Source organism: Orcinus orca, chromosome 3 (assembly GCF_937001465.1).
Source record: "Orcinus orca chromosome 3, mOrcOrc1.1, whole genome shotgun sequence".
Classification (NCBI taxonomy): Eukaryota; Metazoa; Chordata; class Mammalia; order Artiodactyla; family Delphinidae; genus Orcinus; species Orcinus orca.
The window spans coordinates 164,752,586-165,040,943 of record NC_064561.1 but is presented as its reverse complement, the minus strand read 5'-3'; the positions used below and the strand labels follow the sequence as shown (position 1 = coordinate 165,040,943).

The window sequence follows — 288,358 nt, the reverse complement described above, 5'->3', positions numbered from 1 at the left end:
ATCTTTCCAAAAGAAGTGATTTTTCTCTGCCATATGTTTTTATTTATTTGATGGATTCTTTATCTTTATTTCTTTCTACTCTCCTTGTGTTATATTTATTTTTCCTGTACTTTTATGAGAATAGAATGTTAGATCACTGATTTTTAGTTTTCCTCCTTTTTTAATATATTCATTTATAACAGTAACCTTCCTGTTAAGCACTACTTTACTTGCATCTCCAAATTTTTATATGTCATATCTTTACGGTCATGCAGTTCAAATTATTTTCAACCTCCTTTGTGATACATTCTTTTATCCAACACTTATTTAGAGCTCTGTCACTTTATTTTCAGACAGAAAATATCTAGTAATTATTAAATCCACCAAGATTAGAGAACAACCTCTAATAGATATTGAATCTTAAAAAAATAACTTATGGGGCTTCCCTGGTGGCTCAGTCGTTAAGAATCCACCTGCCAATGCAGGGGACACGGGTTTGAGCCCTGGTCCGGGAAGATCCCACATGCCACGGAGCAACTAAGCCTGTGAGCCACAACTACTGAGCCTGCACTCTAGAGCCTGTGTGCAGCAATGAAGACACAACACAGCCAAAAAAGAAAATAAATAAGTAAATTTATATAAAAAAGAGCTATATCTTCTACATTTATTTCAATTATTCATAAAAAAATAATTTATGATAATCTATCATATGATCAATTTTGGTAAATATTTTATTTTCACATGAAAATAATGTGCATTCTGTCACTATTGGGCACAATGTTTTATATCTGAAATGTAGCTCAAGTTAATTAATTATGTTGTGCTAATCTTCTCTATCGTTACTGATTGTTTTTGTCTGCTGGATCTGTAAATTAATGAGAATTAATGTTTCCTGCATTTATAATGGATTAGGTTATTTTTCTTTTAGTTATACCGATTAATGCTTTATAAATTTTGAAGTAGTGCATATAGATTTTAAATCAATACATCCTTCTGGTAGATTCTTTCACTGTATAACACACCCTAAAGAAGTTAGTTCCTTCTCAAAACGTCCCTTTCTCGCATTTTCTATCAACCTTTGTGTTTATATGGCCCTTTCTTTCTTACCTCAACTCCTGCAATGGTTTCTTTAACTTCTCTAGTCTTCCTTATTCCCTTCAGTTCATCCCAAACATTACTTCCTAAGGTTTATCTCTACTTAAATTGTTTCTGCTCAAAGCTCCCTCAATGGCCCCCCTCCTTCCCATGGGATAGCATCTTGATTCCTATGTGGGGCATTCAAGAGCTTCCACTTTGGGGAACTATGATAAAGCAGGTGCTCCGTTAAAACCAGATTGTCCTTTCACCTACAAAGTGTCATGCGTGTTCCTGCCCAAGTATTTGCTTTTACTGTTTCCTTTCCCTAGAATGCTAGCTGAATCCCATCCCTGCTCAAAATCCAGTCTCTATCAAAGGCCTGAAGAACAACAACTTTTATCTTCATTACTTTCCGTAACTGGTGATTTTGATCACACATTGCCTTGTGTTATGGTTATTTGGTCCATTTTCACTCATGCCATAGTATTTTATTCCTTAAAGGTGTGTATGTGTGAGTGTGTGTGTGTATATGTATATATATAAATGACACCACATCCAGGAATATGCCATTCATAAAGGAACTCAAAAATCAAAAACTTTGTTAATGACTTAATATTTACAAAGTAACAAAGAAAATGAATCTCTATTTACTTTAGGGCTGTTGCATGTACACTGACTGAAGGTTAAAAAGCAGTATTAACAGGACAGGTGACCTGAGAATAACTTCTCTGCATTTTACTGATGAAAACACTGTCTGACTGGAATAAAAGGAGCAGTGAAGTGAGTTCTCCACAGCTGAACTGAAGCTCACCCACCCAACCCTGGCAGGCGCTTATGGCTCCACCCTAACACCCAAATTGGGAAGAAAGACTTTTAAGTTGGCCTCTCCAGAGATCAGAGAGCCAGGCTCAGGACTGGAGACCAGAGGGGCTCCCTCAGAGAGGAAGGTTTCTCGACCCTTCCCGGGAACACAAGGCAGAACCGCTCCTAAACTTGCACAGGCGCAGAGTCCCTTGATTCCGTGCCTCCCCCCCTCCCATCGTCACTGTGTCCTGATCCCCTTATCTTGAAGGCAAGAAATATTGTTCTATTTAACTAAAACATCAGGGCCAGGAGATGCTTTAAAGATTACTTGGTAATAGATCATGTTTGGAAATAGATCCACATATAACATAAATGGTAAATGCCACCTTATTTGGAACGGATTTACAGGAAGATTTAGTAACATATGTTCACAATTCAATCAATATAAAATATAAAATTCAATATAAAGGTTGAAACTTATGAGAGAACTCTCCAAATTTGGACTCAATTAGTATTTGGTATGCTGTAATGGACATTAATCTAATCCAATTCTTATTAAAATAACTGATGATAATTATATTCTGTAAGCACAATAATATTCTATATAGTCTGTTTAGAGTACTGAGCAACTTTTTCTTTTTAATAGCAGAGTACTGGAATTTATTGAGAAAAACAGACAAGCAATTTTTTAAAATAACCCATTTTGCTTATTTCTAGTTTGAATCAGAATCTATGATTACTTCACAGACCACTGAAAGTGTTATATGGTGGAAATTTCTGTGCATAGGAAGGGATTGGACAAGTTTAAATTTGATATGGTTACCATACCCAAAATGCTTCCAGATTGCTGTGACAATATTAATCCACAATATTGTTAAGGTGAAAATGATCTTTGACATTCATATTTAGGTTTCACACATTGAAATTGATTTATTAGTCTAAGAAAATTTGGTTTTCTGTTTGTTTTGTTTTATTCAATCTCCCTGTCTTATATTTTTTTAAATATAGATAACTATTAAATGTAAAAATTATATTGGGTCAGATCTGGTTGACAAATAGGAAAGGTGATAAGTGGACAAGGGAAAACATTTTAATACTTAAAGGAATAAACTCTGCTCAAACATCATCTTTTCTTCAGCAGTGCGTGTTAACGTTCATTCAAATGTATAACAAATACTCAATATTTTATTATTCTTTTCCGAAGTCTTCAATTTTTGACACTTGACTATAATTTCTTCATCCAGATTTGTGAGAGAATGGCAATGGAGTTAGGTTAATGCAGTGATTCAAGACACATGCCAAGTGTATGTCTTATGAGACATATTCTCCATAGAGAGAATCACAGAAGCATGGAGCATGGTGATATACATGAGTGTGACACCAAAGTTCTACAGATGGATGCAGATATATAGAGTTAAGCACTTAAAGCAATTGCTTTCAGTCATCTCAGTGATAAGCAGTCACAGATGAGATGTGTGCATTTGAGATGAAAGAGCTTGGTGTAAATTTAAATCAAATCCAAACTCTGACATTTAACTCATTTTGGTTGGAGAGGAAAAGCATATACTTAGGGCTGAGAAACAAATTTAAATACTCAAGATGAGTTGAACAGAGTTAGAAATTCTGCCACAGAATCTTCACTTAGATTCACTCTAGAAAAATAGTTGATGACTGCCTCATATATTTGTAGTTAGTTAAATAAAAGACTTCTTTGATTATGGACGGACGTAAGATTAATGTGTGAAGATAAAGGGCAGTCATTTGATTGTTTAATTATGAAAGACAATCAAGAAGGGGGTCCATGTTTATAAAGAAATATGCATAGTGTTCTAGGTCCATTCAATATAAATCACAAAACACACAGAGTAGAGAGAACACTGTGATCATAAAAAAAAAATACTGAATCCTACTGAACATAATATATAACAAAACATAAGCTTCTGCTCATCATAAACCACTTAAAGGATACTGGTGCCATTTTATATGAAAGGGTTGCATTTACAATTTAAAAAATACAAATTCTTTTGCAAAGGTAAATTTAGACTTTGCAAAATAATTTGTATTTTTTAAATTATAAATGTGCCCCTTTCATATAAAATGTCACTGGTATCCTTTAATAGGTAAATCAGAAAAAAGCAGGCCAATGAAACAGAAGAAATAATCAGAAATATTGATGTAACATTTTAGTTGGCTATTGAATAATCTTGAAGATTTTCGCCTAACCAAAAAATGTGCCATTAGGAATGATTACTCAATACCAGAATGATTATTTACTCAAAAAATTTTAAATACTAAAAAATAGATGGGGTGGAGTTCTTTCTATTACTCACAGCACCTAAGAAAGGACTTACAGTTAATATCCAACCAGCTTCTTCCATAGGGCAGAAGGCTTTCAGGGTCTGGACATTGACCTTCATGATGAATGTGGCTAGAGACAGAGGAGATGATAATGACCAATACTCAGCAGTAGTTTTGACCAACACTGGGAACTCTTCTTCAATGCGAAATAAGGGAGAAATTTTGATTTAAGATGTTATCTGAAACAGCAGACTCTGCAGCAATCCCTGAAAATCATCCGTTTAATTTTAGCTTAGGTTTCCTACAGTAAAGAACACCCCTCACCTTATTAGAAAAACAGAGGTCTATTCATTTTTGGCCATTGACAAACATTGTCCCTTCAAAAGTAGATACTTTTTGTTGTTTACCCAAAATACCTCTTATTTAAAAACAAGGACTTTCTTACTCAAAGAGGATATTTTTGAAATATTTAATATAACATTCTTCTAGTTACATTCAAAAGGCTATTACTTCTGCTTTATGTCATTGAGTTTGCAGGTTTTAAATGGACCCTGTACGTGTTCTACTTCTGTGATTCCTCAAAATGAATAATCACAAAAAGAATTTGCCATTACAAATGTAAAGAACTGTGAAGTGAATCTGCCACAGTTTCACAGATTCCGGCAGAGGACATGTGACTCCTGGGCCACAAATAAGGAAGTTTATCATTCACTGAACAATAGGCAGCATGATTTTATGTTTACATTGGCTTCTACTTGCCTCCGAAGTCCCATTACGGCAACTGGGAAGTAAGCTCAGTTGTATGCTGCACACAGTGGATTTGTGCGGTAACTGAGGAACCCCAAGCTTAACAAACTACCAATATTAGGCTTCCCTGGTGGTGCAGTGGTTGATGCCGATGCAGGGGACACGGGTTCGTGCCCCGGTCCGGGAAGATCCCACATGCCGCTGAGCAGCTGGGCCCGTGAGCCATGGCCGCTGAGCCTGCGCGTCCGGAGCCTGTGCTCCGCAACGGGAGAGGCCACAACAGTGAGAGGCCCGCGTACCGCAAAACAAAACAAAACAATATCATGAGGAGGTTGCTAGCAAACGTTCCCAAACTAGCCCCAGATGGAGTCATTATCTTTATCAGACTCAGGAAACATATCTACGGGCTACCCACAAAGGGTATTTCTATCTATTTCTATCTTCTAAGTCTCTTTGCTGTACAAACATCCTTGAAAATAGAATAGGCAACAATAGCTATCACAAGACATGTAAAAACACCATTGAGAATTGCCTTCAAAATAAACAAAAATCAAAATATTTGAGAATTAGCTAAGAGATAAAGCAGTAGAGGTAACAGCTCAGAAAAAAAATGTGAAATTAGAATGAGAAAGCTAAACCCTCTTTAGTATTGCAAGTGCCAGTTAACACTGGATGGTAATCATTATCTTCTCAGTAGCAGGCTTTTTCCTATGCCTTTTTCAAAAAAGTTCTCCTGCTTCTTCTCCATTGCCAGAATACCTGAGGGAGGTTTATTCTGCACTGTTGACCTTTTGTTTAATTCATTAATCATATTTTTCAACAGACACCATTAATCACCATTGAAATATTTTGTGACTAATACATGCAAGGTAATGGTGTAGATGTTGTAAACCAAAAAAATACTAATCTCAATCATTTTTCAAAGGAACTTTATTTTCCTTAAAAAAATAAAACACAGTTACAGGTATAAAGACATAAACATTATAGAATATACACAGAATAGAAGATTCAGATACAACAGAAGCAGCAGAAAATAAGTTCTCATTAAGTCACAGATTTCCTCACTTTTTAAAAAGATTTTATCTTTTACAATAATACAAAACAAGGTCTCTTTTTTCTTTTCAATGGGAGACATTACCTGTTTTTCTTGGCTTGAGTTTGCTATAGATTTGTAGCCCCGACTAAAATATATGGTCTATTTAACTTTCATCAGCCTTATTGCAACTTGTCCCCATGGTGCCCCAGAATAGATTTTCTAAAATTTACAGCCACTGTGCTCTTGGTGTATTGAAATTGGCACAGTGTACAATATCTCAAACTGTAATTCCCTTTACCTAACAGTACAGACCTAAAGTAAAACAAATCCATTGTCCCAACTGGGCAAGACCTCTCAGGCAGCTCATGACTAACTGACAGTTCCTGGGGCTTCATGTTTCTCCCCACCATGGCCAACATTTGTAACAGTATTCTACTCCTTTTTTTTAAAACTGACTGTACAATCAGCAAAAGAAAAATATTTGCTTTTTACATCTTAAGAGGTTCTGTTGGAGAATTTATAGTACGTCATTTATTGTAACATTTGGCACAAATATTTTTTGTCCTTAAATAGCAAGCTAGCACATTCAATAAATTCCACTTACTACTCTTGTTACACTGTGTGCTTGTTTGTTTTTTTCCCTTAGTAGTTAATTGATCTTTATGTTGTCTTGTTCTTTGCTTTCTTGACTCTCATCCGGAGTGTAGAATACAAAAGTATTTTGTATTTCAATTTCTGAAAACAAATATTGATATAATTTTGGTGGATTGATTTCTATATTGCTAAAATAACTATATTATCTACATGGTATGAATTTACAAGATACTAGATCTACTTTTATTTTCTGTTGTCTCAATCTGATTTTGAGGGACTTTATTAATAATCCCTGAAAATCTTTTATAGATATCTCAAATGTCTACATCTACACTGCTTTAGATTAAAGACAAAATAGAAAAACAAAGCAGCCCAATTTATTAACCAGTAATTCTATTTGAAAGTAATGTCAACAATCTAGATTTTTTCTTTTTCTCTTATTTCCCATTTTCCACCTACTCCATTTTTGCTTGATTTGCATATTCTTCCTAAATTGTTGATTTTAGAATATTGATTAATTACTTCCAATATGTCAGACAATGTGCTACATAGTGAGCATACAATCTGGGCAACAGAGACATGATCCTTTCCTTTTTCCAGCTTATACTACAGTGGAGAAAAAAGACAATAATAAAATAAACAAATTCAATGCAGTGAAGCATATGCTAGTGGTTATATAGTAGCATGTACCAGTTTTTAAAAGATCAGGAAAGAGAGGTCTAGGCTGAGACCTGAAGACTGAAAAATTCAGTCTCTCCCTCATCTATTCTTTCTCCTTTATCATCAAATAATCCTCTTAATATTTATTACCATTGACATAGTGTTTATATGTCGGTCTCTACAATGGAGTTATGAGCTTATCATTATTTTTAATTTTATTTAAGTATATTTATTCATGTCTCATTTCATACTCAACTCCTGATACTTTCAGCAAAAGAAAAATTATACAATTATTAAATTGTGATTAGTTTTAAAATAATAATAGAAAAACTCAAATTTTTCTATTAGAGCATTTGTCATGGTGGATACTGCAAACATTTAATTTCATGTATCCTAATTGGATATAACTACATGCAAGCAATCTATAGTGCTTCAACATTTATGTAATACAGGAATTCTTTACTGCAAACATCAAGGGAAATTGGCTTTCCATTTGATGACATACTTCATACTCATGTAGTACCTCTCTCCACATAACTTTATTTATAAGAGTAACCTTTCTATTATGCAAGCTTATTGTAAAGATTTTGAAACTAGAGAGAGTTTGAAAAAAATTACACAAAATTATGCTTTCCAGAAATAAATATAGACAACAGTCTGATATTTTAGAGTTGCACTTAGTTTATAATGAATATATGTGTGTTTATATACGTAAATTTGTATATATATAAGTATATAAATACATATAATTTACATGTGACTTTTTTCATGCAATTTTCCCACAATACAACTTAATAGTTGTATAGAATTTCACTCAAGGAATTTTTCTATAAAATTAGTAAATAATTTTGTGCACACCAAACATTATTATTTCTAACAATTCTCTTTAACAATATTGCCACAATAAATGTTTTTACATGACTCTTTAATTTTGTTATGATACATTCTTCAGATTGGTGAATGAAATAAATAAACTTAAATGATATGATGTAGCCAAAGATCCCAATTTTAAACATTCTACTTTTGATCCAATTTTGCTAAGTTTCACTTTACTTAGACAAGTATTTGTATTAATACAAAGAATCTTGTTTCTGATGAGTTAAAATTGTAGTTGAATTAAGCAGTTACGAGTGACACCACCACTTCTTATACAATAACCTGAAGGAAAAGAGACCAGTGAAGAGATGATATCTGGTTCTGAGATCTCTGGTCAGAAACACTAGTCTAAATATCCTGAAACCAAGATCCAGTCTAGGACTACTTCACTGGATGTCCTTTATCTTAGTTTGGACTGACATCACAAAATACCAAAGATCGGGTGGCTTGAACGACTGGTATTTATTTCTCGCAGTTCTAGAGGCTCGAAGTCCAAGATGAGGGTGCCAGCATGATTGGGTTCTGGTGAGGGCTTTCTTCCTGGCATGGAGATGCCCACCTTCTCATTGTGTTCTCACATGGCAGAACAAGAGATTGAAAACAATCTTTCTGGTCTCCTCTTATAAGGACACATACCCCATTCATGAGGACACCACCCTCATGACCTCCTCTGAACCTAATTACATTCCCAAAGCCCCATCTCCAAATGCTGTCACATTGGGAATTAGGGCTTCAACATAGGAACTGGGGGAAGGGAGGAAACAATTCAGTCCATAGCCTCCTGCTTCCTCAAATCATCCAGCTGAAAATCGAGTTTTCATCCTCCCAGATGCCTGTGACAGGAGGAGCCACTACCAACATATTATGAGCCACATGTATCCCAAGAAGGAAGGTTGGACTGTTCTTAAGAATTAGTTGCCCAAAGAAAAGGTGTGGAGAAATGGGCAGAAGATTACTTGAAGACACTGCTTCTTTCTTCATTTCCTCACCTTCTGTTTTAAGAATCTGAATGAAAATATCAAGAAAAGCCATTTGTTTGCCTTTATTCTTCAGCTTTATTCAAGAATCATCTGCAACATCAAACTCAATCCCATATCTTGTCTCTGAATTTGTCAAGAAGGCTTGAATTGAGACGTCACCTTTCTCTAGCACAAATGACTTGCACTCTCTCTCTCTCTGAGTCCTGTTACCTTATCAGGATTCCTTTAAAATGAATCTTAAAAATATGATACAAATGAACTTATTTACAAAGCAGAAATAGACTCACAGATGTAGAAAACAAATTTATGGTTACCAAAGGGAAGGGGAGGGATAAATTAGGAATTTGGGATTAAAATATACACACTACTAGATATAAATAGATAACCAACAAGGACCTACTGTAGAGCACAGGGAACTATACTCAATATCTTATAATAACCTATAATGGAAGAGAAGATAAAAACAGAATTCAGTTATATGTATGTATAACTGAATCACTTTGCTGTATACCTGAAACTAACACAACATTGTAAATCAACTATATTCCAATAAAGATTTCTTTAAAAATGTACTGCTTCAGCCTCAGCCTTCTGCAGAGTTGTTTGGTGATATTTGGATTAAATCAGCTCATCTGAGGAATTTATGACTTGTTCTCCTCCTCAAAAAAGTCTTTCCTCCAAGCATACTTTTCACAATACCATTCTCAAAATTTAGCATAGTATATACTTCTAAACCCAAGTTTTAAACAAAAACAACACATTTTTCAGGGAAATTCAATAAATGTTCTTTTTTTCATGATTTTTTCATCCCTTATACTTCACTTTTTTTGGGGATAAGTACTCTGGGATAATATCCTATTTTTTAACAAAAATCATAGAAATTACATTGTTAATAACATTAGCAATATAAATGTAGTGTTTTATTATTTTCAAAGCACTTTCATAGGGATTAATATTTTGACATTCATATCAGCTCTGTGAGATTTGAAAATAATTATTCTCATCCTTGTATTACAGATTATAAAATAGAGGCATATTAAGGACATAGTGTAAGCCTTAAGCCCAGAAATACCAAAGGAAAGGGTCAGAAACTGAATTTGGGATATTTAAATTCAAACTTAAAAAAAATCGTACTCTTGACAATACTCCATAGGGCTTTCCTTTATTATTAGTGGTTCCATGCATTTATATTTTCACTAATCAATTGAAATTAAAAGAAAATTAGCAGTTTATTTGCCTGCAGAATCTCAAATCACTATGCACATTCATAACCCCCAAAATGTGCATTTTTCCACATGTAAGAGGGTTTTAATTTGTGTCATATGAAGAAGTAACCAAAGTTTTCAGACTTTACATGCTGACGTTCTGTTTGATAACAACCTGTATTTCATACTTTCTTTTATAACTGCTATGGAGTCCTTATGTTTGCACAAATCCATTTCCACTTTTTGGAATAACTAGGCTTACATAAAGTAGCTCATTAGTATCTGAATTTTATGCTTATATAATATAATTGACTCACTGTATTTAGTGGGATGCTTATTTTTGCCTGAAGTTAGACATTTTCATTTTTCTTCCTTTTGACTCTTGGGTCAGAGATACAAAGCTAAGTAGAAATTTGTATAATTATCCTGTGTATTTCAAAAGTTCTAGAATGTCTAATCAATTTAAGTCATGAAATAGTTTTTCTCTTTCTTCAAAATCTGTATATTCCAGAAAATATAAAGCCCTTCAGATGTAATTCAATCAGGAAATCATATTTTATTTCACTTTACCTACCTAGTTCTCGTTATCAATGTTCTTAGCTTATACATTATAAAAATTAATCAAAATTTTATTTTAATTATTACATTGCTGGCATTTTAAAAAACAAGACTTTTTTTTAAACTTTACACCTTTTGTTCCCAAACTCACTTCATTCCTGCATTCATTTATCAAATGTTCATTCTATGTGTCAGATATTCCACTGTGTAATTGAATAGAAAGATAAGTAGAGCATGTCCTTGTTTTGACTTTATATATTACAGATTCTAAAGGATCGGGAAAAAATAGCTTCAGTAGAATATAATAAATGCCATAATAGAGGTGTATATGTGTAACTTCCATAACACAGAGGAAGCAGAGGACGCACTCCATCTTCAGGTAGATTGGTTGTCAGGGGAGCTTTCCAAGAGAAGGTTGCTTTTAATCAGAATTCTAGTGTTTGAAATAGTTTGCCAGATGTACCAGATAGGAAATAGAGAAAAGGCACAAAAAATCAGATATCTTAAAGTGCATGGATTTCTCAAGCAGGGTGAGTAAAATATTTTTTGAAGAAAAGGAAAGTGAAGGGTATGGACCAAGTGGAGAAAGACTTTTAAAAGTTAAATTTGAAAGGGGCATTGAAGTATGGATGAATTGTGGGCAATGGAGTAGGCAGAATTTGGCTTGAATCCTGCTTCTACCCCATAATAACTGTGTCACCTTGGACAAATTACTTGACAGCTCTAAGTCTTGGTTTCCATATTTGAAATATGGGGATAAATAAATATATACATATACTTTTTGTGGGTTTGTCAGGTTTAAATAAAATTCATGTGATAAACATAGTGCCCAATTTTACTCAATTATCAATGCTGTTGTTACCTGTTTTCCTATTAATATTATTAAGGCCTTTTTTCCATAGGGAGATCATTCCTGCAGCTGTGTAGAGCACTCACTGGGAGAGGAAGACACTGCAGGCTAAGGAACCTCTTCATAGAATCTTTTCATAGAGTGCAAACATCCAGTGTACAGAACAAAGTTGGCAGAATAATAATATTGATAACAAAAAGAAAAACATCATCTGAATTTATTTAGTGCCTCATACTAGAAAAACAGGACCAATAGAATATATATATATATATATATATATATATATACAGTATAATATATATAGGTACTGTATTTTATGTATAAATTTAGAGAGACAGAGAGAGACGGAAAAACAGAGAAAGACAGAGGCAGAGCAAGAGACACAGATACAGACAGATAGAAAGGGACAAATAGAGGACAGAGACAGAGAGGAAGGGAGAGAGAAGTTTAATTTAAGGAATTGGCTCTCCTGATTGTAGGGGCTAGAAAGTCTGCATCTGTAGGGTAGCAAGTAAGCTAGAAATGCAGGAAGAACTTCTGTTACAGTTTCTGGCAGAATTCCTTCTCCTTCAAAAAACCTGCTTTGGCTCCCAAGGCCTTTAACTGATTGGCCTTCACATTATGCAGTATATTCTGCTCTATTCAAAATCTACTGATTATAGGGCTTCCCTGGTGGTGCAGTGGTTAAGAATCCACCTGCTAAGGCAGGGGACATGGGTTCGAGGCCTGGTTCGGGAAGATCCACATGCAGTGGAGCAACTAAGCCAGTGAGCCACAACTACTGAGCCTGCGCTCTAGAGCCCACGAGCCACAGCTACTGAGCCCATAAGCCACTACTACTGAAGCCTGCGTGCCTAGAGCCGGTGCTCCGCAACAAGAGAAGCCACGGCAATGAGAAGCCCATGCACCACAACGAAGATCAGCTCCCACTCGCCTCAACTAAAGAAAGCCTGTGCACAGCAAAAACCCAACGCAGCCAAAAATAAAATAAATAAATAAATTTATAAAAAAAATCTACTGATTATAAATGTTAATCACATCTAAAAAAATGACTTCACAGCAACATCTAGACTGGTACTTGACCAAAAAACTGGGCAGCACAGTCTAGCCAAGTTGGCACATAAAATTAACCATCACAATAGGGCTGATGAAACCAAGATCATTACACTTAATTGATAATATATGAATGTCTGAGAGGTTCTGGAAGGTGAAGTTAGCATTCAAGCACCAGGATATCTGATTCCATACTCGAATATGTCACCCATATGTGGTAACATCTCCTAATAGAAAAAGGTGTGAAGGAGAGGAAACATGTGAGAGCCATGTCTATAGGTGGGAAATGCGAAAGAGGAGGGACGATAAAAGTGTTTCCTTTAGTTTATTTTAAATCATTAAGCAGCTGGTAGAGAGATTCTGTTAAGAAGTGATTGTGTAGGATGAAGAAATGGCCTATTTTGAATCAGGTAAGTTTTAGTTTTCAAGACATTAAGCAAAGATCAACATGTTACTTCCCTGAGTAAAAATTTTCCGTAAAAAAAAAAAAAATCATTGTTCCTTGCCTCCTTCCTTTTCAAATGTCATCCATGCTGCGTGAAATGTCTTTCCACATTTATTCACTCACAACACCCAACTCCTCCAAGTTTTAAATGGACTAGAGTCTTCCTTGTGAAGCGTTCTGTGAGTTTCCAGGCACCTGTAGTCATCATTCCCTGTGCTTTACAGGACACACTCTACAAAGAACTTGAGGTGAGGACCCTGGTCTGACCCAGCTTCAAATACTCAGAAACTAACAAAGTACTTGGACTCCATCACTGGGCAATAAGTTACTGCTGAATGAATATAGATTAATCTCTTCATTTTATTAGTATCAATATGCCTGTGGTTCTTCTGGAGTATAAGATACTGTGACAGCTTTATGGACCCTTTTAAATATCCAGCTTAAGGATGAACAAACAGGTGAACTGTCTTGTAAAGTAAAATTGACTTTGTGAAATGTTGTTCCTGGGCTCATCCATATCTTTCTCTGTTTGGTTTGTCTTGATGTTGACTCCAAATTATATATCATTCTTATGCCTATGTATTCATCTGATTAGATGTGTCAGAAAAAATACCATTGATATATGTCAGTGCTGATTATGGTATAACTTGAACTCAGCCTAAAAAAAACAATTAAGAGGGTAAAAGAATAAGTATATACCACATTACTATATCAACTTTATTTTTTTTATTTTTTGGATTCATCAATTTTATTCATTTACTAATTATTATTAATGACTGATATCAAAAAGTCAGAAAAATTTTTTTCCAATGAAGAATACAAGTTTAAGGATTTTTTGGCAAAGAACAAGAAACCAGTATGTTTCAGTATTTTAGAACTATGAGGAATCCAATATCAGTAAAACATAAAACATGGATGACTTTCAGAAATGCATTACAAATATTTGCTTCAGTCTTTGAATATCATATTAAATAACTGATCTTGAGACTGTGGAAAATATTATTTAACAAGTGATTGTTTAATATATGTATTTAAGGAATCTCAAACAGATCAGATTCTACATTAAAAAAAATTACTGTATGGATTTCTAGATTAGCTCTCTTTTCTGAGTTTCATTGGAATTTTCAGTAGGAAAAGAAGTCAGTAGTATCTCATTCTGCAGTCAGTTCACAGGACCACCCTGGAACTTGTCTCTCAAGGCAGCTGGAACCCCCTCCCGATGTTTCCCAGGTGTTTCAGGAAGTGATATATATCAATAGCTTTGGTTCTTCCTCACGATAAGGTCCTGGTGGTCTGGGAAAATATGTCTTGCTTGTTGGCCCCTTGCTCTGTATCTTCCTCTGTCATCTCTACCTACTTTTCCTTTCTTCTGGCATTAATGATAAATAATATATTACAAATGCATTTTGATATGCACTGTTTCTCATCACATTCTCAGTAAATTAAATGCTCATGACAGACTAAACTTGATATTCCAAGACGTGACACATAGGGCCCGGGAGTGGCTTGACTTCTGAATAAAGAGGCCTTTGGTTGCTGATGAGTCTCAGACAGACAGTAGGCTTTTTTTTTTTTTGGCTTTACGCGGGCCCCTCACTGCTGTGGCCCCTCCCGTTGCGGAGCACCGGCTCCGGACGCGCAGGCTCAGCGGCCATGGCTCACGGGCCCAGCCGCTCCGCGGCATGTGGGGTCTTCCCGGACCGGGGCACGAACCCGTGTTCCCTGCATCGGCAGGCGGACTCTCAACCACTGCGCCACCAGGGAAGCCCCAGACAGTAGACTTTAATTTCTCTCATATTGAAACAGGCAATCAAATTAGCCTTATGTATTTTCCTTTTTCTGGCTTCTAACCCATGTATTAATTCACTGTATTTCTGTTCTTTTTTGGGGGGTTGGGGCAATCAAGCCATTTTATTGAGGGGCTTCAGGGGAGGGTCGAAGGCTTGGGAGGACAATGAGATCTCCTGGCCAGGACCTCCCCCGTCTCACAGTTCCTGAAAGCCCTTCATTGTATTTCTTTAATTCAGGAAAATAAAGTGACTCTCTAATACCGTGATATAGTTATATAACACTGTGCTACAACTTAAAATTTTATAGTCATATAATTGATGCCAATTCTCATAATTGAAATTTAGTACTGATGGCAAATTTAGAAATATATACTTTGCTCAAACTATAATGTACATGAATTTATTTTGAAGGAAGAGCAAGTGCATATGAAAGCTGATTTATATTCACTTTGAGACCCTGAAATCCCACCTTCCTGTGCGGCATTGGACCACATCATAAGTAGGTCAGACTCTTTCAGGGGCACATATGTGTTTAGTTAAATTGTGCCTGGTAGGCTGCACACCCAGTACACACATCAGTGACTGAACACAGGTCTCTTCCCTCAGTTAGAGCCACCTTCTTATTCGTGTTTGCATCTGTATATAGTTTCAGGCCAAAAATGAATAGGTGAGCAGTGACTATGACTAATGAAGACACATTAGGTGTAAGTATAGGATTATCTTTTGTATTATCTTAAATTTGAATAATGCTGGCATATAAAATCCAAGAAAAAGAAATACAATAAAATCCTCTCTAACTTTCATTAAAAAATCAATTCATTTTAAATAATAAAAATGCACAGATATGTTAATTTATGACAACTTACTTTAAAGAGGCATAAAAACTGCTTTTTTCAGATAGAAGGATGTTTTTAATTTAAAATAGAATGCAGCATATTCTAGTGTTAAGATCTATATTGACCTAGTCACACTTGACCTAAACTGATATAGGTGAAATATTTGTGTCTGTATTCTTCTATTCTTTCACTGATCCCTTGTGTAGCATGAGTGTACTCGATTTTAAGTCTCTAAATAAAATGCATTGCTAACTTAATAACAAGCTATGAAATACAAGATATTTTCTATTCAGATCAAAACCTCACATTTGCTCTATTATGCTAAATCATTAAATTATGTGGAAAAATTACAAATTAATTAGGTTATTTTACCTACTTCTTAAAATGCATGTGACATTTGGATTAGCAGGTCGTATTCTTAATCTCCTTTCAGTTTTAAAGAGTCAAGAAATTTGTAATAACCTCTAGGAGAATGTTCTTAAAGAGTGCCTTCAGGAAGCTTCTAAGGTGCCAGCCCCTTCTCCCATTCTCAGCTATAGCTTTAAGCATTTTAAGGTGCTTTACATACTCTGCTGATGCTGCCCTGATTTCTTTCTCTCCTTTAGTTTCACAACATAATTTAACAAGCATTTAGTGAGTGTCCACTAGGTGTCAGACAATCCCCTAATATTTGCAATAGAAATGATCTTTACACTTGTGGAAAGAATGACATAGGAAGAAGACAGTATGAGAAAGAGGTGATTTTCTGCTATTTTCTCTTTGAAAATGTTGAAGTAGCCTACTTCATAAATACTTTCCAATTGGAGCTGACTTCACAATTGATTTGATTATAACAGTATTTCTTTAAAAAATGGTTTCGAGTAACAAATTAGCACAATAAGATAATTATTCCCTCAAAGTCTCATTTGTAGATGGTGTTGTATTGCTCACACAGGAGAAAATATTTTGAAGAAGTTTGTAAATAATCATTGCTTTCATTCATTCATAAAACATTGTTGGAATATACACAAAAAGGTAGATTCTGTGCACAATTTCTGTGAAAAAACGCAAATGAAAAATGATTCCTATCCTCAAGGAATTTACACTTAGCGAAAGAGAAATTAACAACATAATCATATTCAGAGATGCAAGTTGGAATGTGAACTCTCCATACTCAATCAGCAAAGACAGAAATTAGGTGCCAATATAAAGCATAATATTCCGTTCTTACACTTTTGCTCAATTTTCACATCAAAAAGATCAACAGGGCTTCCCTGGTGGTGCAGTGGTTGAGAGTCCGCCTGCCGATGCAGGGGACACAGGTTCGTGCCCCGGTCCGGGAAGATCCCACATGCCGTGGAGCGGCTGGGCCCATGAGCCATGGCTGCTGAGCCTGCGTGTCCAGAGCCTGTGCTCCACAACAGGAGAGGCTACAACAGTGAGAGGCCTGCATACCGCAAAAAAAAAAAAGATCAACAGCATGAACTACAAGATTTTGTTCATTTTAACTAAGCATATGTAATCTTAAAACAAAATAAAAATTCAAATTAAAAAAACTGTGTTAGGTGTCTTGACATTGTATTATAAAGAAGGTCCATTTCTTAGCCTTATGCAACATTATTTTGAAAATACTTAGGCATGCTCCTAACTGAAAATTAGCTTCAAGAAAATATAAGATAAAAGCAACCACTTTATAAAGTAATTTATAAATGTTGTCCATTAAAAGAAGACGATGATTTTAAACTGAACAAAATGCTATATATAATGGGAATCTGCATTATTTTGGAAATAAGAATGCAACCTCCAAGTTCATTGTTTTCTTCTTTTTATATATGCAATATCCAAAGACATCTCCTTGAGGATTTTTTTTATTATATCCATCTTAAAATTTCCTATTTTCTATCTTCTTTCTGTTTAATTCAATTTGTTTAATTTGTTGCTTTAGTCTCATTGTAAAAGTTTTTTCAATATTTGCTGACTCATTTAATTTATTATTATGATTATTGTTATTATTATTTATTACTATTTAAAAATCCTATTCCAGTTGTAATTTGCTGTGGTCGTTCCCAGGTGTCATATAAAATGGACATTATGTACCGCTACTACTGAGAGGTATATGCCAGAGTCATTTCATTTCGATATGAGCCCTTCACTCTCTCCTGGGTATAATGGGCTCCCAAGAACATTTCTCTGTCTCTTCATTCTCAAAGCTGACACTCACTTCTCCAGCTCAAAATCAAGTGGCATTACTGCTAGTTCTGAGCAGAAATGGGAGGAACTTGAACAGTCTAGCTCTTCCAAATCCATTTTTCCCATTAGTCGCCTTGACAACAAACGTTTCCAAGTTCATTGCTGCATCTTGCGTGCATTGCCTCAGCTTGGCACTCTGATGCTGCTCCTACTTTTTTTTTTTTTTTTTTGCCGTACGCGGGCCTCTCACTGTTGCGGCCTCTCCCGTTGCAGAGCACAGGCTCCGGACGCGCAGGCTCAGCGGCCATGGCTCACGGGCCCAGCCGCTCCGCGACATGTAGGATCTTCCAGCACAGGGCCACGAACCCATGTTCCCTGCATCAGCAGGCAGACTCTCAACCACTGTGCCACCAGGGAAGCCCCTGCTCCTACTTTTGAAGCAATTATCTGCTGTACAAGTTCTGGGAAGTGGTTTCTTCAGGTTTGAGATCTGAGCCTCTCTACTTTCTAAGTTTTAGGCTTCCCTTCCATATTTCTGTCAAGGAACATCACTTTTTCTTGTCTTTTTGAACATCTATATATTTATTCTTATTTATGAAATAATCTTTTTGGTCCATTCATGGGATATTAAGTGAAAGACAGAGTGTATGTTTTTCTCACTTCATTATTTTGTCCCAATATTTTAACAATCTCCACTGTTCTATTGTCCATGCTGTAAGCTCATATTTATCTTTCAATACCTCAAATAATTTACTCTTTTTTACACAATTTGTTACTTTAAAAGAGAGATTTTTATTTGAAAATGTGTTTCTTTCCTTGATTTTTGTTTCTTTTCCCCAGGGAATGGCAACAACATACCCTCATTTCTTACACAAAACTGCAAAGTCTTCTTTGCTTTCTCTTTTAAACCTATTCCCTCCATGTAAACTATCCACTTAGGCTTTCTTAATCTATTTATTTTAACTGTTTTTTTTTTCCTGATACTTTATACTAAATATTTTCAAATTTCCCTCACTCTTTATTTCCACTACCACTTTTGGTTCCACATCCATCATTTCTTGACTGGCCAATTGCATTCACCTCAGTGGCCATTGCCTTTCTTTTTTTTTTTTTTTTTTGCAGTACGTGGGCCTCTCACTGTTGTGGCCTCTCCCGTTGTGGAGCACAAGCTCCGGACGCGCAGGCTCAGCGGCCATGGCTCACGGGCCCAGCCGCTCCGTGGCATGTGGGATCTTCCCGGACCGGGGCACGAACCTGTGTCCCCTGCATCGGCAGGCGGACTCTCAACCACTGCACCACCAGGGAAGCCCACCGTTGCCTTTCTTTACCATGCCTAACTAATCAATTTATTTCACAGCAGATAAAATTACTTCTAAAGCATAAATCAGATCTATTTTCCCACGAATTCCCAATCCTTCTGAAGAATGACCTATCATCCTAGATGGAGCATAAGAGTCTTCATGATTTTCTGCTCATCTCTCTCTGATTCTTGGGATACATTAAATTTGGAGTCCTTTTTTTCCTCTGGCTCCCTATGTTCTTTCTAGTATCTTTGTGCATAAGTCTCAATCGAGACATCTCATAACCCTAGTGTGTAAAAGGATGCCTCTTCAGAAAGATATTCTCTAAATATTGATTACAGAAATCAAATGCTGAACCACTGGATTCTTGGTGCCATAATCTAAACGCTTCCTCTATTTTAATTTTTCAAGAATTTCACCTCTGGCCTCAGTCTTCCATATACTTCTCAGTAATCAAAACCAAAACCAAACAAAACCAAAAAAAACTCTCTCATCAAAGGACAAATAGTCCACGGAACTCATCCTTCTGCTTTACCATGTTTTAAAGAAAAATAGACTTAATTTTTTAGAGTAGTTTCAAATTCACAGCAAAATTGAGCGGATGGTACAGAGGTCCCATATACCCCTTTATTCCATACAGCACAGCTTCCCCCATTGTCAACATCTTTTGACCAGAGTGGGACATTTGTTACAATCAATAACACTACATTGACACATCAAAATTGCACAAAGTCCACAGTTTACATTGTGTTTCACTCTTGACGCTGTAAGTTCTATGGGTTTTTGACAAGTGTATAATGACGTGTATCTACCATTATAGTAACATATGGAAATATTTCACTGTCCTAAAGATCTTCGGTGCTCCACCTTTTCATCCCTCCCTCCCTCATTCCAATCCCTGGTAACTGCTTATCTTTTTACTGTCTCAATGGTTTTGCCTTTTGTCATATAGAGTCACACAGTATGTAGCCTTTTTGGAGTGGCTTCTTTCACTTAGTAATATGCACTTAAAACTTTTCTATGTCTTTTCATGACTTGATAGCTCATTTCTTTTTAGTGCTTAATAATATTCCATTGTCCAAATGTACCACAGTTTATTTATTCATTTACCTACTGAAGGACATCTTGGTTGCTTTCAAGTTTTGGCAATTATAAATAAAGCCTCTGTTAATTTCCATGTGCAGGTTTTTGTATGGACATAGGTTTTCAACTCACTTGGATAAATATCAAGGGCATGATTGTAGTACTGTATGGTAAGAATATATTTAGTTTTATAAGAAAATGCCAAACTGTCTTCCAAAGTGGTAGTGCCATTTTGCATTCCCAGCAGGCTTTACCACTTCTCATTGCTGAGAGGATCTTATCCACTATTCAGATGGAGGACAATTCTCATTTTCTTTATGAAACCCTCCTCATCTCCTTTAAAACTAGAAGAAGTTTTGCTCTCCACTTTACCATAAGTCTTAATGTTTTAAAGCATATGTTAAGTAGACTCCAAATGTGGCCAAATCTAGGAAAGAAGGACATGTGTCCTTCCAAGGGTCAACTCACCTTGCAAAAGGTTATGGTATGTGATGGTGACTCAAGTCAAACACTGGAGCTGAGTAATTGGAGAAGATATGTTTTAGAGCAGAAAAAATGTGAGTATTGCTGGTGTCTTTCTAGACTCTACCATATGGCTTCATAAAATGAATTTAATTACAGGTTGCTTAGAGCTTCGACCGTGGGAACCCCGATCTCCATTGGCATGAAGCGCCTGTCTGAGCACCACACTGGGAAGAGAGACTTACTCCTTTTAACACTGAAGTAGGATTTGACAGATTAGAACAGCAGAGTGCTCTAACACATGGTGCTTCCTGTTGGGGACAGGACTGCATAGATGACAGAAATCTGTAGGGGTCAGGATTCTGACTGGAGGAAGGGACTCCCTCATCTCAATTTTATCCTGTCTTTGAAACTATGACCTTAAGGGAATTGAAAAGAACTTAGTGGTGTCTAGAAATCAGGTGATTTATAAAGGATTAAGGATTGACAAAAATTACTTAGGAAAGGGAATCAGTACGGGAATAAACACCTCAAAATCAGAATAAGGCAGATGCCACTGAAATATGACTAATAAAATAAGTATGATATAGGATCTACCAGTTATAGGAATAGAGATTAAATAAAATAATGCATACTATTGTACTTTGGAATAACATGCTATACAAGGTAAAGTTTTATTTATCATAGAAATAAGTATCTTTTAACTCTCCTGTGAAAATAATAATTTAAATAACTGCATTTTAATTCTGTTACTATTCTTTATTGGGTGAGATTGATTTCATTTAGTATGAAAATACAAATGTATTTATTTCAATTTTGTATTTTCTGTAATATTCTGATGTTTTTTAAAGGAAAAAATGTGTTCACAAACTAAAGAATTCAATGAAAGTCCTCAAGAGGGCTGACCTGTTACAATTTTTAACTTTCCATGTTGAAAAAATGATTAACATTAGGTTTTAAAAATGTATTCACGTGTTTAAATGCTTGCCAAACTGACAGTGAGTCTTTAAATATTATTGCTTTTCTCATCATTAAACCAAGTGAAGTTGACAGGAATGAGGATCTCTGCCAAGAAGGGACATTTGTTTTTTCTTGCTTAAGAATGTTAATAGTGATTAGCCATCTTAATTCTCTAAATACTCATATTTAGAGGAGATTTTTAAAAGATTTTGGCCTTTAGTGTATTGTTGTATTATTTGAGTTTTCAAAATGCTTATATATTTTTATTTGTAATATAGATTGGTATCATATATATTTCCTATGAGAGTATTAAGTGAATGTATTCATGTGGCTGATTAGAAAAGATTATTGTTAAATATAGTAGTGGCTAAGAGCATAGATTCAGGTGTTAAACTTACAGTGTCAAACGTTATTATGACAAATTATTATCTGAGCAACCTTGGGTAAATTAATAAGAGGTCTCTCACTGAGGTGTTATAAGGATTGAACAAGTTGACATCTGTAAATGGCTTAGAATGATGTGTTTGACATTCAAAATTAACCAGAGTAATTTACAGCATTAAAAGAATAAAAAATAAAATCGATATAATCATCTTAATACATGTACAAAAATTATTTGACAAAATTCAATATCCAGTCCTGAGAAACATCTTCAGTGACTTAGGTATAGAAGGGAACATCTTTAATATAATGAAAGATCATCATGGAAACCCATAACTAACTTAATACTTAGTGTATGGACCACACATTTCTTAAGATGGGAAAAAGGCAAGGATGTCTGCTCTCAGTATTATTCAACATTTTGTTGGAGTTCCTAGCCAATGCAAAAGGGAAAGAAAAAAATTTGTTTAGTAAAGAATGGAAGAAGAAATTATTTTGTTTTCAGAAAATACAGTTGCCTTTATATAAAATATAAGTTAATCAGGAAAAAAACCCTAAGATTACTAATAAATAAATTTAACATTATAAGACTCAAGTCAACATAAAAGAATTAATTGTATTTTAGTACACTAGTAACAAACTATTGAAAATTAAAGCCATTTAAAAGCAATGCCATTCACAGCCACTTCAAATGAAAAAATACTTGAAATAAATATGGCAAGCTTAATACAATGAAAATTATAAAATAGAGCAGACAGAAATTAAAGATTTGAATAAATGGAGAGATAGCTTATGTCATAAGCTTAAAGAATTTAAACAATATATTATGTAAATCTTTCGAAAAATAATACACAATTCAAGGTCATCCCTGTAAATAGTCCAACAGGTTTTCTTGGTAGAAATTGATAAGTTGATTCTAAAATGGACATAAAAATGCAGAGGACCCAGACAGAAGGCTTATACAACTTGATTTTAATACCACAGTTACTATTAATCTATTGTTATTAGGAGAATGTAAGGGTACACAAAAGATCAACGGGACAGAATATGAAGCCCTGGGGTAGACATAACCATACATGAACAATTAGATTTTGATTCAAGTACTAAGGTAATTAACTGGGGAAAGGCTTTTCTCTTCAAGAAATGTTCTAAAACAACTTGGTATCTGCATAAGGGAAAATGAGAATCAATATCCCTACCTCAAATGATTTACAGCCATTAAATTGAAATGGATAATTGAATTGAGCATAAATATTCAAACTATGATATCTTAGTTGAAAATTTAGGATTATATCTTTGTGGCCTCTAAGTAAAAATTCCTTATTAAATGCACTAAAATCATTAAATATAGAAAAAAATGGATAAATTAGACTTTATTGAAATTATACATTTCAACTCCTCAAAATAAATATTGAGAAAATAAGAGGGCAAGTTAAAATTTATATAAAACACTTAATAAATGTAAAAGCTGTCTAAAGACTTGTATCCAGAATATTTATGTATGTGTGTCTATGTTTGTATGCATATCTAATAATTCAATAATAATAATAACAGTTTATAAAATGTGTAAAAGCTTCACAATCACATGAAATGATTCTCAACATATTATCCTTCAGGGAAACATAAATTAAAGTCAGCAAGAAAAATTACTTCATACTCAATTTTATTGACTAAAATTAAAGTCTGATAGTATCAAATGTTAGCTAGTATGTGGAGCAATTGGATCTTACACACATTCCTTCTAGGAGTATATGATGCTACAATCACTTCAGATCACAGTTTTGCAGGGGTTTTTTGTTTGTTTGTTTGTTTTATTAAACAAGACCTAAGCTATGAACCATCAATTCCAATCCCCTAAATATATGTCTCAGCAATTACTCTCAAGAAAATATTCACAAAAACTTCTTTCATAGTAATCAAAAGGGGAAAATGACACTAATATAATAATTTTTTAATCCATTAATAGATAAAGAAATTATGGCATTCACACAATTCATATCCAGCAATAAAAGGGACAAACAATTGAGGCATGCAATGACATGGATGAATTTCACAATTTCATGATAAGTGAAAGAAGCCAGTTACAAGATAATACACATTGTATAATTCCATCCATATTAAGTATTAGACCAACAGAACAAATTGATGGTGATAGAAGTCAGGAACCTGTTTTGCCTTGGGGGACTTGGGAGTATAGCTTTACTAAAAGAGGACATGAGAAATCTATGACAATGACGAAATGTTCTATAGGTTAATTGAGGTGGGGATTATACTTTGTACAAATTTGGTAAAAATTTTGATACTTAAATTACACCTTATTAAAAAAAAATCGCCTACCTCAAAGCAAAATAATGGATTTAACCTATGAATACTGATCTATTAACAACAAAAAAAACTGCTACAAAGAAGTATTATGTGTAAAATCACATACATAATATCTGTGTAATTATACATATATATACAATTACATGTGTGCATATAGCAATTTTATATGTATACATATAACAGCATTAAACATGTGTTTAAAACTGTTATATGCATATATGTAATTGTATGTATATACATATATAAAAGTGTGTGTGTAACATATGTATGTATTTCTCAGGATATATCAATAAATGTAAAAAGATTTTTAAGAATAAACAATTCAGTATATATTTAAATACATTTTAAAGCCTGGATATTCTCCAGTTATTCGACCACATGTTGAAAAGTTCATTTGAATATCAATATATTCAACTACATCTTAAAAAACATGTTTACATGTTTAAATATTATAGTCATTATTCCTCCACAGCTAGGTCAGCCCTTTCTAATTATATAAATTAAAGCTTATTATTAATACTTGGTGATTTTGTTTATGCAGTTAATTTTAAGAGACTTCATTTTTACTCTTAATTTAATACTTTTCAAGAAGCAAATTCTCTTTTTTGCTCTTTATTATAATAACAGAATAATAGTTTTTTCCTCCCTTGTGAAACAATCCTAAAATAGTCTTAATAATTATAGTCTTAATCATAAACATACTTAAAAACTTGGTGGGTGGACTTCCCTGGTGGCACACTGGTTTAGAATCCACCTGCCAATGCAGGGAACACAGGTTTGATCCCTGGTCCAGGAAGATCCCTCATGCTGCGGAGCAACTAAACCCAGCCACCACAACTACTGAGCCTGTGCTCTAGAGCCTGCAAGCCACAACTACTGAGACCGCGTGCCACAATTACTGAAGCCCATGCGCCTAGAGCCCGTGCTCCACAACAAGAGAAGCCACTGCAATGAGAAGCCCGTGCACCACAACGTAGAGTAGCCCCTGCTCTCTGCAACTAGAGAAAGCCTGTGCACAGCAATGAAGACCAACACAACCAAAAATAAATAAATAAATAAACATTTAAAAAAAAAACTTGGTGGGTAAATGTAAGTCTTTGCTTCTTATTCTCTGTTTTTGTAAAACAAAAGAGAGGATTGACTAATATTTCCTTTAATCTTATTTTCCTATAATTTAAAATCCATTTTTCTCAAATAATTGAGAAGATATGAGCCAAGATAAAAGATGATAAAATGTGAAAATTAAGAAATACTTGAGCCAGCCCTGACGATTCTGATCAAATGTAAAACAAGCATCAGCTCCTGGACTCCACCCTGAACCCATGAGAAAGAGGGGGATTGAAGGAACTGGAGTTCACAAGTACATGAATTCTGAAAACTCTCTGGGACTATATAGGGATCCTATGTGGGAAGAACGGGAGGAATGGAACCCAGCACTGGAGAAATCACTGCCCTGAACTGGGACAGAACAAGAGGCCACACATTAATGTTAAAACAGGTTGGAGAAATACTTGTTTGCAGGTCACAAAATCATCTTAGTGGGCCACAATGAGTGTGTTTAAATGAAATTAAAGTGGATTGAAACATCAAGATGTATCCCATGAGTGATGCTAAGTATGTTTTCTTAAAATATTTGTAAGTTAAACCTTTCAAATGCGTGTATATCTACAATATCTATATATCTATTTCTATCTATATATCTGTGTGTATGTGTGTGTGTATGGATAGGCCACCATATATTTATTTTCTTTTTCTTGTGTAAAATGTTACCTCCCTGAGGACACAGCTATTGGTCTGTTTTATTCAATCCTGACACCTTGAGTCAGATTGCTCCAATACCTGATATTTAATAGGCAGTCAATAAACATTTTTAAAATAAATACAAGTATGTGCAACTTTATTAGAATACACTATGAAAAATATATTTCCATGGTAGTTTGCAATAAAACAAAAGTTTGAAACAAGATAGGACTTAGAATTTGACCCTTCCTCTAGCCCCAGTTAGATATTATTAGCTAGAGTAAAACATGAGCATTAAGATGAGCACATGACATATGAGAAAGACAGCCACAGTGAAACACCATGAATAATGTAAATCACCAATAAAAGAGAATCAAAACTAATGTGTGTGTGTATGTGTGTACTATTGAAAAGAAAAAGGAAAAAGAACATATTGAAAACATGAAGCAGGAATAAAAAGCAATTCTAGTAATAGAAAGCAACCAAAGATATTGAGTATAAAACTACAATTATTGAAATAGAGATCATCTAGTTCAAAGCCTTTATTTAGAGATAAATTGGGACTAGAACGTGAGATAGAAAATAATTATTTCATGTCTCTGCATGACATTTTGATTAATATACGAAAATATGAATTTGCATATGACATATTTTGTCTTGCCTTTTTGCTGTTTTTGAGATATTCTAGTAATAGCAATTTTACTTAGTTCTAAAAAACCATATTTTTGCTTTCCTAAATAATTTTATTTTAGTTTTATTTTAGCCAGTCTTATGTCTCAACAATTATTTAAAAGTTACAAAAATAAAAGGTAACAACATAGAAGGATTTGTCCCTTAGAAAACATAAAAAACTCTGTTAAGATTCATCTTTACTAGTATACTGTAGTTTTAAGCAAAGAGATGCATGGCATATATACTTTATCAGAAAGAATGATAGCTTTTTAGCTGTAAAGAATAGCACACAAGAGAACTTCGACTCTGAAAGACAGTAGTGTTTGCTTGAATCTGATTTTCTCTATGCATTCTTCCCCATACACACTATGGCCATACCTTAAGCATTACTAAGAAATAGAGCATACCATAAAAAACTGTATTACCTGTGAGTAAAGATATAACCACTAAGTTTTCATAGCGCTCTCACTCTGCTGCAAGCCTGCTGGTAAACAGAGAGAAGGTAGCTATGTGGGGAGAGGAAATTTAAGAGACGTCTTGAAAAATCAGAAGGGAAAGAGGAGAACAACAAATCATAAACTAAATTATCTTCAGTTAGAGAAATTCCAGTACTAAAACCCAAAAGACTGAACACATATCTGGGATTTGGTAGCTCATACCAGCTACAGCAAGGTAGCTTGAAACAGAACAGGACCAGAAGTGAGAGACATGTAGAAACATTTCCCTGGAGGAAAAGATAATAAATCAAGAAGAGGAAAAAGAAATGGAGGGGTGGAATATTAAGAATCCTACAGAAATAAATAGAAACAAGACTCACTAACTGCTCACCTTCACCTGCTACATCCAACATTGACAACATCATCACTTGAATAATATATACTTCACTAAACTGACAGAAGTGGATGCTTTTGAACTTGAAACCTGTGTAGGCAGAATAATGGCACCCTTAAGGTTAAAACATCCTAATCCTGAAAACTGTGCATTATGTTTCTTTACATGACAAAACGGAGTCAAGGAGGCAGATGGAAATGAGGTTGCAAATCAGTTGACCTTAAAATAAGAGTTTATCCTAGATTTTCTAGTTGAACTCAAAGTAATCATTAGGTTCCTTAGCAACGGTGATAGAAGAGAAAGTCAGAGTCATGTGATGTAAGGACTTAACCCACCACTGAGGGATTTTAAAATACAGAAAGGGGACTCTGACAAAGGACTGCAAGTGACCTCTAGAAGTTGAAAAAGGCAAGGAAATGGATGCCAGATGCCATAAAGGAACTGAATCTGGTAGACACATTGATTTTAGCCTTGTAAGACCAGTGTCAGACTACTGAACTACTGAACTGCAAGGTAATAAACACTTGCTGTTTTTAAGCCACTGAATTTGTGGTAATTTGTAACAGTAACAATAGAAAACTAATACAAACTTTTCCATGTAATGCTTAAGGTTAGAAAATATGTCACACAAGCTCTATATAGAGCTATGGTAAAAAGAGAAAATACAAATCAAAATATATTTCATCCAATGATTATTTTACACCTAAAAGAACACACACACACACAGAGCAGAAGTAAATTTTATTACTGCTAATTGAAGTAAATATCCAAAATAAGCATTCTGAGATTTTAAAAAGTAACACTAAATCCCCTAAAGCTAGATATCCAAAAATTAAGAATAATAGATATAAAAAGGGGTAGCAATAAATGCAAAGTAATTTGACTGGAGTCAGGAAGTTATATGAAAGGAAAATATCAGAAATAAAAAACAAATTACAAAGTTGTCAAGTGAAAATAGATAAGAATAAAATCTAATAAAGCAAATTTATGAAAGAAAATAAAATGACAAAGAGAAATGAAAAACTGGGCTATGAAAAATCAATCCTGAGGTATATTTCAGTAAAAATTTTAGACTTTAAGACAAAGAAAAAATTCCTGGAGACTTTAAGAAAAATTATCAAACTACTTAGAAGTGAATGAAAACTATGCTGTCATTCATTAGATTTCTCAGATGCTGTGTACAAAACTGGCAACGGGGTAGTAGACCTTTTAAGAAACTCAGGAAACAAAGTGCATGCCAAGGATTTTATATTCTGCAATAATGTCCTTCAAATATAAAAATTCAAAAGAAACATGTTGAAAGGACAAAAACTCAAGGATTGCCCATTTTTAAGAGTTAAGCTAAACTACTCCATAATATTGCTGCCTCAAAGTCTATTTTGTGTGACCAAATGTCTTACTGGTACCTTGAATTGAAATTAACCCCTGAGGGGGCAGAGTCAAGATGGTGTACTAGGAGGACACGGAATTTGCATCTCCTCACAACTAAGGCACCTACCAGGCACCAGTGGGGGACCACGGAAACCTAAGGGGATGGGAAGAATCCTCAGTGACCAGGTGGGATGTGGGGCATAGCGGGAGTGAAAAGGAAGGAGAAGTGGAGGCAGGACAGGACTTCTCGCTGCCTGAGGGGCAGCTGAGCGAGGAGAAGGGATTCCATGCCCGAAGGGGAAAATTGGGAAACCATTGGGAGAGCAGAGGATCAGAAGGGTGCATGGCCAAGTTTCCCCTGCCCACTTGGGTCCCCAGGAGACTGTTGAGATCCCGGGCCTGATCTCTTGCCCACCAAGGCCCCCTCCAGCCACACGGGTCCTGAGGGAGTGGGAGGGAGGGAAGGGAGAGCAAAAGTAAAGGCTGGACCACCAGGACTGGCACCCCTGAAGGGTGGCTGGGGGAGGGGAGGAGTTCCTACACCCAGCAGGACCCATCCAAGGTTAGGGGTCCAGCAGGGATGGGAGAGACCCTGGGAAAGATGGTGGGGGGGCCATGGAAGAATGGAAGTGAAGTGGACAGTGCTTTCACTGTCTGCTTAGGCAGCAGGGAGCCTGTTGGGCTCCCAGGCCTAATCCTCTGTCCTCAGAGCCTCCCTCCTGCCGCACAGAGCCCAAGCCCCGCCCCTATACCCCCACCCAGGCCCCTACCTCTACAAACGGAGATGCACTCTGAGACCCCCTCAGACTGCACTGGGCCTAAACCCGACCCACACACCCTCACCCAGGGCCTTACCTCGAAACTCTGAACACCACACTCGGAGGCCCCCCTTTGGATGTGCTTCCTCTCACCTTCTGCACAGGTCCTAAACAGAGGCCCAGCCCCACACTTGAACGTAGCCTGGCCTAGGCCCCACCCCCAGGGTCTTCTCCTGCTACATGGGTCTTGAGCCTAGGCACAGCCCCACGCTCAAATGTCACCCCCTTCACCTGCCTAGGTCCCACCCCATGCTAAACCCTGCCCCTGCCTATTTCACCCCCCCTAAACTCCACCCCTATAGCCAAACTCTTTTTCTTTTTCCTCTTTTAGATTGGGGTTCTGTTTTACCTTGCTGATTCTTTTATATTTTTATTTTTCCTAATAAATCTTTTATTTTTCTAATTTTATTTTATTCTTCATATTTGTTATTTTTCTCTCCTTTTGTCTTGTTCCCCTACCATTTATTTTTTCTTTTTTCTGTTGTGGTTTTATTTTACCTTGTTGCAGTTGTTTCAATTATACTTTTATTTTTCCTAATACATTTTTTAACTTTCTAATTTTGTTTTGTTTTTTATTCTTTGATATTATACTGCTCCTTTTTTTCTTGCTTTTTTTTTTTTTTTACCACACCACGAAGCTTGTGGGATCTTGGTTACCAGGTTGGAGGTCGGGCCCGAGCTCCTGTGGTGGGAGCTCCAAGTCCAAACTGCTGAACTAACAGAGAACCTCAGAACCCAAGGAATATTAATTGGAGTGAGGCTTCCCGGAGGGCCTCATCTCAGCACAAAGAACCAACTCTATCCAACTGCCTGCAAACTCCAGTGCTGGAAGTCTCAGGCCAAACAACCAATAAGACAGGAATACAGCACCACCCAAAATGAAAAAAATAAATAAACAAATGACAAAAATGTATGTCACAGATGAAGGGGCAAAGTAAAAACCTATAAGACCAAATAAATGAAGACAAAATAGGCAACCTACCTGGAAAAGAATTCAGAGTAATTATAGTAAAGAGGATCCAAAATCTCAGAAACAGAATGGAGAAAATACAAGAAACATTTAACAAGGATCTACAAGAACTAAGGAACAAACAAACAATGATGATCAACACAATAAAAGAAATTAAAAATACTCTAAAAGGAATCAGTAGCAGAATAATTGAGGCAGAAGAACGGATAAGTGACCTGGAAGAAAAAATGGTGGAAATAACTGCCAGGGAACAGAATAAAGAAAAAACAATGAAAAGAATTAAGGACAGTTTCAGAGACCTCTGGGACAATTAAAATTATAGGGGTCGAATTCTAGGTGTCCCAGAAGAAGAAAAGAAAAAGAAATGGTCTTAGAAAATACATGAAGAGGTTATAGTCGAAAACTTCCCTAACATGGGAAAGGAAATAGTCAATCAAGTCAAGGAAGCAGAGAGAGTATCATACAGGATAAACCCAAAGAGAAACACACTGAGACACATATTAATCAAACTATCAAAAATTAAATAAAAAGAAAAATTATTAAAAGCAGCAAGGGATAAAAAACAAATAACATACAAGGGAATCCCCATAAGGTTAACAGCTGATTTTTCAGCAAACACTCTACAAGCCAGAAGGGAGTGGCAGGACATATTTAAAGGGATGAAAGGGAAAAAGCTACAACCAAGATTACACTACCCAGCAAGGATCTCATTCAGAATTGATGGAGAAATTTAAAACTTTACAGACTAGCAAAAGCTAAGAGAATTCAGCACCACCAAACCAACTTTACAACAAACACTAAAGGAACTGCTCTAGGCAGGAAACACAAGAGAAGGAAAAGACCTACAAAAACAAACTGAAAACAATTAAGAAAATGGTAATAGGAACATACATATCAATAATTACCCTAAATGTAAATGGATTAAATGCTCCAACCAAAAGACATAGACTGGCTGAATGGATACAAAAATAAGACTTCTATATATGCTGTCTACAAGAGACCTACTTCAGACCCTGGGACACATACAGACTGAAAGTGAGGGGATGGAAAAAGATATTCCATGTAAAAGGAAATCAAAAGAAAGATGGAGTAGCAATTCTCATATCAGACAAAATAGGCTTTAAAATAAAGACTATTCCAAGAGACAAAGAAGGACAGTACACAATGACCAAGGGATCAATGCAAGAAGAAGATACAACAATTGTGAATATTTATGCACCCCACATAGGAGCACCCAATACATAAGGCAAATGCTAACAGCCATAAAAGGGGAAATTGACAGTAACACGATAATAGTAGGGGATTTTAACACCCCACTTTCACCAATGGACAGATCATCCAAAATGAAAATAAATAAGGAAACACAAGTTTTAAATGACACATTAAACAAGATGGACTTAAGTGATATATACAGGACATTCCACCCAAAAACAACAGAATTCACTTTCTTTTCAAGTGCTCATGGAACATTCTCCAGGATAGACCATATCTTGAGTCACAAATCAAGCCTTGGTAAATTTAAGAAAATTGAAATCATATCAAGTATCTTTTCCAACCACAACAAGTATCTTTTCCAACCACCACTCTATGAGACTAGATATCAATTACAGGAAAAAAACTGTAAAAAAAAATACAAACATGGAGGCTAAACAATACACTACTAAATAACCAAGAGATCACTGAAGAAATCAAAGAGAAAATCAGAAAATACCTAGAAACAAATGACAGTGAAAGAAGATGACCCAAAACCTGTGGGATGCAGCAAAAGCAGTTCTAACTGGGAAGTTTAGAGCAATACAATTCTACCTCAAGAAACAAGAAACATCTCAAATAAACAACCTAAACTTACACCTAAAGCAATTAGAGAAAGAAGAACAAAAAATACCTAAAGTAAGCAGAAGGAAAGAAATCATGAAGATCAGATCAGAAATGAAGGAAACAATAACAAAGATCAATAAATATAAAAGCTGGTTCTGGGCTTCCCTGGTGGCGCAGTGGTTGAGAGTCCGCCTGCTGATGCAGGGGACACGGGTTCGTGCCCTGGTCTGGGAAGATCCCACATGCCGCGGAGCGGCTGGGCCCATGAGCCATGGCTGCTGAGCCTGCGCGTCCGGAGCCTGTGCTCTGCAATGGGAGAGGCCACAGGAGTGAGTGGCCCCCGTACTGCAAAAAAAAAAAAAAAAAAAAAAAAGCTGGTTCTTTGAGAAAATACACAAAATTGATAAACCATTAGCCAGACTCATCAAGAAGAAAAGGGAGAAGATGGAAATCAATAGAATTAGAAATGAAAAAGTAGTAACAACTGACACTGCAGAAATACAAAGGATCATGAGAGATTACTACAAGCATTTATATGCCAATAAAATGGACAACCTGAAAGAAATGGACAAATTCTTAGAAAAGCACAACATACCAAGACTGCACCAGGAAGAAATAGAAAATATAAACAGACCAATCACAAGCACTGAAATTGAAACTGTGATTAAAAATCTTCCAACAAACAAAAGCCCAGGACCAGATGGCTTCACAGGCAAATTCTATCAAATATTTAGAGAAGAGCTAACACCTATCCTTCTCAAACTCTTCTAAAATACAGCAGACTCCCAAACTCATTCTACAAGGCCACCATCACCCTGATAACAAAACCAGACAAAGATGACACAAAAAAAGAAAACTGCAGGTCCATATCTCTGATGAACTTAGATGGAAGAATCCTCAACAAAATACTAGCAAAAGGAATCCAAAAGCAGATTAGAAGGATCATACAACATCCTCAAGTGGGGTTTATCCCAGGAATGCAAGAATTCTTCAATATATGCAAATCAATAAATGTGATACACCATATTAACAAATTGAAGGTTAAAAACCATATGATAATCTCAATAGATGCAGAAAAAGCTTTAGACAAAATTCAACACCAATTTATGATAAAAACTCTCCAGAAAGTAGGCATAGAGGGAACCTACCTCAATATAATAAAGGCCATATATGACAAACCCACAGCCAACATCGTCCTCAATGGTGAAAAACTGAAACCAATTCCTCTCAGGAAGAAGACAAGGTTGTCCACTCTCACCACTATTATTCAACATAGTTTTGGAAGTTTTAGCCACAGCAATCAGAGAAAAAAAAGAAATAAGTGGGATCCAAACTGGAAAGGAAGAAGTAAAGCTGTCACTGTTTGTACATGATATGATACTATACATAGAGAATCCTAAAGATGCTACCAGAAAACTGCTAGAGCTAATTAATGAATTTGGTAGAGCAGCAGGATACAAAATTAATGCACAGAAATCTCTTACATTCATATACACTAATGATGAAAAATCTGAAAGAAAAATTAAGAAAACACTCTCATTTACCATTGTAATAAAAAGAATAAAATACCTAGGAATGAGACAAAAGACCTGTATGCAGAAAACCATGACACTGATGAAAGAAATTAGAGATGATACAAACAGTTGTAGAGATCTACCATATTCTTGTATTGGAAGAATCAACATTGTGAACATGAGTATACTACCCAAAGCAATCTTTAGATTCAATGCAATCCCTATCAAATTACGAATGGCATTTTTTACAGAACTAGAACAAAAATTTTCACAATTTGTATGGAAACACAAAAGACTCCAAATAGCCAAAGTAATCTTGAGAAAGAAAAACGGAGCTGGAGGAATCAGGCTCTCTGACTTCAGGCTCTATTACAAAACTACAGTAATCAAGACAGTACGGTACTGGCACAAAAACAGAAATATGATCAATGGAACAGGATAGAAAGCCAAGAGATAAACCCATGCACATATGGTTACCTTATCTTTGATAAAGGAGGCAAGAGTATACAAGGGAGAAAAGACAGCCTCTTCAGTAAGAGGTGTTGGGAAAACTGGACAGCTACATATAAAAGAATGAAATTGGAACACTTCCTAACACCGTACACAAAACTAAACTCAAAATGGATTAAAGACCTAAATGTAAGGCCAGACACTACAAAACTCTTAGAAGAAAGCATAGGCAGAACACTCTGACATAAATCACAGCAAGATCCTTTTTGATCCATCTCCTAGAGAAATGGAAATAAAAACAAAAATAAACAAATGGGACCTAATGAAACTTCAAAGCTTTTGTACATCAAAGGAAACCATAAACAAGATGAAAAGACAACCCTCAAAATGGGAGAAAATATTTGCAAATGAAGCAACTGACAAAGGATTATCTCCAAAATATACAAGCAGAACATTGAGCTCAATAACAAAGAAACAAAAACCCAATCCAAAAATGGACAGAAGACCTAAATAGACATTTCTCTAAAGAAGATATACAGATTGCCAACAAACCCATGAAAAGATGCTCAACATCACTAATCATTAGAGAAATGCAAATCAAAACTACGATGCGGTATCACTTCACACTGGTCAGAATGGCCATCATCAAAAAATGTACAAACAATAAATGCTGGAGAGGGTGTGGAGAAAATGGAACCCTCTTGCACTGTTGGTGACAATGTAAATTGATAGTCACTATGGAGAACAGTATGGAGTTTCTTTAAAAAACTAAAAATAGAACTACTGTATGACACAGCAATCCCACTACTGAGCATATACCCTGAGAAAACCATAATTCAGAGTCATGTATCAGAATGTTCATTGCAGCACAATTTACAATAACCAGGAAATGGAAGCAACCTAAGTGTCCATCGACAGACGAATGGATAAAGAAGATGTGGCACATATATACAATGGAATATTACTCTGTCATAAAAAGAAAGAAATTGGGTTATTTGTAGTGAGGTGGATGGACCTAGAGTCTGTCATACAGAGTGAAGTAAGTCAGAAAGAGAAAAACAAATACCATATGCTAACACATATATATTGAATCTAAAAAGAAAAATGGTTCTGATAAGTCTAGGGGCAGGACAGGAATAACAACAGAGATGTAGAAAATGGACTTGAGGACGTGGGGAGGGGGAAGGGTAAGCTGGGGCGAAGTGAGAGAGTGGCATTGACGTATATACACTACCAAATATAAATTAGAAAGCTAGCAGGAAGCAATTGCATAGCACAGGGAGATCAACTCAGTGCTTTGCAACCACCTAGAGGGGTGGGATAAGGAGGGCGGGAGGGAGACACAAGAGGGAGAGGATATGTGGAAATACGTATGCATATAGCTGATTCACTCTGTTACACAGCAGAAACTAACACAACATTGTTAAGCAATTATACTCCAATAAATATGTTTAAAAAAAAAATTAACCCCTCCTATGAGTACATGCCTTATATAACAGCTCCCAGAGTCACAAGTAAATGTATGTTTCTAACTACCCCCTATTTCCCTTGGGATAAGCATTCCCCCTGTTCCCAGGGCCTTCCTCTTGTGCACCCTTAGGTAAGACCCTCTCAGAAGCATATCAAAACCCTGTTCCTTTTAGTTTGAATTGACCAATACTTCCTTAGCCTAGGAACCCAAAGCACTCCACCTATGACCTTAATAAGTGCATGGGCACAGGTCCTGCCCTACTCTCTCTACTTGTAACCTGCCATGAGCCCATGTGGCCCCTCAGGGCATGCTAGTTACTTTTTTCATGACCTATGTATAATGAATTTCTCTATTTCACTTCCTTGGTTGAAGCGTGGCTCACCACCCAATTCCCTAGGGCTTTTAGCAAAGTCACAATTGGCTTTATGAATGGGATGGATTGTAACAGTCTTGCTATAACTGTTAGAAATGCCATTTAGCTGCAAATGGCTTACTGACTGGCTCTCCCAGGTGGGTAATTCTATCTGGAAAAAGTCTACCACATACTAACCTACAGTTGTGCTATTTTTCACTGCATTGTATTGATTCTGTTGAGTTTTACCTTGGCTTCCCTTTCCAAAGTGCAAGCTCTGAAAAAATCACCAGAATCCTCCTGAACCTCAGAGCGTTGATAACTGGAGCTGACTTGAGGTGCTACAGATGTGTTTTCTACCTAGAAATACCCCACAGGAAGGGGAGCAAATTCCCCCAGCAGGTATTAGGCTTTGGGTGTGTTTCCCAACTATAAACATGAACCCAGCTACCGACTCTTAGGAGAGTTGGCTAAGTTTTCACAAGGTCCAGTTGTGTTAGTTAATGGCCAGGAGAGGAAAGCGACAGCCCCCACCCAGGTGTGGTCTACTGTATAAATGTGCCAGGCAGTGACCTTAGAAAGAGGAGGGAGAGGCTCTCCTTCCCAGGCCATTGTGTTTTCAGGCTGCATCAGGACACTGAGCTCTAAACCATGTGGTTGGGACACTGTCATTGGGAAAGTCATGGCCCAGGGCAAAGGCACATGTGGCTGGGGCCCAGGTCCTTCTGATGCTGCATACCTTGCTGCTGTCCCATCTCAAGTCTTCTGATCCCATGAATATCATCTGTCCCACTCTAGGCTTGAGGTGGCACAAGATCAAATGGTTCAATACAAATGTCCAGAACACCTATTACTGTCCCCACTATAATGCCCAAGGAAATTAAACTCCTTACTATGCCCATAGAAATGCCCATAGAAGCAGCCTTGGCACTGCTCAACACCCAGGCATACCAACATACCAAAGCCCCGGTTCTTCACTCTCATGGTCTAGGTCTGAATGATCCTGGTACCATTGCTCTAGCAAAGGCTGACCCCATCTCAGTGAGGTCTATTAGAACACGCTTCAGAGGGAACTGACTACTTGTCCCACCACCAGGGGATGTCAACTGCATATCTTTTAACGGACAATTCATTAGGTCAAATCAGTGGCAGATATAGAGAATTAGAAACTGAAACTCAAAATTTTATCTGTCTTCAGATTCAAAATATTTTAAAAGACTTGATGCAGCAGGAGAGAAAAAAAGTGTGGGGGAGTGCTGACTGACTCTTCATAGTGTTTAATAATAGCTCTGAGCTATTACTCACTGCCCCAGAAATGAGGCAACTAGCTGGTTTTTCCAAGAACTGGAAAACATATAACCTTTTAAAAGACTCCCAGAGCCTGAGACCAAATTCTTAAGAGACACTGGTGATGCCATCCCCCCACCCATGAGGGGCCACACCAGGATCAAGCCAACCAGAATTAAAGCAAAGGCTGCTGCCACCAATAATCCCAATGCTATAACCAAGGCTTCGATGGAGGAGGGAGAGGCCAAACCCAAAAGCACAAGCCCTAAGCATATAGAGGGAAAATCCCTTCCCCTGCTTACTAAGATTTTTATGGCTTGCATGAAGCTCACCCTTCTATTGCAGTTATTACCTCCAAGGCTCAAGGCCAAAGGAAGACACTAGATGAAGCCTGACTCTCCTTGGATTGGTATGGTCCAGTGGATCTTGCACTTCTTTTAAGATAGCAACCCAGATGAACTGGATTTCACCTCCAATGCTGAGGAGGCCCCAACTGACTTTAAATCCAAAGAATTCTTCTTACAGGAAGCCCTCTTTCCAAGTTACAGAGCTTGTAATCATCCACTTTGTGGGGACTTCCTACAGTATTCAATGAGGCCATGGAGAGAATAGACAAGGTGGCCCTCCGTGAAGGAGGCGTTCACCTAGACTTTCAGATTGTATAGTACCAAGGATTGTATAGTACCAACCCACAACCTCAAGGTCAACCCTGGGTGCCAGGCCCCACATCCCACCTTGAAAAGCACCCTTCTCACCTCCTGGTCCTGGAGCCTCCATGCCAGCCCTGTTGGGATTTAATGCCTGGAACAATTCCAAACAGCTGAGTATCTTATACTACATCTCCACCAATTGGGGGTCCCCAGTGAGCTTACATCTTCAGGATCCCTGCTAGAGAGTCCAACCTCAATGGCCCAGAGGCCTTCAGAGGGTCCTGGGACTCCCTCTGCCCTAAACAACCTCTCTAGAACATTACCCTAACAAATGTGCTGCTCCCTGGAGCTTGTCCCACCTTCCAGTGATAATTGCCCATTGACGACTCTGGTGGTCCACTGGGACAAAAGCAAAGATAACCAGAGATTCTTGGTTCTATGAGCACAGGAACGCACGTCACAGTGACTCCAGGCAACCCTTCCAAATTCTTCAAGGGAACTTTCTGCAGCCTATAAGACACAGCAGGTAAAACTATAAAAGGAGTACGAGTTAAGCTAGGTGTGCCTATTAGCACCATGTTTCTAAAACAGTTGCCAGTGTTGGTGGTCCCCTGACTCTCTCTTTTCCTAATATGGGCATGGAGGCCCTTACTCAGCTATACACTAGGTGGAATAAACCCAAATTCCTGGCCTTTTTCGTGGGAGCTGTGAAATGAGAACCTGTCCAACAGCCTTCTCCAGTGAAAACAGTAAATACACCACAGTACTGACTGAAACAAGGTACAGAGGGCCTCCAGCCCATCATTAGAAATATGCTTGACACTGGGGTCATTAGGTCCATGGTCTCACCTATTAATAGCCCCACCTAGCCAGTGTTAAAACTGGCCACCAATGGATGGAAACTAACAATTGACTATCAAAATTTCAATGCACCATTAAGGTTTCCACCATTAAGGCCTCCATTCCCAACGTTATAGAGATGATAGATGATATCCAAAAAGCCTGGCTGCCCATGGGTTATCTGAATGGCACATAACGAGGTAGCAAGATCTAGATTCACTCACACTAACCACTGCCACCCTTGCAATTACATGGATGACACTCTACTAGGGGGATCTCTGAGGATGCAGCCCAAGAAGATTTACAGCTAGAAATACAATATTTACAGCAGAGAGGATGGACCATTGCCCCACATAAGATCCAAGGACCAACCTCTGAAGTCAGCTGAGGGCCTCAAAATTCCTATCGCTGTAAAACCTCAACTTACAATCAAGCCTCCTGTCACATTACGACAGGCCCAGCACATGTTAGTTCTGTTCACATTTTGGAGGCAACACGCTTGTTCATTCTACTTAAGGTTATTTATGCTGTTATGTGCAAATCAGCTTCTTCCCACTGGGGAGCGCCTCAACAGACTTCCTTGCAGCTGGCCCAGCAAACCAGACAGCAGCTCCTTCCTTTAGTCCCTCTACAGCTCAGAATTCCTAGTTGAGTCACTGCAACACCCCGTGGGGTCTCTAGACTCAGCATGGCTCTACCTGGGGTTCTGGGCATGGGGCCTTGGACCAAATGCCTGCCCTAGACAGCAGCCTGGGACATGACACTCACATGTCAAATGTTGGCAGCCTCCTGGGCTCTTTTAGAGACAGAGGAATCATAGGGCTCACAGTCCGAACTACTTCACACAAAAGTCCTTGAGTCAGGGATTCAATCCAGCAGAGTCTTGGCATGGCCTCTGAGGCCTCACTGTTAAAAAGAAACGCGGCACCTTCAGGAAAGGACTAAACTGACGTCAAGGGCCTTTCCCTTGCAGGAAAATGAGGCAGCCCCCATGCTCAGCCTCTTGCCCACTGACACTGAGGTGCAGCTACTGGTACCTCCACTGATGGGCCCTCTAGCAATTTGGGGATCCCCTTGGGACCAACTGCATGGAAAGAGAGTGGGTGTTCTTCCTGAATGGCAGTGCCCATTGTATGTGGTGCAGCCCACTGGAAGGCCGCAGAATTTCATCCTTCTGGCAGCATATCCCTAGACCAGGAGGGCTCTCCTGGCTTGGGTAAGCTGGCAGACATGGTGGCAGCGTCCCTGGCTCTACAACAGGCCATAAAAATGGGACTCCCAAGGGCACACATTTTTACTGGCTCCAGGATCGTAGCAAATGGGCTCGTCCAGTCTGGTCTGGACAAAGGCAAATGGATAATTTCAAGATTCAAAAAAAGCTTCTGTGGGGTGTTTCCATTTGGAAAGAGAGAGCCGACTCACATAGGCTGATTACGGTCACTCGTGTCTCTGTGCACAAATGCCAACAAGCACATTATAACCTTGCGACTCCTTATCCAAATGGCATGCTTGTTCCAAGGCCCCACATGAGCTACCTCCTAGAGTACCACACACAACTATTCTCCAGAGGTGCCATGCACACTAGCAGGGTGGGCCTGTATTACACCCCAGCACAGGGGAGTGACAACACTCACAGATGGAGTGTACAGGTGTGAATTCCCCCTCACCACAGGTCTAGCCAGAGTGGTGGTAAATAGTTGCCCTCTTCGCTCCCAAATAAAACTCTGGAAGGCTCCCAGGTGGGGACATGTGCCCCTAAGTGACAGACCCTATTCAGGAAGGCAAATTAATTTTATCCGACCACTGCTGCCCTCTGCTGGAGCTAGTAGGTATGATACTTACAGAGGACTACTGCTGGCGGCTTTCCCCAGAAATGCTGCGTCTCATCACGCAATCTCCTTCTTATCCAGGTGCGTGCTCATCCCCTTGGGTCCACCAGATAGTGTAGATGCAGATCAAGGGACTCATTTAACCTCCCAAGCTGTTTAGTCATGGGCTCTAGACCATGGACTCTTGTGGAATTTCCACCTAGCTTACAGATCCCAAGTGTCCAGACTTACAGAGAAGCACAGCAGTTTACTCAAAGATATGCTCCTCAAGCTTTTAAACCATAAGTGATCCCCCAAATGGACAGATACTTTACACTAAGCTCTAATACTGCTTAATTCCTGGCCCTCAGCTCTCCAGCTCCCTCACGCCTAAGACCAGTCTTATCCAGGGACTCCCTTGTTGGTACTTAAAGGGAACCCCCATTCCATCGACATTAGAGAGGACATCATTCACATCCACTCACCAGAGAAATGCTCCCTTTACCATTTTGATATTTTGATCATCTCCCCATCTTCCACACACTCGTGGCCCAGTAGAGGATAGATTATACAATATGACCCTCATGTTAGAGAGTCCAAGGGGACAATCCCCAACCAAACTGAGAGACCAGGATTACACAAATTCTACTGACCTAGATGATAACCCAGTACCAACTGTGAAGCTAAGGCCAAATGTGTGTTTTAAATACAACTACATATTTTTTAATTAAAAAGTTCATTCTCTATAAGCAACTCTGTTGATAGAGATCTCCTCACTATCATTACTAACCCTGAGATATAAAGATTTGTTGTTTTATCCTTACCAGGAGTAGGCTTGGGTTAAAAAGCATTAACCTTATAGCTGAGCCAATTGTGTTTCCGAACTCCTTTGTGAAGAAAGAGTAGAAACTTGGGCAATTTTATTTAATCCTCACTTGTATTTCCTCATATGTAAAATGGAGATAATAATAGTATTTACCTTACAGAGTCATTGTGACTATTAAATGTATTAGTATATGTAAGACTTTGAACAAACCCTGGAATATTAGGCACATAAATGTTACTTATAATCAACACCATCATCATCTCTATCATCTTAATCAACACTATTATCATAAATTAGATATAGCCTTACCATGCTGTGTATAAGAACACACATTAAAGTTGTTGCTAATCAGTGATATTTTAGGTACTTATGTTTACTACTTAAAAGATGCATCATTATATCTTAAGTGATTTGGAGAATAACTTTGGTGTTTGTCTTCATTTTTTTTTACTTTTCAATAAAATTGAAAAATTTATACTAATGAAAGTATCTAGGCACAAAATTAATTGTGTTCAATGTTTTGTGTTAATAAAGCATTGAGATATTAGTTTCACAGATAGGGAAATTGAGACATAATATGATTACTTTTAAATAAATTACTCATTTTGACAATGAATAAACAAGTAATTGAATTTTACTTTTTCTATTCTTATCTCAAAAATAAGTTTATAAAAGTGTTCATCGAGTTTGCATATCCTTCCATCCAATCACCTAAACTCTGTCTACCAGGCTATCACTTTTGGGAAGATGATGTAAGAAAGTTTCAAAATATAACTGGCATAATTGTGCATAGCTACTGTCAAGAATTCCTAGGCAGAGACTGTCATCTTAAAAGGTTACTGTGACATTTCTAGAATATGCCTTTTCAAATATGAATGAAACATGTTGCCTTTTTGGTTGAGGGTAAGGAAGGCATGGAACCTGAAATTTTCCACAGTGCCAAAATTAGAAAACAAAGTATTAGAATGCTAAGATTAATCAATCACTCAACAAGTATTTATGTAATACCTACTTAGGTGTCCAATGCATTGCTTGGAACTAGCATTTTATCAGGTTTAAGTGTTTGACCAAATGCAACCTAAAAATTAAGGAGTTGCCTTAATCTAAATTATATAGGTCTGCCAATAGAATGTTCCATATGTTGGTGTTACTAAAGTACCTACACGCTTTTCAATGAATATTTTCTATGCTCAGAGTTATTACAAAGGCAGAGACAAATTCTACGTGTAATAAAATTTAACTCTTTGAAGAAACAAATATGAAAGTTATGTAGTTAAGATGTATACATATATCATCATGTTGTACACGTTAAACTTATACAGTGTTATATATCAAATATATCTCAATAAAGATGGGAAATGATAAATAATAATTTCAAACAAATAACTTTGTAGCGCTAAAGTCCTGCTCTTCTAAAAGAAAAGTAGAATATTCCAGAAGCAGAGTCAATCACTGGCTGCTTTTCACAAAGGTTCATTGACATTAACAACATCATTTAGGAAAGATTTAATTTAAGCTATATTAATAGTGGGGATAATAGAAGTAAATGTAAACTGTAACACAGTGGCATAGATTTTACATATTGATTAAAAAGTCATTTAAAATCCTCTTGACTGTAAAAGGAGAGAGGCAAAGATCATGGAAAGAATCTTAAGAATGCTTCTAAATATTTCACATTGTGCAGGTGGTTTCAGATAAATTTGGGAATGAAGTTGCTGTGCTATCCTTCCTGTGGAGTTGTAAATGTCATGTTCCAAATTCAAGATAATTCCACAGCTGGAAAAGAGCTTTCACATAGTGTCTACCAGATTTCTGTTATGCTCTTATTAATCATTAATTCTTTCCTATATAAATCATTTAATTTAATAAAGAATATTCATTGTGCTACTAACGTATTAATAACTTAAAATAATCCATTTATAATAATAGTAGAAAATAAGGTTAAACAAAGTAACTTTATTTGCCTTTTTTTTGTTTTTGCCCTTACTAATTAGAGTTGTGAAACATGCCTTTTCTCCTCTTTTTTGCTTAGCTGGTTTCCAGATCTTCAAATGACTTAGCTAGCTCAGCACGGGAGTAAGTATTATATTTGTAGCATTAAAGAAATAAAGAGATTTTCAGGGAAATTGGACGCAAAATGTAATACGTATAAAAAAATGTTAGAGTGGATGAAAATAAATTATAGATAGATAGATAGATAGATATAGTTTTGCTGGCTTTCTTTTTTTTGGAACCCATATTTGCTTCTGTTTTTATTTTTTTAATTTTTATTATTTTCTAATTTTGTCTGCGTTGGGTCTTCATTGCTGCACGCAGGCTTTCTCTAGTTGCAGCGAGCGGGAGCTACTGTTTGTCACGGTGCACGGGCTTCTCATTGCAGTGGCTTCTCTTGTTGTAGAGCACAGGCTCTAGGTGCGAGGGCTTCAGTAGTTTTAGCTCACAGGCTCTAGAGCACAGACTCAGTAGTTGTGGCGCACGAGCTTGGTTGCTGCATGGCATGTGGGATCTTCCTGGACCAGGGATCAAACCCCTGTCACCTGCATTGGCAGGTGGATTCTTAACCACTGAGCCAATGAGAAGTCCCTTGTTGTTGTTTTTAACCATCAGTGTACCTTTTGGCTCCAAGAATCTTTGCTCATTCACATCAATTCTCTCAGCTCGTTACCTTTTTTTTTTTTTTTTTTTGTGGGTTCTTGATTCAAGGTTGTCTCTAGAGTCCATGCATAGGTAAATATGCAGGCTGTTCTCTTTGCATATCAATATCTTCATATATTTGGCAATCTCAACAAGTCAGGCTTTTTAAAAGTAATCAAGAAAATACACATGGGGCGGGAGGGAGGGAGACGGAAGAGGGAAGAGATATGGGAACATATGTATATGTATAACTGATTCACTTTGTTATAAAGCAGAAACTAACACATGATTGTAAAGCAATTATACCCCAATAAAGATGTTAAAAAAAAAGAAAGAAAATACACATCAAACTCTTTATACCCAGTAATCACAGCCTGTAAGGAAGAAAACAAGAAAAGAATACAAGAAGGACATCAATTCAAACACTGAACCCCAATGTTCTTGGAATGGAAGAATCAACATTGTGAAAATGACTATACTACCCAAAGCAATCTACAGATTCAATGCATCCTTATCAAACTACCATTGGCATTGTTCACAGAACTAGAACAAAAAATTTCACAGTTTGTATGGAAACACAACAGACTCCAAATAGCCAAATCAATCTTGAGAAAGAAAAACGGAGCTGGAGGAATCAGGCTCCCTGACTTCAGACTATACTACAAAGCTACAGTAATCAAGACAGTATGGTACTGGCACAGAAACAGAAATATAGATCAATGGAACAGGATAGAAAGCCCAGAGATAAACCCATGCAAATATCATTATCTTATCTTTGATAAAGGAGGCAAGAGTACACAATGGAGAAAAGACAGCCTCTTCAGTAAGTGGTGCTGGGAAAACTGGACAGCTATATGTAAAACAATGAAATTAGAACACTCCCTAACACCATACACAAAAATAAACTCAAAATGGATTAAAGACCTAAATATAAGGCCACACACTATAAAACTCTTAGAGGAAAACATAGGCAGAACACTCTATGACATAAATCACAGCAAGATCCTTTTGGACCCACCTCCTAGAGAAATGGAAATAAAAATAAACAAATGGGACCTAATGAAACTTAAAAGCTTTTGAACAGCAAAGGAAAGCATAAACAAGATGAAAAGACAACCCTCAGAATGGGAGAAAATATTTGCAAATGAAGCAATTGATGAAGGATTAATTTACAAGCAGCTCATGCAGTTCAATACCAAGAAAACAACCAACCCAATCCAAAAATGGGCAGAAGACCTGAATAGACATTTCTCCAAAGAAGAAATACAGATGGCCAACAAACACATTAAAGAATGCTCAACATCACTAATCATTAGAGAAATGCAAATCAAAACGACAATGAGGTATCACCTCACAGGGGTCAGAATGGCCATCATGAAAAAAATCTACAAACAGTAAATGCTGGAGAGGGTGTGGTGAAAAGGGAACCCTCCTGCACTCTTGGTGGGAATGTAAATTGATACAGCCACTATGCAGAACAGTATGGAGGTTCCTTAAAAAACCAAAAATAGAACTACCATACAACCCAGCAATCCCATTACTGGGCATATACCCTGAGAAAACCATAATTCAAAAAGAGTCATGTACCACAGTGTTCATTGCAGCTGTATTTACAATAGCCAGGACATGGAAGCAACCTAAGTGTCCATTGACAGATGAATGGATAAAGAAGATGTGGTACATATATACAATGGAATATTGCTCAGCCATAAAAAGAAACAAAATTGATTTATTTGTAATGAGGTGGATGGACCTAGAGTCTGTCATACAGAGTGAAGTAAGTCAGAAAGAGAAAAACAAATACCGTATGCTAACACATATATATGGAATCTAAAAACAAACAAACAAAAAAAGAAATGGTTTTGAAGAACCTAGAGACAGGACAGGAATAAAGACACAGATGTAGAGAATGGACTTGAGGACACGGGGAGGGGGAAGGGTAAGCTGGGCCTAAGTGAGAGAGTGGCATAGAGTAATATATACTACCAAATGTAAAATAGATAGCTAGTGGGAAGCAGTCGCATAGCACAGGGAGATCAGCTCGGTGCTTTGTGACCACCGGGTGGGATAAGGAGGGTGGGAGGGAGATGCAAGAGGGAGGAGGTATGAGGATATATGGATATGTATAGCTGATTCACTTTGTTATAAAGCAGAAACTATCACACCATTGTAAAGCAATTATACTACAATAAAGATGTTTAAAAAAAAAGAACAAAAAGAAAAATAAATATTTAAAACAATAAATAAACCCTCAAAAAAAAAAATTGAACCCTAGTGCCTTTTGGCAAGGAAGCAGGAGCATCTTCCTTGGGGCTCTGGTCTTCTGTTCCCTTTCATCATAATCTCTTTCAAAACTTTCCCCGATCAACTGCCCCTTTATCTGACCTTTTTGCAATATTAAATTCCCATCATGACCCAGACCCCAACCACACCAGAACAGAACCTGAAAAGTTAGTCATTCTCTGACTGTAGTATTTATTTTATGTCAATTCTCACTATTATAATTTTCAACAATTTGTAAATATTCTAAGCACATTTACTATGTAACTTCGTTTAAATCATCGTTTTGACTTTCTCAGATTTGTGTGCCCTTCAGAATATATCTCTAATTTCCTAAAGCAATTAGTCAAAATAATTTTTGGCTAATTAATATTTATCCTTAAAACAATACCCAAGTACTATATCAGTCTGGAAGTAAAATCGTTCCTGGTAAATGGTAAAATAATCACTAAGATACCTCCTATAACTTTGAGTAGTTCACTATCTGAATAAAGGAAGAAGCAGAAATATCATATGCATAATATGTATACATACATATTTAAAATTAAGTATAATATGTGATAAATCCAAAAGTACAATATTTATGAATTCTTCCAATACGTGTTTGTTGAATACCTAAACAGATAGACATGATTCTGTGTATTGGACATCACAATGAAAAAACACAAAATCCATGCTCTCATGAATTTTACATTCTATTTGAGGGAGAGAGAAAATAATCATAGTAAACAAATAAGTCATATAACATGTTAAAACTGTGGTAGTGTTAGGGAGAAAACAAATGCAGTGTAAGAGCAACGGGTTAGTCTAGGGAAATTCTATAAGTAAGGTGGAGAGTGTGGACCGTAATTAAAATAGCATTTTATAGAGAACTTATAAAATAGCATTTTATAAAGAAATAAGGACATGGCTGGAGATAGAAGGAATGGTCAGTATAAACACATGAAGTCAGAGGGGAACAGTAAAGGGTGAGAAGCTGGAGCAGAGTAAATGGGAGAAGAGGTCAAAGCGTTCTGGACAGGCCTTCAGGATATTATAAGGAGTTTGCCTTCTACTCTTGAGTAAAATGAGGAAGTAGAGTTTAGAACCAGGGAGCAATCTGAAAATATTTCTCTGACCTCAGTGCTGATGGTAGAGTATAAGTGGGGCAAGGTGCAAGAGAAAGGCCAGTTAGGAAGTTAATGCTCCTAACAATGGAGAAAACAGGTGTTGATGGTTTGAGTTGGGTAATGGAAATGGTGAGAAGAGGTGAGATTCTGCGTATGTTTTTTTTTGTTGTTTTTTTTTTTCCGGTACGCGGGCCTCTTACTGTTGTGGCTTCTGCCGTTGTGGAGCACAGGCTCAGCGGCCATGGCTCACGGGCCCAGCCGCTCCACGGCATGTGGGATCTTCCCGGACCGGGGCACGAACCCGTGTCCCCTGCATCGGCAGGCGGACTCTCAACCACTGCGCCGCCAGGGAAGCCCTCTGTGTATGTTTTAAAGATGAAATGAATCCAATTGCTTGCATGGGGGATTTGCTAGGAATAGTATGGTCACAACAGTTAAAAAGTCTTGGTGTTGGGCTTCCTTGGTGGCGCAGTGGTTGAGAATCTGCCTGCTAATGCAGGGGACACGGGTTCGAGCCCTGGTCTGGGAGGATCCCACATGCCGCGGAGCAACTAGGCCCGTGAGCCACAACTACTGAGCCTGCGCGTCTGGAGCCTGTGCTCCGCAAAAAGAGAGACGGCGATAGTGAGAGGCCTGCGCACCGCGATGAAGAGTGGCCTCCGCTTGCCACAGCTAGAGAAAGCCCTCGCACAGAAACGAAGACCCAACACAACAAAAATAAATAAATTAATTAATAAAGTCCTACCCCCAACATCGACTTAAAAAAGAAAAAAAAAAAGTCTTGGTGTTGAGCAAAACATTGGAGTAAAAAAGGAAAGACTCGGCTCTCTCCTGCACCCTCAGCAAAAGTAACTAGATGCTTCTATCTTACACTATTTTCAACTTATAGGATGTCCAAGCAGGAGCCCTGTACCCCTCTCTGTGGGTGAAACCTGCACTCTTTCAGAGCAATGGGAAGGTCCAGCAGCCAGGTGCAAAAGGACACCAACAGTCTACTTTATTTCAAGCTTGGGAACAGAGGGCATTTCTAATAGATCTGTAGTAGATTTGTAGTAGATCTGGAGGGGCAGCATGGGAGTCAGGGAGGTTCCCTTTGCAGCCACCAGCAGCTGCAGCTTACTTAGTCCTGCAGCACTGCCCAGGGGTGCCCAACCATGTGCAAGGCCACTGGACAGGGAGCTGCAGCACAGGGTCAGCACTGCCAGCAGGGAGGGGGGTGCAGCTGGTGAAAGCATGGTGAAGCCATTATATATAGATACTTAGGTAGGTGTGTTGATAAATGAACCCAAATATGTAGATATCCCTAAGTCTCAATTCTACACCTTAAGTTTATTTATTTTAGAGTATCCTAAACATCTAATTACTCATAGTTTATGTCTGGAACTCTTGCAGTTGTGTGACAGTATCTACTTAACATATACAGAGAAACCTCAGTCTAAGAGCATTACTTTATCATTATATAAACGTTCTTTGATATTTCATTGAAAATAGAACCAATGAGAATTGATTAACTTAATCACCATTTCTAATGACCGAAGGTTTATAAATCATTTTATTTCCCTTATCTGAATATTTAAAACATAAAAAAGGGGCTTCCCTGGTGGCGCAGTGGTTGAGAGTCCGCCTGCTGACGCAGGGGATACGGGTTCGTGACCCGGGCCGGGAGGATCCCACATGCCACGGAGCGGCTGGGCCCGTGAGCCATGGCCGCTGAGCCTGCGTGTCCGAAGCCTGTGCTCTGCAACGGGAGAGGCCACAACAGGGAGAGGCCCGCGTACCACAAAACAAACAAAGAAAAAAAAAAACATAAAAAAAGGATGGCAGAATAATTTCTTTTCACTGTACTTTAAAAAGTTAGTACAAGTTAGGTATTTTGTTACAAATTCTGAGAGTTTTGGTAATTATTTTGCCTTTTTCCCCCCATTGTCACTAATAGAATAATTACGTACATATATATAAATTATATATGATTTATTATTACATCTCTAGGATCTAGAATATTCTTTGATTTTTATAATAACTGCTCAAAATAATTGATAAATGAATACATGGATGCATAAATGAAAAGTCCATGGTTGTATGATAAAATGAACATGTTACTGAGTGACATTTTTCCCCACTCCACATATAATAGAAATTGTGGACATAGAATAATCTATATATTGGGCCTGCTTTTGGGAGAGTATAATGTAAGGGAAACTTACAGTCTGAGCAGGTCCTTATAGGTGCATTTTTAATTTCAGGATCTCCAAAAAATTAATTATATAACATATCACCTTCATTATCAAAAAATATTAGGATATCTGATACCAAGGACTGTTTCAGTACTCTGAAAAATGATTTCTGTACAATATAGATTTTATATTGCCAAAGAAGCCTGCTAATCAATCTCTTTAAGGAGAATTTTTGGAAACCTGATTTGAATAATGCAAAAGCTCACTGATTCTTTAAATATATAAAAGTTGGATGACAAAATAAATGATAGAGCAAGTTAATGCCAGTCTAAAATTATCTGTATGAGGATAATTGAAAATATTTAAATAAGAATTCCAATTACTGACATCTAATATTAATAAAAATAACTAATGCTGGAAAAATTTTAACTAATTTTTACTCAAATGAATATTATAGTTTTTTTTGTTGTTTGTTTGTTTTTTGCGGTACGCGGGCCTCTGAGTTGTGGCCTCTCCCGTTGCGGAGCACAGGCTCTGGATGCGCAGGCTCAGCGACCATGGCTCACGGGCCCAGCCGCTCCGCGACATGCGGGATCTTCCCGGACCGGGGCACGAGCCCGTGTCCCCTGCATCGGCAGGCGGACTCTCAACCACTGCGCCACCAGGGAAGCCCGAATGTTATAGCTTGAATCATAACTAATGTGAAATGCTCGTGAGATATACCTTCTTTTATCTTTTCCATTTGTTGATGATTTTATTTGAATAAATAAACCTTCTAGCATACTGAGGGTTTTCTCAATCTTTTGGGTGGGTGCATGGGTTCTTGGAATATAGGAAGTTGACCAAGTTAGGTTTTACTGTGGTCTGATGTGTCAGCCTTGTAACGTGACTGTAATTTTAATTAGACCACATGGGTTGTTTTTCTTTCATGACTAGATTACTATGCAAACTTAAATGTCTGTGGTCAGAGGGATATGTGTCTTGCAGCCTGGAAGCTGGGGAACAAAAAGCATTCAAGAAGATTGAAATAATTAATTCTACATTAATGATATGTCAATATTGCCCTCTGACTCACTCCAAGAGCATACCATTTTCACTAATTGGAAAGTACACAAATCTTTGGTATTGTTTACGATAAACTCAGCAGGGAATGTGACTTCCTAGTGTAGGCCCAACAAAGTGCTCCATTTATGAATAAATCATGTTTGGATCTTGAGAAAAGAGGCATCAGTTAGTGGCAGTTGGCTTCCCTGAATATCAGGAACTCTGGATAATTAACTGCCAGTACTTTTTTATTCCTTTCTATTGAAACATTCATTGACAGAAAAACAGACTTTGTTACCAATATGCAATATGTAATGCATTTTGGGAAACATTACATAATTCCATTGCTGTATCTTAATGGAATATTCAGCATTATTACTGTCATTACTAGGCATTTCAAAGTCACCGTGGGAGGTAAGCCTATTTTCCATTAAAAGATTATTTCAGTATGAAATCTGTCTGAACTATTATTGCCCATAAACCTGAATAGCACAAATGCCATACAAAAAAAGAAAACGTTTTATTCTTTCAGATATTATTTTAGTGAATAAAGACAAAATGAAATTACTGCATTGCTGGTGTTTGGGGATATTTAGCATAAGGCTGGTCATGTTTTACATTTGCTTATATGGTAAAGTTTTAGGTGATCTGTAAATGACTATTCCTCTTAATGTGAAGAGTTTTTCACATATCACAGCATAGCAAGACTCATTGGAAAAATAATTCTTCCCTAAATCATATTAATTTGGTTAGAGCTCTCAATAGTAATGATAATGATTTTGTGTTCTTACCTGTATTCAGTGGAATTTTGTACCAAGATATTTAGTCTGTGGAGAAACATTTTCTCCCTAGAGAAAAAAGAACCTAGAGACAAGGTAGTTGTAAAAACTGGTTTATTTTTTTTAAAAAATAAATACAAAAATATAAATATAAAACATTAGCAGATAGAATTTGATGAAATGAAATTGCACAAACGTTTGTATACCAGGTTGCATATCACACCTACTAACACCACATGTACATTTTATTTTTTAATTTAACATACAGAACAGGATATACCTTAAATTTTTTCTTCACCTTTAAGAAACGGAAGCGGCTTGTTTGTGAGGCTGCTTAAGGGAGAACTATCCTGTTCATGTTTCTGAAATTATCTTTTATTTCCTAAGAAGGACAACACTGAATTTCCATAGCTTTGGCTCTTGGAAGTGATTAAATAAAATGTCGTATATATTCCATGAGACATCCTACAGGGAAGAATTAATGTAATTAATGAACAAATTAAAAAGGAAATGGGAAAAAAAATTGTGCTGAGTGGCAGGAAAATTTTCCTGAATATCAAATATTATGAAGTGGAGACGGTGTCGGTAAAGTTACTTCCTCTTGCTTGAGCAGAATATATATCCTAGGTTAAGAGTCTTTGTCACTTTCCCCGCCGCCGTACATTTCCGCCAGCTTATTAAACCGAGGCCCCCATTCTCGGAGGTAATCGTAGTTTTGGTCTCCGTCAGTGGTACCTGATTCTAAAGAACTCAGAGATTCCGCGATGGAATCGTTTCCTTCGTAGGCGTACGTTGCAAGTGAGTCGTAGGGCGGTGCGGTGGGATCCAGATCGTGCTCTTTTAGCCTTTCATTAATGAAATCCCTGACATCCGTGTTATCCGGAGCTGTCGGAGTCCTCCGTGGGATAAATAAAGTTTCCGGAATAATATCTCGCCGCAGCTTTTTTTCTTCGATAGCTGCAGGATTCCTCAGGGTGCCGATATCAAAGGCCTGGGTGTCCTCCTCTCCGCCACCTTCATCGTTATAGCTCACAATGTTGTCTCTGATATCTTCTTTAGACAAGATCAGAGGCTCTTTTTTCCGCTGTCTTTTCAGAGCTGCAAACAGTACTACTATAACTTGAAAAAAGAAAAAAGATGCATTAGAGGTCCATCTGAAACATATTAATAAATAACGAGTGGAAGTACTATAAACGAGTTTGTTATTTAGGTTTTCTGGAACTGGTTAGAATTTAGGGTTAGTTTTGTATTTCCATATTTTTTTTTTTTTTTGCAGGGCTTGTGGGGAGGGGGAGGCGTGAGAAGAGAGGGGAGTGTTGAAGGATTTAGCCAGGATGGTTAGAGTTTAAGAACAGTGGTTCTAATTTACTTTTAAAGCAATGTGAAAGGTTTTTTCAAATACAGTGACTTATTTTATCTATTTTTCTAAGAACTGTTTAAAGATAGTTCCTGATTGTACAGACGTTATTTATACTTTGCATTAAATAGTGACATAAGATGTTGTTTAAAAAATAGACACAAATCAAATTCAGCTTCAAATAAAACAATGAAGAAGGGCAAAATTACGCCCATATTTTTACATCCTTATGCAATATTAAAAAGGCAGCTTTCTTCACAAGATATGGAGTATCCATATCTGTTAAATAGCTTTGTGGATGGACTTACATATTATTTTTCCTTACATTGTTACTAGAAGGCCTTAATTACTGGGAAAAAAAGATCACATTATTTAGACATTATTAGTTTAGAAATTTATGAGGTTTTCCATGGAAATATATATCACTCATGAGATCAAAAAAAAAATTGCTGGATCACATGATGGCAAAGAGTAAATTCAAATTACTACACTGAATTAACTACAAAAATTATGTATGAATTTCAGCTATATGTATCTTAATGAGTATAGATCCACAAGTAGAAATGTGTATCATTCAGACAGGACATTTCCCTACTTCCATGGGAAGGTATCAGTAATAATAATAATATGCTTATTATTTTAGTAATCATAATAATGGTAATAGCATAAAAGATAGGAGAAAGCTAAAATCATTTTCCCTTTGGTTGTATTAGCTTCCCACCCTCATTCTTTATCCCCAAACATTTTGGTCATAATCCTTTAAAAATGATGATTTAGAGAAACAGATGTGAATTCAGTTAGATGAGGAAAGGAAGGGAAAATATCTTACCAGGTACATGTATGAAGAAATATCTATATTTATTTAGCCTCATTAGAACAAACATTTAAAGGATATGGGATTTATTACTGGTCTTGACTGAATGTGTCCCCTAAAAATTCATATGCTAAAGCCTAAATAAATTCCCAATGTGATGGTGTGTGGAAGTGGAGTCTTGGGGAAATAATTAGGTCATGGAGGTGGAAGCCTCATGAATGGGATTAGTGCTCTCTTGACATGACACAGGAGAGAGGATTGCTTTCTGCTCCTTGAGGATACAAGAGAAGACAGCCGTCTGTGAAATAGGAAGTATGCCCTTGCGAAACATGAAATCCACCAGTGCCTTGATCTTGGACTTCCCTGTCTCCAGACTGTGAGAAATAAATTTCTGTGGTTTAAGCTACCAGTCTATGATATTTTGTTACAGCAGCCTGAATGAAGGCAATTATGTTATTATGTAAAGTGGTATTAAGTTATGTTTTCTGTTTTATTAACTCAGAACAGTAAGACTTCTTGCCCTCAAGCTTGTGTGAGAGGGCAGACAAGGGACTTTTTTTTTTTTTTTTTTTTTTTGCTGTACGCGGGCCTCTCACTGTTGTGGCCTCTTCCATTGCGGAGCACAGGCTCCGGACGCGCAGGCTCAGCGGCCATGGCTCACGGGCCCAGCCGATCCGCGGCATGTGGGATCTTCCCGGACCGGGGCAAGAACCCGCGTCCCCTGCATCGGCAGGCAGACTCTCAACCACTGCGCCACCAGGGAAGCCCGGGACTTTTATTAATGCAACAAAAAAGAAAGTTTTAATCCATTGACAACTGTTCTTGACCTTCAAACTGATTAAAAAATAAATAGGCCACCACCAAGAGAAAGAAAATGTTTATTCTTCAAGTTTTTGAGAAAATGTGACCTTTTCTTTTGGCTAAATTCATGATTTGTGCACACACATAAACTTGTGATGTAACGATTTTAAACCTCAGATTGCTTGTGATCAGCTAAAGGATCTTAGCCAGTAAAAAATGTGCTAATAATGAGGATAATGAAACTTACTAAGATTGGCTTCAAAATCCCAGTTCATTTCACTGCTTCTTAAAAAATCAGATACAGTGTTTTTTGATTGGAGTCACAAGAATACTCCCAATAGTTTTAAGATAATGCAACTAGAGAGTAAACAATCTGATTTTTAACTCAAAAGCAGTTAAAAAGCAATTTGTTCTGGGTTATAAAATCAAGTATTGTTTTAGGGACAAGTGAACGAGGTAAAGGGCTATGTTAACATTATATAAGTGAAGAGGTAAGATAGTGAGGCCATTGTCCAGCTGTAATAAGAACCAAAAACAGTGGAAATACTTTAGATTTACTGGAAAACTACGTATAAAGACTGACAGCAAGGTGCCTTGCCTTAGCTCAGCCACTCAGAAATTGTGTAACCTTGGAAAATGTTTAGAACATCTCTTAACTTCCAGTTTCATTATTTAAAAAGGGAAGGTAATGACTCTGTCTGATCAGATAAAATATTTTAATACAAACAACATTCCACTGTTAATTGATGTCTGTCTTAAATTTGGGGGTTAGTTTTAGGGGAAGTATTTTAATAGTAACATTTCCACTTACAAACACTGTGAAGTAAGCCATCTAGGAAATAATCATGGTTTCTTACCCAGCAGAATAATGATGCAGAGGAGAATGGCGACCAAGGCCCCTGTGCTGAGGCCGGCGGGAAGGAGCAGGGCCTCAGCGCTGCAGGACTGCATGTTGCCTTGGCTGTCACATGCGCACACTCTGATGGTGAGTGTGCCAGTGCTGCTCTGAATCGGGTAATCGTTGTCCGATATCACCACAGGCAAGAGATAGGTGCTTATTTCATGTCTACTGAAGCCATTTTTTCTGGTTAAAATTCTGGCAGTATTATCTAAAATAAATTTTAACATATTACAAATGGCTTTGGGGACAATACATTTGTCTCATCCTGATCAACGTGGTTTGACACAAAAACAAAGAGTTGTTTGTGTAAAATACAAAATTGATATCAATTTCCCTATCAAATATATACAAGGCAATTCAAATATAGATAAGATAAATAAGACAGTTTGAAGAATCTAATACCATTATTACTTATTAGATTTTTAACTAATTTTCAGATGCTTTCAAAATGGTGATTTTTTATAAGTGAATCATTTATCAAGACTATAGAGATGGTAGCATATTGTTTATCACAGTTTTCGAAAAACATAAATATTACGCATACCAAAGAAAAAATTATACTAAATGTTTTTTATTTACAAATGTATGTGTGTGCACATACACAAAACACACATTAATCCAATATTCATGAAGAAAAATATGATTGGGTAAATTTTAACTATAGTTGTATTTTTAAAATCAATTAAGCATTCAAAAACCTTCAAGAGTCCCGATGTATGAAGAACAGTCAGCAAGTTACTTAATATTTTTGAACTTTGATTTCCACCAATTAAAATGAATACAGTGTGTAACTTAAAGTATTGGTGGAAGACACTAATGTGGAGTGCCTAACAGACACACAGAAAGAAGTAGGGACTTAATCAAGGCTAGCATCCTCCTACCTAGTATATTGCTACTGATATTTCCTTTATCCAATAACTCACCCAGTATCCTTAAATGTGGGTTGTGCATCTATATAATGATATTGAAAAATAAAATCAATATATACTTGGATGATAATTTCCTATTCTGTTTGTCCAATGTTCTGGGTCTTGTTTAGCCAATCCCATACGGATGCTTAAAATGCCAATGTAGGGAAGGGAGTGAGTTAGGCAATTGCTAAATCAAACCAACAGGATAGCAAAATTTAAGAAAAAGAAAAGAACATGACAATCTTTTTGCAGGTGTAGTGGTTGAACATAAAGTAATCATTTCCTAAATTTTAGCAAGAAGTTAAATCTTAGTATATCAGTTAACTACCACATAATCTAGAATAGTAAATTAGCAAAATAGAAGATGTGCATAAGCAAATTTAAAAAATAAATGTAATCCTGATAATGTTGCAATTCTGACTTTTCTTCCAAGAAGTATTAGGATACAATTCTTCCTTTCTCAAACCTACACTAAAACAAACATTTACATGCATATGGGTATTTTCAGAATCTTCTTGCCTTACTTTTAACTTTTCAAAAATTTCTAAATCTTAATTTTGCCTGCAATAGCTTTGATACATTGAAGAGCCAAAAGAAGTTTTACCTTAAACTAACAATTCTGTTTGAATCATTTTATTAAATATTCAGAAAGTCATCATATAATTATGCTTTTGACCTGTAAGTTAGTGAAAAGTGAGGCATCTTTAACAATGTGATACCAACTGTGGTATCACAGAAGCAGGAAATGTATTTTAAGAAAGATGCAGAATTAAAGATTTTTAAGATGAACATATAGACAAATGCAAGGGTATTTTCTCAAGAAGGTCAACTTTAAGGTGATGTCTATGTCATTGGAATTTCTTTCAAAATTCACCCAATAACAGAAAATAGTGAATTTATGAAAGATTAGATCAAATATTCCATCAGACTTTACTGGTATTCTATTTAGTGTATGTTCAGGTTTGTATTCATATGGCTTCAGTCCTTGCTTTGAGTAACTTATGTAGGATCAGGAACTCTACCCAGTATAGGAAATTGCTACTATTTATCAAAAATTAATTAAGATTAGCCTTGAGTTGTTTCCCCAGTAACTGTGAAGTGCGGTGATAAGATAGTACTATTTCAAGTCTCTATTACTTTTTAAAATTGAGAGGTGGCTTGTTGAGATCTGGGGCTCAGTTTAACAAGAACATAAAACAAATTAAAATACAATTAGAAAGTGGTACAATACAATACAATATTTCAGCTCAGTACTAAGAATGTCCTGTCTAAATTCTATGTTTAGGTTACCAGATTCAGCGAATTAAAGTGATGGGTCCTTTTCTGATATTCAGATATTACATCTGATATTGGGCATTTTGTATTTTATTTGCCAATTCTATGTAAATATTTCTAATCACAATTATTTTAGGTGTCCAGAGGGACAGAAAAGATAGACATTTCAGAAGCTCATTAGTAAATAGATGTTACCAACCGATGCCTCCCTTCAGCTGATTTGTGCAAAGATCATACTATATCAAATATCTCAAGTAGTAGTTGCTCAGTGTAAAACTATCCATTATCTTAAACTGCTTTCTGACATTCTGAAATCCACCTAGATATGCTATAGCAACCTGGCTCTGCCAGTGTACATACACAGGAAGGTATTGTAAATATGCCAATGTAGTTATTAGATTTATTTTAAGAATAATTACATCTATAGTAGCTCTAAAACAAGTATGCCTTTTTACCAAAAACTACCTTATATAATTAGTTTTAACATAAATTTGTTGAAGACAGAAAACTCTGATTACATACTTTTGTTTAGCCTAGAATAATTACCATACATATTTTCCAAAGAATAAAGCTGTTTGACTTTTTGAAAATAGTGACCCATTTTTGTATTTTTCCTCAAAAATATGTTGCTGCTTTTTTTGAGAATGCAAGAAATATGTTTAGTATTTTTGATCACAGAGTCATTATAAGATTCATATGTTACACAGAAGAATAGTGCATCTTGCCATTGAAACTATGTTTTTGCACCCAATCCCCTCATAGGCTAATGTGGCTACTTTTATTTTTTCTTTGTCTCTTCTATGCCTTTTTGGCTTTGGTGAATCTGCTGCTGCTAAATCTCACTGAAGTTTACACAAGAGTCTCATTGAGCCATTCATTTCTCTGTGTGTCCTACTATTTTGTTATAGGAACTGATTATTCCGGCCTTTCTAATGTTTGCAAGATTCAGTCTTTGCATTAGAACCCATATAGAGTCTTCTTTCACATATTTTATAATCTTAAAATTCAAGAAAGTAACCACTGTTAAGAAATTACCATAATAGCGCATTAAAAATATAATGAAACCAAAATTTTGTAACACAGATCTATAAATGAATATATCATGTATATGGTAATTGTTACTTTGGGGAAAATTTCTTGTTAATGTCACCTTAAATCATAATGAACACGTTCTAAAATTTACCTTCATTGTCTTGTACTGTGAAGTTTGGATTGACAGCTGCTAAACTGAAGAAAAATTTTTGTCCACCTAAAGGATCATCTTTGTCTACTGCACTTATAGTCTGTATTAGCTGCAGAAGAGAGAAAAATGTATATTTATCAAACTTCCATGGGTAGAATCTGCTTTATAATATATAATTTTTTAATATCCAATTTTGTCTAACATTTTTTAAAGGACAATTGATTTTCTTCCTTGTGCATGTACCTTTGTTTGAGTTATTCCATCTTTTTATTATTACTTAGATTTAAACAAAGACTCTCTCTCTCCCTAGTAATTAATATAATACTAAATCAATTAAATTTAATTATAATTAAAATAATAAATAGTAACATTGTATTCTTTACAGTTTTATTAGATATAGCATTTGAAATAAGTAGGTATTTCATGTATATTTAAACATTTATCTAGAAGATAAATGTATCTAATGTAGGAAAATTTAGAAAATTATTGTGATTAGGGCTTTCCTCTCCATTAAAAGTAAAGTGAAAACTATTCAAAGAATGTAGAGATTTTATAGACAATTACATATAACTTTATAAAGGAAAGACAAACATTACAGTATTATCTAATTTAACAGTAACTGTTCACTTCATTTGCACTGTCAACAGAATTATATATTTTTAAATTCAACATATACATATAATACTACAGGGATTGGTTATTTTAAAAAGGTCAACTCTGATTTATTTTAGGGTAAGAGAATATAAGAAGCTATCTAGTAACAAAGTAGAAAATTTAACACCTTATACTATAAACAGATGACTGCTTTGAACATATTATACAATTAATTAATATTATACAAATATATATGTAACAGATAGCTATGTATTTTTTGCATATATATCCATTTTGTCCTTAACTTATTTATACAATATCATTTTATGTATTTTTTGCATATTTTAATTTTGCAAGAAGATTTCAGAAGTTGTTAAATATGTGTTTCAATGACTAGTAAATGGTCAAATTTATGTTTAACTGAAAGGAATATACTTTTTACTGCATTAACTCAATTTAATATTGTCTGGATATTTGATGTAAATATTTGTTACTGATGTTTTATTAATTTAGAAAGGATTTTTAAGTTTAAAACACTATGTAAAATAATTAGAAAAAATTAAGGAAATATTTTAAGTATTCCATATTAAATTATTTTTCTTTTAAAGTGTTCTATAAAAATTTAAATGTGGGGCTTCCCTGGTGGCGCAGTGGTTTAGAGTCCGCCTGCCGATGCAGAGGACACGGGTTCGTGCCCCGGTCCCGGAAGATCCCACATGCCGCGGAGCGGCTGGGCCCGTGAGCCATGGTCGTTGAGCCTGCGCGTCCGGAGCCTGTGCTCCGCAACAGGAGAGGCCACAACAGTGAGAGGCCCGCGCACAGCAAAAAAAAAAAAAAAAAAATTATAATGTAAAGTTGCGGTACTCCTTAATCATTTATTTCAAAATGATACAAGAAATATAATTGGACCAAACAAAGATAAATGTTTATCGTCTAGAAATAAGTAGCAAAACAATCATTTAAAACTTTAAATAATTTAAAATATATATTTAAAAATCTAACATTATGAAATTTTAGTGGTTATTTAAGATTAAATATAAGCAACAATTTATGGCTAATGGCTTATCCATTCAATCAAAAACAAAAAGGTGGTATATATATAAAGGAATTCAAGAGAAAAATGTTAAAATAATTTTAACTAATACCCTTTAAGATGTATCTATTCAGTTACAAATATATTTCTTGACTGACTCATTTGCGGAGCAGTCTAAAAGATTTTATTTTCAAATAGTGATTTATAGACATAAGTTGAAGAGGAAAAAAATGGCATAAATGAAATAACATATCAAGAAAGATAGTAGACTAATAGAAATTCTTATGTTTATATATATCAATATTAATATATTAACTCACATACAGATGCATAAAAATTATAGAAATGTAAAGCTAATGGTCTTTTAAAATAAAAACTACAATGTCTCATAATAAATTTACATTTGCAACTGTGATTACAAATTACAATTCCAGTTCATTTTTATGGACAAAATAACACAGTTCAGAGAATGAAATGGCCACATCTTTACATATAACTATAAGAAATTATAAAGGTTTACATAAAAATTCTCAATTAAGATGTATTATTTTAATAAAAGACAGTAGCACTGTATATGGTAGCAATACTTCAGCGATTTGCTAATGTATCTTCATTAAATGTTATAAAGAGAATAAGTAAACTCATTTAACAATGCAGACAAAATAGAATGACATGCTGCAAATCAATATCATATCACAACATACTTTTATGACCAGAAGACTTCTCTATGCAGATGGAGACACTTACTTCCTTTACAAGATAGATTTTTTTCTCTTTGAGATATAACTTGGCTTCTAGCATTCAACTTCCCCATATTCAGCATTTACCTTTTAATACAGTCTTCCTTTGCATTTCCAGTCATACATTAAAAAGTCACATTTTATTTCGGTATTTGTACCATAAAGAGTTGCAATAGAAATCAGAAGATGGCAACAAGAAGGAGGTAAAACTGTTTCTCCTGTCTCTCCCTATAAGACCTCACTATTTTATTTCAACTAGAGACAAATTCATTTTGACCCACTGCCAATAAAAGAAGTTGCCACAGTTAGGAAAAAAAAAAAAAAAGGTGATGTCCAGTATCCATTTTGAGCATATGAAAACTAGACACAGACAAGTCATTTATATTTTATCTCCTTAGCAATTATATAATTGGTTTGCATGTTCACTGAGCTATTCTAAAATAATCTTAAATGAACTTGAAGGGTGTTTCAGGGATAAGATAATGAAGTTTGGGATGACAAATGGATTTTAAGATGTTTAGTCAGAAAACTGGTCACTGAGTTTTAACATTTTAGTTTTTTCGGTGAAAAGACTAGTAGTTTCCACTGATGCGACAATTCCCTTTGCTCTGGTAAAAAAAACACCCTTTTTAGTTGTTAGGGAAGTAACTAAACACTGTTCTATGGAAAATATGTAATAGGATTTTGGGGGTTGATAAGGGCCTGGAGCTTAGATACTATCAATGGGTAAATATAAGCAGCCTGTCTCCCTGGAGAGACTCCCTGGGAAATCTCTTGTGAGACTGAAATGCTATTGCCCCCTCATAGAAATTAAAAATTATTAAAATATATTTTATTGACTAAAGGAGTAAAGCCTGTGTGAGAGAAAATGGAAGAAAAGAGAAATAGCCAGTCCTCTCTTCTGCCCTTTCCCAAGGTCCCTTGACTCTGTCTGAGATGGAAAAGATGGGAGTCTAGTTGCCTAGTTCAAGCATAAGACAGGACTATTCATACTACATCACTTGTAAATTGCATCCCTTTCCCCGGGGGAAAATCTTCTACCCTTAGGCCAGGGAAAAGGCAAGAAAGGTGGAGAGGGTGGCAATTAGCTTTATTTCTGTCTCATTGAGTCTACACACAAAATGAATCAGAATTAAGTTCTATGTTGTTCTAAGTGCTGCTCTTAAAGAGCAGTTAATTCAGAGGAGTACTGGGTGGACTAAACTACTCTATAAATAACTAAAGCACACTCAGAAGTTCCAAAAAGCTCCTATTTCCCCGGAAGGAGGGAAGACAGACTTAACAAATTAATTTCAAGAAAGGCTCAGTGAAGAAGGACTTTATCAAATAACTATTTTGATTTTTCCTGCTAGGATGTCATAACCTAGAATTCCATCAGTGAGTATATTACAGTTCAGTTCAAGTAACAATTTTTCAGCATATGAGACCAAAATGACATCTAACAAACGAGTCTTATTAAAAATAACTACTATGGGAGGCTTTTGCACATGCCACCAATTAGACAAAAATTATTAATCATGTTCTTCTTGTCAAATTTGTCAAAATAGACTACTTTTTTTTAATTAAAATCAACTTTGATTTGATTATTTTCCCTCAATATACTAACTTGTTTTTAAAAGTTCAAAAAATATGAAATTACTGAGCCAGATATAGGTTAAAAGAAAAAAGGCATAAGAAAAATAAACAAACACAATCCCTTATTTTGTGTATTTTGAATACATTTGGGAATGAGTATTTATAATGACTCAAATGCTCTGAAAAGATATCTCTTGAAAATCAAATAGAAAAACCATAGAGCGAGCAATATATGCAGCAGTTGCAAAGTGGGTAATTCATCTCCTAGAGAAAAGGCTTCAACTCATATCATGCTGAGCCTGCCAAGCAGAGGACTATTTGGAATTGTATTTTTAGGGCACACTGTTTCATTAAGAAGTAGGTTGGAAGCCGCTTAGTCCTTTAAATATTCCAAATTAAACATTTCCATAACACTTTCAAATAAAAAAATGAATCCAATTGCAGCAATTTTACCATTTCGAACAATAGACAGGCTATTGAATTCCTGTTAGAATCTTCTGAAGGAAGAATTTGAGCTATTTCACAATCTAATTTGCATAAAAATGTACCAATCACATCGATGTTTATAAAGAGCATCAAATGATGTCAAAACGCAATACAGTTTCGCGATGGCTTCTCTTTCTTGAATAAAACACATTTGATTCCCAATTATTATTTATAACATGCAGCTTCCTTCTGTGAAGATGGTATTCAAACCAATTAAGAGCATCTCTTTCAGCCATACAGGCTGGGGCTCTTCAAACAGCAAAATGAGTCCACTGAGGAAAAGACTTATAAACAAATCTGGTGTAGGAAGAATGTTTTAAAGGACGAAAACGAAGTCATTAAGCACTTTATGTGTTGCTACGATGATGAAATGCAAGTATAAGTCTTAAGAGTGAACTCTGCGGTCCTGCTTCAAAACCGTATTTGCATACATTGGAATATTGATGGAATGCTTTGATGATCCCAAGTATTTGTCTCTGTTTTCCCCAACTTTCATTTCCCATCTTGTGAGCTGTTACCAATATTTATCTAATGGCACAGCAGGATTTATTTTTTCTTTTGTTCGTTTATTTTTGTTTTTGAAAGTTTAAGAAGTTATTTCTTCTTACACTTTAACTTTTGTGGCTACAGTAAAATCTCATATTTACATTAGAACTTTACGAAGGACATATGAAATGTGTTTACACTATTATTTAAAACATTTTTAACCCTAAAAACATCAGCCTTTGCTTTTGTTTTTTGTTTGCTTTTAATCATACTACTGGGACTTTATATGAGTGATTTTATCTCTGTTCACTCACTCCTCTCAAGATTGGGAAAAGAAAATACTTAACGTCCCTGTTAAAATCTTCCTACACTTTAAAATTCTATGGGTGCTTACCTGTCCTGGTCTGGCATTTTCACATACAAAAGTGTCATAGAACACAGCAAATTGTGGGGCATTGTCATTAACATCCAAAATTCTCACAAAAACAGCCACCCGAGTCATCTCTTTGGGATTGTCTAGAAAAAGGAAAGGAAAAAGTCTGTTTAGGAAGACACATTTGTACACCAGATTTAATTTATATAAGCCTCTTGTGGATATTAAGTGCTCACATACAAATAAGCATCACCTTCATTCTACTAATGTAATGAGCAAATGCGATAAAGAAAATTACTGCAGAGCCTAACTAGGTAGTCATGAATTCAGTTATTAATGGGCTCAAGAGTACTATTAATATTTTGAAAAATCTTTTTAAAAACACAATCCAGTATAATTGAGTTCATATTATATTTGTGTCCTTATTCTCCAAATATACAATATAAGAACAAATATTTATTAAATCTTTATTATATGTCATTATATTTCTTAATTTATACCATTTTTTTTGGATGAAGAGTGGTTTTAAATAAATTAGTAACTTGCCCGAGGTCATCTACGTGGTAGTTGTTATATTACAACCTACCCTTCTGACTACTTCTATCACTAAAATGTATTCCAACAGCTACTCTCATCCCTCCTTTTGGAAATTTTAATATATAGCTACTAATTTTACAAACTGGATAGAAAGTTACAATGAAATACAAGATTTTAAATGTTTCATTAATACAATTGTTACTGGTACCATTTCAACAATCCAGGCTCAATTTTGTATAACAAAATTAGTTCAATAGTAACATGTAGTGTAATAATCATGATTTTTTTTTGGCTAAAATCAAGGGCATCAAAGTTTTCACTTAAAAATATGCATTTAAAAATATGTTTTGATTTGTAAATGGAATTTTAAAATATATCTTAGCCTTGGGTAACAACCGCATATTAGTCACAATTGCCTTATCTCCACCAAAAATTTTTCTAGGCACTTGCACTGATATCTGAGGTGTTTGGAGATCTTAAATTCAGGTTTATATTCATCAGCCTTTGTGATGTCAAAATCTCAGTCTCTGGATATAGTTCAACTTCTCTGTGAACTTCAGTAAAGTCAAGCTCAAGATCAATATAAAAGGAGAAAGGAGATAATTCGTTAAAAATAAAGCAAAAAAAAAATAGCAGATAAGCTGAGGGACAGTAGCCATCTTACTAAATGGCCTCTACCAACTTTGGTTATGAATAATATGATTTACCCTTGTGAAATTTATCTGATTTTCTAATTTTATCTAAATAATTTTCAGATACAAGGGTTAAAAAATATTGTCAGGTACAAACAGGGAGTATATCACTACTCAAGAGAATTTATTTCTCCTCCCTTCTCTCCATGTAATTGTAATGTTACTAAAATAATTAAATCAGCATTTTAAAAAAATAACATGTAAGAACTGATTACTTGGCACGGGCGTTTACGAGGCTGAGTAGTATGAAGCAAGGCAGACACTGCCATCTGAAGTGTATTTACCTTACTTTACTCTTTTCAAGGGAAACTTTAAAGTGCATCTCCTCTTTAACACTCTTGTTTAGTCTTCCTTCAGTCTTCTTAACCCATATGTGTTCAGTTCTCAGGCTCTGATTTCATATTTGCTAATCTATTGCTGCATATTATTCACTTCTTAGTATGTCAGGTGGTTAGAGTTTAGATCCTGGAGTCAAACAGAGTTGACCTGATCCCCAGGTCTACCACTTATTCATTGTGTGACTTTGGCCAGTTTACACTCTGTCTCTAATGCCTCAGTTTACTCAAAATGAATCAAAATAGAACTTCTGATCTTATACAGTTATTTGAATAATTAGGTGAGCTAATGCATGGAAACTTCTTATCGAAGTATCAGTTTGTTGGTATACACACAAAACAAATACATGTTGACTATTGTTACTAAGATCCTTTATTATCATTGTCATATCTTCCTTTTTTGAAATTTATTTATCTATTATTTATTTTTGTCTGCGTTGGGTCTTTGTTGCTGCGTGCAGGTTTTCTCTAGTTGCAGCGAGCAGGGGCCACTCTTCGTTGTGGTGTGTGGGTTTCTCATTGAGGTGGTTTGTCTTTGTTGCGTAGCACGGGCTCTAGGTGTGCAGGCTTCAGTAGTTGTGGCACGTGGGCTCAGTAGTTGTGGTTCACAGGCTCTAGAGCGCAGGCTCAGTAGTTGTGGCGCATGAGCATAGTTGCTCCGAGGCATGTGGGATCTTCCTAGACCAGGGCTCAAACCTGTGTCCCCTGCATTGACAGGGAGATTCTTAACCACTGTGCCAACAGGGAAGTACCACTGTCATATCTTATTTCCTTACATTACTTAAAAGCTTAAGCTATCTTTCTCCACGCAAAGCATGTACACAATAAAAATGTGTTAACTAGCTTTCCTGCAATTCATGTGGGTCTCAAGAAGAGTACATTTGGGAAAAAGTGAGGAGAGGAGAAAAAAATGAGAAAAATGTTATTCTGCTATTTTCCTACCTCCCTCACTCCTAAACAACTTGCTATAAACCCAGAGGCATAGTGTTCACCTCCAAATGAATCCTCAACTACCCCGAGTTACTTGATGCTATGGGGAAGAGTGGGAGGGCATGATTCTTCTGTATTTTCTAGAATGTGCTCTTTAACCTACTTTTATAGTTAATGGACATAATCTAAATGTTTTCCTTCAATACAAAGTCTTGACATAAAAATAACTCTTGGGCTTCCCTGGTGGCGCAGTGGTTGAGAATCCGCCTGTCAATGCAGAGGACACGGGTTCGTGCCTTGGTCCGGGAAGATCCCACATGCCGCGGAGCGGCTAGGCCTGTGAGCTATGGCCGCTGAGCCTGCGCGTCCAGAGCCTGTGCTCCGCAACGGGAGAGGCCACAACAGGGAGAGGCCCGCGTACCGCAAAAAAAACAAAAAAACAAACAAAAAAACTCTTTTGTTGGTAGCAATTCAGTTTCTAACTGTGCCACAGAAGCCAAGAAAGACAAAAGTTTCACATCTAAAAAACTGCATTGTCAGTCCCTTCCCTAACACAATATGGAGATTCTCCAGCCTCTTTACAGGTAACTCAAGGCTCTTCAAATCAAAAGCTAAATCCACGGGGATAAACACGTTTTGTAAAGCATCAGGCCTGGAGTCACCTATTCAAAAAACAGTGCTTACACTAATCTTTTTACTGGCAGATGCGGCTGCTTAGGTAGAAATAAGAATATAAAGCCTTCCAAGGAAGCATCATATTGAATAGGAGCTGGCATATATTTACCACCTGAGACTCTTGGTCATCCAGCAAACTCTACTGTAGTGAGAATGTGTGAGCAGCAAAGGATCTTAAAATGTATGTCCTAAGGTAAAACCACGGCACGTATTCACAGGCTTTTCCATACCTCCAGAAAGAAGAAAGTATAAATCGTTATCTAGAAATCCCAGGCTTTAGAAAGAGGTATCTTTTCTACCTACTTAGGGCAAGGATTTCTACTAATGAGGAAGCAGGTATAGAAAATGGAGTCCTTCAGTCATAATCTTTGCTCTACTGTTGTCAGAATATATTGCAATGCTTATAATTTAATCTTCAGATGTGGTTATAGGAACTCATTGGTTTCTACATCAAAGTGTTTTACAATCCCTGATTATGACCTTAATTTTAGATTTTATATTCTCCACATGGGATTTTAAAATACTTTTTAAAGAAGAAAAAGAGAAGTTATTCCATGGTATAGTGCATTAAATGATTACCTGGAGTAATACTTTCCATACGATGGGATACACTGATATGAATGTAGAATTAAACTGTTAGAGGCAGAGCCTGGAAACATTGGTAAGAAGTACATTTCCAGGCCATTCTGCACTACTCTGGGCTTGGTGTATGGCATGCTTACCACAAACCCAGTGTTTAAAATCTAGTGAAAACAATTCCTTACATGCTGTTTCCCTCTCCCCCTCAATCCATTTGATAATCGGAACAGTATGATGGGCCCCTGACTGTTTGTGGCTTTGCAGGTAGGCATTTCCAGCAGTTACTCCATAGACTGATTTTATTTACGGGCAGAAAGTAGGTTTAATTCTTAAAAAGAAGAACATAATTGACTTAGCTTTTTACAGAATTGTCATTACTTCAACTAGCTTTAGAAGTTAAATTTCTCAAAGTATCTGAAATGGAAAATGCAATTCCGAGGTCATTAGGCTTGAATAAGGACCTTGAATCGAGCCTAGAGCACAAACAATCATGATTCTGGAGTAATCAGACTGGATCCTGTCGGGCACATCTAAACACTGTGATATGGATACAGATAGAGAAATAAAACTTTCCTTAAGAAAAACTAAAAAATTCTTCAGTTCACCCTGAGAGACACAGCTATTTATATCTCATTATGGAAAAACTGGATTGTTTGGATGGTGGGGTTAATCTATATTTCAGAGGCAGATTTAAGAAAAAATTAAATCTAGTACTTTCTCTTGAGGCATTAAGTTCATTGCTGACGGTCAGTCTAGCCCGGTTCCATCCTTCTGAGACTCTTCGTAATTCAGCCCCAATGCCCTGCTTTCCAAATCTTGGAATGATTACTTCGAATAACTTGACCTTGATATATGTTTGTGGATTCAGCTTAGTTTTTCAGATCTGAAATGTATAGGCTTAGATTTTTTTGTTTTTTGGGTTTTTTTTACCATGATTCAGTCCCTAATTTATGCTTCTTTTTAAAACAACGAGTTGCTGTATTCCATGCACATATCATAATGCAGGAATCAGAAACCATGAACAGGTTTGTGTGTGTGGGCAGGGCTGGCTCATGGCCATGTCTAGCTGAGCAGGGCCTCACACTCAGAAGGGCCCCACACACCCTTATTTAATGCTCTGCTGTAGCCATCTTTTTTTGTTTTTTAAACATCTTTATTGGAATATAATTGTTTTACAATGGTGTGATAGTTTCTGCTTTATAACAAAGTGAATCAGCTATATATATATCCTCATATCTCCTCCCTCTTGCGTCTCCCTCCCACCCTCCCTATCCCACCCCTCTAGGTGGTCACAAAGCACCGAGCTGATCTCCCTGTGCTATGCGGCTGCTTCCCACTAGCTATCTATTTTACATTTGGTAGTGTATGTAAGTCGGTGCCACTCTCTCATGTCGTCCCAGCTTACCCTTCCCCCTCCCTGTGTCCTCAAGTCCATTCTCTACGTCGGCGTCTTTATTCCTGTCCTGCTGTAGGTTCTTCAGAACCTTTTTTTTTTTTTTTAGATTCCATATATATGTGTTAGCATACAGTATTTGTTTTTCTCTTTCTGACTTACTTCTCTCTGTATGACAGACTCTAGGTCCATCCACCTCACTACAAATGGTGCAATTTTGTTTCATTTTATGGCTGAGCAATATTCCATTGTATATATGTGCCACATCTTCTTTATCCATTCATCTGTCAATGGACACCTAGGTTGCTTCTATGTCCTGGCTATTGTAAATAGAGCTGCAGCGAACATTGTGGTACATGTCTCTTTTTGAATTATGGTTTTCTCAGGGTATATGCCCAGTAGTGGGATTGCTGGGTCGTATGGTAGTTCTATTTTTAGTTTTTTAAGGAACCTCCATACTGTTCTCCATAGTGGCTGTATCAATTTACATTCCCACCAACAGTGCAAGAGGGTTCCCTTTTCTCCACACCCTCTCCAGCATTTATTGTTTGTAGGTTTTATGATGATGGCCATTCTGACAGCTGTGAGGTGATACCTCATTGTAGTTTTGATTTGCATTTCTCTAATGATTAGTGATGTTGAGCATCCTTTCATGTGTTTGTTGGCAATCTGTATATCTTCCTTGGAGAAATGTCTATTTAGGTCTTCTGCCCATTTTTGGATTGGGTTGGTTTTTTTTTTGATATTGAGCTGCATGAGCTTTTTATAAATTTTAGAGATTAATCCTTTTTCAGTTGCTTCATTTGCAAATAATTTTCTCCCATTCTGAGGGTTGCCTTTTCATCTTGTTTATGTTCTCCTTAGGTCCTATGTGTTTATTTTTGTTTTTATTTCCATTTCTCTAGGAGGAGGGTCAAAAGGATCTTGCTGTGATTTATGTCATAGAGTGTTCGGCCTATGTTTTCCTCTAAGAGTTTTATAGTGTTGCCATCTTAAATTTCTTAATCATGTTTTAACATGAGGCCTGATACTTTCATTTTATAATAGGCTCTAAAAATTATGTAACCAGTCCTGTGTATGGACAAGAACTTTTGCAATTAGAGACAGATATGATTTTGAATGCTGGCTTTGTCTGTTATGAGCTGGATGAAATTTTGTAAATTTGGTATAGAATTAAGTCATTCTAGAAACAGAATGACTAGTTTAAAATCCCAGTTTTACTACTTCTGGCATTGTGACTTTGGACAAGTTACTAATATCCCTGGAGTCTTATTTCCTTCTCTGTTAAATAAGGTCAAGGAAAATATTAGGAGGAAAGAATTAATTTAAAATTCTTAGAATAATACCTTTACCGAGTGTTTAATGTTAGCTCTTATTACTAATACCTTTGTTTCTTCACCTGTAAAAAGGAAGTAATAATATCTATCTCTGTGTTTATTGTTAAATAATGGACTCCCAGCATTTTAGCATAGATTTTAATTCATGGCATCCAAGCAACAATTTTAATACATTTCCCTTTCTCCAAAAGAGAATATCTTTAGTTTCCAATTCTAGATCATTTTTATGAGTTAATATTAAATGTAGATTTGTGGATGCCTACAGCTATTTCTCAGTATATATAGAAACTATTGAAAAAAATTATATGTGTAGAGAAGCCTTTTAAAACCTTAGATTGAAATTACAACTCATGTGTGCAATGAGAAGAAATTATTCTTAATACAAAATAAAACCTAAAATTATGCTAAATATGATATACATAAAACTCATCTTACTGATTTCAGCAGCGATAACAGTAAGATTGTGCCACTGAGATAGTTCACGGTCAAGTGGCTTTGATGTATAAAGGGATCCATTTCCAGAATGTATGTTAAAAATCCTGTCGAGGTCAGTGTGGCGATCCAAGGAAAATCTGAACATCGAGGGCAGAGAAAAACACATGGCAGCATTACTGATGGTTTGCAGGAGAAAATGGTGAAATGCAAAGACACAGATATAGTGATATATAATAATTTCAGGAAAGTACATAGTACTGATCCAGGATGCAGACTGTGTCATGGATTTATCACAAACACACACACACACAAACTGACCCTCTCCCATCCTCCCAAAACCTCTTCCCAAGACCTGAATTGACCTTTGTTCTGCATTCAAATGCTGGTCTTCTGAATGTTTGTTTAATTAAATCATTGTCTATTGCATATTCAACCAACCTTGAGGTATTTTTCCACAAAACTTGGAATTACAATTTTACATTACCAACGGACATTACCTAGTGATTGAGAACTCTGTTGAAGAATTATTACAAGGATCAAATGCAAAATATCATTCCCACTAGTAAAGTCTTTTAGTAAGAATACTGGAGACAGCATTAGTTCCCTCAGAGTAGTAGATCATCAATTTATGATGGTGTTCAGCAGCTTCAGAGTATGATACCCAGGTAGCTTTGGTTTCTTACGCACATGTATCATTATAAAATGTATACATTTTAACTAGAAATGTTTTAAAAATAGAAAAGTTTGGGATAGGAGTTTTTATATGTTTGTATCAAATTAAATCTTAGTATATATATTACAAAACCAACTATTCTGCAAATTGATTAAAGGCATTGTGTCGGGTGTCATTCCAAAGCCCAACTACAGGTTTATCAATCAGGATGATGTAGTTGGGATAAGTTCCATTATTTGGGGGGCTGTCAGCCAAGGTTTAAAAGAGCTGTACATTGGTGGTTCCTGCCACTTCACAAGCCTAGTTGTTTACAAACGTTTCATAATTCTTGAGTTAGCAAGCATAATCCCCCAAGTTATCTTTAATGTTCCCTATTTAAAAACTTAAAAAACAAATCAAAATAAACATGACAAAACTAAGAGTAATATCTAATTATGGCATATATTTTCCTAAGCCACAACCGTCATTTATTTGAAGGAACAAGATATGAAATATTATTTTTAAATAGTATTTTGTAAGTAATAACACAAAATAATTTTGAAAGTGCCGTAAAACTTTTTTCTTTTAGTGTTCCAAACTTGTATATTTCCAAAAATCAATTGAAATTTATGATCTTTTTGAAGGGTTTTTAATAAATTACACTAGAAGAATAACTTAACATTTTGATACAGTTAATATGATTTTATTTTTGAGGATTGCTTATTTTAGATTTTTATTTTAAATCAGTTCTAAGTAGAATAGATGAGTAATTTGCAAATTTCCTTAATAAACCCCATCCCTCTCTATTAACACAATATAGATTTAGTTTTGTATTCAAACTACATGCTTTAACCATTCACAAATAAAGCAAAACATTGTATCTCTAAATCTGGAATAATTCACAAATTATATCCCAAGTTGACAAAATTATTTTACTACTGAAAGATTCAACGTAAATTTTACCTCCTCCTTGGACTGTTCCATGATTACCTGAAGTAGAAGCTATTTGTCCCCTTCCATCCTAAAGCACCTGGTACCATCATCTCTGCCATTTACCACATTGTATTAGGAATTCATTTCATCTCACATCTCAAACAGGAAATCAAACATGAACACAGCAAGCATCATACTTGGAATCTAGTAGATACTCAATGAATCTTATTTCTCATACTGAATCTTCTTTCCTAACAGACTGAGAATTCCCTGAGAAACAAATTAGTAACTGACATGGTGACCTACAAATATTTGTTGAATGACTTCTTTGGCATTTTGGCAAATGATAAGTATCCTTATTTCTACAGAAATATGACAGGAAGTTGCATTATGTAAATCAATATAGAGCATCATTGTCTTTTCCAAATCCATTTTATGTGTGTTTTGTCTTTTTTCTTGTAGTTCAGTTTAAAAGCTAGTGACAAAATTTAAAGGATTATGTGAAATTATCTTGAAGATACAGAGAGATCCTGGTTCTTTTTCAAACCTGATATAATTATAGTTGACGCTTGAACAACATGGGTTTGAATTTCCTGGGTCTACTTATATGCAGATATTTTCAGAAAATATAAACTAGAGTCTGTGTTTATTGAATAAATAAATGTGAGGTTGAATCCTTGGACACGGAACTGCGGATGCAGAGGGCCAACTATAAAGTTACACTCAGATTTTTGACTGTGGGGAGGGGGCGAGGGGAGATTTGCACCCCTAATCCCTGAGTTGTTCAAGGGGCAACCGTTTATTTTTCAATTCTCTATCGGTAAATTATGTTTATTACCTAACATTTTCATTTAAAAAATAAGTTCCAAAAGACATATTTTAGGTAAATACCTTTGATTATTGCATTAACATCTACAATACATGACACGGACAGTTTATAACATGACCAGTATTATCTGATTATCCATCCCTAAATACATTGCTTTAGTAAAACTACTTTACCTCTTTGATTATATATATACATCTTTTTAATCTGCATGGCCTATCAAGATTAACATCCAAAAATATTCATTTTCTTTTTCTACATCAAGGTAGTATAAATTCAAATATACAAAAACGATCTTAGCTAGACTCTGTCATTAATAAGCAATGAAGTCATTAATTCTGTTGCTTAGTACACATAAATGGATTCTTTTCTCCTGGTCCTGAAATTTGCATCTTGATGAAAAATTTAACTTAAGAAAGAATCCACAGACATATTTTAACATGTAATAACCATTAGTCTATGAGAATATTTAGAATCTATTTCACTGTGTGGACAAATATATTGCCTCTTAATAATGCCACGATTTAAACTGAACTTTTTTTAAATATTATATTTTATTTTAAGAAGGCCATTTTAAAACCAGGAACACAGAACACAGGCTAATAAAATCAGTTAGGAGCTCTGCCAAGGGAATGCTTGGTAGTATTCAATGGGGAAGAATAAGAGTGTATGTTCAATAAATGTCTACCGAAGGAATGACAAGAAAAAAAAAAGCTTTAAAGGAAAAAATCCAAAGAATGCAGCAATTTCAATGAAGATAAATGGATGGGAGAGGCATTTATGGGAAAATCATGCTGACAGATGGGAGCTGTACTTGACTACCATATGCAGGTTTTGGCTGCCAATATGTAACCTGTCATGTATGTGACATGTATGTGACTATAAGAAAATATTTAGGTAAAATTATATAAATCAAATAATAATTTTAATATATATGTATATAAATATATATATAATATGAAGTCACTTGATGATACAGCAGAACCTACAGAATTTTAAACTTTGAGCTAGAGTCACATGGTGCATAAAAGTAGAGGTTCCGACATTCCACTGCTGCATAGTTAGGAGTCAGAGAAGTGTGTACTTGGAAATTGTGCAACCACTTGAACTCCTACTAGACTGGCCCACATTGTAAAAAGGATAAGCAAAATCAGTCTGCTGAGGATAAGGAGACAAATGAAATCCAAAATAATTGATGGACTAACAGTTTAAAGTGAGCAGTAATTTTGATCCTGAATATTGTATATAGATATTTGTACTTTTTTAAAATGAGAGAACAAATGTCAGTGAAAACTTTGTCTTCTCATTTGTATGTTTTTATCACATCTTATATGTTTTTAGGTGCCATAAGAAAACAAAGCAAAACAAAAATTTGAAATGACTCTGATCTTTCTGGAATGTTCTAAACTTTTTGATATAGCCAAAAGAACACCAAAAAAACTTCCCCCTTTGCTGGTAGGATACAGAATTTTCTAAAATCATAACTACATTGTAACATTGTTATGATTATATAATTTTTAATTATTAAAACTCCTCTCAACCTCATATTATTTAAGAACCCAAAAGCACAGAGAAATTGATTTTGTTACATTGCAGATGCACAGCTGAAATAGTCCCCTTTATCTGTACCAGGCGTCAGAACAACAAATATCTTAAAGAGCCAGGCAGATGATACAAGCCAAGTTTCAGTAACTGGCATGATTAAAATGGAATCAAACTATGAAATGTGTGCATACCCTGCCCCAGAACACAGACAATTTATTTTAAATACTTGTGCTCACCCAACATGTGCACAGCTCTATCCTTTTTTTTTTTTTTTTTTGCGGTATGCAGGCCTCTCACTGTTGTGGCCTTTCCCGTTGCGGGGGACAGGTTCCAGACGCACAGCCTCAGCGACCATGGCTCACGGGGCTAGCCGCTCCGCGGCATGTGGGATCTTCCCGGACCGGGGCACGAACCCATGTCCCCTCGTGTCCCCTGTATCGACAGGCGGACTCTCAACCACTGCGCCACCAGGGAAGCCAGGCGGACTCTTAACCACTGCGCCACCAGTAAAGCCCAGCACAGCTCTATTTTTAATGCATTAAACAGAATCTCATGCTCTCTACATTTACTTCAATTCCCTTTCTTTTCATCCTAAGCATAAGCATAATTACCTAATGGGGCTAGAAGTAGAATCTGGGTCCCTTGCCATCACAGTACCAATGATTGTACCCACTTCAATATCTTCATGAACCTCAAACAGATAGGAGGATCTGCTGAAAACAGGTGGTTCGTCCACATCTTCAATAGAGATTTTCACAATTGCCGTATCTTTAAATGGTCCTAGGTAATAAAAACGTGGATCCACATGGGTATTTTCTGCTTCAACCTTCAGAGTGTAAAGCCTTCGGCTCTCATAGTCAAGTGGCTGTATTAAAAATAATTAAGTAAATAAATCATCAAATTAGATTGAGGGAAATTGAATTATATGTTCCTTCCAAGTTACAGTATGATTTTTAAAGCCTAGTTGAGTTGTCAAGTTGTTTATAAACTGTAAATAATTAAAATTAATAAAAATATATAATCTTTACACATCAGGTAGAATTCAATTTTTACTTCTTATGTACTTAAAATGTAGTACTTCAGAACATAGGAAAATGAGATTTTAAATCTTAGAAAAATTGAAAAGGATATTAAGACCTGTCTCATATAGTGGAAACTCATTACAAAACATGGCCTGGTGGATTGTGTGTGTGTTTGTGTGTACGTATGTGTGCTGAGCTGTTGGCTACTGCTAAGTTTTTCTAAGTAAAAAATTCAGTAATCTTTTAAAATATATGTTGTGATACATCCATTCCGTTCAACAGGCTCATGGCACTACATAAACTTGATGAAATTTTGAAGACTAATATAAAACTTTTCAGCAGTTATATGAAACATTGAAAATAAGAAAAACCTTGGGTAAAGAGAAAAATTTTGATAGCTAATTGGTAATTAGGTTACATTATGAAACAAAAAGGAACTTAAATATTCAGTAGGTCACTCCTTTGCTGGTCATTGTCTGTTTAAAAGTGGTTGTGTACCTTGAACTTCGCAATAGACTCTGAGGAGAGTTCTGTGATTAACTGACGGTTACTTTATGCAAATAGAGTGTTCAGGACATTTCATTAGGACATACATTCTACTGGGCCTTATTTTTTCTTATAAGGATGGTACTGAATGTACAATAAAAAACTAGTTACCTTTAAATCATATCACTGAGCATATGTTAGCAGAAAAGTTTAATTTATGTAGCAGAAGGGAAAATGTGAACAATGAAATTATTTTCCAATCCATGCTGTCTCTTTTTATTAGCAACTCTAATTATTGCTTCATACATCTGGATAGATGGCATGTTACTTTTTATGCCTCCAACTGTGATGATATATTACTATTATTAGTTATTAACTATTTTTTTAAGGAAACGATGTTAATAAGGGGCTTTTATTAACGTGGCTCAGAAATACAATCACATGTATATTAACTTGCCTTTTAAATTTTGTAAAATGTCAGGTTTCATGTTTTAATTAACAAAAACATTTGGTCAAAACATTCAAGGATATCTTTGGCTTTATGTCTCTCATACTTATGCTTTTTTTTTTTTTTTTTGCGGTACTCGGGCCTCTCACTGTTGTGGCCTCTCCTGTTGCGGAGCACAGGCTCCGGACGCGCAGGCTCAGTGGCCATGGCTCCCGGGCCCAGCCGCTCCGCGGCATGTGGGATCTTCCCAGACCGGGGCACGAACCCGTGTCCGCTGCATCGGCAGGCGGACTCTCAACCACTGCGCCACCAGGGAAGTCCTACTTATGCATTTACATTGGAACATGGTAGGGATATTTCTTAATGGACAGAGCATGAGTGGATAATACATATCGAAATCCCTACTTCCTAAACAGTCAGATGATTATTTCTATTGATGTTCTGCACCTTTTTCACAGTGATGATGCCTTCCTGTGTGTCCTTCTCAGTTCTGATGTCAAACATATCAATCCCATCACCATCAATAATTCGGTATTCTACTTCAGCATTTTTCCCAGTATCAGCATCAGTTGCTTTTACACTTCCAATGGATGTGCCAACTGGGGAGGATTCAAGAACTCGAAGATGGATGGTGTCTGTAAAGATTACAGAAAAGAAGAGAGAGAGAAAGAGATTTCTCCATAGAGTATTCTAAGGTAAAATGTGTATGAGAGAATATTATAAATCTTAAACTCTACATTAGATGTTGACTAATAAGTTGAATACACACAACATGGATAATATAAAGTCTAGGAACAGAAAAAGTGGAAATCTGGGGGATTTGGTCTGTGCCTATTATAAATATTGAGACCCAATCTCTAATTGTATCAAGAGTTCTGTTTTTAAAAATGAGCATGTTGTCTGTTTTTGCATTTGCACAAGTAACTAGATATCAGCTTTGAGTGCACATATGTACCTGTGTGTGTTTATACAGTCACAACAAATCACAGAATATACTGTGAATATTTATATATTGCAGTGAACATATTTGAAAATTGTTTTTCTTTTGTTGTTTTTAGTTATTTACTACTCAGTTTATTTCAGCTGCAGGGCAGAACATTACAAAATTCCATGAAATCAGCCATAGTGGGGAAGAATCCCACTTCTATTTGTGACAGGAGACACAAAGGATACTCTGTGGGAGAAATACAAAGATGCCCTTCACAGTGTCAGTGTAAAAACACTAAATTCTGACCAATTCCCTTACATTTCAGAGCAAAACAAGAATTTATCTAAGCCCCTGGTACACCTACTCGTGCTTCAGCATGAACAACCTCTCCTGCTAATGAGATTTATATTTTAGTACCTGATCATAAACTACATGCTACTGACAGATTAATCGACCTGAGGGACACTTCTGGTTAGAGCACCTTCTTGCTCATAAACCTTAAGTAATTCTCCTTAATATACATAATAAAGTCCAGACCTCTTAGCTAGTCATGCTCTTGCCTGACTATATCTTTCCTAATGTGTCTTTCTGTTAGCCACTTCCAGGAAAGATCTGCACCAAACTGGACTTTTCAAAGCCTTCTTGTCAAAAATTAATTTCCTATATCTCTATAGTTCACATACTATTTCCCTCACATAAAATTCTTCCCCCCTTCACGAACCTCAAATAACCATAACACAATTTATCAAATCTGAGAAAATGGGTCTATTATGTGCTGAGTGTTTAGGGGGCTATGGCCCTCAAAATTCCTATGTTGAACTCCTAACCCCCATTCACTACCTCAAAGTATGACTGTACTAGAAGATAACGTCTTTAGAGAGGTAATTAAGGTTAAATGAGAACATTAGGGTGAGCCCTAATCTAACATGACTAGTGTCCTAATTTGGACACAGACAGGCACAGAGGAAAGCCCATGTGAAGACAGGGAGAAGATGGCCATCTACACGCCAATGAGAGGCCTCAGAAGAAACCACCTTGATCTTGGGCTTCCAGCTTCCAGAACTGTGAGAAAAGAAATGTCTATTGTTTAAACCATACAGTATGTGGTACTTTGTTATGGCAACCCTAACAAACTAATACAGGCATCTATATCTGCTCAGTTTGAAAAGTCCTTTTCTAGGAAACATCATTAAGACTCAGTTTCTACCACATTCTGGTTAGTCACTTAATGCGTACTTTTTAATTCTTTTTGTACATTTTTTCTCTCCATTAATCTCTGGTAACACATTGTTGAATGTAGCTCTCAATTCATTCCTTAGCTACTGTCTTGTTGGCTCTCTTTGCCTTTGCTCTTTCTTCTGCTAGAAACAGCCGTTCCTAGATATTCAGATGGCTCATTCACTTTCTTCCTGCAGGTGATTGCTCAACTCTGACCCCTCAGAAGCTTTCACCAATAACCTTACTGAAAACAACTTTATTGAGAAGACCACTCCCAATAACTCTTCATATCCCTTGTCACTGTTAGATTATATTATTTACTTGTTTATTTGTGTGTACCGTGAGGATGTTGTATTGACACATGACAGGGAAGACTTTGTATTTTTTCACCTTTATATTCCCATTGTATTTCTTTGAATGTAGCAGCCTCTACATACTTATTCTTTTTTTTTTTTTTTTTTTTTTGCGGTACGCTGGCCTCCCCCTGCCGTGGCCTCTCCCGCCGTGGAGCACAGGCTCCGGACGCGCAGGCCTAGCGGCCACGGCCCACAGACCCAGCCGCTCCGCGGCATGTGGGATCCCCCTAGACCGGGTCACGAACCCGCGTCCCCTGCATCGGCAGGCGGACCCCCAACCACTGCGCCACCAGGGAAGCCCCATACTTATTCTCTTTTTTTTTTTTTTTTTTTTTTTTTTGCGGTACGCGGGCCTCTCACTGCTGTGGCCTCTCCTGTTGCGGAGCACAGGCTCCGGACGTGCAGGCTCCGGACGTACAGGCTCAGCGGCCATGGCTCACTGGCCCAGCCATTCCGCGGCATGTGGGATCTTCCCAGACCGGGGCACGAACCCTTTTCCCCGGGCATCGGCAGGTGGACTCGCAACCACTGCACCACCAGGGAAGCCCCATACTTATTCTTATATTGGATAACTGAGAAGCTTCCTAACTCGTCTACCAGGTGCTATTCTTGGCCAAATCCACTCAAGTCTCAGCTACTCTCAGTACACACTGCATCCATATTATCCCTTCGAAAACAATAATTTAATCAATAATTATTCAGAACTTCAAAACCATTTGATAGCTCTCTTTGTACTTAAAATAAAACATACAGAGGCTGGCCCTCCACAGATTGGCTCCTTTTTATTGTCATTCCCTCCCTTAATTAATAGTCTCCATAACACTCCTTTAGGTTTAGGTCTCCTTTAGGTTTTCAAAATACGCTTTTCTTCTTCAATTTAATACACTTTTCTCCCTCATGAAAGATTTTCTACACAATGCGTTGCCTGGCAACCTCTAGCTCTTTCTTCTGATATACATTTATTTTCACTATGCTTCTACCTCAGAACATCATCAACTCTAGCCTACTTACTTCAACAACTTTCTTTTAGATATTAAATGTTAGAGAAGTAGCATCTCAATGAATTGATTTATTACACTGGAGCCGAAGTAGCCTTTCTAAAAGACAGAAATGATTTAACTTTTCTACTGAAAGCACTTTTTATTGATGTTAGGATAAATTCTTAATTTCTTCATTTGGTTTATAATGTCTTATAAAATCCGGGTTTAAAAAAAAAAATCTTTACTACCATGCTTATCTATTCTCAAACCTAGAGTATATGTGGAATACAGCCAAAAATAAGTTTTTTCAATAAATGATCAGTCAACCAGACTAGAAACATTATAAATACATGGAATACTTAACAAAATAAATGCAAATAATATGGATATTTCAACTGACATTTATATATATAAAACCTGTATGCACCATCTAGAGAATATAGATTCTTTTCAAGCAGGCATGAAACATTGAATCCAATTTGATCAAGTATTAAGTTATTAGACAAATTTGAATACATTTTAATAAATCAGTATCTACTAAATTCTCTGACCAGGATGCAATTAAGATAGAGGTTAAAACAAAAAAGATAATCCCCCAAATACTCACATTCTTGAAAATTTAGAAGAATTAAGAAAAACTTCTACGCAACTGATGGTTCAAATAAAATACAAATTGGGAGACAAAAAAAATTGAAAAAGAAATTAAAAGGAACTCAAATATGTGGTGAAGAGAAAATGATTCTACTTAAAGAAAGTAACTTACAGCTTTATGTGCAAAGTCTTCTGGAGAAAAGAAAAATGAGGACTGTTTTCCAACTCATTATGTGAGATCAGTACTGTATGCCCTTGATACCAAAACCAGACAAGAAAAGTCCAGTGGTTATATAGTGTGGGTTAAAACTCAAGCTGTACCATACCTGACTGTATAATATTTAGCAAGTTCATTTTAAATTTTTAATTCATAATCTCCTATATAGTATAAAGTTTAGTATGTGAGAAACACTATTCTAATCACTTTACTATTAACAAAATCCAGACTTTGTTTTAATTTCACCAGCTATTCCATTAAAGTCTTTTCAGAGATCCTACTTTGTATTTAGTTGTCATGCCTATTTATTTTCCTCCAATCTGTGAGAGTTCTTCAGTATTTCCGTGCTTCCTATGACCTTGACACCTTTAAAGAATACTGGTCAGTTATTTTATAAATAATCTTTAAAATTAGGTCTGTCTCATATTTTCTCATGATTAGATTGAGGTCATGCATTTCTTTTTTTTTGTCAAGGATATCATAAGAGTGATCTGTTTTCAGTGTAGCATTGGATGCAAATATGTCTTATGACTGTTGATATTAACCTTGATCTCTTGGTTAAGAAGGTGTTTCTGCCAGTCTTTTTCATTTGTTAAGTAAATATTTTTTCTTTATAATTAGTATATATTTTGGAAAATATACTTCAAGATTATGCAAATATCCTATTTTTCCTCAAAAGTCTGCTCATTAATTTTATAATCAATCAATGATCTTCCTTGCAATAATTAATGGTGCAATTATTTTAATGCACCATTAATGGTGATCTTCTATTTTCTTTCTAATGGTGCTTCTAATGGTGATCTTCTATTTTCTTCATTATTTCCACATATATTAATTGGAATTCTTCTGTAAGGAAAAGCTGCCCTTTCTCCCTTACTTATTTATATATATCAGTAAGGACATTTATTTTATTCTATGTGTTATAATCTAATAATATGGCTATTTATTATTTTGTGCAAGTTCTTACAGGCTTGGTCATTGGGTGATCTTCTAGGTTGGCTCTGGTGTCTTTTCAACATGCCTCCATTATTTATTTACTTTTTTGGGGGGGAAGTACTTCCTTAATTCCCAGCATCACAAAATGTTGTGGGTTCATCTTATATTTTCCCTGCCTAAGCCCTGAAATCAACCATGTCTCCAAGTTGAGCCCTGACTTCTTTTAGTGAAGAAAGAACCATGATTTTTTTTAATATAGTGTAGTATTCAAAATTTTAGTAAATGGAGCAACTCTTCTTTCATAACATGCAAATATGTCAAAAAAGGCAAAAGGAAGCTATTTGTATTTGAAATGTAAGTCTAATTATGTTTTTGATATAAAAATTTAAATAACAGTAAGTTATTGCCTGTTAACATATATATTAATTGATCTTTGTTTTAGAAATAAAATATCTGTAAACTTCAAAGGAATTTAGAGTGTTATGATTTAAAATATTAGTATTTAAGGCTTTTCAGCATAAGAGAAAACCCTGTAGTACAATAGAATAAAAATATTTAAATAGAAACACTGTAATATTAGAACTGAATACACAAATCTTTATTTATAAATTCATACTTGTAAAGTAGTTGCACATTTTTGTTTTAATCACAGTCACTGAAAAAGGCCTAGAATTCCATTCCACTAGAAAAAAACAAAACCCTAATGGCCAAACACTGGTCCCTAATACAGTGTTTTTCTATAATATAAACAAATTCTTCTTGGAGATTTACTGTCTGAGGAATAGAAAGGAAAGTGAAATTAGAATTCCTTGAGATAGAAGTTAAATGAGGTATCAGACATTATTGGGATCATAGAAAAGTACAAAGAACCCAATCAACTTGCTTCTACTGTACAGCATTTTGAAAATTTGATCCTTGATAAGAAAATAATTATTTAGTTGATTAAAACACATAAAATCAGATTAGGTTTCTGGAAATGTAACTTAATTCAGTTGAAATTTTTAGCTGAAAAACAATACTATCTCTGTGGATCACAGAGATAGAGATACACATTTGAAGGTGTTAAAAAAGTATAAGCTCCAAATTGAATGGAAAATGAGAACCTAGAGAAGTAAGTAGAAAACTGAAGCTCGCTTTTGGTCTGAAGATATTTGCCATTTTCAAAAATTGATCCTTATTTTTATGGCCTCTTGAAGCAAGAAGAATACATATCAAACTCCAAGCTATCTGCAGGGTAGTTACACAACAGCAAATAGTCTCCACAATAAGTGTTTTGCATTCAGTGGAAGGGTGATCTAGACACAAGCCACCCTTTATGACATTTTGCATTCATTGTGTGGGTTTGGATGACCCGGAAGAACTCTATTTTTACAGATATAAGCAACTTTAGCCACTAGGGGAGAAAGATGACACTGTGGCCTCCACAACACAAGGGGTGAAGGCTCACAAGGCAGGCTACAATTATTTGGCCAAAAAGTTCGTTCATGTTTTTCCCTAAGATCTTACAGAAAAACCCAAATGAAATTTTTGGCCGATCCAATACTTCATGGAGAATCTATGTGGACAAGAAAACCACTGAGATTATGATACTGGGAGGACCCTTCCTCACTACCTCTCCTCATACCTTTCTCCCTCAAGTGCCTTTTCCAAAAGTGAGAGACATTAATAGCCCTGGAAAGATGTATTACATAGCTCAATGAAAATACAGTTGTAAATACTTGGCTCATAAAGACACAAAGGAAGAAAAATGATGGAGTCAGGTGCCATAAGATATAGAACAACATGCCAAATGCCTGTTGGAGTATACACACACGTATACATACATACAGATGTATGCATATAAGCTAGTAGAAAATTTAGTCAAGGATGTAAATGGAAAAGAGTTTACAGTAGAATAAACAAGAAAGACAAATAAACATAGAGAAATATACTGGATCTTAATCAAGCAATGCAAATTAAATTAAGGACATGATGTGATATCATTTTACACCTACTAAACTAACAAAAATAAAGTCTGACAAAACCAACTGTAAAAAATATGTGGTCTAAGAGGAACTATTATGCAGAGCTGATTGGTGTTAAATTTGACACAATGATTTTGGGAAATTTTCATTTCCTGGGTTACTATGACAAAGTACAAAAATCTAGGTGGCTTTAAACAGTAGAAATTTATTGTCTTACAGTTTTGAAGGCTAGAAGTCTGAAATCTATGTATCTGGCAGGGCCATTCTCTCCTTGACAGCTCTAGAGAAGATCCTTCTTTCCCTTTTATAGGTTCTAGTGTTTGCCAGCAATCCTTGGTATTCCTTGACTTGTAGATGCATCATTCCAGTTATATGACCATCTTTTCCCCTGTATGTTCACATTGTACTCCCTTAGTGTGTGTCTCTCTGTGTATCCAAATTGCCCCCTTTTTTAAGGATATCAGTTATAGTGGAAAAGGGTCCCAACCCTCATGATCTCCTTTTAACTTGATCACCTCTAAAGACCCTATTTCCACATAAGGTCACATTCTGAAATACTGTGGATTAGGACTTAAAAGCATATTTTGGGGGGACTCAATTCAACCCATAACAGGATTATATGTTGTTAAATATTAGCATAAATAAAATCCAGCAATGTGCATGAGGAAAGTAGCTGCAGAAATGCCATTGTTTGTAAAGTTATGTAAAGTTAAACACGGAATTATTGTTTGTAAAGTTAAAAAAAAAAAAAAAAGAGGAAGGGAACCAAATGTCAAACAGCATGAGAATAGGTAAATAAATTGTTACATTATCACACATCCCAACATAATCCAAAATTGAAAACCATGAGCTATAGTTACAGCAGAAAAAATGTGGATGAATCTTAGTTGCATCATATTAAGTGGAAAAAGACAAATTTCAGAAAATTATATGTGGTGTGATACTATTTTTATAAACCATAAACAAGAACTCAACAATATTTTGTTTAGAAAAACATAAATACTGTGTATATATATTTATATATGTGAATAATCTCTCGTGAACATGTACATACATGAGCACAAAATTCAAGGATCATGCATGTGAATGCAAAATATTTTTAAAGTCCTTGTAATGCGTTAAAGTGGTACAACTTATATTCTCTTGTTGTTATTACATACTGCATGAAAACGTAAAACAAACAAGCAAACCGATATACATCATAAATAATTGTCAAATTAAGCATTACTTAAAAGTGTTGCTAGTGTTCCTGGTACTTGATGGAAGTAAACATCTTCTATTTAAAATTCAACTTCAGGAAGAACCCTCTAAAATGGCAGTGTGGGAAGATGCTGAGTTAGCATCTCCCCACAAGTAGGGCACCTGCCACCTGCTGGTGGGGGACCCTGAAGCCCAAAGAGACAGGAGGAAACACCAAGTGAACTGGTAAGATGTGGGGGACTGAGGGGGGAGGAGAAGTGGAGGTCAGACAGGACCGATGCCCCTGAGACCAGAGACATCAGGAGAGGCAGGTGGGAGGGGCCCTCTGGGAGGAGTGGGAGAGGAGCAGAGGGCATTTACCCTGCCCACTCAAGCCCAGGAAGCCTGTTGGGCTCCCAGGTAAGGTCCCCTGTCCTCTGAGACCAGGGGTGGGGGGCACACCTGGGCCCCTTCTGTTCCTTGAGCTTAAGCTTCACCTCCCACAGCCCCCAGGGCCTTTCCTAGCTTGTGGGTCCTAAGCATAGGCCCTGCCCACTGCCCAAACCTCGCCCTTGCTTAGGCCCCACCCTCCACAGCCAAGGCCTCCCCCTCACTTATTTTTTTCTTTTCCCTCCTCCTATTTTTTACTATTGTGTTACTGTTGTACCCTCCAGTTGTTTCATCTATATTTTTATTTTCATATTCTTTCTAACATATCTGTTAGTTTCCTAGTCTAATTTTATTTTTTACTTTGTTATTGTTCTCTTTTTTTTTTTTTATTGCCACCCCACATTGCTTGCGGGATTTTGGTTCATGAGCCAGGGGTCAGGCCAAAGCTCCTGCAGTGGGAGCTCTGAGTCTGAAACACTGGACTAACAGAGAACCTCAGACCACAGGGAATATTCATCGAAGTGAGGTCTCACAGTGGTCCTCATCTCAGCACCATGACCCAGCTCTACCCAACAGCCAACAAACTCCAGTGTTGGAAGCCTCAGACCAAACAACCAGTAAGACAAGAACACATCCCACTCGTAAAAAAAGAAAAAAAATCACATGGCAAAAAAGTATGTCACAGATGAAGAAGCAAGGTAAAACCTACAAGACTAAATAAATGAAGAGGAAATAGGCAATCTACTTGAAAAAGAATTCAGAGTAATGATAGTAAAGATGATCTGGAATCTCGGAAATAGAATGGAGGCATGGATTGAGAAAATACAACAAATGTCTAACAAAGATCAAGAAGAAATAAACAAGAAACAGAGATGAACAACACAATAACTGAAATGAAAAATACACTAGAAGGAATCAATAAAAGAATAACTGAGGCAGAAGAACGAATAAGTGAGCTGGAAGACAAAATGATGGAAATAACTGCCAAGGAGCAGAATAAAGAAAAAAGAATGAAAAGAATTGAAGATAATCTCAGAGACCTCTGGGACAACACTAAACGCACCAACATTTGAATTATAGGGGTGCCAGAAGAAGAAGAGAAAAAGAAAGAGTCTGAGAAAATATTTGAAGAGATTATAGTTGAAAACTTCCCTAATAGGGGAAAGGAAATAGTCACCCAAGTCCAGTAAGCACAAGGAGTCCCAAACAGGATAAACCCTAGGAAAAACACACCAAGACACATATTAATCAAACTAACATAAATTAATTACAAAAGAAAATATTAAAAGCAGCAGGGAAAAACAAAAATAACATACAAAGGAATCCCCATAAGGTTATCAGCTGATTTTTCAGCAGAAAGTCTGCAGGCCAGAAGGGAGTGGCAGGATAAAGTGATGAAAGAGAAAAACCTACAACCAAGATTACTCTACCCAGCAAGGATATCATTCAGTTTCGACAGAGAAATCAAAAGCTTTTCAGACAAACAAAAGCTAAGAGAATTCAGCACCACCAAACCGGCTTTACAACAAATGCTAAAGAAACTTCTCTAGGCGGGAAACACAAGACAAGAAAAAGACCCACAAAACAAACCCAAGGCAATTAAGAAAATGGTAATAGGAACATACATATCAATAATAACCATGAATGTAAATGGATTAAATGCCCCAACCAAAAGACACAGACTGGCTGAATGGACACAAAAAGAAGACCCATATATATGCTGTCTACAAGAGACCCACTTCAGACCTAGGGATCCATACAGACTGAAAGTGAATTCAAGGAAAAACATATTCCAGGCAAATGGAAATTGAAAGAACACTGGAGTAGCAATACTCATGTCAGAAAAAATAGACTTTAAAATAAGACTGTTACAAGAGATAAGGAGGGACACTACATAATGATCAAAGGATCAATTCAAGAAGAAGATATAACAATTATAAATGTTTATGCACCCAACATAGGAGCACCTCAATACATAGAGCAAGTGCTAACAACCATGAAAGGAGAAATCGACAATAACGCAATAATAGTAGAGGACTTTAACACCCCACTTACACCAATGGACAGATCATCCAAACAGAAAATAAATAAGGAAACACAAGCTTTAAATGATACAATAGAACAGATAGATTTAATTGATATTTATAGAACATTCCACCCAAAAGTGGCAGAATACACTTTCTTCTCAAGTGCACATGGAACATTCTCCAGGATAGATCACATCTTGGGTCACAGTCAAGCCTTGGAAAATTTAAGAAAATTGAAATCATATCAAGCATCTTTTCTGACCACAATGCTATGAGATTGGAAATCAATTACAGGAAAAAAACTAGAAAAACCCACAAATACATGGAAGCTAAACAGTGTGCTACTAAATAACCAAGAGATCACTGAAGAAATCAAAGAAGAAATAAAAAAATACATAGGAACAATTGACAACAAAAACACAACAATGCAAAACTTATGGGAATCAGGAAAAGCAGTTCTAAGAGGGTAGTTTGTAGCAATTCAATCTCACATCAAGAAACAAGAAAAATCTCAAATAAACAATCTAACCATAACTTAAAACAACTAGAGAAACAGGAACAAAGAACCCAAAGTCAGCAGAAGGAAAGAAATCATAAAGGTCAGAGCAGAAATAAATGAAATAGAAATGAAGAAAAAACAACAGCAAAGATCAATAAAATTAAAAGCTGGTTTTTGAGAAGATAAACAAAATTGATAAACCCTTACCCAGACTCATCAAGAAAAAAGGGAGAGAATGCAAATCAATAAAATTATAAGTGAAAAAAGAGAAATCACAACTGACACTGCAGAAATACAAAGGATTATAAGAGACTACTACAAAAAACTATATGCCAATAAAATGGACAATCATGAAGAAATTCTTGGAAAGGTACAATTTTCCAAGACTGAACCAGGAAGAATTAGAAAATATAAACAGACCTATTACAAGTAATGAAATTGAAACTGTGATTAAAATCTTCCAACAAACAAAATTCCAGGACCAGATGACTTAACAGGAGAATTCTATCAAATATTTAGAGAAGATCTAACACCAATCCTTCTCAAACTCTTCCAAAAAATTGCAGAGGGAGAAGCACTCCCAAATTCATTCTACGAAGCCACCACCACCCTGATCCCCAAACCAGAAAAAGAATCACAAAAAAGAAAATTTAGACCAATATCACTGATGAAGATAGATGCAAAAATCCTCAACAAAATACTAGCAAACAGAATCCAATAGTACATTAAAAGGATCATACACCATGATCAAGTGGGATTTATCCCAGGGATGCAAGGATTCTTCAATATATGCAAATCAATCAATGTGATACACCACATTAACAAATTAAGGGAAAAAAACATATGATCAACTCAATAGATGCAGAAAAAGCTTTTGACAAAAATTGAACACCAATTTATGATAAAAACTCTCCAGAAAATGGGCCTAGAGGGAACCTGCCTCAATAGAATAAAGGCCATATATTTCAAACCCACAGCAAGCATCATACTCAAGGGTGAAAAACTGAAAGCATTTCTACTAAGATCAGGAAGAAGACAAGGATGTCCACTCTTGCCACTCTTATTCAACATAGTTTTAGAAGTCCTAGCCACAGCAATCAGAGAAGAAAAATAAATAAAAGGCATACGGATTGGAAAAGAAGAAGTAAAACTGCCACTGTTTGCAGATGACATGATACTATACATAGGAAGTTCTAAAGATGCCACCAGAAACTACTCGAACTGATCAATGAATTTGGTAAGGTTGCAGGATACAAAATTAATGCACAGAAATCTCTGGCATTCCTATACACCAACAATGAAAAATCAGAAAGAGAAATTAAGGAAACACTCTTATTTACTATTGCAACAAAAAGAATAAAATACCTAGGAATAAACCTACCTAAGGATGTGAAAGACTTGTACTCAGAAAACTATAAAACACTGATGAAAGAAATCAAAGATGACATAGCAGATGGAGAAATATACCATGTTATTGGATTGGAAGAATCAATATTGCAAAAATGACTATGCTACCCAAAGCAATCTAAAGATTTAGTGCAATCCCTATCAAACTACCAATGGCTTTCTTCACAGAATTAGAACAAAAAATTTTACAATTTGTATGGAAACACTAAAGACCACGAATAGCCAAAGCAATATTGAGAAAGAAAAATGGAGGTGGAGGAATCAGGCTGCCTGACTTCAAACTATACCCCAAAGCTACAGTATTCAAGACAGTATGGTACTGGCACAAAAACAGAAATATAGATCAATGGTACAGGATAGAATGCCCAGAGATAAACCTATGCACACATGGTCACCTAATTTATGACAAAGGAGGCAAGAACATACAATGGAGAAAAGACAGCCTTTTCAATAAGTGGTGCTGGGAAAACTGGACAGCTACATGTGAAAGAATTAAATTAGAACACTCCCTAACACCATACACAAAAATAAACTCCAAATAGATTAAAGACCTAAATGTAAGACCAGACACTGTAGAACTCTTAGAGGAAAACATAACAAAAACACTCTTTGACATAAACCACAGCAAGATCTTTTTTGACCCACCTCCTAGAGTAAGGAAAATAAAAACAAAAATAAACAAATGGGACTTAATTAAACTTAAAATCTTTTGCACAGCAAAGGAAATCATAAACAAGACAAAAAAACAACACTCAGAATGGGAGAAAATATTTACAAATGAAATAACAGACAAAGGATTAATCTCCAAAATATACAAACAGCTCACGGAGCTCAATATCAAAAAAACAAACAACCCATTTAAAAAATGGGTGGAAGGCCTAAACAGACATTTCACCAAAGAAGACGTACAGATGGCCAAAAGGCACATGTAAAGATGCTCAACGTCACTAATTTTTAGAGAAATGCAAATCAAATCTACAATGAGGTATCACCTTGTGTCAGTCTGAATGGCCATTATTGAAATATCGAGAAAGAATAAATGCTGGAAAGTGTGTGGTGAAAAGGGAACCCTCCTGCACTGTTGGTGGGAATGTAAATTGATACAACCACTATGGAAAATAGTATGGATGTTCCTTAAAAAACTAAAAATAAAACTACCATATGACAAAGCAATCCCACTACTGGGCATATACTCTGAGAAAACCATAATTCAAAAAGAGACATGTACCACAGTGTTCACTGCAGCTCTTTTTACAAGAGCCAAGGACATGGAAGCAAACTAAATGTCCATCAACAGATGAATGGATAAAGAAGATGTGGCATATATATAATAGAATATTACTCAGCCATAAAAAGATACAAAATGGAGTTATTTGTAGTGAGGTGGATGGACCTAGAGCCTATCATACAGAGCGAAGTTAGTCAGAAAGAGAAAAATAAATACTGTATACTAACGCATATATATGGAATCTAAAAAACAAAAGTACTGATGAACCTAGTTGCAGGGCGGGAATAAAAATGTAGACGTAGAGAATGGACTTGTGGACACGGTGTGGGAGGGGGAACCTGGGGCAAGGTGAGAGTAGCATCGACATGTATACTCTATTGAATGTAAACTAGTTAGCTATGGGAAGCAGCAGCAGAGCACAGGGAGATCAGCTCGGTGCTTTGCAATGACCCTGTAGGTGGGGTCATTGAGCCTGTAGGTGTGGGATAGGGTGGGTGGGAGGGAGGCTCAAGAGGGAGGGGAGATGGGGATATGTGTATGCATGTGGCTGATTCGCTTTGTTGTGCAACAGAAACTAACACAGTATTGTGAAGCAATTATATTCCAATAAAGATTTATTTAAAAATATAAAGTAAAATTCAACTTCAGGTCTCACAAATTTCAATGATTATTAATTAAATATATATATATATATACATAATAACAACAAAAGGAAATATAAGTGAGTGTCAGCAGGAAAACAAAACACTGAAAAGCAACAATAAAATAAAATTCAAAAGCACAAAACAAAACAAATTAAGCACTTTAGCTGAATCATAACAAAACAACTAATGTGGAGTCATCACATGAAGAATATTTTAAAAATATATTCATTATGTTTTAAGGAGTAAAAGTTATAATATTTTTACTAGACAATGAAAAGTGGCTGGCTATGATGATATGAAGCCAAATACAAAACATAGATATTAACAATATAATAGTTGAAGTCAAAACAGTTAAAAAAAAAAAAACAGTTAAAAAATAATGGATGGGTTAAACAGAAAATTAAAATCACCAAAGGACAGAATTGGTGAACTAGAGGACAATGGAAGGAAGTACACACAATTAAAAATTAATATATAATTGTGTGGTTGGAAAAAATAAAAGGCACGGATCAAAATGTCAATGGACCTTTCAAGGTAACCTCTGATCCTAGAAAGATATTGAGCAATGTCATCAAAATTTGATGATAAAGTTATTTTGAACCTTGAATATTCACTATAGGCACCATATTAATCAAGTATGATAGCCCAATAAAGATAATTTTAGACTCAGCAAATTTCTCTGCCTTTGGGCTTTTTAAAAGAAACTAATGAATGTATTCCAGGAAAATAATGGGCTAAATCAAGATACAGGAATACAGGAGATCTACAGAGCTACGTATCCAAGTTACAAAAGTGAAAAAGAAATGTCTGGGATGGCAGATTTTCTTGAGCTATAGAGATTAGCCAGCCCATACTGGAAGGGGAATACTGAGGAATCTAGGTTTGCAACTCTGAATGTTGCCAAAATGAAGCTAAGTGCTATAGAGTTTTTCACTAACAAATTTTGAACAGCTGTACCCACTGCACATCTAAAGCACAAACCTGTAACATCTCAGAAAATACAACTTTGCTAAAGAGGATCTTTAATAGTTAGTAGTTGAAATCATTACATTGGAAATAAAATGTCTGGCTTTTCTCCTCTAAGACTTTTGAGAGCCAGTGTATGCTTTTGTATACATTTTTGGACTAAAGATCAAACTTTTACAGGTAATAGTATAGTACTTTGAAAAGTGTATTTTAAAAATTGTAGAGCTTTTTCTTAAGACAGTTAAACGGTTCTTAAATACATTTAGTGCTTCAGTGAGAATGCCGTTGGGACAGAAAGACAGAGAGGAAGGCTGAGAATGGTGGATATAAAAGAAATTTCATAACAATTAAATTTTCTAAGAAAACCAATAGAGAAATTTTTAAAAGTGTTATCATAATTATATTAAGGGGAGCATAGACTGAGATGCTACTGAACTCCATTTTCATGAATAATGAAATGTAAAAAATATTTTAAAAATAACAAGAAAATATTACTTAGAGAATTACAGCTTAACCTAGATGAACTAAAACGAGTAAGAGTTTAAAGTTGTTTTCTGTGATGATTAGAGCTATGGGTGAGGAAGAATGGAATGGGTGGCTTATTTTTCATTTAAAAATTTTATCTATGAATTTAATACTTTGAAGAAAATTATTTTTTATTATTATTATTATTATTATTATTTTGGCCAGGGTACACAGCACACGGGATCTTAGTTTGCCGACCAGGGACTGAACCCACGCCCTCGGCAGTGAAAGCACCGAGTCCTAACCACTGGACCACCAGGGAATTCCCTGAAGCAAATTATTTTTTAAAAAATTAAATAGAAAATTGACCTGATATTATTGGAGATTATCAGGTTATGGTAAAAAGTTTCTGTATCATGGATCTTTTTAACATGGAGAGAGAGAGAACAAAAGAAAAAAAACCAGTTTTTTGGTTTCATTAATTTTACTGTACATAGATTTCACTGGGAGTATTCTCTGGGAATTTGTTCTCCCACTTTTTATTTTTAGCTTGGACTTTTATGAGATTACTTGGATTTCTAGACACAGGCTTAGATTCTGAAAATCTGTCTGCTTTGAACTTGTCATAATAGTTCTGGTCAAGGATCCAAAATCACTTATTACTTCATTTTATTTCTTGGTTGGCACAGAGACGATCTCCATCACAAAGTTTATATCATTTTGATGACAGTAAGCATTATCCATGTTAATTTTCAGTACTTTCTGAGGTTTACCAGGGAAGGGATCATGCTCCATTGGTTCACATTATAATAAGCCTAAATCATTTTATATATAAGGGATACACACACACACACACACACACACACACATAGTGAGTGTGTGTATATACATGCACAAAAGTATATTTATTTTTCCTTGAAATACTAATAAAAGTGTTTTCAAGGAGTTCCATACTTTGCAGAACAGCAATGATTAAGATTGAGGTCATTCATCAAAATAGCATAGATTTAGTTCTTCTGTTAAATAATTCAGATAGCTATATTAAAGGTATATATGTTGTATACACATATAGAACACACATATTCATGATCGTTTTGATTATATGGTAACTTCAGTAGTTAAGTCATCCAATAAATATTTATTCAGTGCCCAAGATATATAATTGGATAATGCTTTCTCTGGAACTGCGTTTATGCTCAGAAACCTATTCAGGGACGAGATTTCCTGGGTTTACTTCAAAGTTTAAAAACTGCATTTCTATATTTTAAAGGTATGAAAGAGCTATTCACTCATGCTTTTAAATTTTTTTCCAAGACTCGTCTGTTGAACACAAGTATCTTAGTTTGTCAAGCAAAGTGAAATTGCTTTCATTAAGAGCATGCAAGGGTGTTTACCATGTAGGGGGAGGGGATCCAGAAAGGAGACAGATTGTACTGCACACACTGACAAAGGCAAAGTAGCACCTGTCACCCATCTTACGTGTCATGTTTCCTTAAAGATGTCTATTTGTATGCTCCTTATTTTTTATCTTACAGTTGATGAAGCTTTAATTATGTGGTATGCTTTCCTGTCAATTCCAATTTATAGTTGTTTGAAATTCATTCCCAGGTGTCTGATTGAATCATTTGCTTCTCTTTTAATGTTTAGGGCAGATAAATATTTCTTCCCAGTGGGTATGTTCTTGGTTTGGTTATCGACTTAAGTGCAAGGCACAAATGCAAGGAGGAGAAAGGTAATTGCCATTTCCATATCACCTATGAAAAATTGTATTTAGAAATAAAAATCCAAATGGTAATATTGCAGAGAATACTTCTTAAGGACTGGCCAAAAGATAAGACTACTTAAATAAGTGTATTCTGAGACTATTAACGACAACATCACATAACATCTAAATTTTCATTATTAAAGACTTAAAACAATTTTAATGCATTTCTGTTTTCTTTTGTTTGTTTGTTTGTTTTTATTCAAGATTAAGTATTCCAGGTCACTTTTTCCACCAAAAATTTGATCAGTAGGACCTTTGCACTTGAGTATTAAAAACTGCAGATTTGTGTACTGGAAACAGAAGTAACTGACAGCTCAATGTAAGATACTTTGGAGGAAAGGCATAAGATGGGCACAGTAAGAGATGTGACAGCGTGACTTCCTCAGGAACAACAAAATAGATGCCAGAAAACAAATGGGAGAGCTAAGAGGGCAAACACAGCTTTGGAAGCTTGGCAACAGATAGCTGCCGTTTTGTTTTGTTGATAAAAAACAGTAAGGTTCCAGGAAATATAATTGGACTCTTTCCTTTGTTCCCTGTCCTTGTTTCTATTCACATTTACATTAACTCTCTACTTTTCCAGAGTTGTGAGAAAAAAGCACCACATATGTGAATAACAAAATAATTTAACATTAGTTTAATTTTTTTATTTGCTTTGTGTGTAATCTTATTGTCACATCTCTACGCTGCATAATAATCTCAAACAACATTTGCTCTAAGAAAAATGACACAATTATGCACGTTTATAAACCATTCCATTGTATAATGTTTAAAAGATGTTTTTTAATGAGCTTAACAGGAAGAAATTAAAAACAAGATAAAGCTCCTGAGAGGAAACTGCAGAGCAGTTAAGGAAATTATGCAATGCTAAATGGGCATTTAGGAAAAGGAGCAGAGAGCTGAAAGTCACACCAGAGACTGACAGAGGATTGAGGGTTTGGAATTGACTCCCACCAGAGGAGAGGCAGAAACCTATTCTGTGAGCACTGGAGACATGATCACCAACTTAGCTTTGGGCATTTAAGTTAAATTAGAGCAAAATGAGATGCTGCAAGATGTCTTAGTTTCCTGTTCATGCCATTGAAGAAAGCAACAGGACAAAGCTTTTAGAGAAGCTGCCATTGATTCCCAGAGACTAGGGAATCCATCTTGATTCATTTCTTTGAAATTGTCTCCAAGTTAACTGGCATCAATAAATACACACAATTGCAATGTGTAAGAACATAAAAAGTATATAGAATCAGGGGAGGTTAAGATAACCTTAGAGTCATTCATAAACATATTACATTGTACTAGGTACTCAGTCTCTGCAATGCGTCTTCCCTGAAATTGTAGGCTTACTAAAAACTGTAACAGCGGCTTAACTGAGTCTAAATATATTTGCACAGCTAGTTCTCTTTCTATATATCTCTCTCTATACTTACCCAGGGGTATTTTCCAAGTGTGTTCTAGAGGATACCATAACACAAAGGGACTTCGAATCCCCTGATGCAAAAATGCTAAATCGTTTAGTCTAAGGCAACTTTCCATGGGAATAACTGGAGAGCTCCAAGTGGATTTTTGTATAATTTCTATTTTTCTTAGAGAAGTATATATTTCATCATACTTGGGAATCGTACATTTCCTCAGTTATGTCACTCTAAACGTTTAGCTTAGCTGAGATCATCATGTCTGTTCTCACTTATATATCGTGCTGTGTACATCAGATCAACATAGTTCACCGTCTCCTAGGTATTTAAAACCGCTATCTTTCTGCAAGAATCTTAATTTAAAACGTTCGAATCAAACTGAAATCCCTGTCTCTCTTCAAACAAGCTCTTCTGGTAGAAAACTAGAAAGTATCTTTTGCTTTCTTTCTCCCTCGAACCTTTTATCGACCTAATTACTACGTCCTACGGCTCAACTACTTAACTATATCTCAAATCCCTCCTCTCCTCAGCTTCAGTTCAGACTCTCATCAACCTTTGCTCTTCCGATCCAAGCAATGTGCTTCGTTGCTGCCAGAATAATTAGACAAAATGAAGAACTGTGCCTGGTGCTCTCCTAAAAAATACTCCCTTACATAATATATGTAACATTTTATTTTTGTATCCAACCCTTTTCATGATGCTGACTCTGCTACATTTCCATTCTCATCTCTCACAACACCTGCTTGAAGCCCTGGGGTCCAGGCACACCAAATCACACACATGTCTCTGAATGTCACCTGTGTTCATTCTGTCCTCCCTAACAAAAATGCTCTCCCCCTCAATGCCTGTTTTCCTGCCTGGAAAACACTTAAATGTTTTTCTCTTTCTTGGTCCCCTTACCTCTGAAGGGTTGATCATTTTATGATTTAGGCTTTAATTGACAATTATAGTGTGAATGTTATTATATCATTCTCCAGTTATATGTGTGTATATAAGTTTACATGCATATGTGCATATATATGTGTATGTGTACATACATGTGCATATATACTTACATTTATGCAACCTATATACAAACTCCACCTATATACAAAAGCAAGCAAAAGAGTGAAGGAGACTATGTGTGAGGGAAACTACAATATAATAAAATAAAAGTGTATATATGTTTATTTGTGTGTGTGTATGTGTGTGTGAGAGAGACAGAGAGAGAGATGTTGTGTTTTATAATCTTTCTAACGGCAAACCATTTATGTATGTATTCTGTTTTTTATTTCTCTCTATAAAATTATTACTTTATTATTATTTCCTATCATACATCCTTCCACATAGTACAGATTCAATCAGTGTTTAAAAAAATCAAAGAATGCTTCAGTAACATTCTTTCTTTATAATTCTTACAAATTCTAAGTACTAGGACCATGGGGAAAAATCTTACAAATATTTGAGGCTATTTTTGTGATCACGGTAAAAATCAGAGTTATATCTAACCTATGTAAATTGTAGAACAGTGCCTTTGAATATAAGAATATTCATTTTCTTTAGATTAAAAAAGGGAGAAAAGAGACATTTTTAATTTCATTCCCTTCTTTCTCAGGTTAAAGCATCTTCCTTGGGACATACCTGACTGTTTCTCTACTTGAAATGTGCTTGATAATTTTAAAATATGCAGATCAGCCTGGGGCCTACATTACCTTAGAATCCCCAGTAGAGGCAAGGTTGACTCTATTTACAAAGCGAAAATCAGCACTTATTAAATCAAACCTCCCTTGTACCAGGCAGGGATAATGGTAGTCTAACAGCTCACTGAAAGTACGTGTCTTAAATCCCTGCGTACATCATATAGACATCTCCTTGAATGACCTTGTTTCATGTAAACTTGTTTATCTATCCGCCAAGCAGCATAAGGATCCCAGCAAAGCAGTCACTCATGTTTGGTCCTTGGGTAATGCAAAAGCACTAACAAATAAAGCTTTGATTTTCCCGAGTTTGTATGAAAATGCATGGACATTGTAAGAATTCAGTATGTCCTATTTAAAGTTGTTCCTGTAATCTATATACAAGTAGTGAATCACCGAATTAACTAAAGGCAAGATGTACCACAGAAGATAAAGAGAGTCTTTGATGTACCAATTTCTTTCTTGGTGTAGTGGTTAGAAGCACAGATTTTTGAATCATCGAACCTGGATCCTCAACCTGGCTGTTATTTCTTTTCCAACTGTAGAATCATAAACAAGTGATTTAAGTTTCATGTTTCAGTTTTTCTTGAACTAATATAAAGGGGTAAATAAATATATGTTATATTATAATTATACAGATATGAAGATTGAGTTAATTTTATATTTTACTGTGTTTAGTCCATGCTGTAACACTGTGCCTGTTACTATTATTTTTATACTGTTGCTTTATTTTATTTAAATGTGGGCAAATCAGACAATCCATATTTATGTAATTTAATGAGCTAAATAAAGTTAGTAGCCAATAAAGGTCATGCAGTTAAAACAAACAAACAAACCTAGGTATGAAATCTCTTCTAGGCGCTGAGTGATTCTACAATTGCATAGTATGGCATCTGAATTAGCTATATTTGTGTATAATCTTTAAATATAATTTGATGGAAATATAAAGTGTTGGCATCAAAATACTCAGGAAATTAGAGTCTCATTTAATTTATTTGTACACCCAAGTGCCCATCATCTATAATTTATCTTAAAAAAAACCTTTCCTATAAGTGAGAAATTCTGTGTTAATTTTCGGAACTGACAACCAAATGATGAAAAACGGATTTTTGTTACCATTCTCAATAAGTCATGGCGAAAAGATATAGTAAGCAGCAATAACTTCACTCTTTTGAGTGCACTTGGGCTAGATCTGTAATCTTGCATAATAAATATCATATCAAATTCTCATAAATTTGATATTGATTACCTATATACATAATATTCTGAAACATCTTAAGAGGTCAAAGATAAATAAATACAAATAAGACCACCACTCAATCATATTATATTTTTTAGCAGTTTATAAATTTTCTCTCCTCATGAAATCCCAGCTCAGCTATTATGTAAATGTGTTCGTTACTGCTTCCTGACTTCCACTTGTCCACCTAAGCTGTCTGCAAACATGTTTGTGACTCAGTACTAAGTAGATCAGGGGCATGGTTCTATGAGAGCTGGATTTCTCTGGAGGCCATACTCACTGTTAAGTAGGATGAGAAAAATAATCTCCTCTCTCTTTTCTGTGATACAATGTGTGGGAGAGCAGCTACATTTGAATAACAAGCTGTGGTCTTCTCAAACTATGTTCTAGAGTTGGCTCTTTTTGTGGGTTGGAATTTTTTGCCTGATCTCAGATGTTTAGTCTTTCTTTCTTCTTGAGTCCTAGTAACTGTCCCATCCAAGTACTAGAGCCAAGTCCTAGGCACCAGCTGGTTGACTGGGACCCTGACCATTGACATAACCGCTTTCGTAAACTCTTTTCTTCTATGCCTGGACCTTCCTTTCTGATGTCTATTTTTTGTTTTGTCTTTCTTTTTCTTTTCTTCTTTTTAGGAACAGATTTGAGAGAGTCTTACCATACAACATTCTCTTCTGTATTAAGACAAAGATGTTGGGAGCTGCTATTCAGTGCTCATCTCTGCAGATCAGCTATTCCTTAATCACTGATTCTTGTCTAGATGAAAATTAGTATCATAGCATTTTTCCAGAGCCACTTTTTTAAAAGGCCATTTGGGCACAAATTCCATTGTTCCGGGTGTTTTTGCCAAGCCCTACAATGATCAGGTTCCAGTAATTTAATCTCTTCATAGACCTTTTCCATGGAGCCTATTTTGTTTTTCTGATGTTAGGGAAAGAAGGAAGGATGTGACGTAAAAGAGACTAAAATATTCAAGTGAAAATACCAGGTGGATAGAATACAGGTGATGGAGTATAACTTTTGTCTCTGTTAGCACAATGAAACATAGTGAAATTCAAGGACCATTGAACATTGACTGCTTGGAGAGCAGGAACATTTGCTCTGGAGTCCTCATCCATGGATGTTCATTTGTTCATATGAGGTACATCGTCGAGATTACAGGTATCTCCTGGCTTAAGGCACTTTTATTTCATCTTTTGTGGGCCATTAATGAATAGCAGCACAGCATCAGAGCAATAAAGACAAGATTTGAAACACTGGTCATACTCCTTGAGAAGGAAGAAGGAAGGGGAGAAAAACCCTTGTGTATGGAGAACCTTTATATGTTACAGTTACTACTAAAAACATTTTATATATGACCTTATTTCTTAATTGTAGCACTCTAAGTACTGTACATATAGAAACTGATTTCTAGAGGAGCTGAATTGTCTAATTTTATGCATTTTCAGTTTTTAAAATTATTCAGGCCTCCTTCGAGAAGTCTCCCCTATTCATGCTTCCTAAAATAGCACCCCTGTCATTCTCTAGTCCTTTATTCTGCTTTCTATTCTGCATGCACTTACCCCATTGCCAGACATCATATTATGTATTCATGTGATTGTCACTTTATCTTCTACACCTTCCTCCAGTAGTCCATGTCCTTGGTTGGCCACTGAAGCCCTAATTCCTGCTTTGAGCCTGGACAAAGGAGGCTCTCAAAATTATCTACTGAACCACCCTTAATCCAGGATTTATTTTTAACTATTACAATATATTCCTTTTCTATTTCATTTTCTTGTTCACCTCAGCTTCTTAAAGTGCAGGCATTATTTCTTTGATCGTCTTCCTGACTTTCTTTTATTCCTCAATTTACTACCCTCCAGCTTCTTTGAAATGATTTCTACTAAAACCAATTGGGAAAGATCATCCACAATTACCCCCATTTTGCTATTCAGCACTCATTTTATCTGACTTCGAAGCAATTGTCTCATTTGTCCTTTTCTATCCTTTGTTATTCTGGTTTTCTTGTATCAAGTTACAAAAATAGATAAAAAATAGAAAAGCAAACATTAAAGGCATCACCAAAGATAACCCTCATGACTGCTTTGAAGCAGTCCTTTACCATTTTTTTTTTTTACCTGCACAGAATATGCCCTTTGCATATCCTACATTGGTAATTTTGCTAATTCCCAACTTCATGAACTCTCCTTCCTTTCCTGCCCTTATTGCTTTTAGTAGTCTGAAGAAAGGATTTATATCAAAAGGGAAATTCTCCAGAAAACCTTTCACTGCAAAAGATGCACTCAATCCTCCTTCCCCATATTTGGAAAAGTGCTGCTCTTCCATACACCCATTAAATTCTGTCAGACATGTCATTTCATATTGAAATATTCTCTCCCCTCCTCGACAGTAAGCCACTTGTAATCGGGAATCAAGATGTTAGGGAACTGTTGATGGAAAGTGCCCGCCCTGGCCAGGCACAATAATAACTGCTTGCATTGGTTGTTTCACAACAGGAGATCTCAGTAAGGAACAAGGTGCTGCCACTGAAAACTAAATGGGAGAATTCAAGAGGGGCCAAAAGGAGGGAGGAGATGCCAGCCCATAATATGTCCCGCCAACCTTCCAGAAACCCTCATACTCATACCCATCTTTGTTGAGATGCGCGCACCACCAGGAAGTACCCTGAGTCAGAGCAAATATGGGCACAAGCAAGATGATTGATCAGAGGCAACCGGGAAAGCTAACCCCACTACCATGAAACCTGAGACAGCGAGCCACATGGCAGAGCAGTTCTCCTGGGTTCCCTTACCCTGCTGCTCTCCGCCCGGATGCCCCTTCCCAATAAAGTCTTTTGCTTTGTCGGTATGTGTGTCTCCTCGGACAATTCATTTCAGAGTGTTAGACAAGAGCCCATTCTTGGGCCCTGAAAAGTAGCCCCTTCTGGTAACAAAACTTATTAACCTTCATGGGCTTAATTGCAAGCACAGTGCTTATCAGTGGAAGGTAAGCAATAGATTTTTGTCTTCACTAATTGTTTTTAAAATTAAAGTCACTTGAAATAATCCAGGATTCTGAAATAATTTCAACAGAGATATTGTTTTGGTAGTGAAAATACAATTTAATATCTGGAGCAAAAGAACCTAAAAGACTTTTGGAACTCAGTTTTCAGGTGCACCCCAGCCTTCTAATCCATTACCTCTCTTTTAGAATCATACTAAGGTGTACATGTCCTATTAATGTTCACATATTTATATACCTCTAAAATCACAAGAGTATGATGGTAACTTAGGCACACAGTTATGCGTTTGTTAATTCCAACAATAATTGACTATTGCCAATGTTCCTGTGAGTGTAGGGCTCCCTGATCTAATCTCCCACTAACCTCCTTGTTGTTTGGTAAGATCCAACCACTCTGGTCTTCATTTCTTGATATTCAACTTCTATTCAACATCATTCAACTTCCAACTCAGGGTTTCCCATATTCTGTTCCCTCTGCTTGAAGGACTTTTCCCATCTCTTTGTATGGTGAGCCTATTCCATCTTGCAGTGTTTGGATTTAGTATCCCTTCTTGAGCAAGTCCTTCCCTTATCCTTTTCCTTGGAACACTTGTGTTCCTCTTTTTAACCAGAACTGAGCCAATACCTTGTATGTATAGAATTGTTTTCTTATGTATCATCTGCCTCCCCTGCTTTAATGAAAGGTCATAGGGACAAAAAAAAGTTGTTTTTTTTTTAACAATATTCATATGTCTTTTTTCTAAAATAATGTTTGGTGCAAGAGTGTTCTCAATAAATAGTTTTAGATAAAAAAATTTCTGATTTCACTTGAACAGTTCCTCAGATAATATCAAAGTTTCTCAACCTCACCTCTGATGACATTTTGGGCAGGTAATTCTTTGTCATGTGAATTGTAGGGATGTTTAGCAGCATCCTTGCTTACACCCAATAGATGCCAGTAGTACCCACCAGTTGAGACAAACAAACATGTCTTAAGACCTTGCTAAATGTCCTTTGGGGGACAAAACTGTCCCTGATTGAGAATGATTGTTATAGACCCACACAATAAATAAGCTAAACAATGAAGGAGGACATGTGGGCTTTCACTTGTCCTTGTCCCCTCCAAATGATGGAGATTTTTATCTTCCGCAGATGTACCATATTGGGAAATGTAGAATTTGGATCAATCTGTATGAAAGTTTAAGTTTTGACTCTACTTTTATAATATTGAAAAATAATAATAATACAGCAGTACTTGCACAAATCAATATTACTGAGCACATAAATACACTAGTGCCAGCCACTGAGTCAAGCGTTTCATATACCTTAAATCAGCGGTCTCCAACCTTTTTGGCACCAGGGACCGGTTTCATGGAAGACGATTTTTCCACGGATGGGGTCGGGGGGATGGTTGAGGCAGTCATGCGAGCGATGGGGAGCGGTGGGGGGCGGCAAATGAAGCTTTTCTCGCTCACCCAATGCTCACCTCTTGCTGTGCGGCCTGGTTCCTAACAGGCTACGCACTGGTAGGGGTTGGGGACCCTGATTTAAATTATTTAGTCTTACCACTCCATGGGGTAGGCACTGCTATCCAGTTTTACTGAAAGACACTGAAATGGCACCTTTCTACTAAAAGGTCAGTTCAATGGAGCAAGGTGAAAAAGCTACTAAGTGAAGAAGACAGCATTGGGATTCAAGAGGATGACTCCACAGTCTGTCCTGAACTGTCCCATATGGCAGCCACTAGCCAAGCCACTAACCCTCATGCAGCTATTGACTAGAAGTGTCATTAGTCTGACTTGAGCCTTGATGTAACTGGAAAATACTTAATGAAAGAGGATATTTCAAAGAATTATGGAACAAGAGAATGTAAAACATCTGAATAAGTTTTATATTGATGATATGTTTAAAGGATAATATTGGGTTAAAATATATGATTAAAATAAATGTCTCTCCTGCTTATTTTATTTTTTTAATATGGCTGATAGAAAATTTACAATTACTATTGTGGCACACATTTTTGTTTTGCATATTTCTATTAGGCAGTACTAGTTTGTCTTCTTTATTATTTCCACTCTGAACCTCCTTTACTTCTTCTGTATATTGGGTATAAGGATAATAACAATGAGTCTACACGAGTTAGTTGCAAGTTTCAGTGATATGCTACATATGAAGGTCTTCATAAACTGTGGAACTCCCTCCAAACCTCGGCTATTTAATGAAATGATATGAGAAATTAAAAACTAGTTTTCTGCATGTTAGGTGACTTAGACTATCAAGTAACATTTTAATTGCCATGACTGAGTGTTCCCAACAGTAAGATATGGTTGCAAATGTTCATAGGAGAAAAGATAATTGAGAAAACAAAGATCCATAAATTATGTTTCCATCTATAATTAAACAATAATGAGACAAGATACAGGATGCTCTAAAACTTCTCATAATATATTGTGTTGTACATCTGGAGTTGGTCATGGACTTCAAACCACTTCTGCTATTACTTGCAGTTGGCCTTAATGTCTATAATGTTCGTTTTCTCATTTGTAGAATGGAGATCAGAATACTGACCTCAATGAGTTGTTTTGATAAAATAAAGTAGGTCAGTAAATAACTGATACAGGGTGACATAAAAACACCATTCAGAAAACATGTTATGCTATTGCTGTTTCTTTTTTTAATTATTATTACTATTATTATTATGTCAGGCTTGTGTAATGTGCCTACCAGATACCAACCACAAATTCTGACTTAACAAAAGAAAAGAAAGTAATTAGTGAATGAATTAATAAAGGTGTTACAGTAGAAGAAAAATGATAAAATGAATTTTTATCAGATATTTTCATCTTTCAAATGTCTAGTTTTTCCATTTAATTAGAATCTATTAATTTGCTTATCAAATGCATAATTTTTAAATGGACTGTATTTTGGACACATGTATATATGTTCCTGAGAATTTAAACTATAATAATCCTCTTAATGGTCATTTATTACTCATAAAATACTTTTTTCACAAATATTTTTGCTCATTGTGGATTATGCAACCACTTAACAGTTTGTTCTCCTATATTTGCATGTCCATTCTCCTGGTAACAGGATCATGCTAAGAGGTGGTTAGAAATACATATAAAATGTGAAATTTAAATTGTAGTGCAACGAGGCATGTCTTTAGACCTGTTCTAAAAGAACTATAAAGATTTATTATTGGTTTGCCTTTCCCTGCTGATGCTAAAGGTAACCTGAAGTTGAAACTTGATAATTTGAAAACAGCATAAGCAAACACCCTTCTCTGTGTTTTGGGCCAAACACCACAGTAGCAATCCTGAGGAGCATGTACCTTAAATATCTAACAAAATATCATAAAAACACATAAGCATATGATTAGTCCACTCAAGAATATTCTCTCTGAATTTTGTAATCTTTCCACACATGTGATTTTAAACAATTCAACTAAAATCATGCACTATTAATAAAGTTAGATAAAAATAGTACAAGAAAAGAGGTGAAATGCTTTTAAAGAGTCAAAATAATACAGTGAATTCTTAGACTGTAATTCTTTCTGTGTAATGGTCTTTAGTATAAAGATATAAATATCACGAAAAGCTATTGCTTTTTACACTTTAATACTTTATCACAAAGTTATTTAAGGCAAAAAACAAATAAACTAAAATTGGGGGATCAATTTAGAAGTTAATACACAGCAAATGTTAAAAATTAAAAACACAGATCATACTAAAGCCTGTGTTTTATGCCACATTTCCTAACAACGTGAGATTCCATCTTGAAGTAAAGGGTCTTTTAGATTAGCAGGTAATTGGCTGAGTCTTGGCGGTGTCCATTGAGACCCAATATCATCCTCTCTAGCTGCATGTCTACCAAATTTGTATAAGAAAGGAGAATAAATAAATGTAATTATATGGTCAGAAGCTAATGGTTCTTAACCTCTTCTTGACTTATTTTGAGAATTTGAAGGTTTCATTCTAAACCACAAAATAAATCTATAAATAAATCAAAAATACAAAATGCTTTAGTATGACTGCCATTCCAAACACAGATATTACATGCAAGTCTGACACAGTGATATTAAATGGAAGTCTGATTAGTTTGTAAGGTTCCCCCTATGTAGTTCTTTCTGGCTAAGTTCTTACAATATGGCAACTTAGTTATTTTATTGAAAAATTTTACCCTTGGGTTAGAATCTTCCTTATTAAATTCTAAGTAGAAATAAACACATTCATTGTAGAAGTATAATTTAGTTTTTATTTTAATAAAACATTTCCTTTGCTGACAGAAATAGTTCTTAGATGATAGACTATATATATGTATATATATATATAGAGAGAGAGACAGTACATATGTAAACTTGCATGTGTATATATATATATATATATATAGAGAGAGAGAGAGAGAGAGAGAGAGAGAGAGAGAGAGAGTGGTTTTGTGATCATAGATCCCTCTGTCTCTGAATGAACTATGTTTGAAATATTTAACTTCTATCTTTTGATAACAGTGAATTCATCAGCATATACATCTATTTTTTTTTCTTCATTTTTGTAGCACAGTTTTGGTCTGTTTTAAATGAAATGATTGACAATTGCTTTTTCTCCTCTTTTCTGTTTTTACTCTAAAGCTTTTGCCCTGCAGAAACACCATTAAAGACAGCTTACTCTGGGGGAAGCGTGGTGGATTGTCATTGACGTCTGTCAGCGTGATGTTGACCGTGGTGGTCCCTGATAAGCCTCCCATCTGGCCACCCATGTCTTTGGCCTGGATTACAACTTGATATTGCTCCCTGTTTTCTCTGTTCATGTTTGGTAAAGCAGTCCTGATGATACCTTGAAGAAAATGGAAAAACTTTTATTATGCTCATTAAAATCTCAATTATTAGTTGATTAAGCTCACAATTGTAAATCCAAAATAGCAGTGATTTTTGAAAGATGAAAACGCTTTTGCTATTAATTTTTATTGTCTAGAAATTGTAAAAATGATTCTATGTAAATATTTGATGATTTGTATTGTTTTTCTATTTCCTAAAGAATATCGTATGCACTGTCTACTGCCCTAAACCCAGATGCAAAAACATAAAAGCAGGTATATTCCCATTAGCTCGCTCGATCATTCAACTCTGAGTTCTTAAATCTTTAACTGTGGCATCATCATTCTTCTGTGAGTATTAATGTTAGGATTTTGTTATTTTCCCACCTTTTTTTTTTTTTTTTTTTTTTTTGCAGTACACGGACCTCTCACTGTTGTGGCCCTGTGTTCCCTGCATCGGCAGGCGCACTCTCAACCACTGTGCCACCAGGGAAGCCCTTTATTTATTTATTTATTTTTTACTTATAAATATCATAAAGACTACTAAATGAACAAACACTGATTCATGATTCCTGACCTGTTTCAGGTTCCACAGAGAAATATGGCTGCCCTTGAAGTATGCTGTAAATGACTCTGGCGCTGTTCCCATAGGAAGGGTCATCGGCATCTGTAGCTGTGACTTGCACCACAGAAGTACCTGAAGTATCCAAATTCAGCTTAGTTCTGCACAGTACCAGAAGGAGGAGCAAAAGCACTGGTTTTCATGGAAGACTTCAATGATTTTTGGCTTTAATAATGACCTCTTAAAGAAACATTCATATATAATTTAGATGAAAATAATATATATATAGTGTATTGTAGGTAAACTTTGAATTCAACAACATATTTTATTTAGCCAACAGGTGTATTTTCATACATGCAATAGATAATGCTACAGTGTATCAGATTATAATAAATGCAGACACTTTACAAATGCTCGGGTTTGATATTTAAATTCATTTTCACATAACAGATTTGTTTTGTGTAAAGGGCATATCTAATCACAAAGGAGTAAGTATGCTCTTTTTTCTCTCTCTCCACTAATTAACTATAAAAATAATTAACATCTGTTCTAGAATACGATTTTATGAATAGATTAAATTCTAAATTTAGAAACAATCCAAGATGATCCCAAGTCCCAAGAACTATTAGAAGCTATTTAATAAAGTTCAAAATATATAAAAGGGCTTTATATTAAGGTGATTGCCAAAAGTCCTTGGGATTTAGTGAAGTAAATATTAAATAATAATCTCTGAACAATGCTTTTGAGAACTGCAGTTGGAAATTTTCTATTAAAATTTTTACAAGGAAAAAATGTATCAGAATTGTTTCATCAGTTTATACTTCTCCCACATTTGAGAAATGATCTATTCTACTAAATCCAAATACATTATCTCTAAAAATGTTATTGTTTTTTGATGTTTAATTTTCTGTGATTCTCTATTTAGCAAAAACATGAAATCAATTTTAACTTTCTTTGCCTACAAATACACCCTCCATTTATTTACATCGAAAAAGGAATTCTATTTTCTTGAATGTTATACTTCCAGTTTTTTCACGCCTTCTGTCTTACTGCTTCTGCAACCTAACTTTAAATTCTGTATCAGTTTGTGATTAGCTGTTGATTTTCAACTGGTTTATTTGAATAAGAGATTTATATCAGCAGAGTTTTATATATAACGGTTAAATTGAAAGGATGTTTTAAAATATTTAATGTGAAGTAATAGAAAATCTAATTAATTCCAATGTTCATAACATCTAGATAATCCAGACAAACTCTTTAGGCAGATTATGACTAGAGTATATATGTAGACTCTAGATTACGTTTATGGTGTTCTAAGTGTACTTATAATATATTTGGAGTCAGGACTTTACACAGCTGTTCTCCAAATCCATGTGACAAAAATTTGCATTTTCATAGTTTTCTACTGAAGGTCAATGGTATTTTCTTGGATTTTTGACGGAAGTGTCTATTTATTGTACTGTAGAAACTTACAAACCCATAGGAAATTAGAAATGCATTCATCCTTTTTTTTTTCCTGACTCGTTTCGTAATTCAGAAGATTAAACACGTACTCTTAGCAGGGAGTCAAATATGATTTCAAGTAATTGATCATAATGTTTTAAGAATTTCTTGATAATTATTTTTTATACTTTTTGAATACCGTCATAAACACTGTAAATGAACTTACCTACAACAGACATTTCGGGAACACTCGCCGTATAAATTTCCTCTGGGAATGTGGGCTCATTGTCATTGATATCATGGATTTTGATCACAAACTCAGACTCCGGTTCTACTGGCCTCAAAGTTCTTCTGTTTATAGCTTGTGCACGTAGAGTATAAAAGGCCTTTTCTTCCCTATCAATTCTTCTTGTGGCATGAATGTCACCTGTTTTTTCATCAATAATGAAAAGAGTACCAGCTCCATCTCCAGACAAAATATATTTGAGGGATCCATCTCCTTTATCTTGGTCTGAATGAAGCTAGGGGGAATAAAAATGAGCATATCCATGATAATGTCTAAAGATACATAATGCAGAAAGAATTCAAAGAAGGTCTCTCAGGTCACATCTTTGAAAAATGGGGTCAGTTATCTTAGTTCTTGAAATGAGAGTTGAATAAGTATGATCACACTCATCTATATACTTTAAACAATAGGACTAGCCTTTTACATATCAGTGTGATTTTTATTCTAAATGGAAAAAGGTAATAAAAATAAACCAAACACAGCTCCTTTCTTTGCTTTGCTCGGTAAATAACCATTTCCGTAGGCAAATAACTCCTGACAAAGACATAAGTCATTAGTCTTGATATGCTGGTGTAAACATTGCTTCTCTCATCCCTTTCTTTGAGTGGAAAATACTTTTACTCTCATATTATGCAAGAAATTTATTTCCTGTAAACTTATTTTTAATTATTGTATTTCTGTTGGGGAATTAGCAATATTTTAAGAACTGTAAGACAGGCAAAGTTGCATGAGACATGGCTTCTATGTTAGAAGCCCTACCCATCATTCTCTGATTCACATGAATGACAACAACTGCCCCAGAAATATTTGTGGGGTTCAGAATAGATGTCTATATAACACCTGCCTATATATTTTAAGTTATAAATCAAATTAGTAAACTATAAAATAAAATATGCTCTATCTAGTCTCCTACCTTGTCAAATCTATCTTCTTAACAACTGCAAACAACAAGTTCTGTGTAGAAACAATGCAATGTAGGGCAAGCCTTTTTCTTGCCTCCTTGCTTATGCCCACAACACTAATCTTCCACAATCTAGTCATCATGTCAGAGAGCTTGGCATGCATTCATGTGGATATATCAGCCTAGCCCACATCCCATCCCAGTGCTAATGCTTGCCCAGGAGCCCATGTGTCATGGGCAAATTCCATCTACAATTGCCCTGTGGTATCTGTGGGGGATTGGTCCCAGGACCCCTGTGGATGCCAAAATCTGAGGATGCTTGAATCCCTTACATAAAATGGCATAGTGTAGTAAGCCCTCAGTATCCATGGGTTCAACATCCATGGATTCAACCACCCATGGATTGTGCACTATGTTTACCACCTGTGGTTGGTTGAATCTACAGACACTGAGCCCACAGATGTGGAGGGGTGATTGTATATAGTTTTTTAACAGATGCACACTAGGCCAGCCCTCAGGATTAAGGGTACATATAACAATGGGTAAATCTGGCCGTTGGTAGACTGACTTGGAGAAGAGACTCTCCAGGTCCTAGAAGCAAGTTCAAGGATGTTTGGGCGGGAAATAATGGGTCCCAAGTACTTCAAGGATCGTCTGGAAATGGATGTGCAGGTTCCAGATGTGAATATCCCCCTGCCTGTCATGGAATTCATACCCTGAGGGAGAGACTTAGCCATAGGAGGAACAGAGCATGGCTTTGTAAAACACAAGGATTGTAAGTTTTTCTCTAATTGTACCACCACACCAATAATTTTTTTTTTAATGCTAAGATCATATTTCCTTATTTGCAGTAAGAGATTATGCTTTAAAATTTTTATTTTGCTTTTTATCTGATAAGAAATAGAATGTGTAGATTTTCCAAGTTTTGATAAAGCATATATTATAACTTAGATATCATCATGCACATGTTGTCTTTTTTAAATTTGAGGTATAGTTTTACAATATTGTGTTAGTTTCAGGTATACAGCAAAGTGATTTTGTTATATATTCTTTTTTAAAATTCTTTTCCATTATAGGTTATTACAAGATATTGAATATAGTTTCCTGTGCTATACAGTAAACTCTCATTGTTTATGTATTTTATATACAGTAATGTGTATCTGTTAACCCCATACTCCTAATTTATCCCTCTTCCTCCTTCCCCTTTGGTAATAAGTTTGTTTTTTATGTCTGTAAGTCTGTTTCTGTTTTGTAAATAAGTTCATTTGTAGCATGTTGTCTTTTTTAATATTCATACAAAATATAGTCATAAATTGGAATAGGCATACTGACCTGTAGCCTAGAAAAATAAAAACTGGAGACAATATCCTTCCAGTATGCAAAATGTTATAGAGTTAGATATTTATCTGAGTAGGTTTGACTTTTGCTCTTTAGATTATTTAAATCAACAAAAATTTTCATCTATTTACCTGTAGAAGTATTACCCTGATTATATTCTCTTTAAAGTAGAATTTTGTTTCTTTATTTGAAAGTTTCTTTTTTCTTTATAGGTGCTTATATCAATGAACTTGGCTGTGAGAACAGTTTTATGTGGATATCAAAAATGTTTAACTTAAATAAATATTTAACCCCTCCCCAATATATTTTATTACTGGGTAGGTAATACAATATATAGGTAATACAATATATTATATACAACTGCTGGGTTTACAAAAGCAGTCTATATTTTTGTTAATGGTTTGTAATAATCAGCATTTAGCCATTAAATTTGGATCAAACTCCATTTTTCTGATTTTTGGATAAATAACTCAGTATTACAGATATAATAGGAAAAAAAACCTCCAAAGAGATATGTACTTTGGAGAAAAAGATATAGAAGTCAGGCAACAAATAATTTTTTACTGCATTTTTAGTTATTCATAAACAACAAAGTAAGGTTGAGAAACAAGAAATATCTGCTTTTAACTAAACAGCTCTCAGAAGTAACATATGACTGTGTTGTCCAGGGAACTACTCTCAAAAAGTCACAAGAGGGGCTTTCTTGGTGGTGCAGTGGTTGAGAGTCCGCCTGCCGATGCAGGGGACACGGGTTCGTGCCCCGGTCTGGGAAGATCCCACATGCCGCGGAGCGGCTGGGCCTGTGAGCCATGGCCGCTGAGCCTGCACGTTCGGAGCCTGCGCGTCCGGAGCCTGTGCTCCGCAACAGGAGAGGCCACAGCAGTGAGAGGCCTTCTGACTTTTTTTTTTTTTTTTGCGGTACGCGGGCCTCTCACCGTCGTGGCTTCTCCCGTTGCGGAGCACAGGCTCCGGATGCGCAGGCTCAGCGGCCATGGCTCACGGGCCCAGCCGCTCCGCTGCATGCGGGATCCTCTGGGACCGGGGAACGAACCCGTGTCCCCTGCCTTGGCAGGCGGACTCTCAACCACTGCGCCACCAGGGAAGCCCAAGATAGAAGCTTTTTAGTCACTGAAATGCACATAGTTGCTGGGAAATTTTCCAATTATATAAATGTACAATAATGTGGCAATTTTCCAAATGACAGATATAAGCATTGCATATTTCTTATTCTGTCCGGGAATCAAAATAGTTCAAGAAAAGATTATTGATATTATCAATCATCTGATCATATAACTTTGTGATTTGTACTGGACAGTTATGATGTTTATTGTCTATTCATTCAACAATTTTAATTGAGAAATATTTATTTACTCTCATAAGAATCAGGTAGTTCTAAAAGTAAATGAACAATTCCATCCTAGTGCTATGGAAGATTCAAACACAGTGTGTAATGGAATTTCACAGGATAGTCCCTAAACTAGCCTACAGGAATGAGTGAGGATTTCCTTAAGCATATATCACCTAAGTTACGTGATAAAGAATGAGTAGAGGTTAAAACCTGGGAATTTTTTTTTGCATTTTACAAATTTTACACCTCATAAAGGACACTGGATGAATATAGAAGGTAGATTCAGAGTGGAGAAGGAAATAAGACAAGATGGGAATCATTAAGACCAGTTCTCTTCTAGCCGGTTAGACATGCAAAAAAAAAAGTTGCTAGTATAGTGATATTTTAATTTTTATAAAGCTCTGTTTTGGAATATGAATCACAGCAGGATTTTTACCTTCACTTATACTACAGAGAGTGAAAATTAAATCTTGTAATTGGACCACATAGGGTGGCAGTTTCCGTTGGATTAGAAAATTGAACATGATAGTTGGGAATCAAAGTGATGAGGGTTGGAAACTGGACTGTTGGTTTCGTGAGTCGGAAATGAAAAGATTTCTACCTTATAATTAAGAGAAACAAATTAGATCTATGAATTTATGTGTTTCTTTTAAGAAATCAGACGTAATAATTTTTTCTTGAACTGTGTGAGAGCCTGCATAAAAGAAAGAAAAAGCATTTTCTTTTCTTACAGAGGAAACAATGGAACACTAACACTAGAATAAAAGGACAAAAATGACCATATTTGGGGGCTTGACATTAGTCTATGTTTATTGAAATATTATTTAAATAAACATATTTGAGAATTGGACAAGGAAAGAGACTGCAATAGATATGTACTATGAGGCAGAGACATGCATTTCTAGATGTCCTAAGACTTGGGAAGTTGCTTTCTGCCCTAGATGAACCTGATGGGAGACAGAGTTAACTACTAAGGGGTATGATGATGATGTTGATTTTCTAAAAGTTACAGAAAGAGAGCAATGGACAAAGTTCTTTAATTATAGTCCTCCACCTAAGCTCCCTCTCTCTTTTTCAAGTTTCTCTTTATTATTGTAATTATTTCTTCTTTTGCATACTCTTCCCTCCTTATCCTGTTATTGTCTCTCGCCGTCATTCCTTGTGTGTGTGATAAAATTTTATTTTACATTCCAACTCATTTACTAAGCAATGATCAGACAGGGGTTAGTCCTTATAACTGTAGCTTTCTCACTATTCTTCCTTTTTTCATTTGGATATTAGTTATCAATACTTGGATTTATTAAATATTTAATTAAACAAAATCAGCTGTTTGTGTTATTGAGAAGTGGGATTATGGATCAAGTGCTAAATAACTTAAAGCGTCTACTCTGAAATAAATTTTATATTGATTTGACCTTGTGCTATTTTATTATGTGAGATATTAAGGTTTCTTTAAACATAGAAAAAAATATCAGATTATTGTGGCTTTAGTTCCTCAGTAACCCCTGTTCTCCTGTGTGAAACATTTGGGCCACAAATCCTCAAGAAGAATTTTATGTTAATACTGACCTTTTCTTTCCTTCAAGAAAGCCTATTAAAAATTCACAACCTGCTGTGTTCCTTGTAAATTCACAAGCAGATAAAGGACATGGCAAGGTACATGACAATTAATGAAAACAGAACAACTGGTACTATGCTGAACATTTAAAAGTCATTTTCCTATTATTTAACTTTTTAAATTTGGATGTGGTTAGTTATAACTCATTTGCTTATATTGATTAGTTTAATAATTAAAACTAAACAATCCACTGAATTTAAATAAATATTTTAACAACAAATTATTTAATGAAAGCCTAGTAATTTTAAATCTGGCAAGTTTTTATAACATTTCATGTAAAGCATTCATTTAAATATATTTGTCTAAAACGAAGTTTGTAAGCTAAAAGGGGTCTTGTGGCTTATATAGTCTAAGGCCATCTTTACTTTTAAGAGGAAGAAACTGAGATTCAATCAATTTTTTATCACACAGGAGTTAAATTAAGATTACACTTGAGGATCAGTGCTTTGTTGGTGGAACTTTTACTTCTTAATATCAGTTCATTTTTATTTTGCAGTTTCTCACATTAAGTTTGGAAATACTATAAAAGCAATCAAAGTATTGATCTATGAAGTACAGGGAATTTAAGTAATTTGTTACCAAAAGGATAACTGATAAAAGATTTTATCTTATACTTTCCCCCTTGGCTGGAAGAAAAATGAACGAGTTTTAAAACGTAAAAAAAGTATCAATACTGCCAGTAAAAGTCTGATTACTAGTTCAGAGGAATTTATGTTGCTGTGTGAGATTCTTTCTCATTCAGAATACTGATACACTTTTAGATATTGGTCATCGTTGGTATTTGGTTTGATCCCCAACACTGGGAAAAGACAGTAGAAAAATCAGAATTATATTTGTAGAATTATATTAGGATTGTATTTATAATGGTTAGACTAGTTCTTTGAAGGATACATTTTGATAAATGAATCCAAATAACTATAAGATACACAATCTGAGTTTAACAATATCTGGTTTGTGTGTGTTCATTAGCTTCAGAATATCAGAAATTGTTGAATAGATTTTCTAATGTACAGTGATAATTTTATGCCTGCTGTTCTTTCAAACAGCCAATATAGTCTGTATTTGTTTTTTTTAAAAATCCAGAAAGTGGCTAATATGCTATGCTATTCTGATGCCATCATCATTAGTATTTTGCTCTAATTGCTCTAGTGAGTAACATAATATCAAATGGAAAATAAGGCATTGAATCAAGTAACTTTAAGTTTGCATCCAATAAAAAAATACCAGTGAAGATGGTCTAGCACCAGAAAACAGCTGAAAGCATGTTAAAGCAAATAAGCACAATCTGTTCAGAAATAAATAAGCAGTTACTCATTTTGTTGAGACTAGGGGAAAAAAGGGAGGGGGGGCAAAACTTGAATTGGAGTGTGTGACATTTACACAGTAAGATGGAGCATTATTTTAATATTAATGATATAGAAAAATATACATCATTTTTTATGAATTGGAGAAAGTAGGCATAGACGGAAATTTCCTCAACATAATAAAGGCCACATATGACAAACCCACAGCCAACATTATCCTAAGTGGTGAAAAACTGAAAGCATTTACACTAAGATCAGGAACAAGACAAGGTTGCCCACTCTCACCACTCTTATTCAACATAGTTTTGGAAGTTTTAGCCACAGCAATCAGAGAAGAAAAGGAAATAAAAGGAATCCAAATCAGAAAAGAAGTAGTAAATCTGTCACTGTTTGCAAATGACATGATACTATACATAGAAAATCCTAAAGATGCCACCAGAAAACTACTAGAACTAATCAATGAATTTGGTAAAGTAGCAGGATACAAAATTAATGAACAGAAATCTCTAACATTCCTATACACTAATGATGAAAAATCTGAAAGTGAAATCAAGAAAACACTCCCATTTACCATTGCAACAAAAAGAATAAAATATCTAGGAATAAACCTACCTAAGGAGACAAAAGACCTGTATGCAGAAAATTATAAGACACTGATGAAGGAAATTAAAGATGATACAAATAGATGGAGAGATATACCATGTTCTTGGATTGGAAGAACCAACATTGTGAAAATGACTCTACTACCCAAAACAATCTACAGATTAAATGCAATCCCTATCAAACTACCACTGGCACTTTTCACAGAACTAGAACAAAAAACTTCACAATTTGTATGGAAACACAAAAGACCCCGAATAGCCAAAGCAATGTTGAGAATGAAAAACGGAGCTGGAGGAATCAGGCTCCCTGACTTCAGACTATACTACAAAGCTACAGTAATCAACACAGTATGGTACTGGCACAAAAACAGAAAGATAGATCAATGGAACAGGATAGAAAGCCCAGAGATAAACCTACACACATATGGTCACCTTATCTTTGATAAAGGAGGCAGGAATGTACAATGGAGAAAGGACAGCCTCTTCAATAAGTGGTGCTGGGAAAACTGGACAGGTACATGTAAAAGTATGAGATTAGATCACTCCCTAACACCATACACAAAAATAAGCTCAAAATGGATTAAAGACCTAAATGTAAGGCCAGAAACTGTCAAACTCTTAGAGGAAAACAGGCAGAACACTCTATGACATAAATCACAGAAAGATCCTTTTTGACCCACCTCCTAGAGAAATGGAAATAAAAACAAAAATAAACAAATGGGACCTAATGAAACTTCAAAGCTTTTGCACAGCAAAGGAAACCATAAACAAGACCAAAAGACAACCCTCAGAATGGGAGAAAGTGTTTGCAAATGAGGCAACTGACAAAGGATTAATCTCCAAAATTTATAAGCAGCACATGCAGGTCAATAATAAAAAAGCAAACAACCCAATCCAAAATTGGGCAGAAGACCTAAATAGACATTTCTCCAAAGAAGATATACAGACTGCCAACAAACACATGAAAGAATGCTCAAAATCATTAATCATTAGAGAAATGCAAATCAAAACTACAATGAGATATCATCTCACACCAGTCAGAATGGCCATCATCAAAAAATCTAGAAACAATAAATGCTGGAGAGGATGTGGAGAAAAGGGAACCCTCTGGCACTGTTGGTGGGAATGTCAATTGATACAGCCACTGTGGAGAACAGTATGGAGGTTCCTTAGAAAACTACAAATAGAACTACCATATGACCCAGCAATCCCACTACTGGGCATATACCCTGAGAAAACCATAATTCAAAAATAGAATAGAACAAAAATGTTCATTGCAGCTCTATTTACAATAGCCCGGAGATGGAAACAACCTAAGTGCCCATCATCGGATGAATGGATAAAGAAGATGTGGCACATATATATACAATGGAATATTACTCAGCCATAAAAAGAAACGAAATTGAGCTATTTGTAATGAGGTGGATAGACCTAGAGTCTGTCATACAGAGTGAAGTAAGTCAGAAAGAGAAAGACAAATACTGTATGCTAACACATATATATGGAATTTAAGAAAAAAATGTCATGAAGAACTTAGGGGTAAGACAGGAATAAAGACACAGACCTACTAGAGAATGGACTTGAGGATATGGGGAGGGGGAAGGGTAAGCTGTGACAAAGCGCGAGAGAGACATGGACATATATACACTACCAAACGTAAGGTAGATAGCTAGTGGGAAGCAGCCGCATAGCACAGGGAGATCAGCTCGGTGCTTTGTGACCGCCTGGAGGGGTGGGATAGGGAGGGTGGGAGGGATGCAGACACAAGAGGGAAGAGATATGGGAACATATGTATATGTATAACTGATTCACTTTGTTATAAAACAGAAACTAACACACCATTGTAAAGCAATTATACTCCAATAAAGATGTAAAAAAATATAAATAAATAAAGACATCTCCTGCTAGAACTGCTGCTAATTCACATCTTACAGTGTCTCAACGCATACATTTCTTTTCTGGTACTGTAAAGATACCAAGACTACATTGAAGGCATTTATTTAAGCTTTCCATAAACACAGTTTTATAGGGCATTATCTGCTTCTCGACCATAAATGGTATGCATAATACACAGTAGACACATTCTTTCTAATTATTGTATTAGTTTTCCTTTCCAAAGAGAGTTATTGGGGAAATATTTTAGAGAAGGTTCATATTCTTTTAGAAACCTGGCATCTTCCTTCTATAGTTTTGAAGATCACTAAATTATGCAGAGTATTCCCTTGCAGTGTGAAAATGACATTGAACATTTCACACCTTATTTTCCCCCAACTTGAAGTCTTCTTAAGCATCTTAGATTTATAATATGGGAGTATGCGTAAATACGTGTCTAAAAATTGTTAAGTAAATGCAAAATATTTAAAATCAAGAGATTCATTTTTGATTAATAAGGTCTACAGAAATCAGAGAAGAAAAAATAAAGGGTGATCATCTCTTTTTATGGGCTTCACAGGCAGCTGAGAATCTTTCCTTCCTTCTTTTAATCAAGAAAGGTATAATGATAGGAGGTATGAAAGGAAGGAGAGGGCTAGGGATATGTATTCACTGAAGGAGTTTATTTAAATAAGCATATTTTGAATCGGATTGAACTAAAGTAATTGAGGAGGGTAATGAGAATTCTGTGTGCCATTTTAGGACTTAGAAGTTTCGGAGATTTTGCTACAGAGGAAGTATTTGAAGCTGTTGGGTTTCTAAGTCTTATTCATAAAGATGCTTCTATCTTGAAAACTATAGACTGACAAGTACATAATTGGATGCCCAAAGGAGAAGGACTAAGCAGCTGCCTGCTGTCGCTAGGGGTTATGGTCAAGACGGGGAAAATGAAAAGAGGTTTGGATCTTTACATTTGTTGGATTTTTTTAAGACACTGGCTGAAATGGGAATCTGAAAAAGGGCTATGAACGCTACCCACCCCACTCCGCTCCAAATCGTGCGTGTGTGTAAAATACAAAAAGAATGTTAATATGCGGTATCAGGGAGTACAAATATAGCCCTAGATCACTAAATTAAAAACTTCTATTCTAGGTAGATTTTATATGTTTTTCCATATACTCACACACACACATACAAAAGGAATTGAGAAATCAAGGTAGATGTTCTCCTTACGAAAGGGGATTGCTCATTTGGTGGAGAAACGTTCATATCTTCATCAAATGAGGAAACATAGCCCCCAAACTTATCTGACAATATCATGCCCCTACAACTTGTGTCCTTCCCCACTACCTTGATTTATCCACCCTGAAAATTCTTACTCATCGATAAAGATCCTATTTATATCTTATCTCCTATATGAGGCATTTTTTCAAACTCCTTTGTAAGGCTGAATTGACCTCTCTTTCCTTAGTGCCCCAATTATCATGTGCGTCTGTTTGTATGAATGTGTATATAGGTATTATATATATGTATATACATATAAAATTTTATAACCACTTCAAATTTTGAACTATTATTTTCATAAGTCTTTATGGAACTACAAATATATTTTGAGGATGAGAACCGAGTTTTCTATTCTTATGGACTCCTAACATTTCACAGTACATAATAAGGAATTATTTACTTGTAAAAGGAAATGGACATCAGAGTCAAATACCACAGACATGAGGAATAAAGAGTTCATTTTATGCTACTTCTTTGGAAAGAAGTGAAATTCTTCTGAATGGAGTGAAATGGAATTAGAAGTCCATAATGAAAAGTGGGGATCAGCGTTACTCTACATTGAAAGTATAAATGTACATAAATAAAATCTTATTCTTCATACTGAAAAAGATTGGGGCTATAAATTAGCTATAAATTCCACTTAACTATGAGATGGTATCAGTGGGATATGATATATACATGGATTACCAGGAGACATATTTACATTTTTCAGTGAAGAGCCAGGGATAGAAATGCAAATCCAAATTTATCTCTAAAACCATATGGTAAGTCATTGTAGACGTCTGTAATTTAATTAAGAGTAGGATAAGGTAGTTAGGTAATAATAGCAGGATGACATTCCCACTGACAACATATAGAACATCCAGCTGGACTACAAAAAAAGAAAAAAATCACATTGCTAATGCCAAATTGCTGTGTAAACAATAGGAACTGAATGGATTAAAACCTGGGAGGAGAGGATTGTTCAGAGGTGAAGAGAAGACTTGCAGCTGCATTTTCCCCAGGGGAATATGCCAGTTCCGAGCCTGGGTTTGGAGGTAAGAATCTGTGATTGTCCCAAGAGGAAGGTAGTTCTGGAACACGAGAAGTCAGAAAAGAGTTTAGAGTTCACATGGTAGTGGAGTGAAAATACTGGGGAAGTGAAGGTCCCCAAATGCATTGCCAGTCTTTCCATAAAACATTTGTTGAATTATGAGTCTGTAGATGGCTAAGGGCCAGGCTGAAAGCTTCTGAAAGCTAGAATGTAATTGTCACATTCCCAGAGACTGGTGGTTCTTAGGTTCAAAAAAAAAAAGACTCATGAGGAGGTGAAATTTGAAAGCCCTCCAGGGAATGTCAGACTGAACCTGAGGATCTACAGGGACTTTGCACCTAGGAGTGTTCAACAATTCTTAGTGCCTCTATAGGCTAAAAATACAGACTCACAGACTTGGTCCCTTGAAAAATGGTCACTGCCAGAGAGAAAAGAAAGCAAGAAATGTGTTGTTCTTCATGCAAAGTAGCAAAACATACAGATTATTCCCTGCTGGAGAATTCTGTCAATTGTTGAAGGAGCATCAAGCAAACGATTAAAGATCTAAACTGAGAATTTCTGAAGGGCAAAACTAAATATCCTGAGGAATTGGGGGGCAAAAGAGACAGGACCCACTCTCACTTGGAGGGTTCACATTCTTGGTAAAGGGATAAACAGTGGTAGACGTAGGCTTACCAAATGGCAATTCAATCTGATCTTCCTCAATCCTTGATTGAACTGTAGTGATATATCATTTGCCTTCTAACCAAAGAAATAGAACCAATAGGAAATCTATATTTTTATATATATTATATATATATATCCATCTATTTTTCTACATATCTATGTATTGTTTGGAGAATTTTAAGGAATTGGCTCATGGGATTGTGGAAGATACAAAGTCTGAAATCCATCGGGAAGGACAGCAATCTCAAAATTTGTAAGAGTATATGTTACAATTTTGAGTCATAAATCCACAGGGCAGGCCAGTAAGCTAGAAACTCAGGCTGGGTTTCTTTGTTACAGTTCTGAGGCAGAAGTCATTTTTCTTTGGGAAACTTCATGTTTTGCTCTTAAGGTCTTCAGTTGATTGGATGAGGTCCACCCACGTTATGGAGAGCAATCTGCTTTAATTATAGTTTACTGATTATAAAGGTTAATCACATCCAAAAAAAAAAAAAAAGCCTCCATAGCAACATCTAGATTACTGTTTGACCAAACAACTGGTCACCATGTCCTAGTTAAGTTGACACATAAAATTAATGATCACAGATGATAAGCAAATAATCCAAAAAATTCTTTCCAGGGCTTCCCTGGTGGCACAGTGGTTGAGAATCTGCCTGCCAATGCAGGGGACATGGGTTCGAGCCCTGGTCTGGGAAGATCCCACATGCCGCGGAGCAACTAGACCCGTGAGCCACAACTACTGAGCCTGCGCATATGGAGCCTGTGCTCCGCAACAAGAGAGGCCCCAATAGTGAGAGGCCCACGCACCGCGAAGAAGAGTGGCCCCTGCTCGCCACAACTAGAGAAAGCCCTTGCACAGAAACGAAGACCCAACACAGCCAAAAATAAATAAATAAATAAATAAATTTATTAAAAAAAAATTCTTTCCAGTGAAAAATAACCCATTATACATAATGTATGGTAGGAAAGGTTACTATTCATGCAAAAAGGCAAGATCATATAACCAATATGAGAGTAAAAACAAAATAGAAACAGACTGTATATGATTAATATATTGTATTTAGCAGACAAAATAGAAAGATAACTATGCATAATATATTTGAAAATGTAAGGAAATAGTGGAAAGAGCAGATGAAAAATGCAGATTGAGAAAAAAATCAAAAGAACATTCTAAACCAAAAATACAATGCCTGGGGCTTCCCTGGTGGCGCAGTGGTTGAGAATCTGCCTGTCAATGCAGGGGACACGGGTTCGAGCCCTGGTCTGGGAAGATCCCACATGCCGCGGAGCAACTAAGCCCGTGTGCCACAGCTACTGAGCCTGCACGTCTGGAGCCTGTGCTCCGCAACAAGAGAGGCCGCGACAGTGAGAGGCCTGCACACCGCGATGAAGAGTGACCCCCGCTCGCCGTAACTAGAGAAAGCCCACGCACAGAAACGAAGACCCAACACAGCCAAAAATTAATTAATTAATTAAGTAAGTAAGTAAAAAAAATACAATACCTGACATTCATAAATCTATAGATAGTTTTTACAGCAGATTGGATATATAGTAAAACACAAGGTTAGGCTGTTGAAAAGTAAGCAGAGATTGCCATCAAGGAGTTAGGTATATAGAAAATACAAATCTGAAATGCAGAGAGAAAAAATAATGAGAAAAAATAAATAAGATCACTGGATACCTGTGAAACAGAATCAAAAGTTGCAACACACATGAAATTGGATTCCCAGAAAGAAAGGAGAATGGAATGCAAATTATATTTGAAGGAAAAAATGGGTAAGAATTTTTAAAAACTGATGAAAGATACCAAGAAACAGATTCAGTAAAATCTGAGAAACTCCAAAAGGATAAATAAAAGTAAAACAAAAAATAATCCCATTATAGTCATATTTTTGAAATTTGAAAACATAGAGAAAACTGTAAAAGTATTTGGGAACAAAAAAGATACATTAACTTCAAAACAGCAAGTCTGCCTGTTTCTGAAAAGATATGATGGAAGCCAAAACATGATGGAAAGACATCTTAAAGCAGTGATGGAAAATAATGAGCTACCTGAAATTCTACACTGTGCAAAAATAGGCTTCTCAAAGGAAGTTGAAATAAGTATGTTTTTGGACAAAAACTAAGGGTATTTACCCCAATAGGTATTCAGTAAAAGGAATATTAAATTGGAGTTTTCACAGAAGAAAATGATCCCAAATAAAATTTGTGAAGGGAATGAAAACACCAGAACTATAATTGTGTGGTAAATATAAATAATTACTGAATATACAAAACAATAATAGTAATACCTTTGGATGCTAGAATAAAGTACATGACAATAACATAATAGAAATAAAGAAGAGGGAATAAAATTTTAAAGGATTCTAAATTTAAACTGGTTTGTGAAAATACATTGAAATGTGCAGTTCTGATATGCACACTTTTCTCTATGATTATTATTCCTCAATACAAAGTTAGCATAATTTATCTTGATGTCTTCCCACCTTCCATCGGACCCCACCACCTTCACCCACTACAACGTTAGGCTTGTAAATCTGGCTATAATTCCCAAAGGAAATGGATGCCAATATAATGGAATATAAAGAAAAACAGAGAATAATAAAACAAACAAGTGAGTGCCAGAGTTCCATAAATGTCAATATTTTGTCAATTTATGTTGGATCTTTTTGCTTTAAGAAAGAAAATAAAATTAAAATAAACTGTGATTCATTAGTTGAAGTCTTCTTTGCCCTTTCATTCCTTTCCTTACATCTTTATACACATCATCATCTTGAAGACTGTGTGCCTCTTTTCCTTCCGTATTTTATGTTTTTGCAATGTGAGTAATAGCACTTATCCTAAACAGAATGCTTCATCTCCACCTTTCCCACAAATCAACTCTTATTTTAGTAAACTGCATGATTATCAAGCCAGTTTTTCAAGCTAAAATCCTAGGGCCTATTGATTCCCCCCACCCCAACTCTACCTATTTATTCCATAAGCAAATCTTTTGGACTTCAAATATTTTTCCAACTACTTCTCACAGCCTCCACTGCTGTCATTCCAATACAAGTCACTGTAATCTGTCACTTAAGTTTTCACCTAGTCTCCCCATCTCTATTTCCATCCTTAAGTTTCCACCTAGGCTCCCCACCTCTATTTCCATCCTTCCATGGTTACTCTCCACCCACTAGTCAGAGTGATCATTTAAAAATGCAGATCGGTACAGCCACTACTCTGCTCAAAATCCGCCTGTGGCTTCCCATTACATTTAGAACACAGTCTGAACAACGCCTTACCCTCATTTACAACATTCATTGTGAAGTAGTCCTGGCCTGTCATGCTGGCCTCAACTCTTTCCATTCTCCCTTTAACCACTTGAACTCACACTGACCTTCCTATTTCTTGAACATGCTAAGTTTATTTCTACCTCTCGCTTTAGCACTTGCTATTTCTTTGAATGATACACACTTCCTCACTTAATATTTATAGGTGATTTTGTGTATTGCTTTTGTGCTTTCATATCTTTTTTCCCTTTGTTTCTCTCGCTCTGTCATTTTCGTCTCAATTTGTAAGAAATTCTTTATATGTCTGAATATTAATAATCTGTTGTTATATCATTGCATGTTTCTTCTTTTAGTCTGGGATGTTTCTTTTAATATAGGTAATAGTTTCTTTTGTCCTAGAGAATGTTTAATTTCAATGTAGTTAAATTTATCAATAATTTTATGCTTATTCCTTTTTGTACCTTATTCAAGAATTATTACCTAACCCAAAGTCATACTTATGTTTTCATATAATCTGTTCACTTTTAATATTTTTAAAGCTTTTCTTTGACATGTAGCTCACTTTTACCATATACACATATTGTTGTGTGTATGTATGTGTGTGTGTGTGTGTGTGTGTGTGTGTGTGTGTGTGTGTGTGGTGTTAGGAACAGATCAACTTTTTCTAGTAAGGATTTACAACAGATATTTATTAAACCATTGATCTTAATTCCAACTCATCTAAAATTTTTCTATATAAGCACAGGTATGTTTTATTATTTATTTATTTTGACCATTATGTCGACAAGAAGAGCATGGCCAAGGCCTAGCTCATGCTGCATCACGCTGCTAATGGTGACTGCCTCCCAGCTGAAGACCGTCATGGAGCAGGGCCTCAGTTCACTTTCTCCAACTGCCTAGTGCTGCAGACCTGCGTGGGCACGGTATTCATCTTCCTCGTCAAGTACGACCTCAACAACCTGGCCACTGGCCTGGTCTTCAGCATTGTCGTGGTCAACTCTCCCTCATGGTCTTTGGCATCTAGAAGCCCATGATGGATGTGGTACCCCTGGATCATGCTGGGCCATAGACATCCAGTCCCCAGAAGCTGCCTCGTCCTTGGGGCCAACCTCTCTGCCCGACAGTCTCCAAACCCCCAGAGCCAGGCAGGCTCCCACTGGACTGCACCCCAGGATGAGCCACATGTGGCCGGCCACCCCAGGCAGCACAGGCCTGATCCGGACCTTGGTTGTTCCTCCTGGATCATGGTGAGGTGAGGCCTAGAGGTGGGACTGGAGAGCCCCTGGGAAAGGTTTTGGCCGCTCACAGATATGTTGCAGGTTCCAAGATGGGCCGCCAGGGATCCACGGCTGGCCTGGGTCTCAGGACATTTCCAGAGGGACGAGAGACAAACAAAAATTTCTATATAACCACGGGTATACTTTAGAGCCTTCTATTTTGTTCCATCTGTCTAATGTCACAAATATAGCATTATTACTAATAACACATTCAATTTCTGAAGCTCTGCAATGATTGTTAATACCCATTCAAATAAGTACCCTTCCTTATCTGTCCTTTAAAAAATTGTCTTGAGAGTTCTTGGTCCTTACCACATGTAGTTTTATATCAGCATGTTACTTTCTACTAAAAAAATAAAGAACAAAAGTCTTGCTAAAAATCTGATTGGAATTGCAATGAATTTACAGATTAAATTGGAGAGAGTATCATCTTAAACATGAACACCTCCTATTCTCAAAAATTGTGTATATGTCCAGAGCCTTAGCTGCACAGTAGAAATACCTGATGGAGTTTTTAAAAACCCTGATGCCTGTACCATACCCTAAGTCAATTAAATAAAAATTTCTGGGACCTTTCCATGGGTCCTGAAGTTAACGTGGCAAGCTTCAGCTTCTTCGGATACCTGGGCTGGGGGGCTATAATAATTACCATACTAATCTCTGATTGCTGATCTCTTAGGTGCTTTAATACCTCACTGAAACTACAAGCTCATGTCCACAGTGGTTTCATGTTGACAGACTGTATATTTCTGAAAGCTTAAGGTATTTTATAAAGAAAAATGCCGTGTGGGAACTTTGAAGCATAAATCTGCCAAACATCTGAATAAAGAATTCCTCACCTGGTATGTAAGGGAACTCCTCACCACCACTATGACAAACCAGGAAAAATGGTTCCACCTCAGCCCCTCAGAATTTTCCCGGCTTCAGAAATATGCTGACTGGGGGTGACTTGTACTCAGTTTTCAACGCTTCACTTGTGTCTGCTGTTTCTTAAAAACAACCAGCTTAAAATAATCACCAAGCCAATGAGGTATATTTTGGGGTTGTACATTTTGTTCCTATTCAGCTCCCTTCTAAAACTCAACTTTCATTTCCTTTAAATGAAATGTATGTGACAATGACCTCCAAATGTATATATGTAACCCAATCCTCTCCCCTCAACTTCAGCTCTAAATATGCAGCTGTCTAGTTGACATCTTCAGTGGGATGGCTTATTGATATTTCACATTTAACAGATCCAAAACAGAATTCTTGTTTCCCTTCTGTTCCATCAAAATAAAACAAAAATTAAAGCACATTTATGTTACTCCCTTAAAGAAAAAAAATTTTATATATCTCCATTTATTAAGGACATATAGTTGCCCTTCAGTATAATTTTATATTTGTTTTGATATCTAGATCACTTTTTCCATCTGAATTTGTGGGACTCGTTGTTTGGTCTCTAGAGACCTAAGGGCACTAGTTGGACAAGTCTATAAAGCCTCTGGAACTAAACTTCGATGGGTACAAACAAGTGTTATCCACTAAGGACATGAGATTGAGATATGGGGCATTCAAATGCTCACCCCAAAGCTCCTTGAGTCCATTTTGTCCATCCCTCTCCCTCAAACGAAAAAAGTTACATAAATTTCTAGGAGCAACTGGTTACTACAGCCAATGGATTCTTGATTTTGCTGCCCTTGCCAAACATCTGATGCCCTCCTTCCAGACACCACCCAGAGCCAATTTCCTGAGTTTCAGAGGCACTAACCTCCTTTGAAGCCTTAAAATTAACATTATCCACACCCCTAGCTCTCAGCTTACCTAATTTTGACAAAACTTTTCATCTTTACTGCCATGAAACTAATGGGATTTTAAGACAATCTTTTGCCTCTCAGATACATCCTATATTTCTCATGCCAGTTAGACCCTGTGGCATCAGGTGTCCAAACATGATTTCAAAAGGAGTTAATCCATGTCACCTATTTGGAGTATTTTGGAATTTTATAAGGGCCAGGAGTAATGCTTCTGGCTATTTAAGTCCAGTTTCATGACAGATCTTTCCTAAAGTCTTTTATATGTCTAAATTTTTATGCTTACTGGCATCACTAAACCTTCTATTCCTGGGTTAAGTGAATATTGTGGGAATTTACATGAATGATCTGATGCTGTGACCAGCTAATAGAAGAACTAACTAGTATCTTGGAGCATATGGCCAACAGGTGAAAGGGGCATGATCTCCACCGACTGACAAGCCTTCCATCCCTCTCAACCAGGAGACCAAGTGTACATCAAGGTATTTAGAGGAAAACACTCACTGTCGACCAGCTGGGAAGGATCTTACAAGGTATTGCTAACCACCTAGTCTGCCAACAAAATAAAAGAAAAATCCTCCTGGATTCATACAAGCCACACCAAAAAATACCCCATATCACCTGACAATTGGGAGACAACCCCTACAGGTGATCGATCTTAAAGTAAAGCTTTTCTAGAGCCAATTCCCAGTCTCCAGAAGCAGGTGGCATTATGAAGTAGACAACTTTCCCCTAGATCAGGGATCAAGAAACTTCACTTTTACCTATTCCCCACCTTTAAAGACTCCCCATACACAAACCAAAAAAATAAATAAAACAAAGAAAAATCACTTTTTCTTATTAATGAACATTTTTTTTCTTCTACATTAATTAATCATTTATTCAAAGGCTGACTAGAGGTTACTTGTTTCTATCTACTGTCCCTCTACGCTTCCACTATGGCTCTCTTTCAACCTATGTCTTGCTCTTATTAGCACTTACTTTTTCAACAGGTCAGGGGCAAACCAGACACTCCCTTATGCCAGTTTACCAAACCCTGGTCATGTTAACTAATCAAGCTGACTGTTGGTTATGTCAGCATCTATAGTGCAAAAGAATCTGAACTAGTTTTCATTCCTTCCAGTATGGAAGGTGGAGGAACAGGGTATGGTATCCCATCAGTCTGCTTCTTCTTCTAGTGAGTTATTTGGGCCCAGGAAAACCTCTCTAGAAACTCAAGGACTCTTCCTTGCCCTGATAAAGACAATAGGTGAAATCTTTTCCCTTGGTATTGAAAACAGATGTGCCGCTGGACCTTTCCTGGTGACATATCAGGGCAATATTGCAGTCAAACTCTGTGGTTTGATTCCATGGATGGCATATTCAAACCTATCAAGGAGATGAAAAGTGGCTCCAGCACTACCTTTTATGGCACAGATGTTTGCCAAATCACCCTTGCACGAGTTGGGGGATCTCAGCTGCTCCTCTGATTAGACTGTCCAATACCCCAAACTATACATGGATAGACCAAAAATCTGGATGAACTTGGCCAGATGACAAAACTAAGCTTTATAGCTGCCAAAGCCAAACTGCAGGCCTCCTCTATCAAATATTCCACAACTTGTTCTGCTCTTATAAACTGACAGGAGTACATGGAAAGTAGAGATATGCGGATGCTAATTGTCCTAGTAGCATGGAATCCCCTGATCTAGGAAATTATAGATTCCACTCTTGCTTTTGAAGCACACTGATCTTTTCATCTTATGTGGTGATATGTAAAAGGTTCCCACCTAAATGGTCAGGGTGTTATGGACTCAGATACTTAGCTTTTTCTGCCACCAGAAAACTCTACCTTAAATACCAGCCAAATTACAAACTTGAGCTCCTTTGTCCATAAAGGCATGCCACATAAATGGATTAGATGAGAAATCATAGAAAATCTGCTTGTGTATCAACAATCCAAGTTCTTTGTAGTGCTGAGGACCTTATTCCCAAGCTTTGGAACTCATGCATTGGAAAAGACGACCTTAAAACTTTTTACAGTAACAGAACCAGAGTTCAATACCACTACGTGAACTTTAGCACTGCTCCAGTCAGTAGTGAACAGCTTAGCCTCTGTTGATCTCCAAATCACCATGCCCATAATAGTTACACTGACTGCCCAGCAAGGAGGGAATTATGGGGGAAAATGCTGCTTCTATTAATTCAAACGGGACAAATAGTATCTAGCTTACATCTGTTGAAAGATAAGATTAACACTTTCCATCAGATAAATGAAGCAGAGCCATTTTATTGGACTGATCTATTCCTAGCATTGGGAAGCTGGTTTAATGGGGTGTGAGGAAATGTGTTTCCATTGGATCCTTTTTGTTTTTTCATTCTCATTTTAATCTATGTTCTTTTCTCCCTTTGCAGATCTCTTACCTTTCAGCTACTAAACCAATTCTGCTCTCCACAGTCATCAGCTAAGCTTTAAATATGTGAAACTTCCAGGGAAGTTTCAGAGGAGGGGCCTGATGGGGTTCAGGGCAGGCTGCTCCCAAATATGTCACTTTGGTATATTGATTATTCTGAATTAAAGTTACTCAAGAAACAGTTGTTGCAAGAAGGACACTCGGGCCCTCCTTTGTCCCCCTGAAAGCTGGAAATAAATCCCGCATGTGAAGGCTGCCCTCCCTGAACCTGGAGGGTAGAAGGCATCCTTACTGCCAGAGATAAGGAATTCAGGACCAAGAAGGCTGTGTAAACAAACCTTGTTACTTCTTCATTAATTTACTACCCAGAGCCCAAGCCCCTTTGTTTTTGCCAATTCTTCACAAATTATTGTTTCTTTGTCTAAAAAGTATAAAAGCTGTTTGCTTCAGTCACATCTGTGAGCCTCATATCTTTAGGACTCTGGTACATCCAAAATTAAACTTGTTTTTCTCTCGTTAATCTGTTATATGTCAATTTAGTAATTAGGCCAAAGATCCTAGGAGGGAAGAAGGGAAATGTTTTCTTACCCTAAATATTAGTTTCAAACTTTCTTTGTAAATATAATTAAGGTAGTCTTTTAAAAACACAGAGTTGATTTTGGTTCTATTCCTCCAGCCCCACAATGATTAAGTTTCCTTTCCAACACAGTATCTTTGACCCCACTCTTACTTTCTCCTTTCTTCACAAACACAAATTGTCTAAATTCGTTATTTTCTGTGTGTTTTTTTAATTCAACCACAAACTCTTCCACAACTGCCTTAATTTCCTCTCAAGCTGCTAACATTAAACAGCTTTCATCTTTCTGAAGACAATCTCGCAGAACCTTCTGACATGTTCCGAAAGGAACTGTTTGAGATTCAAACTTTGCTTACAGCTGTTAGCCTCTGATTTTTCATCAGAATCCTTTGCCTCTCCAGTCTTTAGTATGTTTTCTTTTTTTGGTTGTTTTTCACTCTGATTTTTGATGTGAAATCCAAATACTGAATTGTACATGTATTCTCTTGTTGGACAATAATATCCAAGGCTGGATATTATTTTTCTTGAGGATATGGAATACAATACTCCATCATCTTCTTCATATTAATATTGCTGTTAAGAAATCTGTAGTCTTTCTGATGCCTGATCTTCTTATAAGATCCATGGATCTATTTTTCTCTGGGAGCTTGTAGAATCTTTTGTTTGTCCAGATTTCTGAAAATGCATGGTATCGTTCTTTGGTGTTTGTATATTTCTATCAAAATTGCAGGTTACACACCAGGCCTTTTCATTCTTCAATCCCATACCATTCTATTCTAGAATATTTGAATGAACTTTTCATTGATATGCCCTCTCTTCCATTTTTCTTATTCTGGAACTCTTATTATTCAGATATTGATCCTCATTGTTTTTCCCTTTAATTTCATTATCCTTTAGCTCTGATTTTCCGTCTCTTTGCCTTCTTGCTTTACTTTCTAACTTACGTTCTGAATGTTATTCTCCACATCATCTATTGAGATTTTTATATTTATCATCCCTTTAAATTCCAAATACAATTTTTTTCTTCTATGTAAATTCATTTTTTAAAAAAAATTCTTTGTATGTAGCTGATAGTATTTTCCACAGGTGATTACAACAATATTTCCATTCTATATCCTATTCTAAGAACTTGCTACTCCCTAATCAAGAGGAAGTGCCCAATAGCCTTCCTCTTGAAGCCCCAACAAGAGGTAGAATCTAGTTCCTTGCCTCTTGAATCTTGTAATAGACAGAATGTAGCCAAGGTGATAATACATGATTTTCGAGACTGAGTCAGAAAATGTGAAGAGACATCTGCTTTGTGAGCTATAACACTTGGACTATACCCCTGAGCCACTGAGTAAGCAGTCCAGCTGTTCTGAAGTTACTAGACTCTGAGGAACCCCTCAGAGTAGAGGAGAGACCACATGGAGAAACACAGAGACTAACAGAGAGAGAGAGAAAGGTCCAGCCCACTCAAGTACTCTATTTTTCCATCTACCATTTGCCTGAAACTTCACAAGAAACTCTAAGCCAGACACACCAAGCCAAGTCCTTCTGAACATCCTGAACCACAGGAACTATACCAAATAATAAGATCACCGTTGTTGTGGTAAGTCATTAAATTTTATGGTGTTAGGCAGCAATGGCTAGCCAGAAAGGTAATCTATTTTATCAGTGAAACATATGTTAATTAATATTGAATTTTATATTAATCCTACATACCTGGAAACTGGTGCTTGTTCATGAGTTTTTTCATTACATATTCTCTAATTCCTTCAAACTGCTTTTTCTCCCTATTTTTCTGTGATTTATAGTAACAGCTTTCTTCAAATGTCTTGACTGATACTTCAACTAGATATATAATGTTTTGTACAAATAATTTTTCTCTCAGAAAATTTTAGAAATTTTGACATTCTTTTAACACCCAATATTGTTATTGAAAAGTCTACTCAGAACCTGATTTTCATTTGGTTATAGTAAAAAAAAAAAAAAAAATCTGGTTATATAGTATTTACACTGAAGATCTTGTCCTTGCAGTTTTAAAGGCTTGTGATAATAATTCTAGAAATTAAGCTCCTTCACTTTAATGTTTTATGGAGTCCTTTCAGTCTGATCATTGATGTTTTTCCTCAGCTTGGGGAAAAAAATATTATATTGTTTAATATTTGATTATCTCTACATTTTCTGATTTCTCTCTCTCTCTTTTTCTGTCTCCCTCCTTCCTTTTCTTCCTCTTTTTCTACGTTTTCTATGAGAAGCTTATTAGACATTCTGGATTAATCTTTGAGTGTTTGATTCAGATACAAATTTTAAATCTGCTTTGATTATTTATAATTTGAAATAAAATTTTTGTTTCAAGTAAGTCTTTTTTTTTTTTTTTTTGCAGTACGCGGGCCTCTCACTGTTGTGGCCTCTCCCGTTGCAGAGCACAGGCTCTGGAAACGCAGGCTCAGTGGCCATGGCTCACAGGCCCAGCCGCTCTGTGGCATGTGGGATCTTCCCAGACTGGGACACAAACCCGTGTCCCCTGCATCGGCAGGTGGACTCTCAACCACTGCGCCACCAGGAAAGCCCTCAAGTAAGTCTTTTTATAAAAATGTCCTACTTTTTTTCACTTTCTTAGAAGATATAATTTCATATTCTAAAGTTCTTTACTTTTCTCTGACTTATTTCTTGCTCCCCAGAGAGTGATGCTCTATTTATTAAATGAAGTTCTTCTCTTTTCCGTGTGCTGTGGGATTTTCTAAAGTGCTAGTGACATTTTGTTATTCTCTTAAATTTGTGTAAAATGTTCATTAGAAGCTTAAATGACTTTTCTTCTTCCTTACAAGCCTAACTATTAAATGACCCTGAGGACTACACGTTGTCCAAATGGGATTGTCAAGCAGCCAAGCAGTTGGTTGCTGCTAGGCTGACTTGCCCCACTTCCATAGATTTGTCCACTAAAGACATAATAAGCCAAAATTGATTTAGACAGTTTATTACTGTAAGCAGAGCAGGCACCTTAAGTTTCATGATTGTATGGTTTCCCTTGCTTCCCAGATCCCAAGGGCTGATGCAGCATCACAGATCCACTGTGCGTATTGTGGATCTATGTCACAGGAAATCCCCAAGGGAATTTCTAGCACTACCTTAATTTCCCTGGGATGCAAGCTAACCCTCATCAGGAATCAAAGGGAGAGGTTTTCAATCTACTGTCCTGGAACATTGCTGGTGAGTGAGCTATTTTCTATTTGTACTATTCTGGAATGTAAATTAACCTAAGCAAATTGGCTGTTAATACCTGAAAGTGAAGAAATGTGAGAGATTTATGAAAAACTGTCTTCCAACAAGGATAGGATCTGTCTATGGGGATTGAGAACTTCAAAATAAACTGTGCAAATGAGATGCATGATGATGATAAGCTCCCATTTCCACTACTGTACCCAAATACTGGATATTAGTAACACCCAATATGAGAGCCATAATCACTTCTAGGAAGATATCTGATTGGATGTTTTGCTTATACTTAGTCGAGGTGGGAGGTGGAGGAGTAGGAAGGAGAAGATATCAAGGTGGTAGATTGTTGAGGAGGAAGTAAACTAAACAACCAATGTGTACGAATTAAAGTTGAAAATAATACACACTTCCAAATAATACTCACTTTCATCTCAGCTTTCTCCCATACTACTCTCATTAATGTCCACATCTATTCTGTCAATGGGTGGAACTATCACCGTGACCCACTGCACTTTTAGTTGCCCGTAAAATCTTCATAATTTTTGTTCATCTGAAATCTCATCAGTTTGTTCCCTGTGCTTCTTATCTATACATATCATTTTCTTCTTCTTTATATGGTAAAGGAAATAATCAAGAGTGAGCTCCCTCATATGTAGGGGACTTACTGTATTAAATAAAATATAACTGTGAAGTTGTGTTTTTATTCTTTTGCTGTAGAATCTCCAAATTTCAAGGATATTTAAAATCTACAAAATGTAGTAGTTGTTTTGTATGATTAGATCAAGAGGTCTTTTTCATAAGGTTTAATTAAAATCACTATGCTCCATACTTGCTGAAAAATCTCTCAAAGGTCCCTTAACCACCAACGGTTAAAAAACATTTTGATTGAACTACCCATTAAATGTAATTACTTGGATGATTTTTTTAATTTAATGAATAGAAAATTATAAGGAATAGATTTAAAATATTAATACAATTTAACAGAATATTTAATACATCTTTATTACAAAGCAGCCCACTGGTCTATAATAGAGATCAATGAATGACAATATGTATGACAATCTATTAATAATTGAACATAATTTCTTATTATTATTATGCATTGATAATTACTACACAAATTACTATTTTGTTGTTTGCAAAAATATTTTTATATATGCTTTCATATTCGAAATGATTTAAAACCAAGTTGATAAGTTTTTTTGTGTGTTTGTGGGTTTGTCGTATATGGCCTTTATTATGCTGAGGTAGGTTCCCTCTATGCCCACTTTCTGGAGAGTTTTTATCATAAATGGATGTTGAATTTTGTCAAAAGCTTTTTCTGCATCTGTTGAGATGATCATATGGTTTTTATTCTTCAATTTGTTAATATGGTATATATCGCATTGATTGATTTGCATATATGAAGAATCCTTGCATCTGTGGGATAAATTCCACTTGATCATGGTGTACGACCCTTTTAATGTGTTGTTGGATTCTGTTTGCTAGTATTTTGTTGAGGATTTTTGCATCTATATTCATCAGTGATATTAGTCTGTAATTTTCTTTTTTTGTAGTATCTTTGTCTGGTTTTGGTATCAGGGTGATGGTGGCCTCATAGAATGAGTTTGGGAGTGTTCCTTCCTCTGCAATTTTTTGGAAGAGTTTGAGAAGGATAGGTGTTAACTCTTCTCTAAATGTTTGATAGAATTCACCTGTGAAGCCATCTGGTCTTGGACTTTTGTTTGTTGGAAGATTTTTAATCACAGTTTCAATTTCTTTACTTGTGATTGGTCTGTTCATATTTTCTATTTCTTCCTGGTTCAGTCTTGGAAGGTTATACCTTCCTAAGAATTTGTCCATTTCTTCCAGGTTGTCCCTTTTATTGGCATAGAGTTGATTGTAGTAGTCTCTTAGAATGCTTTGTACTTCTGTGGTATCTGTTGTAACTTCTCCTTTTCCGTTTCTAATTTTATTGATTTGAGTCCTCTCCCTCTTTTTCTTGATGAGTCTGGCTAATGGTTTATCAATTTTGTTTATCTTCTCAAAGAACCAGCTTTTAGTTTCATTGATCTTTGCTATTGTTTTCTTTGTTTCTATTTCATTTATTTCTGCTCTGATCGTTATTTCTCTCTTTCCTTCTACTAACTTTGGGTTTTGTTTGTTCTTCTTTCTCTAGTTCCTTTAGGTGTAAGGTTAGATTATTTATTTGAGATTTTTATTGTTTCTTGAGGTAGGCTTGTATTACTATAAACTTTCCTCTTAGAACTGCTTTTGCTGCAACCCATAGGTTTTGGATAGTCGTGTTTTCATTGTAATTTGTCTCTAGGTATTTTTTTATTTCCTCTTTGCTTTCTTCAGTGATCTCTTGGTATTTAGTAACGTATTGTTTACCCTCCATGTGTTTGTTTTTTACATTTTTTTCCCCCGCAATTGATTTCTAATCTCATAGTGTTGTGATCAGAAAAGATGCTGGATATGATTTCAATTTTCTTAAATTTACTAAGGCTTGATTTGTGACCCAAGATGTGATCTATCCTGCAGAATGTTCCATGTTCACTTGAGAAGAAAGTATAATCTGCTGTTTCTGGATGGAATGCCCTATAAATATCAATTAAATCTATCTGGTCTATTGTGTCATTTAAAGCTTATGTTTCCTTATTAATTTTCTGTTTGGATGATCTATCCATTGGTGTAAGTGAGGTGTTAAAGTCCCCCACTATTATTGTGTTACTGTCGATTTCCTCTTTTATAGCTGTTAGCAGTTGTCTTACATATTGAGGTGCTCCTATGTTGGGTGCATATATATTTATAATTGTTATACCTTCTTCTTGGATTGATCCCTTGATCATTATGTAGTGTCCTTCCTTGTCTCTTGTAATATTCTTTATTTTAAAGTCTATTTTATCTGATATGAGTACTGCTTCTCCAGCTTTCTTTCAATTTCCATTTGCATAGAATATCTTTTTCCATCCCTTCACTTTCAGTCTGTATGTGACCCTATGTGTGAAGAGGGTCTCTTAGAGACAGCATATATATGGGTCTTGTTTTTGTATCCATTCAGCTAGCCTGTGTCTTTTGGTTGGAGCATTTAATCCATTCATGTTTAAGGTAATTATCAATATGTATGTCCCTAGGACCATTTTCCTAATTGTTATGGGTTTGTTTTTGTAGGTCCTTTTCTTCTCTTTTGTTTCCCACTTAGAGAAGTTCCTTTAGCATTTGTTGTAGAGCTGGTTTGGTGGTGCTGAATTCTCTTACCTTTTGCTTGTCTGTAAAGCTTTTGATTTCTCCATCAAATCTGAATGTAGAGTAATCTTGGTTGTAGGTTCTTCCTTTTCATCACTTTAAATATCATGACACTCCTTTCTGGATTGTAGAGTTTCTGCTGAGAAATCAGCTGTTCACTTTATGGGAGTTCCCTTGTATGTTATTTGTCGTTTTTCCCTTCTTGCTTTCAATAATTTTTCTTTGATTTTTGTCAATTTGATTACTATGTGTCTCAGCATGTTTCTCCTTGGGTTTTTCCTGCTTGGGACTCTCTGCACTTCCTGGACTTCGGTGGCTATTTCCTTTCCCATGTTAGGGAAGTTTTCAAATATAATCTCTTCAAATATTTTCTCCGGCCCTTTCTCTCTCTCTTCTCCTTCTGGGAGCCCTATAATGCAAATATTGTTGCATTTAATGTTGTCCCAGAGGTCTCTGAGGCTGTCTTCATTTCTTTTTATTCTTTTTTCTTTATTCTGTTCTGCAGCAGTGAATTCCACCATTCGGTCTTCCAGGTCACTTCACTTATCCGTTCTTCTGCCTCAGTTATCCTGCTATTGATTCCTTCTGGTGCTTTTTTCATTTCAGTGATTGTATTGTTCATCTCTGTTTGTTTGTTCTTTAATTCTTCTAGATGTTTGTTCTTTAATTCTTCTAGGTCTTTGTCAAACATTTCTTGCATCTTCTCGACCTTTGCCTCCATTCTTTTTCCGAGGTCCTGGATCATCTTCACTATCATTATTCTGAATTCTTTTTCTCGAAGGTTGCCTATCTCCACTTCATTTAGTTGTTTTTCTGGGGTTTTATCTTGTTTATTCATCTGGTACATAGCCCTCTGCCTTTTCATCTTGTCTGTCTTTCTGTTTATGTGGTTTTTGTTCCACAGGCTGCAAGATTGTAGTTCTTCTTGCTTCTGCTGTCTCAAGTTGATAAGTTTTTAATCTCAAGATTTTTTCATGTCTTTACTTTAAAAGCATTAATATAAACTATATTTGAAGGTATTCTTATTTTCAAGTTTGCCTAAATCACCTCATTTCCTTTGCCTAGATTCTATGAAAAATATTAATGTGTATGTGTGGTGGTGATGTTGCGACAGAATGGATAGCTTTCTGTTGTTAGTACTATATACTACAACTCTGAACACAGACAAAAATGGGGTTATTAAAATCTATTCCTTTTTTATTTTGTATTTACTATTTTATTTTCTATACTTCAATTTAGATGCTTTCCATTTACCACTAATATCCTGAAAATTTTTTAAGTTGAAATTTTCTGCTCTTTTTGCATTACTTGTAATTTTATTTTATTGCCAACTGTGAAAGTCTTAATATTTTCCTCCTATTTTAATACCTTAAAATAATCATTCTTATTTCCCATCATATCATTTTCAATTCAGAGCCATTTTGTTTTTAGTAAAATAGAACTGAATGCTGGTTGAAAAAAAAAAAGGTTCAATATATGTCCATGTAATTTTGTGTTTAATTTCATTTGTGATCCTCTTCACATAAAGATAAAGACAACACATCATTAAAATTCCATAGCTTAATTTCATTCTTCAGCTAAATTGTTTGCTTGCATCCTTTAGTCATTAGTCAAGGGAAAAGAAAATGAGATAATTTCACAGAGCTTATTTCCAGTCAGTTAATAAAGAAAATAAAAAAGACCCGAGCATGCCAATAAATATCTCTGTCTATAAAAACAAATAACAACTTCTATTTCTGCAGCAACTAGATGATGTTCCAACTAAACCCTCCCTGATGAATTGAACAATTACTTAAAAATTGTTATAGTCACTAAACAAAATAAGGTGAATGGAATGGATTGAAGATGCAACTAATGATGCTTAGCAATTTTCTCAAGCAATAATTTAATTTGTTTTTAACTCCTGTGAGAAATCATTACATAAATTTTATATTTTGCTTAAAACTTAACCAACCCTAGAATTCAAGTTTTTTGAAACAAGAGGGAAAGTATAAAAATAAAATACTTTTGTGCTTATTAAAATTTTATGTGATATTAAGCAAAATAAGCATAGGAAAAAGAAAAAAATACAAATTATATTTTTAAACTGAGAGTAAAAAATACTGAGTATAACCAAAGATTATTTAAGTGTTGAAAGTCTGTAAGACTTTTATTAAGTAACGTTGAGAATTACTTATGTTCTTGGGCAAACTTTCTGTAATTGAAGCTCTTTAATACAATGCCAGTATATTTTATCATTTCAGGATATTTGTTTATACAGCAATAACATACAATTTACATCACTAATTTTGTTTGAAACTTCACTGTTATAAGCTATGGTTGGGATTCTGAATTTCCCAGAACATTCAAAATTTCAAATATTCTTTCAAATTTTTATTTATGTTTAGCAAGCAAGGACACTATAGCAAAATAATTACAAGAATTTAAGTAAAGTAATAAAATCTATTGGGATGAAAAATTTAAAAATCATAATTAGTCTGGAGGAGTAATTTAGAGAAATATATTTTTATTTTAGATGACCACACTTTATAGGGACAACTCTATTCAATCCCCAAATGGAGTAAGTATATATTTTAAGAGATATGAAAATTCATAACCCTTCTCAGGGTATGCTTCTAAGATTGAACAACAACAAATCAGCATCAAGAAATAAAGGTGTCAGCATAAAAATTGGAAGTGAAAAAAGGAGCAGAGAAGAAAAAAATCAAAGAAATACTGTGAGAAGGGATATCCCGATTATTACAATTTATATCAGTTTGGTTCAAAAAAACACATGTGTGTGCAATGTTAGAATCCAGGTGTTCAATGACAGAGAAGACTTTATTTTTACCTTGCAGTGACCTGTCAATATGAAATTTAACATATATTAGTTATTAAAATATTTTACATTTATGTATTTTAAGATCCAGTGTATTTTCTCATGAGCCTAGTTCTACCTCATTCAGCACCCTTCTTTTATTTAACTTTTTTTAAGGAATATTTTAATCTTATCCTTTAAAAGCAAATATTTTGCTTAGGATGTGTGGTTGGGAGGGTTTGCCTAGTATGAATTATTTGTTTTAACTGGTCTTTTTAGCAGGACAATTCTCACAAAAACATACATTTGATTCCTTATTTTGTTTTATTAGTGCACACAAATAAACATGCTGTTAGGTATTAATGGAATTATTTTTCTCTTGCTTAGTAGAAATAAACAGGTAAAGAAAAAAAGCTGTGGTCATTTTACTCTTCAGGCACATCATCCTACAAACCTACTTTAACCAAGGTATATATCACAGCCAATTTTAGTAATAAATAGACATCTTTTGAAATTTATTATTTAGTCATGACATTTCTTATTAATTTGTGTATACAAAGGTATATCTGAGCACATAAAAGAAACTATCTAACTTTTTTAAAAAATCAACTGAATGTAGAGCTATACAATATGCATAAATTGACCCTAGATCAATATCCAGTCAACAACCCTTCCTTCAGACATTTCACTATTGGTCTGATCACACTGGAGTACTTTTTTTATCTTGAGAAATGTGTTTATTGGAAGAGAAAACTAAGAAGGTTTCTGATTGACTGAAAACATATTAGGGGTAGGAAAGAGAAAGTGTGTTCTTAAAATTTGGGTTAATATATTACAAAAAATGGATGCATCTGAAAATGAAACAGATTATAAAACAGTAAATTGAAAGGTTTTAAAGAAAAAGAAAATGGTTGCAAAGTGAGGCTTTGAGAACAAGGTCCATGTTTCATAAGAAAGAACTATTACAATCTAGTTTTAAATTATTCAAAAAAGGGAGAATGAAAATTTCCATTAGAAACCGCTTTAACTGATTAAAAATGAAAAAAAAAATCAGTTTATCTTATAGGCCAGATTAGAGTTGGTATATTGCTTTTGGCCAGAGAACAAATTAAATGTACAGTCATACATTTATTTCATGCTTTTAAGGTGTGTTTTAACATATGTTTAAAGTCACGTTTTAAAGTATGACTTTTTAATACTTTGTTACTTTCTTTACATTGATGTTAAAGGACTTACCAGTTTTCATCACTTTATCTCCAAATTTGTGACCAAGTGACTATTTCTGTCTTGCCTTTAACTTAACTCTTTTGGATGATTTTACTTTAGCAATCCATGATCCCAGCTGCTCAACTAAAAGCAAGATGTTCTTTACTTTCTGTTGATTAAATTAAAAAAAGATTATGTTTCATTCGGAAATATTTCCAATTCTGTGTGTGTGTGAATATTCTTCACATTTCTTTTGGTTCCCATGTTTCCGGCATGTTAAACAGGCCAGTAAAAAATTATGTTGGGAAGAAAGCCCATCCACCAACATAGTACATGGCCAACATGTAATTAATTACTTATGCTGCCACTTCCATTTCTAAGTATTTCCTTTCGATTCCTCTTTTCATTTATGTAATTAAAACTGCACTGAATTAAATATTCTTTTTGTTAGAATCTGTTGTGCGTTTTCATTGACGTGTGCCCTAAACTGCAATAATGCTATGCACTTGGAAGGGCTTGATAGATTTTAAAGAGTTTGCATATTCATCTCTTAATTTTGATTTCCAAAATTACAACTTGCATAAATAGATGTTATTATTTCCTTTAAAAATATGGAAACTGAGACTCTGGGAGATTAGGTTATATTTTCAAGGAATCTTGGCTGCTAATGTGCCCTGAAGTTGAAACTCCAGGGTTCTTTCTTCTATAAATGGTTGTCACTATTTTAAGAGTAAAGCAATTTCAGGCTGAAATTTATTGCTGATAGATTTGTGCATTCAATAAGAACTCTACCTACAAAAACAAAATAAAATGATGTTGTGTTTTCTCTCTTATGTTTTACATCTATTTACTGATAGCTAGTACACTATAGTGAATTAATCCAAGTTTCCTGATAAGATAGTTCTGAATCTTAGCTGTGAAATTTATTAGCTAAGTAAAACTAGATATAATAACTACTCTCTCTAAACTTCAGCTTCCTCTTGGTAAAGTAGGAATAGCAATCCCTGTATTTCAATATTACAGCATCTAAATTGCTTAGCAATAACTGGTACACATTATGCCTTCAATAAATGGTAATTTGTACTACTTTTATTATTTAATGCTTAAAAGCATTTCATATATTTCATTTTTTGTAAATATAGTGCTAATATTTGTTTATATACATATAGTAAAAACATGAATAGAACAGAATATTTATTTTAAAGTAGAAATCTCAGGGGGATTAAGATAAATTTCATACCATATATTAGTCACTTCAGAAATATGTGTTTGATATAAATTTGTATTTGATTAAGATGGATCACAGACCTAAGTGTAAAACACAAAACACTTATAGAAGACAGCACAGAAGAAAATGTAAAGAAACTTGGGTATGTTAACATTAAGGTACAATATCAAAGGCATGATCCATGAAAGAAAAAAATAAATAAGCTGGACTTCATTAAAATCAAAGATTTCTGCTCTGCAAAAGACAACGGCAAGAGAATCAGAGGCCAGACCACAGACTGGAAGAAAACATTTGCAAAAGACACATCTGATTAAATATAAAATGATCTCAAAATCAACAATAAGAAAACAAACAACCTGATTAAAAAATGGATTAAATTAAGAGATTCCTCACTAAAGAAGATACAAAGATGGCAAAAAGCACACGAAAACATCCTCTACTTCATATGTTATCAGGAAATGCAAATTAAAATAACAGTGAGATACCACTATACACCTATTTGAATGCCCCAAATCTGGAACACTAACAACACCCTTTCTGGTGAGGATGTGGGGCAATAAGAACTCTTATTCATTGCTGATGGGAATGCAAAATGGTGTAGCCACTTGAAAGACAGTTGAAGGTTACTACACATACTTTCACCATATAATCCAGTAAACATGCTCCTTGGTATTTACCCAAAGGAGCTGAAAATTATGCCCACATAATAACCTGCACATGGATGCTTATGGAAGTTTCATTTGTAATTGCCAAAACTTGGAAGCAACCAAGATGTCCTTCCGTACGTGAATGGATAAATAAACTCTGGTCTATCCAGACAATGGAATATTATTTAGCACTAAAAAGAAATGAACTATGAAGCCATGAAAAGAGGAGAGAAAGAAGCCAAACTGGAAAAGGCTACATAATGTTAGATTTCAACTGTATAACATTCTGGAAAAAGCAAAATTATGGAGAAAGTAAAAAGATCATGGCTGTCAGGGGTTGGGGGTGGTGGGCATGACTAGGTGAAGCATAGAGAATTTTAAGGCAGCGAAAATACTCTGTATGATAACATAATGATGAACACATGTCATACTTTTGTCTGAACCCACAGAATGTACAACACCAAGGGTAATTATAGTGTAACCTTGGACTCTGGTGATTATGATGTGTTAATGTAGGTTCATCAGTTCTAACAGTTGTAACACTTTGCGAGTGGTTTTGATAATGATGAAGCTATGCATGTATCAGGGTAGGGGGTATGTGGGAAATCTATACACTTTACCCTCAATTTTCTGTGAACCTAAAACTGCTGTAAAAATATAAAGTCTTAAGTTAAATAAATAAATGGACAAGTGATAAACAATTCTATAAGGAAGTTATGAAAACAAATTTCAGTGGAAAGAGAAAAAAACAATACTATATACACTTTTAGTGATGTTACAGTAAGTTTACTCTGAATTTAAAGGTAATTTGGTGATCAGCTCAAAACATGCCATAGTAAGTAACCCTACTGCCTTCTTCTTTTCCCTTATCTCTCGCTGTGAAATTTAGTAGGCTTGTCTCAACTTTTATTCATCCCCTCTCTAATAATTAGGTGGAGATGAAAGAATATACCTATGTTTTTTAATGAATAAAGCTGTGGTGGTATATGGGAAGTTAACATTTTTAGAAAGCTCCTACATTTTGAGAGTAAATGAAGATTGTTTGGCATGATGGAAAATTAAAGCAAATTAAAACCACAGCATAAAACAACTGACATTATGATCAGTTCACCTCTAAAACATCCTGAAGAAGCGTAAGCTTGGAGCAACAAATCGTCATATTTTAAACAAGTCATGAGACAATGACCACAGTAATTAATTAAAAACAGAGATTCAAAACTTTTGGGGAGGCCAGGCTCATGCTTCTATTCCCATGCTCAGGACCATGCACAGGAATTTAAAAAATAAAAACAAAAAATGCATCTGGCTCTTAATGTTGACCAATTGAATCGAAATCTTTCTGAGTAGGACTGATTGTTTCTTTTTATTTTTGTTTATAATTTGGTAGATGCATATAATGAAATACTGTGCAACAGTTAAATTCAACACTGTAAGTATAGAAATAATATTATAAATCTTTAAAATACATAGTGTTAAAAAGAAAAAAGAGAAATGGAATTAGTTTAGCAAAATATAATTCATATAAGTTTTAAAAATACACAGTATTTTTAAATACACTATATTAACAATTTTTATAAGGAAACATACCATATGTAAATTATACCCCAACAATTTAAAAATTCTTTTCTTGAAAAGATTTATAGAGAAACATTAAATAAGTCGAGTTATTATCTCCTCTTCTTATACCTATGAATGTATTTTTTCTTTTTATATTATTAGTCATGTTAATTTAGAATTACAGAATGTAAGGGTGTCTCAAATTTAACCTCACCTAACTATTTTGCTTTTAGTCATGATACAACCAGAAATCCAAGGTGTTAAATGATTTGCCCATAGTCATAATGATAATTATGGCAGAAGCATGGGATACAACGTCTCCTAATATACTCTCCAGGAAAATATCTACAAACTGTGTGTTTTTATTTTATTTTTTCATCATAAGCAACTTCAAACCTTATTTTCTACTTATTCTATAAAATTTCTGTGGTTAATGTCATATAAAAGGTAAAAAGGCATAATGATTTCCTTGTAAGGTCAAAAGAGGAGAAGATTTTCCCTTCTCATAATTTCCATTTAACATAACACTGGCAATCTTAACCATTACAACTAGTAAATAAAAATACAATCACAGGTGTACTAATTGCAATGGGAGAAATAAACTCGTTAAAAAATTTTAAACACTTACAAACTTATAGAAAGTTGGAACTACAATATAAAAACCTTCTTTTTCTCTTAGCCATTTGAGGGTAAGTTGTCAACTTGAGGTACCATGATTCCTGAGTTCTCTAGTTGCCATTTCCTACCAACAAGTGAATTCTCTTGCATATCTCAAATTATCTATCAAATCACTAAGGTGGCATTGATATAATATTAAAATTCTCAGGCTCCATTTAAATTTCACCAATTTTTCCAATAACATCTTTTGTAGTAAAAGTATTCATCTCAAATTATGTGCTGCACTTAAGCATTATGCACTTTTAAGACATACTAAGAACTAACAGTTCCAGCTTCCGTCTTTGAGACTGGAACAGTCAGTTTTTCCTTAACTTGATGATTTGAACAATTACAATCATCACCCATGAGTTATTTTGTCGTATCTTCCTCTTTACATTTGTCTGAAATTTCCTTGTGTTGTGATTTAGGTTAGGCATTTTTGTTTGGATTATTTCAGAAGAGGTCTTATGTTCTTATTGTATCCTGTCAATAAGGACAAATTTCAGTTTATCTCTTTACTGATGATTTTTGCTTTGATCAACTGACTCAGTCTTCTCAACTGGAAAATTATAAATTTTCCCTTTGCATTAATACATGTTTTATGGGAAGCTTTTTAAAAAAGCTATGTAAATATTCCACTCCTCATAACATTTTCTAATCAAGTAATTAATAACTTATATCTTCATGAACTAATACTTTCCATCTTCTCCAAGGGGTAAAATTCTTTACTAACATTACTTATTTTGATGTTCAAATAGCCCCCAGTTTGTCCGGTGGGATGCTATTCAAGCTGCTTCTGTGTCCTTTACATGTTTCCTTCATTCTTTGAGAACTTACTTGCTTTCTGACACAACAAGATGGGTTAGGTTTGTCTTGTACACACCCTGCTTCAGCTGTATAATCATCCATCTGTTCCTCTTCATCAAAATTGGTATTTAGAAACAAGTATCTGGGGTATTTGGTACACTCACTGTTATTGGGATATTGCTTTCCCCAGGCTCTTTCATTGGATACAACTAAGGAATATTTGTATACTACTATACTGTACACACTATAATGCATACTATCTATCTATCTATCTATCTATATTTCTAATCAATACATATCCATGTATTAAAAACCATGAGTTCCCACCAATATTTCTAATTGCAATCCAACAGCATAGAAGTCATTCTAGTTTTATTTCTTTCCCTTATTTGTAACTCCTCTCTATTAGAGAAAGAATATTTTCTATGATGAACCTTAATATATTTACATATTTGGTCAATCCTCCTATAACAAATCTCTCATATCTGCCACCATCACTTCTCTCTCAGGGGAGTTCAGCTATGTAACCAGGCTCGGATACATCATACTGGTCTTTCCCGTGAAGAGATGCCCTCCTCAGCCCACACTCTGACTCTCACACTGGGTTACTCCACAGTGAATATGCCCACCTCATCCTTTTCTGACTCTGTCTGCCCACACCAGTCCAAATCCCTATATAATTTTCTTTACTATGCTCAATCTATGACACTCCACCTCTGGCTGCCATCTCCTAGAATACCTACTTACTCTGATTTTGTTTGAAAACCTCAATGTGTGCAACTGAGACTTTTTTCAGTCCCAAAGTTGATGTTACTTTGCTCTGTCCCCAAAAGATATCACTGAACAGTCCAGCATGGGAATGAAAGGGAAGGAAAGGAGAAGAGGAAAGGAAGGTGTGTAAAATTATCTTTATTCACACAACTTGATTGTGTAGGAAGTCCTAATCAATCTATTTTTTTAAATGTTAGTTCTGCTAAATAAATTAATCAAGGCCACAGTATGCAAGGTCAAAATATAATTTGTATTTCTACATACTAGCAAAATACACTTGGGAAATGAACTCTAAAATTCATGCCTTTCACAACAACATTAAAGAACTTAAAACAATGAGGTAAAAATCATAACAGAATACAAGTAAGATCTCTACACTTCAATTTGCAAAAAATTATTGAGAGATTTAAAGAAGTCTTAAACAGATAGGAAGATATAACATGTTCATAGATTGGAAGATGTATTATGGACTGAATATTTGTGTGTCCCTCTCAAATACATATATTGAAACCCTAATCCTCATTTTGGCTGTATTTGGAAATGGGGCCTCTAAGAAAGTAAAGTTAAATGAGGTAATAAGGGTGGGGCCTTGATCCTACAGGATTAGTGCCTTTATAAGAAGAGGTACTAGAGAGAGTGGACATGCGCTCTCTCTCTCTCTCTTTCTCTCTCCTACCTCAACCCGCCTCCATGGGACAACAGACACCAAGGAAACGCCACATGAGGACATAGTGAGAAACTGACCACCTGCAAGCCAGAAGTGGAGCTCTCAAAATAAACCAAACCTGCTGGACCTTGATTTGGAAACTTTAGCCTCAAGAACCATAAGAAAAGAAATTTCTGTTGTCTAAGCCATTAGCCTATGTTATTTTGTTATGGCAGCCCAATCATATTAATATGTCTATTCTCTCCAACTTGATTTATATATTTAATAAAATCCAAACCATAACCCAGTATATTTAAATATATTTTGATGAAGCTAATATTTATATAAAAATGCAAATGACATAGAATTATCAAAAATACTTGTAAAAATCAAAGTTGGTGCACTTACTTGATTTCAAAACTTACTCTGAAGCTACAATAAGCAAGATAACATACACAATATACAAATAGATCAATGGAACAGAATCAATGATTCATAATTAGAATACAATATAAATGTTCAATTGATTTTTGACTAAGGCATATGACATTTCAAACAGGAAAGCGTTTTCACAAACTATGCTAGCACAACTGGTTCACTATATGGATCTCCATATGGAAAAAAGAACAATAGTAAAAAAAACACTTTTCACATGTTACACTATACACAAAAATGTATGAAAGATCTAGATGGAAAATATAAAACTATAAATTTACCAGAAGAAAATATGGGGGAAGAATAACCTTATATGGTCTTAAGGTAATCAACATTTTGTTAGACAAGACCCAGAAAGCACTAACCATAAAAAGAGAAAAACAAAACGAAAAAATGGACTTCATTAAAATTAAAAACTTCTCCTCAACATAAAGAAAATGAATAAGCCAGTCAGAAACTGGGAGAAAATTATTTGCAATAAAGAGAGATAAAAAACTTATATCCAAATATAAACAACTCCTACGACTCAATTATAAAATCTCAACAACCTAATAAAATATTGTGCAAAAGTCAAAAAGACACTGCATAAAGGGATTATATATATGTTGTATATACATATATATATGTTATATATCATTAACCATTTTATTAAGCTATAGTAAAGATGCTCAACATCCTTAGTCACGAGGGAAAATGGAAATAAAGAATATATTGCAATTTTATTATGCACTCTATAGAATGGCTCAATATAAAGACACTACCAACACCAATGTTATCCAGAACATTGAATAATAGGAGCTCTCATACATTAGTGGTAAAAGTTTAAAATGGTACCACATCAGAAAATCAGAATTTTCTCACTAAATTAACCGTATACCTAATCCATGACTGGAAACTTCACTCTATGCATTTGCCAAACACACACACACACACACACACACACACACACACACACACACACACACACATATGTACACAAAAGGACCCAAATGCCTATCAACAGGAGATTGGATTAACAAGTTGTGGCATACTAATACAATGAACACCACTCAGCAATAACAAAGAATAAACCACTGATAAATACAACAGCATACAAAAACCTCAAAAAATATTATGCTGACGAAAGAAGTTACATGCAAAAGAATACATGCTCTGTAAATTCATTTTCATGAAATTCTAAATGAGGAAATACCAATCTCTGTTGAAAGAAGTCACAACAGTGGTTGCCTGTTGTGGGTAGGAAGTTGACTAAGAACGAACACAGGGAACTTTCCAGGGTGATGGATATTTTATATCTTCATGTGATTGCAGAGGTAGATGCATTTGTCAAAACTTATCAGATCATGCTTAAGATCCGTGTGTTTTGCTATAGGTAAGTAAATTATACTTTAAAATTTAAAAATGCTTTTCTTGAAGAGATTTATTGAGAAAATTTAAATATGCCAACAAATATTATCTCCCCATTCCTATAACCATGTAACTATGTATACATTTCTTTCTTTCTTTGCTTTTAATTTATCAGCTATGTTAATATAGAATTATAGAGTGTAATGGTATCTCAAATTTGATCTCACCCAAATACTCCATTTTTAGTGATAATAAAACCAGAAACCCAGGGAATTAAATGATTTTCCCAAGTCTTATGATCTACTCTCTCTAAAAATATCTACAAGACTGTTTACTTAACTGTATATTTTTAATTTTGTATTTAGCATGAGCAATTTCAAAAAACTTTTAAAAAGTAGGCTTGTTACAAAAATAATATAGAATACAAATCAAAGGGAAAAATATTAATATATTGAGTGTACTTCTATAAAGAAATATTGGGCATAGAGAACATATTCTTAATTCACATGAAAAATCATTCAAAATAAAATAACTTTAATCATCCCAATTAAAAATGGGCAAAGAACTTGAATAGACATTTCTCCAAAGAAGATATACAAACAGCCAATAAGCCTATGAGAGAATGTTTAACATCACTAGTCCTTAGGGGAATTCAAATCAAAACCATGTGAGATCCCATTAGGATGCCTATTATCAACAAAACAGGAAAAAAAAAAACTGTTGGCAAAGATGTGGAGAAACTGGAACCATTTTGCATTGTTGGTGGGAACGTAAAATGATGCAGCCCCTGTGGAAATACTATGTTGGTTCCTCAAAAAATTAAATATAGAATTACCATATGATCAAGAAATTCCACATCTGGGTATATACACAGGAGTACTGACAGCTGGGACTCAAACATATATTTGTACAACAGAATTATTCCCAATAGCCAAAAGTGGTAACAAACCAATGTCCATCAACAGATGAATGGATAAACAAAATATGGTACGTACATACAACAGAATATTATTCAGCCTTTAAAAAGAATGGATACCTGATACGTACTATCAATACAATACGACTGAAACTTGAAAACATTATGTTAAGTGAAATAAGCCAGACAATGAAAGACAAATATCGTGTGACTCATATGAGGTACCTAGTAGATAGGCAAATTCATAGGCAGAAAATAGAATAGTGCTTATTAGGGGCTCAGGTGAGGGGTAAAGGCAAATTATTGTTTAATAGATACAGAATTTCAGTTTGGGCTGATGGGAATTCTCTGAATGGATACTGGTGATGGTTGCTCAAAAATATGAATGTTTCTAATGTCACTGGATTAGAAACTTAAAAATGTCACTTAAAATGATTAAAATGGTAAATTTTATGTTATGTATATTTTACAACAATAATAAAATAATTTTACAAACTTTATTATTTTAATATAGTTGATGTGTAAAGACTTTTATACTTATGTGAAGAAATGCAATAAATGCATGCCTCTAAAGATTTATTATTTTGAAAATAATTTTTATTGTCATAAACATAGCTTTGCCTCAGAATCATTAAGGTAATTTTGAAAACAATTTGTGCACATTTATATTGTTTAAAATGACTCCATACTGTTTCTTAATTTAAATTATTTGTTTTTTTACAAAATTTTAGTAGATTTAGTAAATGTACTTCAAATATATAAAGTTTTCAAATTGCTATTCTTTATTGGGGAGATATTGTCATCTGTGTGTGTTTGTATGGGCAGGTGTGTATTTTCTTTGAAATATATTTTTGTCTGAAAATGATCCAATTTTTTGTTGCATGGTGAATCTGCTATTTTCTTAGAGATATTAATTTATAGAAAATTTTGCTATGCTTTTAACAGTGATAAAAATCTTTGTATAAATTTTGTTTTCATTGAAAACAACAAGGCTAAAAATATTTATTTGTGGTTTGTGTAGAGTTGTCAGCCTCAGTTCTGCCTTGAAGAACAGAATGTTGCTCCAGCTGTGTGAAACCCCTTCACAGATTGTCTCAACTCCAGAGAGCTGTCTCACCCAAAGTCACCATTTCTGAGGGAAGTTCACATCCAGAATCTGATGGAGGTAGAGGTGTAAGGGGTTAGCCATTTCAATGTAATGAAGGAAGATTCTGATGGGATATTTACACTCCGGAGATCCCATGAGGTGGGCTGAGGCCATTGGGTCTACATCACTGACTAACTCTCTCTTCATTCAATCCAAATTCTCACATCTCCCTTCCACAGGTGTTTATGCCAAAAAGCTCCTTATATGTGTTGTGAAAGGCTACATCGTGCAACACCCAAAATATACACTGCTGAAATTTATACTAGTAAAATGCTGTCTGCATTTTTATCTAATCAGATCCAAAATTTAAAAACTATTGCTACAGAATATCTACAAAATATATGCTTGTGGTACGCTTGTGCTCCATATTTTTAATCAAATTTGCTTTGGAACCATTTAAATGTTACCAGTAAGGAAAAAGTCTGCTTTTGTGAATGCTTTGAAATAGTGTTGATTTTTCCAAAGGAAGTTATGATCTGACCAAACTCGCTGTAGTGTGAGATTAAGAATTTATTAGTAGCTGCTGATTTTGAAGTCCTACTGGCTTCTTACCTATTTTAATAAAGATTTGTTCCTGACACAGCCTTTTTCCAAAGTTTATTCTAAAAGAAAGAAGAGAAACAGTGTCCATTGGCTCCTTCCTTCTCTTAGAAGTTGCAAATTACCCAAAATGGAATTCTGCATCAGTAAAGATCCAGTTTAAGAGTTTTGGAGGAGAACCAATCTTTTCTCACTTTATTGTGGCGCTCATCATAATCAGCATCTCAGTGGTCAGTTGTGGGCTGTATATGAAGGGTAAATATATTAATAATTTATATGCTTCAGCACATTTTAATAGTGAGATTCATGATGAACCTTGAAGTTGTAGAGACACAGGGAAAGATTTTAGGAAGTTGGACCAAAAAAAAAAAAAAAAGATGTAAGTAATAAAAGGAACAGCTGCAATTAAACTAAGAAGAGATTAATTAATGCTAAAGGTCACAGGGGTCAGCAGTAAGAAAATGCCTCAGAGAATGAGTGAAGAATGATGTGACAGAAAAATAAATTAATTTAAGTCAGAGGCCAGGAAAGCATTATTATTCAGTTCTGAGTCAAGGTCAGTATAAGATGAAAAAATTAAGAAGAAATTCCATGAGATCCATGAGAACTGAAGTTAAGACACTGGTTAGCAAGCAAGAAAGAAATCAATAACGTTTATTGAGCATTTACAATATGCCAGAAAACATACTTAATGTAGTCCATAAATTATTATATTCAATTCTAGCAATACCTTCATGAAAAGAATGCTACTGTACAGTGGTAAACTGGCAAAACTTTAACAACTAACTCTCCAGGGGAAGGAGGCCTGATTTGTACTGTCTGACAATTTCTGTGGTGTAAATACCGCACCATACTCAATTTAAAGCTATCACCATGGCATTAATTGACATGGGAACACCCTGAAAAATTTTAAATGGGCTCTTGCAAGCAGGCATGAACTAGCTCCAGCACACTACTACTGTTATGTCTGGTTTAAAAATGAAAACACTAACACAAATCATAAATCCAGGCAAGGGTGGACTTAAATTTACATAAAGCTTTTCTGATTCAAAGCTCCATGATATTTTTACTAAACCAGTTTTCAGGAAAAACAAAACAAAGCAAACAAAAAACATGTTGTCTGGATGACTTTGGGGAAGTCAATATTGTCCTAGTGCTGTGCCTGGGCTAGAAATTAAAATTAATTAAGAGCTTAAAAGGACCTGAGAAACCCAAGAGATGGAGTTAGAAGAATAAAATTATCTATCCTCTGGGCATCCAGAAGGGAGCTTTGGAAACTTCCGTTACAACTTCTAGTTTAAAAATAACAATATGTAGAGATTTCCCTCTTCCTCTTCTTTAAAACACATAAAATAATTTGGGAGATCAATAAGAAAAAATGCTTGCCTTATCCTTGAAGAAACTAAGGAACTCCCTAAAGTTACCTATATGCAGTGAATTTTTAAAGGCAGAAAGAAAAAACACTAAGAAAGAATACATGGAGCTGAGTATCTAAGACAACTTTAGCAGAGTTGAATTTGACAAAATATTTAATATTACATGGCAAGAAAAAAATCAAGACCATTTTATTTAGAAAAAAGGTAATGGTTATGTGGGCTGATGACAGGAGTAAAGGGGATCAGTTTGGGCACAGAAACGACAGGTAAAATGAATCAAACAGGAAAGTCATATTTGCAGGAAACTATGTTAGCATAAGACTGAAAGAGAAAAAAAATTATATTTTGAAAAGTCCAAGAGCCACTAATTTGAGCTGGCTGCAAAGAAGTATAAAATCAAACAAATGAAAGCCTTGCCTCTTATTCACACCACATTCACATTTAGCTCACATCATATTCACATATACAGAGAATTCCTGTCTTGCACTCTTACCTCTGCTTCACATATTACCTGTAAATAACTGGACTAGGGCAAACATTGTATTCAATAATTACTAAAAAGGGACCAGATTGGAATTTGTATAATTGTACTAGAATAAGAAAAAAAGAGCAAAAGAATAGGATCAATAGATCAATACAAAATGTGGTTATCAGGAAATTATGATGAAACAGACATGAACTGTTTTCTTTTACAGTGTAAAACAATTTTTATGGAACTCCAAAATACCATACAGATAATGATCTATGTAGTAAGTTGTTTTAAACCACATAAGAATGATGAGCACGACATGCAGGATAACAGCATGAACTGTTAAAAAAAATAACAAGAAAATGGGTTTCATACGATGTGTCCAAATATTGACCTAAGGGTTGATATAAGATAATCTAATAACAGAGGAAGGGGTTAAAATATAAACAGACAGGATTAATGGGGGGGAAAAGTGAGGAGAGTAAAATGAAACGAACAGAAAGGCAAAACTGGAAACAACAAAAGAGAAAGTAGAACTTGCTATAAACATAGTAGATAAAAGAGAAGACTAGACCCAGAAGAGCAAGCAAAATGAGTTAGAAAGATAGAGCCAAAAAGATTTAGAGAGAATAGGCTGAAAAAGAAAAATCACATGATCATATCAATAGATGCACAAACACTTGACAAACTCCAGCACCCATTCATGTTAAAAATTTTAAGTACACAAAGAAGAGAGGGGAACTTCAACTTGATAACGAATATCTACAAAAAACCTACAGCTGGGCTTCCCTGGTGGCGCAGTGGTTGAGAGTCCACCTGCTGATGCAGGGGACACGGGTTCGTGCCCCGGTCCAGGAAGATCCCACATGCCGCAGAGCGGCTGGGCTCGTGAGCCATGGCTGCTGAGCCTGCACGTCCGGAGCCTGTGCTCCGCAACGGGAGAGGCCACAACAGTGAGAGGCCTGCGTACCGCAAAAAAAAAAAAAACCCAAAAAACCTACAGCTTACATCATACTTAAAGGTGAGAAATTTGAAGCCTTCCTACTAGGATCAGGTACAATGAGAGGATAACCATCTCACCACTGCTTTTCAACATGATACTGGAAGTTTTAGCTAGTGCAATAGGACAAGAGAAGGAAATAAAAGGTATACATATTGAGAAAGAAGAAATAAAACAGCCTTGTTCACAGATGACATGACCATCTATGTAGAAAATCTGAAAGAATCAACAAAAAAACTCTTGGAACTTATAAGTGATTATGGCAAGGTTGCAGGATACATGGTTAATATACAGAAGTCAAGCATTTTCCTATATACAAGCAATGAACAAGTAAAATCTGAAAGAACACAATATCATTATATAGGATCCCCCCAAAATGAAATACCTATGTATAAATCTAGAAAGGATGTACAAGATCTATATAAGGAAAACTACAAAATTCTGAAGAATGAAATCAAATAAGAACCAAATAAGTGAAGAGAAATTCTATGCCCAAGAATAGAAACGGTCAATATTGTCAAGATGTCAGTTCTCCCCAACTTGACCTATAGATTCAATGCAATCCCAATTAAAATCTCAGCAAGTTATTTTGTGGATAATGACAGATTGATTCTAATAGTTATATAGAGGGGCAAAAGACTTAGAATAGCCAAAACAAAATTGAAGGAGAAGAATGAGATTGGAGGACTGATACTACTCAACTTCATGACATTATAAAGTTACAGTAATCAGGACAGGGTGGCGTTGGAGAAAGATTAGACAGATCAATGGAGCAGAATAAAGAGCCCACAAATAGACTTATGTTTATATATTTAACTGGTCATTGACAAGGAGCAAAGGCAATACAGTGGAGCTAAGACAGTCATTACATTAAATGGTGCTGGAATAACTGGATATCCACATGCAAAAATCAATCCAGACACAAAATGACATCCTTCACAGAAACAAACTCAAAATGGATCAGAGACTTCATTGCAAAATGCAAAACCATAAATCTCCTAGAAATTAGCATAGGAGAAAACCTAGATGACCTTGGATACGGTGATACCGTTTTAGATACAATACCAAAGGCACATGTATGAAATAAATAATTGACAAGCTGGACTCCATCAAAATTAAAAACTTCTGCTCTGTGAAAGACAATGACAATTGAATGAAAAGCCAGGCCACAGACCAGAAGAAAATATTTGGAAAAATGATACTTCTATAATAAAGGACTATTATCCAAAATACACAAAGAACACTTAAAAATCAAAAATAGAAAAGCAAAAAACTTAATTATAAAATAGGTCAAAAACCTTAAGAGATACCTCATCAAAGAAGATATACAGATGGCAACATATGAAACGTATGAAAAGAGTCCCACATCATATGTCATCGGGAAAATGCAAATTTAAATGACAATGAGATATCACTACACACCTATTAGAATAGCCAAAATCTAGGCCACTGACAATTCCCAATTTTTTGTGAGGATGTGGAAAAACAGGAACTCTCATATATTGCTCATGGGAATGCAAAATAGTATAGCGGTACGCGGGCTTCTCACTGTTGTGGCCTCTCCCGTCGCGGAGCACAGGCTCCGGACGCGCAGGCTCAGCAGCCATGGCTCACGGGCCCAGCCGCTCCGCGACATGTGGGATCTTCCTGGACCGGGTCACGAACCCGTGTCCCCTGCATCGGCAGGTGGACTCTCAACCACTGCGCCACCAGGGAAGCCCTGAAAGGGAATTTGTTGGTTTCTTACAAAAGACTCTCACCATTACGATCCAGCAATAGCGCTCCTGGGTATTTAATGAAATGAGTTGAAAACATGTTTACAAAATACCTGGACATGGATGTTTACAAAGGCTTTCTCCTATAATTGTCAAAACTCAGAAGCAACCAAGATATCCTTCAGTAGGTGAATGGATAAAACTGTGGTACATCCAGACAATGAAATATCATTCAGCACTAAAAAAAAAAAAAGAGCTATGAAGCCATGAAAACACACAGAATAACCTTAAATGCATATTACTAAATGAAGTAAACCAACTTGAAAAGCTACATACTGTGTGATTCCAACTATATGACATTCTGGAAAAGACAAAACTATGGAAACAGTAAAAGATTATTGGCTGTCAGGGTTAGGGGATGGGGAGGGACGAATAGGTAGAGTACAGAAGAAGTTTATGTCAGTGAAATAGTCCCTATGATTCCATCATAATGATACATGTTATTATACTTTGCCCAAACACATAGCATGCACAACATGTACAGTGAACTGTAAAGTAAACTATGGACTTTGAGTGATTATGATGTATCATTGTAGGTTCATCACTTATAACAAATGCACCACTCTGGTGGGGGATCTTGATAACGGGGAGAGTATGCGTGTGTAAAGGCAAGGGATATATGAAAAATATCTGTACCTTCCTCTCCATCTTTCTGTTAACTTAAAACTGCTCTGAACAAAGTCTTAAAAAGCAATTTTAAACAAAAAGAGAAAAAGTTACGAGAATAATTTTACAGAAGATGCCATTTTAATCCAATAATCATAGTGATTACCAGTAATGGCACAAATTGAAGTCTTCCACCCCCGATAGGATGCAGTAAGAACAGCATCACTTGTGTGATTTCCTGCTGAAGATTCATAACCCAAATCTAATCATGAGGAATCATCAGACACACACAAATTGAGGAACATTTCAGAAGACAAGCGGCCTGTAATCTTCAGAAGTGTCAGGATCATGAAATCAAAGAAATATTGAGAACTTTATCAGAAGACAGAAAGAAACCAGAGGCATGACAACTAAATGCAATGTATGATTGTGAACTGCCTTGCTTTTCTGTAAAGGATGATATTGGGATAAGTGGCAAAATTTGAATGGGGTCTGAGGTAGATGTTTGTAATTCATCAATGTTAATTTCCTGATTTTGATGGTGTGTTGTGGTTATATAGGAGAATATCTTTGTTTGAAGGAAATAAACACTAAATTATTTGGTTGTGGAATAAAATGATTTAGAGAGAAAATAAGAGCATGAAAGGAGTTGTTTCCAAGAAGAGATCAGAACAATGAGGGAAACAACTTAGAAGACAAAAAGAAATAAATAAACTTCATACAAATAATCAAATAATCTGTTTACAGATACATACTCAAATTGTAAAATACAACATATACTAGGGAAAATATATTTGCAACTCATAATAAAACTCATAGGAAGAGACTCCATTTTCAGACACGGTAGAGAAGTTATTTGGAAAAACTTACGTTCAAAACAATTGAAAATGCTGGGGAGAATATAAACAACAGCTCCTTTAAAGTAATAAAGACAAGATGTCAGAACAAAATGTAACAGGAATTAAACACCTAGGTCAGTAAGTAGAACAGCAGATCGTAAAGCTGCGTTTTCTATGAGAATATGTTTATAGGAGAAAACTTGCTTTTCAGCTTTGTTGCACTTCTTGGGTAAGAGGTACACATATCAAGGCCAAAGATGTAGACTCAACATTCAAACATTAAACAGTTAAAACAAGTTGCTCATGCTATGGAACTGGAGAGAAAATTACCTTGCCATAAGCAAAATTAGAGGAATAAAGGAAAGAAAATACATAAGTAATTAAAGGTAAAGAAAAAATAACTGGCCCTCGCCAGTAAGAAGCTGGCCCTCGCCAAGATTTTGAGCCAGATTAAAAATCTGCAAGTAAACCAGAGAACCCTAGATTCAAGATAAAACTTGAAAGCAGTCAGACAAAAAGGAGCTAAATATCTTCAAAGGAGAAGCAGATTGTCAGCTGATTTCTCAGTAACAACAATCCATTCATAATCCAGGGGACAGAAAAATGTTCCTTGACGTGGCTGTCACTCTCACATTCTATACCCACAAAAATTAACTTGTTAACACAAAGCCAAAAATATCCTCAGATAAACAAAGCTGAAGATATCATCACCAGCATATATACTAATGAATATACTTATTTCATAACAAAGGCAAATGATCTCTAATTGAAAGTTGATATGTAAGAAGGAATAGTGAAGAAAATGTAAAATGTGTGAACAAATCTGAACAAACAAGGAACATAAAAGACAATGACAGTATAAGTCATGTTGGAGGAAAACAGCGCTAAAATATTCTGTGATACTTTTACAAACCAGCATCCAGGTAACGTTATAGATTAAGGGAACTCTTAAAAAGATATTTCACAGCAACAAACTTATAAAGGAGTAGGAGAACTTGACGAAGGCATTAAAAAAATCATGTATATGATGAAAAGAATGTAAGCGTGAATCAAACTACTGTAATCTATTTTTATAAAATAAATGATTTAATTATCAATATCTCTAATCTTTTAAATTACAGCACACTCAATAATATTAGTTTTACCTTTTTTATTTCCTGTAAACTAATAGCAAGAATTAGAAGGGTTTTGGAGCTTTGACAAAAAAAAAATTCTAAGGTAACAGAACAGTTTTAATTTTCCCCAATGATTATTAAGATGATATGGCACGGTTTCAGCATGCAAAGACATTTTTATGGTCCCATATGAACCCACAAAAAGAGGACTTTCTGTACTGTTACTCCTAAAGAAACCACCAACACAGGCTCACCGTACTTTTCTTGTGTGTGTAAAGGGCAGAAAGTAAATATTTTAACATTGAGGGCCACAAACAGCCTCTGCACCATATTCTTCCTCTTTTTCCTTTTTTTCTTAAATCCAGTCTTAAAAACATATTCAAATTCTCTTTAGACCATGAGCTAAGAAGCCTTCTGAATTTAGCCCACCAGCTTATTTCAAAAAATATTTAACAGATGCCAAAAATACAATTTACAAAAACTAAGTCAAGAAGGAAAGAGAACCTGAGTAGCCCTATAACCATTAAAGAAAATAAGTCAATAGCCGACGTTTCCCTATAATAAAACTATTGTATCAGAAGGTATTTTTAATGAATTCTAGACAACATTCGTGAAAGCATTAATTCAATTACACACACAAATTATATAAAGTAATAGAAAAAGTGGTAATATTTCCTATCTCATTTTATGTGACTATCATAACTTTGATGTCTAAATACAATAAAACAGTTAAAAGAGTTTAAAAAGTAATTTTACTGAGTGATATCTTGTATGAAAATGAATGATTTTATAAAAGTAGAAATTGTAAGCAAAGAAACAGCAAGTGGAATACGATAATGTAAAGTTTTATATCATTACCAAGGTGAACTCTTTCAAAATCTACAAGTTTAGTTCAAATAGGAAAAATCATTTAAGGTAATTGCTTGGATTAACATATTGAAGGGAAAATAAACAGTTCATTATACGCATACATATATTTGACAATATTTCATATTCACTTATGATTAAAAAACATAAAACACTAGGATTAAAAGGAAATCCCTTAGTCTGATAAAAATACCTTTAAAAACAAACTTAAGAAACTTCACAATTAATGATAAAATGTCGATCATTTAAAAAAACCAAGAAAAAAATAAAGAGATCCCTCTCATGTCATCTATTCAATATTCTATTGGAGTTTTTAATCAATGTAGAAAGACAAGTAAAAAAAAAATGTTTGTTTTTCTTGATCCCACTCACACTCCCCCCATCAGAGAGTGCTACAAACATCTGCTTCCTTTGCAGCAAGACTCTAATGCCGCCTGTGTGTACTTGCTCCAATTTCTCTCTCTCCATTCCCTCTGAAATGCACTGCAATAAGAATTCTGGGCCCACAGCACTGAAACCACAAACACCACAATTCTGGGCCCACAGCACTGAAACCATAAACACCAAATTTCACAGCACTGAAACCATAAACACCAAATTTCACAGCACTGAAACCATAAACACCGCAATTCTGCGCCCACAGCACTGAAACCATAAACACCAAATTCACCTAGAATCTCCATGAAGCTAAAGTCAGTGGTCAAATCAGAACTCTCTACCTCCTTGACTTAGCAGCTTTTGACTCAGTTAACACACTCTGTTCTCCAAACATTTTCTTCACCTGTCTTCTAAGACACCCCCAGCTCTTAGGTTCCCTTGCAGTTCAAGGAATATTCATTCTCAGTTGTATATGTTGGTTTTTCTTCTTTCTTCCCATATCATCTGCCACTTCACACATGTCTGAATGTGAGTTTGCTTCTAAATACAGCCCTATTTCCACTTCTCACGACATTCACATTCTTAATATCTAACAGTCCCATGACTTTAAATACCAGCTATATGCTGATGGCCTCTAAGAGGTCCCATATTAGTTTTCCTGAACTTGTATTTGGGCTGGCCAAAAAAGTTCCTTCGGGTGTCCGTAACACCTTAATGGAAAAGCCTGAACGAACTTTTTGGCCAACCCAATACAATCTCAAAACTCCCTTTATCTTAATACATCTGAAGACGAACTCGAGCTCTTACTCCTAATGCTCTCTAAATAAAAACAATCAATTTTTCAGTTGCTCAGACCAAAATGTTTTGAGTCATCTGTAACAATGCTTCCTAACATCCATGCATGAATACTACATAGATTTCTATTGTACCAACTTTAAAGCCAGAAGTCAGACTGATATTTTTAAAACTTATTTCATATAACGTCAGTCTTCTGCTAAAAAGTCTACAATATCTTCCATCTTAGAGTAAAAGTCAAAATCCAATGTCTTGTGTATTAGTTTCCTATTGCTACTGTAAAAATTATGACCAGCTTAGTGACAGAACACCACAAGTTTATTCTCTTGTAGTTCTGGAGGTCAGAAGTCTAAATACAAGGTGTTGGCAGGGCTCTGCTACTTCTGGAGGCTTCAGATGAGACTGTTTCTTTGCTGTTTCCAGCTTCCAGAGGATGTCTGCATTCCTTGGTTCCTGTTTCTTTCTTCCATCTTCAAAGCTTGTTACTCTAACCTCTGGTTGTATTGTGATATCTCTTTTTTTCTGACTTTAACCCTCTTGCCTCACTCCTATAGGGACCCGTGTGATCAAATGGGGATTGCATAGGAAATCCAGGGTATAATCTCCCCCATCTCAAGATCCTCAATTTAATTACAGCTGCAATAGTCTCTTCTTGCTATTTAAAATAACATATAATGAATTCTGAGAATTAGGATGTGGATATCTTTGGGGCAATTATTTTGTCTACCACACTTTGTAGGATCTGGGGATCCTGTTATCTTTCTGCCCTTCCCTTCTACCACCTGCCCCTTGCCCCCTTTGCTCTAGGCACATGTACCTCCCTGCCCTTTCTTGAATATTCATGAGGAATTTCCTGATTTAGAGCATTTGCAGTAACTATTTCTTCCTGATGCAAAAAATATTCCTCTAACAGCTGCTTAGTTATCCCTTTCACTTCCTCCAAATCCTTTGCTTAAATATCACCTTCTCAGTAAGAAAGTACTGACTACCACCACCTGCTCTGCTCTATTCCTCAATATTCCTTACCTTGCTTTCTCTCTTCTTTTCTGATAGTAACCTTCATCATCTAACATACCATAAGATACCATAAGAGTAAGATATTTATTATGTTTATATTTAAGTTTTTGCATTTCCCACTAAAACTGTGAGCTTCGTGACACAGGGTGTTTTGTCTTTTACTAAGAGGTGTGACTGGTCACCTAGAGAGTGCCTGAAAAATAATTGGTGCTCCACACCTATTATGGATTTGGGAATGAAGCAATCAATAAGCAAAAAACAGATGACCTGAAGAAACAGTTGATAAAACACTTGAAAAACTTGTTCACAGTAATGAAAGTTCATTGTTATTTAGGAAAATACAAATTAAATCACCAGTTTTGAGAAAAAAAAATTCTAAAAATATCAAGCTTGGGTCTCTTTGTTGTTTTTTTTTGTGTGTGTGGTACGCGGGCTTCTCACTGTTGTGGCCTCTCCCGTTGCGGAGCACAGGCTCCGGACGCGCAGGCTCAGCGGCCATGGCTCACGGGCCCAGCCGCTCCGCGGCATGTGGGATCTTCCCGGACCGGGGCACGAACCCATGTCCCCTGCATCGGCAGGCGGACTCTCAACCACTGTGCCACCAGGGAAGTCCGGTGCTAAGCTTTTGATGGTTTGTATATACTGACAGAATTGGTATCAAGGAAAATTGAAAAATTCAGTGGTCTTGGAGTTTTGGGGGGTATTTGGAAGACACAACACTGAACTGAGGAGTTCACTAATGGAATTTAAGCTAAACATCACCCAAAATAGGAAATGTTCCTTTAGATAAAAGGTTATAATAGTACACATTCTTACAGCTCAATTTCCTACTTGGTAAAACAATTTTAATCCTGGGCTGAGATTTAAGACCTTCATTTAAAATTCTAAATTTAATAGTTTTATGTAATCTATAAATGCTTAAAGTATAGCTCTAAAAGTGAGGTTAGTGAAAGAATTTTACTAAAGAGAGTCTGAAATTTGCATAAAGTGCTTTTCGTCTTGTCGATTAGAGTTCTAAGGAGAGAACCAAAGGTTTGTATATTATATCCCAACAAAATCACTGTTCCCTTCTCTAAACTTAGCCCATTTTCCTGGCAACTTTTATGTTTTCTTTATTTTAACTTTTATTTACAATTACCAGGAGCCATGGAATGCAGTTACCCAATTAGCAACACAATAATAATACCACCAACAACAATAATGATAATAATAAAAAAATAAGATTAAATAATATTCTTTGATAAAACAAAAGTAGAAATTTAACTACATTATGTGAATATTTAATAATTCACTTCAGAAAATTTATTGAAGTGCTCCCTTCTTTTCTATTCATGCTTTCATAAGAAGCAACTGAGAATTTGAATATTTGAACATATTCTAAGTATGAGACATTGATGAGCAAACATAATAACATACATCCACTTTCATTTTCTTTACTGAAAAGAACATTATTCTTTAGTACAAAGGGGACAAAATTTAATTGAATATATAATTGTATATTGTCTCCAAGAAAGAAAATAAGAGGTCTTTGGTAGAAATACATAATACCATAATGATAATTTCCCATGCTTCATGACCATTACACACTCACCTGTTACTGATAAATTATATTAAGATACTTTTTGCAGAGCAAATTTTTATGACATTTCAATACATTTTTCATCTACAGAGATTTCTCTCGAGCTTTACCTAAAAGTTTGGCTCAATTTTCACATAATCTTCATTCAGAGATGACTGTATTTCTTAAAAGTTCTATATTTGAAAAATGATGGGTTAAATTGTAGATTTAGTATTTTTGAACTTTAATATTTTTAAATAATAGGTAAAGTTTTTAAAAGCTTATTCATCATAGAAAAATTCTTTGAGTTTTTTTTTATTATTATCAATTATTATCATCAAAGTCCTTTCATCTACTTCCAACTATTACTACTCTATGTGAATTAATTGGCCTAAAACCACAGAAATAATACTTTTTAGAAAATAAATTCATAATTATCTCTTATCTAAAACATAATCCAATAAAACTAAATTCAAGGGACATAACATAGAGAGGTAGATTTTAAAAGATGCTGTGTGACAAACTGAAGAAGGAAGAAAAAGAGATGAAGAAGCCTTGTGTGTGGAGGGGATTATAAAATGGTGAGTACAAGAGAGGGATATATAAAAATAAGACTATGATGGGAAAGAAAAGATGGAAACAGCATCTCTGGGTTACTAATTCAAGAGTGAAAAAAGAGTGGATGGGTGGACTTCCCACAAATCACTAGAGTACAGTAAGGGCAGTGAGTGTGGTAAATGTGTTTAGGTGGTGCGGGTGTACTGTTGTTTCATGAAGGTTATACAGTGACAACACATTATGTAAATAACTTCATGGAAGAGTTTAGTAAACATATGTTATCACTACTACCAGTAAGAACTTTTAAATAAAATAATGATTGTAGTTATTTATATATGAGTATCCCATACTTAATTCCATTTATCTTTTTAAAAAGAGTTCAATATTTGACACTTTGCTTGAAAATGCTAACAAGAAGTCTATTTCTCATTAGTTTAAACTGGAAAAAATAGAATGCTTACACATTAAACCCAAATTCAAAACTAATTTCCTAAAAAAGTAACTAAAACATAGTAAAATCTCTATATATGAATAACACGCTATAATGTTAGTATAGAAAATGCTTAAACCAGTGTTACTTGAACACTTATAGGTTAACATGAATTAGCAAGGCTTCCTGAAGGGCTTACAAAATCTTAGATGCACGTTCTCTTTTACAGCCTCTGTTAGTTTCAAAACATCTATGGGTGGTTCTGATGTTCTATCAAGTGTATCTGGAATGCAACTTAAGATCTTCCTGAATACTGCTTTGCTAAAATGTTATAGTGAACTTTGAGGAGGTGAGCATATTTTTCCAATATAACCTCTGGCTGAAACATGGAGAGATACAGACATTGTATGCATTCTGAGAGTTAAAATCCAAGAGGTGGTCTCCCTGGAAAACATTATCAGGGTTATGCAGGACATGCCTCTATGTAAAACTGCTTTAATTACCTCTTGCTTGAGGATTACTATAAAAAGTCTTTATAAATTCTAATTCAGGATCATCTTTTTGTTGTTGTGGTCTTTACCTATCAGGGAAATAATGTCTATATTCACTCCAAAAGTCCAAATGTCTCCTCATCAGGAAGGTCTTTATTAATCATTTAATCTAAAGGACTTTCTGTTGATGTCTATCAAATCATCCTGATTTATTTTCTTTTAGGACATTTTCTAACTAAAATCACTCACTGTATTAATTTGTTTTGTGCTCAGTCCTTTTATGGTTGTCATTAATAGGGTTCAAATAGAAAATAACTATATACCAAGCCCTCTCCTACTCCCATCTCACCACTAAAGCAGGCCTGTTTTTGTGTGTGTGTGTGTGTGTGTGTGTGTGTGTTTTATGTAGATTCTCTTCATCATGTTTTTATTAAAAAAAAGTCACCTGGAAACTTTTAGTCTCAACAACATTACAGTTTTTAAAAGGTCCCAGAGAGTGTTCCCAGCTCTCTAAACTCTAATAAAATATAAAGTTCTTCCATGAGTTCACTTGAGATTTCCTTCCCCTGTAGGAAAACTGCAGTGGGGAGATCAGGACAGCTTTTTCTGTCTTAGTTCCAACTACTCCTTCCCCTGTTGCAACCAGGTTTGACTTGATTGTAACTATATTATTAAGGGCAAAACGCATACAGTTGGTATTGCCAGACTTTGTGAATGTTTAAAGTCAAGTTACTCTCTCATGAATAATGTTTTTTCAGTTTCTGGAAGATATCTCTTCTAGAAATTTCCAAGAATCACTTCATTATAAAGCATTGCACATTAAAAAACTCTTCTGAAGAAATAAATAAATAAATAAATAAGAACTTGACTCTCCAGTTTCAGCATTTAATAACATACAGATTCGTGTAATATGAATCCCCAAACTATTTTATTTCCACCTATTTACAAGTACTGCAGAAATGAAACATGGCAATATTTGGCACTTACTGTTTTGTTCGAGGCTTTTGGGATCTGTGCTGTGTCTGAGACAAAAAGAGTCCCATAACTTCCTGTTATCCTTACTTATTATTCTCTCCTTCTCTTAAAGGCAGACATTTTGTGAGTAGAGAAATTATATTTTCACCACAGTACTTAATATCAGAGTAGTACCTGAGTAGTAACAGGTCTTCTAGATATTTGTTGACAGAATGAATAAATCATTTATTCATAGTGGGTGTGTGCAGCTCACAAGTCTACAGAGAAGAATGTCCAAGAGATTGGAGCCAAACATATGCTTTAAGGATTAGACAGAATATGAATAGGAAAGTAGGTCTTGAGAGAAATCCAATTAGGGAAAGCAAATTCTTACAGCAACTCTGAAGGGAAGAAACATGATGATAATTGAGAGCATATTCAGAAACAAGAACCCAGAAAGAAGTAAAATAAAGACTGAGCTGTTGAGGAAATGTAAAAGGCTCTGGCAAACTAAGGAAGTTGAGGACAGGGTTTCTCAGTGTCAGCACTATTGACATTTAGGACTGGAGGTCTGCCCTATACATTGTAGGATATTAAGCAGCATCCCTGGTCCCTGCCACCTTGAGGACGGTAGCAACCCCCTCTACCTAGTTGTGAAAACAAATAATGTCTCCATATATAAATGAATTTCCCATGGATGACAAAATAACCCCCAATTAGAATCATTAATTTAGGGTATTTTGAACTCATCATGCTCATTAAGGGGCCATGAGGGCAAATAAGACAGTACTAAAGGTATAGAGTTGAGATAGACCAGAAAAATATATGGCTCATTCTATCATTTTCAATCATGGAACAGGTTAGAGTCAGAAAATGAAATATTTAATAGTGAATTGAAATATTGAAAAGTCAAGTGACCAGCAATATACTTGTTCAAATAAAAGCAGTTGGTTCCAAAGAGAAAAACCTGTTAGGGACAGGGAGAAAGTTTCTATTGTCTACTCAGGAAGGGGGATGAAGGTTCATATTGACATGAATAAATGATAGAAATACAAAATTGACTTGAAATACAAGCAAAAAAACAGATGCTTTGGGTATTAGAAGTAAACTCAGAGCTACAGCATCTAATATATGTCTGTTGATCTGGTAGAAAGTTTCTATTGTCTACTCAGGAAAGTTTCTATTGTCTACTCAGGAAGGGGGATGTTTCTATTGTCTACTCAGGAAGGGGGATGAAGGTTCATATTGGGTTATAAACTATGGGAGGACAAAGCCATGGTAGACTATGGGGAACCGTGTATCCCTTGGTAGAGGTGAGCTTAAGTAATCATCTAAGGACAGAAGAACTATAAATACCTATAGTATTCTTAATCTGCTAAAATAGAGAGCACCATTATTGCTCTAGCTCTTTGAAGCCATTAACTCTTCAGGAAAAGGGATATGAAATTAAGAAATAATTAAACGTGGTTTCTGTTTTTCAAGAATGCTAAACAACTGAGAACCCAAAAAGACTTACAGACAACAATATCATATGATATCGATTATACCTGGAATCTAAAACATGATACAAATTAACTTATGTACAAAACAGAAATAGACTCACAGACATTGAAAAAAACTTATGGTTACCAAAGGGGAAAAGAGGAGGGGAGGAATAAATTAGGAGTTAGGAATTAACATATACACACTACTATATATAAAATAGATAACCAACAAGGACCTACTGTATAGCACAGGGAATTATACTCAATATTTTGTAATAACCTATAAGGGAAAAGAATCTGAAAAAGAATATATATATGTATTATATATATGTATAACTGAATCACTTTGCTGTACACCTGAAACTAACACAACATTATACATCAACTATACTTCAATTTTTAAAAAAAGAACCTATCATTGGGAAAAAAAAAAAAGAATCTATGTGTCAAATGTATTCTGCATTTAGAGAAGGATGATATCAGTGAGGTACTATAAGGTCTGAATGGCCTGGAGGCCCCAAGAATCTCTTTCATGTCTCCATTTGGTACATGTTTTCATTATCCCAAGAAGATATAGACAGTTGCCTTGATTATTTACTAAAATTAATATTATGTTTTTACTTCCTGGAGTGAATTATGTTACTATGCTGGCTCAGAATCAGGTTTATCATTGTTCAATTACATTATTAATTTTTTGGTGTTTTTTCTTAATCTCTGGTTTTGATTAAAAATCTATTTTTAACATGTTTTTCTCCACTTGAGAATAATTATTAAAGTGCAAAGTTTGTACAGTAAATAAAATTAGTAATTCACTTAGAACTGTATGTTTGTTAACGGCTAAAAGTAAATTCAAGAATATCTAGTTTATTGTCATTATTTATTTGAATATTTGGAAGCCTAAAATTTTGAAATTATCTAGGCAACTGAATCAGGCAATGGGAACCTGTGATAAGAAGCTACATTAGGACATTAATAAAAATAGCTTATAATCACAATGTTTCTCAAATCTTAAACTGGTAAATTTAAAGATGTTTATAGAAGGTTGAGATATAAAAGCAACATAGGGCAAAAGTAGATACTTGAAGTTTAAGTTTTAAACCTCTTGCTTTGGAAGGTAAAAAAGGTTAGCACGTATTGTCCTATATAGGAAATTTCTTAAAGGTCAATATTCTGATTATCTCACTGAAAAGAAAAAAAAGAACTTACACCAAATATATTTCGGTTTAGAATACATTTGATTGAACGATTTAGAGGAAAATATTTTTTTGCTCATTGAGAGATGAACAAAGAAATGCTTTGAGTTCACTGCTGGTTAGCTAGTTTCTTTATAATAGCCATGCCAGTGACAATTCAGCCACTAGCTTTCTTTTTCTTTTTCTCTTTCTGTCTCTCTTTACTTCTTCTTGTTCTTTATTTTTATATATAAATGGGTTTTTAAATGCTAAAACACTTCACATTTAAAATGTAATCATACAAAAATTATATATATAAGTACATTAAATATATATATATAAAATGACTGACATGATCATACTATAGATGAGTAAATGAAGGCCAAGAGAAGTTAATTGATTTCACTACTGAAAGCAAAAACAGTGGCAGAAGGAAGTTTACATATAGGTATTCTGATTGGCAGTTATATGCTTTTCCTAAGCTTTCCTCCACTTTAATCCAATGAGAAGTAACGGGATTTTCCCTTTGTTTCAACCCCTCAAGCAGTATTGGGTTTTTAATCTAAGAAATTATATGCCATCCATTCTTTGTAGGATTTATTGGCTAATTGTTTGGTATTTAAAAAATTTTCCCCCTCTTCATGCATGTGCTTTTCAGTCTTGTCCCCACTCAACCAGTGTAATTCTCTCCATTGTTCCTACTCTGAGCTCCCACCATGTTTTCCACAACAATGGAGAGTTTATCAGTGTCTTCCCATAAGTCTAGTAATTGGGACATGTATTATTCCTCCCTGTGAACTAACCTAGAGACATTGAATCTCTCAGCATCAATATCACATGCCTACTTTAAATGAAGTAAAAACTGAAAGTAGAATTTCTGAAAGGATGAATATGTAATAAATTTATTATAAGTAATGTTGGAAAGAATATCCAGGGAATTTAAAATTTTTTATGTTTCATGAAGAAAATATATCTTAGCCCACAATTATATTCGTTAAAATGCATGTTTATAAAAATATTCTATATCTCATAATTGCCTTTTCGCATATACAAATCTATATGTTTAAAAAAATCTATATGTTTACTTCTAATATAAGATCTTTTTAATTGTTTTTGTTTGTTTGTTTGTTTGTTTTTGCGGTACGCGGGCCTCTCACCACCGCGGCCTCTCCCGTTGCGGAGCGCAGGCTCTGGACGCGCAGGCTCAGCGGCCATGGCTCACGGGCCCAGCCGCTCCGGGGCATGTGGTATCCTCCCAGACCGGGGCACGAACCCATGTCCCCTGCATCGGCAGGCGGACTCTCAACCACTGTGCCACCAGGGAAGCCCTAATATAAGATCTTTAATTGTATAAGTAATTAATACAATATAAATACTTAATAAAAAGTAACACACATATGTACTACAGACAAGGGAAATTTAAAAATAACTATTTCACAGGTCATGACATGAATAAATGATAGAAATACAAAATTGACTTGAAATACAAGCAAAAAAACAGATGCTTTGGGTATTAGAAGTAAACTCAGAGCTACAGCATCTAATATATGTCTGTTGATCTGGTAGTTCAGGACATACTTATAGAAGAAACTGGTGAACACATTCCATAAATTCCTTATGCCTCTCCTCATTAAAGAGTTTTCTGGCTTGCTTTTATAGAGCAGAGTAAGGAAGAATAAAATTTGAGTTGCATATCAAGATGCATGTATCTTAAGTATTTACCAGCTTTAATAGCCCACAGTAATTTAAACTCTACGTTAGTTTTCCCTACCAAAGAGCTAAGTGGTACCAGATGACTCTGGGAATTCAGTCAATACAACTCAGGTTAATTCAACCAACTAAATATTAAAATCTACTCTAAGAGCTAGAAACAAAGAAAGATACGAAGTAAAGTTCTTGATTTCAAGTTATTGATATTCTTTGGGGAAAGAACAAATGAAAGTACATAGAAGTACCTTGATTATCACAACAGAGTATATAATGCAATGATAATTCAATTTACCAACATTTATTAAATCCGCATTAAGGACTAGGTGAAGGAAAATCTATGCAAATAAACAAATAACTGCTATGTCCAGGAAGAGCCAAATAAAACTATTTATAGTTTCTATGGCTCAGATTTCAGTTATTATATTTTCATGTGGTTGATTTCATAAACTGAAAGTTGCCTATTGCAGCAACCATAAAATTTACCTTAACCCTCTGAGCTCAGGAATTCTATCAGATGACCCTGTGATAAGTCCACTACTGCATGCTTTCTGGTAAAATTGCTTAGGTTGCTGGCTTTTTTCTTCACCTTACAGTCAATATGACATTTAACCTTTAATACTATCTTTCTCATACTGCCAGACATTTTTTAAAAAAACTGAAATAACTGGAACATGAAAAAACCTATCAAAGTATTTTAAAAATCAATGAACATGTATTTTCTCAAAAATAGTTCTTCTTAGAAGACAAAAACTTTAAAAGCCCAGTTTTAATTATGTGAAAGAAGCTATTAAAGTTGAGGCTGATGCAAAAGTTGCCAACACAATCATGGATCTATCATAATTTTGTACTGTTGACATGTGATATATGAACATGTGATTATATCTGTTTTCCTTTTGTGTGTTTAACTTTTTTTCTTTGATATAGTTTCATAAACTGTCCATAAAAATAACACTATTAAAATGATTTTTTTCTTTAAGATATTACCTAATTTCGACTAGATTCAGATAGTGCCAAGAAAGAAAACTGGAAATTAATACAATCTAGTGTATAAAAGCATCCATTGTAACTTTTATGTCGTATTTGTCCTTCCAGTCCTAACCAAAGCTCATTTTCCTCACTATCTTTTATAACTGAATAGCATGAAATCTCCTCATGTCATCATATCCCGACAAGTAAACTACTTTTTCCTGCTTGTCTTCCCATTTATTCTTCCCTTATTTAAATGTATCCATGGTAGGACTTTAGAAAAATAAGTAACGCTCATATCTGGAATAAGTTTTCTTATAAGTAAGCATTATTTTGACCTTAGGTCATATTTTAATGACATTTGTTTTCTCATTCTGTAGAATATTAAACAACTTTTAAATATATCTTTTCTTCCTCACTGAATTCAACGGCAATGTGAAATATATATAGGTATATATATATATGTATTATATACATGCATTGTTATTTTAAATACTAGATTGCCAGATAGTTTTCTCTTGATCGTTGATTTCTAACTACAAATTCTGAAATTGCAATTTTTAGTACCTCTTTAATACATGAGGTAGTAGGCAGAATTAATTCTAGTAAATGAATTCATACACTTATAATGCTATATTCATTACATAGTTTTTCAAATTCTAATTTGTATTCCATAAACAAAAACTGCTTTAGGGATATTTAGAGAATCAAATTTGTAAGAATGGCAATCTTGATAACCTTCAAATTTTCTTTACAAGACATATGAAAAACTGGAATGTAAATATTTGCCATTTCAACGCAGACTTACCTTGCCTACGTATTGATAATCAGATCCTGTATATTCCTCCAGTAAGAAAAATTGATTCCACATCCAACCACGCTTCTGACGGTGCAGAATTTTGCCATCACTTCTAGGTATGCGTGCACCTAAAATTCTTTTCTGGGGCATAGAAGTCCTTCTGAACATTATCTCTGGAGAACAGAAATGTGGCAGGCATACCCAGAGTAGAAACAGTAGCAAAAATTGATATATTGTCATAGTTCACTTCTTGACAATTCCCAACGTGGATGAAGAAAAAGCAGTCCTATATTATTGGGTTGAATTTTACTGTGTTTCAACTCGTTTCCAGCATTTCATCAATGTTTTGAACATGTTTCCAAAAGCTTCAAACAAATAAACAAATAAAAAAAAGTCAGTTGACAACATTATGAATGTTACCTGTCGCTTTAAATTTAACATAACAAATATTAATTAATAATAGTAACCAAAATATTTGCTTCCCCTCTTTTACATAAAATAATTATTAGTTTGGAAACATTATTTACCTAGTAACATGTCTACAATTTAAGAAAAGATAATTGTAAATAATTTCTTTCAAACAAATTCTAAAGAAAGGACATATTTAGCTATTATTTCTTTTTTTCTTTTGGCACTTTACCAGTTTTCAGGAATTATAACCCCTATATAGAGTGGATATGTAGTTAATTTTGCACGTCAACATTTCCAGAGTAACTTAACATAATTAAAATTTTGAAAATAAAATAGTGATTTTAATAAACTACAGGAACTATGCATCTGTCATGCCGTGTAATGATATTTAAATGATTTTTAAACAGCAGCACAGTTTCTTCAAATTTAATCCAGCTCAAAGGTAAAAGTAAAGCCAAAAACAAAACCAAAAAAACTTAGTGTCTTCAGCTGAAGACCTCTCCTCTCTCCCCTCTTAGGTCGGTCTGTGGAACACCTAGAGCTTCATAGAGTAGAAAAAAAAAATCTCTACTACAGTAAATCAACATATGACATAATTTACACTATTATATAGAAAAATTTAATCATGTTGTCAGCTATACCTTTGATACATTTGCACAATGTGTCCACTTCTGACCACCTCCCTGCCCCTATGCTGACCTAGAACTCCATGATGCCCCAGGCTCCTCACTGCTCTCCACCTGCAATTATTTCTTCTCAACAATGTATCCGAGATAATCCCACTAAAATGGGATTACTCTGATGGCTTCTTACCTCACTTTGATTAAACCTAGCATCTCACAAATACCTACAATTCTGTATTCCATTTCATGACAGCTGGTCACTTCTCTGACTTCATGCTATACTTCGATCCCCCAGGCCACTCCTCAAAATTGACTCCTTTCCAGCCAGTGTCCTTCTTGTTTCAGCCTGCAACACACTTCATACGCTCCTCTCTTCAACCAGGACCTCTTTACTTCTTCCCTCCACATGGAAGGCTTTTCCATGTAGTTATCCACGTAGGTAGATCCCCTGCTTCCTTCGGTTCTTTCTTGAAACCTCCCGTAATTTGCACATCCCAATACACTCCATGTGTTTTATTTATTTATTGTGCATATATTCTGTCTCCCTACCATCATCCCATGAAAGAAGGGAAGTTTGCTCTTTTTTTTGCTACTGTTTTCACATGTCTATAACAGAACCTTGCACATAGTAGATGCTCATTAAACAGTTTGAATGAATGAATTGTAAATTGATTCAAACATCTGAGTATCATTACCTCCTCTATGTAGTTAAACTCAAACATTTATGCATGAAAATAGTATTTTTAAATCATAATTACTTTCATTTTATTATTTATTTATATTACTGTTAGAATATTTTTATTTTAAAAATTTCTCTGTATTTTTTTTGTTTTGTTTTCTGTTAGCTATGAATTTTATTTCAGGATATGATAAAATACTATAAAAAAGTGGTTGGAGGACCAAAAGGATTGAGTTTCATTTCTCAAATATGACAATGTATTCTAAGTACTCGAGCATTTATATTTATGCTTTCATTTACAAAGATTTCTAAGCAATCTGTTTACTTTTTTGTGTGTTTGTTTTATTATTAGGACGATTTTAAGGTTAATACAAACATGCTTTAGAAATAAGATTAATGGCGAAGCAGTATTTCCCCAGAGTGTACTAAATGACAGTGGAGCTCTCCACAGCACATGAAGCATTCAATGTGACAGATGTAACCTGTATTAAAATCTGTCATGTAAAATGCTGTACTTGGAGTATAGAAATTATCTGATACATAAAATGGTTTTACATCACAAGGCACTGACTTTACAGAAACTCAAATTGATTGGATTCTAAGTAATAGGAACATTTACTAAAATGATATCTGACTTTTAAAATGTATCAGGACATGCTAGACAGTATTCTCCAGAAAAATATACTGTTCCTAAAAGTTAAAAGAGAGTTTGCATAATTGAGGGTTTCTGCTAAAAGCTTTAAAACTTATCGAAGCAACATTCTCATTTCAATTCTTTTTTCAATTTAGAAATATTTGCAAGCAATTGTTTGCTATATTGGTGATCATTTTCAATACAATTACAACCTTACCTTACCTTACAACTTTAGAAGCTTAAGTACCAATATTTTTAGGAAGGAGTAGGTGGAGATTGCATCTGTAAAAGTTGTTAGTAAATAATTGGAGCATCACGAAAATATAGAATCATTTTTCTTCATTATTGTTTTAGTTTCTATTATTTCATAATGAATTTTATGAAGTCTATTGTTAAATGCATTTTAATACTGATTTAAGATAATTAAAATGTTTAAAATATATTTTACATAAATATTATTTGATAAAACCATTTCAAACAATGACAAGATTAAATTAAAATAAGAAATTTAATCTTGATTAATTAGATTTTTGAATTTATTTCTTTAATAGATTGGGCTTTTTGTCTCGTGTCTAAAAATCTCTGCCTAACTCAAGGACAAAAACGTTTCCTCTATGTTTTCTTTTAGAAGTTTTATAGTTTTGGTTCTTACAATGTAGGTCTATGGTCCAATTTGAATCAAGATTTGTATATGGTGCAAGATATGAATTGAAGTTCTATGTTTTACTTATGAATATTCAATTGCTCTAGCACCATTTGTTGAAAACTCATCCTTTCTCCACTGAATTGCCTTTACACCTTTGTAAAAAATCAGTTGTCTATATAGGTGTGTCTATATATTTTTGGACTCACTAGTCTATTACATTCGTCTATTTGTTCATCTTTACACCAATAGCACACTGTCTTGATTCCTATAATTTATAAGTCTGGAAATCAGATAATGTTAGTCCCCCAAATTTGGTCTTCTTTTAAAAATTTTTTTGGTTATTTCAGAACTTTTTGCATTTTCCATTTAAATTTTATAGTTACTTTGCAACTTATATATAAAAGTCTGTGGGGATTTTGATGGGGATTGCATTGAATCTTTAGATAAATTTGGGGAAAATGGACATCATAGCAACATTGACTCTCCTGACCTATGAACACTGTATGTCTCTCCATTATTGAGTTCTCCTCAGTCATGTTTTGTAGATTTCCGTATATAAGCCTTGTTCACCTTTTGTCAAATATATCCTGAGTATTTTCATTTTTTCATGCTATCACTTTATTTTATTTTTGTTTTCAACCACTTTATTGAGGTATGATTGAAATACACAGAGCTGTACATATTTAATGTATACAACTTGATGAGCTTGGACGTTGATCTTTTACACTGTTGATGGGACTGTCAAATGATATAAACTCTTTGAAGACAGTGTAGTAAGTTGAATAATGGCTCCTCAAAGATGCTTATATCCTGAATCCTGACACTTGTGAATATGCTACCTTACATGGTAAAAGGGACTTTGCAGATGTGACTAACTTGGGGATTTAGGAGATTACCCTGGATCATTTAAGTAAAACCAATGTAATCACAAGGGGCCTCATAAGAGGGAGGCAGGAGATCAGAGTCAGTAAAAGAGATGCTCACAGAAACAAGTGGTTAGAGTTTCCTGAGGAAGAGGGTAGTAGCCAAGGAATGCAGGCAGCCTGGAAGCTGAAAAAACTAAGCAATGGATGTTCCCCTGGAGCCGCCACAGGGAACACAGCTCAGTGGAAAATTTGATGTTAGACTTTTGACCTCTAGAAATGTAATAGATAAATTTGTATTGTTTTAAGCCACTCAGTTTGTGGTAAGTTGTTACAGCAGCAATAGGATAGGCAGATTTTTTTCAGTATTAAAAATATATCTATAATGTAACTTAGGCTTCTACTCCTAGACATTTATGCAAGAGAAATGAAAGTATACTCATCTAAAATATGAATGTTTATAGCAATGCATGGATATAGGGAAAGCCTGGAGACAAGCCAATGTCACAGGTGAATGGATAAACAAATAATGCTATATCCATACAATGGAATGCTACTGAGCAGTTAAAAAAGAATGACATTTTCAGTTCACATGTAAGGAGCTTGGAAGCTAACACTCCATCCTGACAACAACAAAAAGCTGAATGGACTAAAAAATATTAACAGCTCTTCTTGGATTCGTAACAGAGGAGAGGACTCAAGGCAAACTACTGCTCCCAAGATTGGAGAGACAGGTGAATAGAAGGAAGCACAGCTTACCAGACCAGAGACTCATGAGCAGAAACCATCCAGAACCAGTAATGGAGTTAATAAAACTGAACTGTAATTGATACATTTCTGGACATTCAGTGTGCACAACTCTGAGAATTAAAAACTCCAGGGGGAAGGTCCTTGACATTGTGAGATTTACCTCCAGGAGCTCGACAAAGTCCCCACAGTAAATATCTGAGAAAAATCCCCTTGTGGTTTCACTCTGTACTTAACAAGGCCTGCCCTCAGGGGAAACTACTTAACCAGAGCCTAACCTGCTGGAGTATTATCAGAGCCTAATTTACCTGGGGGAAGAGAAAATCCAATCCAGCCCACAGTAACCATCCAGTCCCTTCTAAGAAGTGAGAAAATCTTGAGAAACATTTGTGACTTCAGTCCAGAGGAATAGGCTCACTGAAAGACTGAGAACTCATCATAGGCTATAGAATGCTTCCCCTCCCCCATCCCTACTATCACATTATTAAGGATTATTTACAGCAGCTCCATTTCCCAGTACATCACATCCTGCTATCAAGAGAAAAATTACAAGGCATGCCAAAAGGCAAAAAGCATAAACTGAAGAGATAGAGCAAGCATCAGAATGAGACATAACAGGAGTGTTGGGATTATCAAACCAGGAATTGAAAGCAACTTTGATTAATATGTTGAGGGCTCTAAAGAAGAAAGTAGACAGCATGTAAGAACAGATGGGCTATGTAAGCAGAGAGATGGAAATCCTCAGGAACAACTAAAATGAAATGTGAGAGATGAAAAATACTGTAAATGAAGAATACCTTTGATGGGCTTACTGGTAGACTGGGTATGGCTGAGGAAAGAATCTCTGAGCAAGAGGATGTATCAGTAGGATCCTCAAAAAACTCAGACATTTGTCCCTAGACATTCGTTCAGATCCATAAGATGTACAACACCAACTGTGAACTCTAAGGACTTTGAGTGATAGTTTAGAGTAGGTTCATCCTTAGTAAAAAATGTACCATTCTGGTTATGGATGTTGATAATGAGTGGGGATACACATGTGTGGGGGCAGTAGGTATCTCGGAAGTCTTTGTATCTTCTCAATTTTCTTGGAAATATAAAACAGTTCCAAAAACAAATGAACAATTGATAAACACTCACAATAAGAAATAAAACTAGGAAATTATGCAAAACAAACCAATAGTTAATTTGCTCAATGATAATTCTTCCTAGGTATGTTCTATGTTGCTAGAAGCCTACTTATTAACCTTTTCAAGACATTGCTCCTTCAGTATAAAAACCACAAATAATCATACTTCCAGTAACCTGACTCAAAATATAGAACATCTTTGACACTTCCATTTAACCAAGTACACCTCTTACATGGTCAGACAATATATTCCCTTGCTTTTGTTTTCTTTCTCCATGGCTCTCAGCTCTTTTCCCCCAACACTGCACTCACCATTTAATGTGCCACCACACTGTTTTAAGTCATCATTTCATGCAACCGAGTGAACAATATCTACTAACAGGTTTCTTAACCTTAATTTTTCTTATTTAAAATATATCATAGAGGGCATTATTAATATATAAATTAATTTTTAAAAACCCACTTCATCAAGACCCAAATCAATTAAAAATTTTAAACCTGTCTATTACTGGGAAGATAACATCTATACTTGATAACTCATTGCAATATCTCGAACCAGATGATTTTTAAAATTTATTTCACGTTATTTCCAGTTGTTTAATTTCAAGTCTGACATGTAACTTCTTATGTGTATAACCTACTCCTCCACTAATATATAATTCTCAATCATGTCTAAGTAATTATATTTTATCGACTTTCCCTCACTGGCGAATAGCATGTTGCTATGTATATATATATGTGTGTATGTGTGTATCAGTAAACCTTTCTTGAATTAAGTAATTAATATGTTTATAAAGGAGGCTTTCTGAATAGGTTGGACTATTTACAGTGAAAAACAGAAGCTAAATTTTAGAGTATAAAAATAGTATGTAAAGAAGCTGTACGTGTAAACAGTTATAATTAGAAGGAATCAAGTGGGTTGAGACCACAGTTAAGCTATCTCCTGGAATGAAAATGCCACAAATTAATGAAATTCTATAATGTCATTTTCAGTTAATAAATTTCATTTTCAAGAACTTCTTACAAAACCACATTTCTTTATTGTACTCTTAAAAATAATTTAATACGAATACCACATGAAGTTTAAGATTATTAAATCATCCCTTAGCATTCTGCATTCCCATAATTCCAGTGCTTCCCAAACTTTAATGTATATTCACATCTCCTGGGGCTTTTGTTAAATGTCTGTTCTCATTCAGCAAGTCTTGGGTGAGGCGCAGATTCTGCATTTCTAACAAACTCGCCTGTAATGTCAACAGAGCTGAACCACTTGGAGGTTCATCTTCAGAACATGTTTATGACTTTTTCCTATTTAGTACCTCACAGCCCTAGTATGTTGCTTATTACACTGATGGGAAAATAATATATAAGGTGACTACTGTAGGAAGATCAGAGTATTTTTTTTTAAATATCAGTCATTTTTTTCTAAATAATTTTTTAAAATAATTTTTAAATAATTTTATATATTTTAATTTTTTAATTTAATTTTTAATTTAATTTTTTAATTTAATTTTTAATTTAATTTTTAAATAATTTTTTTCTAAATAATCAGTCATTTTCTGGATTTTTTTAAACTAGAAGAATCTGTTTGATTCGAGTCAGCACACACCACAGCAATTATTCTCATGATCATATTACAAACTATGTTTTCCTTTATATGTACATTTTAAAGCATCTGTCCCACTGAACCTTATCCCTTGTCTGTAATCACAGAGTCTTCATTATTCTTCTGAAATATTTATCACTACCATTATTTTCTCTATAGCATGTTAATTTTATTATATAGGAATCCAAGAAGAGCAGATCACAAAATACAATATAATAGTCATTTTGACACATCTCAATTATTAATTAGGTCTCCACACATAACAGGTGATCAATTAAGCTGTAATCCATTCTCAATAAAAGGAATTAGTGTTTCTTCAAGTTGGTTGATTATGTTGATTAGAATCTTAATGTTCCAGCTTTTATTCCCTTTAATTTTACCATTTATAATTATAATAGAAAGTGCTAAAGATTACTGAGACCATACCCAAGCCTCTATGGATGAACAATTTTAAACCTTTTAGAGTTTCATAGCACCAATACAATCTAATGAAATTTCAACACTGAGAAAAAAGGAACATTTTTCAGGTGTGTTTATACAATTAAAATGAGCCAGTGCATACTAAATACTTCCTTTTTATGCATCTCATACCATTTTATGCATCTAGTATAAAGCACTTTGTGAGATAATTGAATCAAAGCCTTACACTAAGGACTCAAATAATATGAGTCCATATGCTTGATCATATTTTTCCAAGAGTTCATTACACATTACCTACTGTGCTCTAATGTCATAGAAAATATATAATTCTACATTGAATATTTATCACTCTCTTTTAAGTATGCATTTGCATATGTATCTCTGTTTAGACTGTAAGCTTAAAGCAGGGCCTACGTTTTGCATCCAAAGTTGCTAATATAGGGATTGCACAAATTGTTCAGTAAATATTTTTGAACTGTATTGAATATTATTATTTTTTCTAAAATATTTCAGTGAGAAGGAAACTTGGTCCCTTCCCCTAAAAAAGCACAACAACATGTCGAGGACCATTTAGTGCTTATATCCTATTTATACATAACATCAAAACACTCACACAAGACATTAGTCAAATAGGCAATCAATATATCATTGTTGAATGAAATATGAAACATAAAGGTTTGCTAGTCTCAGATAAGTTATCAAACATTGTTAGGATTGTTGCCAATACAGACAGAATTCCAAGAAGCTTTGATCCTTGCTATTCTCAGATTCAAATCCCCCTTCAAGAGAGACCTTTTGAAATTAATTTTATTCTCCAGGAATGTGACCTGCACATAAAATGGAAATACACTTCTCTAGCTATACTACATGCTAACGTCTTAACAAGATAATTTGCAAAACCAGACATAACCCATATAAATTCTGGGCAGTGGGTGGATAAAGCATATGGCAGGTGTAAAGAGAAGCATTGCTGAGTGAGACACATAACTTGGTGTGGCCACTTTTCTCTACGATTCTTGCTAATAAGCTAAAGAAGAGCACCTAAGAGTTCTTGCTACTCTCTCAGCAGCCTTTTTAACTCTAGCAGCCAGTGTGACAGTCCCAGATGTAACTTGATCCATGCTAATACAGCTGTGACATTACACCTGCTGCTTCCTGGAAGTCTCATCCTGCTGTAGTAGGATTTATTTCATTAAGTGGAAACTGATAGCAAGAATGCTCTTAGGGTAATTTACAGATGTTAGGATAAAAGCCATCTGGTACCCAATTTTCTTTGATCCAAGACTTGAACTGTTTCTAAAAAGCAATGAGTGAAGAGATATGGAGAGTTTGGGAGTTTGATTAGGAATTCCTACCCAAGATGGGGTCATTCCTCACTTACACATTATTAGTAGAACATCAAGAAAAAATATCCATAGCTGGAAAAAAGAACCCGTTAAACATTATTCCCATTCAAAGTTTTTTCTATGAAGATCTTCTGTGCATGTACTAATAGTGTATAAACAATCACTGCACACTTTAGCTTGTTCTACTATGTGAATGTGTGAAATATGCACTAAATTGGGCACTGCAAAATGAGTTCTTGCTATTATACCTGAAAATGAAAAAACTATACCTGATACTCATTTGTGAAAATTAGTCAAAGGTGCAAACATGGAGCTATATTATTGGCCATTAAAAATATACTTAAAGGTACAGTTATTACATGAGAATAAGCACAGTGATCATAAGACAGATCTTTGTGGCATTGATGAGATAGTCAGGCTTAAATAAAAGAACTAAATTTTATCAGCACTACTTTTTTTTTTAATTAAGTAATTAATTTATTTATTTTTGGCTGCTTTGATTTTCCCGTGCAGTGCGTGGCTTTCTCTAGTTGTGGCGAGTGGGGGCTACTCTTCGTTGCGGTGCACAGGCTTCTCACCACGGTGGCTTCTCTTGTTGTGGAGCACAGGCTCTAGGCGTGCAGGCTTCAGTAGTTGCGGCACGTGGGCTCAGTAGTTGTGGCTTGCGGCTCTACAGCACAGGCTCAGTAGTTGTGGTGCACGGGCTTAGTTGCTCCGCGGCATGTGGGATCTTCCCAGACCAGGGCTTGAACCCGTGTCCCCTGCATTGGCAGGTAAATTCTTAACCACTGCACCATCAGGGAAGCCCTCAGCACTACTTTTTAACTCTATGCTTCAATATTTGCACAATACTAGAAAGCCCACTTGTAGATAGCCTACGTTACGTGGAAGCCCATTACATAAAAAAGGATTAGCTCCAAAATTATGTATCTGTAGCTGAAATATACAGCTGGCATAGCATTGCATTAGTTAAATTTCAACTTCTGAGGACAGAAAGAGACTAGATTGTCATTTATTTCCATTTTTCTTAATGCTTGGCTCAATGCTAAGTGGTACTTTCATCACAGTTTTCAACTGAACTAAAAAGAGAATACAAGGTTTCTTTATTTTCTAATATTTACTTATTAAACTTTTAAAAAAGTATCAGTGCCTAAGTATAGACTCTAGACTAAAACATACTATTGGCTTTATAAATATTTGGAGTAGTAAGGTATATTATATTAAGCTCCCCAATGAACTAGTCATACAAATTGGTGTGCATGTGTTTTTACTCATCTCAGTAGAGTGTGTTTAGAATTTTCATTCTATAAATGGGACTACTAAGGTTTAGAATTATTCTCTTGGCAATGTTTATGGAGTATTGTCTCTGTGCCTTACATTTGGAAATACGAAAGTTGTTAAATTTTGGTGAAAAGCAAGATGGTTCTCACCATCCAAGAATGAACAGTGTGGATGGGTGAAAAGAGCACCTAATCCAAACATGGGTGGGCTGAGACATCTTTTTGGAGGAAATCATATCCTAACTGACACAGGGAAGAGGAAACAGGGTGTCATTGTGTGTGTATGTGTGTGCATGTTGTATGTGCATACATATGCACAAGGTTGCACATAAGCGCAGGTATTAAACTGAGTTGTGGCAATGCAATGGGATGGAATTGTGTTCCATGAATTGGAAAAATGAGTCATGAGTACATTATGGGTCATGAACAGGGGAAAAAAATGTGCAAAGCTCAGAGGAAAAAGAAGCATATGCACTGATGGAATGAAATGATATCACTTTGATTGTATGATACAATTCTAAGATGACTAAGTTCAAATCTAAATTTAGCTCTAGGCCTGTTACAATGTGAAGTCCAAATCTTCTAACCCTTCATCCACAATTTTCTCAACCATAGCCAGGGCTATATTATGACTTTTATGGGCTCTAGACAGTTTGCCTTCGTGGGCTTTTTTGTTGATAAAACAATATTAGAAAATGTTTTACAACTGCATTCATATAAAGACACATATATTAATATTATATATTAAAGCACTGTCTTTGACCTAAAAATTCAATGTTTTCTCTTACTTAAAAAAAAAAAAACATTTTCATGGGCCCCTCCCTTAAAAATCATGAGGGTCCTAAGCCCACTGTGCCTACTCTGCCTCATGGAGAAATCCACACTGACCTTAGCAGCAAAACATACGATCAAGTACTTTTAGACTGAGCTTCAGAGATAAGTTTTTTTTCCTATAACTCAAGCGGACAGATATGGGAACAGTTTCAAGAGTAATGTTATGTGATGTGCTCAGTCTCAAACAGTGTCATAACCAGAACTATAACTCAGGTCACCAGATTCCCCTTGCACTGTTCTGAAAGGTCCTCCATAATTTAATAATGAATAGATGTTACTATGATTAAAACTTACACTTTAATCCTCTTATCTAGAAGACATCCTGGCTAGCTTCCAGTGTGCTGAGCACAAATAAGACAGACCCACTGGGAATGGGAGATTTCTGATACCACAGGAAGTGGGTGAACTACAGACCACAGAAGTACTGGGACACATACAGTAAGATTCTGGGTAAAGAATATTATTTAAAATGTTAATAATAATGTATTTAGACATGTAAATTCCACAGATTGCTTTCAACTTGAAAGACATCATTGACATGTTGAATTTGATATATAAATGTGCTATTCAAGTCCCCTTGAGAACAAAGATTCAGTAGCAAAAATTTTTTCAAGAATTATGTCTCCGGAAGGAACATTGGGACTGGCTAAGATTGTAAATTAGCTAATAAAATGGGGATTTTCCATTGCTCAAATGCATTTTGAGCATTTCAAATGCAAGCAACAGTTTGATTTTTCATTTGATTAGGTCGAATTATCCCAGGGGAAAAAAATGGATAATAAAAATATGATAAACTATAGTAAGCTTACAATAAATTGCATTGTATATTTAATTAGAGTTAATTACTAGGAAAAGTAAATTGTTTCCAAATACTAGGAAGCTTAGTATCCTAGTTTGTAGGCTATCACAATGGGTAATAATGTAAAACCTGAAAATATACTATGTAAAAGAAATTCATTTGGAATAGAAAGAGATAGGTTGAAAGAAAGTAAAAGAATGAAAAATATTTATTGTGAAAATACTGACTATAAAAGTGTGGATTGGCTAAATTCATATCAGATAAAGTAGACTTCAGAACAAGGAATATTGCTAGAGATACAGGCTTTACATTATGAAAAATAGTCAAATCACATAGAAAAGACATCATAAACATGTGTGCAGAGCTTCAAAATACATGAAGCAAAAACTGATAGAACTGAAAGGAAATAAAAAGTGAAAAAATACACAATTATGGTAGGAACCATCAGCATTCCTCCCAACAATATCAGAATAAACATTTGTTCAAGTACACATATGAAGTACAGTAAGAAGACCATACTCTGGGTATAATACAAGTCATAGTATATTTAAGAAGACTGAAATTATATAACACATCTCTGAGTACAACAGATTTAAATTAGTAACTAATAAGAGGAAGAGAGATCTGAAAATCCATAATAGTTGAAAATTAAACAAAATTTTTTTTTATGGGCCCATGGACTATACTTTTGAGCAGCACTAATCTCAAAATCACATTTCCCTAGTAGGTGACCACTGTGTTCTTTAGTATTTTTAATCCAGAATCCAACCAAGGATCACACATTACGTTTGGTTGACATTTCTCTTTGATCTTTTTTTTTTTCACACACACACACTGTATTTTATTTTTACAAGAGATAAATAAACTGACACCAAACATTGTAAATAGATGACCACAATAAAAGCAACAATGATTGCAATTACCAAACATGAAATATACTCATACTATGTCATAATATTGCCATTCAGTCCAGTAATCCTCCACTGTAACAGCTCCTTTACTTTAATCAACAACTTTTTAAAATCCCATGGGTTAAGAAGGAAGTCTCAAAAGAAATTAGAGTATATTGTGAATTGAATAAAAATGGGAAAAATCGTATATATTTCACATTCTGTGGGGTGTAGCTAAAAATTGCTTAGAGGGAAATTTATAGTATTAAATATCAACTTCAGTAAAGAGAAACATGTCAAATCAATTATCTAAGCTTCTCTTTTAATAGACTGCTAAAAGAAGAAATTAATACCCAAATCAAAAAGACAAAGGCAATAATACGTGTGTGTATGTACACACACATGCATATATATACATACACACACATATGCACATATATGTAACCATGAGTGAGACTAGAAACAGAAACAATAGAGAAAATTAATGAAACCAACATTAGAAGAGTAAAATGGGTTATCACTACAGATCCTACAGATATTAAAAGATTATTTAAGAACCATTTCTAAAAGTTCCACACTCATAAATTTTAAAAAGTAGATGGAATACACAAATTCCATGAAGACTCAGACAACCAATCTCCATCAAAAAGAAAAAGGTAACATCAATAGGTCCATAAATATTTAAAGATTGAATCTATATGCTCCAGACCCAGAAGGTTTCACTGGCAAATTCAAGCAAACATTTAAGACATTTACCAGCTCTACACAAAGTATTTCAGAAAGTACTAGACTGGAAGAACACTTTCCAATACATTTTACTAAGGCATCATTACTCTGACTCCAAAATGATAAAAGCCATTACAAGAGGGAAAACAAAACAAAACAAAACAAAAGCAAAGAAGAAGAGCAATAACCTTCGTGAAGATAGAATACAAATTCTTACCAAGATATTAGCACATGAAACTCAATGATATGTAAACTTATATCTTGATTTTACCCCAGTAAAGTAAGTTCAACATTTGAAAACCAGCCACTGTAATCATATTAAATGATTTTTTAAAACCTATGATCATTTCAGTTGACAAAGAATATTTGACAAAATCCAACCTCCCGCATGATAAAAATTCTCAGTAAACTAGGAATAAAAGATAACTTCTTCAACTCATATAAAGCACTTACAAAATCCTAACATACTATCATACTTAGTTATGAGAGACTAAATGTTTTTCCCCATGTGTTTAGGAGCAAGTTGTGGAGATGTGCTCTTACCACTTACATTCAACTTTAAACTGGTGGTCCTAGCCAAAGAAGCAAAGCAAGAAAAAGAAATAAAAATCATACATAGAGAAAAGTAAGAAATAAAACTGTCTTCATTTGCAAATGGTATGATTCTGAACATGTGAAATCACAGGCAATTTGTTTAAAAAGCTACTAAAACTGGTCAATGAGTTAAGCAAGTTCACAGGAATACAAGGTCAAACAAACAAAAATCAATGGCATTTTTACATATTAACAATTAGCAATTATAAACTGAAATAAAATTTAAAATCATACCATTTACAAAAGTACAAAAAAATGAAATATTAGGTAGAAATCAAACAAAATCTATGTAAGATTAATCTACTGTTATTTACAACAGCCAAGACATGAAAACAACCTAAGTGTCCATGGATGGATTAATGGATGAAGAAGTTGTGATACATATACATAAAATGTAATATTAAGCCATAAAAGTGAGGAAATCCTACCATTTGCAACAACATGGAGGAACCTTGAAGGCATTATGGTAGGTGAAATAAGTCAGAGAGAGAAAGAAAAATACTATATGATCTCATCTGTATGTGGAATCTTAAAAACAAAACAAACACAAAACTCATAGAAAAAGAGATCAGATTTGTGTTTACCAGAGGCAGTAGTTGGAGGAGAGGGAATTAGAGGAAGGTGGTCAAAAGGTACAAACTTACAGTTATAAGACAAATGAGTACTAGGATTGTAATATACAACATGATGACTATGGTTAACACTGCTGTATGATATAGCGGAAAGTTGTTAAGAGAGTAGATCCTAAGAGTTCTTTTCACAAGGAGAATACTTTTTTCTTTCTTTGTATCTATATGAGGTGATGGATATTAACTAAACCTCCTGTGGTAATTATTTCACAATATATGTAAGTCAAACCATCATGCTGTACACCTTAAACTTATACAGTAATGCATATCAATCATTTCTCAATAAAGCTGAATAAAGTATGTTCACAAATGTTTTGACACTCCTCCTTTCAAAGGTAGAATAATTCTCCTCCTCTTGAATGTGGGCCAGCCTTAGTGACTTGCTTGTAGCAAATAGAATGTGGTGAAAGTGATGATATATGACTTCTGAGGTTATAGAAAGAATACAGCTTCCTCCTGGTACTTTCTTACTTTTATGTCGCTCCCTCAAGGGAAGCCATGCCACATTGTGAGGTCACTCAAGAACCCTTGTGGTAAAGAACTGAGACCTTCCCCAAACAGCCAGCATCAACTTGCCAGCCCCTGGAGGAAGGTACATTGAAAGTGGGTCCTCCAGCCTTAATCAGACCTTCACATGACTATAGCTCGGGCTGACATCTGACTGCAACCTCATGAGAAGGCCAGGACCACTGAGCCTAGTTGCTCTCTGTGATTATTTTTGTTTTAAGCCTCTAAGTTCTGGGGTAATTTGTTATGCAGCAATAGATAACTAATACACTAGGTTTTCAGTAAATAGATAATGAATAAATTTTTTAAAAAAAGATCTGTATGCTGAAAATTACAAAGTCTCATGGGAGAAACTGTAAATAAATAAATAAATAAATAAATAAATAAATTTTATTTATGATCTGGATAGAAATATTGTTCAAATGTTAATTCTCCCTAAATTGATCTGTAGAGTCAAAAAAATTCCAGAAGGATATTCCTGTCGATGTTGGCAAACTGCTTCTAAAATTTATATGTAAAATCAAAGGAAATAAAATAGCCAAAGCAATCTGAGAAAGAGAAACAGAGTTGCAGAACTCATACTATATTGTTTTAAGACTTATCGTAAAGCTACGCTAATCAACAGAGTAAGATACTGGTGAAACATTATGTACATAGACCAATGGAAGAGATCAGAGAGTACAGAAATAGACTCATGCATATGATTTCCTAGAAAGCTCTCAATATCATTCAATGGATAAAAAATAATCATTTCAATGAATAGAGCTGAATCAATTTAAATGCAAGCCATATTTTATTCCATTTATAACAAATAAATTGAAGTGGACTATCAATCTAATGTAAAAATCTAAACTATAGAACTTATAGAAGAAATCATAGGAGAAAAACTTGTGTTTTTTAATTCATAAAGATTTCTTAGAGATGATACCTAAATCTTCATTTATAAAAGAAAAATAATTGACAAATTTGTTTTTATCAAAATTAAAAGCACTATCTCTTCAGAAGACATCATTAATAAAATGAAAAGACAAGTCATAAACTTGGAGAAAATAATTGCAAAACACATATCTGATAAAGCATTTATCCATGCTATATTAATTAATATCAGAAGTCAATAATTAGAAACAAACATTCCAATTAAAAATGGGCAAAAGACTTGAACAGACATTTCAACAAAAAATATACAGATGACAAATAAGCACATAAAATGATGTTTAATACCTTTTTTCATTAGAAATGAAAATTTGAAAATTGAAACCATAATGGGTACCACTATACTACATTAAAATTGCTAAAATAAAATTTTAAAAAGACATTACCAAGTGTTGGCAAGGATGCAGAACAAATGACACTGCTATTCCCTGCTGATAGGAATGCAAAATATTATAGCCATTTAGAAAACAAACTGCAGTTTCTTAAAATATTACACATGCACTTAGCATTTGATATAATATTCCTATCCTAGATACTTGTCCAGGAGAAACAAAAACATTTGTTCACATAAAACTATATGTAAATGGTTACACCCACTGCATTCATCATTCATTATTATAACAAACTGGAAACTACCCAAATGGCCTCAAACGGGTTAGCGGACAAACAAACTTTGGTGTATCCATACAATGTCTTGCTCTTCATCAATCAAAATGTCTGAACTATTTATATATGCAGCAACATGGATGTATCTCAAATGCATTATGTTAAGTGGAAGAAACCAGGCTCAAAAATCGTATATAGTATATGATTCCATTTATATAACATTCTTGAAAAAGTAAAAGTATAGGGATACAAAACACAGCAGATTAGTGGTTGCTAGGGCCTAGTCACCACAAAGTAACATACAGAAACTTTTGGGGGAGATGGCAGTGTTCTCTATCTTATCTGTGCTACTTGTTATAAGTCTGTATATATTTGTCAAAATTCATAGAAGTTTACATTAAAAAGGATGAATTTTACTGTATGTAAATTACACCTTTGTACAAATGGCCAACAGGTACATGAAAAGATGCTCAACATTACTAAACATCAGGGAAATGGAAATCAAAACCACAACTGAAATCTCACCTCGCACCTGTCAAGATGGCTATTATGTAAAAGGATAAATGCCATTTTTAAAGGATATTTACTTTCATTGCACTTTCCTTTATTAAGTATTAAATCATTTAATAATTAAAATCATTTAAGAATGTGTACTTTTATAAATTATACAGGAAACAAAAATTACTGCATACTATTTACACATCTATGGAGTATCGAGAAAAGTTTTATCCCTTTGAAATTTTATTCAGATAATGGATCCTTTATTTTACTCTGAGACACTGGTGTCCAAAGAAAAAGATGCCCTAAATGATATGCCCTGTCTTGTTTCCTGTTATTCTTTTACTCTGGCTAGTTATCAGTTGTCAAAACAACAGGCCAAACCTAACACCTAACAGTGCGCTGAATATCTTTTGAAAAAATCCTCCATAATCTCATCAGGACTTTATATCCTCAGCTTGGCCTGGATACTCAAAGTTTCTGAAAACAGGGAGTCCGTGCAATAGTGCATAAAATATGAGGGCTCTGAAAGCCCGTGCCTGCCTAGGGGAGTGTGTAATTTAATAAAGTGTTCATTGATGTCAGCACACTGACTCATCACACTTGTGTTGATGTCGCAGCCTGCAGCACAGAGACTCCTACTGCTAATTAGATGACTGAGGTCAGATTACATTTCCCTCGGAGATATACAGACACAAAGGTGGGAGAGTTATTCTCAAAGGGATTTTTGATTTACAAGTATCTGATGGAACAGAACAAAAATAGGGTAGGACACACTTTAGGGACAGCCAACAAGGGAAATGAACTCAACAGAGTTGCATTATTTACAAAAGCGAAAGTTATAAAAGACACCATCAGGCTTCTATAGTTCCTACTTTATTCAGACACAAATTTCTAACATAAATTATGAATAAGGAATAATATTTTTATGGCTTACATGCTAAGCTTTTGAACAATCCCTTATAAATCCCAGAGAAATTCAAGAGCTATGAGTTGAACTTCCACATGTTGGATTTTACACTTTATTGTCTAGGGATGTCCGTTAATTTTACCTTTTATAATTACATTCAAAAAAGTCAAATGAATGATTTCTCCAAAAAAGTTGAATTATGTATCAGTCACAGAGCTACGAAGGACTTTGCATTTAAGATCATACAAATGAAAGCTTTGCTCATATTGAAACAAAAGCAAATATTCTATGATGAATTTCCTAAAAGGGTTATAATACTTTAAATATTTTATCTCATAGCCTTACCTAAATATAAAAACATTATCTGGTGATGAAAATTTATTAATTTAGTATAGTTGTAAAGATAATTTTATATTTTTTAAGCAATCCCTCTATTTTTGTTCACTTTTTATTTGATAACCTCAAAAAGGACATTTGTGGCATGTGGGATCCTCCCGGACCGGGGCACGAACGCGTGTCCCCTGCATCGGCAGGCAGACTCTCAACCACTGCGCCACCAGGGAAGCCCTCGAAAGGACATTTTAGCTGCCTGACAATGTTTTGAATCCTCAGTTTGCTGTTGAAATACCTTGACAAGAAATGTTACTGTTAGAAGAAAGACACTACTAAACATTGTGTGTGAGGCAATTTTTTGTATTTTTGTAATACTAACCTAGACACATTCTTACAAAATAAAGTAGATTGCAAACAGAATTATCCAATTTTAAACTGGTGGTAATGAGAAAAGGTATGGAACAGTAATGGATTTGTTAGCAAACTGAGCCATCTCTCTTGACTTTTCTTACTTGTCAATACAACATGTGTTGCTCTTTAATGGCTTGATTTACTTATGTTTCGAATATTTTAGTAAAAGATTTTAAAATATAACATGAGTGCATATTGTATTGTTCCGATCTTTCTGTGAAAAGAAACCATTAAATTTTTTATCATCCCATCACTTAATTAATCCATTTAATGAACAATTTATCACAGTATCACTAAAACAGATACTGTGATAAATAATCAGGATTTAAAGGTACAACAATACTCTTTTAAATAAACTTAAAACTCATCAGGGAAAAAGACATATTAACATTACAAACTGAATAAGCAGCATTTTTGAAGTTATTAAAATTTGTGCATATAAAAAAATTCCCATTACATGTTTCTCATTGCTACACCCCAATTGACTTAACATTATTCTTTGGATTAGAGGTTTCAGATGTTAGGTGCCAAGGGTGTAGAAAGAATAAGATTGTGATTACTTAGCATGAAATTTAAAATTGTATTTTCTTCAGCAAAAGTATCTGTATTTGAAGAATAAGTGCCTTGAAAGTCAGTAATTTGTGAATTTGTAAAGCTATACTAAGAACCTCAGTTTGGAGAGAACTAAGGATCTAATGTAGGAGAATTCTCATACCACTGGAAAGGGAGAAATCACTATGTATTCTGAAGAAGGGCTCTCAGAAAAATAATAGAACAGCCAGTGGTCAAACAGAGTCAGTCTCCTGGCTCCTGGCACTTTTTTCCTCTTCTATGCCTTTAGTCAACATCCTTAAGGCTTGGCTGAGGGGTGGGGAAGAAAACTTAGAAGCACAGACTGGGTAGTAGATAAAAGATAACTGGTGAATGCATCTAGCCTCACAGAGCCTCATGTAATCGAGCATGTTGTGAGAAGGCAACTCTTAACCCGGTTAAGGCATAGAAAACTCTTTAACTCTATATTAAGGCAAGATTCTGGAGGGCGGGAGTGGAGATCCACTCATCTTGTGGCTGCCCAAGACAAGCCTCATATATAAGTTCCCTTCCTTATTAAAACTATTACCTACCAATCTGGAGTTATCTGCCTCTATCTTCCACCTCTGCTTGCCCTCTGTGTACAGGGGCCAGTTTGAAATTTCACCTGGTAAACTCTCAAGGTTGCGAACCCACAGAACCAGAACAAAAACTGGATGGCAGAGATGAAAAGATGAGAAAGCAGGACCACAGATTTCAGCAGCAGATTACAACAGGGCACTACTAGACGCCAGCACAGCTCTGGGGGCATCGACCAAAATGATTACCCCTCAAATGATTACAGTGTAGGTTTTTAGGGACTAGCTAATTTGCAACAGAAAGAAATAGGAATCCAAAAGACCATGTGCCACCACCAGGAGGCTATCTATCTGAGCTTCCTTGCAATGATACGATTCCTGCTCTTCCCTGCTAGATCTCTCCCTGCATACACATTTCCCAGCCTGGCTTGAGCCATCTATACCACTACCAGCAGTCCCCTAAATCCACCAATCAGCTGATTCACCTCTATGGTCAGGCACCCACCAGAATTACTGATCACCATGCTCACTGTCTGTCAGATATCTGGTCATCTCTTCCCCACCAGTCCTAGAATTCAGGCGATAGGCTTCCGGGAAGATGGCGGAAGAGTAAGACGCGGATATCACCTTCCTCCCCACAGATACACCAGAAATACATCTACACGTGGAACAACTCCTACAGAACACCTACTGAATGCTGACAGAAGACCTCAGACCTCCCAAAAGGCAAGAAAGCCCCCAAATACCTGGGTAGGGCAAAAGAAAAAAGAAAAAACAGAGACAAAAGAATAGGGACGGCACCTGCACCAGTGGGAGGGAGCTGTGAAGGAGGAAAGGTTTCCACACACTAGGAAGCCCCTTCGCGGGCGGAGACTGCGAGTGGTGGAGGGGGAAGGCTTCAGAGCCGCAGAGAAGAGCACAGCAACAGGGGTGCAGAGGGCAAAGCGGAGAGATTCCCGCACAGAGCATCAGGGCCGACCAGCACTCACCAGTCTGAGAAGCTTGTCTGCTCTGCCGCTGGGGGGGGGCAGGGCTGGGAGTTGAGGCTCGGGCTTCGGTCGGAGCGCCGGGAGAGGACTGGGGTTGGCGGCGTGAACAAAACCTGCAGGGGGTTAGTGCACCACGGCTAGCCGGGAGGGAGTCCGGGGAAAAGTCTGGACCTGCCGAAGAGGCAAGAGACTTTTTTTTCCCTCTTTGTGTCCTGGTGCGCAAGGAGAGGGGATTAAGAGCACTGCTTAAAGGAGCTCCAGAGACGGGCGTGAGCCGCGGCTAAAAGTGCGGACCCCAGAGACGGGCATGAGATGCTAAGGCTGCTGCTGCCACCACCAAGAAGCCTGTGTGCAAGCACAGGTCACTATCCACACCTCCCCTTCCGGGGAGCCTGTGCAGCCCGCCACTGCCAGGGTCCCGGGATGCAGGGACAACTTCCCCGGGAGAACGCACAGCGCGCCTCAGGCTGCTGCAAGGTCACGCAGGCCTCTGCCGCCGCAGACCCGCCCCGCACTCCGTGCCCCTCCCTCCCCCCCGGCCTGAGTGATCCAGAACCCCCGAATCAGCGGCTCCTTTAACCCCGTCCTGTCTGAGCGAAGAACAGACGCCCTCCAGAGACCTACATGCAGAGGCGGGGCCAAATCCAAAGCTGAGCCCCGGGGAGCTGTGAGAACAAAGAAGAGAAAGGGAAATCTCTCCCAACAGCCTCAGAAGCAGCAAATTAAAGCTCCACAATCAACTTGATGTACCCTGCATCTGTGGAATACATGAATAGACAATGAATCATCCCAAATTAAGGAGGTGGACTTTGAGAGCAAGATTTATGATTTTTTCCCCTTTTCCTCTTTTTGCGAGCGTGTATGTGTATGCTTCTGTGTGAGATTTTGTCTGTATAGCTTTACTTCCACCATTTGTCCTAGGGTTCTATCTGTTTTTTCTTTTTAATTTTTTTTCTTAACAATTATTTTTTATTTTAATAACTTTATTTTATTTTACTTTATCTTTTCTTTCGTTCCTTCCTTCCCTACTTTAGACAATGAATCATCCCAAATTGAGGAGGTGGACTTTGAGAGCAAGATTTATGATTTTTTCCCCTTTTCCTCTTTTTCTGAGTGTGTATGTGTATGCTTCTTGTGAGATTTTGTCTGGATAGCTTTGCTTCCACCACTTTTCCTAGGGTTCTATCCGTCCGTTTTTTTGTTTGTTTGTTTTGTTTTTTAAAAATTTTTTTCTCTTAATAATTATTTTTTATTTTAATAATTTTATTTTATTTTACTTTATCTTCTTTCTTTCTTTTTTCCCTTCCTTTCCTCCTTCCTTCCTTCCTTCCTTCCTCCCTCCCTCCTTTCTTTCTTTCTTTCTTTCTACTTCTAATAATTCTTTCTTTCTACTTTTTCTCCCTTTTATTCTGAGCTGTGTGGATGAAAGGATCTTGGTGCTCCAGCCAGGAGTCAGTGCTGTGTCTCTGAGGTGGGAGAGCCAACTTCAGGACACTCGTCCACAAGAGACCTCCCAGCTCCACATAATATCAAATGGTGAAAATCTACCAGAGATCTCCATCTCAACACCAGCACCAAGCTTCACTCAAAGACCAGCAAGCTACAGTGCTGGACATCCTATGCCAAACAACTAGCAAGACAGGGACACAACCCCACCCATTAGCAGAGAGGCTGCCTAAAATCATAATATGTCCATAGACAACCCAAAACACACAACCAGACGTGGACCTGCCCACCAGAAAGACAAGATCCAGCCTCATCCAGCAGAACACAGGCACTAGTCCCCTCCACCAGGAAGCCTACACAACCCACTGAACCAACCTTAGCCACTGGGGACAGACACCAAAAACAATGGGAACTATGAACCTGCAGCCTGCAAAAAGGAGACCCCAAACACAGTAAGATAAGCAAAATGAGAAGACAGAAAAACATGCAGTAGATGAAGGAGCAAGATAAAAACCCACCAGACCTAACAAATGAAGAGGAAATAGGCAGTCTACCTGAAAAAGAATTCAGAATAATGATAGTAAAGATGATCCAAAATCTTGGAAATAGAATAGAGAAAATACAAGAAATGTTTAACAAGGACCTAGAAGAACTAAAGATGAAACAAACAATGATGAACAACACAATAAATGAAATTAAAAATACTCTAGATGGGATTAATAGCAGAATAACTGAGGCAGAAAAACGGGTAAGTGACCTGGAAGATAAAATAGTGGAAATAACTACTGCAGAGCAGAATAAAGAATGAAAAGAACTGAGAACAGTCTCAGAGACCTCTGGGAAAACATTAAACGCACCAACATTCGAATTATAGGGGTTCCAGAAGAAGAAGAGAAAAAGAAAGGGACTGAGAAAATATTTGAAGAGATTATAGTTGAAAACTTCCCTAATATGGGAAAGCAAATAGTTAATCAAGTCCAGGAAGCACAGAGAGTCCCATACAGGATAAATCCAAGGAGAAACACACCAAGACACATATTAATCAAACTGTCAAAAATTAAATACAAAGAAAACATATTAAAAAAGGGAAAAACAACAAATAACACACAAGGGAATCCCCATAAGGTTAATAGCTGATCTTTCAGCAGAAACTCTGCAAGCCAGAAGGGACTGGCAGGACATATTTAAAGTGATGTAGGAGAAAAACCTGCAACCAAGATTACTCTACCCAGCAAGGATCTCATTCAGATTTGATGGAGAAATTAAAACCTTTACAGACAAGCAAAAGCTGAGAGAGTTCAGTACCACCAAACCAGCTTTACAACAACTGCTAAAGGAACTTCTCTAGGCAAGAAATACAAGAGAAGGAAAAGACCTACAATAACGAACCCAAAACAATTAAGAAAATGGGAATAGGAACATACATATTGATAATTACCTTATGTAAATGGACTAAATGCTCCCACCATAAGACAAAGACTGGCTGAATGGATACAAAAACAAGACCCATATATGTGCTGTCTAGAAGAGACTGACTTCAGACCTAGAGAAAAATACAGACTGAAAGTAAGGGGATGGAAAAAGATATTCCATGCAAATGGAAACCAAAAGAAACCTGGAGTAGCAATTCTCATATCAGACATAATAGACTTTAAAATAAAGACTATTAGAAGAGACAAACAAGAACATTACATAATGATCAAGGGATCGATCCAAGAAGAAGATATAACAATTGTAAATATTTATGCACCCAACATAGGAGCATCTCAATACATAAAGCAAATGCTAACAGCCATAAAAGGGGAAATCAACAGTAACACATTCACAGTAGGGGACTTTAACACCCCTCTTTCACCAATGGACAGATCATCCAAAATGAAAATAAATAAGGAAACACAAGCTTTAAATGATACATTAAACAAGATGGACTTAATTGATATTTATAGGACACTCCATCCAAAAACAACAGAATACACATTTTTCTCAAGTGCTCATGGAACATTCTCCAGGATAGATCATATCTTGGGTCACAAATCAAGCCTTGGTAGATTTAAGAAAATTGAAATTGTATCAAGTATCTTTTCTGACCACAATGCTATGAGACTAGATATCAATTACAGGAAAATATCTGTAAAAAATACAAACACATGGAGGTTAAACAATACATTACTTAATAACGAAGTGATCACTGAAGAAATCAAAGAGGAAATAAAAAAAAAATACCTAGAAAGAAATGACAATGGAGACACGATGACCCAAAACCTATGGGATGCAGCAAAAGCAGTTCTAAGAGGGAAGTTTATAGCAATACAATCCTACCTTAAGAAACAGGAAACGTCTCGAATAAACAACCTAAACTTGCACCTAAAGCAATTAGAGAAAGAAGAACAAAAAACCCACAAAGTTAGCAGAAGGAAAGAAATCATAAAATCAGATCAGAAATAAATGAAAAAGAAATGAAGGAAACAATAGCAAAGATCAATAAAAATAAAAGCTGGTTCTTTGAGAAGATAAACAAAATTGATAAACCATTAGCCAGACTCATCAAGAAAAAAAGGGAGAAGAATCAAATCAATAGAATTAGAAATGAAAAAGGAGAAGTAACAACTGACACTGCAGAAATACAAAAGATCATGAGAGATTACTACAAGCAACTGTATGCCAATAAAATGGAAAACCTGGAAGAAATGGACACATTCTTAGAAATGCACAACCTTCTGAGACTGAATCAGGAAGAAATAGAAAATATGAACAGACCAATCACAAGCACTGAAATTGAAACTGTGATTAAAAATCTTCCAACAAACAAAAGGCCAGGACCAGATGGCTTCACAGGCGAATTCTATCAAACATTTAGAGAAGAGCTAACACCTATCCTTCTCAAACTATTCCACAATATAGCAGAGAGAGGAACACTCCCAAAAGCATTCTATGAGGCCACCATCACCCTGATAACAAAACCAGACAAGGATGTCACAAAGAAAGAAAACTACAGGCCAATATCACTGATAAACATAGATGCAAAAATCCTTAACAAAATAGTAGCAAACAGAATCCAACAGCACATTAAAAGGATCATACACCATGATCAAGTGGGGTTTATTCCAGGAATGGAAGGATTCTTCAATATACGCAAATCAATCAACTTGATACACCATACTAAAAAACTGAAGGAGAAAAACCATATGATCATGTCAATAGATGCAGAGAAAGCTTTCGACAAACTTCAACACCCATTTATGATAAAAACCCTGGGGAAAGTAGGCATAGAGGGAAATTTCCTCAACATAATAAAGGCCATATATGACAAACCCAAGGCCAACATCATCCTCAATGGTGAAAAACTGAAAGCATTTCCACTAAGATCAGGAACAAGACAAGGTTGCCCACTCTCACCACTCTTATTCAACATAGTTTTGGAAGTTTTAGCCACAGCAATCAGAGAAGAAAAGGAAGTAAAAGGAACCCAAATTTGAAAAGAAGAAGTAAAGCTGTCACTGATTTCAGATGACATGATACTATACATAGAGAATCCTAAAGATGCTACCAGAAAATTACTAGAGCTAATCAATGAATTTGGTAAAGTAGCAGGATACAAAATTAATGCACAGAAATCTCTGGCATTCCTATACACTAATGATGAAAAATCTGAAAGGGAAATCAAGAAAACACTCCCATTTACCATTGCAACTAAAAGAATAAAATATCTAGGAATAAACCTACCTAAGGAGACAAAAGACCTGTATGCAGAAAATTATAAGACACTGATGAAAGAAATTAAAGATGATACAAATAGAAGGAGAGATATACCATGTTCTTGGATTGGAAGAATCAACATTGTGAAAATGACTCTACTACCCAAAGCAATCTACAGATTCAATGCAATCCCTATCAAACTACCACTGGCACTTTTCACAGAACTAGACCAAAAAAATTCACAATTTGTATGGAAACACAAAAGACCCAGAATAGCCAAAGCAATCTTGAGAACGAAAAACGGAGCTGGAGGAATCAGGCTCCCTGACTTCAGACAATACTACAAAGCTACAGTAATCAAGACAGTATGGTACTGGCACAAAAACAGAAAGATAGATCAATGGAACAGGATAGAAAGCCCAGAGATAAACCCAGGCACATATGGTCACCTTAACTTTGATAAAGCAGGCCGGAATGTCCAGTGGAGAAAGGACAGCCTCTTCAATAAGTGGTGCTGGAAAAACTGGACAGGTACATGTAAAAGTATGAGATTAGATCACTCCCTAACACCATACACAAAAATAAGCTCAAAATGGATTAAAGACCGAAATGTAAGGCTAGAAACTGTCAAACTCTTAGAGGAAAACATAGGCAGAACACTCTATGATATAAATCACAGCAAGGTCCTTTTTGACACACCTCCTAGAGAAATGGAAATAAAAACAAAAATAAACAAATGGGACGTAATGAAACTTCAAAGCTTTTGCACAGCAAAGGAAACCATAAGCAAGACCAAAAGACAACCCTCAGAATGGGAGAAAATATTTGCAAATGAAGCAACTGACAAAGGATTAATCTCCAAAATTTATAAGCAGCTCATGCAGCTCAATAAGAAAAAAACAACCCAATCCAAAAATGGGCAGAAGACCTAAATAGACATTTCTCCAAAGAAGATATACAGACTGCCAACAAACACGTGAAAGAATGCTCAACATCATTAATCATTAGAGAAATACAAATCAAAACTACAATGAGATATCATCTCACACCAGTCAGAATGGCCATCATCAAAAAATCTAGAAACAATAAATGCTGGAGAGGGTGTGGAGAAAAGGGAACCCTCTTGCACTGTTGGTGGGAATGTCAATTGATACAGCCTCTGTGGAGAACAGTATGAAGGTTCCTTAAAAAACTACAAATAGAACTACCATATGACCCAGCAATCCCACTACTGGGCATATACCCTGAGAAAACCATAATTCAAAAATAGTCACATACCAAAATGTTCATTGCAGCTCTATTTACAATAGCCCGGAGATGGAAACAACCTAAGTGTCCATCATCGAATGAATGGATAAAGAAGATGTGGCACATATATATACAATGGGATATTACTCAGCCATAAAAAGAAACGAAATTGAGCTATTTGTAATGAGGTGGATAGACCTAGAGTCTGTCATACAGAGTGAAGTAAGTCAGAAAGAGAAAGACAAATACCGTATGCTAACACATATATATGGAATTTAAGAAAAAAAAATGTCATGAAGAACATAGGGGTAAGACAGGAATAAAGACACAGACCTACTAGAGAATGGACTTGAGGATATGGGGAGGGGGAAGGGTTAGCTGTGACAAAGTGAGAGAGTGGCATGGACATATATACACTACCAAACGTAAGGTAGATAGCTAGTGGGAAGCAGCCGCATAGCACAGGGCGATCAGCTCGGTGCTTTGTGACCGCCTGGAGGGTTGGGATACAGAGGGTGGGAGGGAGGGAGACGCAAGAGGGAAGAGATATGGGAACATATGTATATGTATAACTGATTCACTTTGTTATAAAGCAGAAATTAACACACCATTGTAAAGCAATTATACTCCAATAAAGATGTATAAAAAAAAAGAATTCAGGCAATAATGTCTGGTTACCATTATAATGCAAGATGAGGGTACAGAACAGAGGAACAGGGAGAGAAACCCAGTAAAAGTTACCCACCTTATTTTAAGGGGCCAATGGACCCAGAAATATTCCATATTAATATAATGCACTGGACATTTTTACCTAGTTGATCCTTGTTTGCAGGACCTAATTTTATCTGAAAAGTTCTGAAAAATCAACTTTTATATGACCAATTATCATGTGCCAACCATTGAAAAAGGTACTTTCACAAATACTAAGTTCATTCTTAAAATTCTGTAAATTAGATTTCTAATTATATAAATCGGACAAATAAGGCAAGGAATCCTCAAGAAGCATGAGTTGGGCTATAGAAAATAGCATCATATTAAATAGCTTCTTAAACATAAATTGAATTATGTAATCTTAATTTCAATAAACAGTCATTTTATGGTCCATTTAAAAACTATTGACTATGGTCATCTGTATTTTTGCTTCAATTGTGCTAATTGTATTTGATTAAATTTAGAGATATTTAAATATTAATGTGTTTTTTTTCATATTATGAATACGAATGTTTGGTCTCTATTTCAAAAACACTTATGAATAAAACATTACTTTTCCTCAGAATGGAAAAGTGAAATAGATCTACCAAGTGGAATTATGATCCCTAATATAGAGATTTTATATTGATTTAATTTATTTCTGGTGAAATCTTCATACTAAAATCAATAAATATTTCCTGGCAATATTCTCATCCTCAATGTTTTATTTTCCTCAGTCCAAAACCCCAAGATTTTAAGTGCCTTGTACTTACTTTCATTTATTGTGTGGGGAAGAAAGACGGGACATGATAAAGAGGTAAAGAAATGCAAATTAAGCGGTGAGATTGCTGAGGAAGTAGGGTTGCTGCCCCTTTAATTGATCTCCCTCTTAAGAGTATAATAATTGTTCCTCTACTGTCACTGAAGGATCAACAATCAGTGTTTAGTAAAAGAAAATAGAAAAAGTACAAAAAAATCTTCTTCAGAGCCAACACTGGCTGAGTGACTATTACATACCAGACATGTTTCTATATAGTTTAAATATTCCTTCATCTTATTTACTGTTCCGATTTTCATCCCTAGGATCTAGCGTGGATCCTTGGGTATACAGTCACTCAATAAATTCTTGGAAAATAAATTTTAATTTTTCCCTAACAGGATACTTACAACTAGGTTATATTAAATATTGATCTGATTAACTTGATAAATCAAAGAGGCTGAGGAATTAAGTAACATATCTAACGCAATAGAACTAGTAAGTGGCTAAACTCAGATTTTGAAACAGACTTTCTTTCCTGTTTATTATGCTATCTTCTAATGATAGACTGTTCATAGCTTATAAAACAGCATGAACACAGTTATAAGAGCGAGAATAAACAGGATCATTAGAAAAGTTCTTAAATTCCTGTCTATTTTTCAGAGTAGATTTTTTGTTCGCAGTTGCAGTAGGTATACATCTAAATCGTTTCCAATGATCCCTTCCTCTTGGTATTCACACCCATATGTAGTCCCTTCCTCTTGTATGTAAGCTGGCCTAGTGATTTGCTTTTAAAAAGTACAATGTAGGAAAGGTGAAGGGATATTATTTTCAAAACTTGCGACCTACTAGGAGACTCTACTGCCTTCTCTGCTTGCATGTTTGCATCAATAAGCTGCCTTGGGGGAGAGGATCATGTGGCAAGGAACTGACCCTGGCCCATGGCCCACAGCTATCAAAAAACTGGGATCCTCAGTTCAATAACCGGTAAGGCACTGAGTCCTGAGAACAACCATCTATTCAGTTGCTTACGATCATACTAACATATATAGGAAAGAGACAAAGGGTCCTAGTGGCCCACTGGAAGTAAAAATAGTTTCTTAAACCACAATAAATGCTATAATTATTGTGGTTCCAACTGCAATAAGGTATTGTAAAAAGGAAATTTTTAAAAAGCTGAAAAATTTTTTTTGGTGTAAACCCCATTTCTTACGACCTTATCTGGACAATTCAAAGATGCATTTTTTTTCACATTTTACCATCTCTGAATATAGAAAATGTCTTTTAATTGATGCTAGCTGAATTGAAAGAAGTTTAGTCTCATTTTTAAAAAAAAAAATTATTGTAGTATAGTTGATTTAAAACGTTGTGTTAGTTTCTACTGTACAGCAAAGTGATTCTGTTTTACATATAAATATATCCACTCTTTTTTATATGTTTTCCCAAATGGGTCATTACAAAGTATTAAGTAGAGTTCGCAGTAGGTCCTTATTAGATAAGGTAGGTCCTTATTAGATATCTATTTTATACATAGTAGTGTGTATATGTCAATCCCAATCTCTCAATTTATCCCTCCCCCCATTCTCTTACTGACACAATGTATCAGTGCTCATACAACTGATGAACCATAATAACTTACAAATGTGTTAATGATATACATTGTCAACATTCTTTTTTGTTCTATAATATTGATATAAAAAACAAAGTTCATGAAAACAGTGGCCCTTAGAAATTCAAAAGTCAACTTTTGAAACTATACAGCCCTCAACTCTATACACATATTTCTTACAGCAGTTTAAATATTTTTTTATTTGTTCAAATTTATTGGTGTTGTCCCATTTAATCAACATAGTGAAATTGATATGACACAAATTGAACTTTGGGAAAAGTAAGGTACGTTTTTAGTCCATCAAAAAATGTATATGGTAATGACAGCCTCTAATGGAATATTACTATTACATTTTTGAGTCTTTTTTAAAGGATGATTGGATTTCTTTATCATGATTTTGCAGTACCTGTTTGGAGAGCATGAAGACACATCCCTCTGAGAGATGTAACTCACATCTACCGTTTCTAGACAAACTGCAAATAACTGATTGTCAGAATCATTGTCATCATCTAGGATAATCCGAGAGTACTTCCATATAGAAAAAATGTTAAAGAGTGCAAAGTAATGATTTTCATTCTACCTTTACTGGAGACATCTGTTTCTCAAAACTGAAAATGGTTAACTGAAGTGCAAATCAGCAGTAGAAAATGCATGGAGAGTGGCTTAGGTATCAACGTTGAACCTTTACCACTTCATGTTTTGTTTGACTATAGCTGTAGTTAGTGAAAGTACCTTTAAAAAACTCAGGAGAAACAATGTATTTGTACTTTCTGCTGTTAATACATATATGAGCAAGTATAAATAAATGGGTGGTTAAATAAGACTCACTTTCACAGCAGCATGATTCACTTTTATAGCCTTTCTACCAAAAAGAGAAACTAAATCATCTTTATTTTCTATGTGTTCTCTTTCTTTAGTTTCCAAAATTTTGTTCATCGTTTTCATTGTATTCTTTGCTGCATGGTTTGGCTTGCAAGCATCCTCTTCGCTGAAAAAAAGGAAATGACAGCTTTCATTTACCATAAAAATGAAAGACTATCCCTGGAAATATTTGGGGCAGCTGATGAGGACATTCTTGTCCAATGAGGAATTGGACAGTGTTGCAACATAGGACATCCCGGTGAATATCTCAAGCTTTAAATAAATTAATTTGGGGGCACATAATTTATTGGTCATTAAAGAACCAGTCTCTTATGAAGATACAATACATAGCACAGATGAAGTTTTTTCACCATTTTTTGACATTTGCAGAAGCCAACAAAATGGGTCCAGGATCAATCTCACCATATTTTCTCTGCTGTTGCCTTGCCACAACCTGATGAAGCTAGAATTCAGTTTTGTTTTCCAGACAAGGTAGACAGAGAACCAAGCACAACCAGAACCAGGAGGCTAATGGTATCTACAATAATTCTCTCTGCCTACCAGATTAAAACGTGGTATTTGGGGCTGAATCCTGGAGACCTGTTTAAACTGGAGTGTAGCACGAAACCTATGTTTATCTTAATTTTCATTTTTCATTTTGCACCTGCTTGTTCTGTGAAAATCGAAGAGAATAGGACTTATTTTCTTATGTAACACCCCCCTGCTTTCCTACTGCCTAGAACAGTAGCTGAAGAAGATGTGCAGCCTTTGACTTCAACCGTCAAGCCATCTTCAACAGCAGGAGTCAAGTACTTGGAGGTATTTGCATCTTCTGATATCACTGGTGCATGTGACACCTCCCCAATTCATTACATACATTCTTAACTAGGCTTTCTTTCTTTTTAATTAACTTTATTGAAGTATACTTAGTATACAGAAAATTGCACATATCTAACATATACATTTTGATGAGCTTGGACATATGCATAAACTTGTGATATCCTTACCACATACAAGGTAATAAATCTATCCATCACCTCCAAAAGATTTTTTGTGTCTCCTTGCTTTTTTTGTGTATGTAGTAAGAACGTGAGATCTGCCTCCCTAGCAAGCTTTTAAATGCACAACAGAGTACTGTTAACTGTAGGCCCTATGTTGTACAACACATATCTAGAACTTATTCCACTTTATAAATGTAACTTTAGACCCATTAAACAACTCAGTTCTTCCTCCCTACATCTTCTCAAGTTGCACAAGTACTCACAATGCATTATAATACAGTTTCTGCCTATTGCTCTATATTCATCTCTCCTCTATTTGTGTTGATTGATTTTCTTTTGGTACACTGGCCTCCATGCATTTCACCCAATACCTCAAGCCCATTTTTGTATCAGGATATTTACATTTGCTGTTCCTCCTGCACGGAGAGCTCTTCTGCTCACATTTCACATATTTCATATTTCACATATTTCACATTTCTTAAATCTCAACTCAAATATAACCTTCTTAAAAATTTCTGACTATTCTACTTAAAACTAGCCCTCAAAGACATTTTCTTTCACTTCATGTCATTCATTACTTTCACAGATTTCATCACAGTGTAATATTTTTGTTATTTTTGTCTATTATTTAACTATCATCTGTTCCCCTAAAATATATTCTACAGGAATACAGGAAACTAATATTTATTTTTTTTCTTTTTGCAACCCCAATGCAGTCTTGGCACATTTGTAGAATGATGTTCTGTTAGCAAACAAATCAAATGAAACAAAGAAATGAAGAATAACAAGTCTTTTCTAAGACCAAGGAGCTTCCCTGAAACCTTCTATATTTATCAGGAATGGTGCTTCCTCTGGTCAATATAATGCCCCAAATAATATGAACAGACCTCTCTAACCTTCACTTGATTTCCAGGTAAAGTTTGAATTCACTTACAAGTCTACCCATTAGACTGACTCTTTTTATACTGATGATGTCATAAATTAATTCATTATGTAATTCAACAAAGTGATCAAAGTTGAGCATGCCATATCTTTTGGAAATTATGCCTTGAAGCATGAAGTGGTCCTTACTGTGATCAGCCATAGCAGATATTCACTACTCAAATTTCTTGGCAATTAGAGATTATGATTTTTTTCTTAACATCTTCATTGGAGTATAATTGCTTTACAGCAGTGCATTTATTTCTGCTTTATAACAAAGTGAATCAGCTATACATATACATATATCCCCATATCTCCTCCCTCTTGCGTCTCCCTCCCAACCCCCCCATCCCACCCCTCTAGGTGGTCACAAAGCACTGAGCTGATCTCTCTGTGCTATGAGGCTGCTTCCCACTAACTACCTATTTTACATTTGGTAGTATATATAAGTCTATGCCCCTCTCTCACTTTGGCCCAGCTTATCCTTCCCCCTTCCCGTATCCTCAAGTCCATTCTTTACATCGGCATCTTTATTCCTGTCCTGCCCCTAGGTTCTTCAGCACCACTTTTTGTTTTTTAGATTCCATATATATGTGTTAGCATATGGTATTTGTTTTTCTCTTTCTGACTTACTTCACTCTCTATACAGACTCTAGGTCCATCCACCTCACTACAAATAACTCAATTTTGTTTCTTTTTATGGCTGAGTAATATTCCATTGTATACATGTGCCACATCTTCTTTATCCATTCTTCTGTCGATGGATACCTAGGTTGCTTCCATGTCCTGGTTATTGTAAATAGAGCTGCAATGAACATTGTGGTACATGACTCTTTTTGAATTATGGGTTTCTCAGGGTATATGCCCAGTAGTGGGATTGTGGGTCATATGGTAGTTCTATTTGTAGTTTTAAGGAACTTCCATACTGTTCTCCATAGTGGCTGTATCAATTTACATTCCCACCAACAGTGCAAGAGGGCTCCCTTTTCTCCACACCCTCTCCAGCATTTATTGTTTCTAGATTTTTTTATGATGGCCATTCTGACTGGTATGAGATGATACCTCATTGTAGTTTTGATTTGCATTTCTCTAATGATTAGTGATGTTGAGCATCCTTTCATGTGTTTGTTGGCAATCTGTATATCTTTGGAGAAATGTCTATTAGAGATTATGATTTGACTACAGAATTTTTCATTTATCTTTTCACATTGCCAAGGTACTAGCATGCTTTCTCTTTTAATTACTCCAAACCATATCCATGAGAACTATACTTTTTAATGCAGTGTTACCTATAATTATTTTATCTGTTATGCTTTTTCAAACAAAAGTATATATTCCATTACAATGCATGGACTTAGTCTTTTTTTTTTTTTTTGGCAAGTTTAAAAAAAATATGGGGGAGTCTATTTGTAGTAATTTTTAATAGGTATCCAGGTTTAGTAAAAAGGTAGACTTTAGTTATCTCAAGATCAAATAATATTTAAATGTTCACTATTTAAGTCATTAAAAGAAGAATGACTTTTTGTGTTTCCTGAGGCTAACGAGAATCAGAAATTTGTTTTTTCAGCAATAAATTTGTATTATGGTTTTCAAGACTGTTTGCATTTTAAGAGAAGAACACTGAATATGGGTTCTACACTTGTGGATTTCTTAAAGCTGAATGACAAAACAAAGGAGAAGAAAGTACAAAATTAATCAGTATAAAAAGAAATCTAGCACTCATGAATATCAATGAAGTCAGTACAAAGTAAAAGCTATTCCTAGATTGGAATTACTTTGGAAAATCTGAACAAAACTAATGCTTTCCATATTAATAAATATTGTACAATCAATTGTTCCTATTCTGTGAGAATTTAGATGTGGAACAAAATGAAATTTGTTCTCCAGAATACTTTGGTAGGCACTTAGATGTTTTCATTGATTCCAGATAAATAGGAGTATCAAATTCATATATCCAGTAGACCACTGGACTAAGGCCAAAGTCTTGTGTTTACCAATTTGTATGTCAGGTAAATTCACTCTGTGGTATGACCATAGATTACACTGGTGCTCAGACTGTATGCACTATTTTTTCCTCTAGCAGCTGTCTTATGCATATACCTTCCTTTTTTTTCAAGAATATCTAAGCAAGACATGTGATTTTAGAAAAACACAAATCTCTCATATTATGATTCCATTTAATTTAATATCTCATCCTTTTAAAACACATATCCCTTTAGTCAATCTTTGCATCAGTCATTCCTGAAAAAGAATGACAAATCCAGCCCCTTGCAAATGCATCAAGTTGTGTATTCCTAGTGCATTTATGACAGAGTTTTTTAACAGTAGCACTGTTGATATGTTGAACTGAATAATTCTTGGCTGTGGGAGGCCATCCTGTGAAACGTAGGATGTTTAGCAGCCAACATCCCTGGCCATCATCCCCCAATGCCAGTAGCAATGCCCCCTGCTTAGTTGTGACAGAAAAAGATGTCTCCAGACAGTGCCAAATGTTCTCTGGGGGAGGAGGAGGAAAATTGCCAACAGTTAAGAACAACAAGATTGCAACATTGCCTAGAGTATTTATATTTAGGTGAATAATTTAATTAAGCACTGAAAGCAAACCCTAAGCAAAATGTGCGCGTTTAAAGAAAAAAGGAAGGCTGAAATCAGCACATGGTTAAAGTCCTGAAAAGAAGTAGGCCTTAAGCATATGTTTGCTAATTAATTTGTATGAAGGCTTACAATGGAAGCCAGTATTATTATAGGATATTTTTCTGTTTTTCCATTTCTAAGTTATTTTCATAAAACCTTGAAGTTCAAAATGACCTCAGAGTTAATCTAATCCAAATCAGTAGTTGTAGAAATGCAAAAAATGAGTCACTATTCCCCAAGAGTTCATACTAGCATAGCTGATCCAATACCCCAAAACTCTAGACTCCAGTCTCACACCAAATTCCCCAAAACATTCTGTACACCCTCAAGCATAGACTTAGGCTCTCTCCAGCAGTACACTGAACCGAAACTCAAGAAAACACTGAAAAGCTCCTTTACACTAAAGTGTGTGTGTGGTTGATATGCCTTAGTAAGTAAGTTCCATTCTGTTTTAATTGGTATAGAGACAAGCTGGAGAAATTGACACTTGAGGTTTTATGTGGGAGAAGGCAGAGGCAAGAACGCTTAAGTTAGGAGGAGCTCAAAAAGTCACTTTCAGTAAGCAACAGCATACAGTATATATTAGAGGTTGTATCCTGACTCTGTCTAACCATCTATCTTTATTTTCACCTTGGTTTTCATTGAAATGCATTAACTCAACATACCTTTTATGAAGAAAAAATGTCTTATAATGATATTAAAATATAATTTGTGGTCTTTTTGATGACCACAAGTGATCTTAGCTTATTTGATATTTTTCAATACTAACAATACTCCCCCAAATTAAAAAAGAAACAGTTGATACTAACTTAAAACACAAAAAAATACATATGTTCATGTAAGTTGGCTAATGAAATTAGTTGATTAGTTGAAATAAAATTGGATCCTCATAGCCTAGGGATGTCAACATAAATCCCAAATGATTAAAGAGGAAACATACATGAAAGTTACTAAGAGAGTAAATCCTAAGAGTTCTCATCACAAGGACAAATATTTGTTTCTTTTTCTTCTACTGTGTATCTATATGAGATGATGGATGCTCACCAAACTTATTGTGCTAATCATTTCATGATGTTTTTAAGTCAAATCATTATGCTGTACACCTAAAACTTACACAGTGCTGTATGTCACTTATATGTCAATAAAACTGGAAGGAAAAAATGAGTAAAAGTGAAAATAGTGTTTAATATTTTTTCAGATTGCCTAATGAAAACAGAACAAAACAATAGAGAAATATCTAACTATAAACCAGTGGAAGATGTTACAAAGGAATAATTAAACAACCATTTCTAAGTCTTCATTTGCTCCTTCTATTAAGATTATATATCTATACCCTTTGCCACGTACCACCGAAGAGAAGTTGTTGGGTTAATAACACTCACATCCGCACCCCACTCACTTTCATCCTGGCCATCTAACTTGTTTAGGCCAGCTGACTGGCAGACCCAGGAGCAAGAAAACTACTAGGATTTTGTTTTGTTTTGTTTACACAAAAGCTTCAAAGAAATAACTGACAAATGTAAGCTTTGGCTATATTTCCATATAGACATTACTTTCATTATCAATAGAAAAAAGATGACTTTGGTACTTTTAGGGAGACTTTTTTTTTTTAACATCTTTATTGGAGTATAATTGCTTTACAATGGTGTGTTAGCTTCTGCTGTATAACAAAGTGAATCAGCTATACGTATACATATATCCCCATATCCCCTCCCTCTTGCGTCTCCCTCCCACCCTCCCTGTCTCACCCCTCTAGGTGGTCACAAAGCACTGAGCTGATCTTAGGGAGACATTTGGAGAGAAAACATGAGACAACATAGGATCCGAATGGAATCAAAATCAAAATGAATCAAAAGGTAATTATAAAAATATCATACCACAAATATATCTAAGGCATTTTAAAAAGGTCTTTAAAGAAAAATTTAACACATTAACTAGGGAGATAATAAATGTAAAAGCTATAATAATAACAAGCTTACACATTTTAAAGACAATGTGCATATTTGGAAAAAAATACATGCAAAATATATGATAAAGGATTAACTACCTCTAAGGGACTTTGTAATTTGTACAATGTACTTTGACAAATTAATAAGAAAAAAACCATGAGGACCACAATGAAAAAAAAAGTAAAAAAATGAACAGGCAATGCCCAAAGGAAAGATAAGAATCAGGGTATTATATATTTGTCATTATATTTGCTGACAAGTCTATTTCAAATATCCTTCTAGTGTTGACTGAATGTCCTGCTTCATAATTCCTGACTCCCAAGGAAGAATTCCAAATAATAGATTTCTTAGCTTCCTTTGCAGTTAGGAAACCTACATGTGAATTTGGTTCCACAAACTTGACGCATCAATATCCTAAATGATATATAAATTGGTAGGAGGAGTGGCTGCAGGCAACAGAACTTCAGGGCAATAGAAGAAATGTTCACTTTATTATAAGGCAAGATACAGCTGATGGCTCAAAAAAAATTCTAGCTGAAAAATGAAATTTTATCATCCCATGGTTTGCAGTAGCCAAATAGCTAATTAAATTATGACCTAGAGTAAAATGCCCACTGAACCATGAGACTTTGAGAGATCAGGTGGCTGTTTTGAGAGAACAATATTAAAGGGCATGAGGAATGTGTAAACTGTGAAGGTGAGTTGATTGTTTCAAATTGTACTGACAGCTTGAAGGAAACAACAAGCGTGAACCCCTAAGTCCTGGCTCAAGACACAGAGAGAAACCAGGGGAATTTTATGAATGATGAAATAATCTTGTATCATCTACAACTGTAGACTTAACTCAGAGCTCCAAACTCAAAAGTTTGATCATACCAATTATAAAATTTAAAAGTTTGTTACATACACAGTCTCATTACTACCACAGTATAGGAAAGCTAGTAAGTCGATTGATAACAAGAAAGATTCTGAATATTGGAGCAGGAAAATGTGGTAGGATCCAGATGGCTCAGTGTCCCCCAAACTCCCAAACATCTGAATCTCCCCTGTGAGAAGAAACAGCCCTTCCTTCCAAGTCCAAGAAGGCCTGTTTTGCTTTTGCTTAAAATCCAATAACAACTTCATCTGAGAGAGTTACCTTTCCAGGGAAAACTATTCTTATTATTCCCATCCTCCACCACTTCTAATTATCTCCTGATCTAAATTAGAATCAGAATTCAACATGCCCCAGGGAGACAATTACAAACTCAAATTCTAGAAGAGATGATTAAGCATGAAATCATTGTAATAATTTTGGATTTGTATCAGCAAAAATCTAGAAAATATGTATAGGAATAAATTTTGAAAGTACTAAAGCAAGGATTGCAGAACATAATTTTAGAATGCAACATTTATTAATATGGTTGCCCTTCCCATCAATTTAGAATTGTTGTGCTAACCTCAGCACATGATAATGGGGTTTGCTTTGTTGCTTGGTTTGCTAATTAAAACATGGACTTAATGATGACTCTGAGATACCCCAAACTCTTTGGTATTTTGTGTATAAAAAGACTCATCTAATTAAAGAAATGAGAATATTAGAGTGGTTTTATCATGTATAATTCATTCAACCTATTCTTTACATCTCTTAAGAGAGGATGGCAAATGCTTTCTCCCCTGTGTATTGAGAAACACATGGATGACAGCACACCAGCATCTTTAAAAACTATTGTTGAGGTTGTTCTCTGTTAGCTAGAACTGCTGCTAAGAGATTTTGCAGCAAATAGGCTCTCTTATTCCATGAGCAGAATGAGATCCTTGGGTGTTGAGACCAAATAATATCAATGAAGCATCAGATGCAAAATGTAATTTCTGTAACTAATAGTGGTACCACAAGGGAGCATTTTTCAATGGCTAGTTGACCACAGAATCTCTAGAACTGAAATATAAGTACAGAACTCTAAGGTCTACACGATTTATGTAACAGGAAAACCTTGTGGTTGGTCTGGTAGAAAAATGATACCCCCAACTACAACAGAGATGTATAGCTCTTCAGCCAAATTCTGGACCTGAGTCCAGACTGAGTCATTGCAAAGATTCAGGGCCCAGTGAATGATTAAGTATTTAAGTACACCTGAGTGATAAACATGATAACAGCACAAATATCTTTTCCCAGCTTTTCCAAATGAGACTGTGGATATTTTCTGGGCTAACTATGAACTATGGGGAGAGAAATAGCTGGACATTTTGAGAATATTGATAAAAGCTTCAAGCTCATGAAAATACCTAGGGCACAGTTTCTAGGCATGTTAATTGGAATAAACATGCTCAGAGACTGGAAGAAAATCCCCAACAGCTAGCTAGCAGCATTCATTCCTTTACCACTTTCTTAGTCTCAGATTTAGATTTTTACATTCCATTCCTACTTTCTCAGCTCATGTGCCTCAAGCATAAACTTTACCACATCCCAATTTATAAATTCCAGTAATCCCATGCCCCTCGCTTCTGACTGATTCAAGCATAGGATTCTGAAAGGATCTCATCAGTTCTTCTCAGTGATATCACTGGTTGATAGATCCTAGAGGTCTTATCACTGGAGGAATTCAAAACTGTGAATGGAAGAAGAGAAACAGAAGGAACCTGGGTCTTTGACTAGCACAGAATCCCTATACTAGGCAACTGTACAGCTGACCTATCTCTGGCCTTCTACTTTACTGAACTGATAGGTTTTCTTAAAGATCTAACAAGATTCACTAACTGGAGATTTACTAAAATTTGCAAACAAAATCATTTTAACTTCCTGTGACAAGCTGTGGATGTATAACTGGAAATAAGATAGTCTTTTCTGGTTTAGCTCTATATAAAATAATATATTTTTTATGTATGAATTTTTTTTCCTTTGTTTTCAAAAAATTCAACATTTTTTGTTGATAAGAAAGCAATTCTTTCATTAAGCAAAAAGAATGCTGGCTATCTTAACATAATACTTTGAGTTTTAAAAAAACATCTTAATACCATTAATAACTTGGCAAGTGTGAGATTTTTCTAAATAAATTTCCAGCTATGATGACATTCAGTGTTCACTTCAGTGGGATTAATACTTTCTAAGAATTTGCCATTTGAATGCCTGAGGATGTGTTTTGATACTGGTAATATCTACCTCATTAGAACCAGTAGTATTAAGATTTATTCACAGGACATTTTGTGAAGGTTTTTAAATTTATCAGTACACTTATTTATTAACATTTTGTCATAGTTTTAACCTGTTATTTGAAGATTTTTAAAATAATTTTTAAAAAGGCATAAATAAGGATTGGAAACTTTGAATATTAAGTCTAAACCACAAATTTTATCCAGCCAACAGTTTAAATCCTACAACTTCAAACAGTTTAAATCCTACAACTTCATTAATATAATTCATATTTCTAATAAACACTGATAACTATTTTAAGTTAAATAATTTATGCCCACATTTGCTTCCTAAAATTAACATGCTCACACATAATTTATATTCAATTTCATAGAAGAGGGTTTAATTCACATCTTGCTAAAATGTGTAAATGGGTGCTTAGTTACCTTTCCTGTGTTCTTGCGCTTTCAATCTAAAGATACAAGATAACACTTACAAATATTTAAGAATTAGAGAATTCCCATCACTATTTTATATAACTGATCTCACCAATTAAAAATAAACTCATGTTTTGAGTTATTTTTAAGTTTGACAATTTTAGTATATTACTGAACAATCCTATAGAACACACTAAAATAAAGAATAACAATTATAAAAATTAAAATTTTGACAGAGGCCTTTGAAATTTTCAAATAATTCAAAATTAAATAATCAAGTAATTATTTTATCAAATACATATTGAGGATGATTAAGACGACAGGAAATTTAACACCGACACCACAAAACGCCTCTAAATACTTCCAATTATTTCATTTAATTTCAGTATAAAATAACAGAGCAACAAGAAAACTAATTAAAGAAAAGGATATGTTCTTGTAGATACTGAGTTCCATGATTGTGACTAAACATTTGATTAAATTGCCGTAATACTCAAGCATTACTTAGATAACTACACAATATAATTTTTCTCCTCTATGATTCTATGAAGTGGCCAGCACTAGTTAATCAACCACTTGTTTAATAAGTTAGACAGTTATCAGTTAGATGGAACCAGTACCCCCTTAAAGTCATTATGTCAGGATAAAATTAGGCCAGAGTTTAAGAGATATAGTTAATACAATTTTAGAACTTTAATGAAAATATGAAGTTCAAAAAACTAAAGGTTTCTTACTTATCCACTTAATATTTGTGCATAAAAACAGTATAGTCATATGAGTTTTAACAGTGATATTTAAATTATTAATTAAATATCATGTTAATTGAAAGGATTTTAAAACGAGTGGTGATGAAGCACTCAGCAGCCAGCTTTACAGTTTGAACTTTAAAATGGTTTGAACTTTTGCTTCATAACTAATCACCCTTCAGTACACATTCCTCAGTGCAGTTTCCAGAGACCTAGAAATTATTGCCATCATGTCCATGTTAAATTACTTTAACCCAATATTATCCAAAATTATGCTTATAGTAATAGTTTATTTTTCTGAGATGTGCTCTTAAATGAACACATGATGCATCACCTCATTATGTACACATAATGGGGCAAACACACTGAGATTGAACACTGGTGAATTTCAGGGTGTAATCTACCCTTGCAGCAATTGAAGGAGATATAGGTAAAATCACAGAACATTTCTGACAATGGTATACAAAATGGAGGTGGGGCTGGAGACAGCCTAATTGCTAAGATTCTGCCTTAGTCCTTCTGGGCTGCTATAACAAAAATGCCATATGGCTTAAACAACAGACATTTATCTCTTACAGTTCTGGATGCTGGGACGTCCAAGATCCAGGCACCAGCAGATCTGGTGTCTGGTGAGAACCCTCTTCTAGATGGCCATTTTCTCACTGTGTCCCAACATGGGGAAGGGGCAAGGGAATTCTCTGGTGTATCTCAAATCCCATTCATGAGGGCTCTACTCTCATGACCTAGTCACTTCCCAAAGGCCACACTTGCAAATCCCTTCACATTAGGGATTAGGTTTCAACATAAATTTGAGGAAGATACAAACATTCATTCTCTAGCAGCTCCCTTATAATTCTAAAACTGCATGGCTCTGTGATTAAAACCCCCTTTACAAGGTGGCCAACTTGGTTTATAGGTACATTGATGATGATGAAATAATGTAATGCCCTAATGAATCTTCTCAAAAAGTTTTAAATTCTCCTATAATCTGAATCATACTCAATTATTAAAAATACTTATAATTATATATATATGCATATGCTTTTTAAAATTTATAATCATAAATTCATTGTAAAGGAATTCATTGTAATTTCTCATTTATCTTTTTATCTACCTCCACCTCCCCTCATCCCCACAGCTAAGACAGAATATTAGCTCAATAAGTGACTTGGGATTGACTGACCCTTATCTCCTTAAAAACAAACAAACAACAAACAAACAAACGAAGTGTAGCATACAGCAACTTGGGACTGTTTTCACACATCCTGACAGAAACTTTGATGTTTTGACTTCCACATCTAAAGAGAATAAGACTGATCATGTTAAATTCAAATAAATTTCACTAAATACATAATCTTCCATTGTCAATGACTTTAACCCCTACCCCTGCAAAAAAAATAATAATAATTCATAAGAGGATTAATATTTTTAAGCATCTGGAATTCTTCCCAGATGAAAATTGTCCACAACTTTAAAAATTATAAATATTTCTTCTTTTATGTCTTTAAAAAGAAAGAAATGTGTTAATATTAGAATGTATATCAGAATATAAGAGGTTATAATATTGGTAATGTATGTTAAATATGGGATGTGCATTGGTATATAGAAAGTAAACTATTATATTTCTAGTAGAAATAAAATTTTATAATATACCTGTATATGTAATCATATGTACTTTGGAAAAAAGAGAATCTGGCATTTAATTTCTTCCTAACAATATGCACAGAGAGAAAGTTATACACATCTGGAATGCTTAAAAATGGTTTAAAATTTCAGAACAGTTTCTACAATGCCAATATGATATTGTCTATGAATTCAAGTATTTTTATGTTAATGCATGTATTTTAAATATAGCAAATACTGCAACAAAAATTCAAATAACCAAAAATCAGAGTTTAGACATGTTAGTAAAGCAGCATATTTGCTTCAGAAGTCTCTTTCTAATAAATCAAAATAAGCCTCATTCTAACTCTTCTTTTTCATCTCCTTCTACAAATAAACACCATCATTAAGTTGGTATGTGTGTGTCTGTATGCATTTTTTTTCTGTTTTCACCAAAATGTGTGTATCCAAAAACAACATATAATTTTATTTTGTATTCTTTCTACTTAAATAGTATCACACTGGGCTTATTTTTTTGTTCGTGTTTTTTAATCTTTGTTAGCACTGAGGTTTGTTCATTGAAAAGAACACTTTTAGCAATAAAATGAATACAGTACACTTACATGTATCAAATTAGATGCTTCTCCACAAGCATACTGTAAGTTCCTTCTTTTTCAATCTTATCTTACTACCTCAGACATATACCTTTTATTTCTCACAGATGTTAACATATTAATTTTTATCACAGTATACGTAGCAATAGTTTTTCTAATATTCCTGAATTTAGATTTCTTTCCTGTTTTTTTTTGTCAGACAGCTCAAAATGCAGTATTTAATTATTTATGCCTATTACATTTTAACAAAATTATGTACATTATAAGAAGATTCCACATTTCTACAAGATATAAATAATCCTTTTAAATAATCCAAATCTACTGAGAAAGAATAGTATTAAAAAGCACACTTCTGGGGCTTCCCTGGTGACGCAGTGGTTGAGAGTCCGCCTGCCGATGCAGGGCACACGGGTTCGTGCCCCTGTCCGGGAGGATCCCACATGCCACGGAGCGGCTGGGCCCGTGAGCCATGGCCGCTGGGCCTGCGCGTCCGGAGCACAGCAACGGGAGAGGCCACAAGAGTGAGAGGCCCACATACCGCCAAAAAAAAAAGCAAACTTCTTCATTTTGTTTAAAATGAAGAAGGCTTATTTATGAACAAGTTAAAAAAACACCTTGCATAAGACACATAACATGATCATCTCAAAATCTGGCCTTTGAATAAAAAGGAAGGTCTCTAAAAATGAAGAAGCATAATAACACTGTATTTGATTTAAAAGCATATAAATCCAACTATTTTTTAAGGCGAGTAGTAAGGACAAGACATATACTTGTCGAAGTTGTCAGACATATACTTGTCTGACCTTTATATATTATTTAGAGTGACTACAGGTAATCAACTCTGAATGTGCCAGTTATATATTACCAGAGTTAAGGGACAAAGTAGGTTTTTTTCTCCTCTCATCGCCACAGCTTTGTAAATGGTCCCTGTACCAGTCCGTATTCATATTAGACATAAAGAATGTTGACAGAAGAGGCACAGACAAAATATACAAATCCCATAAAGCAGCAATTAATTCAACTGACTGACTAGCTCTGGACAGTTTGTTTCAACTTTTGAAGGTTTATGGAAAACTCTGTTTTAGTTTCATCCTATCGTCAAGGTCTAGCTGCCAGCATAGTAAACAAGACATTTGGACCTATTAGCATTTGACTTACTATTTTGAGGCTGAAACTGGGATATATCTGCCAGCATGCAGCCAACACTGGTAGCTCTGATGAATTCAATTCAGGAATGAGCTTCCTTCAGCAGCTGTCTACTCAACGACAGTCAGAACTTCCAGGTCAGGGGAATCACTCCTTAGAGGGTCCATAAGCGCCCTTGCCGCTCACCCTTCACCCAGAATACTGACATGTGTCAGAGCAGCAGTGGGGAGAAAGAAAACCAAAGAAGGGATCTAGGGCTTCCCTGGTGGCGCAGTGGTTGAGAGTCCGCCTGCCGATGCAGGGGACGCGGGTTCGTGCCCCGGTCCAGGAGGATCCCCCATGCCGCCGAGTGGCTGGGCCTGTGAGCCATGGCTGCTGAGCCAGCGCGTCCGGAGCCTGTGCTCCGCAGCGGGAGAGGCCACGACAGTGAGAGGCCCACGTACCGCAAAAAAAAAAAAAAAAAAAAAAGAAGGGATCTAGTCTCCTTGAAATCTCCAGTATTGATTGCCATCTAGAAACAAAACAGAACCCCCATATCTGTTTGTTTATTTAAGCATTCAACCAATGCATATGGATTAAGAGGACACAGAGCTAAATAAATCAAACAGTATTCTGGGCCAACACTGAGTTTACAATTTATTGGAAGGACTTAAACAATAAGCACAATAAGTAAATAACACAACAGAAACAAAACAAGCAAATTCACTGTCAGCAAGAAGTCTGATTTCATTAGGAGGATATCAACAATAAACATATGGAATAAGTAAAATATTGGTATGTTGAGTGTGTGAAGTGCTTAAGAAACACCAAAACTGGAAAATGGCACAGGGAGTGCTGAAGGATTTCTACTTGAATTAGGGAAGTCAGAGAAAGCCTTCCTGAAGGGTCATGTTTGAGTAAAGACCCGAGGGAAAGGAGGCATACATGTAAGTGTATGTGTATAGGTGTATACGGAAATATTTTCCTGCAGGAGAAACATCAAAATGCAAAGGCTTCACCTAAAGCAGGAACATGATAGAAAGTTAGATGATTAGCTAGAAACCAGGCTGGCAGAAGTGATGAGAGTCTTGGGAAAGCAGAAATAGATGAGGTTGAAGAGGGAATGGGAACCAGAAGATAGAGAAGCCTCGCCAGCTCTTGCAAAGTCTTTGGCTTTTACACCAACTGAGATATTTGCACAGAATAATCTCATTTCCTTGGGCTGAGAACGGGTTGAGGTAGGGCAAGCACAGAAACAAGGAGACCTATTTGAAGGGTATTTAGATCTATCTGAAGGTTATTCGGTCAGGAGGAAGACTCCAGAAAAAGTCGGCACAAACTCAAACTCAGGAGTCACAGATGACCTTTGACAAAACATATTCACTTGATTTGGTGAATGATCAGTGACCCAGTTTCTTCGGTTTCTGGATGTTGTGGGCAAGAGTACACAGAGTGGGTCAAGGAGATATTCATCATAAAGGGGCTGTGAGAATTTGCCAGGAGGGAGCGGATAGGAGTATGAGGGCAGAAGAGACATTCTCCTAGCTAAGCTACATCAGATTCATTAGCTCTGTTGATACTAAAGGATCTGTTCCAGTTGGGTGCAAAATTTGGAATACATTAGGATGGATGAGAATGTGCAGAATCAGATATGTGCTTTAGCCAAATCACTCTAGCTTCTGAGTAGAGAATTGATCACCATTTCAAACCTTTGCCAGTCTTGACAGTAATAATCATGATGTACTTTAAATCCAATAATATCAACTTTTGGATACAGACTCTGTCTTACTCCTCTCCAGGTCCCCAGGACTTAAAAGTTCTAAGACAGAAGAGGCATTTATGGAGGTGGCAGTATGGTATCTCTCAATATTTATGAGACACCGAACACTGCTTCATGTATTTTAATGACAAAGAAATAAAAATACAGGTAGTTAGGGAAAAAACCTTCTAAAGTCAGGTTTATATTTTACCCATATATTCTTAAAATAAAATATTTGCTTGGAATCATTTCATTTTGTAGAACTCAGAAAAAAACAAATCATCCAGTTTAATTCTCTAATTTCTAAAAGAGGATTCTGAGACAAATAGAGTTAAGTGACTTACATATTTGACCTTAGTTCTGGCGCTTTCTAGGCCATAAAAAATGTGAGATAGCTTCAAAGAGTGCTATGCTCATCGCCAAGTGTATGGAAAAGAAGAAGAAAAGAAAACGGTTATGCCTCTGCCAGAAATGAGTATTATTTCGCCTTTCCTTTGTGTCACACAGGAAGCAGGTATAGGACTGGGAAATAGAGCGACGGGCTCAGGGCAGTGTCAGTATTCATTCACAGCCAGCTCCAAGCCAGCGGTTCCTAAAGATGCAGGGAAGCCAGTCAGGCACACTCCCGATGGGTGGACTAGTTTTATTTAACAGTTTTGAACAGCTGGAGAGCGCACAGCTAACGACCACTTGAGCATGAAAGTGTCTGATGATTGCATATAAAATATGGCATGCAATGAGGAGAAAAGGTAATAACAATATACAACAGAACAAATGTGCAGTGACAGTTCAAAACGCGTAAATTGCATAACAAATTTTAAAAGAGAACCCTCGTTGTGATGTGCATCCTTATAGTAGGATATTTCTTTCAAATCAGAAATAATTTAAACAATTAGAGAAAATCTCTCTTTTCAATCACCTCAGAGCTACGTGAATGGAAAATAACGCAAAGTTAGCAATAGAGAATCAGAAAACCCCAAACAGGGAGATTTGTAGGTCTGGCAGGAGTTTTTCAACAGCGTTTAAGCATCATGTGAACAAAAATATTTATGAGAAGAAACAACCCTCTGGTCAGAGTACCTCTTACCTCGCAGAAAAGGAAAGCTATCAGCAACAAAGCAAGCAGAAGGCAACGCTGAATTCCAAATGCTATTGCAGGGTGAGCTGTACTTTTAAATAACCGCATATGTGCTTTTAGAGATTTGTCTCATGGCTCATGTCTTTTTTTTTTTTCCTTCACACAACTGTCAACTATATCAATGATGAAAATGAAAAATGTATCACTCAAAACTATTTTTTTGCATTTTCTGAACTGTACCTTATCTAGTGAGAATGAAAGTTCTCTCTCCCTTTTCTTCCTAAGAAATACATTTCTGTAACATTTGTTCACTATCAAAGTACAGCAACAAGTTGAAGGGAAAAAACGGGACATAGACAGATAACCACACAGCAACCATTTTTTGGGGAGCTCACTAGGTGCTCCAAAGTATAGTAAGGGCCAAAATCCAACATAAAGAAGCAGCGTCCTGTTTTGAGAAATAAATCACTTTGGGACCGATAACACCACCTTCTCTGCATTGTTTCCTCCATAGCACTTATTACAACTAGCCATATTAAATATTTCTGTTATTTAGATTTTTATTGTCTGATCCCCTCTCTAGAATGTAAACTCCATAAGGTCATAGATTTTAGTCTATCTTACATATGGATTTTTTTCCCGCTGCTTCAATAATATTTAAATGGATCAATAAAAATATCAAATATTGCTGAAAATTGTTTAATCAAATTGTGAGTAAACAACATAAACAAAGGGGGAGGAAAACATAAATACTCTGAGACATTTAATGTCAGCTATGATGAGGTGGTCACAGAGATATGAGGTTCCTATGTCAGTACACGAAATTGCATTGGTATTTCCATATTAATCACCACACAATTTTCAGTCTGGAAACTCTGACATCTATTAAATCATGAAGAAGGTGGATAGTGTGAAAGCCAAGTTCTCCACACACTTCAATTATACCGGGTCTGAGGGCACTCTTTGAAGTTTAAAAGAGATAAATTTAGGACAAATAATGCGAAGTGCCATAGTACTTTATTTATTAGGTGGACCGCTCGTGGCAGTAACACAGGCTGAGAATACAATAGGTTCATAAAAGCTTTAGATAAAAAACATACAGTAGGGCTTCCCTGGCGGCGCAGTGGTTGGGAGTCCACCTACCGATGCAGGGGACACGGGTTCGTGCCCCGGTCCGGGAAGATCCCACATGCCGCGGAGCGGCTGCGCCCGTGAGCCATGGCCGCTGAGCCTGTGCGTCGGGAGCCTGTGCTACACAACGGGAGAGGCCGCAACAGGGAGAGGCCCGCGTACCGCAAAAAAAAAAAAAAAAAACACATACAATAAATCAATGCTAGACTATTCAAGTGAAGTGGCCCAATATACCATTAATACTGCTTTTATCTTTGCCAAAGTACAGGGCTCTCCTTGTTCTGTAGTTATATCTGAAGGGATTGAGTTTGAATATTTTCAGACTGAAATTAAAGAACCAGGTGTCTTGGTAACATGGGCTAAGTAGCAAGAGTTGATGAGGTGCCATGCTCTACACATAACAAGGACCCAATGGCTGTTGAATAAATTAATTTCCTGCAGTCAGGGTAAAACTTCCAAATGAGCATTATGAAAATGGGGTTATATATATTCACAAATTCACAAACATGAAAACGTACCAAAGGCTATCTCAGCCAGAGAGGCATTCTAGATTTTGGTACACAGAGAGGTTTGTTTTGAAGCATCTTAGTCTTTTGGTTTTAGGGATCTATCTTCTCTCACATCATGATGTCCATTGCATTTTAAAACGTTAATCTTAGCTTTAGAATAAAATACCATCATTATGTATTACTCTCCCTCAGTAATGTTTTAACTGCAACATTTTTACTAAGTATTGAAAGATCACCTCAAATTTATCATGGGCGTTTATGTTGAATTGTGTTCTCTTATGATAGCTGCTGCCTCATTGATGTGAATGACTTGCAGAATAATGTTATTGGAACATGTATAAACTAAGCATAAGAGCTTATATATATATATAGTAAAATGATAAATATTTGTGCCTATAATACAACATAAAAAGTAATATCTGCAAGCAAAAATCTCAAAACTAATAGCATTCAAATTAATGTTAATTTTATGTAACAGATTCTTTTGGTTCACCAAAACTAAGTGCTTGGTAAGTGTGAATATGGCACCAAGAATTAAAATGAAAATTCTTTAGAGATTAATACACATAGAGCAAAGTAAACTCTTCGTTCACTTTAGGTGGCAAAATTTTCAAATAGTTCACATAATTCATTGCAACATCATTTGAAGCTCATTTGGCAAAAACCTATAAGATATAAAATATTGCCACCTCTGTTCTTTTTTGCAGAAACCTAAAGGTGGTATGAAAGCAACAATGATCACAATAGAAAAGTGGATCCTGAAATAACATGAGAGTTACTTGTTACAAGATAGCTATTCACCTTAAATATATGACTATGTGAAGTATATTCACATTATCATATGAAAGCACACAGCTTTCAAATTCATACAACCTGAATCAGGTTTGAGAAAAACTGGGCATTGTCACAACCTCAACATGAACTTTTTAAAAAATATAAAATCCTTCTTATGATTAGAGCCACGTGGGAAAGAAACGTTATTGAGTGTTTTTCTCATAATAATTACTCAGTTTACTAAAACTCAGTGAGTAGTGTGTCTGCATATACTAGGACTTGTTAGTTGTTGTTTTTTTTTCCTTTATATAAAGGGACAATGAGTGGGTCATCTTATGCTATGAAGACAAGTTTAAGAGTTTGGAATCTTTCATTTTTCATATGCTCGATAGGAGTCATGATGAGTGACAATCTTTTTTAAAATTAAATTTTTTTTTCAAAAATTAATCCATATTTATGATAATACTTTCTAACGAAATTATGCGTATACAATGGAAATGGTTCTCTGTCGACACATGAATCCCTTACTTCTGTTCCCAGAAGAAATCATTGTGACTATTTTCCTATGTATACTTGAAAAATATCTTATGTACTTCAAAAATAGCATTATATATTTATTTCTCCAACAGGGAGCATTAAGAAAAAAAAACTACTACATAATGCTAAGAGAATGATACGTAGTCCACTGAGGAATTTATGGCTACTTTGTAAGTTATGGTTACTTTAAGTTTTTAAGTTGTTTTAGTGAACCTTTTCCTACCTACAAGGCAAGTCTTTCTTCATCATTCACAAATTTTGACAACTCAATTGTGCATGTTTCTAGAACAGGGCTTAAAATATGGCACATTTGTTGTACTTTTACATCCTAAAATCCTACTTATTTTTAGGCCAATGTTATCTCATTGAAAAAGAAATAATAAAAATAAGTCATTAATAAGTAGGAATTTTATAAAAAGGAAAACAGGAGTAGAAATAAATAGATGCTACATCTCCTCTCAGGAATGCACATATGACTTACATAAATATGGGGTAAAGGTTAGGAACAGAAGGGCAGGGACAATATTATCAGAGTATGCATTCTTGGTCTCTCACTAGCTTTGTGATTTGTGAAAGTTATCTAACCTCTCTGTGCCTCAGTTCTCTCATTTATAAAATGGAGACAATAATATTACCCATTTCCTTTAACATGATGATTAAAAGAAATACTGGACAAATCATTCTGTATAGCATCTAGCACTTAATAAGCTCTCAATAAATGATAGTTACCTTTATTATGTGTATTATCAATAATCATTTGCTTAAAACTTTGTAATAACATAACTAACATCTCTTACAAATAATCACTATTAGTGAAAGCAAAATGATAGCTTTAATTATCATATTAAGAGTATGTACTGTACACCACACAGCACTAGCATATTTCATGTATTATCTCAGTTAATTATAAAAAAAAAGTCATGACGTTAATATTGTCTGAGTTTTCATTTTACAGTAAGGAAAGCTTTGATTATTCCTATAACATTGTAATAATAACACAGGAAAGGGAGTTTTAGGACATAAGTTCTACTTCGTATTTTGCCAATAACTAGCTATGAGATTAAGAGCAAGTTGTTTTCTCAGGAAAAAAACAAAACAGAATTTGAAATAAATAACCCCCAGTCACACAAATGAGCTTATACTAAAGGAGAATTTAAACAAAACGATCTGATACATCAAAGATGCTAATTCATTAGTGTGACCATCAGTAGTTTTAATAGCTTTGTACACCAGAACACTATGACCATGCACAGACCAGAGAAAATTATACTTTCATAGATGGGAGAAAATGCTAGACAGAAATCAACCTTGAGGAACTATATATGAAGTGGAGGAAAATGGCAGATATCAAATGGTAACTCACAGCATATACGTATTTGAAAGCACATATAAGAAAATTGCTGGGGATGGAGAATGGGCAGAATCAGACATGGTATTTATTACGATAATTCCATTGGCACTCTCAGGTTGGTACCTCCAGGAGACAAGAGTTTGGGGTTGACTTTGAAGCATTTGGATTTACATTAACCCCACCATTGGAGGCATATAAAATGCTAAGAATAATGGTTGATTCTTTTTTTTAACCTTATTCATCCCAATGAGTTTGGGGTAAAATAAGAATTTTTAAATGGACTTTTAAAATAGTACCTTTTTATGAACTTTTTAATCATGTCTAAAACCCTTAGTATTCAAGTTTCTTCATAAATATAGCTTTCTCAGCATAAACCCAGCTTGGTTCCTTAGTGACCAACCAAATCCCCATGTTCATTCCTGTCTCTGCTCACAGTGATATAAGTTCTGGAATACCTGCCCCTTGCATACACTCTGTGTATCCTCCAAGCCAAGGTCAAGTAACAATTTCATCTCCCTCATGACTTCAGCTTTCTGACGTATACTAATGAATCCTAATACTTACTGGTTTAGAGTCATTTTAATGCTTAACTACATACCACAGCCTGTGCTATTTTGCTTCTCAATCACATAATGTTTCTTACTTGTTCTATTATACTCATCTTAGTGTACAACATGAAGCTCTGTATATATGTGCTTAAACCAATAAATGGCTATAAAGCAAGACTCAAAACAAGAATAACCTAAAAATATGCGTATTTCAAAATGAGTAATATTCCCTTTAATGTACCTGCCTTCAAAAAAATAAATTTTAAATATATTTATGAAACTTTCCTTTTAAAATTGATTTTAGAATCCATTTGTGGGTTCAGACATTGAAAACAGCATAGTAATTTCTAGTTAAAGTTATTTATCTGATGTGCACATTCAAATAACCCAGGAAAAAATTTTAAATATATACAGCCATTCCTTTAATAATTAGTGATGTTGAGCATATTTTCATGTGCCTCTCGGCCATCTGTATGTCTTCTTTGGAGAAATGTCTATTTAGATCGTCTGCCCATTTTTTGATTGGGTTGTTTGTTTTCTTCATATTGAGCTGTATGAACTCTTGGTATATTTTAGAGATCAATCCCTTGTCGGTTGCATCATTTGCAAATATTTTCTCTCATTCTATAGGTTGTCATTTCTTTTTGTTTATGGTTTCCTTCGCCATGCAAAAGCTTTTAAGTTTAATTAGGTCCCATTTGTTTATTTTTATTTCCATTACTCTAGGACACAGATCGAAAAAGATATTGTTGTGATTTATGTCAAAGAGTGTTCTGCCTACGTTTTCCTCTAAGAGTTTTATACTATCTGGTCTTACATTTAGGTCTTTAATCCATTTTGAGTTTATTTTTGTGTATGGTATTAGAGAATGTTCTAATTTCATTCTTTTACATATAGCTGTTCAGTTTTCCTAGCACCACTTATGGAAGAGACTGTCTTCTCACCATAGTATATTCTTGCCACCTATGTTGTAAATTAATTGACCTAGGTGTGTGTGTTTATTTCTGGGCTTTCTATCCTGTTCCATTGATCCATATTTGTTTCTGTGCCAGTACCATACTATTTTGATTACTGTAGCTTTGTGGTATAGCTCAACATTGTTAATTATTAAAGAAATGCAAATCAAAACTACAATGAGGTATCACCTCACACTGGTCAGAATGGCCTTCATCAAAAAGTCTACAAATAGTTAATGCTGGAGAGGGTGTGGAGAAAAAGGAACCTTCCTACACTGTTGGTAGGAATGTAAATTGGTACAGCCACTATGGATAACAGTATGGAGGTTCCTTATAAAACCAAAAATAGAGCTAGCATAAGATCCTGCAATCCCACTCCTGGGCACGTATAAAGAGAAAACCATAATTCAAAAAGATATATGCACTCCAATGTTCACTGCAGCACCATTTACAATAGCCAAGACATGGAAGCAACCTAAATGTCCATCGACAGATGAATGGGTAAGGAAGATGTGGTATATATGTATAATGGAATATTAGCCATAAAAAAAGAATGAAATAATGCCATTTGCAGCAAGATGGATGGACCTAGAGATTATCATACTAAGTCAAATAAGCCAGACAAAGGCAAATATCATATGATATGGCTTATATGTGGAATATAAAAAAAAAAAAGACACAAATGAACTTACATGCAAAACAATAATAGACCCATAGACATAGAAAACAAACTTACGGTTACCAAAGGGGAAAAGAGGGAGGATAAATTAGGAGTTTGGGATTAACAGATACACATTACTATATATAAAATAGATAACCAACAAGGATCTACTGTATAGCACAGGGAACTATACTTAATATTTTGTAATAACTTACAAGGGAAAAGAATCTGAAAAAGAATATATATACACACACACACATATATATCAATATGTGTGTGTATATATATATGCCATATAACTGAATCACTTTGCTGTACACCTGAAACTAAAACATTGTAAATTAACTATACGTCCATAAAAAATAAATACATAAAATAAAATATGTATGGCCATACCATAACTCCAAAAATTCTGATAAAGTAGGTCTGGGGTGGGCCAATTGTGAATGCTAAACGAATAAGATAATAATCAGTCAATCAATCAGGATGAGAAAAAGCTGCTTTAGAGTTTGTATTTGTAAAAAAGAAAATTGCTTTAGGGTAAAGGAGAGAGCCAGAATATTATCCAGTGAAAAGAAAGATGGCTTTTGTGTTTTTAACGGTTGTTTAATCTTTCAATTATTCTATGGTAATATGTCTATAAAATGTAAACCATAATATATGTTGTACTTATCTGACACATGAATTTCCTTATCACACATCTGCTACTATGTGGGAGTTACTGAGCTAAGTGCTGGAGTTGTAGATAAAAATCAACATGATCCTGGTTTTAAGAAAGTAATTATATATTAAAAAAAGAAATAAGACAAACACACACAAAAAATTCAAGGCAGATGATTACTCATGGTAAAGAGAGGTATGAATAAAACGTTGTGAGTTTTCCAAAGCTAAAGAACCCTTTTAGCAGGAGAATGCAAGGAACAACTTAAGGAAAAAATAACTTTTGAAGCCTACCTGAGTAGTATGAGTTTTACCAGGCAGAGTCTAGGGGCAAAGTGACCAATATAAACAAAGCTAGAGAGATATAATAATAATAAAATAATACACAAAGTAAGGACAATTCACCTGAAACTGAGAGCTGGTGAACTTGTCTTTACTAAGAGGCAAATTACAGGGGTTTGGGCAGAGGGACTTACAATGATTTAAAAGAAGAAGGAAGAATTAGATCATATTAGGTTAAAGAATTTGGATTTTACCCACAAGGAGTAATAATGCTGGGAATATTTATTAGGAATCTATTAATTACAAAACAAAAACAATTCTACTAAGTGCTTTATAAGTATAGTTTCATTTAATCCTTTCAGCAGGTTTAAGAAGTAGCCATATTATCTCATCTTCCAGATAAGACACTGAGGCTTAGCTAGATTAAACATCTTGGCCAAGATTCCCAAACTCCTTGGTGACAGAAGTAATACTCTATGTAGATCTGCCCAACTCTGGAGAACAATTTACCACTATGTAGCAATATCTCTCAAAATGGACTTGTGCAGAAAAATCTTTGAGTGTATGAGTGACACAAAGTGTCACAGCTTTAAGGGTTTAGCTTTAATTTCATCCCTGAAGGAGTCCGTTCTTGGACTAAAACATTGGCATATGCCCACATCTTTAACGTCATAGTACCCTGTGCTGACACTGTTCCTTGCAATTATCAGACTATATTTTAACTTCTGTTTTGATTGTCTCCTGTAAAACACCAGAAGGCATTCGAGGTTTAAAAGTTTGAATATGACTTATTTTCCATCACATCATGGTCCCTAACATACTGCCTTCTCCATAATGGAAAATCGGTAAGTATTACTGAATGAATAATTATATGAAAAAATAAATTAAGAAAAATATATTTTAGGAAGGGTTAGAGGGGAAAGAGAGAAGATCAGCTAGGAGGATTTTGGATGTGCAGAAAGCTGTTTCTTATTTCATTAATTTCATCTCTTAATAACCAATGAAATAACACTCACCTTTCAAGCCCCCCTTCAGCTCCCCCAGGATTAAATTGCCATGTTCTCCCGCCTACATTCCCCTAAAATTTCATTCATCCTACAAGCAAAACACTAATTTACAATGTATTTACCTTTAAATGTTGCTCCTTCCTACTATATTTTCATTTCATTGAAGAAGGGACCATATTATCTACAACTGTATCTCAAGTTCCTAGCAAATTCTATAATATATATTAAGAACTCTAAAACATGATTGAACTGTGAAGGAAAGATGTAATTTTAATCTCTTCTGTAGTATTGAGTTGAAATTTTAAAAAGACCAATTTTATATTTGTTATACAGTTAGAATTAAAAGGATTTATCAAATAAGCATATTTGGGGGTGGAGAGTTAAGATTAGAGACAATGCATTTTTAGCTCTAGGACAGTGAAGAAATTTTTAAGAAGTTTAAAAATGGTCTTAGGATGATGGTTAATTATGGAAATCTCCCTTATCACTTGAAGCTAAATTATCTTGGGCAAATAGGTATGCTACGTTTTAGACTAAAATTGAGAAGGAACTAGAAATTTCTAGGTAAAAGTGTCTTGAGTTATTTCTTGGTTTTACTCACCAGAGGAGAGATTTCTATACGTTTCTTTCAATATCTATGATTATCTGTTTACCATTCATTCTGCAAAAAAAGAGACTTTGCCCTAAACAGTAGCACTAAATGTGAATATGACATCATTAGAAGGCTTCTTCTAAATTTTAAACATTTCTAACCTCTTAAATACACCATTTCAATTTCTGTCTCCCTTTTGGAGTTGAAATATATACTTTACATATTTGTTTAAATTACACAGTGTGCACCACTGCATAGAATGAAAACCCTATCAGTCTTTTGAGAATAAAGGCAAATCAATAGTAATATCTCTTAGAATAGAAGCACTTTTGTTGACAGAGGGAACATGGTTTAATGGGAAGCGAAGTAATCTTCGTTTTCAGTGAGACTGCTGGGCTGTGCATGAGAAATGACGTGCTCTGACCACCTGTTTTACATCAAGAGCCAGCCTGGCAAGTTCAGAACAGAGAGAAAATGATTTGCTTTATAAAGATGGGAAACTCAGGGCTTTAACACAGAACATACAGATAATCTTCACAAGACTTTTTGTTATTTTATAAATCTGTCTTCAGTTCCCATTAAGTTCCATTCTTTTAAAATTAATCATCCCAGTGCCCCAAAGACAGACAGTTCAGGAACTGTTGACACTGAAGCCTGTAAGTCTGACTAGGCATTTTCATGTCCAGTCTTGGAACTGAAGTCTTACTCAGGTTTTAATGATAATGATGATGAATGGTAATATTTTAGGATGGTAACATAAGTGTGCCATCCTAATAGGTAGGTAGGTAGAGATAGAGAGAAAGAGCTATAGATATAGCAATAAATTAGAGAACTTCTTTTGCTCATCTATTGCTATGGGTGATGTACAAAGAAAATTCATTCTGATCAAATTTCTTTATTTTTACCCTCAGATAATAAACTAGATAATGAGGAAGAAAAACATATAAGAAATCAGTGAGGGTTCCGGACTTAAAAATCTAGAAGTCTTATTTTTGGTTTCAAGAAAATAATAGTACTGTTTTATTTTTAAATGCAGGTACTTCCTGGTAAAATTGTAAGAGAAGTAAACAATGGGACCTACTCTCATGAAAGTGTGTTGTTAGGTTACAAAAAACTTAGTAAAAGAGACATTTGGTGAATATGTATATTACACTATGCAAATTATAAATTACTCGAATATTTACGAAAAAAATGAAAGCAAACAATTTGTCTCTCTGAATTTCCAGTGAGCCCCCTGAAAAACACATTCAATGACCAGGGGTTACTGGCAGTCGTTTCATACTTTTCATGCAGGCTGCATATTTACATTTAAGTTTTACAAAATGCAAAAATCACAATAACGCAGCCCCGGGTTTCTTTGTGCGGCACACCAGAGGATACTGGAAGGAATTTTGCTTTGAGAACATTAAATGTTTAAGGAGTCATTAGTGTTGACTTGCAGCTGAACAGTAAAAGTATATTTTGGTTTAGAAATTATATCTTGCCTGAAAAGTGTTGTTTAAAATATTTTGTTTAGATTTTTGAAAAACAATATTTTTATAATTCATATAGACATGTAAATATTGAACATGAACCATCTGTAATGCCATTGTATAACCCTTAATATAAGTTCACATTGGTTTCAATGCTCCCAAGTGCAGCGTTCAGTTGGAAAAGAATCTGGAGTTTTCCCTAATATACTATATGATGGCCACAAGGGGGCGCCAAACACCTAAGTATGTTTTACCTCTTGTCGAATAGAATTTTACCAGAAATATTAGCAGCAATTTACCCTATAAATGGGTCAATACCTCAGAAACATAAACTCATTTCAACCTTCTGATTAAGTTTTGAAGTCGAATTTATATTATTTTAAAATGCAGACTTTCAAAACAACACATTAAATGGTTGAAAACCTTGAAGAATTTGATGGATTTTGAAAGGAAGTGATTTAATCTGCATACTTATTCAACGTTTCATTTACTTAGGTTTCAAAATTAATTTCTCCTGTAGTTTCACACAATTTTATTCTCACTTGATTCCCAGTTAAATGAAAGTAAATATATATGCGAGTGAATGAACTTTTTCTCTAGCATAATTAAAGAATTTTAAAACTAAAGAGAAAGCATGACTAATTTTTAGCCCTCGGGAGGTCTAATTCTAAAAGTACATGCCTTTAGAAAGTCAAGTAAAATGAAGTATATATTATTATTAGAATATTTTAAATTAGCCATTCTAATCAATCACCCATAAAGTTAAATCGCTTAGCCAAAACTATAGTGAAGCCATGACAAAAAAAGTATTATCTAATGATCACAGCATTAATAAACACGTTATGAAGAAGACTGTGACTTTGATTAAATAGTAAATAATTAAATAGATAATAAATGTAAATATATAGCTATGACCAAAAATGAGAATTATCTTCACTATGTTCACAAAATTATATTTGTTGGCTAGGATTAGTAGTCTCTATTATGACTCACCTCACCTCTACATGTGGGTGGGTAAGATAAACGGCTAAGTTTATTCTTTAAATATGTTTAATATGTTTAAATTTCTAAAACAAATATATTAATGAGTCCGGAATTATAAATAAAACTAGAAAATAAAAAATGTGATATAATTCTGGATTTTTAAAATGAAGTTTTAAAAAGAAAGGAATTTATAGACTTTACATAATTCCATAGAATTCATTCCAGATGTTTTTTAATATACCATATAAATAGAGCCACAAAAAGGCAGAAAAAAACAGAAACAGTGATTTTTCATTGATTTTCATATTACCTTAAATGTGAAGAATGAAAAAATGAACTATCTAAGTAAAACCTGTTAAAATTTTCACATTTTGCAGCAGATTCTGTCTCCATCAGACGGTTTCTTGGACCTAGTCTTTCAGCTTGTAATAGAGACTTTCTGACCCACTGACCTTTCAGCTTGTAATACAGATGGCAGAACTATTCTTGAGATTTATAGGTATCAAAACTTTAATGGGATTATTTCTGTTAATGCACTGACTCTGTCCATCATCCTTGTTCTAATTTTCATTACTCTGACCTCAAGAAGGAGAATCTGTGAAAGGAACCATTACTGCAGTATATTCAGAAATGGTTCATGTTTCACCTGAGTGAGTTTATGTGGCTTACAGAACTCACAACACTTAGTGTCCATCTTTCTAATGCTTTCTCCCTTCTCTGTCCCCTTTTTAGGTCTTTCACATCATTTTCAAAATTTGAATCCATTAATTCCCTAGTTCATGTGATTAACTATATGTGATTCTGAGAATGTAGTTTAAGTTTTCAGGTTACATTCTCGCTTTACGCAACTGACATTTTCACAATGGTTAGGGAATGATTATATTTTAACAGTAATATATTGAGTCCTTTCCAGTTACAATAATAGGTTGTATTAGCCCTTTCCAATTGGAACAATAGATAAACTAACTGTGTCCTTGGAAATTATTTGGTTCAAACTCCCATTTTCACAAACAAACAAAAAATTTGGAATGAGAAATTTATGATGTTGGCAGTAGAATTAGTGACAAAATCAGACTTCAAACACGATATAGTTGTCATCTCAACACAAAATTATTATTACATGATACAAATTAAATTTGAATTTGGTAGCCCAAGTTGCATCATATGCTATGGTTAAAATAAAACACGCTCAATATTAATGAAAAAGCATAGGTCACATTAATTTACAAATAATAATACCAAAAAAAAACCCCAAGGTGACAATAACAATAATACGTAGCACTAGAACACCTATTGTGCGTCAAGAATTGTTAGTACTTTACAGTTATGGTTTCTTTCAGTCATGACAACTGCACTATCATATAAGTACAATTATTTAACCCCATTTTACAGATGAAAAACCTACCAGGAATATTAAATATTTGGTAAGTGACACAGCATTTGAACCCAGTTTGGTGCCACCTTCCATGCTTTCATCCTTGTGAGTAAACTTAGGTAAGAGTCACTACATTTATTAAGAAAGGCAATCTCAGTGCTTCTGGCATGTAGCCTTATCACTGTGTCATCTCCCTATTAAACATGACCTTTATCAGGTATCCTCACAAAATAATATTATATAGAAGAAACTTTTTGACGGAGTGACCAAGTTTGAAACTCAGTGGCTTCTATGCAGTGAATATTTTGCTTGTTGGGGTGTGGAAGCTTCTGTTCATAAGAATTTTTAGCAATAGAATTTGCCTGGTCTTCAGATATGTAGGCTTTTCATTTAGGCTTCTCGTTTGGGATTGGAATATTAGTCTCAAATTTGAGTCCTTGCTGCAGGATGACAATCGGTTACTGCACATATGAAGTGCAAACATGGATCACCAACCACCTTGGCTGCTCCTAACTGAAGCACCAATTCAGAATCCACCCTCAGGCCCCCACTGACTCAACACTGACTGAATAAATATGCATCTTAAACTAATCTGCTAACTCATTTTGATAGGTTCTTGAAAGATGTCATGTGGCCTTGAATACAATAATACAGCTTATGAAAATAGGTGAAATTAGAACCTCATGTTACTCATTTTAAAAGTACCTGATACTCATCGTTCTTGTATTAATCAAAACTAGAATATAATAAAAAGTAATGTGATTATTTAATGCCTCACTGCAGAAAAGGTTTTTGTTTTGTTTTGTCTTTCTCCCCCTTCATTCTCGTATCTGGCTGTTTGCACAGTGTCTGGCTCATGGCAGGCATTTAAAGAACAGTGAATAGAAAAATGAAAGAATTAATTAAACAAGATAGTGAGAAGTTTCTTAGGTAGTTTACATAATAGAAAATCAAAACCGAAGAATCTGTGTTAGGCAGAGGAATAGGTAACTGTCCAATGACATTCTGCTAATTTAATACTTTTCCATGATAACTGACATATTTAGAACATAACTACTAATATTTCTATTATAAATCATATGATATTTAATTGTGAATATCTCACATTAAAACCACTTCTCAAGCACAAAATTTATATTAGATACATCCTTATATCTCTGGGTGTAGCACTAAGGGAATGGCTCGTAGGAACCTCCCCCTAAATGAATAAAATTAATTAGAAGCTAAGAAAAAATTGAGCAAGTGATTGTTTAGATACCAGGAGATCATTTAAATTTATTGAGTAAAAGGCAAACGAAAAATATAACACATGCAAAATAATAAATATGTAGGTATACATGATAGCTTAAAATCAAAACACAATGATTGTGAATTTTGCATTATCATATCTTAATTTATTAGCACCATTAAAAGCCAAACATTTCCATAAGGATTTTGGGGGAGCAGTGGTTTATATTCAATGTTTCAGTTTGCTTCTAGAAAAGACGAGGCTCTTCTCATTCATACTTTGTTCATCTTGGACATACCTAGAAACTGGTTTGATCCAACCCCTACCTAAAAAGCGGTGAATTAATGTCTTTGCTCTGAAGTCAAAGACAAGTCTGTGGTCACCATTTCTCTAACTTCACATCTCCACGGGTCTAGATGCCCAGCAGAGGTTGTATGCCTAACACTGACATATCTTTGCCCTAAAACAGAAAACATGTTTTTCACCTACTTTGTTCAGATTTCATACTCAATTATGGAGGATAATCCAACTCAAAGAAAAAAAGTCTAGCTAAGAAACCATTTTTCTTAACTTAGATTTTAGGGATATTTCATTTCCCCAGTATTTGTCTTTTTTCTTTTTTTTTAGTATTGAAAATACTTACTAGTGTCTCTTCCCAAGATAGTGACATTTTACAAATTGATAATAAGATAAGATTATGTAGAAGCATCTAGTTAAATATTGAAAAATCAGGGCATATTTTAAGGGGCACAGTAGCCAGAAGAGAATCTTCGAAAAATGTAGTTCTCTTTCAGATGCATCCATCCAAAACCTTGGTCAGTATGTTAAAATGTTGAAATTTTAGGTCAGTAGATTAAAATGTAGAAATTCTATAAAAAATCTCCATTCTTCACTCAATCAGGGCAAAAAAGAAGAAGGAAAAGAAGCGGAGAAAGGGAAGGGGTTTCTAAGTATTTGCCTGTGGTTGGCATTCAGTGTTGAACAAATCTCCAAAAGACTCACTGAAGCCTTGTTGAAGGGAGTGGATAAAGAAATCAAGACTTTCCATAGGTACTTATTCACTGGGAAAGGATTTTATTCAAATTTAGGAAGCTAGATGCAGACAGAATAAATGTGCACTACACATTAAAAAGTCACTCTGGTGACAAAATACAGTTCAAGACTACAGAGCAGGAAAAACCCCCAACTTAGAAGGCTTCAGAAAGAAGTAAAACAAAATATTATATTTTACTAGGCTATGGTTAGTCATTGTGTACTCAATTTCTGCTTATTTGATTAAATAAGTTGATATACACTTGGTTTTATTCTAATGGTTCCTTTTCTTTTTATGTCATTGCAAAAGCAAATAAATATCACACTGTTGGTATGAAAAGATTAGTAATTCGCAGTCTTTATTTTATTAGCAATAGATTGAAACCAATAAGTTTGAAGGAATAAAATTTAAAATTTTTGGTCTATTTAAAGCAAATATTTTAAATAAAATAATTAATATACTATACACTTAGATTTACATGGTAAACACAAAACTATTGAAGTCCCTCAGATAGTTCAAATGCTTTCAAGTCAACCTATATGTGAGGCTATTAGTTTAAAGCTGGTACTTGGAAGTCAAATTATCCAGAAACATTATGGTACTTCATCTAAATTTGAAGTCTGATCCAAGAATTATGGAAACATTCTTTACTTTTAAAAATCCCAGAAGTTACCATGGTTTTCACATGGGATTGATTGAACTTGATTTTATTAGGAGTAGAGTTACATAAAAAAGGAGAATCAGTCACATTTTTGAAACTTATGATACTAGCATTATGCAAAAAATGCACTCAATAACCTAGGCAAATATGTTGATTGCCCTTGATCTATTCATCTAACTCTTCCAAATTTCAACTTCAATTCTTGTATTTATAACTACCATATGAACATTGTAGAGAATTACCAGAATAACCCAAGTTAAAACATTGACTTTATTCAGTTTATTGGTTATTTAAATTCCCCACATGTTCTGCTTGACTTGATTATTTTTACAGTTTTTGTTTCCCAAATTTTCAACTGGAAGCAAGGTAGGAGCAATGTAATTCTTTACTCTACAATATCTAGAATAGACGTTTGCTCATTTTAAATCAGTTTACATTTTTAGATTACACACTGGTAATATCTGTATTTTGCAACGAAGAAGAGTCAACAAGTCTAATGAAAGACTGCTTTCTGAAAACACACAATTTATGTTTAATGTATGTTTAAAATCAGGGCTCTGTCAAACTATTTCAATATTCTCTGTTCCAGTAAATCAACAAAGATTCCCAATCAATAACTGATGTACTGAGTATAATAACTTATGCTTATGCATCCACATTCTGATACTTAGGAGAAGTCATTTCACTAATAAATGCTGAATTCCCATACTTTGCTTGCTAGTGCAGTAAACTACTTTGGTGCCAATTTCAATTCCTTAAAAGCCTAGGTGTTATAATGTTTATAAAAATTGCTTTCATTTGAAAGGACACGCTCTAGTCAACTGAACTCTCATATACTTTATGGTGTAATGCAAAGGATAATGTAATCAATCCAATGTACAATGTGGCAGATGATAGAATACTGGCCATAAACATCACAAGATTTACAGAAATATTATTTCATATAGGATAATATAAAAAAAGCACAAGAGAAAACTCATTCAAAGACGTCTGTAATTGTCATAAATGAAGAAGAGGAGAAGAAAGGAAGGGAGAAGGAATGAGAGAGGGAGAAGGAGGTGGGGGGCGGTGGAGGAAGGGAGGAAGGTCAGCAGGCCTCTGAAATGTTTAGACATGTCATTAATACTGAATTTCCTGTTATGAAGCAATGTTGTTGTATGATACCTTATAGCCTATTGCTTAATCCTGCCCTGAAAGTGGAAATGTTATTTAACTTTGTATTTCTGCATCATATAGAGTATGTAGTATCAAGGCTTCTTTCTAAAAAGAACAAAACAGGGGCAGTGGGTGGGGGTGGGGGGCGGTGGTGGATTTCAAATTGAGATCACATGGTTTGGTTAAGTGCTTTATAATGTTACTGACAAACTCTCTAAGGACATAATGTCCTCTGCTATAAGGGACTGCTATATGAAGGTACTTCAGCCTCCCACAGACAGTCATTATTTTCAAGGAACGCTACACTTTATTTCGTAAAATGCAGTACAATGGAATTCTATTTTATTCGTTCTTACTCAATTTTCAGTTTTCCCTTTCTTTAAATCCCTTTCTTTAAATATTACCACCAATAGGTAATATTTAACAAATGTCTCTTAGTGATATAGAGAAATTCACATACATTGCAAGAGAGAAAAAGTAAAAAGACTGGTGAAAACAAAGTACCTTTATTCTTTAAAAAAAATCAAGTTACTTTTTCGTGAGAAGTTGCATTGAGAATAAAGAGTTAATCAAAAGTTATACTGAAACATTTTTTTAAACTCAGACTATTTTAACCGATCAATGCCAATATTACATTAAAATAATGCATTCCCAGAAATCTACAACTTTTAATGTCATAGATATGATTTTCTTATAATGTTTGCCTCGAGTTAGTTGGACGAAGAAGGTATGGCAAAGGCAAAAATGGCATCACATGTTTTAGATACCCTTAAGAAAGACAGCACAACTGGATTATAAAAGGTCTCATACTAAAATATCAAGTGAGCTGAAGCTGCTCTAGGACAAGAAAGGAAGAGGAGAGAGGTGACCCTGAGCTGATTTTGTTATCTTAGAAAACAGGCATTCCTTGTAGACTTGTTTGAAATTTTCTCATTCAGATGCGTGATAAAAAAAAATCTGTAATTCTGAGTGTGGAACTTACTGGAGGTAAAAGCAGGGATTGTTATATCACTGCTCTGTAGACATAATTCAAATGCTTTAATTAGAAAAAAAAGGCAGATTTAAAAATGCTTAAATTCAGAACTTTTTTTCTATCTGCATATTTTAGGTTATTGCAATTATGAAAAAATAAAATTTTCTCCATGAACTCACTGGTCCGAATTAAGTGTGAAGAAAGGAAAAAGATTGTTTTATGTTAACTTTCATTTCTCAACTATGAATTCATAATGCTATTCTTTGGACTCTGATTATTTTTTCAAAATATTCATAAGAGGGATTATACACACCTAGTACAAGGCTTAATCCATGCCACCATTTTTCAGTATAAGCCTAACAAGAATGAGGGCACCTTTCTTGCTACTTGGGTTTTAACTTCAGCTTATTTCAGGCATGACTGTTAAATATAATATGGCTAGTGAAGTGACTTTTCTGAAACCTTATTCCAGATAATACTTTAGTTTAATCAGAAGTAGAATTTTCAAAAACAGACCTGGAATCTGGAAACCAAATAGCTGTATAAAATTACTTATGACTGGCATAAATAAGTTTTATTTCTCTACTTAATACTTTGTTGTTTCAGTATTTTATGAGAACTTCTGTGTGGCAACAGTATTAGAATGTAATTTGCACAGTAGAAATAAGAATATATTATGGTCAATGCTTTTGAAACCCAAGGGCTAGACTAGAGGTAGTTGGTTTTACAGCCCCGCTTTGTACTAATTGTTTACTCTGCAATGCTATTTCTGATAATAACATTTAACAGAAATATTGTTCACTTTGCTGCTGAATCAGCATCGTCAGAGCGAATGCTGTTCCCGTGCTGCAGCCTAGCGGAATGATTTGGTATAAAAATAACATATTCCAGGAGCACTGGTTCTATCACTTGCTGCAAAGTAGGTTAAGAAACATATGAAATAAGTCATATGCCCAGAAACTCCCAGATCATATATACTCTGTCTCAGTCATTTGTTTATATGTGAAATTAAATGAAGACCAAAAAACGCATCCTAGACTCTGAACAGGATTCACACATGTTGGAATTAACCTTTCAGTTTCAAATATTCTCTTTTTCAACAGGGGGAAAAAAAAAAAAAAGCATACCTCTTTCAGATACACTAACTTTCTTAATATTGTGCCAGAAATGCATATCTCGCTAAACAGAAGAACAATTTTCTATCCCTTTTTTCTTTAAGAAAATCTTAGTGTAGGTGAAAATCTAACAGAACAATATTAAATTCAATACCTGTATAGTACTGTTCTTATCAACAAACAGCTAGGTTCTATAAACATCTAGGAATATCACCTGAAGCATTAATCAGGTAGCAAGCAATCTAACCACACATATACATGTGCATACGGATGTCATACAGGTTATGTGCGCCTCTCCTATGTCCCTGGGGTTTTTTTTCTCTCTCTTTTTTTTTCTTTTTCAGGCGTCTAAGTGTATGGAATTCTATGCTTTGATTGGAGTCAGGGAAGGCATACACATTCACAAGGGAAGTCAATATGTTAGCAGCAAGTATTTGAAACCAAAGAAGTATCTGATTTAATGAAAGCAGACGTTGACTCACACTTTAAAAACACATCCAAAAAAAGAAAAGTGAAAGCAAATGAAAGAAGCATTTCTTTGTTTTCATCATCAGAATGGATTTGTATTTGATGTGTTCCTAAGCCACAAACACACTCTGCTTAGATTTGTGCACTTTCTAACACCTTTGCTCCACACCCGCCCACCAATAAACCACTATTTCCTTATGCATTACACATTGAATACGTATGTGCCACCTTTACTATGCTACAGGGAAGGGGGGCAAGCAGATTATCTATGCAATTTACCATTTACCTATTTCCCTGTGACACAGACCTCTTCCTATTTTCTTCATACTTTAACTAAAAATGAACCTAGAGCTCTTGTCCATGACATAATGTTTTCCTGAAAGTTCTACTAATTAAAAATCCTCACCATACCAGACCTAAAAAATGAGCACACTCTTGCCAAGTGTTATTCACCACAGAGAAGCTCTTGTAGCCACATTTTAAAGCAGGATAGACAGGGGGATGCTGTGGAGGGAGAAACTCTACTAACATATATATTGAAGTATACCAGTTGTCAGCATCAGAGGGACAGATTATTTTTAATATAGATCCTTCAAGAAAAACACAGCAAGAAAAAAGCATGTAGCTCCAAACAGCTGAGAGTAATGCATGTGCCCTTTTGGATAATAGAAGCTCTTACTGGAATGAAGAACAACAATTATAGGAAATAGATCTGCTTTTTGGAAGCAAAAGACAAGAGGTCAATTCTAAAATGACGTTTGCCTGTGACTGCACCTGTAGACCCCCCTTTTTAATGATAAGAAGATGGTAGGTTTTTATTGCAGTGGCATAAAAACACTTTCAGACTACCGCTTTTTCCCACACTTACAGGGCTATCAATAGTTACTTGTTGGGGACATGCATTTAGTCTTGCAATGTGCTGCATTAATTTAACACCACATAAAATATGGATTTTATTGCAGCAGAGACAATAAATACTGCAACTGCTGACTACATGCATTTAATCTCCCCTCTTCATCTTTCCCCTCTCATACTTCTGACTCAGATACAAAATGCGAATCTAGGAATTATGCCTATTCTATTTCTGATAAATGCCAATCTATCTTATTTATGTAGATGCTTAGTGACCATTGACAGGTTCAAGGCATCTGTCTTCTGCCTGTCATTTCTCCTTATATTGAACTTACAATGAACTACGACTATAAATAAGTGCAGAGTGCACCCATTCATATGGAATGCAAAGTAATGTTCGGTGATAGAGTTCATAGCAACAATGTTCTTTTCAACGGATTTTTAAAAATTAAGATGAACAAGTATGAGCGTGACAAATTACACTCCATAATATATTTTTAGCATTTGTTCACAGTGAATGAATTCATAAACTCTAACATAATGACCCACTGTTGAGCATAATATGTAATTTATCCAGTTTTAGATTACCTCTTCAGATATTCAAAGCAGTTGTTTCTAGAATCCAATATATAGTTTTATGCTTAGTAATTTTCTATGTATTAAAGATAATTATTTGAAAATAACTGCTGAATACAACTTAAAAACAAACATTTTCCCCCAGGGAAAGAAAATAAGAGACCTTAAGGGAGTTAGGGGGAAAAAAAGAGAGAGAGATTGACAGAGAGAGAGATAGCGAGATGAAGTCTTCCTACCTTTTTTTATCAGCTTCTGGATAATGGAAGTTGGTTCCAGCCAAAATAACCCTGGAGAAATTGTCACTATGTCCCCTTTTTGTTTGTTTTCGGCTGTTATTTTCTATCACTGATTCTACTTCAATCTAACTCAAGCTTTCTCTCAGCATCACTTTTAACTCTGGACGGCAGGGAACCGAAAAAAACGGGGGCGAGCTCTCTCTGATTGGCTTTCATTCAGTGCTTCTGATTAAGGGAGAAAAAAGAAAGAAAAGAAAAGAAAAGAAAAGGAAGGAGGGGGGGAAAAACCCTTCCTCACTCGGAGAGAAAGGTTCTGCTGATAGAGCTGCAGCACTCGCCATGGGAAGGTTAGAAGTGCTGGCTTTTGCAAGCACACAGCGATTTGCAAGTGAATGCGAGGGGAGGGCGCAGCGCAGAGGAGAGCTTTGGATGAAAGGCGTCCCCTCCCCCGCAGGGCAGAAAGACTCTCTGTTTCAAGGCTAAGGTAATCAACCCAATCTAATCCGGCTGTGTCCGTAATACAATCTCAGAACAGGACTGCTTCTTGCAATTCCTTTTAATAGATACTTCTTCATCTGATATATCTATTCGGGCACCATCCTTACGCCAGACTACCGAAATACATGAACCGAGTGCCAAGTCACACTGCAACGAGATCTGACACGTTACCAGAGTGATTTTTGGTGCGGTTTAAATGATTTATTTTTGCTTTCAGGGAACTTTCTTTCCTTGATTCTCCAAACACCTTATTTTTGTTGCTTATTTTCATACTAGAACATACCTTGCTCATCGTTTGGGGATGTCCGTGAGCCAGTCTTGTCTGCTTAATCTTACCTGCTTTGCCTTTTTATATTTTATAGATAAAATATTTTATTCATAATGTAAATATTCAATTAACCCTATTAAAATATTTAGATTTGGGGCGTAACAGCATCTTTCTTTTTTTTTTCTTTTAATTTTTTTTCTCGGAAACTTAACTGTCATGCCCAAACGTGTGGGGGGCGGGGGGGAGGGGCGAGGTAATAAATACATTTGGGTGGTTCTGTTTACTTAACCATCTAACTGTTCATCTCCCTATTTATCTCTACATTAAGTTGGAATGAACCAAAATCTTACCAAAGGATGTCAGTATAGCTCCACAAAATAATGAGTGTCCTTATATTTTTCTGGCTACATGTAGATTCCTTTTTAAATAAATAAATTACATAAACATGCCATAAAATAATAATATACTATAAATATAATCGTAAAGCTGGAGGAGGAATTATGAAGATAGTAACTTTTTTAGAATACATGATTCTGCTCAGAAATGTTAAATGAGTTAATTAAGGTCACAGAGCTAACTAGAGTTAAAACTAGAATGACATTTATATTTTATATTTATATAAACATGTTTATTAAATATATAACATATATACTTATGTATAGTCATAATTCCAGTTTAGTACTGTTTCTGAGATATCATACTACCTCCTGGTAGACTATTTTATTATTCTAACCCCAGCAGACCCCGTATATAATCAGCATAATGGGACAACTCAATCTGGGGGAGAAAAAGGGTGTGGGGATCCTAAATTAGATTTCAAATAAGTTTTAGTATATGCAAGGTTATTATATGACCAATGTTACCAGCTAGTTTAATATTTTAAAATATCAAATATTTCGGTTCAACAAAATGATATTTAGAGCCAAAAGGGACTTTTTTTTTTTTTTTTTGCGGTACGCGGGCCTCTCACTGTTGTGGCCTCTCCCGTTGCGGAGCACAGGCTCCGGACGCGCAGGCTCAGCGGCCATGGCTCACAGGCCTAGCCGCTCCGTGGCATGTGGTAACTTCCTGGACCGGGGCACGAATCCGTGTCCCCTGCATCGGCAGGCGGACTCCCAACCACTGCGCCACCAGGGAAACTCCCAAAAGAGCCTTTTGAAACAATTTTACAGATGAGGGCATCTGGAAAATTGTGATGACCCTACTAAAGTTGTGTGATAATAGAGCAAGAATTCTTACACTTGTCTCTAGTTCACTTACCCATAGTTTTTTTGTTTTTGCTTTTGAACAGAGGACCTTAACTTTAGAATCGGATAAAAATAAATATTCCATTTTTTTCTGTACTATATTTGTGTTAATATGATGTATGTATGTGTTCAATATAATACTGCCATTGACATATTAAAGTTGGTTGTCAAGAGAAATTATAGAATGTCATAGTCTATATATAAATTGTATAGTGTTTAATTAAATGCAACAGGTCAGGTGCATACATGTATGATGGCATTTTACTAGATTAATTATTTTTGTATGTTTGTTGTTAGTTTCAGAATAAATGGCTGCATAGTATGAGGAGTTGCTTATATTACATTTTCATTGGTCCAGTTGAGAAAATAACCAAAGGCTGATCTCATATGTAAAATGCTGTTTTATTAATGAAAATACATGTTGCAATGATGTATCCCCCAAATACTGATAATAGTTTTCTTTAACGAGATAGAAGTTTACTCTTCTCTTGCATAAATTTCGGAATTGATATGATTTCTGTGCTCTGTGTAGTCATCAGAAACTTGGGTTCCTTTTCTCTTGATGGTTCCTTTTCTCCTAGTCCTGAGGAGTTGAGCTCACATATATGATATAATAGCAATCACCCCCACATCCACTTTCTAGAAAGAGGAATAAAATAAAGAAGGAAAGGATGCCCTCTTTCATTAGAATCTTCTATGGTTTCCTTAGCTGGAAATGAGACACTTGGCCACAGGTTGTTTCAAGGGATGCTTGGAAATGTAGTATTTACTCTGGAAAGCTATTTGCCCAGCTAAAACCACTCATACTATTAGAGAAGATGACAGAATTGGATAAAAATAGCAGTAGTGTCACCATATCTATGTATCATATAGCAGCATATCTTATTAGTTTTAAGAGAAAAAACAAAATTTTGTTCCGTTTAAAATTAAAATTTTGTCATAATGTTACAGAATGGTATCCATGCAATATAAATTTTACTAGCATTTAAAAACTTTGAAGTATGAAACAGTGGTATCACCAGTTATTGCATTTTCTGTTTTATGATCAGATATGTATTAAGTAAATAATAAACAAAACATCCATGTATCCTAAAATTCAGAATGTGTAGATACAGATATGAGAGAGAGAGAGACAGAGAATTTGAACGAGTGCATTAAAATGTATCCCATTTTTCTTAATGCCCTCCTTGTGCAAGAGACTCGTATGGTATCCTATTGAATAAAAGCTTTAGTAATAAAAGTATAAATGAAATGTTGGCTAAAAATTAAAGCTTCTGATAATTTTTGTTTTATTAAGCAATATCATTTTTCAGTTCCTTGTCTGTTTCACTCTATACATGGTTTAACTTGGGATTCTGCCAATTTCTCTATTTCTTTTGTTTTCTCTGGAAATCTTACGTAAACTAGTCCTGCGCATTAGGTAAAGCTTCCCTATGGTCACGAATGTTAGGAAATGTTACGCCATGGAAAGTCAGAAAAAGGAACAGTAAACTCTGTATAAATGGGACAAATGGGTCAGCGCCTCCCAAAAGTGTCCCTCGATGTAAGGAAAGGCCATATGATCATTATAAGCAAATAAAAGCTGATGATATATTAAAAAATATGTTTCCATAATTTAAAAACTAAATGTGAAATTGCACAGAAAATGCCTTACTATAGTAATAAAACACTCAAGAAATTGAAGAGCATGCTGTCATTATAATAAGGGACCCTCTGAAGGCTGACCCTCTTCATTGCAAATGTAAAAGACCCAATTTGGTTAAAATCAGTTAACTAAAACAACCTTCCATTCCATGTGGAATTATATGCCTAAAAGTTGTCTCACTGTTGCTAAACAATAAGCATCAATCCTTAAGGTGTCACCTGCTAAACAGCTACATACTTGTTTTAAAACAACAGCTTCTCAGCTACCTTTCCAGGGTTCCTTTTTCTTTTTTTTTTTTAGAAGCAAGTTAATTTCACATGCATTTTTTTTCTTTTCTTTTTTTTTTGAATTTTTTTAGACAGCAGGTTCTCATTAGTTATCTATTTTATACATATTAGCGTATATATGTCAATCCCAATCTCCCCATTCATCCCACCACCACCACCACCACCCCCGCCACTTTCCTACCTTCGTGTCCATACATTTGTTTTTGTTTTATATGCTATTCATTTTTCTCTTTCTGACTTACTTCACTCTATGACAGTCTCTATGTCCACCCATGTCTCTACACATGACCCAATTTCATTCCTTGTTCTTGGCTGAGTAATATTCCATTGTATACATGTACATCTTCTTTATCCATTCATCTGTCAATGGACATTTAGGTTTCTTCCATGACCTGGCTATTGTAAATAGTGCTGCAATGAACATGGGTCCTGCATGTGTCTTTTTGAATTATGGTTTTCTCTGGGTATATGCCCAGTAGTGGGATTGCTGGGTCATATGGTAATTCTATTTTTATTTTTTTAAGGAAAAATAAAAATCCAGGGTTTTTTTTAATGGTACTAGAGATTATATCAATTCCACTATAACAGGAAGTTAATCAAACCTAGTTCTCTATGGTTATGAAATGAGAATAGAGAATGTCTACACCGCTTCACTCTTCACAAATACAATGGCAGAGAAATAATTTGGCATAGTTTGTTTGACACATTTTTTCTAATCTCCTACCAGCCTGCCTTACTAGAGTCTAGAGGCTGGAAAATTTTAAAGTACATTCTCCTGGCAGTGAGTGGTCTGGGAGGGGGTAGGGTGATTCATATTCCATTTTTTAGGTGTCCTCATCATATTAGAATTAGAAATTGAATTAAATAAAGAGAAAGGCAAGGTGAGAGGCATTATTTTGGCCCCATGGATAATAGCTGAAGAAGCATGGTTTTGCAGTCACCCTTACCTGAGGCAGCTGTTTGGATCACAGCAATGGATGTGTGATTTTGGGGGCTAGAAGTGCTCTTGATGATAGTCACCTAATCCTCTCTTTCTATTCATGTTGTAAACTACCATCTATCACTCAAGATGAAATAATAATAATTATTATTATTTTACTTATTTATTTTGCCTGAAGTAGCTGGAGTAGTTTCTGTTATCTGCAACTGAACTCTTACTACAACCTGTTTGTAATGATAACCTCTGTTACTAATACTATTTAACCATATGTCAACATTTCTTTGATCATGCAGTTTGGGAGTGGGACGAGGGAGGCTTGAGCCAGGAAAAATTAAAGTATCAAATAGCCAGTTATGTTTCCAAAAATATAATTATTATGAAAAACAATCAAGAGTTAGTGAAAGAACATGTGATCTTAAATTTATTTTGACCCTCCTGCCCCCTTCTCTTCATAAGCCACCGTGTTTTGTGTACTTTAGGTATAAAGGTCAGGGCTCATTTTCTGCCTTAGATCAAACCTAAATCCCGTTGTTTGACTTCTTTCCTACTATTTTTAATGTAAAAATTTTTGGTGACACATGAAAAGATTTACAAGTAACTTGAATCTTATTGTCTTAGCGAGACAGAAAGAAATAGATTGAATAATTCTCATGTTGATTGAAAAGTAAATTCTTACTCAATCTGACTGCTTCTATCTCTACCTGAATAAGGATAGTGGCTTATTGTAAATTTTGAAACACTGGTGAAGTGAAAGTAATCAGGACTGAATTTTCCACTGTTTGGTTATGACTTAAATTTATACCTGAGAAAGTGAATAAAAGGAAAATTTTTCAAATAAAAAAAGTGGAAAACAATAAATCATAATTCTAATGTGTTTGCAATTGCATTTAATGGACAAAAATATAATCTCTTATGTTAGATTTTAAGTTGTACAGTTAATACAGAGACTAGGTCTGAGTGGTAAAAACATTTTAATTAATATTATCACTCTGAAAAGAATTCTTAGAATCTTTTTAAGAAAAGGCAATATTTTTAAATAAATTAAATATCTAAGACTAGAAAAGTCACAACTATTTTTTATTTCTTCTCTCTTAAAATATTTCATTCCTCCTCTTCCTTTCCTTCACATTATTTGTCAATAAATGTTAATTTTGTGACATTTTACCCTACACGTAAGCTATCAAATTATCTGTGAGCTTGATGGATGTTGGCAGAAGACATGAGACTCCTAAGTCAGAGACTAAAGGCAACGGAAGCAGCATGGCTATCATATCTGTGTCCATGTTCTTGGTCTCCACATCTCATTTGGGCAATGCCTGAGATGGGCAGGTGGATGTTGCACAGGCAGTGGGTTTGCATTGTAACTGAGGGACACCAAGGTTAGGGAGCACTGCTTTTTTTTTTTTGGCGGTACGCGGGCCTCTCACTGTTGTGGCCTCTCCCGTTGCAGAGCACAGGCTCTGGACGCGCAGGCTCAGCGGCCATGGCTCACCGGCCCAGCCGCTCCGCGGCATGTGTGATCTTCCCAGACCGGGGCACGAACATATGTCCCCTGCATTGGCAGGCGGACTCTCAACCACTGCGCCACCAGGGAAGCCCAGCACTGCTTTTTATATAATGGATTGTGAACAAAACTGCCTGAACTCCAAAGGGAGATATTATGTTTACGTTATTGTAAAACATGCAAATCCCTCTACCCTGGTGGAAACAATAACTCATCATTCAAGGGTGTTTCTGTACAAATGTCTTTAAAGAGATAGCTCAAAGAAAAGGGAGTTTAGTACAAAAATCTGAGAGAGACACATGGAAAATTGTCTCCCCAGATTATTATTTGTTGTTCCAATGAGAAATGTCAGCTGGAAACTCACCTATTTGCAGCATGTGGTCACCCTAGTCTTTAGGAAAATTCTGCACATAACTGGGAATTCAACCTATAGAACCAAATATGTGACCTGTGACAAAGACTCCCTCATTGATCAAACTTTACTCAGGCTCCCCTGAACTCTTTTACAACTAGGCCTGACATTTGGACTTCCATGTTCAACTCTGCATTGTTCAATTTTAGCAAGAATCCTGCTGAGTCAATTTAATTAAAATCCCCACCCTCAATATCTGATCACCTTCAATTTTTGATCAAGTTCCTCATGCTCTATCATCCCCCAGGTGATGTCTGATTACTCTGTTCTGCCTTTAGCAAGAGTCTGATTAGGTCAATTTAACCAGAATTCCCCCTTACCGCTGATGTTTCCTATCAGTAATTTTCCATCCACTGGCCCCATCCTGCTCCTTGGCTATAATTCCCACTTACCCATGCTGTATTCAGAGTTAAGCCCAACCTTTCTACTCCACAGCAGACCCCACTGCAGTGGTCCCTATACCCATCTCGATGACCCCTTTGAATAAAGACTTCCTTACCATGCTTTAGCAAGTATCACTGAATATTTTTTTTCTGTAAAAACTTTCATTTATAAGATAAATAAGTATTAGGGATGTGTAATGTATAACATGATAAATATAATTAACACTGCTCTGTGTTATATATGAAAGTTAAGAGAGTAAATCCTGTGTTCTCATCACAAGAAAAAATACTGTTTTCTCTTTCTTTAATTTTGCATCTACATGAGATGATGGAGGTTCATCAGACTTAATATGCTAATCATTTCATGATGTATGTAAATCACATCATTATGCCCTACACCTTGAACTTAGACAGTGCTGTATGTCAATTATATCTCAATAGAACTGAAGGAAAAGTAGTAATGTTTTCTTTAAATGTGTGGAACAATGTTCACAAATGCAGTCTATGGACCAACAACATTAGCATCCTCTGAAACCTTGTTATAAATGCAGATTCTCATCTTCTCAGACCTACTGACTCAGAAACTAAGGGGGTGGTCAGCACTCTGTGTTTTCAGATGTCTCAAATTGATCCTGAGAGCTGAAATCTGAGAATCACTGGCCTACAGTTGCTGTAAAGCAGTCTAGGAAAGGAAGAAACCCCAACTTAAAACTCACGATTTACAATTGAGAGAACTGTTTATGCAGTCACTCATTATTTTTAACACATATATATTATATGCAGAAGCACTGCAAAACATTGTGCTATTTATGAGATTGTAGGGGAGAGCTATAATCATGATCCCGGCTAAATGAGGACGTAACCGTCTAATGAGAGAGACAGAAATGAAGACAAGTGATACACGAGAGTAAATGAAGGGAAAGAAGGGGGAATTTGCCAAGTGTGTGATGAATGTGGAAGTAGTTACTCTCGAGCTTCCAAAATATAGTGTTACAACTCCTATAAATGTCAGTTTTGGTTTTAATTTCAGCAGTCAACATGTTAGAGGGAGGACAGCAGTGAAAATGCCTGGTGATGATACTCTATCCCAGCAGCATGTTGATTAAACAGAGTCCCACCAGAATTACCAAGAGAACAAACAGAAGAAGGAGGGGTTCTGAACTCCTTTCTTACAATCTCCAGTGATGATGGTAGCTTGCTTGGCATGCAAATGTCTGTTCCTACCCGATACCCTCTTGGGATTACGCTCAGTCCTGTGTAATCCTTCATGTGATAATATGGAAGAGCTAGAGGTAATGAAACGAGGAGAGGAAACAGGGGAAGGAGGAGGAGTTTCATAGATTCCAAAACTAAAGGAAACTGAAAATATCTTCTTCCTTATAGATAGGGCTGGCTTTGTGGGCCTGCATCCTGTGTAGTCACACAGGGCCCCATGCTCAGAAGGAGCCCACTCCTGGTTTAATGTACTGCTGGTGCAGTCTTGAGTTTCTTAGTAATTTTTGAACAAGGGGTTCCACATTTTCATTTTGCTCTGGAACCCATGATTTTGTAGCTGAACTACTTATAATACTAATGCATTATGATGTCATTCATAGACTGAAAAGTTCGCATGATAGGTGAGTCTTTGAACAGTAATCAGTGTTGACATTTAACAGACAAACACATCGATAAATCTATTTGTCAATAGTAAACAAGGACAATAAAGTGTATTTGACTCCTGTTAAGCTGGGCTTGACTCTATAACATCTGATCTCTAGTGTCAAGTCACTGGCATCAGGCCTCAATGATATCAGTAGGTAAAGTTTCATTCATCCTTGTATTCAGTTATTCATTTTCCAGCTACTTATTGAGCTGCTACAATGCGTCATACATTTTGCTTATCACTGGGGATGTGATGTAATCAATAGCTCACTTAGCTCTCAACTGCACAGAGCTCACACTCTAGTAGGAGAAAAGAATAATTATTTAATTTCATAAATGATTATATTATTATTCACCATGATAAGTACTGTGAAAGAAGACACCATCCTATTGCATCTCATAAGGGTCTTGACCTAACTGGGGAGGGGCTAGGAAGAGGGTCAAAGAAGTTTTCTAGATGAGGTTGAGGCTTGAGGTGAAATTAGAAACATGATGAAACGCCCTTTACTCCAGTGACTGTTAGAAGAAATCATTGTGTGTGTTGCCTGGTAACACTTAAATCATGCCCTCCTAGCACCTAATTGGCCAAAGTAGTTTCCTTACTGCAGATATATGTAACCACTACAACAATGGATTCCTAATTTACCAGACATATTATGCATATATGTATCCTTTTTGTTGCCCTAAGAACATCTTGCTCATGCTATATAGGTCATTGAAATAGAGCAAAACACACTTCAACTCCTACAATGTAGCCCGTGCAAAAGTACTTTAATCTTTGCCAACTTTTCAACCACTTTTCAGCACAAGCAAAACAAATCAAAAACAAAAGCAAAACAACACAAAAACAAAAGCAAAACAACACCTATTGAACCACATGTATTTTAAGAAAATCATGGAGAAAAAAAATCTGTGTTGGTGCAAGTCATTTATATAGTGACTACACCATTGTTTAATTTTATGTAAAGATTTATTTAATTTTGATATCATGGTCCCTGCATCAAGATATCCTTTGGCTGAAAAGTCACCAAGATTTATCAAGTGTTTAGATTTCTTTAAACACAATCTGATACAGCCGACAGTTAGACCAAGGGCCAAAATAAATGCACCCTCAAGAGAAGAGTTTTATTTTTAGATAAAGGTTTATATTTCATAAATTTCTTCATTTAACTGATACTGCAGCTATTCAGCTAGATACAAGATCTCAAGCTAAGTACAGTTGCTTAACATTTTGCATTTTTTATCCTAACTTAATTAATGCAAATGATTCAAATTCTTTGCAAAAAATACAAAATCAAAAGCAATTTCTAGGTGATTTGTTAAAATTATTAGCAATTCAATTACTGCCTAGTTTAAATATTAAATTAAGAAATAGGGATTTCCCTGGTGGTGCAGTGGTTAAGAATCTGCCTGCCAATGCAGGGGACATGGGTTCGAGCCCGGTCCAGGAAGATCCCACATGCCATGGAGCACCTAAGCCCATGCACCACAACTACTGAGCCCACGTGCCACAGCTACTGAAGCCTGCGCACCTATAGCCCGTGCTCCACAACAAGAGAAGCCACCGTAAGGAGAAGCCCCAGCACCACAGAGACAAGTAGCCCCCACTCACTGCAACTAGAGAAAGCCCGCACGCAGCAGTGAAGACCCAATGCAGACAAAAATAAATAAAAATAAGAAACAAAATAAATCAAAGCAAAAGAATGATCACTTGTGAAATTCCTTAGTTGGTTTCTGTAAATATTGCTCCAGGAGTGGAAATTTTTTAAGTGTGTTCTATATCAACTTTATTTTTGTTATTTGTCATCATTCTAGTATAGTAAAAGGGCTTTTCTGAAAAGTACAAATAAAATAATCAGTATTTAAGAAAAACAAGAGAACAACATCATTTAACAAAATAAGTAGTGCTAAACATAGAATTCCAAAACAGGGGGGAAGATTTATGATGCAGAACTATCCGTGACTTTCAACATTAACTCATATCTAATAGCATCATAATAACCCAAAAAGTTTTAAAGTGTTTGTACAGACATGAGACTTATAGTACCATAATCATCAAAGTATGTTTAAACATTATTACTTTTTTTTATTTATCAAAAAGAATTCCTTCCTGTATCTTAATCCTGAGCTGCCTTTTCCTCTCTCTCGCAAACATCCCCCTTCGTAAGTCGTCCAGACCTATTGACATTTTTTTGAATAAGTTCCTGGTCAGTCCAATATTAATCAATCTAGATGTTTTCAGCTCCTATATCTTACACTGGGGTTGGGAGAGGACAGCAGCAAGGAGAGAAGACCTGAACTGAGGAGCATATGCAGGGACCCATAAGTGGGAAAGAACTGAGTTTGAATCAAAGCCCTAGGATAGGGAGGCCTCCAAGCTTGGCTTCATCACTGGAGGCTTCTGGTCCTAGCTTGGAACAGGTGGTTGTCACCACAACAGGGGGCTGTTCCCCCTCATTAAACCAGGATGTAGGATAAAGTGGACTAAGCTAAAGTAACGGTTTAATCCTAGCATTTAATATTAAAATTCTACGTACATTCTTAAGTATCTCTGTCTTTGTCTCTCTGATCAATATATTCTGTCCTTTAATTAATTCTCCTTTTCTTTTGTTGTTAAGGGAGAAAATTATACATAAATAGAAGCCACTAAAATATTTATGAAATTGATAACCACATGCAGGTAAAAAATTTCAATCTTTATTAGCAGTATTGAAACAGCTAGGTGAACCATACATAATACGTGGATGGATTCAAATTTAGCACAATATACAGTCACATATAAATGGCTATTTGATATCATAAAGAGAAATACGTTCCATATATCAATTATTAGAGCTTTGAAAATCTTTCTTACGATATTATTACCTTTTATCCTCTGTGTTCTTATTAGCTTACCATGTACAGTGCAAATAAGATTACAAGCCCCCATTTTTGAAGCCCATAGAAATAAATATGTAGTTTTTGTTTACATGCAATCCCTCAAAAATATAACATTGTTTATATGCAATTCCTCAAAAAATAAAATGTAATCAAAAGTTAAATGATAAAATTTGAGATAGATTTATGACCATAGCCAAAGGGAATAACTTCAGATGATAATTATTTTAATATGTGTTAACACTTTTCAAAGAAAAGACATTGATGTGCAGTACTCTTCGTACGAAATGTTTAGACTTCATTGTTTTCTCCAGTGACCCTACCACCTACCCACTTTGGAATCTTCGGGGTACCATCTAGCTTAGCAGTTAATATGCTATTGTGTGTTTTGTTTTTTTTACAGAATTAAAGTGTCATCTGATAACAAACTTTCAATATGAGATTTGTTCATTTTTATATACTTAACCTACCGCTCCTTGGATGGTCATGGAAGAAGTGGTCCTTTGCTGACAGACGGCTATGATGAAAACATAAGACATATTATTTCACTATACCTGCAAATTCTGTTCTTATATTCAAATGAAATCACAGATTTGTTTAGTAATATTTCGTAATTTCAAAATCAAATCTACTATTCCTGCTCATAAGTATCTATTTTAGTTATTAAATGCACCTGACTTATTTATTCATTGAACAAATATTTCTGTAATGCCTCTAATAACCCAGGGACTATTCTAGGACTTAGGGATAGAGCAGTAAAGAAAATATAGAAAGGTTCGTCTCAAGAAACTTGCATTCAAGTAAGGGGAGAAAGAAAGTAAGCAAATAAACAAGCATATACTAATGCCAAAGATGGTGATAAGTGCTATAGGTAAAAATAAAGCGGGTAAAGAGAGACGGTAGACAAAAGAAAGGCACCCAAAGATGTCCACAATCCAATATTTGAAATTTGTGAATATATTACCTTACATAGTAAAAGGGACTTTGCAGATATGTTTAAGTTAAAGATCTTGAAATGAAATGTTTATCCTGTATGATTCTGGCAGGCTCAATATAATTTCACGAACACTTTAAAAGCAGAGAACATTTCTCATCTCAAAAAGCGATGTGAAAATAGAAGGGAATCAGTGAGACAGTGGTATGAGAGGACGGAGGAGCCAAGGAATGTGGTCAGTCTCTGGAAGCTAGAAAACACAGGAGAACAGAGTCTATCTTAGAGAGAAAGGAACACAAAGCTTGTTGACATCTTGATTTTAGTCTAGTGAGACTCCTGTGGGGATGCTAACCTACAGAACTGTAAGATAATAAATTTATGTCATTTAAGTCACCAAATTTGAGGTACTTAGTTCTAGGAGAAATAGAAACCTAATACAGGAGATCGAGAGAGATTGGTAAGTATATGCCTTTTCGCACAACACTGTTAGAAAAGGAGTCTTTGATGATGTGATGCTTGAGCAGAAGTGAATGAAGCGAAACCAGCCATCTGCCTACATGTGGGAAGAACTCACTAGGCAGAGGGAACAGCAAATGCAAATGCCCAGAGGCAGAAACTTGCTCAGTTATTTGAAGAATAGCATAGAGACCATCAGGACTGAAAAGCAGTTAATTGAAAGTAAATAATTCTGTAATGAGATGAGTGCTGGCATCAAGGAGTCAGCCTTGTGGAGCTGGTTACATCCAGGCATTTTATTCTAACTGAGATAGGGAGCTTTTGCAGGTTTGGGGCAGAGGAAAAGCATCATCTGATTTAGATTTTAAAATGGGTCATTTTGATCACACCATGGAGAACAGACTGAAGGAAGGGGAAGAGTAGGACTGGTCAAGCTGAGAGACCAAAAAAGAGACTTCGATGATGTTCAAGTAGAAGATGATGATATCATGGAGGAACAGTTATATTTTGTATATACTATAAAGATAAATATGATAGGACTTGATGATGAATTACATATTAGTGTTAGGAAAAATAAGAGAGGGATGACTCTGGCTGCCAAATAGAATCGCCATCCTGAGATGAGAACTGAGGGAAAAGTAGATTTGGAACCAACCAAAGTATTGGTTTGGTTGTCTGTTTTGTGATTTTTAAACATTTCTTCTCCACACCTCACATATGTTGTATTTACCTGTCTTTTTCTCTGCCTTCAATATCACACATGACTATTATTGCTCAGTTATTTGCTCTGTTTTCATTAATTTAAAATTTTCAGAATAAATAATACTTTAGAAGAGACCATTAATATTTTCATGCTGGATGCACCACTTCTGTGTTGCTCACCTGAAAATTCATAGCTTCAGCGTTTTTTGCTTACCTATCTTCCTAACCATCCTGAAAATTATACATTTTTCATTTGAGTATTTTCTAGATAAAACCTAATTTGAAAATCGAAATAAAAATGATATTTTGAAGGTATATGCAAATTCATTGAGATGAAATTTCACAATTACAAAGTTCTACTCTTTGATTTTCTTAGCCATTGCAATTGGTTCCCAGGTGCTAGGATGTGGGAATGAGCACTTTTGTTCTATTAGGTGATAGGTTTCAAACATTAAAAATAACTACTATCATTTTCATGAATTCAAAAATGTCAGCATCATATATTACAAAAACATTGTACTAGGAATGGTAGGCATAGATTTGTATACTTAATATTAAACAGTGAATTAAGAAGAATAAAGTTGAAAGTAATTTGTATTTAATTAAAACATCTACAAGAATTGCCAATTGTTGAAAAGTAGATCTCAATAATAAACTCTCTCCAGACCCATATGAAGTACCTAAACATGTAGATATAAAATTAAAAATTGTACACAAAATAAGATTTACTTTAATGTAACTGAAATGTGCATATCTCTCACTATATTTTAGCAAAGTAGTATTTTTAAACATTTACTGATCAACATAAACACCCATTAAATCATCAGTTGAGAAAATAATTTTAATGACAGGTAATGAAATTATTTTGATTATATATTTTGTAGATTATCATCAAGTATCTGAAGTATTACCAAGAGTTTAGATATTCTTAAAGAAAAAAATATATATATATTCTTCCCTACCTGGGCTTGTGAGCCTTCTTCAGGCTTATATGTGTTCCTATATTCACTGAACTTTGATGATGTCATGTAGGTATACACATGTGGGTGAATTCTTATAAGTATATAGTGTGAAGAGCAACACATAGATGGAAAAAAAGAATATTCTATTAAATAACAAATAGTTTATAATAAATATTAGTACCGGCTGAGTCATGACCTAGGTACTGAATTAATAACATAATAATAAAATATGTTCACTAATTTATGTCTAAATATAAAAATATAATTTATACCAAACATAATACCTCTTTCTGTTTCAGGATAAAACATAGATATTCTACAAAATTCAGAATTTTAAAAATAGTAGAATTAAGTTACTATTCTGCTAATTTATTGAAATAATCTAAAAATATACCAACCCAGAATAGCTTTCATTAATCTGATTGTTTTTTAAAAATTAATGTGAGATGTGATCAACAGCCATGCACGGCAGACCACAATGTCATCCACCTTAAGATAATTGTTAGTCAACAGAATTTTTTTTTCCTTTTCCTGCAAATAAAATTTAGTGATGTCAAAATTAAAATGTCCAGGTTTGCTTTCCAAATGTTTAATTAATGATTGTTCTGTATAGGCCTTTTTTTTTCACCAAATTAAATCACAAAGTTACTAATTTTAATTTATTCCATACATTTGTTATAAGGTCTTTTAATTATAAGTCAAATCACCAGTTTTTATCTTAGTATTTGTCTATCACTTTAACTCAACAAAATTTTTCTGATGTCTTTTGAGAATGGACTAATTGTGCTATTTAAATATTGTCTGATTTCCTGCATGATGACTTTTTTTTTTAACTTTTATTCTTTGACTACATTATATGACCTCTTTTGTAACATATTAATTGTTAACTAACTCACTAATTCATAAAACCGTAGGTCGAGTGGCAAACTTGGGAGTGAGCCTCTCCAAAATCATTGTTCGAGAGTTGAGTAAGAGGTGTCAGAAAAATATTAATTCTTCCATGAGACTAAAATGCTGATTTTTAGCAAAGTCAAGACCTGTCAAACGACTGGATACTTAAGCACTTATTTATTCTTGTGCATGCTACCACAGAATTAGAGGCACACTAAATCACATGACCTTTGGGTCTAAGGCACTTGCCAGCTTGGAGTTGCATGTTTGAAGCAGAGGATTAAATCTTCAAGAGCACGTGTGTGTGACAATAATGCACTCTTATGTAGAGTCCTTTGAGTGATACTCCTCATCAACCCCCTTTGTAGACTTTGCAGTTTTATCTCTATCGTTTTTTTACATAAAAGACTGGTGATCTATTTGCACACTTAACGTTTACCTCATTCCCAAAATCTAAGAAAATAAATATTCATGTTTTCAAGCTCACTTTCCAAGGTTAGGGTACCAAACTATGGCTGATGGATGGAATTAATAGGACAGTAGAAATCAAACCAATGACCTCGGTGTTTGTGTTTTGATTTAATGTGACCTCACCAATTGGAAAACCAGTTTTTATGTACTCTGTAGAATTATTGTGGCTCTGTAGGCTGTAACTTACCTGACAAAGGTTAAGGCACATGGGTCAATGTAGACTAGAAAGAAGCTTTCATCATGATAATTTTTCCCTGAAATAGAGTTTTGAAATATTATTTTTGGTGCAGGGTATGTTTCAATTCCCTAAAGAAGTTCTTATATTTTTATCTACAAAAAGTACAGTATGGCACAGAATAATAAGTCCATAAAGAAACAAAAAAAATACAGAGTTTTATCTTAAGGTAATATATCTTTTTTTTTTCCAAAAAAAACAAACTCACAAACAACAAAAACAAAGTGTTTAAGAGGCCAGTGGCCTCTATTTTTCATGTATAAACTGGAAAGTGGCCAAGGGTGTTTGATTCTAGTTTCTTTACTTGCACTGCTTTCCTAAGAAACCTCATCCAAATCTAGGTTCTGAAAGTTTCTAATGTGTTGGAGTGAATGAAGGTAGGAACTATAATTAAGACCTGTGGGAGATTATTAGTTCAAGCTTGGGGATGTTTGTTTTTGTTTGTTTGTTTGTTTTCCCTATGTTTCAGTTTTTAAAACCCACACAAAGTTAGGAATTAAAGAGACTTACATGAAATTATTATTCAGTACCATATTCTTATAGCAGACCCATATTCAAGCATAGAGTTATTTCTAGGTGTTTGTGTACTCAATATTATTGTCATAATAAAAGTCCTACTCATTTTCTGAAGGGTTAATACCAATAAAATTTTTAAATATTTGTTCTGAGTAAAGTTTTAACAAAGGCAATTTGGAAAACGCTCCATATGCATGCACTCAGGAAAAATTTCTTCTAAGATAACTCTTCCAAATATTGTTTCATTTATAGAACTTTACATGGAAAAATTCCACTATAAATTGATCACCATCTGACAATATTTTATATTTTTTCTCTTATTTAAATTTTCATTACTGGTCAATTATAAATGTAAAACTGCCAAACAACCACTTACTCACTCAATAACACTTTTAAGGGACTGAAGAGATTATATAAAATAACACAATATGTAGAAAATGTAATGCTATATAAAGCTATGTTTTGCTGCTTTAAAATATACCAGCTTTTATATTTGGGGCTGTATCAACCAAAGAACACAACAACTACTTGAAATTTTTAAAAAAGCAGTCAACTTTTTTTTTTCAAAATGTTAAATAATATTTTTAACAGCTTTTGAAAAAACTCCACAGGATTTTAGTCCTGAGTTACACAAATTTTGATTTAATGTAGACACTGATTGGGTCTGTCTGGTGGACTAAGCACGGTTTCATTTAGAAAGGCCTATTTTGATTGAAGCATTTATATGTGTCTTTGGTGCTTAATTGATAATGTCTGAACTGAGATATGTTTGTTTGGGAGATAAGATATCAATCTCAATATATCTGGAAGGCTAACTACGTTATGCAGAATCCTGTATGTTATTTTTCCATGTCTCTTTTTTCTCTCATCTTGGGATCAATGATAGTAATACACTGGTGGTGATTAGAGTTTATCTTATCGATGGGAAAACAGGTGAAATGTTTCACCATACTACCTTACATTAGAGGATGTGTGCAGTAGTTCTTAGCTTTAGGGCTCTGTCACTCAGTGGGTGTTTGACATTGTGCAAGTGACTTAAACTTCCTCTACCTCTGTTTCCTCATCTATAAAATGAAGGGAAAAAAATGTCCCTATCTCAATCTGTATTATTTCTGCAATTTTAATGCTTTAAAAATACAACAGCTGCTATGGAAAATAGTATGGAGGTTCCTCATAAAATTAAAAGTAGGAGTACCATATGAGCCAACAATCCCACTTCCGGGTATATATTCAAAAGAATTGAAATCAGGATATCAAAAAGATATCAGCATCCCCACATTCCATCACTATGCACCATAGCTAAGAAGTAGAACCAACCTAAATGTCCATCAACAGATGAATGGATACCAATAAAAATGGTATAAAGGTACAATGGAATATTATTATGACTTTAGAAAGAAAAAAATTCTGCAAAATGTGCCACCATAGATGAACCTGGAGGACGCTATGCTAAGTGAAATAAGCTTGTCACAGAAAGATAAGTACTTATCTGAGGTATCTAGAATAGCCAAATACATAGAAGTACATGTAGAATGGTGGTTGCCAGAGGCTAGAGGAGGGAGAAATGGGGAGTTTCTATTCAACAGGAATAAAGTTCCAGTTTTGCAAAATGAATAAGCTCTAGAGATCTGCCGTACTACATTGTACCTATAGTCAACAATAGTGTATTACACACTTAAAAATTTGTTGAGTGTAGATCTTATGTTAAGTGTTCTTACCACAGTAAAATACAACTTAAAAAATTACAACAGCCTGACAACATATTTGAATCATTAAAAGTTTTATGGGAATGAGCCCGGCAATCTTCCTCATCAGTGCAAAACAGTGCTGCTTTCAGAATATGCTTGCTAATCTCAATCAGTCTTCCTGAAAATCAACTGCTTCAGTGGAATACAGCAAAACCTTTCTAATATTTTGGCTTACTTTAAAATATCTTCAAGTTCATTTCAAAAATCTCTGAAAATAAAACCTAGTATATTATTCTTTGAGAACACGTACACACATAATTTTATTTCTGATTTCAAAAATGATGACATGTATATTAGCTATCAGTAAATCAAATGTAACTTTAATCAATGAAAATGAGTTACCATTAGTATGTTAAAAGGATTTTAGATTTGCTTCATTTTATGAAGGATAGGTAGACCTATCTGAAATCATTATTTCATTTAAATAAAATTAAAGATTTAATTAAAAGAATATAACCATAACAGTTTGCTTCTTAGAATTCTTGGAGGAAAAACCCTTAAATATCCATGATTAAATTATTTAGATTTAAGAATACTGTATTCATATATATTTCCTTGAAAAATAATTTTATATATTTACTATATATTCAATTTATGTTTACGTATCAATATTGCCAAATTTAATATTTTTAATGGTTAGTAATGCACTTCCTTCCAGGGAGGGAGCGAATTTTGTTGGATGATTATCATTGTAAACTAGTTCAGAGAGGCTTCTAATATGGTGGTTCAACTGGGAACTAGGTCTGAAGAAGCTGAGCATGAGCTAAATTGTATAGAAAAAAAATAGGCAATGGGCTTCCCTGGTGGTGCAGTGGTTGAGAGTCCGCCTGCCGATGCAGGGGACACGGGTTCATGCCCCGGTCTGGTAAGATCCCACATGCCGCGGAGCGGCTAGGCCCGTGAGCCATGGCCGCTGAGCCTGCGCGTCCGGAGCCTGTGCTCCGCAACGGGAGAGGCCACAACAGTGAGAGGCCCGAGTACGGAAAAAAAAAAATAGGTAAGAACTCCCATTTAAATCTCTTTGGAGGAAGACTCCCTATGCAGAGCTGGTATGAAGTGGATGTCTAATGAGATTTTAGATAGGAAATGCTCTCTTGTGTAGTAACACTCCATTCCCAGATACCCAGCAACACATTCACTCAAATCAACATTTTTCAATAATGACATGTACAATGGGTTTCATTTAGGAAAATGCTAAAGATGTACACTCCAGTGTTGGCTTAAAGCAGAAATAGGGGTTTTTCGAGAGAGGATAGCCATACCTGGCTCTCAGTGTGTGTGTGCACATGTGTGTGTATGTGTGCTTTCCTCATGCAGTTCAAAATCAGAGTGTATTTCTAAGATACAAAATAATTTATCAATTATTCTATGCTTTTAAATATATGTATTAAAACTAAACTAAACCTATAGTTCACAGAAATGTTTCTTAAACTACTATTTTCTCTCTCTTCCATGAACTACCCTCATACTCCGTAGCTATTCCTATATGACCTCAATTACCCTCTTAATCCACCCTATCCAAAAATGTCTTTCTTATTCTTCAGTTGAATGTATTGTTAATGCATTTTCCCTTTCTTTTTCCTTCTTCATTATGTAAACTGTATATATATTTTCACTTTAACTAGGGACATACCAGGTTAAAAAAAATTAGCCATGTATCTGTCTATCCTGGTGGTTAGGAGTTTTAGGCACACATAAACACATAGAAAGGATCAAATAACATTATTTTCTTTCAATCACTTTAGCAGCCTAAAGTCTCCCAGAGCCTAATGAAAAAGGAAAGCAAGAGATTCTTCAATCCCACACATCATGGCCATTTCAACATTCAGCTTCCTGTCTGTTCATGCTTAGCAACCTGCACTTTTGGAGCTCCTGTCCATGAAAGGACCACTTACTCTTAGGAAGCATAATTAAATGGTTAAAGACATGGATCCAGCAGCCAAAATTCCAGAGTCCAAATATTTGCTTTGTATCAACCAGCTATAAGATGCTAAGAAAGTTATTTATCTTTTCGGCAACTCATTTTTCCCATCCATAAAATGGGAGAATATAACAGTCCCTACTTCATAGCCTTGTTTTAAAAATTATGAGTCAGGGGCTTCCCTGGTGGCGCAGTGGTTGAGAGTCCGCCTGCTGATGCAGGGGACATGGGTTCGTGTCCCGGTCCGGGAGGATCCCACATGCCGCGGAACGGCTGGGCCCGTGAGCCATGGCCTCTGAGCCTGTGCGTCCGGAGCCTGTGCTCCGCAACGGGAGAGGCCACAACAGTGAGAGGCCCACGTACCATAAAAATTAAGAGTTAAATTATACTCAGAATTAGGTAATTAGTGGAAATAAAAAGGAAGTATGTAAATCCATTTTCACCACACACAAAATGTGAAAGAAAATTGCCTGTATATAGAACCAAAGATTAAAACTCAGCTTATGTGTTTTCAAATGCAACATCAGTAATCTATTGTCCAAAGAATAACGACAAAAGAAAAACAGTCCTTTACATTGTTTCCCACTTATACCATAGTATAATGTAGCACTCTTCAAATAAACTAACTGATAAAAATCGTATTTATCGCCATCATCATCACTGTCATCGTTATCTTCCTTAGAAAAATCCACTAAGCTCTTTCTGAGCTTAGAGAAAAGAAAAATGCGAACAAAGAAAAAAGAAGACAAGAAAAATATTCAGTCAATTTTTTATGTTCAGTAACAAAATATATCTTTTTTCTTTAAAATGAAAATAGAGGGAAAGTTTCTATATTTAATGATTTCAAATTAAAATGTGTTCTAACATTATCAATTTTCCCCTACATGTTTTTTAATAGTTATGAATGCATTGATCGAAACCTAGTATATCTCCCTGAAGTTTTCATTTAGTTATATTCTGAATGCTTGCAAATCTCTGTGTTTGATTAGAATTTCACAGAATTACAGATGCACTAATCCAAAAAATATAATTTCATTATACCATTTCAGTAAGCACAAACATGATTATGAAAAATCTGTTTTATCTTTCCATAATTGTCAAGATATGGCCTACACATTTTTCCAGATTTGTTTTCACCTAAAAAAGATCAATAAGAAGGCTGCAATTAACAGAGAGCTATGGTAAAATATAGGAGGATATTATGACAACATAACTAAATCAATTGAATGTTTGAAACTTCTCATCTAAATCATAAGCTAAATGTAATATGGCATTTGTGCAAATTATTTCACTTTTCAGTTGCTGGGTAAGCCAGAGTCTAGGGATAAAGTGTATCATATATAAGCTTATTTATCATGGCACCATTTCATTTTCTCTGACTTTAATTATTATAGTTAGAGATTTTACAATTTAAACAATTTGCATAATAATTGTTGTTTTGGAAAAAAAAAAGAAGACTGCTTTTCTCTTCCCCACTTCCAGGCAAAATTTTCCTAAGGGAAAATTTCTAAATTTTCTAGTGCTCAAACTGCTTACTAAAAGGCAAACATTTCCATATATATGAGGTAAAGTACAAAACTGATAAAGGCTGGTATAATTTCAGATCAAATTTAAAGTTTTAGAAATTCTGTTTCTCACCATCCTACTCATTTCACATTGAAATTTTTCAGCCACAGAGATATATCCAGTTTGGTTTCCTGTGCAGGTCTTAAAATAGCTATGCAATCTTTATTGTTGATATCAGGGGTATATCATTTAGGAATATTATTCAAAAAGTGGGAATCTTTGTTGTTCGAAAGTGTTGTAATAAATAGAAGCACACAAATCTTTTTAGCTTTTGGCACTCACAACACACTGAGAATAGAATTATCACTCAATCAGCAAAGATTATTGAAAGAAAAGTATGTTTGCAACATTAATACATGATCCTAGAAAAATAATAACATAGATAGACCAACTTACAATCTGCAGAACACTCTCAAGTATGTTTTTCAGAAGGGGAAACTGAGACCAGAAAAGTTAGAAAATGTGTCAAAGTTACAAAGCCAAGCGTTAAGCCAGAACTGCAACTTATATCTGTTTGAGAATAAATCTTAACCTCTTTTAATTCCTTTATGAACCATTTAAAAAAATAGCCTTTAACTTTGTACTTATCATGAAGAGGTATGCTCTCAAGTTGAGGTAGCATGAGTAATATATGACTCAAAGAGTGAGAAAGCTAAGCCAGTATGAAAAGTAGTGCTAAATCATGTTTTAAATATCAGGAGTGTTAACAGTTGTTGAATTATTCTTTATTTAGCAGATAGAAATTGAATTAGATCATAAAGGAACAACCAATTTGAATAGTTTAAAACGCATGATTAGGCAAGGACCAACTGTACTTATTTTGAATAGAGGTAATTGAATGGCATATAATAATTTCAGTACTTCCTCCAAGTACAGTTGTATGACATTCCATTTCTACTAAAGAGGTGTGTGTGTATGTATGCATATGTATATATGAATACATATGCAAGTTTATGTGTGTGTATAGTTTGTGTACAAAATTCAACAAAATTAAATGAATTTCCAAATTTAGGGATAAACCACAATTCAAGAGTTATGATTATTTCTATTGTTATCATAATCATCTAAATATTTGTTAGCATTTTAAATAAAATGTCAATAGGAGGTTGCTATCAGTAATAACAACACAGCTCAGTATCACCTGCTATCAGACAAATCTTCTCACAGAGAGAAATTATAACCTCTGGACAAAATATATTAAATGAGTAAACAGATAAAATTTAACTATTTGAAGGAAGGAAATAGAAAATCACTAAAAGGAAAGCACTGGAAGAGAAAGAAAATTAGATAGATATTTGAGTAAATGCAACCCTTTGGAAAAAAAAGGGAAATGTACAAAGTGAAATTCTTAAAATGCTTTAAATTTGAGTGAAATTCTCAGTCCCTGGGACACAAATTGACTAGAAATCAAGCAGAAAGTTGCAGTCTTAGTAATTTAAGATGTTAGAAGATAGAGTTCTCAGCTGCCAGATTGACTGGAAATTGAGAAAGGAAATCCTGTAAAGAAAGAAGCCACCCAAAAAGGAGCAATTCCACAATTTCCATACAAGTCTCTTTAAATCCTTAAATGAATCCTGACTTACACATGTAAAAGACAGACTTCAAGAAGCCCATCAGAAGGTAACCACTGGGGGACTTCCCTGGTGGCCCAGTGGTTAAGAATCCACCTTCCAATGCAGGGGACGTGGGTTCGATCCCTGGTCAGGGAACTAAGATCCCACATGCTACAGGGCAACTAAGCCCGCGTGCTCTAGAGCCTGCATGCCACAACTAGAGAGCCCGTGTGCCACAACTACTGAGCCTGCACGCCGTAACTAGAGAGAAGCCTGCGTTCTGCAATGAAAGATCCCGCATGCCACAACAAAGATCCTGCATGCCTCAACTAAGACCCAATGCAGCCAAATAAATAAATAAATATTAAGAAAAGAAAAAAAGAAGGTAATCACTGGAAGGCTAAAACTCTAAGCTGTAGGAGAGACAAAATATGGAGTGTGAGCCCCAAAACATTAGAAGGGACATGGTTAGCATTTCAGATTTATTATTTAAGACTCAGAGTTCCCACACCTTTAAAGTAAGACTATACTGCAGGACTAAAGGAGCAGTCCTAAAAAAAAAGCTTAATACTGAACTTCCATAAATTCAAGGTGACAGTCAGTAATATAATTTCATACTAGAAGCAAAACAAAACAAAACATATGTTCAGAGAAGATAATAGAATTCAGAGTCTCTACACCTTATCATACATACTATCCAGGTTATAGTGAAAAGTAACTATACATGAAATAACAGGAAATGTGATCAAAGATCAATTGAAAAAGCAGTCAATATAAATAGAATTGAGATAACGTGGGTTAGTTATAATGAACAGACAAGAACTTTAAATCATATAGTAGGTAGAATCCTAAAATGGCCCACCAAGATTTTCTGTTCTAATTCCTGAGAGTGTATATATGGTATGATATGATAAGATATCACAGCAATGATTATATCATGTAACATGGCAAAAGAGATTAAACAGATAAAGTTAAGGTTACTACTTGTAATTAATATTATGTGTCAACTTAGAGGGGGTGTTTGGATGAGATTAACATTTCAATCAGTGAATTTTGAGTAAAGCAGATTATCCTCCATAATATGGGTGGGCCTTGTCCAATCAGTTGCAAGCCTGACTAGAATGAAAAGACAGACCTCCAGGACAAAGGAGAATTATCTAGCAGACTGTCTTTGGACTTTATCCATACCACTGACTCTTCTTGGTTCCTAGGCTTCTGGCATTCATACTGATATAGCATCATCAACTCTACTGCAGGCCCACACTGCAGAATTGGACTTGCTAACCCCCATAATCATGTGAGACAGTTTCTTATAATGAATATCTTCATGTTTGTGTGTTTACATCTATATATCCTATTGCTTGGACCTATTCTAAGCAAATTCACCCTTTAAAAGCAAGCAGTTGTCTCCTTGCTTGATTTGGAGCACAAGAAGGATCTGTCACATTATTGCTGGCTTTTAAGATGGAGAGGCCATATGTAAGGACTAGACCAGCTTCCAGAATGTGAGAAGGGCCTCTAAAAGCTGAAAGTAGCCCTAGGCCAGGAGCTAGAAAAAAATGGGTACTTCTGTCCTACAACCACAAATAAATTTATTCTGCCAAAAATGGGAATGAACTTGGAAGTGAATTATTTCCTAAAGTCCTTGGGTAAGAGCCCAGCTCAGCAGACACCTTGATTTCAACCTTGTAAGACCCTATGCATTTAGTAGAAACTAATAGAGTACACCCAGGTTGATGACCTACAAAACTGTGAGATAATGAATAGGTGTTGGTTGAAGCAGCTAAATTTGTAGTAATTTGTTATGGAGCAATAGAAAAATAATACAAGGTAGGTATTATAAATTCTTAAGTCATAGACTTAAATGAAAATGTAGCAATAATAAACAAACAGACCATTTCATAAAAGAAGTAGAAATTATACCAAAGAATCAAATGAAAATTATAGAAATGAAAACTATAATAACTAAAAGTTTAAAAAAATGCATGGACTCAACAGTAGATTGGAGATGGCAAAAGTAAGGAATATGAACTTGAATGAAGATCCACTATGAAATAAAAAGAGAAACTCAAAACAAAAAGTAAAAAATAGAAAGGAACAGAACCTCAATGAGTTGTGAGAACTATCAACTGGACTAACATAAATCTAATTGGAGTAACAGCATAAGTAGAGTAAAAGAATGGGAAAGAAAAAAATTATTTGAAAAAATAATTACTGAAAGTCCTGCAAATTTTATGAAAACATTATATTAGAAATCTAAGAAGCTCAGTTAAACTCATATAGGATGAAGAAAGGACCATATAAACAAGCTACAGAAAACAAAAGCTAGAAAAATTTTGAAACTGATTTTTTAGAAAAAGCACATAATATATGAGAAGCAATGATAGGAAAGACAGTAGACTTTTAAAATCAGGAATAAACTAGTACATAATAGAACAAAACAAAAAAGTAACTCAAGATCCAATAAAGACATTCTTCAAAAATGAACACAATATAAAGACAATTTAGGAAAAACAAAGGTTGAGGAAATGCCTGCACTACAAAAAAATGCTAAAGAAAAATTTTCAGAATAAAAGGGAAATTGCACAAGATAGAAACTTGGATTTATAGAATTAAAATGAAGAACACCCAGAAAAGTAAATATATGGGTAAATATAAAAGACACAACTTTTTTTTTTAGCATCTTTATTGGAGTATAATTGCTTTAAAATGGTGTGTTACTTTCTTCTTTGTAACAAAGTGAATCAGGACTTGAGGACACGGGAAGGGGAAGGGGAAGCTGGGAAGAAGTGAGAGAGTGGCATGGACATATATACACTACCAAATGTAAAAAAGACACTACTTTTGTTTCTTTTAAATTACTTTAAAAAATAAATGACTGTTAATGAAAACATTAAAACATTTTAAAGATTCTCTAATGACACTGCAGTATTGACCTAACATTTGTAAACTTCATCAATGAAGCAGAAGACCGTCTAGAAATAGCCCACATTTATATAGACGATTGATTTTCAACAAAAGTGCAAGAAGTTCAGTATAAAAGAATGTCTTTTCAACAAATGATGCTTCATCAACTGTTGAAAAAATGATGATCCTAAATCCTTGCCTAATTCCACACAGAGCAATTAGTTTGACATAGGTGGCAAACTGCAATGTAAATGTTAAAACTATAAAATGTCTGAAAGAAAATGTAGGAAAGAATTTTCATGACCTTTGGATAGACAAAAATTTCTTAGACTAAAAAGAAAAAGTGTATAAATTTGGTTTTATAAAAATTAAAGTATTCATATTTTGGATTTCAGTTCCAATATGTAAAGAGTTTGAAAGCCATCATATCTGTGTTTATATCAAGAATTAAATTAACAAACTGAAAATAAATAACTTTTCTTGGACCCATCAGAGAACTAAGGTTGTAGTACAAACCATCCACTCTGAAATGTGGAAAAGGAGGCAAATTGAGAGATTCACAGCTGAGATCTGCTTACTTGGAGAACAGTCACTGTAGCCATAATCTTGAAGGCCATTTAAAGGTAATTTTGATGAATTTTTGGAGTTTAAATATGGACTACCTTGAGAGTGAGAAACACCTGGGGCTATGGTTTCGGGGGGTTTCCACAAGTTTGTGAACTTTATCTTCAGAAAATTCACTAGGTTCTCAAAGATTCCCTCATAACTCTGACAGTGGGGAAAGACTAGTCATTGTAAAATATGCCTAGAGCATTCTCCATTACAAAAAAATTCTCCAGGGTAAAAATGTTTTATCAGAGCCTTATTCCATTGAGAGAAGAGCTTGTCTTTCCTCCAAGTCCATCTCGCATAGACTTCCTGTCTCAGATAAGGGAAGAAAAATGCTATACCACCTAAAAAAACGACTTGTTAAAGTCATTACCCAGACACAGAAGCCCACTAAAATGCTAAGATTTAATCATAAGATTTTAGAATGCTTCCCTTTCCCCACACTTGACCACCATACAACAGGGCTCCAGAATAATAATAGCGTATTGCTGCTGAAAGAGGGGCAAAAAGCAGACTGCCTATGAGGAGGAATATTGAGGGAAGCCCAATGTTAAGAGAGCAACAAAAACACTAGAGGTGTTGGAATCTTCTGGCACCTACAGTTCTAGCAAACATTAAACACAGTAACTCCTAGCCAGAATACACAAATCCTCATATTCAAGGCCTATTACCTCAGTTCCTAGAACCCATTAAACATGTATGGCTTTCAATGAATATTAGAAAACCTGCCAAAAGGCAAGAAAACATAAAATCTGAAGACACAGAACAAGTATCAGAACCAGACTTGGATATGACACAGATGTTGAAATTATCAGACCGGAAATTTAAAGTAACTATGAATAATATGTTAAAGGCTCTAATGGAAAAAATATAAAATCATGTAATAGATGGGTAATATAAGCAGAGAGATGGAAACTGAGAGAGAATCAGAAGGACATTCTAGAAACTACAAGCACTGTAACAGGTTGAAGAATGCTTTGGAGGTTCTCATTAGTGAACTGACTTAGCTAACGAAAGAATCAGTGAGTTTGAAGACAGTTCAATAGAAACTTTCTAAACTGCAATGAAAGATAAAAAATGACAAAAAAGAAGAAAAAGAACAGAAGAGAACATCAAAGATATGTGGTCTAATTTTATATGGTGGAACATGTAATTGAAATACTAGAAAGAGAAACAAGAGATTGGAGCAGAAAAAATATTTGAGTTAATGATGGCCAAGAACTTTCTAAAATTAAAGCAGACACCAAATTACAGTTTTAGGAAGCTCAGGAAACATCAAGCAGAGTAAATTCAAACCAAATAATGAACCTAGGTAAGTATATTCAAACTGCAGAAAACTAATGACATAGAGAAAACCTTAAATCCCAGGGAAAAAAAAAAAACCTTACCTGAAAAGGAACATTACAATGACCTCTTATCAAAAACTAAGCAACTATGCAAGCAAGAATAGAATGAATCAATATATTTAAACTGGGCTTCCCTGGTGGCGCAGTGGTTGAGAATCTGCCTGCTAATGCAGGGGACACGGGTTCGAGCCCTGGTCTGGGAGAATCCCACATGCCGCAGAGCAACTAGGCCCGTGAGCCACAACTACTGAGCCTGTGCGTTTGGAGCCTGTGCTCCGCAACGAGAGAGGCCACGACAGTGAGAGGCCTGCACACCGCGATGAAGAGTGGCTCCCGCTTGCCACAACTAGAGAAAGCCCTCACACAGAAAGGAAGACCCACACAGCAAAAATAAATTAATTAATTAATAAACTCCTACCCCCAACATCTTCTTTAAAATATATATATATATATGTATATATATTTAAACTGTTGGATGACAAAACAAAAACAATAAACTGCCAACGAAGAATTCTGCCAAAATTTTTTTCTGTTCAAAAGTGAAGGAGAGGGCTTCCCTGGTGGCCCAGTGGTTGAGAGTCCGCCTGCCGATGCAGGGGACGCGGGTTCGTGCCCCAGTCCAGGAGGATCCCACATGCCGCGGAGCGGCTGGGCCCGTGAGCCATGGCCGCTGGGCCTGCGCATCTGGAGGCTGTGCTCCGCAACGGGAGAGGCCACAACAGTGAGAGGCCCGTGTACAGCAAAAAAAAAAAAAAAAAAAAAAAGTGAAGGAGAAATAGACTTTCTCAGATAAACAAAAACTCAGAGATTTCATGGAGAGCAGACTTGTCATGAAAGAAGTGTTTTAAAAATTTCTTTAAGGGGGAGAGAAAACAAAGTAAGTCAGAAACTCAAATTTTCATAAAGAAAGGTAGAATGTCAGGGAAGGGATAAATGAAGATAAAATCTTTTATTCTTAATCTAAAAGATATTTGTTTAAGAGAATAATATATATTAACAATGTATTGGGTGATTACAGCATATATAAGTGAAATGAATGGCAGTAATGTCATAAGGGATTGGAGGAAGGAATTAAGAATTCCTGTTTTACTCTGTTATAAGGTACTTGTAATTTATATGAAGTGGAATAGTGCCAGTTGAAGGTATACTTATATTAGTTAAAAATGTATACTGGAAACTTTAGTGCAACTACTAAAATTAAATGGAACAATATAAAAAGCTCAATTAAATCCAGATAAGGCAGGAAATAAAGGGAAAAATGAACAAGATTAATGAATAGAAAGCAGTTACAACATGGTAGATATTAGTCCGACTATGTAAATAATTATTTTAAATGTGAATTTTCTGAATACACCACATAAAAGACAAATTATCAAAATGCATAGAAATAATAAGACCCAATGATTTGTTGTTTGTCTGTAACTCATAAATAAGTTAAAGTAATGGGATAAAGATATACCATATTAACTCTAAGAAGAAAGCTGGAATAGAAGAATAGCTATATTAATTTCAGACAAAGCAGACCTCAGAAGAAAATTATCAAAAAAACAATAAAAAAACACAAGACATTATATTATGATAAAGGGATCATTCTCCAATATGGCATAACAGTCTTTTTTTTTTTTTTTTGCGGTACGCGGGCCTCTCACTGTTGCGGCCTCTCCCGTTGCCGAGCACAGGCTCCGGACGCGCAGGCCCAGCGGCCATGGCTCACGGGCCTAGCCGCTCCGCGGCATGTGGGATCTTCCCGGACCGGGGCACAAACCCGTGTTCCCTTCATCGGCAGGCAGACTCTCAACCACTGTGCCACCAGGGAAGCCCAGGCATAACAGTCTTAAACATCTATGCAACTAAAAGTAGGACACCAATAGCATGAGGCAAAAACTGATAGAACTGAGGGAGGCATAAAGAAATCTACTATTATAATCGGAGACTTCAACAGTCTTCTGCCAGTAATTGATATATAAAGTAGGCAGAACATCAATAAAGATATTGTTGACTTAACAGCACCATCAATCAACTAGATGTAATTGGCACATATAGAATATTTCATCCACCAACATTAGAATACACATTCTTCTAACAAACTGTACATCCATACAATGGACTGTTATTAATGATAAGTATAAGCTATCAAACCACAAAAAGCTTGCCTATTGGTAAGTAAAAGAAGTCAGTCTGAAAAGACTGCATTGGAGCCTGTATTATTCCAATTCTATGACATTCTGGAAAAGGCAATAATATCAAGATAGTAAAAAGAACAACAGTTTCTAGGAGTTTGGAGTGGACGTGAGGTTGAATTACTGAAGCACAGAGGACTTTTTAGAGAAATGAAACTATTCTGTGTGATACTGTAATGGTGGGTACATGACAGGGTACATTTTTCAAAATCACAGAACTTTACAGCACAAAGAGTAAAACGTTTATATATGCAAATTTTACAATATTTTTTAGAAGGTCTGAGTATATGAGAATGGAAACCAGGATGTGACCAAACAATCTACTTGTATTACAAATATATGAAACAACCTCACTGAAGGGAGTCAGGTAAAAAATCTAATAAGAAGTAATTCTGGAAATGAGTGAATTCTGTAAGACTAAAGGCAAAACCAACTGTGCATTAGCATTTCCCTCTAGCTGATAAAGTTGTTTCACATGGGAGTAATGGTTAATAATTCTGATACCCCCTATACAGTATACTGTAATTGAACAAATAAGTATACTATTGCAGATTGTGGGAGCCAGGTTTCCTACTGATGAAGTGGGAAGTTAGAGTTAAACAAGGATAGGAGGATACAATAATCTATGAACTCATGTTTAGCTTAATATAGATACAGAAGATTACATATAGCAATAAATATGGATGTGAATCTATACAGGTTAGTATAGACATATAAATGTCCTTGTTTTGTCAGCTGTGATGGCTTAGAAACAGTGACACCAGTAGTAACAAGCATGTCGTACACCCAGAGTTTGGTTTCTAATACCATTCTCCATTAAAAAGAACCAGGGTTCCTTGGAGAAATGGCTGATTCTAGGACATAGACAGAAAATATATAAGATAACCCTGAGACATTCTGTAGTGCCAGAAAGTAAGGCAGTGCTCAAAAAATGCATACATAAACATACAAAAAGATGTTCAGCATCATATGTCACTTGGGAATTACAAATTAAAGCAACAGTGAAATACTACTACATACTTCTTTGAATAACTAAAATCCAAAACACTTATAAAATCAAATGCTAGAAAGGATATAGAGCAACAGGAACTCTTATTCATTGCTGGTCAGAATGAAAAATGTTACAGCCACTTTAGAAGCAGTTTGCTGTTTCTCATAAAGCTAAATATATAGGCTTAACATATGATACGGGCATCATTCTTTCAGGTATTTATCCAAATGAATTGAAAAGTATGTCCACACAAAAACCTGCATTAAAAAACTTACAACAGGTTTCTTCATAACTGCCAAAAGTTAGAAGCAACCAAGATGTTCTTCAATAAGTGAATGAATAAACAAACAGTTGTACACCCATACAATGGAATGCTATTCAGTGATAAAAAGAAAAGAGCTATCAAGTCAGAAAAGACACGAAGGAATCTTAAATGCATATTGGTAAGTGAGAGAAGAACATCTAGAAAGGCTACATACTGTATGATTCCAACTATATGATACTCTAGAAAGGGAAAAACTGTAGAGACAGGGGAACAATCTGCCAGGGGTTCAGGTCAGAGAAGGCGACAAATAAATAGTTGGAGCACAGTGGATATTTAGGGTAGTAAAACTATGAAACTGCAATGATGAATACATGACATTATGCATTTGTCAAAACACATGGAATATACAACACAAAAAATGAACTCTATTGTAAACTAGATTAAATTTAGTTAATAATGTATCGATACTCTCATCAGTTACAACAATATACCTCAATAATGCAAAATATTAATAATAGAGGAGACTAGGTAAGGGAGGAAAAGAGAAATACAAGAACTCTTTATGCTTTCTGCACAATTTTTCTGTAACCCTAAAACTGCTCTAAAAATAAACTCTATTAATTTTAAATAAATAAATAATAGACCATAAACACACACACACACACACACACACACACACACAAATAACGGAGCATGTCAAAGGGAGACAGAAATCAACTGAGTTTCCGATAGCCAATGTCAACATTTTGAGCAACTAAATACATAAAGTATTGTTGTATTACAATCAAAAGTATTAAATATATGCCATGAGTCCATACTAATAAAAACAAATTATTGAATCAATAAATAATAAGGGAGAAGACACAAATCCCCAGTGCCAAAGAATGCCAAATAATTGATGTAGATACTCTACCCTCAGGGTGTTGCATAACTTTTCACCCCTTAAGTTTGGGCCGTGTATAGTGAGAGTCTTCCAAAAAATACAGTAAGGACTGAATAGGGGGAAGTGGTTAACTTGACAGGGGGGAAACCTGACGAATATTACCTCAGCCAGGTCATCAAGGTCACCATCAACAATAACAAGTCAGGTTGATACTATGTATCTTATGATGTGATAAAAATGGCACTTTATCTTCATGGTCTTCCTTTCACATATTCATAACTTCAGTCTATTTATGAGAAAAATACTAGAGAAATCCCACTTGAGGAACATTCTACAAAATCCTTGACCAGTGCATCTCAAAATAGTCATGGACATCAAAAACACTTGAGAAACTATTACAACCAAGAGGAGCTTAAGGAGACATAGCTGCTACAGGTACTGCATGGTATTTTGGAACAGAAAAAAAGATATTAGGAAAAAAAACTAAGGAAATAATAGTGTATTGATATTGTTTCATTAATTTTCACAAATGGACCATACAAATATAAGATGTTATTAACAGGGGAAACTGGATGTGGAATGTACGGGAATTCTTGTACTATCTTTGCAGTTTTTCTGTATATCTAAACTTATTCTCAAATAAAAAGCTTATTTTAAAAAGTATTCACTGCTTTTCAAAACTCCTTTAAGTAAATGAATAAGCACACCAAAAATATATATGCCAGATATTTATAGTCAGGATATATAAAGACTTCCTATAAACTAATAATAATAATAGAAAACAATAAAGTTGCCCAAAAAACATAAAGGAAATTATATGAAAGGCCAGAAGATTATATGAAAGACCAATAAGCAACTGAAAAAGTACTCAACATCATTAGTCATCAGAGAAATGCATATTAAACTATCTCACACCCAATAAAAAAGGTAAAATTTAAAATACTGTATGCGCCAAATTTTTATGAGGCTTGGAGCAACTAAATCTCACAAACATTGCTGATGAGAATGTAAAATGTTGCAACAACTTTGGAAATGTTCAGCAATATCTTATAAAGTTAAAAGTACACCTACCTCATAATGCAGCAAAAACCCTTCAAGGTATTTAACCAAGTGAACTAAACACCTAGGTCCACCAAAACGACTTATTCATGTGTATTTATAGCAGATTTATTAATAATGGACAAAAACTGACAGCTCAAAATTCCTTCAACATGGTAATGAATGAATAATTGGGGTATATTCATGACACAATGGAATAATCCTCTGCAATGAAAGGAATGGACCTTTGGAACATGTAAAGCATGGCTGAATCTCAAAACATCATGGTGAACAAAAATTGGGAACAAAATAATACATACTCTACTATTCAACTTATATGAAGTTCAGGAACAAGCAGTTTATTGTATGTAAAATTTATCTTAATATACCATTTGTCATATTGGATGAAGAGCTACTAGACTATGTGTTGTTTATAGATAACTATGGTTAATATTGAGAAACTATTTTTGCCACACTTTATTTGATTATTTTATAAGTTGATAACAGATTCCTTTTTTGTTTGAAGTTTGTAAGACATGGCATGCTCACTTACTTTTATAAACCATGAATTCACAAGGGATGGCGTTTAAAATACCTATATATGTATACATTTTGGGTTTTGAATTATTACCCTCTATTTATGCAATAGCAGTACCTGAAATGTGCCATGTTTTTCCTAAAAAAAATTCTTGCAATTCACACTGAGAAACTGAAGGCACAAGAAAATAATGGGTGAGATGTTCTAAGTTCCCTATTCACAAGAATAGTGCTTGTTGCATTCTGGGGAAAGAAATGTCAAAGTATATACAATAGAAAAAATGTACTATAGAAATAAGGGCAGCAAAAGGACAGAAGGTCTAGAATGACAACCACAATTTGTAGGTTGCAGTACAATCTACACATTAGTAAGAGCTTACCTGGGTGATATGGTTATGTCCCTCAGGCAAAGAGATCCTATGGAGGGCAGATGGCATGCTATTTCCCTGGTGTCAGAATCTAGGAATGTCTGTTTTAATGAGTTTATTTTAAATAAACATTTCTCCTTCTATTGAAGTATTATACTATATACTGCAGAAAGCAGAAGGGATGATGATGCAGCATAAAAATTTAAAACAGCAATAAGAAGCCAGGGCAGCAGGTGCGCTTGGCTGAAGAATGCGAAGGACACAGTGTGGCACAGACAGCAGGATATTAGAAGAAATACACAGGCATTTTATAGGGAGAAAAAGTTGGTAACAAATAGGTTGGAAAAGAGAACACATCAATATGATCTTGGATTGGGGTCTGAGAACAGAAGTAATACAGAAGTAATATTTATGTATTTTATGTAGGGTAGAAAATCAAGTGTAACAAAAGCAAAGCAAAAGATAAAAGAGTTGGAGATAGAATCTCATTATAATTATGCAATTACAGAAATAATTGTAACTACTGGTATACTAATGCAGAGGTGGGCCAACTATGACCCACAGGCCAAATCTGGCTAGTGACCTATTTAGTATGGCTTAGGAAATAGGAATGTTTGTTACATTTTTAAATGACTGTAAAAAAGCAAACAGAGAGACAAACAAGCAAAATCCAAAGAAGAATATACAGCAGAAAACGTGGCTGCAAAACCTAAAATATTTATTTCCTAGCCCTTTACTGAGAAAATTGTTCTCCCTATGGACTAGTCAATTATTCAATATTTAATTAATCCAGTCATTGCTTTGACTTATTTTCTTGGACTCATTAATAAATATTTTTAGTGCCTACCATGGGCCAGACCGATAGTATGTCATATGCTGGGGGAAACATGAGGAAGGAGACAGTCTAGAATACTGTCCTCCTGCAGGTAAAAGGACCAAAAGTTAACAAATATTTAGAATATAAGTAATTACAATAATGACAAATTCTGGATAAATACATTTTTTAGCAGGGAGCATGTGTCACAGGATTTTGCCTAAGCTAGAAAACCATCCATGGCTTCCATGAGAAAGTAATCACTAAATTGCTGGCTGATGGATAAATATCCTTCATCCTAGTAAGGATGAAGAGGATAGAAGAAGGAAGAACATTCCAGATAGAGTAGCATGTGTAAAAGTGTTTTGGAGTGAATGAGCTTTGATGCATTTAGGAAAAAAATAAGGTCACTCTATTTGGAACACAGATCATGAGGAAATAGAAAGAGTTGAGGTGGGATGTGACCAAAGAAAGTAGGAATGAGATTTTGCAGTGTCTTGTGACTATGAGTGGTTGACAGTGCTTGTTTGTTTATTTTTTTGTCTACCCAGCTTGTGGGTGGGGCTAATCTTACCCTGACTTTCTGTCTCCAGCCCAGAGATCAGCAGGAGACCCAGGCTTAGCAGTCCAGGGGTTGGTTCAGGGATGTGCACATAAAAAATATTGAGATCATCTTATTTCTCTTTGGACATTTATCAGCGTGATGTATTAGGAATATAATTTCTCTTTCTCTGAAAACTCAAGCTATAATATCATGAAAGTCTGGAGATGTTACTGGCATCTTGAATCCATATGCAGATGTCTGCCTGAGAATAAAGTCAATGAAAAGAAAAATATCACTGAGAGGGAAAAAAATAATTGACTCAGATCCCTGAGGACATAATAGGAGCATCTATTCAACCATGTCTGAGAAATATATCATTGGGTTTTTGTCATCTTTGTGAAACAATAATTTAGTTGCTTATTAAATCTTTTGAGTTGGATTTTTGTTACTGACAGCTGGAAGAATCCTTAAACATTCTGGATTTTATAAACCCATAGTTGTGGTAATTTTACCCCATGTTTCCTAAAGTGTTCTTTTTTTTTTTTTTTGCGTTACACGGGCCTCTCACTGCTGTGGCCTCTCCCATTACGGAGCACAGGCTCCGGACGCCCAGACTCAGCGGCCATGGCTCACGGGCCCAGCCGCTCTACGGCATGTGGGATCTTCCCAGACCGGGGCACGAACCCGTGTCCCCTGCATCGGCAGGCGGACTCCCAACCACTGCGCCACCAGGGAAGCCCTAAAGTGTTCTTTTTAATTTTCTCATTTTGAGGCAATTGGGAAGAAATGAAACAAAGTGGAAATCTGTGCAAGAGAATTTTCTTCAGAATGCTGTTCAAACAACAATTTCTCCCTCTTCCTAATGGAAGAGGGAGAAAAGTACTTAGGTGTACTTTTTCACTCAACATACATTTATTAAACAACCATTATGTACCTGACATTTTTCTAGGTGCTAAGGATATAAAAGCAAGTAAATTAAAAAAAAAAAAAATCCCCTGCCCTCAGACTCCTTGTTTTAGAGAACTTAAGCTTAGTTATTGATAAGAGCTTAATTTAAAATACAAAATAAATCAGGAATAACACAATATAGTTCTGTATATATTGAATATTAAAACACTATAATTTACTAACTTTGCCACTATAATTCAATTCCAATTTCTATGATTGGGATTTAGAAGGAAATGAGCCAATTCATGTGAACTCTGGCTTCTGATATAACAACCTTTACAAGATACAAACACTGAGGTGATTATTCTGCTCTGATTTTTCCAAACTTGAGCTCCTACAATTTATATAATATTGCAAGACTTGAATGAATTGCTCTAATTCTCTTTGGACAAAAACTAAATGGGGACTTACATGGCTGAATCAGTAGTTGCAGAGGAGCCAGTGCCAATGTATCATTAGTTACCTCCTCCCTCAGGAACAATTCCTCCCCCAGCTGAATAATGGAGATATGGGTAGTTGGTGTCACTTCTTTCTTCATTCAGAGAATTGTTCATAGTGGGTCTATGCTGGCGCACTAGTGCTCTGATTCAGGGCACTTGAACCCCTGCGAAGGTTCTGGAGATGAAAGATATTTTGACATTGATGAAAGTAATTGAAGACGATACCAATAAATGAGATAGTCCATGCTCATGGAATGGAAGAGTTAATATTGTTAAAATGTCCTACTAGCCAAAGCAATCTACAGATTTTCATTGCAATCCCCATCAAAATACCATTGACAGCTTTGACAGAACTGGAACAAATAATCCTAAAATTTATATGGAATCACAAAGACCCCAAATAGCGAAAGCAGTTTTTTTTGTTGTTTGCTTTGTTTTTTTTTTTTACGGTACGTGGGCCTCCCACTATTGCGGCCTCTCCCGCTGCGGAGCACAGGCTCCGGACGCATGGGCCCTGCGGCCATGGCTCACGGGTCCAGCCGCTCTGCGGCATGTGGGATCTTCCTGGACTGGGGCACGAACCCATGTCCCCTGCATCGGCAGGCGGACTCTCAGCCACTGCGCCACCAGGGAAGCCCGCCAAAGCAGTTTTAAGAAAAAACAAAGTTGGAGGCATCATGTTCCTTGATTTCAAACTACACTACAAAGCTAGAGTAATCAAAACTGTACTGACTCAAAAACAGACACATAGACCAATGGAACAGAATAGAAATTCCAGAAATAAACCTATACTTATATGGTCATTTAATTTATGACAAAGGAGTCATCAATAAACAGTGGGGAAAAGACAGCCTCTTTAATGAATGGTGTTGGAAAAACTTGACAGCTACATGCAAAAGAATGAAACTGAACCACTTTCTTACACTATATACAAAAATAAACTCAAAAGAGACTAAAAACTTAAATGTAAGATCTGAAACCATAAAACTCCTAGAAGAAAACATAGGTAGTATGTGCTTTGACATAGGTATTGGAAATATTTTTTTTTTTTTGTATCTATCTCTTCAGGCAAGGGCAACAAAAGCAAAAATAAACAAATGGGACTACATCAAACTAAACACTTCTGCATAGTGAAAATCAACAAAATCAACAAAACAAAAAGGCAACCTACTGAAAGGGAGAAGGTATTTGCATATAATGTATCTGATAAGGTGTTAATATCCAGAATATATAAAGAACTCACATAATTCAATATAAAAAAATCCAATTGAAAAATGGCAGAAGACCTGAACAGACATTTTCCAAAAGAAAATATACAGATGGCACATGAAAAGATGCCCAATATCATTAATCATCAGGAAGATTTAAATCAAAACCATAATTAGATATAACCTCACACCTGTCAGAATGGCTATTATCAAAAAGACAACAAAAACAAGTGTTGGCCAGAATATGGAGAAAAGGGAACTGTTATGCACTGTTGTTGATGGGAATGTAAACTGGTGGAGCCACTATGGAAAACAGCATGGAGTTTCCTCAAAAAATTACAAAATAGAACTACCGTACAATCCAGCAATTTCACTTCTGGGTATTTATCCAAAGAAAATGAAAATACTAATGTAAGAAGATATATGTGCCCCATGTTCATTATAGCATTATTTATAATAGCTAAAATATGGAAGTAACCTAAGTATCCATTGACAGATAAATTGGATAAAGAAGATGTGATATATATATATATATATATATATACCACATGGTTGCAACAGCATGGTTGGATCTAGAGGGTATTATGTTAAGTGAAATAAGCTAGACAGAGAAAGACAAATACCATATGATTTCCTTATATGTGGAAACTAAACAAACAAACAAAACAAAAGAGAAAAAGATTCATAGATACAAAGAACAAACTAGTGCTGGCCTGAGGGATTGGGGGTGGGAAGTTGTGCAAAATAATTAAAATGGATTAATAGGTACAAACTTCCAGACATAAAATAAAAAAAGTCATGGGGATGTAACATATAGATAGAAATATAATCAATAATATTTCAATAACTTAGTATGGTGAAAGAGGTTACCAGACTTATTGTGATCAATTCATGATGTACATAAATGTTGAATCACTATATTGTACACCTAAAACTAATATAATATTGTATGTCAACTATACTTCAATTTTTTAAAAAGGTGATTTTGAACTAGGTGAATATGAGATCTGAATTGAGTTAGGAACACTGAAATGGCCACACTAGTACAATTTCCTTTGAATTTGTTTGACCCTGCCCCTTTATTCTCTACCCCCCAAACCATTCTCAATAGGTTATAAGCCCCTAGAAGAAAGAGACTGAAATTTGTCCACTAGATGATGCCTAGTGTTTGGAAACAAACTTAACACCTTGTAGGTAACAGATGCATTTTTAAATTAAATGAATGAATGAATGAATGAATGAATGAGACCACCAAATGAGTAAGATTTGAAGGATATATCCAGATATATAGTTGAATGTTTAATAACATCATAATGTCTAATAAACATTCAACTATATATCTGTATACTTTGTTCTAGAAATAGTGTGTGTATAATTGTACCATTTTAGTTGGCAAATAATTGAAACCAGTAATCTTTTGTGGGAGTAGAATATGAATCCATGAATACAGTATGATCTGGCCTGGGATGGGAGGAGGAGATAGGAGTAGTACAAGGCCTTATATCCAGAAACACCTCCCACTACAAATACCTGAATCAATATCTCTGCCATTAATATAATCATAGTGTGTTAACACAGCAAAGGCAGAGGCCTGATGAGGTTCCCCTTAAAATGCACATCTCATCTGTAGGAAAAGAGAGTAACAAAGACCAGTGTTTTCCACTAATGTATCTATGGTCCCTGACATACTATCACAAATTCATCTATTATGAAAGCTCATCACCAGCTTAAAATGAGTGGAGTTTGGGTGGGAAAATATGGAAGGAGACAGAACAACAGCAACAAAATGAGTAAACACAATCCAAGTTCAAGAAGTGTGAGAAAATACAAAAAGTTCAGCAAAACGCCTAGTATGGGACCTAAGTAGCACAAAAGTGTTCACTAAGCATTTGTCAACTCAACTGATACTCAAAAGTGCTAAAGTATAGCTAGTGGGAAGCCGCCGCATGGCACAGGGATATTGGCTCGGTGCTTTGTGACCACCTGGAGGGGTGGGAGAGGGAGGGTGGGAGGGAGGGAGACGCAAGAAGGAAGAGATATGGGAACATATGTATATGTATAACTGATTCATTTTGTTATAAAGCAGAAACTAACACACCATTGTAAAGCAATTATACCCCAATAAAGATGTCAAAAAGAAAAAAAAATACTGTGATAGCGATGCAATTATTCTTGGGGTTTTCCTTTGTTGTTGGGAAAAATAGGCTTTAACTGAAATGATGTAAAGATAATAAACAGTACATTGCATGTGCAAAAAAAAAAAAAGTGCTAAAGTTAATAATGTATTTAACCCCCCAATTAAGTATACTTTGAGTATATCTGCTGGGATATTCCTAGATAGCCAATGGAGCTTGTATGTTTCCATGTAGAGCACTAACAATAGCAAGAGTCTCAGTAGAGACTTGTCCCAGATCTTCCTCTGCTGAGCCAGTAAATGATCCAAAGCAGCAATGAAGAATACATGCACTGAAGGAATGCATTGACCAGGAGAGTCAGCTCTGTCATGGAAACCTGTGTGTCATGCTCAGAGGGGGCCAGGCATCGATCAGGAGCTACTGCCAATGGTTTAATGATCTTTTCATGTATTTCACATGAGCTGGAGTGGGGTTTTGCTCAGGGATGGAGTATAAATGGAGAGTGTAGGTCCCAGGAGATGATAATGGTCCTGCTTCAGGGTAAGCTGAGGCATGCATGCCCACTAGTTTAAAAGAATTCTATTTTGTTTCATGGCTTTGCAAAGCATTATAAATAATACACTCAGCAGATGTCGAATATTATATACAAAATTTAAAAGGAGATTTGGGTATATGAGACTCTGTATAAGAACAAGTAACTCTTTGTAAAGAACAAGTAACTCATGCTCTTGGTGTGTCTATCAAAACACCACTTAAAAAAAAAAAAAAACACCACTTGACTGGCACAACACTGATTGTCAAATGTCTTTTCTTTGGCATTTATACTCTGTCCCCAACCAGGAATCATCCCTGTAACCTATTTACTCTTTTCTCAGCTCTCACTCTGCCGCCTTCTGCTCCTTATTCTCTGTCTCTTTTCATTTGTGGATTTGATCAGTTTACAGGGACAAACAGAATCAGTGTTCTCCACAGGTTAACGAACGAGACTAAAAGCTTATGGATTTAAAACAGCAGAGCTATTATGTAAATACTTACATATATGAAAAATATCCCTCTGTGAGAGGGAATAAGTTAAAAGCGTACAGCCTAAGTGTAAGGTGACCCTCATATACTGCAAATAATATATCAAGGGAAATGCCACTTTTTTACATTCTATTTCACTGCTTGTGAGCACAGATCAATTAAAGACAGGGACCAGTAAAAATTTCGTGTTGATAATCTAGGCTAAATGCTATGCTTGTGTATAGATTCTTTGTTGTATTAGCTCAACTGAACTTTATGCTTCCCCCTGACACCCCGTTGGTTTCCAGCATATGTGTGTGTATGTGACCTTTTACTATTTACCACTTAAATATCTGTTCCCTTGACTTTTGCCAGCTATATACGAAGTGATGTTCCCAGGTATATTTTTGGTCCTGTCAGCAGGTTAAGTATCAGAAAGAACATAGCTCTGGATTTCTCAAGAAATTCTCCTCTTTTTCCCTTTGAGTTAACCAGCTGACACAAATATAATTGATTACAAGTCTAATGTATGCTCTTACAATTATTTATATTTAAAATTTTTTCTTCAATTTAATTTCAGTATCCAAACCATGTATCTTCAAAAGGGATAGATCCTCGCAAAGAAAAGGGAGACATAAGATGCACATTAAATATTTGAGACAAATTGCTTTAAGACAGTGGCTTGGTAATTTCTTTGTTGTATTTTCTGCTTATTTCTCACTTTGCCCAAAATAAAATAATCTGAACTAGCTGTAAAATGAGATAAATGGTGACATTAATGGGATTTGGGGGCCCTCATCAGGATGGAAAAGAAAGTCAGAAGTTCTTAAAGCCTTAAGTATGTCTCCTGTAAAACTAATTTCCTTTGGAAGCTATTTTAACTCCTTCTGCCACATGAGTATTATTTACTCTTGAGTTTGTTACTTCTCTCTTTATATATCCCTCCAGTGGTCCTAAATAGTGATAGAAGCCTTGAAATTTGTCTAAGTTGTTAAAGTATAAAAAGAGTAATTTAGCTACATGAAGTATGTGGCCTTGAAAAAATTACAATAAGCATTTCTCTTCTTTCATGTTTAACTTTTTTTTTTTTCCAAAGACATTTTCCTCTTCCTTGAACAGGATAAATTTCAACTGGCAAAGCCACTAATACTCTCACCCTCACTATCTAATGATAACTGTATTCAGATGCAATGGTCTTTGACAAATTGTATTCTGATGTTGAATGTATCCAGAACTTCTTTGTTCTGAATACGGGAAGATGAAATCATATCTAAGAACATTGTATACTGTGGTATTTTTATAGAAAACTATGTTTTTCTCTGTTTATTTTGGGCAGCATATTAACATTACCCATAGAATGACTTTGAAAACAATAATCCTAGAAATTCAGTAAGCTATGATTTGGGCTATTGTAAAGTTCTCTGATATCAAGACCCATAGAGAATGATCATTTTGTTTGGCAAATAACCATTTAATTCCAAAGGGAATTAAAACTTGTCTCTAAAAATCAGATTTGTAATCCAGATAAGAAAAAGACAATGAAAAGAAATCCTTGGAGTATGTTCAAGTATGTTCATCTCACATATTTAAATTTTCCAGCTGAGCTATCATTGATTTCCTGAAATAAATTTTTACGTACAGGGGTAAACAGGGTTAAGTTTTTTTAAACCATGAAAAGATGAAATTATAATTTTAAAAAATTACTTTTTAAATAGAACAAACTGCAAATTTTATTTCTGGAAGGAAAATTACCTCATCTCTAGTTTAACCTATTTCATCTAGAGACAATTGTATAATCACTGTTTTTAATTATGCTAGTACTGGATATATATAAACACATATCTTTGTTTATTTTATATGTATATAATATGTATTTTGAAATAATATAAATAAGGATATTGAATATTTCCACTGTTATATAGTGTACTTAAAGAGTATTCATTAATATTAAAAAAAGAATAGGTGTTTTCATGAGTGTTGAGTGAATTATACTCTTCTCATTAAATATTATCATATAGTAAACTAGTGACATTATGCAGATAGTTGTTTTATATATTTTCTCAGCAAGAAATTAGCACTAATTGAAGCAAAAATCTTATCTGTTGATTATATTTTTTAAAAAATTGTAGATGAGAAGATCCAAGAATAAACTTAAAGTCATTTATATTTGATGTAGTGCTTTCATATATATTTCTTCCTAAAGTGGATAAGTGATAATTATTTAGAGATTTTGAGCCCACTGAAATACTTGCGCCCAGTGATATCAGGAGAACTCAAATAAAATATATTTTTGCCAAAAACTTGTGCACTCCTCTGTATCCAGGATTAACTAAATTTGAATTTTTCCCCAACTTTTATCATTTAAGCTTAGGCTAATTGAATGAGTTATTAATCTTCCTAGTTGAATAGCAGGTATGTAGAGCTTTAACCCTTTTGTACTACAAATATAATCCAATAGGGTTTTTCACAATACCTGACAGGCACAAATCACTCTGCTTTGTTCTCTGAGCATCCAGTTTCTATAAATATGCTCTTCAAGTTCAGAGTCATGTACTAATCAGATCACAAGTAATCCAATATTTTAGCCATCTTTTATATTTTTCCAAAGATTTGTGGAAATTTAATAAATATTTCAATTTTACCAATAAAGAATTTAAATGTCCTTTTCCCAAAATCACTAGAATTAATACAAATATCATTACATCAAAAGACAAAAAAGATTTTGACATCGCAATTAAGTGTTACTATGTTTTAATTGTTACTATGTTACAAATATATTTCTAAACTCTTATAAAACAATGAGTGTAACAGCTAAAATGTTTCAGAAGAATTGTGAGACTTATCTTCTCTAGTGTAAAACCATAGAAGACACAGAATCATAATAGTGTAGCACTGTTGAAAATAGATATGAGGAATCTGTGGAATAAAACAGAGTGATATAATTTAAAAATCATCATACATAAATGAGAGGGACAACTGTTTAAAAGTGGCTCTTGTTACATTGACTCTTTTTGTAATGAGTAATGGAATATTGCCTGCCGTATCAGTAAACAAAGGATGTCACAGTCATCAGTGACTGCAGCTACAGCCAATGGTGAGCTGGTGAGCGCTGAGGGGACTCAGGAAGGAAAAGGGTACCTGCCATATAGCAGCCATCAGACTACAGCCACTCCCCACAGTGAGCCTGAGGAAACTCAGGATGAGAAAACACAGGATACTGGCCCCAGATAGCTGAGGTGCATTTCAAAGGAATGATTTCAGTTAGCCCAGACTCTTGCATCTTCCCATACATAGAGAAGAGCTAAATTCCTTAACTTGAGATATCTGGTTTTCTTTAGTTCACAATAATCTCTTGACTTCAGACTACCTGCCCTTTGTTGCAAAACTTCTATATATTCTGGCTCCCCGCCCCCCGCCGTCACCTCCTTGGAGCAGTTTTCTCAGGGTTACTTGAGATGCTGCCTCCCAGGCTTGAAGTCCTAAAAATTCCCACTGAATAAAACATAACTCTCAACTTTTAAGTTGTGAATAGTTTTTTAGTCGACAGTAGTATAATTTCTGTATTAAGCCTTCCCCAGTGTCTTAGCTCAGGCTGCTATAACAAATACCACGGACTGGATGGCTTGACCAGCAAACATTTATTTCTCACAATTCTAGAGGCTGGAGTCCCAAGATCAAGGTGCCAGTCAATGTGGTTTCTAGTAAGAAACCTCTTCCCAGTTTGCAGACAGACACCTTCTTGCTGTATTCTCACATGCTGGAGAGAGAAATCATTTTTCTGCTGTTTTCTTATAAGAACACTAATCCCATCATGAAGGCTCCAACCTCATGAATGAATTACTTCCCAAAGGCCCCACCTCTAAATGGGGATTTAGGATTCAACATATAAATTTTAGGAGGTCACAAATAGTCCAAAGCACCCAACATCAAGTTAATAAATAAAGTTTATAAATGAACACTAAAGAGTTAAATGTAGCCAATGAAATGATAAAATATAATGTTCTGACCTCCATTAAAAATAAGTAAACTCTTCTAAACAGAACTTCAACAAACTCCCACTTGCCTGCAAAAAAGAGAAGCAAGACCAAGGGATAATTGTTGAATCTGACAATCTACAAAGGAAATACAACAACAGCGTTACATATAAAACTAGGAAAAAATTTGCAAGAAAATATGAAAGGCAAAGTGTTAAAATTCATAGTATATGAACATTTTAAATTACCATCACCTAGGGAAAATGTACAGTTAGTCAATTCCAAGAATAAGAATCAAAGATATTCAACAAAACTTTAACTAAAGTAAGACATTAAAAAACTACCCTTTTTATAATTACGGCCTTTGGAAAGAATTTATTTTATATTTTAAAAATAAGATATAGCTTTAAGTTGGTGAAAGGTGAACATGGCAGTATTAAAAATAATGTAGTGGGGCTTCCCTGGTGGCGCAGTGGTTGAGAGTCTGCCTGCCGATGCAGGGGACACGGGTTCGCGACCCGGTCTGGGAAGAACCCACATGCCGCGGAGCGGCTGGGCCCGTGAGCCATGGCCGCTGAGCCTGCGCGTCCGGAGCCTGTGCTCCGCAATGGGAGAGGCCACTACAGTGAGAGGCCCGTGTACTGCTAAAAAAAAAAAAAAAAAAATGTAGTAACCCATATTAATTGAGCATGCATTATGTGTAGGACATTTTTCTAGGACTTTAGTTATAATGTATTACCAATTAATCCTCCC

At 35.2% G+C, this 288,358-nt stretch overlaps 1 protein-coding gene across 1 annotated transcript; it reads right to left on the bottom strand.

Moving 5' to 3' along the window:
- Positions 1–52,010: 52,010 nt before the first annotated feature.
- LOC101286389 (cadherin-10) lies at positions 52,011–242,146 on the bottom strand. Its single transcript, XM_004276371.3, has 12 exons — positions 241,760–242,146; positions 172,199–172,554; positions 109,366–109,660; positions 107,712–107,831; positions 106,987–107,154; positions 77,709–77,896; positions 75,917–76,170; positions 71,350–71,486; positions 64,458–64,579; positions 59,150–59,258; positions 55,737–55,988; positions 52,011–53,026 (listed from the first exon to the last, which is right to left on the bottom strand). Exons 2-12 carry the CDS (start codon positions 172,427–172,429, stop codon positions 52,536–52,538), a joined length of 2,367 nt encoding a protein of 788 aa, XP_004276419.1. The 5' UTR covers positions 172,430–172,554; positions 241,760–242,146; the 3' UTR covers positions 52,011–52,535.
- Positions 242,147–288,358: the final 46,212 nt, after the last annotated feature.

What these genes read in the sequence shown, in the direction of transcription:
- LOC101286389 (XM_004276371.3), bottom strand. Translation starts at nt 172,429, where the DNA reads ATGACAATATATCAATTTTTGCTACTGTTTCTACTCTGGGTATGCCTG. An exon ending in TCCCGAAATGTCTGTTGTAG is followed by an intron (nt 107,832 to 109,365) that starts GTAAGTTCATTT and finishes TGGATACTTCAG; the next exon opens with GTACTTCTGTGGTGCAAGTC. An exon ending in CTGCATCATTATTCTGCTGG is followed by an intron (nt 53,027 to 55,736) that starts GTAAGAAACCAT and finishes TCTTTTTTCAAG; the next exon opens with TTATAGTAGTACTGTTTGCA.